The sequence below is a fragment of the Chamaea fasciata genome, unplaced genomic scaffold (assembly GCF_029207755.1).
Source record: "Chamaea fasciata isolate MVZ Bird 193981 ecotype frontalis unplaced genomic scaffold, bChaFas1.0.hap1 SCAF_15, whole genome shotgun sequence".
Lineage (NCBI taxonomy): Eukaryota > Metazoa > Chordata > Aves > Passeriformes > Sylviidae > Chamaea > Chamaea fasciata.
This window is the reverse complement of record NW_027094100.1, coordinates 3650561-3938918: the sequence shown is the minus strand read 5'-3', so window position 1 is coordinate 3938918 and position 288358 is coordinate 3650561.

Below are 288358 nucleotides of genomic sequence, written 5' to 3'. Positions count from 1 at the left end.
TTTAATCGAAAAGTGGCTTTGGACCCATGTATGTGTGGAAATTCTAATAAGATTTCAAAAGGCTACAAATTCACAATGTATCTAGGACTAATGGAGCAATAATTGAAATTTAAATGAGAAAGGAAATCAGCATATGTATTCTCAAATCATAAATGAAACAAAAAGGGATAAAAACACTTATCAAATAAAAAGCTTCCAGAGTTTTTCAGGCAACATGTTTTCACTAAAATCTTTTTGAAATTTTATCATTCCACGGACAGTATTTCTTGCTCTTTAAATTCCCTTTGGTTCTGATCATAAAAATAATGCAAGAGGATTTTTTGTCAGATCTTCAATAGCACACTTAAAATACTTGCAAAACTTCGTGTAGTGCTTTGGGTCAGCAGATAAGCAATGCATGGATATCACAGAATTTACCAGGATAGTCTCTGAGAAATGAATGTTCTCTTATAATAATGTCACCTTTTTAGAAACCAATGCAAAAGCAAAATTATAAGGCAGGTGGAAAATTCAAGAGGATATAAACTGAAGTCCTCTGATACTTAAGATGCCTCTACATTTGCCTTCAGTAGGCCCTAATTTTGGCTGTACTGCAAGAAAAGTTTATTAGTGAGCAGGTAATCTTTAGCTGCAATTAGAGGAAAGAAAACATAATTATGTACATTATGCCAAGGAGGAAGAGAAGTTCTTAGCGAGTCTCAATTGTCCCAGTATCCCTCCGAGTCGATATCTGTGCAGTAACAAACAGCAGTAAATATAATTATGCTATTCCTTATGGTAGTGATTTTCTAAAACATGCACATCTGCTGCCACGGAGTGATCTGCCAGCTCTGGGGAAATACTGCTAAAAAAACATGCAGTGCACACAAAGCAATTTCCAGAAAAGTTGTTTTCTAAACTAAATCCAATACACTGGATAGAAGAAAGTTGTAGATGAGGAAATTATAGCTGATGTACCTTAGGAGGGAGCTGATATCATTCATGTTACAATGTGGACCCTTCCACTGGTGAACTGTAAAAACAACCAAGAGATTTTGAGCGATGTAGAATCAGGTGAACAATACAGGAGTGTCTTAAATGTGCATAACCACAGATTGTTAGTTTGTCATGATTTGTCTCTTTCAGCTTTTTATTTGGCTTCTTAACTGCTCCTTCTTGAGATCCAAGATGTCACTCAGTATCTTTAATTGGGCACATGCTTGGAGTTAAGCAGGGACTGTGGAGCTCCAGTTTTGTGAGGTCTTGCACTGCAGGGCAGCTGTGACACTGTGCATGGCAGAGCTGTGACACTGTATGGCAGAGGTGTGGCACTGTATGGCAGAGCTGTGACACTGTGTTGTGGCAGAGCTGTGACACTATGCCATGGCAGAGCTGTGACACTGTGCATGGCAGAGCTGTGACACTGTATGGCAGAGCTGTGACACTGTATGGCAGAGCTGTGACACTATGCCATGGCAGAGCTGTGACACTGTGCATGGCAGAGCTGTGACACTGTATGGCAGAGCTGTGACACTATGCCATGGCAGAGCTGTGACACTGTGCATGGCAGAGCTGTGACACTGTATGGCAGAGGTGTGGCACTGTGCATGGCAGAGCTGTGACACTGTCAGTGTGGGCTCTTTACCCTCCTGTAAGTCTGTTGGGTTTTTGGATGCCATGTTTATGTAAATGGATGCCATCCATGAAGCGCAGCTTGACATAGCTGGTGGTTGCAGGGCAGCACTGTAACGAGTTTCCAACAGCATTGCAGATGAGTAGTCCAGGCTGTGCTTAGCACTGGAGCCCAGTTTGGTGGTAAAGCTCTGGGGGGTTTGGCCAGGACCAGCTGGTTTGGATGCAGGGCCCTGTCAGGCTCCATACTCTATTCTCCAGAGCTGGGCTGAAGTACCACACTCTGCCGTGCAATAAACACAAAGATCTTCTGTCTTCATCTTTCTTGTGACCTTCATATTGCCCAATGCTTTATCTCCTTGAAAGATGCCTTAAACAAATCTGAAGGGCTGTTGTTCATGTTATTTTTATGTAACTTGCATGAGAACACTCCTGCCAGAAGTTTTTATATGTAGCACAGTCCAAATTCTGCAGACATCCCAAGCTTCTTTTTATCAAGTGGCTATAAGGCTTCAAGTATCTCTTGAAGAAAAGCTGGTAGCCAAAGAAGTAGTGTTTTCCTCAGTCTGATATACGCTGAGCAGTATTGCCAGCAGAATTAGGAAGCTCTGAATGAGATTTAGCCTGTTATATTACTATGTTTATGGATATATTACCCTTAACATTTTTTCTCAGCTATCACCTAATGCTGAAGGCTACTTAACTATACAGACCATTAATTGTTTTCCTTGAAACTGCTTATACAGCTTCAGGTTTTGTCTCCACCTGTATCCTTGACTGCTCCTGTTCCCACAAGGCTGAGCAGCAGAGTACCTTGCCTACAAGGGGCACTTGGTGTTTCTGGATGCCAGTCTGGCAGCTGAAAGTCTGAAAATTAGAGTGACATGGTTAGTTGGCCATAGCGTGTCTGAAAAACTGAGCACTGATTACAATAATGATGTTATAAGTAGGATTTTTTAGTGCTTATAGCCTTAGTATAATTGTATTTCTGCATGATGGTGACATTCACATATACTCTAAAGGAAATCTGTTCACTGCTAAACATCTCTGAGACTGCCTCAAGAAAAATAATGACTCAAATACTGAAGCTACAGTGGAGCCAGAATTTCTCCCATTATTCAATGGAGAAGAAAGCTGTGGTGTTAGATTGAAGACATCCTTGCCTCCATTTGCTTTCTTCCAGACTTTTTCGGGGATTAAGTGGAGAAAAAGGGGAAGTGAAGGAAAAGACGATAAGAATTATATTAGTGGATATTGCTGGACTCACAGTGCTGGCAGAAATGGATGATGAAGCAGGATGAGATTTATCACAGGAACTCAGTGGAAGATCCAGACTGGGACTCGTGAGTTTTATTTTGAGAGAGTGCTATTATCAGTTCTTTGTGCAGTATGTCCTGTTCATCTAGTTTGAGACAGAATGATGTGTTTTAGGTTTGTTACTAAAATACCATGAAATTCTGAGTGAATATTATGCATTGTAAATAAATATTGTGTTGGAGTGTAATTTGAATCAGCTGTGCCATAAGGTGGGTATCTTCTCACTTCCCATTCCAGTTCATGCCATTGGCTTTGCATGAGCATAGAAACCATCAGGAGGATTTACTGTTTTCTGACACTGAGGTACATCCAGGAACAAGAGCCATGACAATCCTATTTTCTATGTGCAATACCTGATTGCAGCAGGTGCACTGTGTGACAGGGAGTATGGCAAAGCACACGGACTTACTCATATGCATCAGATGTCATGGCTACCATGAAACTACTTCTTTTATCTACACCATATGGCAGCTCAGAACACATTAAATAGCCTTTTTCTTGTGCCTGGATTGGCAAGAGCCCTAATCCAACAGTAAATTTCTACATGAAACCATCAGGCTCTAACAAAATGACACAGTCACAATTCGGCATGGTATCAAGCGATGGCATTATAGCCATCCATCTGCCAGGCAACAGGGAAAGAGGGTCTTAAAGCAGCAGCCACCATTCTAAATTACCCCCATTTTATTTCCTGTAAAACATGGCTGAGCCAATAAATGAGATACATTTCAATGCAAATGAACTTCCATGAAAACGTAGCTATATGTGTCTGCCTACATATATATATATATATATATCATGCAGAAAGTTAATATTGCACCCTGTTGCAAAATTAAAATTGTACTCGGACCCTGAGTCCATGCCACGCAAGTGCAGATTCCAAAGTGTTGCTCAGAATAGAATCTAAGAAGAGCCAAGTCCTAAGTCTCACCACATGGCAGCAACATCATCACATCATGGCAGGCTAATGAGCACCAGGAGATGTCTGTGTCAGATCCACTGCTGACGTCTTCAGCACACATTATATAAATAAATATATTAATGTTAGATCAAGGGATATTGCACAGGTTTAATCAACCAAATCACTTAGTCCATCGAACTGGCTCTGTTTAATGAGACGTTTTTATGGGTTTTATCATTTTGTCAATGTCAGACTCTGAGATGTGGTGTCTGTAGTGTGTGGGGTGATGAGGTTGCCCATAGCCTCATTAGGCTATTGACATTATGGAAATATTAATACAGATTCCTTTGGCAATCTGTAACAGATGGCCCCTCCAAAACTCCTAAACTCCCCTTCAACCACTGGCTTAATTTTAGTGCTCCGAGGATTTTGGTTAAAATAGACATAGTAGTTAAGGTTACAGTAACCCCCAAAATAGCCTTGGGCCTTGGTCATCAGCAGGGATGTGTATTGTGTGCCTCTTTTTGCCTCTTTTTTTTTTTTTCTTCTTTTTTTTTTTTTTTTTTAAGTATTGTAGTTTTCTTCAAAAAAAAAAAAAGGGTTTATACAACGCTGCTGAGAAATATCTGTATGTAGTGGATATATTTGGTCTTTGCAGTCATGTAGTTTTGCATTTTTATAATGCTATTTTGGGCCCTAAATAGCTTGATATTAGCTTTCTAAGAATTTTTTATGCCCAAGATGTATGATGAAGAACAAGATTTCATGTTATGTTGTACCATAAATAATTCCATATAAAAAAAGAAAAGAAGAAAGGCAGAGTGTTTTCATGCCATTTGGCTCCTTGTCATGTATATATGCTAACTTTAATAAGGAATTATGAAAGGCAGACATGGGATAAAATGTGCTATGTTCTGAAGAAATATGGGTAAGTCCCTGACATTTATAATCTGAAATCTTGATTCATCAAAGAAGAATTTAACAAAAATGGTGGCTAAATATTGTTTGCTCTATGCTTTTCTTCTTGCAGGGGAGATTTCTCCCTACATCACAGTTTTTAATGCTGCGCTCAGCAGTGAAAATGATTGAGAATACAGAAGAAAACAACAGAAAAATAGATTTTAAATAGGTTTAAAACTGAATTAAGCTCTCTTAACACAGTAAAGTTTGTTGCTTGAAATTGTTACTGAAGAATCAAAAAAGGATATGGAATCATTTAACAAAATCATATTACTTTTTTCTGGAAAACCATGTAATATGAGCATCATGATTCATTTTGATTATGAAAGACTAACACTAATTTTTTATTACACAGAAAAGAACTCTTGTAGACTGTGGACAGAGAAGAAAGGTTAAACACAGACTTAACACTGCTGGTAGATACCAGAGTAACATAAATAGTGCTGAGTGCAGCACCATCCTCTGCACACACATAGAAACCTCAGTTGCTTGTCAGAAAGCTGTTTCCTTGTTCATACAAAAGAATCCATACCAAAAAATATAATCTAAATTCTGGTAATGTAAAATTATGGCTTTATGCCCGAGTGCACTTGGAATAATGAAGAATAATTTTAGAAACTACCTACTTGTTAATAATAACTGCACTTATTCCAATAACAGTAAAATCAAATAACAATTGTTTATGACAATTCGTTTTCAAAATACTTTTCTGGTCCCCAGCTTCTAGTATGATTCGAATTTTTTTCATCAGTTTTTCATAATTTTAAAGGTCTTTCTGGGGTGCAACTCATAATAAGTGTTGGAATACTACAATACTTTAAAAGTAGCTTTGAAATGTTCTGTAAATAGGTTAATTTAGTAATTTTTTGTTTAAGGCATGAAAGTCTAGTAAATAAAGTGAAAATACCCCTGCTCTATCCAGTGACTCTAAAACAATTGACCAATGGCTACAAAGGAGTCTTTGTAGCACCAGTAACATGATTATGCAATCTGGAGTCTGTTTTCAGATATATTAAGTTGGAACATGCACACTCCCCACCCTGCCCCCCAAAATAAGGGGAAAAAAAAGTCAATTTTTAATCTCCGCAGCTGCTCATCCGCTCATCATGTAGGAACTATCTGTAGCTACATAGGCCCATTTAGTACTTTTCATTCATGAGGACGTGACAAGGTTTAATTGAGTTTATACAAAGGATTCATTATGTCTGTCATGCCTTCAGTGGCATGATTTTAGAGAGAGAGAGTAACTGATTCTGACCTGAGACAGATTGCAAAGGCTTCTCAAAAGGTTTGCATTTTTAGTAAGGATTTTATGTGCTGCTTTGATGTGTTACTTTCACTCTGAACCTTTTTCCAGGTTGATGTGAGCTGGCCATGTGGCAGGGTTGATACAGATCAGTACATAAACCAGTTGCATATCTTCACTGTGGAGTAGCACCCCATTCAGCCAGGAAATAATGGTGGGCTGCTGATACATCTGACATTAACTGTGCCTTCATTTGCTGTCAGGATGCGACAGGCAGCCAGCCACGTGTGCTCACATCAGATAGGACCAAAGCCTCAGAAATGCTGTGTGTGTTTCTGCTTTTCAAGGCTTGTCCTTTAATGATAACCCCAGAGCTGTGAGGATCCAGAGCTCTGGAAACACGTGTCAGTTCATGAGGGCAGCACGTCACTGCAGAGTTCTGGAGATGAAGGACACAGAATCTGTGCTCTATCGTGTCATGTTAAAAATTGCCAAAGAGCATAAAGGTGTATCATGGTTGCTGATGCCTCATTGTCCCTTCCCTTTGTGCTACAGTCTCATTACATCTTATCTGCATTTCCTACTTTAAGTAATCACAATTATTATCCAAATAACTCAAGGCACGCAGATCCCTACCTGGTGATTGGCTGCCCATCACCATTAGTCTTTCAAAGAGCAAGGATTTGCATTGGAACTCTGGGCTTTTTTCTCAACTGTACTGTAAATATGCCAATTACCTGGTCTGGATGCTGCAATCTTTTTTTTTTTTTTTTTTTTTTGATTGGCTGCTGATTTCAGATTTCTCAAGCAACTTTATAGCGATATAAATACAATGTTAACATTTTAGTTGAGGTAAAGAGTTCTAAAGCTTACTTAAAAAGACCAGGCAACTACAAAAAATAGAAAGTTAAGGTCAAAGAGAGGTTATTGTCTCCTGGGTGATTTATGGCTGATTTCTTTGCTTTCCAATCCATAATAGTGTACAGGCCATCAGTACTATTCTTTCAGGATTTACTACCACAAGCACATTTTTGTTTATAATATTTGCTGACTTATATCTGTCTTCAGTATTGAAATGCTACAGATGCAAAACCAGAGTTATCCTTTAGAGAAGAGTCTTGATCTGTCAAGGAGAGGTGAAATTCTGGTGAAAAGGAATGCCAGAAATCTGTGAGGAAAGAGAAAATTAACAGTTAAATGGAAAAAAACAGCGTTGCATTTTGTCAGGCTCTTTACAGGTATTTTCACCTAAAGTGTGGGCTTTTTAGTTTCCCATGTCATGATACTAATTTCATGCTTGTTCCTTTTTCTAATAGTGAAGTCCTGGGCTAGCAAGGAAGGGACCAGTATCCAGCAAATTGTTCATTCTGGCCGCATTCTAGAAGCAAAAATAATTTTCCTGTTAGCACTTTTAAAACAGTAGGAATTTCTTTCACATAACTTTCATCTCTAAGTCTATGTGATAATTATGAAACATGATCTTCAGGGGGAAAACTAACCTCAAATAATGCAGAGGCTCAGGATTGCTTGTAGGCTGAGTCCTACATGCACTTAAGGACTCCTTCATGTTCTATATGTAAATGTTTAAATTATTTCAGTATAATTACTGTCACAAAGAAGGTTACATTTGCAGAAATAAGGAATTCATGGTTAATTTTTCTGACAGAAGTGAAACAGTGATTATTTAGGAATGCCTGAGGCTCTCATCATCATACTTCAACATTTAAGAATTTCCACATTGTTTATCACTGTATTTGTCATTCATATCAATGCATCAATAGACCTAGAATCTTGCAGTGATGAGTTATCTGTGGAAATGTAACCAACCAATCAAGTTAATTAGTTCAACCTTCAGAATTCAACAAGTAAGCCGAATCTTTTGCTGTATTCTGAGTACCATTAGCCCCATCTCAAAGCTACAGAGAGAAAATATTAATGCAGAATATCTGTGCTGATCTTCTCCATGATGAAAACTTCTCTTTGTGTGTGTGCTTGTTTTAAGTACTCTGTCGGATCTTTCAATGTCCAGAACTCCCACGCCCCATATACCACCTTTTTCTTTGTAGTGTTCTATGTAGCAGTTTTGCTTCTGAGTACCGGCTTAAGGCTAAAACATTTCAATCTGACGAAATCTTGGCCAGATGCATGGGGTGTATATTGGGACTTTCCCACAGCAGCGGAGTCTTCATTCATTAAAAAGTTTGTTTGTTTACACCCATGTAACAAGAGATGAAAAGAAAAACCCCTTAGCCAGTGGGTGATATCTCTTGAAAGAATTCAGAATGTTTTTTGTTATCCTCAAAGTTACAAGGTTGGGTTCAACTGCAGGAGCAGAATTCGGCTGAAATACTGGAAATGGGGAGAGTTTTCCTTTCACTGTTGGGTTCCTTCCAAGACAAACACAGTTCACACATTTTCCCTGTTCTCACTCAAAAGCAGGCAAGGAAGGCCCTGTCTCCTCAGAGGAAGAGTTGGCTGAATGTGGGGCAGTGGTTTTGCAGGGGCAGCTTTTATTTGCTAGTCATGGCCTTTACTGCTATAATGTAACAGATATGCGCTCAAACCAAATTTAGTTGGACTGGAAGCTGAACAGATGCAGCAGGATTGGTGAGGAAGACCTGTCGTGGTTAGAGGATGACAGCAGGTCTTCAAACTAAATCTAGGGGATTTGAGGCAGATTCACAGACTGTAGGAGTATCCTGAAATTCTCAGGCTGGCAGCTCACCCTTAAATCTCAGCTTGTGGCCCACAGTTTATCAGGTGCCAAAGCAACTCAAAGCCTCCTTGTTCCTTATAAAAGGAAGAAAATTCGGTTTAGTAAGTTTCATCCCTAGTTAGATACTCAGATTTTTATTGTCAAATAGGTCTTGAAATTACAGAGACACTCTTAGGTTTCCTTGACAAATAAAACCCTGTCCCTCTTTGGTCGATGGTTTGTTTGTTTAGCGAGGTTTTAATATTATTTTTCATGAGGGCAAAATTATTCTGATGTTTTCTAAACTTGTGTTTGACACTAGCCAAAGAGAGCTCAATATGACTTACACAATGTATGGGGCAGTGGCTTCCTCAGGGCATTGTTTCAAGCACATCATTTTTCAACAACGCCAGAACACTACTTATTGATATTTTAGAGGTGCACAAAAGCTTGAAACTCTGACTATTTTGTAGCTAATTTATTCCCTAGTTGCATGCTGGCCTAGCAACCACGCTGACTGAACCAGTCCTATTTTTCATCGTGGGTGAAGCTCAGCTTTAGGAAAGGGTTCACGCTGAATGGCGTGCTCTGAGATTTGCTGGGAAGGAAATTAAACCGCAGTTCACAGGAGCAAGCTGCCTTTTCTAAAGCCTTCAGTGGGCTTATGCTTGAACAGACCAAATAACAAATGCACTTTTTCTTGGAAACAGAGGAAAGTGCAGTAAGTTGAGAGCTATTTGGAGTGGCTCAACTACTGCTTTTTAAAAGAAATCCATCCCTTTCTCAGACCCCTGCCACATTGGACCTAAAGGCGTTTCCTCCTTTTTTAGCAAGGAGACACAGTTATGCATTATTCAAACACTGGGGCTTTAGAAGCAAACTGAGAAACCTCATGAACCCTTTCTGGTTAGATTTTTAGCAAGAATACAGGCAATTCTCCCTTTACATGACTTAGGTTACAGTTTGTCTCATAGTTCTGGGTAACCTGGTGTAATGAGTACAATGCAGTCTCAACCTAATAAGTGCTATTAAGAGCAGTATTATTATTATTATTATTATTATTATTAAAATGATTTCCTTAATGGTCTATATCTTTGCATAAATCCTGTACAAAATATTCATAAAGTACATTCCAGTTGACATTTAGGAAGTAAACATATCTTTCTAAACCATTTTTTCTGGTGTTGCAGGCTAATCCTATTGGATACCATTGGAGGCAAACCTGTAAAGGCAGTCCTAGATTTTGAAGATTTGCTCTTTTTTCAGGGGTCTTTAACCCTGAGGATTTCTTTCTGCAGCAATATCACACAAGGGAAGAAAGAGCCCTGAAGTTTGTACATCACTTTGCGATGTCAGATATTAATTAACATTTGGTTTTCAGGGTGCTGTTCATCTTGTGTTTTCTTCCACGTGGAGACACCTCCACACACATGTACAGTGTCATTATGCTGACTGTTTTGGGGCAGGGCTGTTAATTCACACACCTCCTGGCAAGTTAAACAGAAACAAATTTCTTATTATCTGTAGTTAAAAGATGGGAAGATAAACTAATGAAAAGCCAAGGTAAGGAAACAAGAATGCCAGAAACACTTGAATTATTGTAGGCCACCCTGCTGCTGCTGTTGATGATGTGGGGTGGCAGAGAAATTCCAGCGCTGCCTGCTTGCCTGTTTTACCAGTTGCTTCTGGAACTTACTGAGACATGGATTAAATTCAAGTTTGGGATCTTATGCTCTTCGAGAGACATACTTCCCCAGATTTGTCTAGATTTTGAACATATCTATAATTTTTACTTCACAACATCCTGTGATTCTGAATTTCAACGCTCTAGCTATGGATTCTGTTAAAAAAAAAAGCAAACAAACAAACAAACAAACAAAAAAACCCAACCCAAAAACCTATCCTTTTTTAAAAAAGTTGTTGCCTGAGAAGCTCGTGGTGTTCCACTTCATTCCTTTGCATTGGAACGCTGTGAGTAATCACCCACTATTCACAAAGCTCTCATTATTTTGCTCTCTATGGGATTTTCCTGTCCTCTCATTAGGTCTTTTCCAAAGTGATGCCTATTACTCAGGTTAGTCTTATATAAAATACATTCCATTTTCTAGTTATTTTCACAAAATTCCTTTATGCCTTTTCTCTGAAGAGTTGTACTTTATCATTCTGAATTAAGTGAGCAGAATTTCTGTTTTACTTAAGGATTTTTCAAAGCGATTATTATTTTTTTTCCAGGTGTAATATTCTGAAATGGGAAAGACTTTTTAATAAAAATAAAAAATACCCGTAGAAATTAAATGTCTGTAAGTGACATTTCACAAAAGTTTGTGTGCCTTTATCTTCTGAGGTATTATCTTACGACATATAAGGCCATGACCCAAAGTTTATATGCAGTTTTCTTGACCAGAGAAAGAGCATTTAGAGCATTATTCAGCATAACTGTAACTGGGTGAGAGGGTTTTCAAAATATGGAACCTAGAGTAGCAGCAGTACTGACATAAATTTTAAGGAAGCAGCTTTGAATTTTAGGTTACTTGTTTTGCTACATCTTGTCTCTGGCATGAGCAGAAGGCCACACCATTTGTTTTCATACTCTTGCATCAATCAGAATTTATTGCAACTGTTGCAAAAGTACTTACACTAATCTGTGTCAATTTGTTGCTCCTCTTGACATTTTATCAGTAATTTTTTTTGTTCACTCTAAAGATAATTCTCGCAAAGAAGAGAACTTTCCAAAGAAGTCCATTTATGTTACAGATATATCCGACTTCATGGTTTTCTAACAGTTGGATTTATTCATGGCAAGTCTGCTAACATGAGAACGCTGTACGTAGTTCTTATTTTTAGCAAATATTACTTACATTTTAGAGTTTAAGACTACTCCATGTGTGGTTTATGTAAAATTTAAATTTTTTTTTTCAGTTATGCAGAGAGTATTGCTCTTAGATCTGTAACAAGTGAACAGAGAAACAGGAGCCAGAAGCAGCTGTAGCACCCACCCCTTTATTGTCCCCCAGCAGCTGGGATGCCTCAGGGATACATCCCTACTAAAGTACTTCTCTCTAACATAGTTCCTGGAAACAAAACATGGGAGGAAGAGTCTCAAGACATTGCCAAAAATAGCCTGTCTTGCATGATTTTGTTATTAGCTGTTGAGCCAGCTCAGTCCAAAGAAGCTGCAAATTTTTGCAGACGCAAAATGTAAGTAAATGCCAGTGGAGTCAGACAGTTGTTAGGTTTGGTTTCCTTTTTGCTCCTCAGGAACTGCCCTGTGCAGGGGAGGGTTTTTCCCATTCTGTGTCTGCGCAGTCACCTCACATGCACTGCAGAGCTGTGGGGGTTATGCATTATGTCTCAAGGACTTGAGATGATATCCAGCTTCATGTTATTACTCCCCATCCTGATTCATTTCAGGGCACACATTGTTTCCCATTGAAATCTGGTGCCACATTAATCATCACGCTCAGACTCCAGATACAGCATCTTCCTCTGATAAAACAATGTCATTCAAGGGAAGATGAAATGGTAATTATAATCAGAGTTCAAGCTGGCAGGAGATGGAGCAAAAATTAAAAGTGCTAACTCTGTAGCATTTTGATTATCTGAAAAGTCCCCAGATTTTGCAGCAGAGCTGCGTTTAAATATGTAGTAAAGTGGCTCCTTGTAAATCAAGTCATAATTGTTCAGCTCTAGGTTGCAGAAGCCGATTTCAATTTGCTGCTTCTCTACAGAATTCTCAGCTTTGATTAAGAGCAGAGGTATGAATAATAGGTTTCCCCCCATTAAATACACAGTCAGGAGAAAAAAGAAACAACAAAATATTCCAGACATATTGTACAAAGCTGCAAGACACATATAACATTTCTTCTAATATTGAGATTAAATTCCAGTTCTATAAGTACACAAGCTCACTTATTAAAGTGAAATGAGATGGATAGTGAGCTTCCATGATACCCACAGCCACCTCAGATATGTCTGTGGTGTTCACCCACATTACAGTAGTCATTGTACGTTTGAAAATAATACAGATTTAGCAACTTCCAAAGATACTGATGCAAGGTTTGTTGGTACAAGGGATAGTAAAAAGCATTTTCCCAAGAAAAACACTCATTAAACAGCATGTTAAATGTGTGACCAGTGAACTTTGTCACGATCTTTACTGTTGAAAGTAATGAAATTAAAACTACCCACTTCTGGCTGCAGGCAAAGTGTATATTGTTTTGTCTTAGGACACAGCTGTTCAGAAACCCCAGCAACCACATTTAACTTGGACATTGTTCTGGTTCTGTATTAAGTATGAATTATGTTTTCTGAGAAATTTTTCTGCATGATCTCTAGTTCTTCTCTAGTGTTGGTCTTACCTACTTGGAGTGGTAAAGGTTTTACCCTGAAAGATTATGTGTACTTTTAGAGAAATTTCAGAAGTGTAGTACCTCCTATTTCAGAAGGACAGCATTACTAGAGGACTTGGAAAAGCTCTATTTTCCTAAATATTTTGTTTTGAAAAATATTTACAGACCTATGAATATGTTTGCTTCCTGGATGGTTCTGCTACGAAATACAATTGGTGTTAGAGTAAAAAAATTGTGTAACTTTAAGAGGATAGTGCTGTGGTGAGTTTACTGTGCTCATTAACTTCTCACCATAATACCGTGTAATATTTGCGATCTCTAGTTAACCCATATTTTCTTTAGCAGAAAAACAAGCAGAGTAGGAATTTAATGAAGTGTCTAGAGGACTTTCTTTGCAGCAAGTGGCTGCGCTGAATTCCTTGCCTAGCACTGAATAACCAGCAGGAGTCTTCAGCGTTACCAGATGCTAACTTAAGGTCTTTCATTATCAAAAACTGAATGCAAATATAGCTGCCTAGAACTATATCTAAATGGAAAGGGTTCAGATAACACAGTCTAAAAATCAGATTAAACTTTCCCAGTGGCTGCTGGGGCTCCACATCTTCCCTCCCTGAAGCCCCCGGGCGCTGCCGGTGCTGTGGCAGTTTCTGTGAGGCGGGTCAGCCCTGCCTCGATGCACAGAGAGGGAGATTGGAAACGAGGAAAGGAGGTCTTGAGGGAGGGGAGAGCTTTGCAAATATTTGAAATGTTGATGAATATGCACTACCGCAGAACAGCAGCACACCAGGAATCTTTGCCAGAAACACAGTGTCGTTTCAGTGACAGTTCTAACAGTGTGGGAGCTTTGTGAGTTGAAATTGCAATTCCTTCATCTAATCTCAGGCATCAGCATGAAAACAGATCACCAGGAGGACTCAGGCAGAGGGGGACTGCCCTGTGTGTACAGCACAGCACAGCCACGTCTAACATAAGAAACCACCTTCTGAACAGGTCTAACAATAGTATGGCAAATTCTCTGATTCTCTTAACTCTGCAAAATAATTGATTTTATTTCTCTCAGTTTGCTTTTTTTAAATGAAGTTGAGAGTGGAGAATTTATCTGCTTGATTCTCATTAAAGTTAACCAAGAATGTTTCACTAATTGTAATGTTACAGGGATTTGTAACTGATTTGAATGAGTTTAATTGATTTACTTCCATGGGCAGGCCTTAAAAGGAGTACCTGCATGTGCCTTGGAAGCAAAGAAAATAACAGAGGCTTTTTGTAAAATGCTGGTTACTTTGCTGTAAAGCTAGATATGTTTTTCTTTAAAAGGAAAGGATTAGCTTTTATGTCTATTAATTAAATTTTACTTAAGACCATCTTATAATTAAAAATAAGGGTTTTCCATATTTTATTTTTAAACTGTCCTAAGGAACACAGGAATATACTATAAAAATGGGAGTTTCATTAAAATTTAAGCCATGGCAACAAAACCCTAGGTGTTAGAGACATGATTTGAAAACTTTGTTGAGATTAGTTCCTTTTGGCTATTTTCCCTTGTGCCTTAGGTTCTAGTAAATGTCATTAACAAAATCCATCTTGAATGGTTTTAAGCCCCTTTAAATAACAAGATATGGAAATAGATAGTACAATATAATGTAAGATAACGTGTTCTTTGAAAGAGAGGGAGCTAAAAAGAGGAAGCAAATAAATCTTTATGTCTTTGCCCCATTTTGGTTTTGGAACTCTCTGCCTACAGAAACCACAAGTGTTGCAAAAGAAAATACTGAGTTTGTGTAGTTGTGCTTACCCCAATATTTATATTCTATATCTGAATTTTATTATTTGACCGTTTCATGAAGCAATTCATGGAGTAAGTCTGAACTTTCTAATTTCAATTCTTCCACTCACTGAAGTTGATGTGTGACAGTGAACAGAATCCTCAGTGAACATCTTCCCACCAAAGAGAAGCTTTCCTGTAGTGCAGGTGCATCTGCCTCCTGCTGTCTCCTGCCATTACAGCCAGCCCTGCTCTGTCCTTTGGAAAGGAGGAATTGTTATCCACTTTCAGCTTCCAGCTGTGACAATATCCAGCAGAGGAGGCAGAACAAAGCAACACCCACCTTGCTGCTGAGCTCTCTCCGGGCCCAGCAGTGCCCATCTCAATCTGAGATAAACATCACCTTCTACAAGGTCATGTGCTTAGAAACTGTTCCTGCTGTTCAGACTCTTAATTAATCAAATACACAGACACTACTCAGGTTAGCTCCATCAGATTTGGGAGGTAAGGCAGGTCTGGTGGAGATATCATGTCTGTAAACTGATCTTTCCCTTGGCCAGATTTGCCAAGTTTATGGTATATTTTGCTGTGAAAACCACAGAAATGCAGAATAGAATTGTATTTTTGTCGGCTTCATAGCAGGTGTAAGGAAAACATATGTTTCTTCTACTTGTTAGTAGTACTTCAAGCCAGCTTTGTGTCTCGTGTCAGTAGAAATTTCTTGACATAATTATACTACTCTTGTTGCTTTACTTTCTAATCCATCTGAGTTGGGCAAAATTGCAATTATAATCAATGCTTATATTGACAGAGGAGAGTGACAATGGGGAATGGCAGAGGAGTAACAAGCATGGTTTGTTGTTCCTTTTAAGAGCTGGCAGTAAGAACAGCAGTTCCATAGCCTAATTCATAAGCTAAACCCACAATTTGGGAGTCTTCCAGTGGAACAAATTTTGTCATCTTTGAAAAATATTCAAGCTGTCTGAGTTAATCAGACTGTACTTTAAACATTCTGACACTGTAGGTGACTTAATCTGACAGTCTTTAAAATATCAGGTGTGACCAGTTTTAACCTGAGTTCTGTTAAGTGTTCATTTCTTAGCACTGCTGAAAATTGAGACGTCAAGTCCCTTTATTGGGAGCGGAGAGAGGAAAACAAATCTGCCTTTCCTTCACTTCCACAACTGGAATGACAGGCTCTGTGTTCTCAGCCTCCCTTCTCACCTCAGAGTTCATCCCCTCTTTTTGCTGCATATTAAACTGTATTTAAAAGAAGAGGCAGAAGGTCACTCATATTCAGGAGCCTCAAATCCAGCACCCAAAGAGCTCCCAACACAATGAGGAAAGGTTGATTCTCACCACATCAGGCTGGTGGAGCATCTCTTTAGCCAGCCACTGGTGTCCTTTCTTCACTGGGTGCTGAGTGAATGTGGAAATGGGGGGCACTGTTTAAAATGCAGTGAAAATGTTTTGGGGTAGTTCACAAGGTTACTGTCCCAGCCTCTGAGTCAATGTGTCAGTAGCTTCCCAAGCCAGGATTGACATCTGCATATTTGAGACTGTTTCCCTAACTTTTCTGTCTGGTTTTTCTAGCCCATATGAACATTTGGCATCTCCTTTACACTCTAGCAACGTGCTGTCGAGGCCATCTAGGCACTTTTGGGCTAAGCATGAACTTGGTTTTGTGCTACATGAGGATGTAATAAAGAAATACTGTGGAGGATCAGCCTATTATTTGGTCGTTGGGTGATTCATGGTGAGCATCCATGATTTTTGGGTTGATGTTGATAATATTTGTATCTATTTAATGGCACATGGATTGTGGTGTTCTGAATGTGTTGGAAAAGGCTGACACTTCGCTCTGGGGACAGCTGGGGACAACATGTGGCTGCTTAGAGCTTTGTCCAGATGTCAGAGGTTTGGACCAAAGTGGAATGAAAGCCCTCCTTTTCTGCTGGGATGGGGAAAGCACTTCATCCTAGCACAGTGCCTTAAACAAAGGATGCTTCAGGGAAACATTAATATAATAACAGCCCCGAGTCCAGGAATCAGCCTTCGAGAGAGTCTGGAAATACTATCTCTTTGTCTAAATAAATTTTAATTTAAACATTATCCTTGTTAGATCTAGAGGCATTCTACTTGGTCATTCTTTAAAATGCCATGTATTTGGTGCCACATAGTTGATGTATTGGGTGATATTTTTGATTCACTAGGAGACATATTTGAATCACGTGGATTTGATTTACTGTGGGAGATATCTGTTTTGATAGATGATGCATCTCATCCTGCACTGAATAAGCAGTGATTCAACAGGGATGTGTCTGATTTGGTGAATAAAATATTGTATCTGATTTTGATCAATTTTTCCTGTAATACACACATTTATTTTAACAGTTGATACATTTATTTTAGTTTGAAGTGTATCAAATTCTTCATGTAATGTTCTTTCTTCTGTTGGAATGATTTATGGATTTTACAAATGATAGATATATATTTCAATTAAAAGTAAAATGTTCATTACTGGCTGCCTAGCGTTCCCAGTACTCTTGAATATCTCAAATTCTGCTCAGGTAGGCATTTGTGGTGGTTGGATGTAAAGCCTCTGTAAAATGTGAGCAAAAACATTTCTCTGGCAAAACCATCAGGTCACCATTATGTGAAGGTAGAATGTCATTTTGAAGAGAAGCAGATTCTGTTTACGCCACACATGAAGAGCTTCTGTGTGTGCCACTGATATTTAAATGTATTAATAATACCTGGGTACTTCATAATCATCATCAACCAGGCTCCTTTCCTGCATGTAAATGTTCAACGAGAGTTTTCAGCTGGAATAAATAGATGTAGTTGTGGGTTTGACCCATACTTCTGAGGGCCAGCCTGGCAGAAAAGTGGCTGTAATTAATTGGAGCGAGACTCCTCAAAGATGTTTTGTAAATCAGAAGGTTTAATAAAGAAAAAATAACAAAATAGCAAACATTACAGAAAACAAATAATAAGCCGCTCACAGATGTCTGAGAAATCTCAGACACCCTGCTACAAACACCCCAAAAAGCCTTTACTTCCTTTTGTGCTATTTCTTAAATACGGAATGTTTTAGGAGGGATAACCTGGCTTGCAGCCAATAAGGTCACCAAGGGGTTTTGAGTTACACTCGCAGAACCCAATCCATGCCCTTGTGCTGGCACCGAGCCAATCCCTGTGAGGAAGGTGTGGAAAAATCTTGGTAAACTTCCTAATGTGTATAAAGGTGAACTGAACCTCTTTCCCTATTTGGACGCACCTGCTGGGGGTGTGGGGTGCATCCCTACATGCAGGACTTTGGGCCAGAGATTTTCACTTTTTAGGGTGTTATTACTCTGATTTTTTTCATTTGGTTGGGGTTCTTGTGGTTTGGGGTTTTTTGGGGGGTTTTTGTGGCTTTTTTTTGTTTGTTTGTTTTTGTTTTGGTTTGTTTGGGGTTTTTTTTCCCTCTTTTTTGTTTGTTTGTGGGTTTTGTGCCATAACTTTGCTCCTTTCCTATCCAGGAACACAGCAACTTGTAGAGCTTCTGCTGACCTCTAATCAGTACCTGATCAAGCAGCCGCACAATGTAATTTGGTGTGTACTTTCAATAAAGGGTAAACTCCAATACATTTTGGCTGGCATCAAATTACCTTATTTTATGTATTTAAATTTTACAGAAGTAAAGGTCATTTCCCTGGATGCTTCTCATTGTACTTAGTTCCATGCTATGAAAACAATTATATTAGGCTTAGCCCTTCCTGACCTTTTGTATGTTGCTACTTTTATTTAATACAAAAGAAATTGCTACAAGAAGGAAACTGAGATTAAAACATTAAAATTGTTAACCACTCCACAGGCTGATACAAGATTATATAAAAGTGTGACTAACAGAAATGAAAAGCTGGATCAGGATTGGAAGAGATAATCTGAAAGTGGAACTAATGCTAAAAGTTGCTGCTCCCCAGCAGAGGTGCCGCAGTGGGAGGGTGGGAGGCTCAGCCTTCCTCTCTCCCCCCTCACTCTCAGGGTGGATGCAGGGCTGTGCTAGCACTTGTTACAGCTCTGGTTTCTTCTTCTCTGCCCAGGTCAGGAAATGTAGATGTCAAGTTCGGTCTTGGATGTTTATTGTTTTTTATCTATGTACAGTCTCACAAGGCGTGAGCTCTAGCTAGCAAGTTAGGAAATGAAGGTAAAATGGATGCTTCTAACTCTTTCCAATGTTATTTAAGTGATAATCCCCCAATAATGGGGTGACACCTATATTATTTAATCTTTTGACCCAATAATGGCCACCCAAGGCCCGCAATGTGGACTTTTTCACCCAGTTACAGAAAACCACCCAAACCAGGAAGAAGAAGGTGAAGAAGAAGGACTGAAACAATGCCCAAAGTCCCTCCATCTTGACTCACACGCATTACTATTTACTAAAATCTTAAGTCTAGGTTTTTCACCCTGTGAGATCACACAATACTATTCAAACCACACCCCCACAATCCCTGTGCTATCACACAACCTTGGGAGCCTGTTCCAAGACCTCAAGTCAAATGTGGTGCTTGCCTGAGGGTCAGCACCGCTCAGCTCAGAAAGGCTGAAATTTTCAGCCTCCAGGGCTCCAACAGGTACTCTGGAGAGCCCAGGTCTGCGTGACCACGGGGCTTTGTGCTGTAAGTCCCCACTTTGAGCAGCAGATAATGCTGAGGTCCTCAGGGGTCTTCTCATGACAAGAGTCAGGCCTTGCTGGTTTAGCATAAAGTAATTGTCCTAAGAAAGGGGAAATGGGATTAAGAGATCAGGTGTATTAGTGTTTCCTAATTTTGATCCAAACCTATATATACTACTTTAGTTTTTAAGGTGCGAAGTATTTTACACATTAAACCTACAGCATGAGATCCTCTTTATCACTTCAGAAGGAATATGAGATCAGAGAGGTGCCCTCACCTCAGCCTGCCTGGCAGGATATGTAAAGTAGTGATAAAATGGCTCATCTCCTCTGATACAGGTATGGCTTCGGGTTGAGCACTCTCTGATTTCTAGGAGCTATTTCTGGGTTCCCCCAGGAATATTTTGCATCTTAGCACTGATCTTTCCTGAGCAAGCTGCCAGGTTTGGAAAAGGGAATAACTGAGTGACGTAAAACCAGCTGTGTGACTTAGATCAGGATCAGTATTGCTACCTTAGTATGTGTTTTCCTGTCTGTTTTGTGCTTCCTTAGCACATGAACAGAATAGATGCAGGGGCTGGAAGGCATTCCTGGTGCCTGTAAGCCTAGGAGGGATGAGAGATGCTGGCTGCAGGCAGGCTGAAACCTCCCTTCCATCCTCAGCAAGGTTAGCCCACAATTGGAATTTACTCCCTGTAGTGAATTGCTTGGGAAAATGTCTGGGGCCATATTCTCCTCCAGGCTATGGGCTAGTTTTGGACAAGTACACCTGTACAATAGGGAAAATGTCATATGATGTTAAATAATGATAGTTATCTATTCGCCTCTTCATCAGAAAGATGATTGACTTTTGATTTTGAGGTTTTTGAGAAAGAAATGTGGTTGTTCATGCATCCGTAGCCAAGCTTGCTTTCTAGCTCTTGGGCAGCTCTCACAGTGTTCAAGCACTTCAACAATTGTGAATTTGGATATTTAAATGCTGCCAGGCTCCTTAATATTTTATGTTAAATTTTATTAGAAGTTCTCGAAAGCTGTGAGCTTTAGCTTCTGCAGAACATGGTAAAAAGCCCTTATAAATGTCTACATATGGAGACCCATTCACGGATAAATGACAACGATACAAGTTTCTAAACTTGTAAAAAGTTGTCGTTTCGCTTTCTTCTTGAGCAGCTGGGCTATTAAATTACCTGGGCTGTGTAATGGACAATACACAGGCTGTTGAGAATTAAGTATAAAGCCAAACATGTGGCCTTTAAAATTTTTTCTGACTTGTTACAGCATGTAGCACTGCATTATGCCATATCACATTGGCGTGGTAGGCAAGTGAAACAAGACAGTGCATGCTAATGAACAGAGAAACACAGCAGTTTGCTAGTTACCAAATTCACTTAGAGTATTTCAGGGCATTTGGAAGTATTGTGGGAGAGACAGCTATTGCTGAGAAGAACTGAGCTGTAATGAAATTAGGGATGTGAAAACCATATGTTTGCCTCTGTTTTACCAAAGCATGAAATGTTCTCTTACTGTATATCTGTGTCTTCTGTCTGCTTTAAAATAACGGCTGTGCTGCAAGATCACCTGACTAGGGCACAGGGTAAAGATCTAAATATTAATTGAAAATACATTTAATCTCTGCATGGTTTGTTTCCGATGGATCTCTGGCTTTATGGCCTTTATACCCAAGGCACATTTGTGTGTTGTTTATGATTATAATGAGAGAAAAACAACTGCAAATGTGTCCCAACCCTTTCACAATAATAGCACTTTGTAAACCACGACAGAAAACATTTTTTTTTAATAATCATAAAAGTTTCTGTGCTTGCTGTTGCCAGTTCTTCTGCTTGGCCGAGTTTACAAAGTGCGGTATGAACACGGGCTGGATATTTTTCACTTTAAACTGTGGTCAGGTTAGATTGTTTCCTCTAACTTTTCAGCTGCACCCAGATTATCTAAGCCTAGGAGTGTTCACTGGTTTCCATAAAATTCATCTTTATTTTCTCAAAGCAGAAGCTGTTTCCAAGCCACTCAATACAGCAGGGACAGCTGGAAGTGCCCCAAGGTCACATCTGTCTCTGCTGCGCTCTGACCCTCGCCCATCAGCTCCTTGAAGTGGAACAGTTTTCCCTGTACTGAACTTGATCTGGTCATTTCAGGTGAGGGAAAGCAGTCTGCCCCAGACAGAAACCCATTTTTACCTCCCATTAAACTCCAAACATGAAAGGTAAGAAGTGCTGACAACCTCGTCATCCCCCTGTCTCAGGTGCTGAGTGACTGGCACAGGTGGTACCTGGCTGCTGAGAGGGGAGCTCAGGACTCCTTTCAAACTACATCCTGCCATGCTGTGATTTCTTGTGGTTGAACTTCATCAGGACTGGGCACACTGCAGAGGATGGCCGAGGGAATTTAAGGGCAGGGAATTAATTAGAAGCTGTCATTGACTGAAAGGAAGTGGGTTGGACAAGTATGATGGGCTCAGCAGGGTGTCAAAGAGTACTAAAAATGATAACACCAAATTGTTTTGATCTGATATGGGAACACAGAAATATTGCCTTGGATAATAAAGAAAGATATAAGAAACATTCTTTAGATCTTTAATAATGTACTTTCAAAATCCTTTGAGGTACTTGAAGGGATGCAGCATTTTCTGTGGAGTTCTGAATTGCTTTAAAAAGAAGAAGGTTCTGGTGAGTGTCATACATAGAAGAATAGAAAGCATGACCAGTATCCTCTTCACTTCATCAAAATTATTCTGGAGGAACATTATAGGGTTTTATCTTCTTCAGTGGATTAAGACCAGCCTTATTCTGTTATTAAAAATGTCTTTCAAAGGTCATTTAGCATTCAAGTATGTACTAGAGCAATGTGATAAATAACTATTAGCCCACATTTGGGCAGTATAACATGTTATAAAGATTAAGTAATGTTATTTAAGATAATTGCCTCAATAATCTGTCAATTTGCAACAGATTTTCCTTTTTTTTTTTTTTTAAAGTTGAAAACTCTCTGCATGATTGGAAAGATCTCTCTTTCTGTTTTCCTATAAAGGTGCTACAATGTAGTTCAGGCTGCTTTTTTCTTCCTGATGTTTTTCATGTTAAAGTCTATCTTCTGGACATTCAAGGAATTCAGTCTTTCACTGTTTCTTTTTTTTGCTTTTAATTTAATGCTTTGGACAGGCAGCATTTGAAATTGTCTTTCTTCATGGACCTCTGGGAGCTTTATTTAGACCTTGAACATGTTTATTTTACAGGTGGGAATAAATGGAAGCTTTTACTACTGCAGTTATATTTACTTGGATGGTACGTGGCAGGTCAGACCCATACAACACCACCCTCTGTCCTCTCCCAGCATGAGATATTTTTCACTCCTAAAGCTGCAAGTCCCCCTCCAGCTGGACTTCAGCTTCTTGAGGTTACTTCCTACACAGGCCCAAACTTGTCCTTATTAGCTGTATAAAGGTCTCTCTCTGCAGTGTTATTCTTGCCATAAATTGCATATTCATTGTTAACCCCGTTTCCTAGCTGAAGAAAATAAGGCTCAGAGGATTTAAGGATGTGGTTTCCACATTCAGAAATGCACCAATTACCTGTGCACAGTTATTGTGGCTACACACACGCTGTGTACTCTAGAAACCAATTCAGTGTATTAGATCCTGTTTCCATGCGCATTTGAGGTACATATTTGTGTACTGGAAAAGCAGCTGTGCACAGCTGGGCAGGAACAGCTCCCAGTAAGTTCCACAAGGTCATTCAGCAAATTAATATAGAACCTGAATTTGGATAACAAGTCTCTTTTATTATTAAGTAGGAAATAAACTGTTGAAGAAAGTTTCTTCTAGGTTATATTGCCTGTTGAGATTAAACACGTTTTCCTGTCTCTTAGTGCCAGTTTTCCTGTTGTCCTGCTATGAAAAAGCTCACTACGAACTGTGCAGAAGTGCCGTTTCTACAAAGTGGGCATGTGAAGCAGTAGTATACATACTTTAATAAGAAAAACTTATTGCTACAACAGAAGTGTTGTTTCAGCTCTTTTTCTATGCAGCAGAACAGTGGCACCCAGTGGCCGTTCATGCAAAAATACTAGCCACTAAAATTTCACGAGCACGAACGTCAGTACAAAGAAAAACGAAAAGAAAAATAAATTAACACTCGTGTGTCTTTTGTTTCTGCATGCCTATAAATATTCCTTAAGCCCTGCAAGTTTTGGTCAGATTTCAAGGACATTTCGTGTTCTCTCATGCATCCGTGTTAACCCTAGAATATATACGTGTGCTTGCCAGATGCCTATAATAGTTCCATTTGGATTTGTTTCTAAAAATAAATTTACTTCTTTTTTGCTTTTAAAAAGCCTATTGGCTAAATGGTTGCGATAAATAGTGATTCAGATCCCCTTGCCTCTCTATTATAGCCAGGAATTGGAAGTCCTGTGGATTTGGAAATCTTGCCACAAGACAAAGTTTTGTAGTTGCAACGAAGAAATGATCTTCAGGTGAAATTCTGAATAAATGGGTGCGGCTTCATATATAAATATATATAAATACTGACCTGCCCGATCAGCCCTTTAGTCCTGTGCTGAAATGAGCCTGTTACTTTGGCCAAACTGGGCTAACAGTGAAGAGTTTATTACCAGTGGATTGGAGTCTTTTTGTGGAGTGAGTCTTCAACGGCAGTTGAAGTTGTCTTCCTGTCTGCAATTCCATTTTAGGTCAAGGAAGCCTTTTCTATCAAAACTGTCAAAATTTTTCCTGTGAAAAATGTAGGTTTTAGCATTTAAGATGCTCCACCAAAAGCCAGTTTCTTATCAGAAAATAACCAGCCATCTCAGCATATAATCTCTTTCAGTTCATACGAGGGTTAAATGCAAACAGGTGAGAAAAATGTATAAGTAACTTCTGTGTCTATCTAAAGATTTTGTGCAGGCACTCTATTTCAGATAATGCATAAGCATGTATTTGGCCCATATTTATAGGCAGAAGATCTAGGATCTGTCTATCCATGCCCTGAACCTAAAATAGATGGTGCATAAACCATCTAAGTTTTATAGTTTTCTTTAATGTATTAAAGAGCTATTCTTGGGTCGTAGAATATTTCTAGTTTAAAGAAAGTTTAACAAGCTAAGTTCACTTGCTTGCATATTGGAAGCAAAGTCAGTTTGATGTTTGAATTGGTAATGGGTTCTTGGCTGAAAAACTCATATCTTATGTTGAATTATTCTAAATCAGACAATAAAAATGATTTGAAGGAGAACTCAGAAATAAAAAGGAAAAAGGCTTTAAATACGGAATGTTTAATGTCCCATGAGTCAACAAAATTGCTTTGTGGTTTAGACTGAATTTATATTATTAATAGGACTATACAACAATCTCCTACAAATCCTTTATTCCACTGGTAATATCTTTTGCCTAGTGCAAGTATGGAAAGTATGCATATAGCAGAGGAATAATTGTGAACTTAAGATCTAAACTTGAAAAATTCCAGGTATTCAGGATTTGATTAGAATGTTCAGCCACTGGGTGAGTAATTGCAGTTGGACCTGCCCTCTAGGACCAGTTTCTTCTCAACTCAGAATTCTTCTCCTTCCCTTAGAACCAGAAAAAAAAAATATTAAAAGCCTGAAGAATAAAAAAGTGGAATTGTGTGAAGTGTTTGTAAAGTACAGTGTCACAAGATGGATTAAAAAAAATGCCACTAATAATCTTAGCAGATTTTGTTGACATTGTTGACAGCAGCCCACGAGCAAATACCCAAAAGCTTTTCTGAGACTGGGAAATGTAAACAAAGCTTGTTGCTTTTGAGTTAAATTTTCTGAAGATTTTTCTGGAGCAGTCATTTTTTTACAGATATCTCATGCTACCACAGAATATTGAAGGCTGATGAAACGAGTTCCAGGGTTTGGATGTCAAGGTGTAGGAAGCCAGAGTGAGGAGAGCCTAGCCTGTTGGGGTACATGTAGCAGTGTTTGTGTGGGGGAAAACTGGGAGAAGACACCGCTTGCCCTTTCAAAAATGTTGCAGGAGACAGAAGATTGTCCCTGCAGTAATCCAGACCCCAGCCAGTGTTAGATGTACAGAGGGAGAAAAGAGATGTGACTCTCTGCAGAGAGTGAAGAGGAGTGGAGGACGCACTTAGAGTGAGGGAGCTGGCGGTTGGATATCCATAGTAAAATGAGGCTGGAAAATCATGGGCTGGGGACTTTGGGCATAGACCTGTGAGGATGTGCCCTGGAAGCTGTGGGGTCAAGAGAATCCAAGAGCAGGAAGGAATACTGGAGATTCTGTGAAAAATAAGTTACAGAATTTCGTATAGAGATATTAGAGTATAGGCAGGACTACGAGGGGAACAGAGAGTTAAATGAAAAGGAAAAGGAAATAGTTGAAAGACAGATGAGATGTTTAGAACTTGACAGAAAAGGATAGGTATGAAGTCCCTGAAGACTTCAGGATTCACCTCAGAAGGAGAAGATTGACAGACCTTTTAGAAAGAACCTGAGAGAAGGGCTTGAACTTGTCCTTTGTTTTCTTGGAGACTGGCTACCTGGGACGGGTATGGAGTTTTTAGTGCGTCTGGAGAACTGAACTAATTAACGAGGTGAGGCAAAGGTTCAAACCTACTCCATGTGCTGAGGAGGAGAAAAAGGCCTGAACTCTAGAGAAAACCTGATTATGCCACCTGTAAGGCAGAAGCTGTCTTTAGACTGTTACATGACTCTGAGATGCATTGAGAATTTTTCTACAAGCACAACTCAATTTGCAAACCTAAAAAAGAACACATGACCAGTCAAAAAAGAAGGTGAAGAAAACTTTTAGGGTATATATGTAAAAAAACATTGCCTGCACTATCAGAAACCCATGAGAGGGAAATGTATTTCTAAATACTCCCATCTTAGAGGTAACCATCTTTCCTTTAGCAGCTTACAAATGTATTGTACACCCATGTGGAAAACGTTGTAGTTGATTCAGTAGAATGAGTACCATTGGTCTTTTTGTTCTTATTTTTGTAAGCGGCAAGCTTTTATTCTCCCCATCCTTCTCAAAAAACTAAAATAGATGAAGTTAATTCATCTATGAGTCCTTTAGCCCTTTGCATCCCATGAAGTGCAAGAACTGAGCAGTTAACATTTGTAAAGCATATAATACAAATTTTAAGAGCCTTCAGAATTCATACACTGTTCTGTTGAAGCTGTGTGCATTGAGTTAGGCTTTACTTGAAATATTTTTTGTTTGTTTGGTGCTTTTTAAAGTTTGCAACAGCAGAGTGATCTTATTCAGACTGTTGACTCCTCTCTTGTTGCAGCAAGAAAGTAGGAAAAACTGGAGAGGATGACAGCAAGGGATTACTTTTGCAAAGTTTGTGGTTAGACTTAAAACCTGTATTTTAAAATACAGGCTTGTATGAACAAGGTCACTGAAATGATTGCACTGTCCTCTTTCTTTTTAATTAAGGCTTTTCCCTTGTTTAGAAAATAACAGGAAGAAGAACCTTAAGAGCAAATGTCCCCAGCTATATTTATTGGTGCCATCAGGTGATGGATGTACGTATGGTTGTCTGCAAGTGTTGCCGTTTTCCTAACCTGGAACTGAAACTGGAGATAATTTTAGTAAGGAGGTAATATAGGAGTGGATCTCTCTTTGAAGGGCTTCAGGAGCAGTTATAGAAAGATGTCCACAAAAGCCCACCCAAGGCTTGTTAGATTTTATGCTTTTATAGATTTTAGGAAATTAGCATAATTTATAAAAGGCACCCGTTAGGAGGACAAGTGGTGATGTCATTCCCCTCAGGTCAAGCCCCTTTTCTGGAGCCTCCCTTCAGCACTAGCTGTACTTTGTCCTTGAGAAATTATCTGGAAAAGTTGTTCTCTGCCTTGGTTCCCAGGAAGAGCCAAGATAGCCCAGGGGCCCTGCACCTCCCGGGGCTTGGAGCTCTGGAAATTGTTTTGTCTTTCTGCCTAGAGAAAGGCCATGGAAAATTACTTGGAAATCGTCTCACTAATAAAATAGGCTACAGAGCTACCAATACATGTGATAAGAATAAAGAGAACATAGAAAAGAAAAAAAGGGAATACCCAAACCAGCATCACAAAAACCATCTTGAGTCTCATTCTGCAGCTACTGCAAGGGGCTGCCCATAGCTCCTGTGCCCCTCCTGTCACCAGCACCTGTCCCCATGTGCAGGACACCCCAGTGCCCAGGTCTCCTTGGCCAGGGCAGGGAGAGCTGCTGTCCCTGCCGGTGCTGGGACACCTCCTGCCTCACTCGGGGTGGGAGCTGGGCTGACTCCTCTCTCCAGACAGGCCCCCAGCCTGAGTTTGCAGGGAAATCAATAGATGTCGATAGAGGATTTTTTTTTTCTAAATCCTAGAGGTCAGCCCTGGGCAGTGTAGTGTGTTCCCTCAAGGAAACAGAGAATGAAAAATTTTTGACTGGAGCGGCGATTTACTGACTTCGTGGCTATCCAGAAGGTTTGGGGCTTGTATTTTTTGTTGTAACTGAAACCTGAGAAAGATGTTTATTTACTTTTCTGCAAATTAGGAAGACAATGCCTGTGCAATGGCTGTACAATTTTTTCCTTTCAGCTGACTCAGAAGACACAACGTTTCCAGTGACTCATTCTCAGGTCTAAGACTCTGTTGTCATTCATGGCATGTTCAATAGAAGTGATTTATTGCCTGTCTGCAAGTCAAGACACTTGATCATTATCATCCTCTTTTTCCCCCACATCAACCTTTTCCCATCTTATGCAAGTCCAAGCTAATTTAGATAAGGTCAAGATCTAGGCCACTCCTTAAAAGTTTTTCCGCATGGTTTTTCTTTCAGTGCCTTCTATCTCATTCTTGAAACATCTTCTGTAGTATCCCCAAGGCAGAGCTGGAAGAGAAGGTTAGTGGATAATTCAGTAGTTAAGCTACCCTCCAACATCTGATATGCCTCCAAGGCATTACATTTTCGCTTGAATCTGTTAAATTGCTGGGAGCTTTCTTCAGTGGTTAATCATCTTAATGAAATATGTGGGGTTTGCAGTGATGCAGAACTTTGGAAAATTCTCCTCACATTATCATTCTAAAGGTGGAAAGATAGATATTACAGGTTTCTCTCCATAATATTTGGAATGTGTGTGTGTGTATACATATGTGTGTGTGTATATAAATATATCTTTATGGGGAATAGCAAAGCAAATTAAAAGGCTATATAATCCTTTTTATAAATGGGATATGACCTTACATCATCCCTTCCCCCATTAGCTGTGAATGCAGAAATCCTCTCTGAATATTTCTTCTCATGTTTAGTGTGAAAAGCAAAGCAGGAACAAGATTTTTAAAGGATTTTTTTTTCCCCAAACCATCCCCACAGACATTTTCTGAAAAGGATAATCCATCTTAAAACATGTTGACTTGCAAATTTGTCATGCCTTAGCCAGATCGGAAGAATGCTGCAGCAGCTAAAGAGCCACCAGATACAGCAGTAGCCTCCAGTGATATCCTGAGGAATTTTGCAGTTGGTGGTGGGCTTTGTGGGCTGCTTTGACCGGCACAGGACAGGCAGCACGAGAAGGACCAGGCAGGAACAGCCACCAGCACTGTAGTGAACAAGGAGAGAGGGAGGGAGGAATTTCTATAATTTTTCCCCTTAAATCACAACTTGAAAGCAGGATGAATGTTCTTTCTGCATATCCCTGGCTCGAGTGCATTGAGACATCTCAGCTTTTTTTCTGTGGCTCAGCAAAGAATTATGTCTGTGTATTTATTGGGTTAAAATATTTTTAAATGTATCAAAGTCCCTCAAAAACATTGATTTCGCCAGGCTGATTTGAAATCCTTTGTTTTGTAATTTCTGATGATATCTTACAGACAAATGAAAGTATCTTATTCACACAGCCACTTAGTATTTTTATTCCATTATAACAAGGCTAACATTACTCATATCATCACTGTGATGCTGAGTAAAATCAATATGATTTTAATTACTCGTGACCTGTGCTTCTGTTATCTAAGACTGCCGTTGCATACAAAGTGAACCTGAGGCAAATTTAGGTATCACTTAATCGAGTTTGGTTTGTGTTTGTAATGAAGGTTTTCACAGCCCTGGAAAGCAAGCTGGACATGGCAGTTGGTGCTTTGGTTGAGGTGATGTGGTGGTGTCTGGTCAGAGGTTGGACTCAATGATCTCGGAGGTCTTTACCAACCTTAATGGTTCGGTGGTTCTGTGTTTCTAAGCTGTGTGACGTAGATTGATTGGTTGATGTTTTGTTTGGAATGGAGCTGCACTGAAAGACTGCATTGCATACGAACAGGAGCCAAAACAGGGATGTGGGCACTGCTGAGTCTGCCGGATGCTGAGTGGTGCCCCATAGGAGTAACAGGGAACAAGTGGAAACAGCATCTGAGGCCTCTGGGACCAGCACACTCTTCCTCACCTCAGGTTGTTCACTGTTTGTAGCCAGCTTAAATGATGTAGCATTTTATACCTCTGGCTGTTTCTGCAGTGGGGCTGGGTCGGGCTGGGCTAGGCCGAGCTTCCAGGGCCATCCAGCTGAGGATGGGGAGCTGGGAGGGTCAGCACAGCTGGCCAAAGGCTTCTCAGCCTGAGCCACCTAAGGCACAGAGGGACCACGGACACAGGGACACGGCATTAGGCTTCCTGCCACTTCAACTCCACTCCTGTAAATTGCAAATCTGAACAAGTGCTGAGCAAGCAAGATTATCTTTGCTTCAGCTTGTTGGATGATGAGCCTGCAGATAGACATTCCACTCAGCACATTTGAGAATAGCTGAATTTCTGCTCTTTAGCATTCTGTAAATCTGCAGTGTCACATCCTAAATCCAGACTTTGCCAAATGTTTTTCTTTTTAGTTCAAAGAACTGCATTGAGTTAATTTGCTTTTCTCGTCCTCCTCCTTTTCGTGAGCATTCACATGGTTCTGTTCTGCTAGTCAGTTCCTCAGGGGAGAGCAGGGGAAGGAATACACTTCAAAGTTTTATGAGGGTACACTCACAGAAGCTTAATATTAAATTTAAACTTGAAGATGTGCATGCCTTCATTTCCATTCTACTGTGCACTCTCTGACTCTGGAGTATTGAACATGCCAAGAAAGTTCAGAATGTGGCTTAATTCTTAGGAAAGCTGTCTGCTTAAAAATGGAATGTACCTGAGGTTGAAACTAACTACCAGAGGAAATTCCATTAAAAAAATTAAAAAATACATGTCAGATAAACTATTCATTGCAAAGTGTTTGCCATTGACTTAAAAGTAAAAAAAAAAAAAAAAAAAAAAAAATCCCACCACACAACCAATCATGTTTTGCAGCTAGTTTTGAAATTTTTTATGTTTTTAATTTTAATATTTGTCTTTTAACTGCTTAGTATTGTTGTGAGAAAACTTTATGTGAAATCTGCTCCCAAATTCAACCTCAGCAGGGAAAACTATATGAAAATTAAGTTACAATGAAAGGAAAGACCAAAGTTACTTTCACCCTGAGTCTGAAAATGTCTCTCTAGCAACTGGAAATAGAGTTAAGCTTGCCAAGCACTCCTTGTGAAGCAGATGGAGAGGCAACTAACAACCTTGATGAAATCTTGTTGGCTAAGCCTTCCGAGTATCCTCGGGGCTCCCAGAGCTACCTATCAAATTAACTTGATTGCTGCCCTATATGAAAGTATTCTTCGCTCTTCTCAATGGCTGGAGCAGTTTTGCACCCTTCCCCCTCCCTGCACAGAGCTGTTTGTTCTGAACACACAGTTAAACTCTCAATTATCTCTTCATGTGATGAGTGATTACAGGTCTGTCCTCTTTCCTGAAAGATTTCCATGGCCATGTGCATCTTTAAAGGCTTTGTACTGTTTTTTACTGGTGTTCAAAAGACACCCAAAAATGTGATAATTAGTGCCTGCATACTTTTAATGGCTACATAAAATAGTATTATGTGTAGCATGCACTGAAGGGTAGAAAAGGATATTTGATTGTGGAGTTAGATTGGTTTGCTGAATGCAGAGAAACAGCCTTGGACTCTGCCAGCGTTCTCAGATGCACAACATGATCCAAAAGCTGATTGTAAGATGATGGTATCAGTCTCTCTTTTCTTGCTGCTGGTGGGTTCTGAATATAAATCACAAGCTGTGTATGCTTCTGCTGATCCTCTGTTCCCACTGTGACCTTAGAGTAAATGTATTGTTTTTTCATTTATATTTAAGAACAGATGAAAGTACGTTGGGACTTGCTTCCCTATCCGCACAAACAAAACCAATATTTCACACACATTTCGTGTTGGCAATTAGCTGTTCCCCATCAGAAGTAAAGTTTGCTTTAGAAGTTTCCACACCATCCATTCTGTTTGTTTTTATTCTTGCAAGTGTTCAACCAACTAAAGCGGGATCAGAAGTCTTTTTTTTTAATTGACATTTCTTTCTTTTCCACTGCAAGAAAACTCTACAGAAAGGACACTGTGAAGTGAGTAGGTATGCAGGTGTGTAGTCATTGATGTCCTCCCTCTGCTCGCCCTGCATGCTACTGAGTATTCACACCTGTGTCTGTGTGTCATTTAAAGTATTAAGAGCTTCTCATTCCACAAAGCCAAATCCTGCCCTTTGATACTCATGGACCCTCTCCTCTGAAGCTGGAGAAATAATAGCTGGTCCCTACATGAACCCTGCATGGCTGGATGTGATGTCAGTCCCACTTCAGAGGCTGCAGTGCTCAGCAGTGCCCAGGAGGGAAGGCAGCCTGTGTTCTCAGAGTGGGCAGCTTAGGGAATTGCTGCTGCCACAGGGAAGGGGGGCATTCCAAGCCTGTCTGCAGGGCATAGGTGGGCAAGCCTTGCAGGGAGGTTTGAAAGGCACAGCCTCAAGCTGTGTCAGACACTCCTCAGTGCTGGTTTCACTTAACCTGGGCCCATATTGCAGCACGTTGAGGAAGGACAGATGGTGCTCAATGTGCAGAGGCCACCAGAGCTTTGGCCTGGACAGAGGAGAAGCAGCTGGCATCTGCCACATTGCTTATATAGGTGTGGTTCTGAATTTTTGTTTTCTGGGTTTAAGGGAAATAGGTAAGACTCATTGTAAAAAGCAAGAGGATTTATATTGTCAGATAAGTGCATGAGTTGGCAGAAGAGAAGGACAGGGAATGGAAATACAGTGATCGAGCAGTATTCTGAATCATTGTAGCCTGCCAGACTTTTTTTGAACCAAAATGGCAATTTTTGGACTAAATTAAATGTTGATTTAGAAATGTTCAATTTATGGAAATTATTTTTAACGGGGAATATGTATTTGTATTTTAAAAAGTCTTTTGAGCAAAGCCCATTTGACAGGCGGGTACTGTGTGGACAGAAGGGTTTCAGATCTGTATGGAAAGTAAAAATTGTTTGTGGAAAGAAATATTGTTCATTCCATGAAAGGGAGTAAGAGATTTCTTCTCAACTTTAGATAGAAAGAAGGCAGTCTGCTAGAGAAATTATTTTCTTTAAAATCTATTCAAGATTAAATTATTAGCAAGTGCAAGTTGAGTTTGTCGATTAGTTCAAGTTCATTTAAAAAGAAAATTTTCAAAGCATATGGTGAAATTATGATGGATGTAACTTGGATCTTTCATTTTTTATGAAATATTTGAAAAATTTTAAACTTCTTTCTGAAAATCATCCCCAAAGTGATTTTAGATTGAAAATGGAATGAAGGCAATTTCCTGTTTTCATGAATGAGATTAGGGGTAAACAAAAACCCAAAACCCACACACAAATTTAGTTAATTTGCTAAGAAGATTATTGAACTAAAATGAGACAAGTTTGAAAATGTATTTCCTGTCTGCCATATTATAACTTTCCATTTAGTTTGCAAAGGGCTGGCCTGGAGAAAGCTTTTCTGCAGAAGGTGTTTGGTACTTCCCCTCTTCAGACAAAAGATGAAAATTTTGGCAAATGGAAAATCATATAGAAATATGCACAGAGGTCAAATAGATGTTTTTCTCCTGGAGAACACAAACCAATCTACTGAAGATACAGCAGATCCCTTTGGTGATGTAAGCTGTCCTGGATGCAGCCCAAGTCTGGATTTATGCTGTTAAACCACAGCTGTGGCTTTGACTCTGGCATACAGGCAAAGAGCTTCCTATTGAAAGCCTGAAACCTTCTGAGAAGTTGAGTTGTCCACAAGAGAGTCATGTATGGGGCCTGAATTTGAATTTTGAAAAGTTTCGAAGTTATGGTCGTGGAACTCTGTGCAGCATCACCTCATTCCCAGTTCTCACAGTCTCATAACTTTTTTCCTTAAGATCCAGTTCCTTTGTAGGTGACATTTTAAAACAACAGCTTCCGAATGATATTCGTATCTGCAGTTACCTGTGCTGAGAACATGTGAAGGAGTGACAGTTTCACAAATAAAGCTTGTAGTAGCTAAATAAATAAAGACAGTTTGGAAATAAATTATTTTCATATGTTTAATGTTATGTCAAGTGAAATATATACTTTGCATTAATTTTTTTCACAAGGAAAGCAAAAAGCCCCATGACACCATATATTTCATGCAGCTTTTCTCTGAAATACTATGTCCATTGTATATCCGTACTTAAAATTATGTACATGCTTTTTCTTTTTTTTTTTTTTTTTTCCTTTGTGCTTTGGTCAGACACAGATTTGCTTCCACCAGCTGGTGTACACTGAATCCATTCAGATGTGGAAGCTTGTGGATAATATGCCAGGATAATATATGAAGTTACCTGTCATGTATCATGGAGTTCACGTGACACTTGGCCTTACATTCCGTACTCACTGGCTTCCTGAGAAATTTGGAAGTGTTGCTTCTGATGGGGAGAGTTGAGAGGGCTTGGACCTTTCCTCCTGAGATGACCCTGCAGTAGCTGTAGTCTACAGAAATGCTAAATTCCCTTGAGATAAAAGCAGGCTGCTCAGAAAAGTGTCTTTCTTAGAGATTTGTGCTCAGCTTCTACTTTCTTTCCTGAAGTACTTGCAAGGCTTTTTGCACTTTTCCAACTGCACTTGCCAAGGCTTTGTGCTGCCTTGCTGGCAGGAATCTCAGAACAGCAGCAGCTTCAGCGTGGGCTTTGCGGCAGGTGCTGACCTCTGTGCTCCTCTGCTCCTGGGTCAGCTGTCTTAAACCCAGGTTACAACAAATTGTAAACCCCAGAAGCAGATCTTAAATCCATCACACACTTTCCAGCAGCACGGTTTCATTCAATTACAGGATGCTGCAAGTATGATGAGCCCAGAGCCCAGGTGGGCTGAGAGTTCGTTTTTTCTGGGTTACCGTTTCTCGCGTGCAGTATGTCAGGATGCTGGATTGCTGATAAACGCTAAGGGTAACTCTAAGTCTAAGTCTGAATTCTAAGTCTAAAATACTCCCTCAGAATGCAGCATCTGCAGTTTGTTTTTGTTAGTTTGGTTGGGGCTTTTTGGCTGGTTAGTTTCCTCTTAATTTATTTCCTCTGGGAGAAGGAAAGCACTGTATCTATTTAGCAGATGTCAACTCTCCTGTTATCCTATAGCTCTCATTTTCAACCTTTATTTTCTTGGCTGAAGCTGTGGAGAGTTAACCTTTGTCTTGAGAAGGTCTGAATTTATCCATCAAACCATTATAATTTTTTTCCAATACTGAGTATTCCAAGGTAATAAAAATCCTTTGGTACTAGGGCTAGATATCAAAGATGACTGGGTAAATCAGAGTTGAGCCTTGTCTGCAGACACAGCACTGCCTCACTCAACCCAATTTCTTACAATATCTAGGAACCTGTGACACACTAGAGTAATTGTTTAACATTATCTTGAGATTTTTTGACTGCTGTGTAGTGGAGTCTAAGAGAAACGTTTTTACAGAACAGTGTGACAACAGAAGTCTAATATTTCAATTTTCCTTACTTATTCAGTTAGTACCCCAGCAAGTAAAAACCCAGTCAAGCCCCCACAAAGATACAGCTGGGGAACTCATCTGGCAGGTTTTCTGTCTATCACGCCACTGTCAGTGTGTTCATTAGGCTTGTTTCAAAGAAAGGGCTCTGAATGTAGAAAGGCCACTGGACTCAATCAGGATAAAAGGTTGGCTGCACTCCCACTAGCTACCAGTTTTATTGTGTTACTGATCTGCTTTAGTTTTCAGAATTTTTTTAATGGTAGTAACTTTTAGTTGCCATTAGTGCTACAACTATCCTCCATGGGAGCATTTAACAATGAAAAATGCACATGAAAAATTGTTGGAATTGAAATGAAAGATAGAGCATGCGGAAAAGTAATTTGATCATGGAAATTTTCCACCAGCTTTTCATGGGGGAAGAATACCGAGTGCCAATTGGTGTTTCAAAGTTCAGGTTAAATTCACATCACAATGGCAGAGGAATGCAGTAGATCAGTTGTAAGGGAAGATAAGTTACAGCTCAAATGGTGATTATGTCAGACAAATGGACAGTATCTTGAAGCTTGCTTGTAAGTATTTTAAGTATTTATTGCAATACTTTATCACTAAGGGAAAGTTTGAGTGAATATAGAACCATCTTTACATACTATGCTCCAGTACCTGCCTACACATTGTACAGGCTGTAAGAGGATTTACTAGCAATAATGACTGGTCTGTTCATGGGAAGCATGGGGAACTTTGAAAGATAAATGGCTGAAAAAAATGTAAAAGTGCTATTCTGCTGTCTGTCCAGTTATTAGCAAATGCATGCAGAGTTCCTCCATTTAATTCACTTTTCTCTAAGGGGGAGTCATGTCCAAGAAACAGCCCAAAACCTTCATATGAAAACCCTTTTGGAAAAGCTGCTGAGTCCCTGCACGACGAGGCAGCCTCCCCTATTTACAGAGAACAGAGTCCTGCTAGGCTCCAATTTGCTCTGTGGTGAGTGCTGACCCCAACACCCACTGGGAGAAGGGAATTTGAAACTCAGAGTTACTCAGCGCTGTGTAGGATTAAAGGTTCCAATTTCACTCCATTTAAATGCATGCTCAAACTTTTTTTTTTTTTTTTTTTTTTTTTTTTTTTGGTACCTTGAATTAGATTATCAAAATGGAATTAAGTTTGAGAACATCGAAATTTAATGTGAGAGGGAACTCTTATTTTCTTGCCTGCCTCAATTATAACAAAAAGATCCATGTGCTTTTTGTACTTTTATGGCAAGTGCCCAATGTGCAAAAGAAAAGAGTATAAGGAAAATTAAGAGCTTCCCTTTGCTGGGCTCCCTAGTAGCACTCTAACTTTGAACAGATTGGTATCCACAGCTCCAGCTTCAAACCCTGAAAGAAAGTGGCTTTGTCTGATAGTTTTATTATATGTTTTTAAACTATGTGAAATGAAGAAGTGGTGATTTAGAGGTTCTGCAGTGCTTTACTGACTCAAGTTCAGATTATAACAGACTGCTAACCCCTATTTCTCACCTGTAACGCCAGCCTATAAATTATAAACACATTGGCACAATTGTTAGATTATTATTTTTTTATAGCTCTCAATTTACAACTCTGGCTGTCCTTGAGCTGGTTCTCTCTGTATTTGTTACAGTCTCCGGAGGCAGGATTCATTGACTAGTGACTCCACATTTTAGCTCAGAGAAAATTCAGTCTCATTCGATGTCTTCAATTTTTCACAAGGCCTTACTGTTCCTCATTGATTATGTACTGAGGATTAATTATGCTGTCACTTAATCTATTTACATGCTTGGACAATATATGGGCCCACTTATTCTGGCGTGGTCAGCATTTTCCCTCGGTATGGGACATGCTTGTTTTATTAAATGCAACATGTTGGCATTAGAATGCATGGAAGTGGTTGGTTAGCAAAGTTGTATTTATTCCCTTCATAAATCTATGAAGATATTTTTCCCTGTGACTTTGAAAACTCAGCCGTCTACATTTCTTGCCTTGAAGGCATCAGAAAAATTGGTGTTTCATGAAAGAAGATGACTCTCTGGTAGATTGTTTTACAGAGGTCAGTGCACAGTCCAGAGAAATATGATATTGTGAAAATCTGCTATTTCACATACATGATGAAAGACATGTAATCAAATATGGGAAATATGTGGCATGGATTCTTACTTTTGATAATCAGAATTTTTTATCCATTGATTTGCAGATATTTAAAGGTAGAAAGAAAGGTAGATGTTAGATATATAATTTAAAGATTTTCTCAAAGAAGTTCAGAAAGAGAAAGTAGGATTTGAAACAGCAAAGAGCTAAGCATTTTCGTGGACTGACTCTATGGGTCCTTCACAGCCTAACCATCCACTCTTCCAAGCAACCACAAAAGAGCTAAAAAGAAGGACATCCCAGGAGGTTTTTCCCATAAAATGCTGTGCCTTTGCAGGGGACAGCATCATTATTGTAGTTTACTTCCCTTATTTCTCCCGAGGCTGTGTGGGGTTAGCCCCAAAGTTGTTAGGTGTTATTAGGAGAATGCTGGGAAGCCAGTGTCATTTCCACAGAGGAATTGTGCTCTAATGCTGAGCCAGCTCCCCAGCACAAAGTAACATCTCCTTATGCTCACGCATAGACTTACACAGTAGAAGATGAACTTGTATTTACACAGGTAAATTTCTTCCTCTCTATGCAATATAGACTTGTGAAAAATGGTTCCTGCCCATGATGGGAATTGTGGGGGAGTCACTGAGATGAAATGTCCTTGAGACATCCCCTGATGTGATATATTGCCACCTAAAATTACACGGAGGTGACATGAGAGACACATGGCCCAAAGGGCTGAGCAGCAATATCAAGTCTGGGCATTTATTCCTCTCCTTCTTTCCACTAGGGCCCCCTTTGGAATTCTGAACTTTTGAGATCCCAGGAAATGGGAATTCTGCTCCATGAAAAGCGTAAACATGTGAGCAGATACTGCAGAAATGTGTTCTGAAGGTTGACTTATTAGCTTGGTAATAAATAAATATTGTATAGAGGCTGAAGTTAGAGATCAGGAAGAGGCAGAGCTTTTCTTCTACAAAAAGCAGAAAATCCACCTCTAATGTTTTTTTGTTTGTTTTGTTTTGCTTGCTTTTTTTTTTTTTTTTTTTTTTTTTTTTTGGTGGGTTTTTTTTTTTTTTTTTTTTTTTTTTTGGTGGGGTTTTTTTTTCCCCTCAACTCAGGTATGTAATAGTTCCTTATTGAATGCTGCAGCAGATAGTTTTCATGTGTTTAAATTCACTGTAACCATAAATCCCAGACTAACAGAATCCCTTATCTTCCTCTTTGGTTCACCTAATAAAAGATAGAATTATCTAAATAATCCTAAAACTTCTAAGTCTGTGATGTGCAGAAAGAGAAGGAGGTTGAATATCATTCTTCAACCTTTTTTTTTTTTTTAATTTTAATATGTGTGTAGGGAAGTATATTCAGCTGACTGCATTATTTGTTGTCTCAGTGAGATGCTGCTTGTGTCAGATGCCGGTTGTGTTCGATATTTGAGTGTTACAGGTTTGGTGTTTCACACAACATTCCAGTCAGTTAAAAAGAGAAAATAGGCAGGGCTTCATTAAACACTGAAAATACTGCAGCTTAGGCTGGGTGTGCTCCAATTTAGTTGCTGTAATCATCCCCACACTGATCTCATTTTCACAGGAATTTGCTCTGAATGAGCTTTTTCTTCTCACCCAATATTTCTTAAATACTTGAATTATTCTAAGACTGCATTTTACACTTAGAAATTACATCTGGTTAGCAGTAGTGTCTGTCGAGAGATTTTCTCCCACTTTTGGACAAATACATGGCTGGGGGCCTGGGAAGTATGTGTGCAGTGAAATACACTCCTGTGTGCTGACACTTGCAGTGTTACCTTGCTGTAAGAGAGGAGATCTAATGAGCAAGTGGAGACCTCCAGGGACTCCTTATTCAGCACCTTGGTGGCAGTGAGCTGGCAAGGGTCTCTCATACACGTTCTGTTGACTGCATGAGTTTTTCTAGGCTTTAAGACTGATGCCAAGACATGTAGTGCCAGACCAGCCCATTAATTAATATTACCATAAATTTGATATTCTTATTTTAAGGCACAAATCTTTGTTATCAACTCAGTAGCTTCTGTCTGGCAGACCATATTTTGGCATCATGGAATTAAGGCTTCTCATATTCAGAGAAATTCAGGGTTTTCTCAAGTTGCAGATCTTTGACATCCCTGACTCTCCACCTTCTCCATGATTGCTGAGAGCCATTGGACTTCCAAAGTCTGGCCTGGTGATCTTTCATACTGATCTAGTTCGAGGTGTAAGCCTTTTTGTTGTCATTTCCACAGTCACTTCTGGATACTGGGATGATATTAAACCACCAGTTTCAGTCAGAGCTACTGCTCTATCTCTCCTGTTGCTGTGTGAGTGCAAAGGCAGAAAACAGACTGACTGTCTGTGATGGGATGGGCTGGTGACACCGTGGGGGCCAGGCCAGCATCTTCAGAACATCCTCCTGTGTGAAAGCGCAAGTGTGTGTGAGGGTACAGCTTCAACAAAAAACTGACTGTGTGGTGCTGCTAGTCTAACAGAATTCCGTGAGTAGGCCTACTCTGTGATCACACCAGGCTCTTCAAGGAGGAATCACTGAAAACGAGGATATTGTAGGAACTACAAGGAAAGTTCTGTTTCTTCTTATTTCTAGTGACAGTATTGTGGCTGAAACTGAATTCTGGTAGGTGCACAAAGCTCTAAAGTGACATTATCATTTACCAAGAATAATATAATCTAGTTAGAGTCATCCACAACAATAGGATACCTCAAGTATCACATGTGACACTGCTCAAAAAATGATTTGTCTGAGAAGAGGAAATGATTATTCCCTCAAGAGACCTAAAAATGGAGGAGGGGCAATCACAGTGAGTGAAAGATACACTGTGTGCCTTAGAAGTTTGGAAGAAACTGGGAAGACTATTTAGATCATTGTGCAGGAAAAGCAAAGGACAGCTGCAGGAAGGCAGTTGTAGCATTCTGAAAACATTTTCCATACAGCAGGATTAGCTCTGTGCAGTTCACTGAAGAGCCATGCATTGACCCCATGACAAAAGCAGCCTGTGGTTATGCACTCTCGGTTTATTTGTTCTTGTTGTTGTTGTTGTTACTATTATTACTATTATTATTATTATTATTATTATTATTATTATTATTATTTTAATACTTTCCCCCTCTTACTGGCTCATATTATTTTACTTACCATGTGTGTCCTAAGGGATTTTTAGGGAGGATTGAGAGCTGTGCTTGTGTCAGATGGAGACTGAATGCTAATTACCAGCCTGACAGAGTATAATAACAATACAAGAGCATCAGTGACAGAAGAAAAAATGAGCAGAATATACAATTATTTTATAAAAGAGTTTCTTTCCTTGAGGGAAAAATCTGCACATTTACCATCTGTGACAAAGGAGATGTTGAACTGGGTAAGTGAATTACCCATAGCTCTGTGTACATGTGTGCATGGAACAGGATGAACTTGAAATGACATTAAGCAATTTTGTTATTGCAAGAAGAGACCAGGAAAGGTACTGAACTGCAAAGCTGCATTTTCCTCTTTCAAAAGCCTAATTCAGGTTGATAAATGAAATATGATGTAAAGCAGAAATACTATATAGACTTCTATGGAAATGTTTATCATACTCCACAAAGCTTTCATTTTTCTTCATGCCATGTTCTAGATGGAAATATACAGTATGTTGGAAGAAAATTGTAGAAGACTTAAGCTGTGACAGTATAAATGATATGTTTAGGTGAATTTTATTTGGGTACAACAAAGGACATTTTAGTTATAATAAGGGATGACCCCCAGCAAGAAAATAGCCTTACTGTAAAATAAGTGTATTATTTAAAGTTCTTCTCTCAACTAAATTCATAATATGTAGTTCTGCCTGGTTTTCAGTTTGGTCTTCAGTTTTCACTTGAGCAGCATCAGAAAATTGGGCCATGTGGCATTGGATGAATTAAATTCTGGATTTTCTCAGTAAGACTTTTTTATGGGCAAGAAAAGGCTTCCTACCCTTGTACCCCTTGTGCATTTGATCAGAAATAGTCCTTCACAAACTTTTTAACTCAAGTCCTGTATAGTTGTGTGCTATCAAATCTGATAACTGGATCTAGACCTTTCATGTGGCTTTTTCAGCTTGCAAAAGGAGATAATACAGTATATTTGATGTCTTACTGAGTGTCAGGAGCTGGAGCACAAACATACCTGGAACAGGCTATGGAAAGCAGAAAAGGGGTCTGTATGCCTGCGAAAAGAATGATTTTCCTCAGAAGCCTTCCAGTGGGGCAGCATCTTTCCTCTAATTGATGTTTTCAGGCCACAGCAGAATCAGACTGCAGTATTAAATACTGATTTGTAATCAAATTAGGTGAAACAGCCAAAATTAGTCTAATTTTAGAAGAGATCTAGAAGAAGACCTGTAGAAAAGAAACAAAGAAGATGCTGTAGCCAGATGATCCAACTCCCAGTTCTTTGGCCAAAACATTTTAAAACAGCAGAAGAATACTTGTAGACAGTCACATACAAGAAGCCAGATGGAATTCCTCTGGATCAAGGAGCCTGTGTACACTCCAGACTCAACCATGTTAATAACATCTACATATTATATATAACTAGAAATATATAAAATAGCATCTGTACATTCACTTGTGTTTGTTTTCTGTTCTTCCTCCAGAAGGACACTATTAGAACATTCTTCTACTCCTTGGAAGAGTTGAGGCAGCTCACATACTTTAACTTGTAACAAGAACCTTGATCATTACAGGAGAACAGGAACTGCTATTGCCAGTTCACCATAAAATGATGCCCATACAAAAATATTTTGATTCCAGCTGTAAGGAGCACCTTGTTGCGTAGAACAGGGGTCCAGCTGAATGTCCTTGACATTACACAGCTCTCATTTGGCCAATGGTTACCTTTCTTTTCATATAGGTGTTCACAAGCACATTTTCTCAATATGTTACTAAACCAGTGAGAATTTTAGCTGAGTTAAGTAATGACAGCTGTGGAAGGCAGGTCTTTGGACTACAGCAGGCGTACATGTACACAAAGCTGCCAGGTTATTAAATTACTGTATTCTTTTTGCCGTGTTGAAGACCACAAGAGATCAATTGACACGAGCCAAGAAAGTTAAGTGTGAGTCAGCAGTCATCACTAATATTTTGAATACTGAATAAAATATTTTAATAGTGCATGTCAAATATTTTAACAATGTAATCTATTTTGAGTGTATATTTCCTTGCAGTTATCTTTTTGGGAAGATAGAAGGTGTCTTATTTGTCTTTGTACATTTCATTCTGCAGTCAAAGTTTGCCAGTAACAGTACTTACACAATCTAAATGCTAAAAAATGTAAATAATATATGTTTCTTACATCTGTGGCAGACCTGTGACAACCTGGCAGACCATGAATGAAATACTTCAAACATTTTTGCCCAGAAAAGCCAGGCATAACATAGCCTGTGTACCCAGTTGTAGAGACAACTGGTGAAATCTTGCCTCTAAGTTGATGGAAAAACTCTCACTGGGTGCACTGATGCATTCTTTTACACAATCATTGCAGAAATGCACATAACCAAATTCCTCCTTTATCACAGAAAAAAAATGAATCTATGCAGTCTAGAATCAAGCCTGAGGAGTTAAATCCATCTTACACTATAACTTTCCCTCCTCTGCTTTTTAAAAAAATCATCCTTTCTAAATTGTAACTTCTGTGCATTGCTATCTTTCGAGGGGAAACTAAGAACTATTTTTAACACTGCTCTGTTTTAACAGATAGATAACTCTTCCATTAAATGCTCTCATATCATTAGAAAGCTCTGTTTCTTTAGCTTTATCAGGTAGGTTTTTGTGTTCTACAAAAATGTGTATTTTGTACAGGTTGTGACATGAGCTATATATGAAGATAACAATTTGCAGGGACTCTTCATGCTTGTGTGGACCAAATTAAAGCAAAGGCTTTAGAACTCCATGCCCGTGCAACATTATTTACAGCTAACTGTAATGAAGTACTAATGCCATGAGCCAGTCTGTATATTATTAACAAATAGAATCCATTCAGACAACAGCAAAGTCTGAATTGTGTCTTGATTCACATGGTTGCTCTAAGGTCGTTAAAAAATTAAAAGTATAAGTTAGACTAAGTGGGCAATTAATCTGATCAGTACTCAAGAGCCAAAACCTGTATCAATTTGAAATCTGTGTAATTTTTCAAAGTTGCTGTCACTGTGTCCTTGAGAAACAGTAATTCCTATATGATTCCCAGCATAGCGACATGCCACAGCAGTGTAGGCTATTCTTCTCCTATTAGATAATGATTTCATTGAAATGGGCATTTGTTTCAGAAATTAAACAGTAGGTTACAAATTCTGTCAGATTCCTTCAAAGCAGAAAATAGTTGTGAAAATACTGCCCTGACTAGCAAAATGGCTGAGCCAGAGCAAGGGCTGCCAGCTCCCTGTGGGAGCTTCCCCACAGAAACGCCTCTTCTTCCAGTTTAAGGTGATAAGGTACTACGTGGAGACTCTCATCTATCAAAATAGATACCTTATCTCAAAGCTGCAACGTTGACAATTGGCCACACTTTTTAGAAGCAAATGTTTGGGCTTCAGCTTTCAAATTAGTCCATTATTTTTCAATTACAGATGACCTTGTGGATTTCTTGCCAAATGGCTCCTAGTAAAAAGCTCTTTCACAAAGATGGAAAGAAAAAATAAAAATTAAGAGTGTCCACTGGAGATGTGATCATCAGCAAGCACATGACTGATTAGGGACAACTTTGTGGGGATCCATCACTGTGGGATTTCTGGGAAGGATGGGTGCACTGAGGGCTGTGAGTGAGGGTCAGCGCAGCACCTGCTCAGGGCTGAGCTGCAGCACACGGGCTGTGCTGGCTGCAAAACTTACAATGAAAAGGAGAAAGTTGCCTTCATCTTCTTTTCCACAAATTTTAGAGAGTTCTGAAGCAAAATGGGGGGAGAAGACTTGACCTTTCGCACAAGACATTTTTTCTCTTGTCAGCATTTTATGAACCTGATTGCTTTTTAGTTCAAGGAGAGAAAAAACCCCTCACAAATGCAAATAATACTATTAAGGATAAAATTATTAATAAAAACACAACCCATTTGCTAGTATTCTAAATTCAATTTCTAGTATAGTAAATTTAAGAAGTATTTCATAATTAAAAGACAAAATATTCTTTCATTCTCTGCAAATTTAACTGGGTTTTTTTCCCTCATATTTGGAGCATATTTGGCTATATTACATTTTATATGCATAAAAATAACATTTAAAGGGTATTGTTTGGTTTACAAAATCACACGGTATAAGTTATAAAATGTCATAATAGAACTCCCTTATGCAAGTGAAGTTAATCTGTTCTGTACTTTCATGTTTATACAACCTTTAATTGCATAACAAACATGGCTATAATGTATCATTATTAAATAAAGATGATGTCATTTCATTGTTCTATTTTCCACACGACACAATCCTTTTCCACTGTGCTTGGCAACAGAGCGCATAATTGTGCCTCACTGTCAACCTTTCAATAAAGCAATTTAATCTTTGGTGTCTGAAACAAGATATCTGAATTGAAGGTTGAAATAATATTTTGTGGAAGATCTATGCGCCCACCCTGAAGTTTGGAACTGGTCTCAGTCCACAGCACGACAAGCGTGCTTATTCTTATGCCACAGTTTGCACATTGTTATAGACTTTTACCCTAGTTAAATGTTAGGATTATGCTTCAATTGCTTATCTTAAAAGCAGTGGCAGCAGCACTCGGAATTTCATGTCCCTGTTGTGTTAAGCCTGACAAAGAAGACCCTGACACAAGTCCTTGGAGGCAGAGCTTACACTGGACAGCACTGGAATTACCAGAGTTGAGTGTGGGCAGTGTTTGTGTGTGTGTGTGTTTGGCTCATTCCCAGCTCTCTGTGGATAACAGAGCCTGTGACACTTCTTATAAGAGCAGTGGTTTGCTGTGCTCCATATTGGCTGTTGTGTTCACAGATTCCTCAGGGGACTGTTACAGTATAATTTTGTTAAAAGCTTCAGCTCTTCTCCAGCAAAGCTCCCACTGGAGCCTCAGGGAGTTCATGGCCAGCATTTTCAGGATTCTGCCCATGAATGTGGAGCATTGTAGGATTCCCTGGGAAGGAACCACAACCCTCACAAGAGAAATGCCTTTCCCATTACTGCTGTATTCCAAACCCCAATGTATGTTTAAAGCTTACAAAATATTGCTGGGGAAATACAAATGGAAAGCTGTTTTTCCTTCCTTTTGTTTGGATTAGCTATGCAATTAATAAGCAAAATCTCGTCTGCTCCTGGGCAGATCCTGTTAGCCTGTGCCACAGCATGCAAGAGGTGCCCTGCTGACAATGTGACACTGAAGGAGGTGAAGGTGCTGGCAGGTTGTGCTGGCAGAGCTTGAGGGAGGGCACTCGTGTTTCCTCCTGTCTCAGAAGAGCTGCAGGTACTTTGCAGCATGGAGCTTTGCAGCTCAGATGCTGCTCAGGAGCTACAGACCACCAGCACACCTACGGCAGGCAAAGATAACCCCAGGAAAGTCCTTAGCCCTGTCCTGAGCCTCAGCTGGGAGTGCTGGGGGTACCTTGGCAGAGTGTCCTGTGCAGAGGTCTGGGGGCACTGCAGAAGCTGATCCAAGCGGCAGGGCTGTCCTGGGGATCACACTGACCACCTCTGGTGTCCACATATTCTCCTCTCCTCTTGCATTCCCAGCCTGCCCCACCCCTCAAGCCAACTTGCCCACCAGAACAGCTGCAGCCTCACATGTAACATGTTTAGATAATATTTACCTTCTCCCCAAGGGTGCTGTGAGAGTTAATAATTTCCTTAAACAGCACTTTGAGAGTTTGAGATTTCTGCTAGCAGTATCTATAATCCACAAAATAATTTAGCAGTGGAAACTCTTTTTTTTTTTTTTTTTTTTTTTACTTTGTCTTTGCCATTTCTGGTTTTCAACTGATAAATGACTTCCAAACTTACCAATGTAAAACCCTGCAAATGTGTGCCGCTTACAGTCTTAAATACATTTGAAGCTTTGTCTTCCCAAGGATAAGTACTGCACTTGAAAAGGGAGCATCCCAATCACATATGACCTGCTACATGAAGTCAATAGTGTCTGCAATTATTCTGCGATCCAGCAATTCAAACCAATCTGTTTTTAAAGACAAATCATCATCATAAACTCAAGCTAAAGTAGTGGTCTCCAATGATTCTGATTCATGCTGTGCTGACAAACCCTCATGAAAGCAGATAAGCTGTATCACGAACTAATTAAGAACAGAGTGTTTTATGCCTCCTTTGCATGAAATTAAATAAAGGCATTCTGGGAAGAACTAAAGCAACAAAAACCAGCCTATTTTTTCAGACTCATACATAAGATTTTATAACATTAGATTTTTCTGAAGCTTCAGGTTCTCTATGCATCTCTGGGGTGCGAATGCCAAAAATAACCCATAGGCAACACAAAAATATTTTTCATTTCACCTAGCGTTTTGGTCTTGGTGGGACTATTTGGAAAAACAAGCCTAAAATATTCCTCATGGAATTACAAGTACAGTTCTTGTCTTCCTTTAGTATCACGCTCATTTCTCTTAATTGATTTTTCAGCAGGGGCATCTAGTTCGTTCTTTGGGGAAGAACATAGTGCCTAATCGATTAATCAAGTAACCTTGAGCTTTTGAACCAACAAAAAAAAGATTGAAAAGTAACTTTGCATTAACTTGCTGCTTGATATCTCTACTGATTTAGTCTTTGTCCCAAGAATAGATGGCCGTGGCACTCAGAGTCATTTGATGGGAAGGTAGTTTACAGGCATGGTATGATCTGGAATAAAGTTTTGCATAGTGCCAATAGTTATGCCAATTTGAACAAGTTAAATGTGTCTCAGTATATCAGTACTTTCTTCTATAAATTTGATTAACAACAGAAATATGTTCCATGTATATACATTCCTAGGAATATTACCATATTCCCTGAAAAAAATTGTCTGAAGATGGAAGAAGTGTATGAAAGTCTGTTTCAAGTTAGCTTTGATCAGAATCAGCCGTCTGTCTAATTAAGACAATGATTTACATTGCATAATGGCACATTTTGATACTTTGTGAAGTTGAGGTAAAATAACAACAGTGGTTTTACCATTTCTGGAAATAACAATTCTAAGATCACACAACACTTTCCAAGCCTGAGGCTTAACAATAGCCTTATGTATTTATGTTGTGCCTATTTACAGGAATGAAAGAAAAGGCAAATGAACTGAGGATTGCATGGGTGGCTTCGTATTCAGAATGAGCTTCCAAGAAAGCAACTAAATTAGCTCCCACATAGACACATTTCTGCTTGCTTTCCCATATTTTATATTGTAATATGTGTTTTTCAAAATACACTTTGCGTTTTATGCTGATCTTTTAAAAATATTTTTCCAACTTATTTACACTTGAAATAGATATTTGTCATGTGTCATAGAAAAGAGTTTTCTGCAAAGGAGTGCTGCTGTCTCCTTTTTACTTTTATGCCTTCTGTCTCTTTTTGACATTTATCTTAAACGACTCCAGTGCTTCCTCCAGATTTAAGTCTGCCAGTCCGTGGGGCAGACAGTGGTCTCGGAGTAGTTTGGCTGCATTCCCAGTGGGAAATAGGAAGTGGAAGCAGGTCTGAAACAGCCCATTCTAACTGCACACACTGTAACCTCGGCCGACTGAGAGCAAGGGAGCAGGGAAGCTGCCTGGAAAAGGATAATTCTTTGTTGGAAATGGTTACTTGTCAACTGCTGGTGAGATTCATTAGGCTAGAAAGTCAAAGCATCTGAATCACTCCAGCCTGGAGAATGCTTGTGGAAGATGTATTTCCAGTGGATCCAATTCTTAATCTTCATTCAGGCTGAGTAATTTCTTTGTAAATTTTCATTCATTAATGTTTGAATATCTGCTTTTATAGAAACGTTATTAAACATCAAAGTATTCTAGTCTCACCAGAGATCCCATAAAGCTGCCCATTCCTTAAAACTCTCCCTTAAGGATAGTTTTTCTCAAATAATTTTTTCAAATTGTTCTTATAATCTTTTTTGAGCCATTCGTGTGAACATGGGCGAATCTTTTGCCATTGTTAAAATCCCCACGAACACGTAGCCCTTCACTTGAATGTTCCTTAAAGCTTTGAGGACCTTTTCTCAGATTGCCATCTGAAATTCAAATACATCCGTGCACAACTTATAAATGATTAGTCATATAATTTGATTGGTGTTTTTCTTGTTCCCTGACTGGTATGAATGTTCAGAGAAGGCTATATTTAAATGATCTCATCCTGAGATTAAAATGCATTTTCCCTGAACATCTGTGCCTGTAAACTGAATGCTCACGAGAAGTGACTATAAATGGGCTGCTCACATGTGCAATTCAAATGTGGCTAAGTCTAGTTCAATTGAAGATTTAAACCAGCATCATTTTTGTTTGTTTTTATTTATTTCTTTCAGCTGTATTTGTTCAGTTTTAGTAGACCACAGCAACAAAAAGTAGACCCAACTGCCTGCTCTGGACACTGCAATGTTTCCAGTGCACGGATGTGAAGACAGTGGGAATGTCTGATGTCAGCCAGAGCAAGGTGGTAGTAAGATGATCCTGTAGGAAGAACTACACACTGCTAACAAAAACAAGCTGAAGGAACAGGTGATGATTTCATCCTTAATGCTTTTCACACATGATTGTGGATTACCTGTGACTGCACTTAATTTGTGAAATACGTATCTCCTGCAGAATGTGAGTGTGTGGCACGGTACTACACGCCTGTACACACAGATTATACTGTGTTATATACAATCCCAGGGATTGTCTGCCATTGTAGAGGGGAAAATGCTGATTGTTTTTTTCTGACAAATTCAGAGTTGCCAGTCTTTTGAAATGCAAAATACTTGACTCTCATTGCTGAATGCTGGTTTCTGTACACAAGGAAACTCGTAGAATTCTTTTCAATGTATGTCAACACCACACAGCTGTCCAGGTAGGGATCTTTCCAAAAATACCTTTCTTTCCAAAAATAGAACCTTCTTCCCAAAAATATTTTTGCTGCTTAAGAAGATCTCTGGTCTCACTCACTACATGTACTTTGCAACCTTTACTGAGGCAATCAGCAAATAAAATTGTAATATGTTGATATAGAAAAGAAAACAGTTAAGGTGTATGCGCATAAAGGGTGTTTCATATGTGTGTCATAATCAGTGTCTGAGTGAATGTAAATGTCAATAAATGTGGGTGTGTTCATGTGCGGTTTTACACATGTGAAAACACAGTCCTGCTGCTTGCATTGTTCTCCAGTTCCAACTCCCAGGCACTGAGATTTGAGCACAGATGCTGTTTTCAGTGAGATAGTACTTGTCTATTCTTGGAATGTCATGGCAGATGTTTTACCTCGAGGTTAATATCTGACTTGCTTTAAATTCATGTGGGAAATCTGAAAGTTCCATTTCCTATCTCAAAAATCAATAGAAACTTAATCAGAGCTGCTAAAAACAAGTCCCAGTTCTTTTGTAACAGAGAAAGTAAACAAGGTACAAAATTAAAAGTGACAGAATATTTTACATGAAGGACATGAAGTGCACCACCAACTAAGCTTCATCTCTACAAGCTGAGTGTCTTTCAAGCTGAGGTTTGACTAGAGAAAACTCCATCTGTTCTTTTCCTATACCAAGGCACTATGGCACATTTAAGGTACATATCAATTTTTAGCAAAATGTAAACAAAATTTTTTAACAGACATTAGCTTTGCATTGAACAGCTTGTATGGTGACCTAAAAGATTTTCTTTGTCAGAATCTGGGTGTTTAAACCAGTCTCCTCACGTATGGTTGTTATTCACACCCGTAAGAAACCAGATCCCAAATGCTTTTTCGGTCCTCCTGCCCCAACAGATTTCGTGCATAGGCTTCATATAGCTGAAAACTCATCTTCCCTTCTAGGCTGGACTGATTATTCTCTCTTGTTTCTGTTGTCTGTTATTTTTTCTCTTCTATATTCTGCTGAAAGAAACAGTTTCCTCAGGTCATTTGTCCTAAGCCTAGAAGGGTGTTGGGGGCATGTAATTTAATCTGAAAGACACAGGGAAGTTGAGATGGCTCTGTTCAGGTTTTGTCATCTGCTCAAACTGGCTGATCATGGGACATCCTGGTCACTGCATTCTGCAGCTGGATTCAGTCTGGAAACAAGGATTCTTCTTTCAAGTAAGATTACATGGGTAAATAATCATAGAGGAAATAGTGTAAATTATTGAAGGAACAATTAGAAAGAAAAAAAAAAGAAAAAAAAAATGTCCATGTCCTTATTAAAACATTCTTTTTCCTTGTTGTTAAAGCTCCAAAGAGTGCACATATATATGTGAAGGTTGGTGGAGGAGAGCCAGACATGGGGAGAGGAAGCTCCCTCCAGGAGCCTGGTGACAGCTGGGTTCCAGTGGCTTCCTTAGGACCACTGCCACTGTTCCAGTGGAGGACACATAGCTGGATACAAGACCATAAATATTTACTGTTTGAAGGATATGCTTTAAAGCATTTGTATGATTAAAAAAAAAAATCTTAATTTCTTAAAATTGACCTAATTTCTTTCAGACAAAAATTCCAGCAATGAAAGAACTTGGCTTGACAAGTGGATTCCATCTTAAAAACAGAAACATTGCTATCTGTCCTATCTTATTTCCTAAAAACCTCTGAGATTTAATTGTGCATATGAATTAATAGGGTGGAAAAAGCTGTTAGCATTCTTGTCTCATTATTAATTTGAAAAGTTCTTGCTTTCTTTAAAGCTAAATTTAAGAAAACAGAGCATTAATCCATTAATTAATAAGAAATTCAATAGAGAACGAGAAAGAACGTAGTTAGACTTTTTTATTTAGTAACTCTGTGATGCTCATTAAGGGCTCCTTGGAACACATGCATAGGAAAGAAGTACAGAGGAATCTTCTTAAGATGAGCTTGTGAAAAAAGCTCCTGTCTTAAGAGACATTGGTATTCTCAAATGTATTGAATCTACTCTTCTTAGAAAATCACATTAATTATACAAGTGATTTTGTTTAGTCCTTTGGGCAAATGCTTGAGATAGAGGGTCCTAGAGCTGAGTGAAATATTGACTTCTAGATCAGCAGCTGAACTAAAAAGTGCTTTTAAATAAGTACGTATTAGTCCAAGATTTTTAATTTTCTTCCTAATTTTTTTTTTCATCAAAATAAGATTGCTTGAAAGTGGACTTGAAATTGCTCATGTGGAGATAATTGCACTGATTTAATAAAACTTTTTCCCCTCCTCATGTTTTAAAAATAAAATAAATTTCATCTTGTAAAAAGTTTCAGAGACTAGCTTTGAAACATTAATTTTGAAATATATTTCCATATACGTCTCTTTTATTTCCTATTCCTTCCTGGAAGTGAAGTATCCTGGATTTCAGCACAGACATGAAAGTTTGAATCAAACTGAGGGTCCATTTTTCCATGTGCTGAACTCTTAGCAAAAAAATTAGCATTGTTGAAAGATGAGCTGTGTTCTTGTGGCAGATTTTGGTATCTTCTTTCTTTCTCTGTGACTCTTATAAATGCATGAATTAGCTATAGGGCATAATATGACTTTGGTACCATAACAGTGGAGTCATATTTTTGTGCAGCCCTTCTCTGGCTTTATCATTTTCCCTGACCCAATCTGACAGTACATGTTCAGACTTTTAAAAGAACTGTCCTTCCTGCATCCCAGTCTCAGTGTGTAGCAACACCTGGGTTAAGGTGTGGTCCCAGAGTGACCCCAGCTGTCTTCATCCTCTCTGACAAGGATTTGGGATAATATTTTAATCTGTGCTGGGTGCTGAAACCTGGCCTGGGTGGAATTTGGGTTGTTACGCCTATTTACAACCAATTTCCATGTTGCATAAGCAGGAGGGCCCATTCTATTACCAGCTTTGTTGCCCACAGCATTAGCCGGAAAACCCTGTCTTCTGAAAACATGCTTTTGTTACAAAAGCAAGTTCAAGGCCAGTCCTTGACGCCAAGGATGGCAGTGGAGGCTTTTAGAGAAGACTCACGCATTGTTCAGACCTCTTTTGCAAGCAATTACTGGTCCCACGAATGATTTCTCCGTGGTTTTGAATGTATAACCTTAGGAGGAGCTGCTGTTAAAAGCTCCTTTGGGTCACAGCAGCCACTCGGGCCACACTGAACTCCCTGTTACATAAGTGCACACAAAAGGAGAGCGGGCTCCCTGCAGCTCTCCCCCGGCCTTGTCTGCTGCCTTAGAAGTGTGTGAAAGGTTTGCAGCTTTGCCTGTTCCAAGCTGTCCTCTTCTGAGAGCCTGAAATTACTGGGCTTTAAATGGGAAAAGTATATTAGAAGTATTAACAGTCTATTAGCTGCCTCCTCTCTACCCACTCGGATCCTAGATGGGGCTCGCTGTATTTATGTAATCCTTCGCAGGTCTGTATTGACACTAGAAAATGTTTAAATGAGATGTTCCAGCGCAGGCTGACAAGGTTTCAATTTACGAAAAGCACAAGAAGATGGGCTGCTCGTCAGAGTTTACCCAAACCTGCTATTGAGGTATAAAACCCTCTCTCCTAGGGGGTTGAGTAAGGCTGAGGATGTAGCGATCTTGTTTGGCTCACTAGTGGTAGCTGAGAAAAATGGAATTATTTGGGGGAAACCTGTCTGCTGCTGCAGACAGGCAGCCCCAAATTAGGCTGTGCAGAGAACACCAGAAAAATAAGTAAAAAGTGGGGATTCAGGGGGAAAAGAAATCTTTCACCTCCAGTGGATGACATAGTGGTCAAATACTGGGATCAGGGTCAGTGATCTGACATTCTTCCAGCAGTCAGGAGAAAACAGCAGAAAAGAGAAGGCTGTTTCTCAACCATCTTATGTCATTCCCTGCCACATTGCCCTAACATAACTGCTTGTAGTTTGAAGGAGGAAATAGTTATGAAAAACTACAAATAAAATAATACTCAAATTTATTAAATAATATTCAGATATTTTAAACTGACATAGGACTATTCATCTTAAATAGGAACATAAGATGAGAAAGTGGTTGCTGTTTCATTTTGACTTGAACAAAGTCCCTCTTAAATTTCCTACTGCTTTTTTTTTTTTTTTTTTTTTTTTTTTTTTTTTTTTTTTTTTCAGTCCAGACAAAAAGAGGGTGATTTTGTTTTTTTGGACCCTTACTCCTCACTGCTTTGAATTCAATTCCTCATTACAAGATCGTATTAGCTTTAATAAGATTCTAAGTTACATGCCCAGTTTGTGGTCTTACACATCAGTATTGTTTCCTGTTGCTTGTGTGCACTGATCCTCTCTGTTGTACTTCTAATCATCTTTTCTTTGAGATTTTACCTGTCTCTCATCGTGCAGTACAGTTTCTGTTCCCTTGTTATTTTTCTAATAAAAGCCAAGTTTATTTAAGATTGAATTTTTCCTGCTGGGGTACAGGTGATCAGAACTGTGCAGACCAATTCAGATGTTATGCCACAAATATTTTCCTTTAACCCAACTGGAAATTCCTTTTAGAATCAGATTTCTTGTCACAGACACCTTGCTCACAATTACCTTGTGTTTAGCCCAGACATCTATATCTTGCATTGCTAACCTCATCCTTTAACGAAAAATCTACATGGAGAGAATATTCTTTAAATGAATATTTAGAAAATGTCTATTACTGTTGTCAGGTCTGTCATGCTGGAACAGAGCTCTCATTGTCTACCTAAGATTGTCTGTTAGCACATCTTGTGTAAAATATCCGCCTTTGTTCGCTTCCGTTTTGAACATTTGCAATTCTGTCAATTTCCATGTCACAGTCAGTCAAACTTTCCTGACTTTTAGCACTAACAATTTCTGTAGTCATGTACAATTCACACAAATGCTCATTAATGAGAGCATAATTAGCCTTCTCTATTGTGTGACACACAGAAGATTAACAAATAGTGAATGATGAATAGTTGGAACAAAACTCAAAAGAGGTATGGCAGGAGAAATGAGTGTTCCTTGAGCTCTGACCTGTGCTGAGGACCTGTCTTCTGGGACAGTCAGAAGAGAAATAATTTTGTGCATTTGGATGAATTATTTCATGACTGTTTCAACTTTACATGAAAAGCTTAAAGTTTGATTTATGTCACATTTCAATCAGTCATATTTCGCTGTAACCTTATGGATTTCAGCAAAGCTATTTTGGGTTTATTCTACTGTAAATGATACCAATGTCAAGTCCTTAGCTTGAAATGCAGATTTTTTCTGAACTTCACAAATTAGTCTTTCTGGTTTAGGATAGAACTGTGATGTAACTTGCAAGTACAAATGTCTGACAAATCAAAATCTCAAGAAGGAATGAGTTTTGCTGGCAGAGTTTTTGTCTTTTGTTCTCCCAAAGGGGTGATTAGTGTAACATGCAAAACAGTTCCAATTAAACTCATAAAAAAGAAAAATGCCAGCTTTTCACAGAAGCTTTCTCCTGAGGACTCAAACCAATTCCAAGATTTACTGAGGTTTAGAAATATTTCATTTGTATCTGGTGGCTCAATAAATTCACAGTGAAGCCACCTGTGAGCGAGCACAAACCTTGAATCTAAAAAACTCTCAAAGCTTTGTGAAAATACAGACTGGTGTCACAGGCTGGGTACACCCAGAGCCGTACCTGCCCTGTGTGTGCTGCTTTTCATCTCCCTCTGGCTGAACACCTGTGGGGCAAGGGGGGGCAGCATTCCAAACCCCAGTGACGCTGAGAGGTCTGGGTGTCTTCACTGAAGACTGGAAGCTGGGTGGTGGTAAAAGCAAATCCTTTATTCCATCTGTTACAGTCCCATGAAGGCAGAGTTGTTAAGAGTCGTAGCAGTGAGCAGAAGCCTTCTAACATAAAGTCTCTAAGTCCCAAGCAGAAATGATAGCACCTTATCAGCAGCAGTAAAGGCAACAGCAACAACAGCACCCATATTCTGTATTCCTTAAATGTGTTTTTCTAATATTCTCAGTGCATTCTATTCCAGCTTTAGCCAATCAGGCTTAAACATGAACTCTCTACCAAAGTGTTGGACCTATCCTAAGCTGAAATTGATGTGCGGTAATTTTTGTAAATTCTTGCACAAATTTTATGCATATAGTTCTATCTGTTCCATCTAGGAATTTCTAACAAGGCTACATTGTTTTTATTATGACTAGAATTAATTAACTTTGCAAAAGGCAGTATCACTGAACTTTAAACTGGGTACTAGGTCTCTTTCTTACTTATTAAAACAAACTTATTTTTAAGGCACTTAAAAATCCTCTATTTATTTAAAACTAAGCTTTCATTTCTACCTCATGTCTGGGTGGATCTGTGTACCTTAGTTTCTCAGAAAGTTTTAACTCAGTCTTACATCTTTGGACACTCCTGGGCCTGTATGAATGGGACCCAGGGGGATACGTATCCAAACATCCCAGTGTCTGAGAGTGCTGGGAAGGTGCTTGTCTGCTGCAAAGAATTACTGGGTTTTATTTTGAAGACTGAAGGAGAGTGAGAAAGAAATGATCCTGGTGCAATCTCCCAGTGAGATGGCTCAGACTTGCGGCTTTGCCCGTGTCCAGAGCAACCTGACTGACAGTTTGCCTTTGTAGGCTTCTGTTTTGGGGTGGTGGCTACATTCAAATCAACATCTTCTGAACAGGATAGGCATTTCACACGAACTTCATAAAGCCAAGGAATCTGTTCCAACTAAATTCCTGTGAACTGAATCCGATATTTTACACAGAAGCACCAGAAATATGCTCTGTGATGTCATCAGTGAAATGTCAGCTGGCAGATGCATTCTCCTTCCCCCCCTCAGATACTGAAACAGATAATACACACAGACCATAGTGTGAGGACTACTGAAAACCTTAAAACTCATTTAATTGCAACATGCCTAAGTGGCCTGCCTGTAAATTCACTTCCTTTGATGGTGCAGAGAAATGGTAAAAATCCCTTCAGCCTTACCTGGCTTACATCAGAACGCTGTATGGTATTGATGAAATCTTTTCTCTGTGAGCTTATAATTCAATAAAAATGTTAAATAGCACTATTAGGTAAGGCTAATATGCTGTACTGGCTGTGTTTCAATATTTGTTTTCGACAACAGATGAGGAAAACAAACACAAAATAAACTTGAGCTTTTAAAATCACAGCACCCAGACAGATTTTCAGAAGAAAGTAAGTTAAAATAATCTGTTTGCTTGGATTCAGTTTTGCATGGTGCTATGCTGTGCTCTGTACAGAAGAGATTGTTAGTCTGTGACCCAAAATCAATACCTATCATGTTTTTAGGGTGAAACATTTTCATATTTAGCATCTTTTTCTCCACCTGTAATTATATCACAGTGAATATTTATGAATGCACTTCAAAGTGTGTGCATACTTAGAAAAACACACATACGGAGATGAACCCATAAACCAGGGGTTTAAGCTTTAGTCTTTGCATCATGTGGTCAGAATCAAAACAGGGAAAAGCCTAAGAAAAAAATCCCCACTAAATTCTCTGATCAGTTTGGAATGTTGTACTTTAAATATTTCCCTCTGACATCAAAGACTTCCAGAAATAATAGCTACCCCTAATTTTCAAAAGACTGACTTATGTAGTGTTCACAAACAGCTATCCGTTAACAAACTGGATGGAGAGTGAAGGAAAAATAGAATAAACCACAGCAGCTTGGAGGTTTTGTATTTGAAAAGTTGTTTTCTGAGAACAACAGGGGCTGTGCCCCAAGCAAAGTTCTAAGCAATGCCTTCCTTCAGCACAAGGTACTGAGAGTTGCAGCATTACCAAAATGGGTCCACAGTGAGGTAATAGGGACACGAGGAATAATGTTATGGGATTCCCAGTTTTACAAGAGGTTCCACCAACAGGCTGGAAAAAAAAAATCCCCAGAGCTCTGGGCTTCATTGAAACTGGGGGGTTTTGTTTGCTTGATTAGGGTTTTTTAAGTAACAATTTAAATTACATTACTTCTGTCCGCTTTCTTTCTCGCTTTCATGTGGGCTTATGGTACAAAGTGCAGGGAGTCACGGGAGTTGCAGGCTTCAGCCATGAGCCTTGAGTTCTGCCTTGGTCGTGTACCTTTGGATCTGTGGCTACAAAGGCTGAATCTCCTAGAATTTTGCTGCTTTGCTTTTTAATAATATTTATATGCTGAATTCTTTCTTCACAGTCTAAACTCTTTCAGGTGAAAGCAATTATTTCCTTATTATCCAGTACTTAAAATGAACTTTTGATACTAATTGTTATTACTTGGTGCTACTCTAATGTTATAATGTAATGATAACAGTAATAGAGCTACTTTGAAAATGGAAGGTTGCTCTTTTTTATATCAAGGCACAAAGGACAAAGGTCTTAATGAAAACTTTTATTGTCTTACTTGACTTCCTATTTAAACACTGGACATTAGGCCAGACCCTCTGAAGGAAGTTTGACATATCTGGTTTATAGTAAAGAACAATTTTTCCCATTCTAAATTGATGCCCCTGATGTATGGAAATACTGCTCAATTTTCAGGAAATCTAATTAAATAATACCCTTCAATGAAACAAAAAGAAAAGCAAAAACCTTCATCTTCTGCAATGAAGATTGTGTGGCTGATAGAGGTGCTTTGTTCGTGGGAAACAGGGATGAGGACAAAGAGGTACTTGCTGCTTCCTTGGGTCTCAAGGGACTAGGATGATAAAAATAATAACAAATCAAAATACAGCTTATATTAAAAAGCACTGCAGAAATGAACAGTCTCACAAAAGGTGCAGATCAGATTGGTGTACCTTGGCTACAGAGCTAACTCTGACAGGATATGGAGGAGGAAGGTCAAAATGAAAGGGAGGTGAGCTTGTTCACGAGGAAGTGTCACAGTGAGCACATCTGAAATCAAAATAACCAACAAATAAAGTTCATTTCTCCCAGATGTTCATAATTCAGAACAATATGTGAATAAAAAGTAAGACCAAAATGCTACTGAAAAGCAATATAAATCTTGGGAATAATTACTTACTGGTAGTAACACAGGATTGTATTATTAAAGGTTCTTCATTCTCAAAGGTTTAAGCTGAAAGATGAACCTTTGTTTTCCTGACATTCACCCTTCTTCTGAATTCCTGTGGGAGCCCATTTTGACAGTTTGAGTCAGACACTGCTAAACATCATATTCATCAACCCCTTAATGCAGAACATTCATTTTTCTTATAAGTGATACTTGTGAAATAATTCCTTAAAATTAAAATGTATGGCAAGTGGTTTGCCTCATTGAGATCTAACAGGAAACAAATTGCAATTCATCTGTGCTGCCAAAATCTAAGAGGTCTTCCCTAGTACACCCACACACGTGTGCAGAGTCCATCTCTGCCCCAGCTGAGAGCACCTGGCAGTGTCCAGGCTCTCTGGAGCTCTCCTTATGTTCTTGGGGCTGGTGTCCTTGGGGAGGTCCTGCTGTGGGAAATGGATTTGTAGAGAATTCGCAAAGCCCGACAGAAGGCTCACATAGCATGCATCTGTATGCAAACTTTGAGATAAGAAATTTTGACTTGGAAATGCCATGGAATTAGATGGACGTTGTTGAGAGAGAAATGGAGCTAGAAACAAGTTTCAAAGGATGGCCTTGCAAATAAGACTTTGGAGATATAGACAAGATATCTTGCAAATGAGCCACTTTGGAGAAATAGAACTATGAAAGTAGTTCTGCATTGTAGTAGGACCCATGAGGTCCATGTTAGATGATTGGCTTTAAGGCATTAACAGCATTGTGTGGCAAAAGCTGATAGGCCAAGAAACGCTTATAATGCATTGTAATTAAGAAATAGTTGGCTTCTGATTGCATGAACTGCAACGTCTATATTGTCTCACCCTTCATATGAGACTGAAAATGGAATAAAAGTTTTTAAAACGCCTCTCAGTTGTCCCATCTCTGGGTCAGAAAAAGGGATAATCCAACACCCTGCCTTGGTGGGAGGAGGGCCTCTCGCTCAAGTTGTGTGTGTACATGAAAAAATTTCATACATCAGATATTCTTACACATGATATGGTATCTGGGATGTCATCTGAGCAAGTCTGGGACTGGCAAAAAGTTGTGGGATTTAGGGGGTGTGTGCTCAGGGCTGTGAGATTAACCACGGGATGGAGGGCTGGTGCCTCTGTTACTGTGATCCATCCGCGCTCTGCTGAGCCCAGCTCTGCCTCTCTGCAAAGTGCAAAACTTCACAGGAAAACCTGACTGCAATGTTGGCATTATCAGTGGCTTTGTGCAAGACGTTGTTCAAGAAGCCACCTTTACCTGATTGCATATTGGATGTACTCTGCTTCTAGTAACATCGGTCTTTGTTTATTTTACGAGGAGAAGTTGTAATAAATCTGCTACACCTTAGACCCCAATTACAGGGGGTATCTAAAACTTGCAGCAATATGTGTAAGTACAAAGTCTAAATTAAGAGAGATTAATTCCAGCCACTACTTCCACTAACAGGTTTAAGGGCTTGACTTTGCATAGTAACAAGATTATAGAAATGCCTGAAGGACAATTCTTGTATAAAACCAAATGTCCCCAAGTGATTTCAAGTTGCAAAAAAAAAAAGTGCCTTTCATCTTATTATTAATTGTATAATTAATGCATCCTGTGTACTGATAATAATAATGCCATGTAATTAATTTTTAAGAATTAAAACCTTGCCTTTATCCGGTCTCATGGTCCACTTTCATGTTTATAGCTGAGAGTATAAATCCTCTTATCTAATTATAACATGACTGGTTTCATTGTTCAAAAAGAACTGCTCTTTATTATTTTATTATTTTATTTGGTTATATTTTACATTATTATATTAATTATATGCTTTTCTATGTTCTTTAAAGAGACCAAAGAAACAAAATGTTAAGACTTCTAAAGCTCATCAGTGTTATTTTGTGCTGGTTTGGATAAGGTGCGATATTTCATTTGTTTTCTGTGTCTGTTTTTGTCTTCCATGATTACCCATTCTGTTTACAAAAAGGCTCAATTAGCATTTGAATAGTAAGCCAGAGAGCAGACAGGTTGAGAATTCTTATAGAACTAATTTGGCAGGCCTCTCATCCCCCCCACCTCTCTCTCCTAGCTTTTCCTTTCTCTCTAATCAAGCTGCAGTTATTAAAGCTAGAATAAAAGAACTGATTTTTCCATTACATTGATGCATGCTGAACAGCGCCTTGCTTTGCTTTTTCTTCCAGCTATGCTAATTGGACTCAAAGGAAATATTTAGTTTATACAAGCAAATGAAGAATTCATTAAATTCTAGCAAGGAAAAAATTAAGCAATGGGACTGGACATTATTTTTGTGAACACACTTCCCTTTCAAGGTACTTACCTTAATATTTACAAATAGCAAACATATTATTTAATTTTGGAACCTAATTGTTTTGAGAGAAGTCAGAATCTGGGAAAGGAGGGAGAGATTTCTATACAGTAACAGATATCTTACAAAATCAAAAATCTCAGTGGATATTTGACTTCAAGGCAGTTACACAGGAGCTCCGAAGGTAAAAAAAAAATGTACTTCTAGTCTCCAGCTTCTGTCTTACTGCCCCTGGGGTAAATCAGGAGTGACTACATCGAAATCAAAAGACTTCCATTGACAAGAAAAGTCTGCAAAGCCTGGAATGGCGCAGGAGCAATGTTTAACACTAGATTGCCAGAATTTTTGCCTCTGGTCATAGCTGAACGTCTCCTAGGAATTGTCTTGCTCACATTCTAGAGTCACATACAGTAAATCAGGGAAGGTGATGCAGTACCTTGTGATTCTGTTGCTGATTTTGTGATTTGAAAACAGAAATAGAGATTCGTTTTGTGAGCTATTATTAAACTCAAGAGTCTCACTCTAGCTAAACCAAACCCCCTCTCAATTATGAAGAAGCTTTGTCTAAATAAATAGTTATTAAGTCATGATTTTAAGCAGCCTTGATTTTGTGCTAATCTAGTGAAATCTGGGACTGGAGTCCCTGAGGTTGGAAGTAGTGGTCATCTGCACAAGGGATTCCTTAGAACCTGGTCCAATAAATGCCTGAGTAAGCTCATTTAGGCTGGTACTACCTGTAAGTCAACGTTAAGCCTAAATTTAGGTTATTTGCTGAACCCAGGTTTTTAAATTGTTCATGACTTCTAGGAATTGGCAGAAAGAGATTTGTGTCTGGATGTTTTTCTTCCAAATATAGACGAGGAAATTGCTAGGCAAATGGAAAGTTAAAAGTCTGCATTATCTCATAGTAGCTGTGTGTTGCTGTGATGTCACTGCTTCATTAGACTCAGCCCTAAATTATAGGGGTATCAGAGTACTCAGGATCACGTTCAGGATCTGAAATCTCTGGTTGTTTCTGTGACTACAGAACGTAGCAGATCATCCTTGCTGATCTGGTGTCTCATCAGTGCCTTACAGGCTATACATTTTGAAGCACTTTTACAGACAATGTATTATCTGAATCACACCTGGATAAACTCCAGTTAACCCATAATTCTCCCAAGAACTCCTCCCAAGGCTATTTTCATTCTGTGAAAACCTTAGTTTTGCTGACAGAAGTTTCCAGCCCTGGCTGCCATCATTCCTGGGCTGCGGGAGTTCAGGCAGGCAGTTTGTTGCTGGTAGAGGCAGATTTCCTCAAGCAGCGGAAAGCCTGAGTTACATCAATTTTTAGCAAATTTGTGCCTTTGTGCCTACACAGAAGTGTAGACTAGATCTCAAATCTGCCTGTTCATGCTGAAGATGAAAGGTCAAGTTTGACATCAGGCTGGTTTGTGTGCAGAGGTGTCTCCCACACAGGGATTACTGTCTGTGTTCTAAGGAATATCAAGATCGACTGTTTGAGTAATGAATTCCAAAACTAAATGAACTGTGTGCTGCATTGCTTTGGAACATCTAGTGTGGCACAGAATTTTTTTTTTTTTTTTTTTTTTTTTTTTTTTTTTTACAGTGGCTATTCCTTCTCTTTATATGATCACAGCGTGTTCAGTCCCCAGCCTGGTTCTGGTTGCATTCAGGAGAAGGTGCTGCAGCTACTTAGCACTCACAAAATTACATTTTTTTCTTCTTGGCAGCCAAATTTTAGGTACTCAAATCATGGACGCTGTCTCAGAAAAAGATTCAGTCTCTCATGTCGACACAGCACTGATGAGTACAATTTGTCTTGTAATGTGTGAATGCCTCACGGACATTGAAGATATGCTGGTACCCCCTTGCTTACTCAGGAAAGTTTTTTCTAAGTGTTGAGATCTAACACAGGCAGGTTTTTAAGTGGACCTCGTGGAAGATCTTGGCGGTTTGTGGTGTGGCTCAGAATCAAAGATCTCTGCAGTCCGGAGAAGAAGCCTGGTTGATAGCGTGGCGGTATCAGCACTTGGCCGCCAGAATCAATTGGGAATGAGTATTCTGAGTGGCTGCTGTGAGCAGGGCAGGCTGAGGCGAGAAATGTCCCTCCACCTGTGACACACCTGGATGTCAGGACACTGCCACTCCCTGAGAGGCTCTTGCATTGTCACTGCAGTCGTCAGTGAGAGCATCTATAGCAGCAGAATTATTACTGCACAGTGATTAAATTACTGCAGTAGTGTTTGCAAATTCTCTAACAACCAGTGCCTTGCTGGTGCTAGGATATGCACCATGATACTGTTATAGCAATAAAAGAGGGAAGCACTTTGTGGAGAGCTGGCCTAAGCCACTCACATAAAGAAAGTTTGGAGCTGAGGAATTTTTGACCCTACATATTCATTAGACTTGTTTCTAACCTCTGGTTTGAACTTATCTGCCTGTGAAGTTCACTTCAGCAAACTCTGCTGTTCCAGGCCCTCAGCAGCAGCCTTACATTGGTTTCAGAAGTGTGAGTGTGCAGTGTCAGGGGTTGCACCACAGCCATCAGCGAGGCATTGACTCAGCTGAGGCTCATTTTACAGCCTGGAATTGCTGTAAACTGCAGCACACTGATGCAATTTCCGTGTTTCACTACCTAGAAAACAGTGTCTTTTCTGTTTCTGTCCCTTGTAAAGGATGCGTAATTTCTTCCTTTCCAACTTGAACGTTGCTACACTTCATAGCAAATCAGAAAACAGACCAATGCTTTAATCACTGTCTAAGTGAAGGAGCAGGCAGATCCCAGCCATTATGAGGCAGATCAGACTGGGAACATCCAAATAGGTTGCTGGAATTGACGCCTTGGGAAGGCTGACCTGGAACAGAGACTGGACAGAGCTGGAGAATAAAGTAGGGATTTATTGAAAGACCTTTAGGATCCACCTTGGGCAGGACAGGGCCTGACCACGGCTACACCCAAGGTGGACTAAGAATGGTCACAAAATGGACGACTGGTTACGAGACCTCACAGTTTTATAAGTTTTGGCCCATTTGCATATTGGGGTTTAAATGTGCAGTTACAGCTTCAGGCTGTGAGGTCACATCCTTCTTGTCCTTCCCTTCAGCCACCCTTGTTTGTACTTTCGGGCCTGAAAGTTGTCCTTGATCTTCATCAGGAAAAGGATTTATTTTGTCCACCTACTCTGTGAAGAGAGTTCACCAGCACTTAATATGAGGCTCAGAACTGCACCACAGGGCAGCACAGAGTCTGAAATGCATGAAAGCTCAAACTTGAGGCATCAGAATGAGCACGGAAATGAGCCCTGATGCCTGGGCTGGCCCCAGGTGCCCAGGACAATGCCTGCAGGTCCTGCCTGTCCCGCTGTCCTTCTGTCCTTCCCACGGTCTCGAGGGGCTCAGGGCCAGCCAGCCCCTGCCATCCTTCCCTCTGCTGCTCAGCTTTCCCTTTGCTCAGATTTCCCAGCTCTCTGCACTCCTCATCTGACCCTTTCTCCCTGTGCCCGTGCTTCTCTCAGCTGTCCCTGACACCCGGGGCACTTTCAGCCCCAGCTCCTCTTCTCAGAGGAGGATGCTGGACCATGAATGAAATGAATAAGGAAGTCCAGTTCCAAATATCTTAAATTTTCCCTTTCGCACCTGCTAAAATATGTGAGTCACTAAGAGCCAAACAGCACCATGAAAATGCCGTTAATTTTTTAAAAATATAGTGTTTATATTTATTTTGAAACACACACTGGAAAATATTATATTCTTCTTATTTTGTGTTTAACATATATTCTGTATAATTACAGTCATTGTATATAAAAATGTATAATACACATTGCATATTTTTATGTTTCATTTACAGGTAAAATGAAGGTTTTGCAGAAGTGATCCCAGTCCAGCATCACTTTTATTTAAATATTTTTTAACGTTTAAACACCATTTCCTGACATGGCAACATTTTATTTTTGCCCAGTTCAGCAGCAGGCAGCAGAAAACATGGATGTTTAATACAAATAGATTAATTTAGGATACACAGCTGGTCTGTCACTGCTGAAGGTAACAAGCTGCCTGCAAGCAGCACTGCAGCCTGTGTGAGCCTCAACACTAGAAATAAAGCAACTTGTTTATGGCTGAAGTGTAGCTGTGTAATAAGGCCTGGACTACCCTTTGGGATTGAGGTTGTGCACCCTTTTAAATCTGAGCAGGAAAAGGATAAATCCACCTGCAAAACAGTTTTCAGCCATTGCACTCCAGGGAGGAGTTCAATCCCAAGGGACTGGATTTAAAGAAATGTTTAGGAACCCACTAAATGTCTGCAGAGCTGTGAAATGTCTCTTAGCACCAAGAATAGGCATCCGGATGACCTTGAAAGGCTGGATGGGAGGAGGAGACGTGCCCTTGTGGAAGGGCAGCTGGAAGCCATCTGTCTGTGATGGTGCTTGAGCGCTGAAATTTGTCATAGACACCCAAACCTCTTCAGGCTATTTTTGAACAGGTTTCTTTTTTGTTATTATTATTACATTGCAGGGAAAGTTGTTTTAAATAGATATATAATTATTCTGATTGCAATTTGCAATCCACTCCATTAAACAGCTTGAGCAGGCAGACTCTCCCTACAGTTGCTAGCAGAGATGCCACCAGCTGGTGCAGTAGGTACAGTGCTCACTCCTTAAGCTGAAGAATTCATCTGTACTGCCTGGAATCCCTTGGAGGGTAACCACGATGACAATCAGCACATTCCGTGTTTCTCAAAAACTGCTTGCAAAAATTGATTGCTTTTATTTGTCGTGTGAAATGGTTTTATTTAGCTGTTTCCTAAACGAGGGGCACATTTGCACCGACAAAAAAAACAACGAAACCGAATAAACAAAGTGAAGTCTTCCCAGATGTATTTTAAAGAATTTGTTCAGGATGAAAATGAGAGGTAGGATAATAATATAGCTAAAGAAGACTTTACTAAGATTTCACACCAAACTCTGGTTGGCTGCTGAAAATACTGTGTCAAAAAGGGAGGTCCATTTTCTCGTTAGCAGTCATTTTTTGTTGCACACACCCAAAAACTGGAGAAAAAAAAAAGTCTTGCAAATTCCTCCCCTTCAAACATGTGAAATTCTTGGCTTTATTTCTGCTCTCTTGAGTGCTAGAAGCAGCTGGAGAACTCATGACAGTTAGTGCTCATACAGGAGTTTCATGCTGGTTTCAGTTCAATGAAGACCTGCAGGAATTGCAATTTTGTTAAAAATCATGGCAGCCAGATTCAAATGCCTTTACTATAAACAGCCTTGGAGGAGGGATGGAAAGCTACTTTCTGCCATCAGCTGAAGCCTCTGTTTTTCATATTTAGTCCCGTCTAATTATCATCTTGATGACAGTAGCTCCTTAGATCTGTCGTTAATTAACTTGAGCTTTTCAGGGCTGAGTTGGACTAGGAGAGAGGGACTTACATTGTAAATATCCAGCCCAGATTTTTCAATCCTTTCTTAATTCAAATGTAACTGATAGAGAGAAACAACTGCGATCACGTCAGCTCAAACTATGCAATGAGGAGATGGTAAATTGAGGAAAAACATGGAATTCTGGTCCTTGTTAAGGGATAATGAATGGGGAGGAGGAATCCTCTTGTAGCAGCATGTTCAAGGCACAGACCAAACTGGAATGTAAGGGGAAGCTGTAGACAAATATATGCTGTAATGAGATCATCAGATGAATTTTGGTGAACAATTCAAAATTGCTTTCAGTAGAAAGCAGCTTTTCAAAATACAGGGTCGCTTTCTGCAATGAAATACACGAAATTGGTGTTACATATATGAGGAAGTGAGCTAAATTTAATGGTAAAATTTGGGTTTGTAAAGTTGTGCACATGCCTGCACAAGTGACAGCTTTCACTGTGGCACCGAGACCTCGTGCGGCGGTTCATTTGACTGTCGTTGATTTAGGTGGAGCTAATTGCAGTCCTAACTTTAAACATGTGAAATCTTGACAGTGCTGTGAGCTCTGTAATTAAGTCCTAGAGTTTGTCTCAAAACTTTCATGAAGGATAGTAAGTACAATCCTTGGCACATAGAACTCTTTTACCAAGAACCAGCAACAGAATGAAACAAAAAATTTTATTCTTTAAACAGAAAGTGTGCTTTAGTTAAATCTCATTGCAAATAGAGGTTTTGTTTCCATCAAGTTTGCTTTAGCCTGGGAGGTTTTCTGATTGCTTGTACAAAAAAATGTTGATTAATGATCATCATTTACAAATAAATGTTTTTTTTCCTGCAGTGCCAGTGGGAAAAATGCTAATATTTATTGCTTTCCAGCAAAAGGTTTTCAGCAGGCCTGTCAGCATAACTAAAAATGCTTTACAGTGTTAAGGAAGATTAAGCTGACAGCAAGCCATTTTCTGTTGTCACATGAACAACCTTACATGAGGTTTATTTATTGAGTTGAGTGAAAATTAATTACATATATCAAAGGGAAAATAAAGTGTTGATTAAATTTGAAGATTTGTTTACCTTTATTTAAACAGCCTGAAAGCTCTTTTCAAGATTAAGTATTTTAATTAAGTGAATTAATAGATTAAAGTGATTCAGGGTCATTTTATAAGCCAGAGTTGTTATAACTTCAAAATAAATATTATTAAAGTGTGTAATTAAGTGACAATTAATTATCAATCGCAAATCTGACTGTATCACATAAATCTTAATATTGTTTGTTAGAGGAAAACACCATGAAATAGTACAGGCAGTCGTCATTATTTTAAAATTCATGTTCTCTTGAAGTTTCTGAAGAGGGAAGGAGTTATTTTCAATTTTAATGCAGGCAGTGTTTCAGCTGCTCCTGCAAAAACTGGCAGATGGTAATTTATTAATATTCAATAGACTGTAATAGAAAAGATAAAAGCTAGTAAAAGTTTGTTACAGCAGCTTCTCCTCCAGCAATAGGTATAAAAAGATGCTGGCATTTCATCAGAAACATATAGGCAGGTTATGTGTTATTGTCCTAAAGAAATTAGCGCTTCTGCCTTAGAATGAGAAAACAAAATTATTTCTGGCTCTAATTCCTTGTTTTTCTGCTAGAAACTCCCAGCTGTACAGGCCTAAATTGAATTTGTTTCGGAAATCTCCTACCTCAGGACTCTGCATTTCAATATCCTTGAATTATTTGAGACAGTCCCGCTACTGGTAAAAATGTGGCATCTAGACTTGAACTAGTGTACAGGTGACACAAAGAGTAAAGTCCAGGTAAAAACGAGACAATGTTTTCACTGTCTGAGCCATAAATCACATTCCCTCTCTCGGCCCAGATCACTGGACCTGCAATTCTTTCTTCAGCTCTTTGAAAGCTGAGGAAATCAGCTTCCCCTCCCCAGCCTCTGCTGCATTTTGGTGATTGTGGCACTCCCTTTCCTACGAGGAGAAAAATGGGAATTTTGAATCCCTTCAGACAGAGCAAGGAACTGCACCAGGATTTCCTTTTTTGTGGGTGGTTTTTCTATATAAAAAAGAGGAGGGATGCCTGTAGGCAGAAGACAGATCCACGCTCAGCTGTAGCAGTTCCTCTCTTCTAAACAGGGCTTGTAGTAACACTTTCTGAATACACAGTAGTGTGGTAGTGACAGCTTCAGAACACAAGTAGAGGTTTACCAAGCATTTTGGAGCAGGCTGTTCTCATTTTTTCCAAGTCTGTCTGTGGGTGACTTCTTTCTCAGTGTTCAGATTGTCCTGAATCTCATTTTGAGGAGCTGTGGAATGATATCAAGTACTTTAAAAAGAGCAGAGGAAGAGGTTTGGATTTCCCCCTGGATGTCAGATACCTAAAATCTCTGTGTGCTTTGATTCTCTCTTAGTAAATTAATATCATGAAAAATTTCTGCATCTGAGGTGTTGTGAGAACACAGAAAGTAAAAGCTTGTAAGGTGTTCAGGTGCTAAAGTAATGGAGGCTGTAGGAGGAAGTATTGATGTATATTCTGAAATAAATCCTTAAAGGAGCCTGGGGATAACCTAGCTCCATTCATCTCAAGAAGGAAAAGAAATAAAAACTGTAATACAAAGCTGTAAATAACAGAATTGCCACAGTCGTATTCTTTTGTTCTCTGGGCTCTCCATATACTGGTACCATCGTTTGCTTATACAAGGCAGAGCCTTTGTCTTGCTGTCAAGTTTGATGGTGTCTACTTCAGTAAACTTCATAAGCTACTCCCTGAGCTAAGTATATGGTGAAGAGACAGAACACCAGGTCAACGTGGAGTCAGAAACTATTTTACACACCTCTAAGGAAGATGGGAGAAAAAAAAAAAACCAGGATTAAAAAAAAAAAAAAATGCAGTTTCGGGCAAATCTAGCATAAAATGTCCTGAGATAATACAATCCATCTATGAAATGCATGGATAGCCTGAAATAGTGCTTCAGGTTATGTCATTTATTAATAGTCCTGTGCTAATTTTCCAGAATGAAAAGGTAAACTTAGACTTTTTTTTACCCAGATGGATAATCAGAAATTCAGTGTGCATTATTGTAGTTAGGAGGAGAAAATACCAATAGAATAGGGTGCCTTGTAGTCTTTTAAATTAGAATCTGCTTATGTGTGAAATACATATACACAAATCAGTTATCAGGAATGACTTTTTCATGAATCCAGTTGCAAGTCTTGTTCAGCTGCCAACAGCCCCAGGTTCCACGACCCCAACCTTCATCTTTGCGAGGGCTGTCTGTCTGTCTGTCTGTCTGTTTGCCTGTGACTTCTTCCACCCTCACTCCTGCCAGGTACCCCACCTTCCTTTTACCTCCAGCTGCCTGAGATAAGAAAGTTCTTTGCCTTGCTCAGCCAGGAGAGGAGAGGGAAGGATCTGTTTTAATTTATTATCTAGAATGTTAGCTCACTATTGTTACACCAGCGTAGTGAACTCTCCTAGATTCAGTGTAACTCTCACTTCAGTACAAAATTAACCATTCTGCAGTTTGCCATGATATTAATCTCTTGATCTTTAATTGCATTCATGAAATTCGTTCATATCAGAGGAGTTTCGGAGAATGAAAGTTTTAATGCCTGTCATGCTACAAGAGTATGAGACACCTTTTCACATTAACATCTGACAGAAAGGCTACTCTGTTCTTCCCATGCCCTATACTGTTGGCACTGCCTTCATTTTCATTTAAAAAAAATAAATAAATAAAAAAAAAAAAGGCCAGTAGCTGAGCAGTACCTGTGCTGGCAGGGATTTGGTTTGCCACCGTGGCTAGTGTTCCTGCTCTCCACACTGTGCTTTTCTCATCTTGTTTAATCACAATTGCTGGTGAACTTCAAATACATAGAAGTAAAACCAATCTGGACAAACATTCCAGGAATCTCTTTACCTGTTATTTTCTTTTGAACATAGAGATTTCCAAGTCAGAGAGAGCATGCTATTGTGTACAGTGGTATCTTAACACTCTGATTGGAATGCTGTATTTTCTGAGAGAGGGGAAGGAACAGGCTGGAGTTCAGAGGTTTCCATGGTAAATACACACAGTACTTGATTTCAAAACTGTGTGTGTATCAGGAACATGGAGAAGCATGGAGAGAGGAATATTTTGCACGAATTTTATTGACTGTATTGTTAATCAAAAGCTAGAGTGGAGTGTGGAGCAGTGTGGGGCAGAGAGACTAGATCAAATTAAAGAGAGGGATATGGTGAAAACAATCCCTTGGGAGAATTTTAGAGAAAGGCCAGTGATATTTTATCATCAGATTTGTTCTTTGGCCTTCAGAACAGGGGTGTGACATAGAATTCTGCAGAGGAAGGACAAAGAATCATTTTAGATTTGCCCTTTGCAATATACCAAGCTCCCCTTTCAATATAGATTCAATATACAACTTCTCTCAGCTACTATTATATGAAGATTTGCAAAGACAAATGAGGCAGGAAATTAAAGGATTGAAGAGAAAGCCAAGGTAAGTTACTTACTGAATTCATATTGGAGAGAAGAATAAGAGGCAAGTGGGCAAAGAAGGATGCTTTCCAACTTCTGCAGTGCTATCACAAACTTATTACTCTGCAGAGATAATAGAGTAATCTCATTTTCCTCTGAGATGTTTTCTGGTATTCGGTTTAGAATAGTTCTGTGATATCAAATTCTACTTCTGCTCATGGTTTTGTTAATGAGAAAAGGACAGAGTCACAGTCTAATTAAAGGAAGCTTGCTGGAAGTAACCATCTATATAGGTGAAGGTGTTCCAGCAGGAATGTTTTCTGAACAGCATTTTGTGCTCGTAGAAGGAACTTCCATAAAAGCTTTTAAGAAATCAGTACTCATTTGCATCCTGCAGTGGGGAAGTTCAGTGTCTAATGGTAACTGGTATTAATATTGGCAGTGTAAACTGCTTCATACATCCCCTCACAGACTTGGATGAGAGGAACCACCAGACATTCTCCCCCAACTGGTCAAGCCTTAATCTCTTTAACTGCTGTTGCCATCCATACTACAAGCTGAGGTCAGGTGTTTTGTGCTATGAAATAGTGATTCATCAGTAGCCAGACAAAACACTCATTTAACGGAGTCATGCAGCAAATGTCAGTAGGGTATCATTTCAATGTTTTAAAGCTTCCGTAAGTTACCACAGCATGTATAAATTCAGAAAGAAAAGAGAAAATATCCAAATCCAAGTGTTTAAAATTCCCCCTTTTTTATGTGAACTTGCAAATAAAATTATTTTTTCAATTTATTTTTATCCCTTGAAAAGTTGTTAGCGTGTGTTTTTTTCCCTGAATTTTTAAGCAGAGAATTATATGTGAGTTTTTAACTGTGCTCAAGCCTGCTGAACATCTGTTAACATTTAAACCAGCTAAGATATGTGAGAAACTTCAAGAAAAGCAAAAGCAAACCAGAGAAAGACTTCCTTTTTCTCCCATAACCTAGGGGCTAGTTTTTTTTATGCCTTCTCTACCCTTTTACATGTCAGCATATACTCATCAAAATAAGATAAATAAAATGTTATTGTGCCCATAGTGAGAGATGTTTTCATGTCAGAAACCACAGCTGTCATACTCTCTTCTTAGGCTTTAGTAAGCACACTCGGGGACTCTCCAAGGTGACATCAAAAGCTTTTTAAATAGAGAATTTAAAGAGGTGTCATCATGTAGTATATTTCTCTGTCTGAGCACAAATATGTAATCTTTGTACAGTCCCTTGGAAAAGAATCCATTTTCTTTCAGCGGGTACGTCCTATATTTTAAAATAATGTGCAGAAATTCAAGCAATATTTTGCTGTTCCCCTTGCTGTGCTAAAATCAGAAATTTTGGCATTGTTACCTTAAAAAAAAAAAAAAAAAAAGGTAAATTACTGACAATTTTAATGGCTTGCAAAATTGTCTGCATTTACATGGATGTTTTTCATTTGTGTTCATACATGGACATCTCAAAAGTAAAATGTCCCTGTGGAAGTAGTGTAGCATAAGGACATCAATATGGTTTATTCTGTGTGTTATATATAGTGTGATGTCATAAATAAACAGTTCAAAGGATTTTTAATATTGTTACTGGCAAGCACTTAAAAGTCTGGTTACTAAAAGAGATGGATTCTAAGAAGTCCTAGTTTATTGTGTGGCTTGTGCTTCTGACCTAGAATGAAAGTTCAACAGTCAGTTCAATGTAAGTGGTTTCCTTCAATTTTTCTGTTTAAAAATAATGAAGTGCTCACTAGGCTTGGACATGTCACAGGGTAATACCTCACTACAATGAATTATAAAAAGTAATAATTCAACGTGAGCTGTAATTACTGTGTTCTGCAGTGGGATTAGCACTCATAGTGTGATATAAAATAGATTTATTTATACATACAGCATGTCTGCAAAGTGCTTGCCAGGGTAGGTTTTTAAATGAATAGTGACCTTGTTCAGAAGTACGGGAAGTCACAACAGGCTGAGGCTCTTCTAAGACAGTGATGTTCCTTTGGCTGAATAATCTCATGCTTTGTTTTGTTTTGTTTTGTTTTTTCTTCTGTACAAATTCTCACAATTATGGAGTGTTATAGACTATTCCCTTCTTTGGAAACTCAGTGGTTAAGGAGTTCTTTCTTGGGGACAGACTGCAGCAGTGTCTGCAGTGAGTCCTGGTAAAGTCATAGGCCTCCACTGGTTCAATCCGCTGGTCTGAGGTGTCTATGTGTGAACAGAACAATTATGCAGTATAAGATCAATAACCCCAGTTTTATGGGTCCTCTAATGCATCTGAGGTGCAGTTCCCTAGGATTCAGTCATGGTTTTTTCCCAATGGCATGTTGTACTTTGTATTCTTGATTGCCCTCTGTTTACCATGTTTACCCTCTGCTCCTCAAGGGACCTTTCCTTGCTTAATGCAAGTCCCAATGGACTTGGGACCTTCCCTGGAGATCTCAGCAAGTTAGAGTTCCATTTCCACAGCTGCACCTTTCTTGACAGGCTTCATGGGACTGCTACCTACAGAATATTTCTTCTTCTTTCTTTTTATATTCCTTCTAAAAAAATATTTTTCAAATACTAAGTCCCCAATCTGTGCTAGTTCTCATTTGTTTGCTGAAAGGCTCTATGAGTTTGTTCTCACTTCTTCCTCCATTACCCATTACCTGCAAACAAGAAGAAATTGCACTCAATGCTTTCTCTTTACCTACCACTATGCATTTGTAAAGAATATACCACCAGCCCAAACCACACATTTTTGAAGAACTGGGATCATAAGAAAATCAGAAATATCCCTTTCTCCTTCTCTTCCTTGTTACTGTATCAAGAGGAAATAGCAAGGTGCATCTAGCAATATGGATTGGGGAAAAAAGTCTACAAAAATCTCTCTGAAATGAAAAAAAAAGATCAAACTTTTTATTTGTTGTCAAAGGTACTCTAGGAAAGTTTGATGGTCCTTTTACAATTCATATTGTAAAAAATTCCTTGATCAATAATTTACAAACAACTGTTACTGTGGGAGTTCTCATTTATGCAGTTTTTTAACCTTACACTTCAGCAAATTCATCTTGATTTTGTGGCAATGAACTAAAATCAAAGATAAAAGATCAGTCGCGTTTACTGTAGAACTGAAAGTTTCTGTATTAGGAGCACTGGCTGGACTTGACTAGACCACCTCCAGAAGGGGATCTCTTCTGAAATAAGATGAAACGTCAGACTACTTGCTCTTTCATGTGTCAAAGGGGGGTAAAATTCTAGTGAACTGTGCAGTAACTGTCTATTCCCTACTGTGTACCAAGATTAAAATATCATTTTGACTGTGATCGTTACCAATCTGAAACTTCAATAGCTGTTCCTTAGAACTGAAGATGCATTCATCTCTCATGCCACACAACATCCATCTCTTTTTCTGTGCTGCTTTTAAAAAGATCACTTGTGAAACCTGGTGGGAGAAAAGTGTGTATTGGTTTGGATAAAATTGTATTTTACATGTCTCTAAATAACATTTGCAAGAAATTCAGGTTTGTGGAGGAAGAAAAATTACAGGCCGTTAATGGAGAAGCATTTTTGCAGCATCTATCAATACTAAATGTGACACAGGAAGAGAAGGGAGGAATAGTTAAGGAGATGGAGGTAATCCACAAAATTATGCTGTTTGGATTTAGTAGGTTTGATTAAAAATTATAGAGAAAAGACAGAAGGTTTTCCTTCTATAAACACAACAGTACTGGGCTGGATTTCAATGTACTCAGGTATTCACACTCTTGGGGTAAAAAAGAGGTTGGTCACTGCTGCCTGCTGATTTGTCAATTTCATACGCTAATTAGTTATGTCAAAATAAGTGTGCAACAAAAGTGCAAAGCAAGAGAAAAATCCCCCTTTCTTAAAAATGAAATTTCCCAATCAGCCCATTTAATATGGAGCATAAATATTGTTTAGTATATTTGGCTAAATAAGTGAATTTTCTGAGTTGCCTTTTCGTGTTTTAGAGAGGCATTTGCACAACTGAAAATAGGAGAGGAAATAGGGTCAAAGTTTTGATATCCAACAAAGGATATCCCACCAAAACCTGAGCTGAACTGTCCTGATCAGGGCTACTGGGGTTTATCAGCAGCCATTGTAAACCAATGCCATCTTTAGTGTTTGCAATTTCTCTTTCGAGGATAACACCATTCCCTACAAATTGAATATGTCTTTTTTTTTTTTTTTTTTTTTTATTCACACTATATTTTTAAAATGTCACTGAAATTATCTCAGAGGAGCAGATCTGACAGGTCAATCACTGCAGATGGTAAGTGCTTTGTTAATTATACAGAAATTTAGAAACAATTGTAGAATGTCTTGCCTCAGGAGAAATTTCTTTCTTGCTCTGTTTGAGAGTAGATTTCCTCTACTGAATTAATTTTGTGTTTTTGTGCAGATAACAATCTCTCTGCAGCTTTGTAGGAATAACTCCTTCCTCCTTGTTCAAATATGCAACTGTAAATAAGCAGTGGATATTGCAAATAAACAATGCTCCTCTCTTTAAATAATGCAACGTGTGTAATTAGGACAGTGCAATTACAACTGTATACAGCTCTCAGTGTAACAATTAGTTTTTTTGCAAAATGTAATTTGTTCCAATGTAAATGTTTTCCCTTAATTCAGAAGATTCCCTCGAGTTGTTAAATTAATAAGCCTATTTCTACAAATATATGCACTGTACGTTGCACTGTATGTTCTAATACACAAATCAAAGAGGACAGCTACATTATAATAAGCTATGGGAATTATAAAGTCAGAACAAAATGATATCAATCCTATTTTCTGAGGGGAAAATATGCCCAAATATCCTCTTTCCATTTCTATTTTAATCCCAGAGATGTCAAATGCTTTTTCCAGTTCGATTTGAATTTACTTGAAAAAAGTAGAACCATTTCCTTGTGTTACACTGCTGCTGTTCCCCTGTCCTGGTGATGATGTCTGACTGCTTTCTAGCCTTTTGACTGTTTATTCCTGGAGATAAAGAAGTGCTATTATTGTCATTTGGCAGAGGAATAACTGAGTCTCATAGAGCTAGAGAAATCTGCTTTGGATTTCATCAGAAGTTTGTTGGGAAGCAGGGTTTCAAACCCAGCCCTGTTCTCCTCCTGCCAGCATCCCCCGTGTGCTGGGAGCACGAGGGCAGCAAAGTGCCTTTGCAGTTCTTGCTCACAGCACAACCAGAGCTCCATCCAGCTCCCTCCATCCAGCTCCACACAATCCCTCCTTCTCCTGCACACAGTTCGCATTCATTTCCATAACATTGCTCTTTCAAAACCCGTGATTCCCCCTCAGCAGTAAAAAAAGCCTTTGGAGCATCTGTGTGTGCAACACTCACCACATCAGGAAGTCAAATTTTTAATGTCTCACAGTTTTGCATTTGCCAGTAACTTTCCACGGCTAAAGTTAAAACAAGGGCGGAGGGTTTGTGGCAATAAGCACAATATGATACCAGTGCATAAACAGACAATTTTAGGTCAGCTGAATTAGTACTCCTGAAAGTGTCTGGGAGTTATAAGAGACAGAATGAATGTAATTACTCAGTACAGATGGATGGGAGTGCTCAACATGTTCTATGAAAAGTGAATTGTCTGAATTTGATTTTAGAATTGGCATTTCATCCTCTTTGTAAAAAAGTTTGCAAAATTTTGATGGGTTTTTTTGCCAAACTACCCTGTTGTCATTTTGGAGGCTGGAAGTTATTTAATCTAAGCCTGGGCCTGAAGTTTCCCATTGTCAATACTGCAGAGCACTCAGTGAACAATTGATAAAACCCCACACGACAGCAGTAATGTGCAATGATTATAGGGCAAGGGGCTGCGATAAGCATTGTCTGCTCTGGTTAAGTCACTGCTAATGAAACATCACAGCTGATTAAACTGGCAATGAGAGCAGTTCCCTATAAACAAGATCCATTTTCTCATTGGATCTTCACCTCTCTTTCTTTAAAAGCAAGATTTAAGCAAGACGAACAGAAATGCTCTTTTAATTATAAATCACGCTAGAAATCACATTTTATGATTAGTGGCATGTTCTAGAAAGAGTTTGTCTTAATTATATGTGTGTCACTACATTTCTTTCCCTGCATTCTAATAAGATAAAGAGTCTGAGGAAAACACAGGGAAAAAAGTACAACAGTCTCAGGTAGTGCAGGGAAAATGAATGAATATATTACATTCACCCTGTAACCAGACTTGGGCCTCTTCTTGAATAGTAGGTGATCAAAGTAGAGAAGATCTTTGAGCTCTGTGCTCTCAAACTGCTCACTAATCACTATAATTCAGCAGAAAATAGGAGCAAAACTGCCCCAACAAATGCCACAATCCTTGCACTCTGAAAAAAAGGGGCTCTCACCAAATAAAGCTGAAGCAAGGTAAAGGTTGCTCTATTAGCCAGTATGTCAAAGTTAAACACAGGTCTAAATCGATACAAAAATTCAGAACAGTCAGTTCCCAAGCTAGCAATGAGTAGAGAGGTTGCTTTGTTAAATGAATAACCCTGCCCAGAGCCTGCTGTGGCATCACCACCAGCAACGGCAGTGTCTGTTTCAGCCCTGACATTGCTAACTGTGGTACTGAGGTGGTGTTTGATTTAATTAAATGCCACTCCAAAGAAGACCCGTGTACCTACAGCATGTGTACCCAGAGCAGCTTCTGGTTCTTCCTCCTCAGCAGTTTGGTATTTTTCTGTTTATGCATGGAAATGAAACTGCTTTCAGACACGGAGCTGAACGGTAGCCAGGTGCTTTATAACTGTGTTAGCCTGAAGCTCTCATGAGAAATATTTTTTTCCTGGAAAATAAATTATAACACGGCTAAGTGGTGCCTGACAAAGCTAAACAGGAGCCATGCTGCTCTATTGCAAATTCATCTGCAGTCTCTCGGTAGAAAGACAAATAAAAGCACTTCATCAAAATCAGTCAGGGAAGCACAGGAATGCTCATCAGAGACCACTAAACTCTAAATACCAATCAATTTCGCCAACTTTTTTGTCAAACTTGCAAGTCCCCTCAAGCACTATCGTCTAGAGCTGCCAGAAGATGCTGCATGAAATGCTGTGGGAGCAGAGCAGGTGAGCAGTGGCTGAAAGGCCCTCTGACACTCTCCATTAGTGCATGTGCTTACGAGCAGCATGGGCCAGCAGTTATTGAAGTCAGGAGGTGGGGCTTGGCTGACATTAAAGTTTTGAAATCAGGCCTAAGGGCTCAGAAACCTTATGGTCCATTTGAGCATCAGGGTCACCATTTCTTTTTACTGTATTGGCTACTTTTCAGTGACCTGGGCATGTCCCAGTGGTTAGCAGGCATTTTTGTTGCAAACATCGTGAGTGCAGACAGCAGCCTTTAGACTGCCCTTGAATTCAAAGTTGATGAAATATATAATATTGAGGGATTTCTGTCGAGGAATTTACACTGAGACCTTTTCCTGCACAAAGAAATCCCGAAATTGTATTACAGCCAATGGGACATTAAATGCTATGGCAGTGTTGAGTCCCACTCACTGCTGCCTTTATCCTCACCATTCTTCTCTGTCAAATGTAAAAATAGTTCTGAGAGAAGAAAAAATTAAAATGTAACCTCCTCACCCATTTCTCTAAGCTGTGGTTATGTCTTCATTGTTTTAATGTTCACATTTGCCAGGTTAGAAATGTATTTTAAAGGTTTTTTTTAAAGTGTCAGGTCCTATAAACACAGCATAGTGGACAGAGAACAAAATAGTTCCTCTCCTGCACCCTCACCCACGTTGTGTCTGTCTGTGCCAGATTCAATCACTGGTTTGCCTTGAGTAGAAATCAAAGGGAACTCATCAAATGGGCTATGAAACAGAGTACAGTACAACACAAGTACATGGTGATTAGGTCTGAATTGGCTCTGAATTATTTTAAAAATAATCCAGACCCTTCTGGGCTGTGTTTCCCCTCCCCACAACACCGTACTGAATTTCCTTTTACTCACAAGCCTTTTTCTCTGGGATTCAATCCTTTACCTCCAGGTTTTTTTCTTTCTTAAACAATCTCTGCCACCTTCTTTGCATCCCATTATTTAGATATTTCTCCATTCTTCATTTCATGGTTTCTTTACATTTCCCATCCAAAAGAAGACCTTCTTCTTTACCTCCCCCCAGGTCCTCTGTTTTCTGGAATTATGGATCGACCGGAGCTCCACATTTGCCTTCTGGGACAAATCTTGACTCTAGGCTTCTTGGAAAAAAAACTGATTTTGGTTTTTTTTTTTGGATACAGTTTTCTCAGGAAAAAAAAACAAGATCAAGTCAACAGAGCTTTCCACCTATTATCTGCTGAGTTCTGAGTCATCAATCTCAAGGCTGTGTGCATTGTTCTTTGAATATCATGTAGAGCACATTTTATAAGAGGCTTCTAGTTTCTGTGGGTGTCAGCTGAATTGTGAAAAGGTGAGGGAAGCAGGAGAGGAGAAGGTTCTCTTAAGCATTGAAATACTCACCTGCAGTGCTCTGTAGCCCACAATTCCTGTATACACTTTTGAATGCTGGGCATGCGGAGAGATGTATCTTATTTATTTATGTACGTGCTTTGGAAAGAAAAGCAACACAAAAGCAGTCACCACTGCAAAATAGGAGTGCTTCTGTTTTGCTGGACTTACAAAAGAGAAAATGCTTGGATCAATGTTCTGCTGTTGTATAATCAACAATGCATCACAATTCTGTATTGTTTTCTATAAAAATTCTCCATTGCAGTTGACCATGAAATTATAGGAAAAGATGCCTACATTTTCTGTCACTTCTAAATGATAAAACCAATATGTAACCTCATCTTAGAAACAAAGCCTTAGTAGATGGAAGAGAAGGTTTGATGATAAGCTCTAATGACTTTAGTCCTTTGAACCCTACTTCAGGTGAGGGTAGTGAGTCACCTGGGGCTGAATTCTCAGCAGTAGAGAAGCAGAGGAAAACAAATCAGTAGTCTTCCTGCAGAGCAATGGTCTAATCACATCTGACACCAATTAGCATCCTTGCTGATGGTCCCTATTAGGACATAGTTGAAGTCTGAATTACATGTCTGAACAGTGCAGTGGTCATTTTGCTGAGCAAAATTGAAATGGATGTAAAGCCAAGGACAAAATACCTACCTTCATGAATATCAGCTTAAAACCTGTCCCTGAAATGGGCCTGTCCTGTTTTCTGTCACCATACTTTCAGCTGAAACTCCACTTTAGCTGGTGTTACTCACTTGTTAGCAGTGAGTAATTTTCAGAGATGTGAAGTGTGAATCCACATCACTCAGAATTGGACTCAGCATCTAATGTGCTTGCCAGGGTTAGTCATTGCAAAAGAAGGGACGCTCAGGTTCTCACTAAACATTTCCACCTTGCTTTTGCTGGTGTTATAAGCTACCAGAAGTATCCTTGCAGAAAAGAGCCGTGATTTAAAACGTGTCCTTTCCTGCTAAAAAACATCTATTGAATTCCTATAAATTTCACAGATATTGTGGAAGTATCAGGACCTACAATGTAGTGGGGTAAGGGAGAGGAAGTTACTGATTATATCTTCCCCAGCTAAAAATGTTTTGCTGTGTATTTTCAGTTTCCTGGAATTCACCAGGCAAAACCTGCTATATTAACAAAGATCTACTGGACCTTTTTCAAGTTTAGCTGACTTAAACCCCAAGAATTTCTTGGCCTGTTTTACCTTATCAGGTCTTAAAACATAACTATGAACTGAAATTGTGTCAAGAGACACATATTGCTTAATTACAGAGAAGCATTTTGACAAAAAATACATTTCCCATGCCTTCTTCAGTTCTTAATTGTTCCTGCCAATTCTCCGCTACCATCTGTCATCAACTCCCATTTTTCTCTTCAGCTGAAATATGAGTGCAATACTGATTCCAAAATATCATAATAGAGTCTGTGTCCCCTTTGTACTGCATTTTCCTGCAGATAACTGCGGAGGATTGCAAATCTTGTTCAAGATTGCCAGTAGGTTTGTCAGTCTTCAGAGTCGAGAAGAAAAGCTCATCTGCTAGGATGACTCATGACAACCTCATCTTTGATCACTGGGACAGTTTTGAAATCATGTGTGTCCCCTTCAGTTCCAGGGCATTTTCAGATCTCCTGTTTTTCAGTTGGATTTTGAAGCTCAGATAATGTTTTTCCTGGCCCAGCCATCATCAAATGTGGGAGAAGGTCACTCTTCTCTTTGTCTCAATTTTCTCTTTACAAGGGTATTTCCTTAGTGGTTTTCAGCCACTTAATTATTTTAAACCATGTGCCAGAAACAGATTCTGATGAGTAACGACCTTAAAATTCAGGATATTTTCTGTAGAAATAGAAATTATATAGTTCATATAAGTTCAACTGTCCTTACTAGGGGTGTTTTTCCCCCCATGTTCTTACTTGACATGAAACCTGTAATTTCTTTGCTGTGTGGATTGACTTGGGGGTAAGTAGGAGCTTCACTTGTACCTTGTGTCTCTGGGGGGGACACATCAGGCACAAGAGCACCTGGATCTCTTGGCCTGTCTCAGCCGATCAGAGATAACTAAATGAAAATGTCAGCTTAAAAGGAATGAGTGGCACATGGAAAACACAGCCCAGGTACATCTGGGACATGGTTTTGAAATGCAGCCAATCAGGAACGACTGAAGTTTGTTCCTGCTTGCTGACTGCAGGCAGTCTTCAGGGAAATAAGTCACATCTAGTCTTTCAATTAGTAGGACAAACTGTGCAGATGTAACACCGAAAAAATTCAGCCACTTTTCAGAAGAGGTCAGTAGAGTAAAAGAAATTAGTATGTCAACGGTTTAACAGAATACCCAGGGAATTCTCTTCAAGGTGTGGTTGCACCAAGGGGGCGAGTTCTCCCTGGAATCACTAAGATGGCTTTTCTAAGGAAAGCTGTCCTCACTGGAGACTGAATCTCTCCAGCCATTTATGATGTGCACTGTGACTGAAACAGAGCAAACTGTACCGGCTGAAGCTTTTCCATCCCAGAATGCCCAAACCCATGCATGGGAGATGGGCAGCTCAGGCAGAGCCTTTTGCCGCCTCGGTCCCCAGCAGTGAAACGCTCCGGTGCCAGGGTGATGTGTGGGGATGTGCCTGCTCACCAGCATGCCCACACTGTGCTGGTTATCAGGGCAAATTCTGGTTGTTGCTAAGATAGATTCGAAGTGAAACTGATGCATAGAAATGAAATGATTGATATCTTATTTCTCTGAGTCTAGCAGTGTGAACATTTGCTGTAAATTATATTTGTTACAGACCCAGAATCTTTTGGCAGTGACTCTGAGTTTGGATGGACTGGCTAAACAACTTGTTAAACAAATGGGTTTCAGTCTGCATTTTGCAAATTATTTTGATTATACCATGTAGTTTGCATGATTAATGAGTTTCAGAGTTTTATTATTTCTGTTATCTGACTGTACTTATTTATTCATGGAAATAAGTAACTTATTCCATCAATATTATTAGATTTGAATGTAGGCTATAATATTATTATCTTGTTTTCTAGACAGAGATGTAGATTTCTACTTGTAAAGGTACCATGTTGTATTTAATGATTCAGCAAAATTATTCCTTACGAGTACTGTTGAAAATTTAGTTGCTAATCAAAGCTAACTTGGATAAAATGCAAATTTTGGAACAAATATACATGTACATATGGACTCACACACCCCTTCCTGTCCTAGATACTGAACATGATTAGTAAATCAAGCTGCTGACATATCATAATTATCAAAAAACTGAGTTTCCATATAATGAGGCAGCAGCAAGTCAACGATAAAACCTGGTTTTTATTTTCATCTTCTCTGAATTTTGCAGTGAAATAGCAAAGATCTGATAAAACTATAGAAACTGGTGATATATATTGCAATAATAGAGCTGCAAAATATTTCAGGTAAACTATTGGCATCTAAAGAAAAGAAATATTCCAAATACGCTCCAGCAAATATGTGCATTAAGTGAAGGAAAAATCCTGGAATTTAGTTTTGTTAAAAATGAGCTAAATAAGTTTCTTTTCTTCTAAACAGCGGTTTTCTACCTGTCATTTGTAATCTGTGTCATTCTATTTGAGTGATTCTTTGGGCTGCAGCAAATGAGTCTGCCTGCCAAATCTTACTCGAAACAGCAGCAGTACCGCTTGCCCTGCTCCTGGCCCATCTGATCTTTGCAGAGGTCACTGCCTGCATATCACACAGGCAAAATGGGCCATGCATTTATCCTTCAGATTCTGAGCTTCATAGTCCAATGGAGCTTAGGGTCTGTGCTCTGAATTACACACTTGAGGTGCCAGAATAATCAGCTGCATGACGTGGTAATCCCAGCAGTGGGCTGCAGTAATCTCTGCAGCTGTCCCAGGAGGATTCAGCAGATCTGATTTACAGGAAGCTGCAGTTTTCAAGTCAGCACCAGTGACCTGCTAGATTCCATGTGTGGACTTTTACCTCTTGGTCATTTCATATAAAGATGAGCTGAAAGGAGGGTGAAGTTCCAGTGTCACGTAGGGATGACAAGATATTAATTTCTTTCTGTGTTCATGATTTACTTCATGATTGTAATAAATCCAGAGGGGTTGGGGACATCACTTTGTCCTACTACAAGGTGGAAAGAAAATGTAAGAAAGAGTCACAAACTGCTAGAGGAGGGACCTGGGTCATGTCTGCAGCTAACCGCTGTGATCAGCAAAGGGGCACATATCAAATCTCCCATACTGGCCTTGGCAACTGGGATCACACCCTAATTAGTGGAGTTAAGGGGAGAATCAGAAGGAGGAGATGGTGTCAGAGATTCTTTATTTGAATACAAACAGAATCGTGCTTCTCTCTGGCAGGTTTATAGGTCTAGATTGTGCTGTATGATGTTAATACCCTGCCCAAGCCTAGCTGGGGGTGAATCAGTCACTAGGTGGGCCCCTGTGCACTACAGGGGGGCCAGAACCAACCCCACACCCCTCAGTGTTGAATATCAGGAACAGAAAGCTGAAAGTGTTTCAAAATCTGTGGATGCTTAATCTTTCCATTTCTCCCAGTGATGTTTGAACCACAGATCTCAGAACAAGCATTGCACAGCGGTGTCGCAGCTGCAAATTGGCAGCAGCTCTCCCAGTGGGCCAGGTCATGACTGAAGGATTTAAGCGTTAAAGTCTCCATGCAGCACCCACTATCTCATTGTTTAATGTGAAATACACAATACAAATAAGGGAAGGAATAAGACAGGAGGGAATGGTGTGACTTTATTGTTATTAACAGGAAAGAGCCATATCAAGATTTGGCTAGTAAGTTTATTCTGGCTCTGATGTGCATGTGAGGGCACAGAGGAAAATGTGTATGGGAGGCAAAGTGTAAATGGATTAAAAAAAAGGAAGGAAGGAACAGTGTGGATGACAGGACACTTTAGAGGGAAAGTTAAAACAAGGGAGTAAAGTGGGAAATATAAAAAACCAGTACTGTATTAACAGTATGCTGAGGCCATCAGAGTCATTACTGAGGTATCTTCACAAGTTTTCGTGATGCAGTGGAAACACTTTCTCATTCTACAAAACTGGATCAGATGCATAAACAGATTAAATGATTTGAAGAAGGCCAGTGACAGAGCTGACATTCATGACTAATAGGATGCTGAAACTCCAAACTCTACGTTCAAAAGTGTGAAGGTGGTAAATTCTAAAAGGAAGAGCATGTAAATTATTGTTTATTTTACTGTCCTCTCTGATTTGGGCCTCGGATATTTCAGAGTGTGTGTAAATACTCTTAGATACCTACAAAGATCAATACATTTTTTTAGTTTTATATGTCTTGTATAACTTAACAATTGGAAGAGATCACATTTAAAAAATTACTCAGAGCCCAAAACCTTTTGAATATCTTAAACATTTAAACAGCTATATGAGAACTATGTTCATTTGCATTCAAATTGGAGTCATACATTCAGCACCTTTGGGAATTCTCTCTCTCAGTTCTTTTGAAAACCTACAGTGACTATCAAGAAGTTATATAGACTCAAATATAAATAACTCCAAACATGAATCATCACTCGGCACTGTCAGCTAAGCTGCCTGCAGGTAAAAGTCGGAACCCAAACCGTTGGTCCACACAGCACAGCCCAATGCCAGTCATGCTTCGCTGAACTGAATTTACCAGGGCGTGTTTGCTGCGTTACAATGCCTCAAACTGACTTCACTGAGTGCTGTAAATGTGCCTTTAGGCTCCTGTGAGCTAAAATCCCTTGAAAATGGGATGAAGAGACAGACTTTCTAAAATAAAAGGGAAATAACTGGTGGGATGTTCAGCAGGAGGTATCATACATCACAAATCACAGTAACTCTCTACAGGCCCAGAAACATCTTTAACCTGTAAATATTTGATAATTTTACTCTAAGTAACTTCAACATTGATTTCTATGCTTAAGATAAAGACATTCATAGAGGATTCACACATGACCTTATTTGTTAGGAAAGCAACAGAAATCTTTCTTTAGAAGACTTTGTCAAGTCTTCAAACCCAATGAAAGTCAGATAATGCTGTCCTTTTTCGTAGTTGCAAATATACATCTTCAGTAACAGGGCAAGTCACAATTCACTCTCAGCATTAACCAAGGTTTCCTACAGAGATGACATAATAAAGGCAACATCCCAGACTTCTTTCTGGAGAGTTTAAACAAACTAGAATATGTTAAAAAAGACTGAAGAGTCAGTAGTGGATTTTTAAGTCAGGAACAAACTAAGTCCTGCTCAAAAAAAAAAAAAAAAGAATTTCCTCCAAGCATAAACATGAAATAATTTTAATAAATATATGGCAGATGAAAATCATAATTGTGAAAGGAGCAGCCAGCTTGAAAGTCTCTATTTCCTTTATTTGATAAGCAGTCTCAATGACTTCTCAATGAACACTGATATTTCATACAGAAATGACATTTAAAATAAATCAAGATAAATTATTAGAGGCCCCTAATATTTGGAAAGACTTGGATTTTTCTTTTAAAGTACTTAATATTATAAAACTGGAGAATATTATAGAATAATATTTCAGTTTGAATATATAACAAAGCACAAACCTTAAACGTGCTGACAGATTTTGAATTCTGAGGCTGTAGTAGGCCACAGGAAAGGTAATGATCTAATTCATATTTTTGTTGGCTTAGGAAAGTAGTGTGCAAAAATTAAGGGGTTTTGGGTAAACTTTGTGCTAACTGTGTAGTTAAATATGCAACAAATTTTTCAGAACATTTTATGTGGTCTTTCTTTTTCTGATATGTTAAAGAATATAATAAACAGTTACGATTCACCTAAAATTTCCTTTCCATTTTTCACATGAATTTCTTTAATATAAAAGAACAAACAAACAAACAAACCAACACAACAACAAAAAACCCCAGCTCCTTTCCCAGCTTTAATTTTAATCTCATGGAAAGGGGCATTCCTCAGAGGAGATCACCTCTCACCTGGAAGAGCAGCAGGTCCTTTGTGCTCCTCAGGTCAGCTCCAGAGCCCTGAGAAAGCTGATCCTGCAACCTCTGGCTTTTTGTAAAGGAATAGACTGCACAAAGCAATAGATATTTAAATAATGCTGTGGCCCAGGTAGAACCAACCATTTCCCTCTGCAGCTAAAAAACATTTCTATTTGGGGAGCACTCATAAAACCTCTGTTAGCAGCACTTGGAAAGTCACTGCTCTCAATGTGTCTTCTTGAAGAAATATTGCTGTGAAGGAAACCTGTGGAAAAAATAGTAAAATTCTTTTCTCTTTCAGTTTGACATGCAGGTGTCATAAAAAATCTGAATTATAACTTCCCAACTGCACACAAACAGAATTAGTTGCTGTCATCATGCAAATCTTGACATGAGAACAAAAGAGCCCTTTAGTCTTTTATGGAGCTGTAGAATAGTGATTGTTTTTCTTTTAGTTGTCAGAGATTGTTAGTGAATGGCTATAATGTTAATTCCATTTCTAGGATGAACTCAACCGTATTTAATATTTAAAGGGAATAAAATAGCAAGGCAACAGTTGAATGAATAATTACCACAAATAATTTAATTCCCATTCACTTTGTTTTCTGTTTGTACTTCTAACTGTGAATGGATGCCAAATCCTCAAATATAATTGTATTAATTCTTGTTTTACATATTTCTCCAGCAAATAATTTCTTGGGTTGTTATTTGTTGAAAATATTGAAATGGGTGATATTGCAATCAGGTTAATTACATGTCTAGCTTTTTTTTTTTTTTTTCCCCAATTGAGTGTTATCCACAGGTAACCAAAATAAGTTACAAATGGAGAAAACAATACTGTAACACTTGTATGTTAGGTTACTGCAGCTAAATGAGTTTAAGCTTCATTTTCTCTACGTTCCAGTTGCAAAGCAAGACAAAAAAAAAAAAAAAAAAAAAAAAAAAAAAAAAAAAAAAAAAAGAAAAAAGCCCTATACTGTATCCATGCCTGTGCTCCCTGGTTCATGCAGATTTCTTTCTGGCAGGATCACCTGGGTGAGATTCACAAGTGCTGTGAATCTCCACGTGTCTCGTTCCTACTCTAAACTTAACATCAACCATATTTATTTTGTAAATTTAAGGCTGACATTTCCTTTGGTAAGCTGCAGTGTTGGAGTGTATCAGTCACACTGAACAGAATGAGTATTATAGACATATTTCACATATTTCCATAAACAACAAGAAGGAAGCTTGTGACTGCAGAAAAGCAGAGTGTAAAAAATCAGTCTCAACAGGGGAGTAGCAGCACCATGGAATTGTAGAAACAGAACTAGCAGGAGGGAGCTGAAGCAGGGAGACAATAGGAGTGAAACAGGTTCATGCCCAGGTTCTCTTTCTGGTCCAGAACTGGAAAAACAGATTATGTCTTTTTCACTGGTCGAGGTATAGTTCTTTGTACTGGTTTAGTTATTTAAAAAAAAAAAAAAAAAAAAAAAAAAAAAAGACTAATGGGAATGTGTTCAGCTGTAAATTTTACACCTCAATGTGTTGAATAAACACCATTGCAGTAATACTACTAGGTATAAAGCTGACCACATTTGGCAATGCAATCCTGGCTTTCCAGAACTGGTGTCTGAAAATAATCACCTTTCTCAGCTTTTGTGTTTTGTTTTAATTAATCCTGATCACTGCAATTAGCGCTTCAGCATAGTCCTCAGGTAAAATTGCTAGGACGTTACTCTTTTATTTCTTCTTTTCATTTGTTTACGGTTATTTCTCTTCCCCAGAAAAAACTGGACACAAAATATTTTTTTAATCTTTTGAGTTCAGGAAAAATAAGGTAATTGTATTTTTCACTGCAATTTACAATGAGGCAAAGGATGACTTTCCTGATGTGAAACTCCAGCAGGTGGCTTCAGGAAGCAGGAACGCACCATGATGGCACTTTGAGCTGAGCAAAGATTCTGAGAGTTCTGTTAAATACTGATCAGATTGCTCATTGTTCCGAGCCTTGCAAACATATGTGTATGTACAGTTGGAGTCACTGTGACATTTCAAAGTAATATTTTTTCCTTCAACCTCTGAAGAGAAACACAATTGTGAAAAAGAAGAGCAATGGGTCCATTGGAAAAGAAGTTATACCAGCTGCATTTAAAGTTGTGGGAATACTGTTGGATTATAAAAGCTGACTGTGGAATCTGCCCAGGTATCAAAAATATGTCTTTATGTTATGAAACCCCCTTGTTTTCTACTGCCTTTTACTGAGGAATGGAGTAGTGATTCTTTCAAAATAAGTTTAGGGCTGCATTTGAGCACACAGAATGATTTCTCCCATGTGTCTGTTGCTTCTGTTCCATACTGAATGCTAATTTTCTGTCAGATCTCTAACTGAGTCTGACAAAAAAACCCCAAAACAAAACAAAAAAAAAGTCTAGGATTAAAGAAAGCCCTCTACTATTATTTTTTTTTAACAGGGTTAAGTAATTTTCATTTCATTGACATGGAGATGAGAAAGTGCAAGTTTCTAGATGACACCAAAATGAGGGTAAGGATTGATGTGCCTGAGGACAGAGCTGCTATGCAGATGGACCTGAAGAGCCTGGGAAAATGGGATACTGATGAAATTCAGCAAAATTCAGCAAGGGCTGTCTCAGAACAGGAAAAGAGTTGCTAAAGTGGATCAAGTTCATCAGAGGGCCACCAAGACGCTCTGGAAGCACTTGCCCAGCCATGAGGGGCTGAGGGAGCTGGGAGCCTGGAGAAGACTCAGCTCTGGAGGAGATCAGTGACCTGGAGCCTTGGGGACATCAGGGTTGTGTCACCGACACAGAGGTGCATGGCAGGAAGAACAGCAGTGGGCATATGTTGAAACAGGAGAGGTCCAGACTGGAAATAGGGAAAAAGCTTTGACATCCTGAGGCACTGGAAGTTTCCCCAAAGAGGTCGAGCAGTCTGTGTTGTTGGAGGTTTTTAATATGAGGCTGGTTAAACCCTGAGAAACCCAGGCTGGCCTCAGAGCTGTCCCTGTTTTGAGCAAGAGGTTGGACTGCAGATCTCCTGAGGCCCCTTCCAGCCTGAAATATCTTGTGATCCTCTGACTCTGACCAAACCAAGCGACTGATCATTTCTGTGAGGAAAAAAAATTAAAAAAATGTTATCCAAGTATGATGTGGAAATGAGCACACAGGGGCAAAAGCTCATGAGCTTCACTGACCTGAAACCAGAGCAGCATATCTTAGTGCAAGTAAAGTTATTATATCTTAAAGGTGATGCTTGGACTAGCAGAACAGCATTATGATGTGAAAAACTCTTCATTTTTGAAGGGTCAACTGACAAAACTCTCTAGTTTTGAACAACTGCAAAAATTTTAGATAGATTAACATGCACTTGAAAAAGAGGTCTTGTTTGAAAACTTCAAAAAGACTCCACCTTTAATAATGGCGGAGCTGTTTTTTTTTTAACAAGACAAAAACAGTTAAACATCTCTGACAAAAGCAGTTTTAAAAATTTGCTTACTATGATAGGAAAAAGAAAAGCTGAGATGACGGTGGTGTGTGGTGTCGACTCCCATATTAGTAGGGGCTATTTAACTAAACCTACAGGTTTGTCTTACGCTGTTTATCAAAAATTGCCGGCTGATTTCTACTCCTCATGCTCTCATAATGCAACAAATAATTTCAAGTCTATTTTTTGTAATTACTTGCATACAGACTTGGAAGCAAGACATTTTACTAATATAAGAAATATCAGTGCTTTTACTAGGCGAGGCAAAAGTGGTTTTTGATTATTCCTTTTCCTCCTCTTTAGACCATATGACAAAATCATGCCTAGTTGCAGTTAGAGCAATTGTTCATTTATGTTTTATTCTGTTATAAGAACTTCTGGAGGCTACAGAGTAAAAGGTAAAATACTGGTAAAACTATTAAGTGAGCCTGGTAATTCACACCCCATCTTGCTTTATTAAATAAAGCAACACAGTACAAAGGCAGGGAGAGAAAAAGTTGATTGGTTGCTTTATCTTGTGCCAGAACGAATATGACTTCACCATATTTAACAATGTTAACAAATCTTTTCTAAGAAGCAAATGCCAACCTCGAATTTATGGTTTCACCCTTTAACCTCCAATCATCTCAAGGATAACAGCATATTTTACATTTTCTTCCCTGGTCCCAGATAAGTAATAATTGCCAACAAGAATCATTAAACAAGCTAAAGCATTTAACTTCATTATAGTAATTCTTGTTAGTCAGGCACGTCGTGCCATTATCAGACCTTTTACATCAGTAGAAACAATTGATAAATCTGTAATAATTCTGTGTCTCAAGGATTGGATAATGATCCCTTGTAATTCTCTGACATGGCACACACAAAGTGCTGCTTTTCAGTGTGTAATTTCTCATTTCAGAGAACGTTAGCCAGACTGAAAAAAAAAAAAAAAAAAAAAAAAAAAAGCCCAACCTGCTTTCATACAATCTGTTCAGTGGAATGTAAATGAATGTGGGGAACAGTTCCTTAATAAATGAGCCGCCATTGTGATTATTTTCAGTAACATTTGCTGTACTTAATGGTACCATCCATCTAAGGATTTCTCCATTTATCCTGTTTATAGGATGGTTAAAACCTTTATGAAGGAATCATTAATTTCCTTCCAAATGTCACTGACTTTGAAAGCTTTGATCAATTCAAGATTAGCCCAGCCCCTGTCATCAGTAGTCTCTGATGAGTTCAGACTGATTTGCTTTGTACATCAAAGGCATAAAAGGACCCCTCCAAGTCTCAGTCTTTTTGGTTACACTTTTGAAGTCTCCTGAATGCACATGAGCCATTTATTTCCAGGAGAGTGAGAAGCTGAGGACCATTGTGCAGATGGTGGACAATGTGCATCTGAACTTACCTTGCCTTTCATCAGAGACACAGACTGCCCCAGGAGGTCCCCATGGGTGAAATTAATGGTTCATAACCATAAGGATACTCATTAGCATTTTAAAAGGGGAAAAAGTTCCTCAGACGTCCCAGTGTAGGATAGTCCAAATTTCACCCCTTGTTTTGCAAGGTGACAAAATACATGCAAATGCAAAGCTGGTTTGTTTTACTTGTTGAAGTCTGTGGACAAATTCCATGTGCTACACAGAGCTGAGAAGAGCCAACCTCTTCATTGCAGGGATTTTTATCCAAATTTTCCATCTTGTTTCCTCTTTCAAATTTTACTGCATTTGTATTTTCAAAGTATATATAGAGAAAAAATAAAGCCCCAAGTATTTAATTACATTTAAAATAGTAGTTATCTTTATGTGAAATGTGAATTGCAAAGCTCTTTGAATTACCTGTTTTGTCATTCAAGCCAGCCTATAAATAAGGTGCAGTTTTGCACTAGGTTTTGTCATACAGTATTTATTTTAAAGGCTTCCTTTTTCAGAATTACTATGTACATTGTTCTGGTGTTGTAATCCCATAGGTTTATAAAACAAGTGTCTGAGTCAAGATTTTCAAAAGTGATGCTTAAAATTAGCATCTTGAATGTCTATTATAGGTCCTAATAGGCACTTTGATTTTCTAGAATTGCTGAGCAGTTTCCTTTAAAGAGGCTTCATTCAATAATGAGGTAATTAAATAAGAGTTTGAAAGGTTTTTAAGACTTATAGAAAGGTAATGACATATTTTATATGGTTGATACATCATAAGGCAGCAATAGTAAGACCATGTTGGGCCTTGCAAAATAGAACTGGCCATAATAATGACAAGTGACAGAAAAAGGTGAAGTGTGGGGCAGAAAATAACAGTAGAATCTGTAGAAGTCTGGAAGGTTTTGGTGGCAGTGGCCAAGGGTTTTTATGAATAGTGCAGCTGAGAAATGGCTCTAATGTTTGTTTGGATACGTGGAGACATCAAGTGACAAATAGGTGAAGGTCTCTCTCTTACACACTACAGATTGCATTTGGGATGCTCTACAAATAGCTGTTTAAAAATTAACAGTCGGTTTGACTCCAGCATTGTGCATGGGCTATTTAACAGTCTTTAGAGAACTGGGAAAAAAACCCCACAAGGTAGAGGATTACGGAAAATGGCTGAAAGAGTGTTAATTAGAGTCAATGGGATGAAAGTGAGAAAAAATGAACACAGTGAATATAAATTTCAGATGAGTGTTACAGCAGGGAATAGTGCCACACTGAGACCTTCATGTGACAGTCAGCCTGAATTCCTAGACAGTACAAACACAGATTCAGTCATGGGTGTCTGTTATCATGAAGATTTTAGACTTTGTGTAAAATGAGCCAACCTTTGAAGACAAAAAAGGAAGGAAGGGCAGGAAGAGGGAGTGTGATGGGACTGGTGCTGTGGAAGGTGGGAAAGGTACAAGCTGGCAGGAGTCTCTCACTGCCATCATTCACTGTTGTCCCAAGTGTCCAGCTGAGAATCTCATTCTAGTGATATAAAGGTGGATTAAGTTACCTATTTAGCCATTGCCAACTCTTAATTTTATATTATTTTCACATGCAACTCTCCAAATGGAAATAGAAGCTGTGAAGAGAGCAATTAATGTTTTTTGAGGGTTTTATTTTGTTTTCCACATTAACTAAAGTCTTTTCAGCCAGAGCACAGATGGCCCTGTGGCAGTCTCCTAACAGTGCTCTGCAGACTGCACTCCCATGGGCCAAATAGTGCTGCTTGAAAAGCCCCTTCTCCAAAGGCAGCACTGGCACTGGATTGTAGTAGCTCTCTGGAGTGCCAATACATGTCTGGGATGCTTCATAATAGTGAAATTTTAGGACAATTCTTTTTTTTTTTTTTTTTTTTTTTTTTTTTAAATCAGGAATCAAAGTAAACTTTTTGCTGCATTTACTGTGCAGTGGAATATTACTGTAAATACAGGTTTGGTAATTTTAAGTGCAGTACCTACTTCTCCTCAATGAGGATCCCATCTTAGAGTTATAGTTGGTTAATTTTATAACAACAGTTATAAATACTATATGCATCTACAATACTATAACTAAAAAAGTTAATAGATTCAAAGTAAAACTATTACCATTTCTCACCTCCAGGTTTATTGCTATGAGTCACAGACATTTTAGAAAATATCTTTGGAATAAAGCTTTGGGAACTTATTTTTAAATTCTTCAAATTTTCAGTTCCAAATATCTAAAGAAGACAAGTGCAGGAAGATTACGGGGGAGGGGGAAGCATTCTGTGCCTCTAAGTGCTGTTTTTGGTTTGAAATCTTTTGCTAAGCTGTGTTGTCACAGCTGAGGTCATACTGTGGTGCTGAGAGGGTTCTGTCAAGTCAGAGCAAAGTGGCTGCCTTTCACAGATATCTTAATTTACATCTTTACCCTGTTACATAGGTGATTTGCATCATTATTTTTTGTCTCTCTGTGCATGTGTATGTGTGTGATCTCTATAGGATGAAAAGTGTTGTAAAGCTGTGGGAATTTTCAGGCACAGATGCATTTAGAGAGTGAGAGCTGCTCTGCATTGTTTAAAGCAAGACATTTTTTGGTTGTTTCCATGATGATTGGATGCATCATTAACCCCTTTATTGTTGATGTCCTACAGAGACCTGACATGTAGTCTTAATTATTTTAAAAGACATTTCTTTGTTACTTAGCTGGTGATTAAAAGTAAATTAAAAGATGACAATGGCAGACTATTGTTGTTCATTAGCAGATCTAAAACCCTAATCATCTAGTAAGGGACTAATTTTCACATAATTTTAAAAACAATAAGTACGCTGGTGTAGAAATTATTTGTGCTACTTCTACCATTTAATTAACTAAATCACCAGAGAGGGAGAGTGTGAGAGTGATTATTTTCTATTAATCGAACTGAGAAATCTAAAGCAGAAATCCCAGTCAAAGCTCTTAATAATATTCCTTATAACAAGAAGATGAGTTTGAACTTCAAGTGCTGAAGGATATTGAAAATTCTCACAGGGGAGTATGGGAAGGGCAAAGGCAAGACCAAGGTGACCAAAACACTCATTCATAATTTAGCAGAGAAAAAAGATGAATTATGCTGCAGGAGGCAGTGATGGATATACAAGAACCCAGCCACAATTTGCAGAGACATTTCTAAAGAAATATTAATTAAAATTCGTTGAAAACTGACCTTTAATTCTCAACTTTCATGAAAATTTCTTCAGTTCAAGAAGAAATAACATTCTCAGTATTAGCTGTTGCTAGTGTTAATGATCCTCTTTTTTCTCCATTTTCAGGTTTTTATCTGGCAAATAGTTGTTCCTTCTGGGAAATAAAACAGTGGTTGTTGAGGTTGAAGTCCTGCACCTCCCTCACACATTTCTAGAGTACCTGGCAGGTAGGATTGATCATGACAGAAGGTATCAGAGAACTCTCACTCCTAAGGAGGAAATGCCTTCTCTGGAAGAAGCTGGTGTTACTGCAGAAGGGATGGAATAAAGGCATAAGAAGACAAGGCTTTAATATACTTTTAAAGCTGTCATTAATATATTTCCACTTTGATACATTGTATGAACATTTTTAAGAAAAGAAAATGCTCACATCGAATTTTTTAATAAGAAAGCAATTCTTTAGCTGCAGTGAAGGAGCAAGATCCTGAAAGCTGACACTGTGCCTCTGTGTATCACAAAAACTCTAACACTTCCAACCACAGCTCCCTGATTAAACAATTAAAGGATAATTAAATCCTTCTCAACTGTTATAAAATATGTTGTGGAACTCAGCCATTCACTCAACTTTCTGTCTCACTTTAAACAGGATACAATTGTGTTAGAACTTGAAAGTCAGATGCAGAAAGACCTCTGTGGTCCTAGTGCTGAACACAGCACGGTGTGGGGCTTCTCTCAGAAGCAGGAGCTCTTGTAAAGGAGAGAAAGGCTTTCTGAGCTGTGCATCTTTACTAGCAGTGTTTCTGTTTCTTCCATGATCCTGGCTTGCTGGTCCTTTCTAGAAGATAACTAGGAAGTTACTGAAAATGAACAAAATGGGCAGAAATGCTGTGTGAGCAAATAGACTCCTCCAGTCAAGTGAATAATAACTGATAGTGTTGGCCCAGTTCTACTGCTGTGAATGCAGTGAGAGAAAAAATAAGTAGAAAAGACAAAATAAACTGAGAAGCTGAGAATTTTCTCTGGAGCAATACAGAGAAATCTCTAGTGTGATCCTCCCTTGTGTGTAATTCCCTACATGTTGCTGCTAACAGTGGATTTCAGTTATAAATATTGTATCATCTGTTCTCCTCTGCCCTTTCAAATAACTGCATCTGTTTAGTTTTACTTCATTTGTTCTTTATAATTTTCTTGGTTAATGATTTCATCATCTTTTCATAGGTTAAAGTTCGCATAAGTAGATTTACCTGTATTTTCATATACCTTGTTACTAGATCTTACTTTTGCTTTGTTTGTTATGAGCATCAAAAATTAATGTGAAGATTTATTAGAGAAGCAAATACTGACTGTATTAACCTTGGCTTCATCCTAACACTACTGTAGGATCTTTAAATGCCTGTCAATTTCCTTCCCTTGGTAATCACAGAGTATATTTATTTTTATTTATTGAGGCTATCTGAAAGGAGTGGTTAGTGCTTGGCTTTAAATTACTTTTATATAAAAGTAACAGGCTGAGTCAGTAAAGAAAAAAAATTTCCAGATGGTAACCTGAGTATGGGATAGAGATAAATGTGAATCCAAAATGAGGAATGTCCCAAATAATGAGGGTCATTTGAGAGCAAGATGGTGTGTGCACTCTGTGGCCATGAATAATGCATGCATGTACCTCCTCCAGTAATCATGATGCATGAGTTCTCTGCCAAAACCATCTCGGGATCAGTTATACAGGGGAAACACATGCTTTAGGTGCCTTAATTATTTAGATTATGTATCTGAGAGAAGAAAAATGTTTGAATTTCATATTCCTGCTTTTTGTCTTGGTGTCAAGGAAGGAGAAGGGTGAGCTGGGGACAAAATCCTGTGTGAGCTTCCCAGGCACAGTGCTGTCATGGCAAAGATTGTTCTCTTGATTCCTCTTATCCCTTTTACCCTCCTAGATGGCAAATTCCTCAGGTCTGCAAATGAGTGAACTCAAGTTCGAATTGGTAAGAACATCCTATCCCACCTCAAAGAAACTGTGAAAGTCAATCTGTCCCACCTCTTATTCATAGTGTGAAAAGTTACACATGGAATTGCCGCAGGGGAATCTCTCTCAAAAAGAACAAATCACAGCATTTTCCCTTCTGGGGTTACCCACTTTCTTTGTCCTGAAGTAAAGCCAAGAAAAAAAGATGTTCCTCTCCTTAATTTTAATTTCTAACCCTGGTAACAGCAAGAGGTGCTGAAACACAAGGCAGCTGAATCAATGAGAAGGAAAATGCTGGTGCTATCGAAGTGATTTGCCATGGGAGATTTGCTGCAACAAGAATGCTGCTTAGAGCTCAGCCTGTGAGGTTGTTGATTCTGCAGAAACTTCAGGTACAAGCCCTTACTGATTGTTCCTCTTACGCTTGCTTAAGCCAAACAGCCAACATTCAGGCCCTCCTGGAAACAGAAATCAACCTCTTGCTGACTTTGCTACTTGGAACAATAACTGTCTCCGAGGCGCCTTTGCCCCCATTGTCCCCTGCAACCTCTGCACTCTGGTTTTTCCTCTTTCACAGGCAGATGTAATTGTGTTGTTCTCTTCTAGGAATGCTCAGCAGAAGTGTAGGAACAGGCTGAAGTGGTTTGTAGAATCCCTTGCAAACTGAGCAAATTATTTACCTATTATCAAAAAATGAACGCTCTCATCTTGTTCAGAACTCACTCCCAAAGATCTCACTAAATAAGTAAGGCTTCCCTAAGGAAAATCTCCCACACAGGACTTTAGCAACATGCTCAATCTAGAGCTGGTTTTGTTCAAATTCTTCCTCAAAATTATTAGCCGTTTGAGAGCACTAAGCATGTCACTAAGAAATACTAAATATCTGTTGCTAGTTCTCGTTTCTCAAGTAAACTTATGTTAGAGAAATTTTTGTTAGTGCGTTCACAGAAAGTGATGAGTTCATTCCCACCCAGGTGAACCTGTCTGGGTACTGACGAGCTCTGCATTTGGTGGTGGACAGTGACCAGATCTGCCTCTTCCCAGGAGCTTTGGATTCCTCCTGGTGTTGCAATGAGCTCAAGCTTAGCAGTGGACAAGCTCTAATGATCAAACGCAGTTACTTACAACACAAATTTACATAATGGAAAACAGTTACAAAAGTTAAAGAACAAATGGCAGCGTTACGATTACAGTGAGCCATACCAATCATATTTGTGGCTATAAAACCCCAGCTGAATTGCAGGGTTGGCTAATTGCCTTGCGCAGCCTCCCCTTTGGCTGGCTGTGCACTGAGTTACAGCTCCCCTGCTCTGACCATTAGCCACGGCTGTTAAACTGTCTGAGGGTTAAATATGAGACCAGCTCACAGAATCTGCTATAGGCAGCTTTTTTTTTTTTTTCTTTTTTTTTTCCTAGCTCAGTAGGGTGTGAGGTTTTTCTCTTTCTCTCATGCCCTTCAGTCACTCACACTGAGTGTGTGACGTAGAATGCTGAAGTGGGAACTGCAGGATTTCCTCTTCTCTTCTTCTGTCCTATCACTTTATTACCATTTCTATTAAGTGTGTTAACACTTTGTTTGCTTTAGACTTCAAACTCCAGTCCTCTGTTGCAGCTTTTGAGGACATATTTTGGTTAAGCCTTATATCTCATATCCTAAGAAATATTAAATATATCAAATATATTATGCTCTGCTTAATAGATTCTTTCTCTTTGAGCATCGTGTAGAAACAAAACAGATGGCAAATCTGGGAACAGGATGTTTCTCTTGGGTAATACTTTGCTTCAAATTCACTGTTAATATTAGGGTCCCTGGTAATGAGCCTGCCTTTTTTAGAGTACAAGGACAAGTTATCCTTAGAAATAATAGCGGGAAAATTACAAAGAGTCAAAGAGGAAAAATTTCTCTGTACATTTTATTTAAAGCCTGTTGGACTCATGCCATGGGGATGAGTTGCGACTGAAATTTTAAGAAGTCTGGATCATTTCAGGATACTTATAGTTCTTACTCAAATAACAGCAATATAATTGATTGGTTTGGAGCCTTCACTGACCACAAAAAGAGTCAGGAAAGCATTTTCCTCTCATTTGTGCAATAACGTAATTGGCTTAGGGCAGTGGTGGAGAGGGATCATCCCCACACAAGACAACAGGTGACAATCTGAGATGGCGCTGAAGGCACAAGTGGACTAAGCTGATGTACTCTCTGCAGACTTTGTGCTGATGTAGCAACATGCTCCTGAGAATCAGATTCCCTGTGCTGATGTTTTACTCTTGCCTCAGTACCAGAAGAGCTGAATTGAAATTCTGGGGTTTTTAATTTGTTTGTGAGAGTCAGAAAAATTCACCCCCATCTCTGACTGCTTCCTGAGCACCATAATCTAAACTCATTTGGAGTACCAGGAGTTCTAAGGTCTGTCCTCCTCTGCTGCTCTGGAAAACTCAGGAATTAAATAATAAATAAATAAATTCATTTATTCATTCATTCATTCACTCCTGTGTCAGTCAGCAGGGAACAGGAGCAGGGCACTGCCACTGCAACATGCTGCAGGGGTGCACTCACCTGCACAGGCCTGAGAATGCACCTAAAACATGCACTGCAGGTGCAGTCATCTCAGATGACTTCTAAGACACTGCAGAGAGAAAGATCCTGCATTACACTTGGTTGGCATCTGCATTAAAGTAATTCTGAGCACTGACGGTCTTATCCGCGGATTCTGCACAGTTGAGAAGTAGGATATTAGAACCTCAGGCTTCCAGGAACATCAGTTCATAGGAAACTCCCAACTGGCTGCTTAGGTAATACTCTTAGGTGTTCCAGGGGAAAGGGTTTTCTAATATGGCTGGAGGTGTGAATAAAGAAATAAATCTGCTACATCACCTAATTAAATTCTGTAGACCACACGCAGTTGAATCAAGGAAGCTCTATAATGTATGCAATAATATTTTAATTCAAAAAAATACCCCATTTTCCTCACACCGAGGAAAATCTGAATCTTATTTCAACCTTGTATTGCACATTCTTCTTTATTCTTCTCTCAGTTGCTTTGAATTTAGAAAATGTAGCTGACTCAGACAAAATCTGCCAGACTCCTGTACATACAAATGGCTGCTCTGCCTGGCCCTGAGTGCAGCACCTGGCATGGAACACTTTCCACCTTCCAGCTGCCCACAGCCTCTTGCATCTCCTCTGACTGCCCTCATTCCTCATGTTGGTTCCAGGAGTCCCCCTCCAGCTATCCCACTGCTGCCGTGGCCAGGAGCTGACAAACAGCTGAACTGGTGCACAAGTTCTGAATGAGCACGAACCTGGACTTGATGGCACTTGCAAAAGGATTCAAAGGACAGGGAAGACTTTGTTCAAGTGCTGACATGTCTTTGTAAGGGCAGCAAAGCAATGTTCCCTCCCTGCGATCTAATCAACCAAAAAAGAACCAAACTAGAATTATAAACCAAAATTACAGCTGAAATAAATGTTCTGTGGCTTGCACACCACTATTTATTTGCTTTAAACTCCAAAGCATGTTTTTTAAAACACCTTTTTGGATAGTCCAGCATTATTGTACAGCAATTTGGAAAAATCCAAAAGGGAGGATGTATTAATGGTTTTGAGGCTGGTGACATGTTTAGTCTATTGGGTTGTGCCAGGTTGCTGTTAGCACTTTGTCCTGCAGCCATTGAACACGTCCTTCATGCAAAGGCCCAAACTCCCAGCCCACTGCTGCTTCTGTTGATACCGTCAGGTAAAAGGCTTTGCTCAAGATCATGCCAGAATGATTCAGGAGACATAAGGAGGTGAGTGTCTAAACTGAGGTGTACATCACCCAAAAATAATATGGAGCAAAGAAAAAAGCAGATTTCAAACTTCCTCTGTTGACTGTAGTTTACACAGTACATTATCAAGACAAGGTTTCTGTTTCACAGGGATAATGAGCAACACAGTGTGATTAATTTTTCATCAGCATGCATTTTTTGAAAGTGCAAACTGACTTTTCAGTATACATATATAAACTGCCCTATCTTCATTTTCTTTTCATCTTCATTCTTAACCTTCTTAACAAAAAAAAAAAAAAAAAAAAAGGAATAGGAGTTTCTAATTTAAAATTAAAATGGGGTTTCATACACTTGAGGTTAAGAATCTAGTAGGTTTGCTTGACTGAGGTAGGTCTCTATGAGCCTGTGTTGGGTGCTAATGGCACTCATCACTAGAGGCACTTAGGCACCTAAATCTCTTTGATACATCTGTTTGTATATCTTTAAAGTATTGAGCATGAATATCATTAGAATAAGTGACACCATCTAAGTAGTGGTTAATTGTCTGTTATTGAGGGCATTTTTAAGGTAGGGTTATTCAAATAATTTAACACAAGCTTTTCACCAAGCTTGATAAGAGAGCTGTCATTTGTAATCTCATGCAGTTCTTTATCCTCTCCTCTATTTCTTGGCCATAAAAGAAAACTTCAGTGGTACTGTCAAAAGCTGAATTCCTTGAATATCCTTGAATCTCCAATATCAATAATATTTCTCATGTCGTAAGCTCGTTGTGGTTTTAATTCGAATCATGTGTCAATAGCAATTAAAAAAATTAATTGATTGTTCTCAAGATACATCTAGAGACACTATGAAATTTCCATTGTTTTGGCAATTCTTTGGTATTGAGAATGTCATAGTAGCTGATGGTATAATTAAAAGAGCTGGTTTGTTATCCTGTGAGTCTCTGGCGATCAGTTTCACTTGTCACACAGAAGAGTCAATCCACCAGTGGTGGAACTGAGCTTTGGACCGTGACTCTTGCAGCTGTATAACGTGATGCTTTTTCAAATCATCAGCCTTGGGTACAGGTTACAAAATAAAAACGTAGCTTCTTATAGTTGCTCTTTATAAGAAAACCTGTAGTCCTTCAGTCGTAATCTCATGTCCAAAAACATCATGACCTTTTAATTGCAATTTCCTCTGATATTAATGATCAGAAAACCGGAACATAACATTTGCACTGAGCTTCTGCAAAACACATGGGTTACAGAATAAGATATTCAGTCCCTCTGAAGGGATGGATCATTATTATGGTGCTGAGGAGAGAGGATAAATAAGCCAATAAAAGGGAAAAGGGAAGATGATATTTCCCCTTAGAGGCTATAGTTGGTCAGGTTCAAATTTGCAAGCAAATGTGCAGGGTTCTGTTCACTAAACCCCTCTGGAGCAGGACTGCAGCTTTCTATTTTGTCACGTCAGAATAGATGTTAGGCAGACTTGCCTGAATACAATGCACGTGTCCTTTCAGATATTCCATCTATCTGTCATTTCAGTTCGAGTTTGGATGGCTGACTTTTGATTATTGCACCGGTCTGATGTGTGCTTGTAAGAACTACACAAACAGCCTCATTCCTCCTTGCAGGGACTGTCAGCTCCATGCCCAATGTGTGCTGCTGGCAGGCTTGAAGTCAGCGGGCTCGTTTCTTTCGTGGCACTGCAAAGAGTTCATTAGGAGTTTTGTAAACTACTTCTCTAAGTTTTAACTCCCCCAGCCATGATTATTTTACCTGGTTTCATACAGTTTAACACGTGTCCAGAGTGTTACAAATCATGTTTAAATGTTTCAATCTCTGAGGGCCCAGCCCTTGCGGATTGGTTTAAAATAATCTCATCGAGACTGCTCTTCAGAGGAGTTTTGTAAAGTAAAAGGTTTAATAAACGAAAAATAACAGATGTTACAGAAAACAAAAGAAAAGCCATGCACAGGTGTCTGAGAAAACCTCTGACACCCTGCTAGAAACAGTCCAAAAAGCCCTCTAGTTCCTTCGTGCTCCTAAATACTGAATGTTTTAGGAGGGACAATTTGGCTTGCTGCCAACAGGGAGAGGTGCAGGATTTGAGAAGGGTGGCAAGGTCCAACAGGCTCTTCTCTCTTGGTACTGAGCCAATCACTGTCAGAAGGGTATGGAAAGTCCAAGGTGAATTTCCTAAAATGGCTAGAGGTAAATCGAAACCTTTTTTTCTAATACAGGAAGGCTGGCTGGGGGTGTGGGGTGTGTCCCAACTCTGGTTATAGTCTGACATGGCCTTTTGAGGCAGTTGAGTGTCTGGCTTCCCAGGGCAAGGGGGATGGCATTGGATACAGGGACTGCAGCAAAACTCCCTGAGTGATCCATGGAGTGGAACATCTGTGGCAGCAGCATTGGAAGCTGTTCATCCATCTTTTCACGTGGTGGCAGCAGCTCAGATAACAGCTAAAACTGTGAAAACAGTCACTGAGGACATTATGGAAGACAGGGTGATGGGGCTCTGGGCCCTTTGTTAAGACATCTTGGGACTCATTCTGGGGAAAAGAACACTTTTCATGTCTGCAGCACAAAAATACAGAATTCTACGGATTAAAAAATATTAAAATATCAGCTTTCTTAAGTAACTGAAACCACCACTACAGTTTCTGACATGGAAGTAGATACCAAACCAAAATGGGTGTTTAGGGGAGTAGCAGTTTTGCCTGGAATTTGCATGGTGTTGGAGATAATAAGGAGTCTTTTATTATTATCTAGGATCCGATAATTCTCTCTACTCTGTCAGGTAGACTGGAAGCCAGCATGCGTTTCTACTCTCCCTCTCTTGAGTCATTCCCTTTTCTAGTGGAAAATATCTGAGCATCCTCTAGGAGGCATGCTCATTGGAAAAATGCGATATAATCAATGAATGTAGTCTCATTGTACAATTCCCTGAGGCTGTAGATTTCTCCCTGTTCGTATCAATAAACTGTTTGACCTCTTGACTTACTGAAAACGTGTAAACAGTTCTCAGCCATGTAGTATGGTTTGAGGTATTTAGAACAACAGAGTGAAGTGTCCGTCACATTTCTGAATGAACAGTATATACACTGTTAATTCACAGGATTACTTTTCTTTCTGGTTTGCATTAATTTCCCATGAATTCCTTAAATTTTTGAAGTTAAAATTTGAATGTTGTGGGGTTTTTTAACTCCATACAAAACGTTTTCCCATATCTGCCAAAAAACTGTGACTGAAAAGGATAATAAGAGAGAAATTTGGCCAGCACATCTAATTGCATTAAATTTGGTGCTATGAAACAGATTAAAAGGTATTTTAGGATCACAATATCTTAATAACTATGTCTTAACTGTGTGTTACCTTAATAACCATGCAATTTTGGAAAGTTCTCCCAAGAACAAACATACCTTCCCTGATATCTGAATTAAATTAAGTTGAACACTTTAGTAAGATGATTAAAGAAGCCTTTTTGCCTATGGTAATATTGTGTTTCCAGACACAAAATTAACATCGGCATGCACTTGTGTAACTGGAGTCCTAAAATACATAAATCAACAATTGATCAATGTAGAGTTTGCTACACTACTCCTGGGAAATCACTAATAGAAAACTTCATGGCTAAGAGAGAGAGAGATGGGAAGTTGTGCATTAAATTTGATTTTAAAGTAATGAAGCCTGGATGAGCTGTGTACAAGCAATAACAAGAATAATTTCATTTTTCTTTTATATATTTTCTTTGATGCAATTAGATTTTTTCCTTCTGCATTTCCGAGTGCTTGTGCAGGTTCTCTTTCTTGTGGGTTTTAATCAGAAACATGACAAAGAGCAGAGATGTACCTCTAACGATGTTTGTTTCCCTCAGAGCGGCGTGAAGCAGTTCAACATTTTATGGAGGTGCTCAGACAACATTCTTAATACTGAAACTTGATAACTTTGAGGTCTGGTCAGTTGGAGGATCCATTACTTCAGCGTGAAGGGGCAGTTACATCAGCAGCTCTGTCATGGCTGGCCCTCACCCAGCAGTGTGTCAGAGGTTTGGAGTTCAGCTCTTTCTCCCTTTGGTCATTGCTGTGTTTATTGCCAGGGACAGGTCGTGACCGGTTCACTTCTTGCTCATTGTACCCTCGTTTTTATTACAGATTCAAACTGCAGTTCTCTTGATGTGCCTCAGTGCTTGGCATACTGGTTTGAAAATTGTATCATTTGTATACACACGCACTAGGGGTTAAAAATGTGCCTCTGCTTCGTAATGACTGAGGGGTTTTGAAGTTACGGCTGTCTGTTTACTGCAGATTTACAAGGCAGGCAAATGGGCTGTAGCACTGTGCCTGATTTTAGACATTTTAGGCATATGAGGAAAGGGGCAGAGAAATGAGAGCCAGCTCAGAGGATGGAAGCAGATATGATCAGAGAAAATATCATCTCCCAGAAAAGATTGATAGAGCTGGGCTTGTTTGGATGGGAAAATGCAACTGACATGAGAGAGGATCCCAGTCTTTAAGAGGAATGAAGGTCATCACAAATAGGGAGGTAATAAATTGTTCTCTGTGTCCACTGCGGATCAGGATAGGGGATAGGACAGAAAGTTAATGTGACTCTTTTTCTGGGAGAGAGCTTTAGATGGGACATCAGGAAAGAGAAGCAACCAAAACCACTTTTCTCACAGCAACAATAGTTGAGCACTTGGATCTGTCACCCTGGGATGCTGCAGCCTTTTGCACACACTGGAGATTTTCAAGAACAGATTAAGGAAACAGCTGTCAGAAATCGTTTTAGTGTAGCTTATCCTGCCCTGTTGAGGGAGATGGATTTTATGACCACTAAGGTCTTGAGGTACCTTCCTGCCCTATAATAGAAGTCTTAATGAATTTGACTTTCTTTTTCATTAAAAAAGGATATTTTCTTAAATGAGCATTGCTATCAAATTTGCTTTCTCATGGAATATGTGGAAATATTCTCAAAATATAGTCCTAAATTATTTCTAAGTCATTGCTAAATTATTATCCAAGCTATTAACTATTTTCTCTCTCTGCTTCTCATTAAAAAAAAAAAAAAAAAACAAAACCAAAAAAACCTTATATGCTATTTCCTTTCAGTTTTGCCACTGAGAAATGGGAAGCAACAGTAAAATAGGTAAACATTAACCATTTATTTCTCTGTCAGCCATAATTGCTATACAAAATAGTGTCTTGATTGGTCTATGCAGATAAGATTCAAGAAAAAAAATTAGATTTTTAATTCCAATTCAAGTAAAATATTTCAGTCAGTCATACATAGAGTGGCATTAATAACCATTCCCTCTTAATGAAAAGTTACTTATTTAGTAGGTACTGTTCTGCAAAAGATGAAGTTTTGGAGGAAAAGATCCTGATTGTCAATGGGATATTTTCAATATGGGTCATAGGACTCTGTTTGCACATTTTGATTTGAAGATTGAGAAACCTTTTCTGGAAAGGGCAATAGAGGACTCCTTCCATGATTACTTTATGAAATATTGTCTGCTCAGAAAGCGAGTATGAATATATGTGTGCACACACAGAGCAGGGAAAATTTTGTCTTAAAAAGCACACTGGCCTTCTATACCAAATTCATTCTTTTTACATTTGATTCCATCTCTTCCTTCTTTTCACAGCTTTAATGAAAAATGTTTGCAGCCCTGATTATAGAGCACTGAGCAGAACCAGCTCTGAGCACATGCACATATGAATCACAGTGCAAATGGATCTTTGATTGCTCATACAGCCTGTGATTTGTCATATCAGGGAGGGCTAGAAATAATTTTCAATACATTACATTGCAGTGCGCTTCAAATCTACTGGGAAAAAACAAGTCAAGTATTCTGCTAGCCAGTTGCTATCCCTGTTATTATGGAATGGTTTGGGAGGCTTCCTTTTATTCATACTAGTTGTGTGGTTTAATTTAAAAGTAATACCAAGCATCCAACTTTCTCCCTTCATGTTAAAAGGGTGCTGTTTAAAAATGGAGAGAGTTCAGTCATTGGCTGGGGACACAAGCAGAGTATAAAAAAGCCTTGTCATTGCTTGTCTGATGATTCCTGATTTAAATAGTTTTTCATTAAATATGAAATGTCCAAATTACCAAATCATTGTTAGTTGCATTATAAACGATTTTATAGTACTTCTCCAGCATCTTATCTCCTAGCTGCAGGATGTTTGTGGATAATGCTGCCTTCGTGTTAGACAAGCAGACAATAATTTGATTGTTCAGTTTGCTGTGTTGTGCAGAGCAGTACTTTAAAACTAAAATTCTTTCATGTTTTGTGCTGTGACAAAGTCTATTGCTTTTATTTGTTGGTACATTGGAAAGCTTCAATATTATTGCTGTAGATCTTTTTCTTCCTTTTAAGTTTTTCTTTGCAATCGGTTTGATGTATGAACCTGGTGTAGCCCTTGCAGTCACACACCTGCTAGATCAAGAATGGGGAATCTTACTTTACCCAAACTTGCTCCTCAAGCATTCACCAGGGTGGCCCCAGATGCAGAGAGGATGTTATAGATGGTTTCCAGTATGAGGTAGTAGGCAGAAGTAAATCAAGGGTTGTTAGACCTGTTGTCGTTATAGGTTCTGATGGATATGGTTTTTCTTAGGCAAGATAATTATACGCTTCATGTCTTTAGAGATGACAGAAGTATGCTGAATAATTTTTAATGTGTATTTTCTTTGTCAATGTAAAGGCACCTGAGTGTTGCTGTTCTGATTTCAGATGATGGAAACAAAGTCCCCAAATCCACATTTTCAATCAGTGACTCGAAAGATAACGAGTTTGTGTCCAATTGATATGGAACCAGTTCTTTTTTAATAATTGTGACACAGTTTTGTCATAAAATAAACATGTTTATAATGATATTTCAGTGCAAAGGATATTTGAAATTATGGGACTATTTTCTGATGCTTGTGAGCCTCAGTTGTTCTGTTCCTAGTGGGTTCCAGCTCTGTCAGGAGAAGTCAGACTCTGGTGAGTTTTTGCTGGTACTGTTAGAGTGCCTTGTTCAATTCCAGCAAAGCCCAGAGTAGTTTCCAGTTCATTTGGTGAGTACATTCACTGCAGGTGTGTTTTCATCACCTCAGAAGGGAAACATGATATTGGTGGAAGACAGATGAGTCGGGTATGTTTTAATTTTCTGTTTGTATTCTTCTTGTACTGTTGGTGTAAAACACAATTTTGAGGGTTGTCACACCCAAATGATGCCAGTCTTGTTCTGCCTCTGAATGTGTGACTGCTCCCTGGGTCCCTCCCAGCCTCAGCCTTCAAATCCAGAGGCAGTGCAGCATCCACCTCCTCTTTGGAAACCCTCCCAGAACGTGGCCGGGGGGGCAGAGGCACAAAGTCCCTGATTTTCTGAGTGTGGCAGGTTCTGGTAATGGCTCTTGTCTACTGCGTGTTTTTAGCGTGGCAGAGATCTCAGTCCCACCCCATTTCCTACTCCACATATGCTCTGCTGGGCATATCCAAGTAGCTGCCCCATCTGTAGTCATGTTTATTTGTTTTAGAGGATTCAACTGGCATTAATTTACAAAAATGAGGAAGGGTTGCCATGTACAATTATTAATTAGCATGCACATCTGCCGAGAAGGTGTTTCCATGAGCCTGTCTGAAGTACTTTATTGTTGTTGTTTTTTTCATTTGAGGGGGATCAATGCTAATTTTTGGTGTTTACCAGCAATCATAGATGACTTGCAGTTAAAAAGCCATCAGCTCTGTCACATTTTTCAGTGAACAGAATCCCTTTCCAGATGGCCCTTCATTTGGATAATGGACAGCCTAAGGGGATAAAAATGTCACCTGTTGTAGCTAGTCAACAATATTAATAAAAACAGAAGAATAGACCATTCATAAAATGGGAAACGGCCCAAGAATAATTTGTGAATTATATAGTGAATATTTTTGGTATCAACCTTGCTTTGAGAATTCATAGGCATTCTCAAATCTGGATATTTTTACAGATTAATCATGAGCTAATCTGATTTTTCTTAGTGTGTTTTCTGATTAAAAAAAAGAAAATATATGAAAGATTCTGTTGTGATTATGATTGCAAGACAATCCTGATTACAAGGAGGTCAATAACAGATTTCTTGGCTTGACTCACACCAAATAATTTGGAAAGGTGCTTTAGGTTGAACAGAACATTCAGATTGATTTAAAATGCTGGAATTTACTGGGTTTTGGGGTTTTTTTGGTTGGTATTTTTTTGTTTGGTTGTTTGTTTTTAAATTATTTTGGTCATCCTAAAGATACTTTAAAAGTTACAAATTAAAAAGTGATATAGCAAATGCTTACATTAAAAGTAGCATTTACATTTGAAAAAAATACAGCAACACCAAAATTTTGAAGTCTCTTATTTAAGTAGTATTTTTAAAGAAAATTCAGACCATCTCCCTCTCCCCATCTGGCAAAATCTAAAGAATTTCTGAAGCATCCAGGAGTGTCTCAGTGTGTCTTTTTTGCCAAAAATTCTTTTATCTGAAGATTTTTATCCAGCAATTTTGGTAATCACACCTATCTTACATACCACACTTATAATTGTGAACACTAATAACATACTTGTCAGAGTTTTCTGATCGTTTGAGATAAGTAACGTAGATAAAAAACCCAAGACAGGAAACCAGATCTCCATGTAACCAATGCAAGAGGTGTCTCTTACAGTCTGCTCAGAGAATCAGTGAGACCTTGCCCCACATGATCCACTGGAGAATGAGGTTTGTCCACTGGAGAATGAGGTTTATCTGCTAGAGGACAAGGTTTATCTGCTGGAGAATGAGGCTGATCTGCTGGAAGATGAGGTTGATCTGTGGGAGGATGAGGTTGGTCTGCTGTAGGATGGGGTTGATTTGCTGGAGAACAAGGTTTATCTGCTGGAGGATGCTGCATCTCCTCATTGCTGATGAAAAGAGGCTGGAGATGAAGAGCTGTTCCAAGTATCCACCCTGGCAAGGAGGAGTGAGGATTTCTGAGTTCCCTGTCCACTTGCAGTATATTTTTCACCCATTTTTTCCTCACTCACTCTCTTATTTATGCTTTATGTGAAAGCAAGACTTTATGGATAATCCATCTCTTCTTTAGAACCTGAAGGCACTCACTGACAAACAGGTGATGTAGATACAGGAAAATAATGAAGTGATTGTCTTGAAGAATTCTCACCTTAAAGGAATATTCCAGAGGAAATTAAAGGAACTGTGTCTTCTTTATAGTTTTATATATTTATAATCTCACAGAAATTTAGGTGATGCTTCCCTGTCTTCTCATTCAGAAACCTCAGATTATTCTGCATGAGGGTCAGTTTTTTCACATTTCTTTTGCAATTCATTCGGATCAGGCATAACATTTTGCACTGAGGTACCTGAAAAATTACACTGAAGGAGGAAACCCCACAAATTTATATAAATAATGACACTGATTTCCATTGTATTTCTTTCAGGAGAGAAAAAATACAGATGTCAGTGACATGCTCTTCACTTATGACTCCAAGTCAATAGATCTTGAGTGTGTAAAAGATGCCATAGTGTTTCCAATCACAAGTGCAGGATTTTATTTTATTAATTTTATTTTTTTATTTTAAGGAAGAAAGCCTTTTTCCTGCTGTGCAAAGTTTTTTTACTAATTATTAGCGTGCTTTCAAGGGATTTGTGTTGGGTTCTTAGCTCTGTACCTTTAAAAGTGGTAAAATGGATACTGTAAGTAGATATTTACTTTTATAAAATCATACCAGAGTCTTCCGAGAACACATAGAAGGTAAATATGTAAAGCAATGCCACCCCTGGAGTTACATGGAGCTCTCCTAGAGTAAATGAGTTAATGTGGTTCATGGATCAGTAATAGCTCCTACAGCTGCCAACAGATGCGTGTGTAAGGAGTTGTATATATTTTCTTAACTTAAAGCATGGTAATTGGAGTTCTTCTTTGCAGGTGAACAAATGCTGAACATGTTGCATAGAGACAACCCTCCAACCATCTGGAAAAGAAAGTGTTTTCCTGTGGTATTTAATGACCCCTGGTTAATGTAAAAGCACTGTTTATGGGCCTGGCTGAGATCAGTAATTAGCTTTTTGTAGGTAGGAGGTAGATTGAGTTAATGTAAACTCTGATGGTAATGGAAAAAAAAAAAAAAAGAGTGAAATCCTCAGAGTGGAAATCATTTGAAGGAGTGTTCTCAGGAAAGAAGAAAGGAAAACCTGTGAGTTCCCAGTTAACCTGGAGTATATTTTGGAGTCATGCACAAGAATAATTTAGTTACAGCTTTTTTTTTTAATGACTACATATTGACTAAGACCTATCAGGGGACCCCATCATTATTTTTCTATTTTTCCATTTGTTGTTTAATTGAGTATATATTGGGTGGGCAGCTTATTTTCATGGTAAAACCATTGTTATTCCAATAGCAAGTGTAAATACCAATATATATCAGCTTTGCAATCTGACTAGAACTACCTCCTGAAACTAAGCCCTGCCATCAGAAAAAGCTGATAATTCCAATCTCTTCTTTCCTGTCTCTGTGATGTTATAGCCAGGCAGGCAGGTGTGGCCATCTCCAGAGGAATTGAAGCAGGAAAGCCTCAGCACTTCTTCAGGATTCTTGCTGTTACTTTTATTTGTTCTTTCTATGAAATTCTAGCTGCCAGTCATGTATATTTGATCATGAGAGGACCAAAGGAAAGTCATGTTTGTCATCTTTTCTTCATCTTGAGCTTCACGGGGGGTAGAGCACTGTGCATAATATAACAAAGTCTGATTTCCTATAATAATGATTCAATAATAATGTGAATGGGATGCAAATCTGTACTTGTGGTAGTGGAAGGGTGGTTAGAAACAGCTGGCTTTTATTTATGAAATAAGTATGTAAGATATTTATTTATATTAAAAAATGAGAGAACAAACTGAATTTTAATTGCTACCTATGGAAGTAGCAAACAGAATCTTCAGCCGTAAACTTGTAAGGAATTTAGCAAGGATAGAGATACAGAAGATTTCAAAGGAAGACACATAGAATACAGATGTTGAGGGAATCTCCTGATACTAATTAAGTAAATTATACTTAATTGGCCAATGCTTCAGTCAGACTAGCTTTTCTTTTTGATTTACACAACAGAGAATGTGTTTATCAAAAGACTAAATGCTTTGATATTTTGCTTAAATATTATGTTCTGTGAAGGACACTCTACCAGCTTCTATGTTCAGTGCTTTGGTGTTTCCTGTTAGTCTGAATATCTTCCTCATCTGTGTCTGATATTAAAAAAAATCTCTTGCTGAGTATTACAAGGCTGTTTGTCCCCTTTGAAGTGTATTTCCTCTCCAAGATGAGAGTACTGTGCAAATAAATAAAGTCAATACACCATCTATATAAGAACATGACAGATTAATTTTGGGTCTCACTATGTGAGTGCCAAAGCCCTCGTCATCCTCTCCAAGGAAGGGTTTCATATCATATGTATTCAGAAATCCAATCTTATTTACAGATAGACTGCTTTACTGTTATTGTTCCATAATTAGCAATATTTTAATGTTGGGCCAGAAGTGAGTTTCCATAAACTACTTTAAAAGAAGCACCGAGTTAGAAATTCTGCTGCACTCCTCCAGCATTTCCCTGGAGCTCAGGTGTGCATTTGCTGCACAGATGGTGCAGCAGCAATACCACGCAGGGCTGTCAGATCCCTGATATACCTGTGCAGCACCATGAGTGCAAGATAAATGAAAGCCTGAGCTCCACATTTCCCAGCATTTTAGGGATTAATTCTCCTCTTTTTGGTTCACTGATCCCTCCAGGAAAACTTTAAAAATATCTCTGTGAGAATATAATTCTGCATCTGAGTTAGACTAGATGATGTCTTAGTTTGCTTTGATCATTTTTCACTGTTATTGACATTTCTTTAAATTTATGTGATTTTTTTTTGTCCTCAGGAGTTCATAATCCATTGGGTCAGATTGCATCAGATATCACAGTCGCGGTTTGTGAGGACAAAGGCTTCCATAATTTATCTCTGCTGTTAAGGGGCCATTGCTCAACTGCTTGATTTTGTGAGGCCTTGTACAGTCTTCAATTAAATTTTGGGGGAGGGTTTTTTAAAAATTGTTTTTAATTGTTTGCATGCAGTGAAGAGGTACATATATGTACTTACTGTGTCTGCATATGTGTAATAGGTAAATATTAATTGCTTGGTACACAGTTTATTGCACTGAGGCTTACACAGACACAGTGGATGAGTAGTTCCTGATTAACGGGCAAAGCTTTGCACTTTTCCAAAGAAGAAACACATAGGAGCTATCTGAGCTTTTCTTTCATGGGAAAATGGACTTGGGGGCATCCTCATGCATCTGTCCAGCCTTTATTGGAATTATTTTAGGATTGTCTGGTCAAAGCTGGTCATTTGTGTTACAGTAGTTTCTAAAACCCTCTCTGCATATTCATAGGGAGGTGACTTTAAAAAAGAATTACAAGCTAAATGATGAAAGAAAATAGAAAGAAGTTACTTCCTCTGCCATACAGAGATGGAACTGATATGTTAAAAAATGGTTTATGTGTCCAAATTATATAATGAACATGTAGCCAGCCAATGTGACTGCTTATCTGCAAAGTACAGTGCCTTAGGTCAGTTCTTTCTGCTGCTGTTGATGAGTATTTATGCATTTGGAAGTACTCATTTTGTGCTATCACCCTGCTGACATGAAGGACTGGTACTAAATGATTGCAAAGGTAATGCAGCCAAAGCTGAGGCTGGCAGGAGGCTGTCTCCGAGTCAGGACATCACAGCACTTCTGCTACATCCAAAACCCTGTGTATTCACTCTGCTTCTATTATGAAATGAAACACCTGATCAGAGCAGGTTTTCTAAGGTGATGTCAAATCACACAACAGAAGTTAAGCCCAAAAGTTTTACAAGTGCCAGATGCTGGAAATAGTAAAATGTTTATCATTCTCATGGGCTGGTGCTCAGCCAGCAGTTGCAAAAATCTAAATTCTACTTATTCTCCATTATGGGCTCAGGAGTGTTTTGCTAGAAGGGAAAGTGGAATTTGTTAGATTTCCGGGAAGAGGTGATGCTGCAGTATTTCCTGGCTGATGTACTATCATACCACATCCATTTGTAATGTGCTGTGTTCCCTGGTTGAGTGCCCAGGGTAGTGCTCACCGTACCAGAACAGCGTGGCAGCAGATGCAGTGGCACAGTTAAAAATAAAGCCAAAGGTGGTGGATGAAATGTATTGACTTTGTAACAGTGAGAAAGTGGATCAATGCTGGACTTAGACTTGTGGCATAGGGCTTTTTTCAAGCAAACACTCTGTTGATTTAAGATCATTGGTCTGGAGATGTTACAAGAAGGTGAATAGGTATGAAATCTTTATTGTGTGTCACCTGCTTTCTTCTTTCTCCTGTACTGAAGAATTTAAAATGTGCCTGTTCCCCTATGAAATAAGACTGGGCTTAAAGAAATTCCACAGTAAAGGAGTAAAACCCCAAAATGCTAGTGCAATAATTTTCAGGCAGTGAGGAATGAAATACTCTTTAGATTAAATAATTTAGTTCTGGTTTTAGCCATTTAAAATCAGAAAGGATTATACATTAAGTGTCATAGAACCGATATCGGAACAGTTTTAATTTGGATTATATTTGAACAAATGTCACTTCTATGTTACACAATAAAGTGGGTTTTTATCTCAGAAGAAAGGAATGGCCCAAATTTGTGCCCATTCTCTGTGCCAGCATTTCCATGCCTCTGACAGATGATGTGGATGGTTTATTTCTGGGGCATGGTCTCATCACCCCTCTCTCAGACGTTCCTTCTCCTGTGCAAGGGACTCTCAGCTGTTTCTGCACTGGCTACACAGCGTCTTTCGGATCTTAAACCGACCCAAACACAGAACTCCTGACATGGGGTACCTTTAAATTACTACAAAACAACCACCTGAGGTGCCTCAGAGAGGTACCAGGTAGGCGGCTGGGGGTAAGATCTATCTCAAGCTGAAGCATTCCACTCTTCAGTTGAAGAAAGAAGGTAAATTATCAGTTGAAAGATCAGTTGTGTACACCTAAAATCACACACCCAGAGTGGCAGTCATCTAATAGACACTTCCTGGTCTCCCGGACCACATCCTTCAGATAACAGTTTGAAAAGAGGACATCCTGAAATCCATTGTGCATATGCTAATGGGGTTTCACACAGGTAAGGGAGAAAATAAAATGGCAATTTGTGCAAGAGCTCAAATTCATGTACAATGTTTATTTTTATCCAAAGATATCAAAGATATTTTCATATATAAACTCTTTTTTTCCCTCTTATTCAAATTGGCTTCAGCAGAACAAAATGATTATGAAGCCCATTAATCTTAATTTTTCACACTGAGATTCATTTTACAGAACTGGAAGCTACAGAAATGGAACCATCCGCCTCTTTGTCTGTCACTGGGATATCTAAATGTAATGCAGATTGAAAATTAAATGCAAGAGACAAGATAGCAGTTCTAATAACCCAATAATTTCTAAATAAATAGACTTAGATTGATGGAAGAGAAAAAAAAATCTGTTTACCCAATAACACATGATAGCAGTACTTGTATAAAGAGTCTTATGTTGATTAGGATTTTCTAAAGTTTCAAATTTATTCCTCCAGTCTATTTAAATGTATGTGAAGTAGAACTGATATTCTTATCTTATATCTTCTTCAGCCACTAACAGAAACTGTAAACTGGGACAGATTTGGATGACAGGATTTCAAATCTCCTTTGTACAGTTTTCTCAAAAGAGCAAAATAATCAAGAACTTCATTTGGTATGTTGAATAAATATTCACTTTTCTTAATGCGGTATGTGACCTCCATGAAGTGCACAGCCCAGTCCAGCAATGGAACATTAAATGCTGTGATATTTTAGGAAGACTTTTTGGATCATGTTTTACCTAGTTGATACCAATTTTTATCTAAAAAAATAATAAAAGAATGCTATTTTGACTAACACTTTTAGTGGAGAAGAAAAGGAATAATTTTCCACTACTAAAAGGTTTGTATTTTACAGTGAATGTAAAATAGTAGGGTAGAATTCAGAAAATTATTGGTTCAGAGTTAACCTGTGTGCCTTCCTAAAACTGAATTTGTATTGTTTTACACCTTTGAACCTGATTTTGTAATGTAATATTTAGGTATAACCAAAAAAATAAAAACAGAAAAATCTCTCACTTTTCTTGCTTTCATTTCAATTTAGATTAAGTTATCTAAACCCATTAATTTCACCTGATATTGGTGGAAAACTAGTCCAAGATACCTTAAAATTTGGCATTTTCACAACAATACACTTCAGAAGCCTTGTTATAAAAATTTCAGGATATTCAGGTAATTTTTATAAATGTTATTTTTTGAAAAACTTTTGGGGATGGGCTATGAACTTCTCACGCACATTTCTAGTCTGTCAGTGACTACCAGGTGTGTTCGTTAGGAGCTTTGTGGGTTTTGTTTTGATTAGGAAACCATTAACACACTTAACTCCTGTGAGTGCCTGCAAGACCCCTGTGTGTGACAGCAGCTCCTCACATCGACTCTGCCCCTGCATGATGGCAAAGGCGGATTGGAATCATGTCTGAGTGCCTCTGCTCCTTACTCTCAGAAAGATCCCAGAGGAAGGTGCTGGGTAATTGCTCGTTCACTCTGACTGAGAGCTCTCTCTTCATTATAAAATAAATAAATGAATAAAAATGAAAGAGGAAATTGCACCATTTGGGAAGTAGACCAAACGTTACTTCATAATCGTTCAGCAGAGAAGAGGGGAAACCAAATCCTGTGCTCCAAAGCATGCAAGCACAAGAGAAGGAATTAAAGAAGCTTCTGGATCTGTGTTGCAGACGTCAGTCTTTGTTTCATCTACCTATTAGGCAAAGAATTCTCCTTTGTAAAGCCATTTTGTTGAACGACATTAGACTGGGATTAAAGGGGGGAAAAAAAAAAAAAAAACCACAAAAAAACCCCCCAAAACCCAAACCCAAACCCAAAACCAAACCAAACCAAAACAAAACCCTGCATAAAACAAACCAACAAACAAACAAACAAACAAAACCGAAAAAAAACCCGCCCTGAAACTGAATGGTCCATTTTTCTCAATTATTAACAAATTATGAACACGGTTACAGTTCTCATTAGTACTGATGTGACAGGTTTTTGTATATGTCAGTTTTTTTATGACAGATATTTGAAGAATGTGTAAATCCACCTAAGATGGACAAACTACCCAAGTGTAGCAGTAATTTTATTCTACCGCTTCTTGATTTGCTTGGCATACCGCAGTAGAGCAGGATGGAATGGCAAGTGTCTCCCTGTCGTGGTCTGTAAGGGGGTCCTGTGGCCATTAAATCTGAAATGACACCTGTCAGCAGCAAGGCTAGCCAAGGCAGCAGAAGAGGAGAAGGCTGAGGTAGAACTGATGGAGCAGTTGGTGTTTAGGGAATGGAACACACAGCACCCTACCACTGTTTATTCTAAGTGTGTCAGGTGCCTTGTTTTGCTGTAGATGTGGCAGGCTGGCTCTGGGATCTCCTTTCAAGCCAATCAGGACAAGTTTGGGAAGAGAGAATCGCTTATAATTTGCTGCCTTCCTAATAAAAGGAAGAGGTGAAAGAGAAGAGGAGTTGTCTGCTGGGCTGTCTGACTGAGGACAGACATCACAACTCTGCAGGTGCAGGTAGAAAAAACCATCATGTTTGCAGTGCTGCCTGACAGCAGAAACAAGGGTGTTGAACTGAGGATTTTGTAGTGGACAAGGTTGGATGGAAACAGTTTAAAAGCCAGCTAGATAAGCCCACTCAGGGCTACAGCCTGCTTCCTGATCCAGGACACAAATAGACACTTTGCTTCACTGTTCCTCTGGATTACAGCTACAGAGGTGAATTAAATTGGAGGCTGTTTGGGTTTCTTCAGGTGCCTTAGTGTTTTGGTATTTTAGAATTTTATTTCTCTCCTTTTCTATTGCAACACTCACTATTGTCAGGTTCTAATTTGAAAATGTAGGCAAAGAATTATATGTTTTTCTCTCAGTGTTAGACTAGACACATGCTGATCAGCCAGATTTCCCTGACACGGGCTGCCTTCTGCCTTCAGAGAGCACTGGGGTTCTGTCCTGATCTAGGAATCGAATGGCACCTGCAGATTAAACCTGAAAAAAATCAACAAAAGTCTGCTATGAAACAAGAATGCACAGTGTTCATAAAATAATGCACAACGTTATAAAATAATATATTTATTATATAAATATAACACAATTCTCTATTTACACAGTGTTCATAAAATAATATATGGATATCAGGTTGGCATCGGCTAAAAGGGAGATTCAGGATAACTCACTGAGGCTTTGGAAGAAACAGTAAAAGGACATTCAGTTAAAATATTCTTGCTTGTCTGTCACCTCTCCATCATCTTTTTTTCTTTTTCTGACAAGAATCCAGAGATTACCAATAAAATGAATAATATGAAACACTGAGGACAAATCACTTTGGATTACAAGAAACTGCTTTAAAACAAACTTGATACAAGGACAAGCCTCTCCATTTGAAGCAGTAACTGTCTGGCCATTTCCTCTCCCAAATTCTCTCTAATATTTCTAATTGGAACGTGTCAGTTAAAATAAACGTGAAAGCACAATAGTCATATGGCATAGAGAGAGGTAAAAATTACAAAGAACTGTGAATATTTAGGATGTTACTGCCTTGTACATGGAGGTTATCAGGACTGATGGCATGGAAAGGATGGGAATTCCTCAGCTGCTTCCCTTCAGTCATTCATTGACCCAATGGCTTGGCAGTGCTGCTGTGTGGGTGGAATCTTCTGGCAGTATGAGCAGGATCACATGAAGGTCTCTGCTTGTGCTCATGCTCTGCAGAAGATCTTCCCAAGTTCCACATTTACCATTCTGTTTTATGCAGAATGCCCTCAAACTCTAATCATAAGAAGAACAACAACTAAATCTTCAAAAGGATTTTCATTAAACATATAGATACATATTTGTATAGAGAGAGAGATATACACACACATATACAATGTGCTTTATGTTTTCTTACTTCTATGAGAACTGACCTGTACTTGAAAACAATAAACATGCAGAACCAGAAGGCTTTCGGCTTGTGAGATTTTTTTGTGGCCATCACAGGGGGAGAAAGATGTGGAACACTATTTCACAACATGATACATGTATTTTTATTTGTAAAGTCTAAGAAAAAAAAAGGTGTGGCTATCATCTTTTTAGTGATTAATTACACGGCACATGTCCAAAACTCCCCAGATGTAAAGAGACCTAAATATTTATAGTTGAATCTGCACATTTGAAAATACAGTATCTTTCACATAATTCTACCAATCTATGGGGAGCATATTCTTGACAGAAATAAGATGTTTTGATTCACCAGAAAACACTTAGATACAACTGTAACAAAGTAGTGCACAAACATAAAAATCAGTGATGGTATTTTTATATGTCCATATAGAGAGTTTCTTGGAATATATTATGTCAATCCTCACTTATTCCATCTTGAAATACCCAAAACATTGTTTCCTGTATTACATCCAGTCCTGTAATAATCCTAAAACATCATTAGTGTCCAATGATTTGAAGTCAAGTGCTTCTAAAAAAAACCTCTTAAGCACAGTGCAAAGAAACCCACATCCTAAGAGTTATTTCTGATGGAGTGCGGGACATTAAAATGCTGCTAGATGATATCCCAGCTTGGGTTTAAAGAATTAATGAAGAACAAATGTTCTAGCTGACATGTAAGCATGAAATTCTCTCTGTGGGTTGACCTTCATTCTTCTGCAGTTAGTTAATGAGGATTCTCTTTGTTATCTTTCTTGCTGAAGAACCTCAGGGCCTTGTATCATTATTGAATGAACACAATGTCACCTCAGCTGGCAGAAATGTTTTGTCTTTTGTCAGGAAAAGAAGTTTCCTCGTGTCAGCTGGTGAAAGCACAACACGGCAACAAGCAATTGAGACCAGACATTTCAATTCAGCTAGCTTAGCCCAGTGGAGATGTTGAACCTGCTGTAGTTGTTTTGATCAAAATATTCAGGCTTCATTATTCTACGACTCTCGCATCTACTCCTCAAGTTTGTGATGCATTGTTATAAATTAATGATAAACAAAAGCATTTTATCTGGAGAACTGCTCTCAATATTCCCCTTTTGACAGCTAATTGCCATTTGTTGCAGAACAGTATGTATTTTCTTTCAAATGAAAGCCTAAAGAACAGCTGCTTTTTATCCAATTCAAAATGACAAGTGTATTGTTAACTACCTGAGGATCTTGTGAGGTGGGGATCACATCTGCTCAGAAAACTGGAGCTGTAACTTTGAGCTCTTCTGTGAGCTGTATCTATTATGCAGAGCTGTAGAAGTGGTAGAATGATAATTGCAAATTTCATCCAACATGGGCATATTGTTTGGGGCGCCTACAACACTCATATGGTTTCTCCGTTGCTCAGGGTACCTATGCTCACTACACACAGCAGAAAAGCCCCTCTCTCCTCTCCCCCCCCCACACACACACAAAAAAAAAAAAAAGGAAAAAAAAAGAAAAAATAAAAGACTTTCTATCTGTACTTAAAAATGGCACAGGAGGTGAGAAAAGGCATTCATAGGCATTCATGGGAAACAGTGCAAGAAAAAGTTATTTATGAATTATTCCTCCAACCATAACAAAACCCACAGAACCCCATCCTGGCCTTGAACACTTCTAGGGATAGGGAATCCACAACTTCTCTGGGCAGCCTGTGCCAGTGTCTCACCTCCCAGTAATAAAGAAATTTTTCCTAATATCCTGTCTAACCCTGCCCTCTGGCAGTTTGAAGCCATTCCCCTTGTCCTGTCACTCCAGCCCCTTGTCCAAAGTCCATTCCCAGCTCTCTTGGAGCCTCTTGGGGCACTGGAAGGGGCTCTGAGATCTCCCCAGAGACTTCTCTTCTCCAGCCTGGACAGCCCCATCTCTCTCAGCCTGTCTCCATTGGAGAGGTGCTCCAGCCCTCTGAGCATCATCCTGGCCCTCCTGTGCAATTGTGCTCTTTCCCATTGCACAAAGACACATTTGCATTTTAATAAATCACAGCAGGATCAGTCTGTTCTCTGTCAAAGCTTCTTATGAGAACCAACCTAGAAAAGACAAAAACTCAGTGATCAGGCTTTCCTTTGGAAAGTGAGAGACATAGGCAGGAATTCTTATTCCAGTTAATATTTGTCTCTTTTTTTTTTTTTTTTACTCAGAGATGTCTTCTCTCTAGGATTTTGATCAGAATTTCATTTTGCCACTTTTGCTTTCAAAAGTGTGGGGGAGCTAGGATATCATGAAATAATCTGCATGTGATAAATCAGATAAGAAAACAAACGTGGTTGGAAATTTCAGATCACTCCAAGCTGAACTCTTGTGTGAAATAATGGTGATTATTTTATTTAAATAGATTTGCCTACTTTAATACTCTGAAGAGTAATAGTCTGTTTTAGTCTGTGTCATAAGGTAATGAGCAACAGCAAATGAGACCTGAAATTATATGATATATTCAGAGGGCTTTTTATGTTGCACTTTGCCTTGTAGACACTTTTCCTTTTCTTTTAAAGACTATTAGATTATTAGATACACATCATTATCATCAATCCCATTAGTTATTAATGTGAAATGGGAAGGAATGGCATTTGTGAGGTTTTTTATCCCAATATTCAGCTTGAGTCTCATAAACTGCATTTTTGAGCTGACAGGGACATATGTTTTCTTAAAGTCATTAAAATAATGCTGTATTAAATACTTATCTAAAGTAAGACAAGTACAACTGTGATACCTTCTGGTTATTAGGATACATATGTCTAATATACATTCATTTTGGAGTCCCTTAGGGGACAGCCTTGTTATTAATACAGCAAAGAACAGCTGAGTGAGCATATGGTTTATTAAGACATGCTTATATTAATTATATGTGAATACTATTCAAAAGGGTCACTGTTCTATAACTGAGAGACCCTTTGTGATCACTACTTAGGAACTCAAAGCTCAGTAGGATTAGTCTTGATCCAATCTATTTGTCTCCGGCTGGAAAAATCATTATATTTGTGTCTAGGCTGGAAATTAATGAAACACTTCAGAACTTAAGACCATGACAACTCAAGCAATTAATGAATATGCAGAACTGAAGGAAATTTTGTAGGCATGATGACATTGCGTGTGGGAAGTCTGAAGCTCACATATTTCTGTAATACCTTATGCAGCGATCTGATCCATAATGCAGCCTTGCACAATGTATATATAATAAAGCAGAAAAATTTGGTGGTTGCAGGCCAAAAGTAAAAACCAACTATAATCCTGTCTGCATGGCTTCCACCCCTCCACTGCTCAACTTATTTGCTTTTTGAATATTGTAATTCCTGCTCTGTTACCTAAAACCTAAAGTGAAAATTGCTGATGATCTGTTACTCTTAAGGCTGTTTTTCATTCCAGGAGATGACACAGCCTGCACAGTCTCCCGCAGTGCGTTACTGCACCTTTTACTGGAGTGCCAGGCAGAGGATTGTTTAAGCATGAAAACAAAAGCAACGTGGATTCAGTCGTGGAGAAGGAGACCCAGTGGGGAGCAAGCTGCAGACTGTTCAATTTTATCTTTCTCCTTCTCACTCTAAATCTCCTCTGATCCCCGAAAAGCTGCAGTTCATACCCAAGACCTGGACTCAGAGCTTCCAAGTCAGCTTTTTTTTCTGTCAAGTTGCAGGGTTCCTGTGGCAGTGCTGGGACAGAGCGGGCCCTGCCTGGCCTTGGCTGTCACTTGGCTCGTGGGCCAGAGCCTGGCACAACTGCAGGAAAAAATGCACTAGGAGAAAAGATGGGTTCATTAATGCTTCTCCGTGTTCTATGAATAGAGGATGCCATTTTGGATATTTCCCTCCATTAGCAGAACCTGAAAACTCAAACAGAACATATGAATTATCCATCCAACTGTAACAAAACCCACAGAGCCCCATCCTGCCCTTGAACACTTCTAGGGATTGGCTGTGTGGGCTTGTTCTGGCTGCTCCTTCTGCCCCACAAAATTCCTGTCTCTGGGGTTGGCCACCAGGGGTGGCCCCTTGATCCCATGGCTTGGGTCAATGACAACATTCTGCCCTTTGTGAGGCTCTTGGTGAGGAATATTCCAGAAAAGTGTGGTAGTCCTTGAGCTGCATCAGGGAAGAGCCTTTTTGAGCTGTCCCTGGGTCATATAAAGCAAAAACGAGACAAAACCTGATGGTTTTTGTTGATTTTTTTGTATTTGGTTTGGTTCAACAGGTGCTCTCGGGAAGTGAGTGGGCATTTTCCTACGCTGGTTTGGTTTTTAATACTCAGTTTCAAGGTGGGGGAGCTGTGTGTGGACATCTGAGCTGTGGGAGGACAGTCAGCACCTCCCAGCCTGGCTGAGGGGCAGGAGAGCATCAACAGCCTCCTGTGGGCTGCAGCTCTGGGAGTTTTAATCGTGGTTTTGGTAGCTCCTGGTTTGTTTAGTGAGGTATTCAAGGAGCAACGTTGCACTAGAGATCCTGAGGTTGGAATGCATAGGAGGAGCTGTAGCCTTTTTTCAGGGGAAGCATTTTAGAGTCATGGTCTGAGAGCAGGCTGTGGCAGGTAGCTCTTGGTGGCCGTCTCTCCCCTGTGAAGGAGAGGCCTTCATAGTTCTAAATATCTCTCAGTAATTTTTTATTTTGGCATTTAGCTTTTAAACCTTTTCAGTTACTAAACCTTGTAGCTGACCTGAAGAAATGACAGATTTTGTGGGTATTTTTTTAGGCACGCATCGTATGCAAGGAAAGGAATAAATAAAATTATAAAAACAGTAGGGCATAAACGACTTTGCTGATTTCCCAAAATATTCGTCATAGTCTTCAAGAGCAAATACAAGCACCTGCTTTATTCAGTGCAGGGAGGCATCTGTTGGCTCCATTGGAAATGCAAACATATATTTATAGAATGTTTGGTGGCTGAAATGAAATTTTTATCTATTAAGCTTCATATTTAAAGCTTTTTTCTTTTTTTTATGTGAATGTTTTTTCCTAAACTAATTAGTAAATGCTGCTGGTTTTTGACATATATTAAATGTCCTGGAAGCTGGAAAATAAAGTTCCTAAATGATGGTATAGCTGGTAAAGGACTGAAATCTTCTGACGCATTCAAACTGTGAATTTGTTACTTGAATCATAAGGAGCTGAATATTTGAAAATTGACACAATTCCATGAAGTCTTAATACCAGAAAAGACAGGTGTTGTACTTTAATCACACGAGAAGAAACAGCTGATGTACAGTGCAACAGCAATAATTCCAAACTAGAAGCCTACAAATAATCTAGCTGCAAATTATATTGTCAAGAGAATCAAAATACTTTGCAATATATTCTAATGCATATTAATTCGAGAGCCCTATAGGGGACAGTCTTGTTATTAATACACAGAGGAACAGATGTGATAGCATATGGTTTACCAACTTGTATTTATGTTAATTCTATGTAAATAGGATTTTAATAAGGTAGCATTAGTCTATAGCTTCATTTTCCTAATATATCTTTCTTTGAAGATGATAATGGAATTATCTAAATTGGGGTCTAGGATCATAGGAGAGGTTAGTGGAAAGGGTCCATTTTTTCTAAGACATGAAAGGGGGTAAAAAAAGCACCCCTTTTTGAACATTTTGTCATTATTTAAGCTTTCAGTAGAAGAAGTTTGAATTTTTTTATTCACCAATTCTGCCATTTCTAAAAAGTGCTTGATATCTACTCTTACCATTTTTAGATTCTTACCTATTTTGTGTCGATTTTTGGCCGTTTGAGGTTCAGTTCAGCTCTCTTTAGGAAACTTGCAAAATTTTGTAGAATGCCAGAAAATTTCCAGCATTACCTTATATCTGATGTCCATTGAACTTGCTGTGCAGCTCCTCTCTGGCTGTCAGTTGGAAAAGCTGTGAGTGCATTTCTCTGTTAGCTCAGGCTCCTCGGCAGCTTTCTCTGGGGCACAACTTTTTTTTAATTATGCTCCCAGGCACTGCTTGGAGCCATTTCAGTTTGTGATGAGAACAGAGTAGGCAATCTGTGTTCCCGCAAGCAGCTGAGGAAATACAGTACTAATCAGCACTAGTGCTTCAGAGGACTTGGGAAAAGTTTCTGCCTGCTATTAGGAATTTCTGGTTTAAACTGTTGAATCAAACTTTTGTGTCACCTTCTGTTGAGCTGCACTGTTATAGTTTGGAAAGTTAAGCTCTGTGTCCCTGGCCTTAAAAGCCCCAAGATGCATTGCCTGGAACTTCCAGTTTGTAACTGGGAAACTGTAAATTGAGGAGAAGAGTGATTTCTCTCCCCCATAGATAGAGCTATTGCTTTCTTCTTTCAAGAAAGAAAAAACAAAAACTGAAACAAAACAAAACAAAAAACCACATGAAAAACGAAAACAGACAAACCTGAAACTTATCTTGCATTTCTAAAGAACAGGGAGCTTGGGAGGTGAGAAGTGGAAATGCTAAACTTGTTTAAGCTTAAATGCAGTTTATAAGGGAGTCTAGCAAAACTCTGTTGTGCAGGTATGTCAGAAATACTTTCTTTGGGTTTCGTTGGGTTTATTTTTCCTCCAGGTTTAGAGAAGTTGTTTAGAATACCCCATGTGCCAGTGTTCTGTGATTATGTTTTGAATATGTCAGCAGCAGGATTTGGAATTGTAATTATTTGAAAAATGCTGATGAAAGTAACACTTCAATGTAAACACCAAAAAAGCTTAGGGTGCTTGGCTCTTTTCTATTCTGTTCCTCAGATCTTGGGTGTAATCGAGGACCCACAAAAGCAACAGGCAATTCTTTCTGGCGAAACACTGCTTCTAGGGTGTAGTAAGGAGAGCAGGAATGCACAGTAATCACAGAACGGGTAAGGCTGGAATGCTCCAACTTCCCTTCTTAAGCTTTTGGGAATAGTAAATATGCATCTGCACAACTCTATGGAAACAGTACTTAAAACACGAGACAATGAAAACACTTTTAGTTTTTGATTCTCTAGACAGATAAACAAGTAACCTGGAAAAAAGTGAAAACTGAGCAAAACAATTTAAAAAATTTAAGACTTTTGTGTTCCTGTGTCTATATTTATAATAAACCATGCTGTAAGTAGTCAGCAAGGAATATTTCCTCTCACCGCGAGATACATCTCTGCTCGTAGCAAGAAACACTGGAGATTCATAATACAAGCAAAGTGAAGGGACTGTTTGTGTCATCAGCAACAGGGGGTTATCGGATCATACGTCTTTACCTGGCAAGAGGTGGCAATTTAATCTGACAAGTTTCCTGCCAATGAGGACAGCTTTAGGAGTTCAGCTGCCTTGGTAAAGATTTGACATGTCACTAAGGGATGTTGTGCACAAGCCTGACAATAAACTGGAACTTGCTAATGCAGTTTAGTGTAGCTGTGAAAATTTATTAGAAACCAGAGTCTGTAAAATTACTCTACTGCAGAAATGTTTTTCCTTCCCTGCTGAATATATGTGATATTTAATGCATGACACATATTTAAAAACTTGTTTCCTGATCATGTAAAACAAATCTACAGTAATGCCCATGAAGTGGCAAGGAATTCAGTTAAAGGCATGGGAGAATGAGCAGAATGAGAGGGCTGCCTTCTGTATCCAGAGGAGGAGCCTGTGTAAACTGAAGGTTTGGTTGCTGAATTGATGTGTGCTGCTTGGAGATCTTATTTGTGTACCATGGACAGGGACCTAAAAGGACTTTAGAGGCATGAGAAGCTCCAGGTGATATCTGAGGATCACCTGCAGCTGGACACCAGGCTCATGATGTGGGCACTGGACCAAAGCTTGCAGACACCTTTCAGCAAACACTCCAAATGCTCTTTTAATTCTGGCTACCAGCTGAACATCGAGGAAAAATAAATTTGTGTTTGTTTTGCAAAAGTAACTTGTTTCAATATGAAAGTGGAAAAAAACATCAGCTGCATATTAAATAAATTTCCAAGTTTGATATGGGGATTTTTGAGGTATTTGGGATACGGCATTCCTAATCCCAAATGGTGAAACTGATCTTGTAGCAGTTCAGCACCCTGAAATGTGTTGACAAATGTCACCCAGAGTAATATTAGTAATGAACTCACAAAATTTTGAATAAACTTTTGAATGAGAGAAGTGTGTATGAAAAGAAGACTGGAAAGAATTGAAGGATCTGCCAGAGTGCATGTTCAATCATAGAGCCTTTTTTTTAATCATTTCCTTGTTAGCTCTTGATGACCCTTGGAAAAAGACACATTTAATACACCTACCTTTCCTAATGTGGATTTTTTTATAATTTCTAACCAGGCAGTCTTCTTGAAATTTCCTGGTAACAGAAAACGGTATCATTGCTTGAAAACTTCATTGATTGCTGAAGGAAGATGAATCCTTTTACTTTTGCTGCACATTTTGTGACTTCAACTGAGGCAGATGTCTGGGCAAACTGTCTATAATAGCGTCTGAATAGATTTTTATAGTTGTCAATGTTAAGGTGGGTTGTGATACCAAAATCCTGACTCCTCTTTCTAATGGCTACCTTTAGTCAAAAGGGGAGTAAATTAAATGACAGAGTCTGTTCCAGAACAGATATAACTTGGTACATATCAAGGCTGGGAAAATCCCAAGAAAGTTTCAAAGCTGGTTTAGTTTGTCCTAATTTGTTCCTTTTATTCTCTTCGTACAGAGCGAATGTATTGATCTCACAAGTTAATGAAAAGCCTAAAAAAAAAAATCTCCAGAGAGTCCTTCCAATGGCTTTCAAACACATTACAACCAATTAGGAAACTGAGGTCACCACGGGTGTCACTGGTGGCCAGAGCCAGTCTGGGAGAGCAAGAGGGAGCTGTGCTCAGGCTGGGCTCACACCTCTCACCTGGCTTTGCTTTTTCTGAAGGCTCTCTGCAGCTGCAGTTGCTCATTAATTGCACACTTTGCCTCTCCTTTCGGCATATTTCTGGCATGTGGTGACATCAGCAGTCTAATTGCATTTTAATTAAGAGCAGTTCATGGACTTCTACAGCATTTCTTGGCAGCTGGGGTCTTGCTGGGGAAAGAGAATTGAAAGAAGGGAATCCAGTTTTGTAGAGCAGTGTTTGCAAGGAGACTCCTTTTTAATAAAATTCCTTGGACAGCAACCTGTATTTTGTAAGTGATAATAAAAGAGCAAAGGTCAGTTTGGAAACTTGGGTTGTATGTAATTTTATGATATTAGGCCTGATGACACGATTTTTTTTTGCTCCTGACTCTTGAGATGGTTTCTGTAACGCTCTAACACCTTGGCCATTGAAGTGCAGAGAGTAAGGCCTGTTCAAAGCCAATTCATGCTGGAAGGGGTTATATTTTGGTAATGGACAAGAATATCCAGCTTTGAGCAAAATTTAACTGTTATAATATACTCAAAATAGATTGGAAATTAAATGTAAAATCAGGTGTTTTTTTGTTTAAACAAATATTGTAATAATAAGCTTAATACAAAAAGTGGTGTCACAGACTTCAGGATTTTGCTGGGAAATCAGAACTGTAATTCTTTAGCAGATTATTTTGTGGGGGGGGCAGGTAGGACATATCTGTTTTACCAGAAAGAGCCTTCCTGGACGAGTCTTGCTGTCATCTTTATTATTTGCGCACATCTGTTCTTTGTCTGCCAAAACTCCATTACGGCATCCTTGCTGAATCTACAGCCCCCCAGCCTTGGATCCTTTTCTGCTGGAGGGGCTGGTGAGCTCCAGTGGGCAAGAGCAGCTCATCCAGAGGCGCTGTGGGCAGTGCATTGCTCAAACTGCCTCATCCACCTCTGCACTCTTTATTTGTTTCTCTCCCCTGCTGCTTCAGGGGAATAAGCTCTGAGTTGCCAATTAGGCTCATCAGCATTGTCAATAACAGATGTGGAGCTCCTGGTAATCTCCCACCCTTGCTAGTGGACTGTAAGGGATTCTGGCTGTTTGTGATGAGATTTAGCCCTTATCCCCCACAGGGAGCCAAGTCACTGTCAAAGACCACGAGTCATTTTATTCGGTTCTGTATTTTAAGGGTTCTTTCACCACTATCTTAGTCCTGGTTGGTTTGATTAGACTTTGGTTTGGACTGTGGGTTCCAGCTTGCAGGAAAACATAATTAGCTTCATCACAAATCAATATGAAAATGATAGCTGAAGAAATCTGCTTCAAGCTAAAGGTAATTGCAAGAGGTTTCATTATCTGTCAAGTAGATTATTTGGACATGTTTTGAAATGCAAGCTGCAAGCAAAACTTTTCAGTTCCCAGCCAGCATGCCATTACAGGGCAGAACTGAAAATGTGTTTCATTAGGCAGGATGCTCAAAGATTTCTGCTTTTGCACACTTACTGTCACTTTTGCTCGGGGCAACCCCTCGGTGCATGTTCTTTTTTTATTCCAAGATGAGGCAACTTCGGTGCTTGTGCTGCAGTGACTCTGCTCCTCCCATGGGAGTGATTCTGTTTAGGGAGAGTGCAACACTTGGTGACTTCTGCAAACAAGTAGAAATCAAAGTGGTCTAGACTGTAAATTTGTTTCTGTGAATATCTCCTCTTGCAGGGTACAGTTTTCTTGAAAGAGCAAGTTCTACCTAATCTTGACATTTTTGCCATCTCACTAGCAGCAGGGGTTGTTGATCTAAGCATGCCACAGAGCCTGTAGGTGAATAAGGAACCCACAGATTTGTCCTCTGGCCATTAAACAGGAGTGGGTGAGTGTCACAGCAGAGTGCTTGTGTTTCCTCTTTGAGCTCAAGAATAATATTGGAGGACTGCCACAATAATGAGTCTGAATTACTGTCTAATTACTAACAGTGTTAAGATAAATATTTAGCATCTCAAGTTACTCTTTCATGAGCAACCTCTACAGAGTGACACATCAAAGTATTTATGTGCGTGCTATGGACCCTTGAAACTGTGAACCAAACAAGTAAACAAAATCTCAGCTGAGAGTTTTGTGAGCCACTTGCTGGTCTGAGCAGCAGGAAATAACAAGATAATTCTAGTGAGCCTCTACCTTTAGGTGCCAGTGACAATAAGTCAAGGACATGGAAAAGCACAGCACAAAATTAGAATTTAATTTCAGAAGGTAACATAATTTTTTTTTTTTTAAATTTGGTGAAGACTGTATGAGAGCCCGAGGCACAATTTCTGTTAGAAGATGAATTATAGTGCTAGAAAAATACATACTGATGTGAAATGAGCTAAGAGTATTTGACTTGTCTGAATTGCAGTGCTGAATAACGATCTTGTTCTCACTGGTAACATTCTTGATGCATTTGCCTATTGAAAGTGTTTTCTGGGATACCTTAAAGTCTGAACTCAGATTGAAGCAAGGCACTTTGCTGCTGCATTTTTTTTTAATTAATCAATACAGTAATTTTTTTCAAAGCTGAACAGAGCATCCTAAGCTTTTGTTCCACTCAGAAATTTTAGTAGAAATTTAAATACCAATACAATATCATGGCTGATGGACTATTGATTAATAACAAAGTTTTAATCCTCTGGATATTGAAGATGTTATGAAGCTATTATACTGATATCAGTGCATTCCATCTCATTTGTCATTAACAAGTTAAAAATTATTTAAATTTAGTGCTTCGTCAGCAAAATTTTGTTGAAATTAGATTTGCTCAAGTTAGCACCTACAGCAAGTTTTTGAAGTGAGTTATGAATCACTTGAAATGGTCTGTTATCAGTTGGTGAGTACTTAGGAGTTTGTACTTGAATTCTATCTGAGGGGAGACTAGGTTTTCTGGAAGGTAACTTGTAAGTGTTAGAACTTAAAAAGGAGCTTAATATAATATTCTGTACAAGGATCAATTTGTTCTCAATTATTATTTTCTTGTCTATTTTGCTGAGCCCGCTGGGACCTGCGGGAAAGGCGTTTCATCGAAAAATGTACTCTGGGGTGAACATGCAGGTCTATTTATGTCACTCAAGATTGGCAGAACAGGGGAGTCTTGGAAGGATATTAAGTTTTAAGTTAAAAAAAGTGTCAACTGCAGATACAGCTTCCATCATCAAAAGTCACATACCCTTGCCTAAATTAGGATTAAATCACAATTGCTGCATAGCCCTGTGTGATGATTTGTGCTTTCTTTGTAAATCTGGAAAGTGGGTTTTCATTTACTCCTGCTATCAGTTCCTGAGTTGATATCTTCGGGTTTCCCATGGCAACAGATTTCTTTGTGACTGAGCAAGTATCATTTTCTTGCTTTGGGTGTTAGCAAAGGTATGAATGAAGAGCCTCAAACAAAGAGATGGTACAATACACTTTTCAAGGAATTCTTTCTTTGAATCTTAACTGTTGTGTTTGTTCCTTTGGGGTTTGGGGTTTGTTTTTTTGGATTTCTTTTTGTTTGTTTTTTTGTTTGTTTGTTTTTGGGTTTTTGTTTGTTTGTTTTTTTAAACATTAAATTGGTGTATGATTTCTTATCCACTTATTGTATGTAAATACTGCAAGATTTGATAGCAAGAGTCTTTGTAAGTAAAATACCTCTAGTGCTTGAGATCAGAACTCTTGTGGAAAGTTGAATGAAGAGCTCAACTTGGTGGTTTGTTTATTGCTTTTTGTGCCTGACTTGTGATCATTTAAATGCTTGGGAGAGACTGTGATGCTAATTACACTAAATACAACTCTTTTCTTCTCTCTTTATAGAGATATCTAATTTTCTTTTCACTTTTGAAGGTGATTTCTGTGGAAAAGACACTTTCTGCCCAATAAATTCAGTTATTTTAAGATTAGCTATGTCCACTACTCCTGTCCTGATATAAGCATTTTTTAATCCCCAGGAGCTACATTGACAAAATGTGAGATGCACACTAAAGAGCAGAAGGCTCCCTTCCAAGAGACATGATGTTGACAGAAACACATTGTAGTAAGGAATTAATCTTTACTTTTCCTCATTTGTTCTATTATGTGTAATAACTCCCCCAGGCAAGAGTCAGTAGTTGCACTGCTGCAGGTTGGAGCATCCAAACCAATGGGATGTAAGGCTGATTCAACTGTCTGTCTCAGAATTAACAGTCAGAAATCAAAGCAAGCACAAAGGCAAGATTTCACTGCAATGGATTTCTGCCTTGATGAAAACACACAAACTTTTGATAGGAATTTCTTGTTACTACAACACTATGAGATCTGGAACTTTAGATTGTTAGGACCAATTTCACTGTGCTGTAGACAGCTGCTTGAGTCAAGTTCTTGTTCACTTTCTCTAAGTGGCTTGATCTGCCAAGCTGGTCTTTCTTCAAAAAGCCATAGGTGCTAGTAGTTCCATGTTAATATTTGTTCAATGAAAAGGAAATAGCTTAAAAAAAATAGAATAAAAAGAAAGAAACAAGCAAAAGCACTTCATGTAATTTTTATTCTTAGTAGAAAAAAAATAATGTCTGTAACAAAGACCCAGAAGCAGATAGTGATGAAATCTCTAGGCAATACTCTATAGGACACTATCTTGCAGTTGGACAGAAGCCAATTTTGTGCAGATTTTTTCAGCCCTGAATATTGCAAGAGCCGATTGCAAATACCCCTTGACCATCTAATCACTTGACTTTTCTTCTACTGTCTTCCACCACAATCTTAACCCAGTGGATGTAAGTGGCTGAGAACATGGAGTTGTGGTACAGCTTCCGTCTGAAAATATGAACTAGTTCTCATTTTTGTGTCATACTCTGCCTTTATTCTGTCCCTTGTAATATAGAGATTGGAAATCAATGAGTTTGACTATACTTGTTTAAGTGCCAGGATATTTTCCCACTTTTTGAGTCAATGTGCTGTAGCTCTCTGATAAGTAACATCAAAGCACATTTTGTTAATTCATTACTCTCCACAAGGTTTAATGTTTGCTGCTCTGCAGCTGTATTTCTTAAGCCTGTCTTACCTCTAACTTTTGATATATGAGAAACAGGAACCTATCATTTCAGTCAATTGGTTAGTTGTTAAACAAGATGGATATCGTCTGAATAACTTTGTCAATACTGTTCTAACTGTTTTAAAAGTGAAGGAACTGTAGAAGATCTGGTAGAAGAGTAGCAATGAACTGTAAGTGTAAAGTGTGAAACTGAAACCTAGGCTTAAAAATATTGATAAAAAGATTAATAAAAAGATTTATAAAAGTCATACCTGCTGGTTCAGATGGACAGTACTTCCCACATGCTGGTTTCTGTATGCACGGTGTAGATGATCATGCAGTGTGGATAAGATGAATCTTTGAAGTGGGTTGAAATATTATACTTTTGTCCAAGAGTTAGTAAATTTTCTGGTTTCCTTTTTTTTTGTTCTTTAAATGGTGATTTGGAAAAAAGATGCATGAAGTCCCCAAACAAACCCACTAGTAAGCATAACATTTGTCAGGCAGTAATCACTGCCAGTGTTTGAAGGATGAGATTGTTGCAAATGGAACTAGTAATGGTTGAATTAGCACTGAGCAGCTCTTAGTTGCAAGGCATTTATTCTTCATCAGCATGCAAAATTGGAAGGGCATCTCTTCATATGGTCATTTTTTATAGGATATATTAATAGCTATTGTTAAGGTTAAAACTTGGGTACAGCACAAAAGGTCTCATCAACTCTATTGTATGATTGATAAAGCATGATATTGATAATTCATCACAATAAGAAAAAAAAGATTAAAATCTTTGTTTAATAAGATTATTTTCATCATGTATTGGATTATGAGAACTCAACACCATAAATCTTTGTTAGAGAGGGAGGAGATTTCCTTTGCAGGTCTGCTGCTCAGATTTCTGCAAAATTGTTGACATGTTAGAAAACAATTTAAAGAATAGAAATACTAAACAGTTGCCTTCAAAATTATGTAATTGGACCCAGCTTGCTTAGGTTACCAGTAAACTGCTGCAGAACTAGAATTCTCTGTGGGGTCTGGTTTTAAAAATGCAAGGTTGAAAGGAGAGGACTTCTCTCAAAGCACCAGTGTAAAATTTTCATTCCCAAGGACTTTAATCAACCATGCTCTGGGTAGGGGTCAATAATGGTCTAAAGGGTACTTAAGGAATAGTCACCATGTGGCTGTGACGGTGTGTTCAGTTTTGCTTATGTAAGAGGTTTTGGGAAAACTGGAACATTTTCCTTCTGAGTTTGAAGCTGGAGCTCTGCATTGGAGCCTTCAAACTGTACAAGAGGTGCTGCATTTCTCATACTGCTCATGTTGTGCATGTAAGAACAAAGGTAGGAAAGAATTTGGAGGCTTTTTGTTTTTTATTAGCCTGTGACAGATTTAAGAAATGCACAACTAAGTTATGTCCAACTACTCAGAGAAACCATTTCCATTGTTTTATGCAGAATTTCACACACCTTTTTTGCCTCTTAAATATGAAGCACTTCTTTATCAAGCAGCATGAAGCTTTATAGTGTTTTGCACCAGTCATTTTAGTGTTACCATAAAACCACCTTTCCCCTTACACCTATAAAACTCATAATTTGCTGCAAGCTTGGTGGAGCTGTTTGTAATATTATTTTAGGTTTAGTCTTTACCATGAGCCCAGTGGGCAGATTTACTCTGGAAAATGAGACTATAGGTTGAAGGGAAATTTTTTGAGAGTTTTCTACAGGCACAAAAGTTTTTGCTGTTGCATGTATACTTGATACTGTTTTCGAAGTAACCAGGGTTTAAAAATGATTAAGTTTATTAGTCCATCATCTAGCTAGCATTTTGAAGAACTACAGTAACTGACATGTAACTTAGTCCTCTGTGACTGTGTTTATATGAAGAACTATGATTTATGAAGAATGCTTTTTGAGGTGTCTGAGAAACGCAGACCTACAAAGTGCTCAAGCCTGGATGATGTACCTCAATGTTCATTTCAGAGTGAAAAACTTTGATAAAGCAATTAGAAATAAATTGAGTGGCTCTGTTATACCTGGCAATCTGAAATTAATTTGGTTCATTATAGCTTAAGCTTCACATTTAAATATCAAAAATGTTGTAATTGTATTTGCAGATTAGCTTTGTGTTTTTCTGCTTCCTGTGATACATGGGCAGCTGTCATTGCTAATTTCAGGGAAATGCAATCAGAGAGAGTTTAATTTCTTGCATTTGCAGCTTTTTTGCTATGGTAACAAAAGCCTTATGAAGCCTTTTGTCTCTGGATCTCACAACTCTATAGATAATGACCTACCCTTGAACCACAGCTATTCAATGTTTTTCCATGGCGAAAGGTTCTCTGTTGTAAATGAGTAAACCAACTGGGTTTGTTTTGACATTTATGAAAGGAGGGGAGGGAGAAAGCACAGCCTGGTTCCATTAAAAAAAAAAAAATGACAATTCCATTTAAAGGCTTGGTTTTGAATAGGTTTGGGAACCTAAAGCTCAACTCTGCACTAAAAGCTGTCCCTTAATGCAGGCTGATTGCAAGAAGGAAGCTCTGGAAGTGACATGTGGGGGGACATGCAGAGGCAGAGCTCATTCAGGTTCCCTTCAGTCCCGCCACCTGCCTCACCACGGCAGGGACCACAGTGCCTTCACATCAGTGTGTTCTTTGATGATATTTGCATGCATAATCTGATAAATAATACCTTTGACTTATGGTATTTAGGATTACTGGCCCAGCTGGGTCATGTCATTTGAACAAGCTTTGCATTATTGCTGTTTGGGTCCTTAAATTGATTATGTGCTTTGACAGTCAGCTTGGAGACACTTAGTTTATCATTAAGGCTTGTCCTCATTATCTAAGAGGCCCCTACTTCATGCCTGTTACTGTAATGTCTCATTCCTAAATGAACTTCTGCCCTTTGAGGCCTGAGCTAAATTCTTAAAAATACTTGGACTGAAAACTTCCTTCGACTTTTGAATGAATTCTTGTGCATAGCTCAAACAGCTCTTGTGCTACTTAAGTAACTCCAGTTGGCTTCATATTCTCCTGTATTTTTTGCTTGTAATACCATAATTTTTAAGAAAATATCTTCAAAATTACTTGCTAAAGCATGTAGCTGGAGCAAAAATAATGTACTGCCTGAGGAATTTGCATTTTTAAGGACATCTAGTTTGGACAGCGAGGCAATGAGCCTCAGCTTCATGAATAGTCCAAAGAGTCTGAGGAAAACACTCCATTAATTTAATGTTATGATTACCCATGTGTTATTTCTAGCCTTCAGTGGATCCTAAAACGAGGGCTTGCACATCTAGTTAAATCATGCCCTCCCTTTAAGATTGGGTGTTCCAATGTCTGCTGTTTGTTTTTTTTCATCTATCTTTAAACGAAAATCTTTTGCTGAGCCTCCACACCTCACCATTTGTCTGTAAAGCCGTGCCTTCCCTGACAACAGTCCCTGTCAGCAATTCCCAAGCCCCCTGAAAGAGCTCTGGGGCAGGGTCTCTGGGTTATATCTTTCTTTAACATTCTTGGACACTGTATTTTATCTGGCTTTCTGCTTGAGCCCACCCAAAGACTTTTCAGCTTTGCTGCTTGCACGTTGCTCTGCTTCTATGTTCCTGAATTTCATATTTTTTATCAGTGAGGATTTTTCCTCTGCTGTAATCTAGTTAAAGCTGGGGGCTCCATTAAATCAACAGATGATCAACTGATTGTGGAAATTAAGGAGAATTTAGTTGTGTTGCCTTTTTTTTTTTTTTTTTTTTTTTTGTCATCATATTAGAGAATTGTCACCTTTGTTGCTGTAGGGCACAGGACCAGTCTGCCCTGCACTGGAGGGTGCAGGTGCCACCAGGCTGAGCTGGGCTCAGTCTTTGGCTGGCTGAGCCATCATCTATCCCTGTCCCAAGGTGCCAGCACAGCTGTCCTCTCCCAGGCTGTGAGCTGAGAGCAGTGAGTGCCTGCAAGGGCAGGTGCCTGGCTCTGTGAGCAGACGTTCCTGCATCTGGGTGCTGTTTGTCACTATAATGAGTTGGCTTCTCACCATCTCATCTCTGAATTCCCCTAATGTGCTTCTAACCACCAGTCCCCATATTGTGGCCACGGGCTGATTGATGGGTTCCTGTCTTGTTGACCACTCTGCTAGAGCTCCTTGCGTGCTGCTGAAGCATATAGAATGTTTGAATCCACAAAGCAGGTGGAATGTTTGATGGGGTTTTAAAGCACCTGAACGGTCCAGTTATCACGGTGGCCAAATCCTGCCTTCTGCCCCAGTGAATATCTGCCCCCAACATACCCTTATCCTTTCCTGCATTGGGTCACTTAGCCAAAAATAGTATTGACATTGAAAAAAGAACTTTAGAGTTGCTGGAAGCTATTGGGAAAGACCAGCAGCTGCATATGAAATTTACTTCATTTGTTGGCAAGTGGGTGAATACATGCAAGAAAAAGATTTCAGGTAACTATTTACTCCCCTCTGCAGTGTAAATAGCATTGTTGGAATGCTTTACTTTTGACCTTCATCTACAGGACCCTCCTCTTAGAGGGGATTTCTGTCTGGTTGCCTGAGGATGCAGAATAGTTACACAAAAAACTGGATCTCAGACATTTGTAAAAGTTTATTAATTATTCCTTCAGTAATACCTTTTTACTCCAGCTGGTTTATACCTAAGCTGCTTCTAAATGCAGCTTATATTTTTAAAGCCCAAGAAAACGGGTACACAAATACGGACATTTGTTAGGGAATTAAAATTTTTCACAAGGTTTTCACTTGTCAGTTTCCTTACCTGGATTTTCCTCAGTGATATTCCCGGGGGAAAAGCTGTTACACGAAGGGCACTGCTTTGCTTAAAAAGGCTGAACACTAGGGATGACTGTTCTATACTGAGTTCCTCCAGACAGAATTAACAAAACTGCTGCAAGCAATACGTTGGAGAGGGATGGTGCTGCTAAGGCTGGGTGAGGACAGAGCTCCCCAGGCAGCCCTGCAGTGCTGTGCAGGTGAGAGCACGTGGTGTAGGCTTGATCTGATGCAGTCCTAGCAGAGAAAAAGTGACTGGGACTACTTGGTTTTGTCAAACCCCTTCTTCCTCAAAATCATGATTTTTGAGATATTTTTTGTAATGAAGATTTTTCTTCTCACAGAGATCATGGTTTTGAGAAGAGAAACTTCCCCAAATGTGCTATTTCCATCACATCCAAACCCACACAAAGTACTACAGCACAAAAATTCAAATTGGCTGACATGAGAACTGTTCTATCCATGGACATGCTGCAGCATGATTTTTCAATGGCTACATTTCCAGTACTGATTTCTTATCAAAATTTAGTCCAGTTTTCAAGCAAAAAATCTTTTGTCAATTGTTTATTAATAAAAAAGATTTTTGAAGGAGAAATGTCAGGTTTCTGTATGGGAAGTGGATGCTCATGGAAAACCTCATTGGATCCTTCATTAACAGATGTTTCCTCTTTAACAATAGAGGAATGAAGTTATTTACCCAGTTTCTCTAAAATTTAAATGCTGAAAGAAATATAATGGACTTTTACCTGTGCCCTTTGGTAGACAACAATACTGTTCATTTCTTCCAGTTTTGTCATGGACAACATAAACATGCCAGAGCCTAAAAAAATAACTGGAAAATACAAGACTGCTGAGTATAATGCAATATGAACAGCACAGAACTATTCACTAAGGCCTGAAATAGATCTGAGTGCAGCTAAGTCAGTGCTGCAGTGCTCCAGGTAATGGTTCAGGCTTTGAAAGTGAGAGTAACCAAAGCAACTTGAATTGATTTTGCTTCAAACAGCACAACTTAAGAGGATAAAATTGAAGGGAAGATAAGCAAGACCGTGTTGCACCAATACTTAGTGCTTCTCCAGGGAGTGCTCCATGTGTGTGCTTGTTGGGAATAGTTCTGCAGACCATGGCACTTAAATCTGAAAGGTTGCTGGCAAGGACTTTGTGCTCAAAAAGTAGCTGGTAGGTATTTAACTAAATATGAGAAATACCAATGACTAAAAAAAACCAGATGAGGTTTAATTTAATGTTTTCTTCTCTGTACAACCCTATGTAGAGGGTTTGTGTGCTTTAGATATGTTCTTCTGTTATGTGTGAGGTTATTAGGCTTGCAACTAACAAGAAGAAGGTAGGCAACAGTAATTCTGAGGGATAGGCAAATACAGCTCTGATTCAGTTGGCAATGGGCAAGAGCAGAAATAATTCAACTGTTTTGAGTCTTGACCCAAAGATGTTTCTTACCTGGGCAAGTGTGGTGTACAGAAAAGACACACATTCTTTGTGAGTAAGAATTATTAATGCACATTCTACAGGACAGTGTGGGTCTCTTAATCTGATTTTGGGGTGTGATAGTAGCATATGACTAGATTTTACCAGGAACAGAGAGGAGATATGTTAATGGCAAGAGGTTAGAGGATGACAGTGAGACTATCTCATCATTAACGAAATTGTTGCTGTTCTTTCCAAAATCTGCAGCCACTTCCACTTCAGATTGCCCTGGATACACTCATGTCAGTGAAGTTACGGCTGTCCAACAGGTGTTCTAACTCTCTTCTTACACAGCTATGCTTTGTGCATCTCAGCAAAACTCTGGCCTTTGATTTTTTCTTTTATTCCTAGAGAAGTAACATCTCTGAGAATGTTTCTAAAGGTACTCTTTTAAAGGAAATAATAAGAAAAAACCACATTGTGAAATTGCTTTTTTCAATAAAGTAATTTTGCATTGTTTTCTGCTGGTTTTGGGATTGTCTTAATTCCAAGGTTTTTTTGTTAAGTGCAAGCTAGAGGAGTAATGGAGGGGGGCTGAGGAAAACAAACCTTGCTGTTGAATCTCAATCTGAATTTAGTTTCTCTTCTCTAGTCACTGCTGCACTGTTATATAGGCTTATTGTTAGGTACCATGCAAGAAAGAACAATAAAATTCCTTACTGAAGTGGTTTGGAGTTGGTTTTGTTTTTGTTTTCCTGTGGAAAAAGTGCTCAAGTTGGCATAGCAGCCTTAAAGGACAAAAATGGAGTACTGCATTTGTGGATCAATGAGCTAAGTGGAGAAGATCATGAAGAAACTGATTTATGGAACAGAGGAAGTTTATGTCATTGTGACTGCACACAGGGACAAGGCTGTCCAATGACAAAGTCACCCTTTTATAGTTCTAGAAGAGATGGGTAGCAGGGTTCATTATTGACAAAAGGCGTAGACTTGCTACAGTAAATGAGTTCATGGTGCAAATATTGTTTGGGGGGTACCTGCAGAATGCAGGCACCTTGGAGAGGCTCTGTCTTCAGTGAAACTGCAGGTATTTACAGAAGTAAAGCTTTGCTGTGAAGAGCTGTAAAACTGCCAGAGGGCATAAACAATGTTTGAAATGCATTCAAACACACTAGTCATGAATTATAAATGTCTTTTTGTGACCCTTCCTTAGCAAACGGGCCACTGGGGTTAACTGTCATCTAGTCAGGGTTTATGAGCCCATGGAAATGTGGTGTTGGATTACTTTGTGGTTCTGCAGCCTGGAGGAGCTACCAACAGCAGAGCGAAATAATTACAGACAGACTTGAGGAGAAGAAAGAGGAAAGAGAAGTTTTCTAACTAGTTTTTATTGCATTAGTCCATTGAGAGAGGAAAAAAGAAAGTCATTCCTTTAAACAATAATTTAAAAACCCACTTTAACTTGTGAACAAAAAAATTGTCATCTTTGCTTTTTTGTTCCTGTTATGACTTTTGATTCACACGGTGTTAATTTCTTTAATGCTTTGTAAATTAATTGTGGCAAAGAGAACTGCAGTGCTTGTACCCTTTTCTCAAAAGACGGTAAATGGGCTTCTAATGTTGATAACTTCATTTCTGCAGAGGCGGTGGTACAGTTTGATTTTATGCACAGCCAACTGGCTTCTTCAGCAGAATTCAAGTTGATATAGAAACCATAATGCATGGCACAAAATGCAGGTTCATAAAAAGAAGCCAGCCTGTGTGTCTGTGACTACATGTGATAACTTTTGCCTCCCCAAGGTACTGGGGCCTGTAATTTAGTGAGTCTCAGATAAGCTGCCTTGGGAGTACTTCCTAAAGCAAAGGCGTTTTCTGTGCCTTCACTACACGGTCTGAGGCATATCTAAAAGTTTTTTGCTAGATAACCAAAGCTTAAGATTTATCATTTTGCTAATTTACAGGATATGAAGCCCAAATTAAGTTGGACCATACAAATAAGTTGTGAATAAAAACATTTCTGGAGTGAATGGGATTTGAAAACTGCCTGGTAAAGCCATCAGTGACTGGCTTTGCTGTGAATATGACACCTCTGGTGCAGTTTGCTACACAGATCTGACAGTGAGGGGAGCTGTGCTGCATCCCAGCAGAAAGATGGAGTATTCCACAGATTATACCTAACTAACAAAAAGGTGATTTTCTTTTGATCTTGCAGTGGTCGTTGTCACACCAGCCTGACTGTCTTGGACAAATGTTTTTACTCTTTTGGAGAACGTGCTGAGAAGCCAAAGCCCTTGTAAAGGACTCCCTGTATTCTGGGTTTTTTTTTTTTTTACTTGCTCTGCCTTTGGGAGAAATGTCCTTTTTGGAAAGTTACCTTGAAGTTCCCCTTGATTCAAACCAGATTAAGGTAAAATGCAAATAAAGGATTTATTTTCATAATACCTAGAATACACAGCACAGTTGCAAGTGTTTATATAGAAGATATAAACGAAGGAATAAATAGGTGGGGAGAGATTAAATCTGAAAATTCTCTTTTGTATATCTGCTTTGCTGCAGCTGCTTTCCCAAGCAGATATTATCAGGGATCCTTTTTCTGTGTATTTCCTATCTCAGGGAGCATTTTTGAGAAAGTGACCTCTTGAATGCTCTGGATTACTTGTCATGGTTTTCATTTCTATAAAGTAATTTTTTAGGATGTATATGTGAAAAATGGATGAGGTGATTTAGAAGTGGCCAGTTAGTAATAAATTAGTGCTTCACCCTACTTGTCCCAAGCTGAATGCAGAAACACTTAATGTTACCTGATATATTTGTAATAATTGAGTCAATCTGTGTGGAAATCTTGCATTTACAGTTTTAAATTACACATTTTGGAGAAGGAGAATCATGAAACTTGAATCACGAAAACTCAGTAGTTTTCTGTTCCTAGGCTATTCCCTGCCTTCCACACCCCTCCTAAAAACAGAGGAGTTTCCTAGTCATTCAGTAAATCTGTTCTTAGCTGGAAATTGAAGCATTCTGTGAGTTTTTGGTTTGATTTTAATTCAAATACCAACATTGACTATTTTTTCTGTCTGGAATAAGCAAACCTCGGTCCTACAGTGACCATGGCCCACAGCTCCTGTGCGGTGAGCTGAGCTGACCTTGAGCATTCCACTGAGCTGCAGCAGCAGTTTGTCATCTGTGGCCTGTCCAGGGCTCTTGTCACTGTCCCATCCTGGCCTGGCTCAGGAATGGTGTGGCCAGCAGGAGCAGGGAGGTTGTTCTGCCCCTGTGCTCTGCACTGGTGAGGCCACACCTCGAGTGCTGTGTCCAGCTCTGGCCCCTCGGTTTAGGAAGGACATTGAGATGCTCGAACACATCCAGAGGAGGCCACGAGGCTGGTGAGGGGCTGGGAGCACAAACCCTGTGAGGAACGACTGAGGAAGCTGGGGTTGTTTATCCTGGAGAAAAGGAGACTTAAGAGGTGACCTTATCACTCTCTACAACTCCCTGAAAGGTGGCTGTGCTCAGGGGGGGTCGGTCTTTTTCTCCAGGCAGCAGCTGACAGAATGAGAGGACACAGTCTTAAGGTGCACCAGGGGAAATATAGGTTGGATATGAGTAAAAAAAAAAATTACAGAAAGGGTGATAAAGTACTGGAATGGCCTGCCCGGGGAAGTGGTGGAGTCACCATCTCTGCATGTGTTTATAAAAAGACTGGATGTGGAACTTGGTGCCAGGGTTTAGTTGAGGTGTTAGGGCTGGGTTGGACTCGATCTTGGCGGTCCCTTCCAACCTGGTGGCTCTGTGATTCTGCAGTGTTGCCCTCAAGGCTCCTTTTGCCCCATGCAGGAAGTGTACCAGTTAAATGTGAGAAACAAAATAAGAAAGTTGGTGTTGGCTGTACTGAGTAATGTTCTCTTTGCAGTGCTCTCATTTGGAGTGCAGTGCTGATGGCAGATGGGAGGCAGATGAGTTATTGTTGTCAGATTATTTTTTCAGTTAATGATTATGCAGTGCTTTGAAGAAGTAAAGTGCTATATCACTGTTAAGTATTATTATTATTCAGTTCCCAAAAGATCACAGAGCAGATAAAGTTTTTATGATATTTTTCCCCTGGATTTTTTACTAGTGTGGTTGAAAGCAGAATGTGAGCAGGCTCTTTGGCTGTGGCAATTTAAATGTGTGTGATTTAAGAAAAGATTAGATGTGATGTTTCTAACTATCTCGTTCAAACTCATTCCAAAACACTTCATCTTCTGAGTAAAACAGTTCTCCTGCCTGAAAATTAATCCAAAACAAGATTCTATGCTAGCTGTGAAGAGCTGGATTGAGCTAATTCATTTGTTGGGTCCAATCCATCCATACAAATGTGTGTAATACAGATCCTGTTTCTCATGTCATTGCCTTCTTGAGACTATGCAAACCTTGCACTGTTTTATCATCTTTAATAAAAATTGAGGCACTGATTTCTGAAGCTAGAAGCAAGACAGGGAGAATAATAAAACTGTAGAGCTATTCATTATTTATGAATTTCAACACCTGTAGGTCTTTCCTTCCACCAAAAATGATGAAATCGTACTCTTCTGTAATTCTGCCCCTAGCAGACATCACATTACACTGCATCTCTCATCAATATTTGTTAACTTTAACCTTGCATGATGATCTTCTGTCCAAATCCCATGGCTTTTGGAGATGGAGCCAAACCCAGATATGTTTGGGTTCTTTGTTCCCTTTCTGGAATGCTTTGGCAATAGCAATGCATGTTCATGTATTTTGCCTCTTAGGTTTGAAGCAACATCGCTAAAATAAATTCTCAGTGAGAAGTGTTGCAGAATTTAGCCAAGAGGAGCAGTTGTTTCGACTCTGAGGGAGACTTTGATTCATTGATTTGAGTCAGTGCATGCAGTATGTGAAGGATCTTGTATTTGGACACCGAGTACAAGCTAAGTTAATTTTGGATGTGCTGTTATCTCCTGCTACAGAGCGGGAGGTAGGTGATGCCCAGCTTCTTACTATGTTGTTTGCTCCTGGTTGGGGGGTGCTTGAAAAATACTGATTTTCATCATATGTGGTTAAAATTTAAGTTCTGATTAAGTTTCAGTACTTGATAAAACTCTGCCAATTCTAATCAAATTTTCTTTTAGAAAGAGAGAAATATCTTGGTGAGGAGAAACAGTAAAAAATTTTGGTTTTGTTCTTTTGGATAGGGAATGTTTTAAACTGTGCTATTGATTTATCATATCGAAATTTTTTAAATGCTAAAAATTCACTTATACCGAGGGAAAAATTCCTTTGACATTTTCTTTCATAGAAGAAAATGGAATCTTCATGACCTAGATTTCTTTTGCACAGCTGCTCTTTTAGAATGAAAACTTGTTACTACCTACCAAAAAAATAGTCAGTGACAGTTATGATTTCTGGCTCAAATTCATTACATACATTACATAGGAAAGATCTCTTCTGCTGTAAGGTTTTGGGGCCACTGGCAGAGACAGCTGGTAGAGTTCCTGGGGATGTTCATAATCTGCAGAACCCACTGCTGAACATTCTGCTGCAGAATGATTGGGGTGCTCAAAGATTGGGGTGGAACTCCAGCTGTCATGTCCAACCTCAAATATGTTTGAGCATGTAGACAGTTCTTCTGGGTTTGTCTCTGAAATATATAACATTTGACAGTGGGAGAAGAGTTGAAAGAGGGAGGATGCTGCATTTATTTTTGGGTTTGGACTTGGCTTGTAGAGGGTCTTGTTCCATTTCTCATTTTCATGCTGTTTAAGAAGTATCGGTGTTAGCTGTGCTGTTTATCTCAATTGAAAGTCTTACAAAAATAATCTTTTGAGTGCCTAGAGTAAAGGATCTGGGTGAATGAAAAGATTATTAAAGATTTAGATCTGGAATAGCCCTGGATCCATTAGACAATGCAGTGGTCAGGACAAAAGGTGGGGAATGAGTACTTTGAGGCAAAGCTTTCCTAGAAGATATTGTTGAACTATTTCTCCTCAGAAATGTGGTAGCAAAAGTGAAAGTGCAATTTAAAAAAGCTGAATTTCAGGTAAAGCAGCAAGGTTCTAAACAAATCAAATTTGCAAGTGTGTTCCAATGCATTTTATGCCTTGGGAATCCCAAAATACCAAGCAGCCTAATATGCCACTACTGTGCAGCAATTGCTTTTCTTATTTTAGTGTTTCCACAGTCAGTACATTGCCAGCTAACTTCTGGCATGTGAAGAAAAAAAGTGAATTTGTCCTTAAAGACTGAAACTTGTCCCTAAATTCTAAATTTAATATAATTGCAGGCAGGTTGAACCGGATATTGTACAATGCATCCTCCACTGATTAATTTGTCTAACCTAATTCTGTCTGATCTGGTACCTGACTTATTTAACACTGCAGGCCTGAGTTAATAAAGTCTTCAGGGAATTGGACACTGTGCTGGTTTTACCCAGCCTTATTTGGAGGAGTAAAAGGGGACAAGGTATGTCTTTATACTTCGGGACCTTGGTAATAAGTTGCAGTAGTCCATGTTCCTACTGTTAGCAATAATGTAGTTAGTTTTGGTATTATTAAAAGAGCAATTAACACCTGCAGATGTGATCAGAGATGCTATCAGAGAGGAGGAATTCAATTTCACACTGAAGTTCAGCTTAGATTTTTATTTCTGAAACAAAAACTGGGTATGCACCATAGTTGAGGCATTCTATTTCTAAATGTGACTTAACTCGTGATAAAACTGCAATTACTCCAAATAATGCTTACTTACAACTCCCTGGAAGTAAACATGCACTCAGTGTAAAGGGAGGATACTCCCTGGGATGGGGTGATCCAAGCAGATCTGCTCCCAAATCCTATATTTGAGAGGTTTAGCAGAAATAACACTGCAAGAAACAGTGGTAACCTTGGAGAAAGAGGACCATGAATGAGTTATGGCTGTGAAAACTTTCAGGAGATGTTGTCTCAGATCTGAAGCGACATTTGTATTTGAACAGTTCATATGTTCATGTGGAAATTCCTTGTGCGTCCATTCTGAGTATTCCAGCAACAAAATGTGAATACCTGTAACACAGTGACGAGTAAGGGGAAGACCTGGCAGTGGTAACTGGTTGGATACAGATACACTACATGCAGATTCTCAGTGTTGGTGCTATTTTTTGGCAAGTAATAGGTAATTGCTTTTAGACAACTGAGAAACTGCTAGCACACATATCACTTACCACCACCATGTAGAAAGAAGTGTGGTGGAAAGCTGAGAGCACTATTTGAGACTTGCCTTTGACTTCTGTCACTCTTTGTGTGCGGAGTTTCATATTTCACTGGGGATCCCTGACATGCTGTTCCTTCTCAGGGACAACTTTGATGCACAAGCTGTGGTTGGGGTCACCAATTGCAATCAGCCACTGTGCAGGGAGGATTTATCAACTGTGCAGAGCCCTTGCGGTTGCAGGTGAAATACTGAAGTCCTGTTTGAAGTAGTGAGGACAAACAAAATGATGGGGCTTGAGGAAAAGGTGTCATGGGTCAAATTGAGTGGGAAATGTTTTAATTTGGTCTCTCAAATGAATGGGACTTTCCACTATCTCAGGTCACCTTCTCCTGTATTATTTCTGGAAGTAATGCTAAGTGACTCCTTGCTACATATTGCGTGGTGTCATGGAGAAAAGAGATTTATCACCATCCATGGACTGAGAAACTTGAATGCACTAATGTGCCCAGTCATGATGTTTTCATGATGTTCCCTGTAGTCAGGAGACTAACCATTTTTTTGTTTTCTAAGCTGAAACTTATTTTTGTTGCAGCTCAAGTTTTTATTTGGTGTTGGATTTTGTTTGGTTGGTTGGTGTGTTTTAGGGGGTTTTGTTTCTTTGGGGTTTTTGTTTGTTTAAAAAGCAGTGAAGTCTGTTTAGAAAAACTTTTCCAAACTGTTTGAAGATAAATAACACCAATACTTCCTGACAAAATTTCACCCTCTCACTTTATTGTCTCAGCTGAGACAGAAAACTGCCAGAAAACAAGGAGGAAACCTCCAAGACAGAAAATTCTTTCCTCTTCCAGCATGACAAATAATTACAGTGTGCTGGTTGTCCAGCTAAACCCCTGAAGCTCTGGCCCCTGTGCCCTTGATAAGGTAATCCTACAGGCTGTATATAAAGCCCTGGGCTAATACCAGTGTGGAGGTGTAGGGACTAAGCTGCTTAGGGCACGGGCTGGCTTTTGTTCTGTGCCGGTGTTGCCTGCAGAGCAGCAGGCTGTGACCGAGCTCCTGGGGACTCTGCAGGGCTGATCCTGCACCAGTGCAGAGCTTCGGGGAGGTGTGTGTGTTTGGGGGGTTGGTTTTCTTTGTTTTTATAGCCCAAGACTTGTAGCGCAGCCCTCCCAAAAACACACAAACCTCTTTTGACTTTGAATTGACACTGATTATTTCCTTTTGTATTTATTTATTTATTTAAGGAATGACTCGATTTCATTTTTCTCCTCAGTTCAGGTTTTCTATATGCTGGAAATATCTTTTTTGGTGTTTTCTTCCCTTTATCATGGTCAAAAGACCATTGCCTGAACTCTATGCTGCATACTCCTGAAAATGTCTGAATAGACTTTTAAGACAGAAATTTGGGTTTGTTTCAGAAAAAAACCAAAAACAAACAAAAAACAAACAAACAAAAAAGCCCAAACAAAAACAAAAAACAAACACAAAAACCCTCAAGAACAACACTAAGTGAAATTCAGAATTTAGTAGGACTTTTTGAGATGTTTTAAAAGAGCTACTGGACATAAAAAATAAATTGAAAGTAATGAAACATTGATGCAAGAGGGTTTCCTAATGTATTCATTTGCTGCCTATGTAATATTGCTGTGCAGATTCAGTATTTGACAGATCTCTACAGAGGAAAAAACGCCCCCAAAACACCTCCCCAGCAAATAGAAGAGTTCACAAGAAAAAATAAAATATTGCTCCCATTGACCACTAGGTGATAGCCTTGCTCAATTTATTCGTTTTATCAAGGTCATTTATATAAGGATTAAAAATGTTACACACTGACGCTCTTAAAGAATTGGATTCATGAAAAATAAATCTTTTCTTTCCTGAATATCAAACCCAAATTTACTGTTTTCCTGGGTTATAAATATTTGAATCATAACATAACTTTTTCCAGTGCTGTATTTGATTTATTTTACCATGTTGAGTCCCCAACAAACATACAACAGTGCACACTAAATGCACATGTACTCATCTTATTAGTCTGCCTCAGTGACACCAGTGCAGTTTGGACTGTTAGGTTTTGGTGTCGACTGATGTGTTGACATTTTAAGTTTGATTTTTATCGTTATTAGTCTTCATAACAAAAGAGTATAAAATATTTTTCCTGATGTTACTGACTTCATCTATTATTTAAAGGACTAATGTTTTACAAAATAATGCCAAATATTTTTATATATCAAGACACTGAGACACAAAAGTATTTTGATTTTGTGAAAGGATTTCGTCAAGTCAGGCTGAAAAACCCAAAGTATAACCTAGTTAATAATTGAAGCATTGAGTCTTCACTATATTGAAATTCTTTCTGGAGAATTTATTAATACTTAGGATATGACCAGCTATTTCCTTTGTAGCTTTATTAAGTTAAGAAATATCCAACACTTATAGTACAGAGGCAAAACCTCAGTAACTTTGAAGTAGTTTGCTTAGATCCAGTAATACATTAATGTGTTTGGTACTATTTTATTCATTCTTAAAATATTGTATCTCTATCTTCATATTTTTGAGGTGTAATAAAAACTAAACTTCTTGATGATTTCTAGAGCAAGAAATGGGTAAATGCTTGTGAATGAACCCTTTGAATTGCATTCATTACAGGTTTAGTGTCTCTGTCTTTGCTTGGATGTGCTGACAGTCTGACATTGAAAAGTAATTCTCCATATTGCCTACCTTTACTTCCATGCCAGAAATCTCTTGTAAATGTGAGTATAGAATAAACCAATTCTATGGAAATATTATGCATACCACTGTAGTGTTAGAAGTGAAAGCAGGACTCCAGAGAACATGCTGAAATCTGTAGCCCTGGTTTCGTGCCTAAGATGTTCTTGTTTTCTGAAATTCTTTTCCCAGAGAATTTTCTGTAAACATGAGAAGTGTTTTTCTAAACTGTACTTTAGTTTTCAATCCTTTTCCTAGGAGGGACTTCTTCTTGATGTCCCTCTAGTCTGACCAATGTGATTGAAGAGGTTTGCCTTTTTGTCACCAATCAGATTGTTCTGTGAAAAATAGTATATAAAGAAAACAAATCCCAAAAATAAAAGAGTAATTTTCAGCCTTCTGAAAATTGGAGTCTGTGTTGTTGTAGTGTAAAACAGTGTCAGAAATCCATATTCTATGAAAATGTGTCTTTGAAAATTGGCATTGTTCAGATTTCATTTATTTGTAAATCATCTGCTGAATGCTCACACTAGGATCTTAGCTTTGCCAGAATTCAACTGCCACTTTGTAAAATCACTTTCACATTCTTTCCCGTGAAGCTCTGGGCATGTAGGGCCCAGGAACTGGGTGGAATTTTTGGGAGGAATTGTCATGATCCAGATGATCCATTTATGATACCTGCATTCCTGTTCCAGTCCTGGCAGCAGTTACTCTTCCTTCTACCAGTCTGTGAGTGTGCTTTCTAAAAGGCAACCCAACCTGCTCTTAAGTTGACTTTTCTGGTTGCCTTATGCTTGGAGTACTCATGCATTGACAAATCAGTGTTGAAATCAGGGAAAGTTGTCTTAGCTGGCCTTAATGAAAATACAGAATGCATTGCCTTGCTATGGGGAATTGACCTCACTGAGACCATGATTCAAAAGACAACCCTGTGTCTGCCTGTGGTCAATAGTAAGTTTTCTTTACTCCTAATCTCATTTAGAATTAGGAAGAAAGAGGAGTTCTCATGGTTAAAAATAAACCAACAAAACTAATCAAAACAAAACCCAAAACCAACCCTGAAACAAAACATCCTGTATTCCAGAGGCGAGTGTGTGATGAGATTTAATAAGTAGTTCATGAGGTCATTTTCTTTAGACATAGTCAGGTCCTTCTCTTCTGTCAAAAGACCATTCCCTTTTTCCAGGCATGGGCATCCCAAAGTAAAGCTGTATTGTGTGACATCTGTCCCATCTGATCCTCCCCTATCCTTGCTTCCATTGCCTCGTTGTCCATAATAATTCCCCCACTTCAAAAGGAGAGTACAGAACATTGATGGGACTTGGAGCTTCTGGGAGGAGGCAGCTAGAACTGACTGTATCCAGACATGGAACAAATTGGGAACAAGAGCTGATGAGTTTCCATTAACTGAGTGGGTCAGAGAAGGTGGTTTCAGAGAAAACTAAGAGCACTGTCATTTTTTGTCTTTGGAGAATGTTATTCTGATGTCAAACCCATCTACAACCTATCAACATGTGCAAACTTCAGCCACGAGTAGAAAGAAGAAGGCAAAAGCAACAAAAAGTAAGTAAGGAGGCAAAGCATTGCTGTGATGCTTTGTGAGGAGTGAGGAGAAATGAACATTCAGCCAGAATGGTGTGAGGCATTCTGTGATGAGCAGCTGGAAGAATGCTGAGTGGCATCTGCACTTAGTGATACATTCCCATGTACCACATTCTTTCCACTCAGGAGAGAGTTCATTCAGATATAGGCTGATGACTGATCTCAAACTTGACTTTTTTTTTTTTTTTTTTTAAATATTTTCCCTTCCATTTCCTACTGCTTACCTCAAACCCAGCAGGCACTGGAGAATATTGAGTAATGCTGTGTCAGTAAAACTGCTGGACCTTGGGCCAGTGCTGTGATTTCTCATGTTTAGCTGGCTGAAATTTCATTTTCTGGTATTACTGGATGGTTAACTCTACTAGGTTTTGTATCTATGTCTGTAATAGGCATTTTGTTTTTAATGAGGGGGAAAGAAATACATGCTGCTACTGACGGAGCAGGTTTGAACTCAGATGGGGAGATTCCAGGAGTTTTGCTGTCATCCTTCATAATTGCATTTTGTAATACAGTCATGGGAATGAATGAGCTTTTGGTACTTCCTGTAGAAGTAGTATTTCCACATGTTTTTTCCTGGTCCCATACTACTGTAAGCTGTACTTATTCTTTTAGTTATTGGGAAGATAAGGCTAATAAATGATATCCTGGTAGGGAAACAGGGCTCAAATCCAAGCCTGATTTAGAATTCATCATGATTTTGACTGGAAGGGTTCTGTAGCCATGCAATAGCTACTTGTGCAATAAATTCTTTTAAAAAGTCGTAGAAATGAGTGATTCAATGGCAGCAGGTAGTAAGGATGGCATGGTGACACTGCTGAATTAGCATTACTCGTGGTACTAAAATTGTTAGGGGTTCAGAGTACAATATATGGAGAAAGCCTGGAAGAGCTGGGTCTCTTCTGAGGAGGGACTTTGGGGAAGATCCCATTGCTGTTTTCAATTACTCAAAGGGATTTTATAGAGAAGATGAAGACTCCTGGAGGGATGTAGCCAAAGGGCAGAGGAGACCAGATATCGGCCAGAACAAGAGAAATTGCACTTGAATGTGAGGGGAGACAGGCAGATCCCAAAATTATGGGAGTCAGCCACTGGAACTAAGAAAGAAGCTGGGTGCTCTCCATCCACAGACATGTTCAGAACTCTGCTGGATATACAGTAATGTAGTCTTGCCTTGGGTTAAACTTGAGATGGTGTCTAGAAATTAGACAGAAATCAGCAATTTAGAAATCAGCAATTTAAATCAGTCTGATTCTGCTGTCCTAGAGCGTGGGATTATCTTGGCTCTTTTACCACCTGGTACAGTGTGAGTGCCCACAGCAATCTCCAACGACTTGCAGCATTCCAGCTTCCTGTTGTCAGGCTGGGGGAAAGGTGGATGGTCTGAAGGGCTCAGCAGAGCAAGATCTGCAAAGGGGTTGTGCTGCTGCTGTGAAATGCAGTTCCCTGAGAGCTTCCTGCTTGGCCCAAGCAAAGTGAGCAGCATGATGGGCTCCTGTTCCATCTCAGATCTGCAGAGTGGGGGCCAGACTGCCACCAAAGTCCTCTACAGGTGCTTTGCAGCACCCTTTTGGAGAGCTGGGTGAGTTTCTGGGCTCAGCAGGAGCTGACTGGAGGCTGCTAGAGGCACTGGGGCAGTGCTGCAGTCCATCCCCAGCTCAGGGGCTGGCTCCATCTGGGTGGGGATGCACTCCCCAAGGACTGCTGGTCCTTGCTCCTACCCAACAGTAGCCATCCAGCACTGCCCACCCCATTGCTCTGGCATTTTCCCAGGAGAATTGGAAAACCTCCATCTTTCTGCAGGGTTTGTCTGAGAGGTAGGCAATGCTGTATGGATCCTGTGAGAAGTGTGTTGATATTTTGGAATTACTTGGGTAAACCAGCTAGCTAGCTGCACCTTCAGAAGAGATGATGTGGCTTTTAGTACTCATTTGTAAGAAAAAAAAAAAATAATGACTTTAAAGCTCATCATATCACGATTTTCATTTTTGGTGTGGGCCATGTTCTATTTTCATGTGCACATCACTTTTACTTGAGATTCTAATTACGGTATACGTGCAGCTATTAGAAATCTGAAGCTACCAAGTGTTTCAGATTTTCTCAATTCTTCGAGTACATTCCACCCCACTGAAGCTGCACAGAAGCTTTCCTGTCATTTTCAACTCTAATACAAACAATAGTAATTTCTCTGCTTCAACAGATTTAAAAAATAATTATACTGCACTTGAATAAAATAATCCATTTCTTTTAACTACAGTGTCAAAAGAAATACTGATCTTTTGTGTTATCCACATCTACCCAAATGTCTGACATGTGTCCAAAAGAGTCTGAAAGAACAAAAATGCTCTTTAGAGACTGAATTTCTTTTTCAAAACTAGAGTATTCATTTAGGGAAAGACATAACACACTTAACATAATCTTTTGAACTACCATCCTTATCTTAATATTGTTTAAGTCATGATGGTAATGTAGGATGCTTATGATTGAAGCACATATGTATTAGTTTCTGGAGGATTTGATATCTTCTCCTTGAATAATTCAAATTATTTGCCTTTATACTGGGACCATGAAAACAATTCTGAATTTAACAGTAAATTAGTGAAATATAGATGTTCTCATGTTTTCTGGAGAGTTTTTATCTGAAAATTGAGATGTGAATAATACATCAGGTAACAGCTCCTTTGTAATATTGTAATCACAGTGCATTGAGGCTGCATTTTCGTAACTAATTCAACTAGGGCTTTAGATTTCTTAATTTGTGAAGATTTTTAAAGGCGGCAGAAGCTTTTTTACACCAAGTGTTCTCAAATAAATAGAATATCATAAAGCTTTCACAGCTTTGCCCTTTTCCCAGAACTGGCTAAAAAACCACTCCTGCTGGTACCAGGTAATAAAATGTAGACTGTCTGAATTCTACAGGTGCTACATGGTACAGGTAGAGCTAGAGGTTCTTCAGTTTGCATTTAGGAGCATGAGTTGAGCCTGTGTGCCTAAAAAAATACTTCTTTTGAAGATTTTTATGGGATGAGAAACACTGTTTCCATGGCAGGAGCCTTTTTGACTTTGAATTTCAGTGAAGGGTTTGTGCCGTGAGTTCCTGTGCTCCGTTGTCTTGATTTCTGCAGGGATAGCAAAAGCCAGCTGGTATCACAAACTGAAAGGACACTTCATTTCCTTCAGTGCATACACCTTCCCTGTTGTATAATCATGCAATTTAATGGATAGCACCACTGGTTGCTTAATGCCACTGTATATGAAAATAAGGTGATTGTGAAGTGGTGAATGTGTCACTGTTTCTGTGCAGTGCAATGTAATGTGGCACTGGGACACGGACGGGCTCCACAACAGAAGCAATGTCAACAACTGTAATAGCCCCATCTATCTTGGTCTTAAATTTCATCTTTCTGTATAAAGGAGAAAGGCACTCACGAGAGACCAGTGACTGTGTTTCTTTTGTTTAATCAGTCCTGATGGCTTGAATCAGGAAAGAGATTTAGTAGAAATATTGTGTGAAAGCCAAACAGGTGGTTGGGGGTGAGAGCCTGTGAGTCCTGGCACATGTCCTAGTGACTTGCCCAAAGGTGTGAAAAGGGGCAAATCAGTCATAGAAAGAAGATGGACTTTAGGAATCCCCAGTTAGTGACTGAAATAAATGTAACTGACATCTGTTACTCGTTTCTCTCTAAAAAAGATAAGAATTTCTCTGCTGTTATTATGTGGAGGAAAGTGAGTCCTTGCCATTAAGCAGAAGCGTTCACGTGTGGCTTGTCACAAACTGACAGGAGGCACGTGTCCTGATCGAGTTAGTGCAGTCATTCAGACAAGAAAAGGCTCTGGCATGAGAAGAATTGGCTGCTGCAGCAGAAGGGAAATGTGGACACAAAGGGCTCGTTCCTCCTTACCTGAGGGAGCATGAGAACAGCCTCAGCATCAGCCAGGGCAGCGTTTGAACCCTGCTATAATGCTCCATTAATGCATCTGACTGCTTCATTAAACACGTTGGCATGACAAAACAAATGTGCCATCCCACGATGAAAGCTGCTGCCTGCTGATGGACACAGTGACAAAAGGGCAATTTCTGATGGGTCTAAAATAGCCTCATGCCTCAGCCTCCTCTTAGAGCAACTACTGGGCAAAACATGAAAATTCTGATAAATTAGTCATAAGAATGTGCTCAAACCCACCAACACACCTTGACAATCACTTGATCGTTCCACAGGATTTCATAATTGCAGGTTTACAGAACATGTGTTAAATGAGGGGGGGTTTATTGCATAGTCACTCAAACTGCTAGAACCAGGGTCACAAACTCTTACCTGCATAGTAAATAAGTAAGGTATAACGGCTGCTCTGCGCTTGTGCAAATGTGTCTGTCTCAACATGAGCTTGGTGAAAAAACCTTTTTCCAGAATATGACTGTTACTAAAAAGAATATTATGTTATATTGTTATAACTAGGAATACTTATTCCTGAACGAATCCATATTAATGCTACATAAACAATCTAAATAATTTCTGTTTTGACAGGGAATTTTCAAGCTGCCTTTTCCTGACATAATTTTCATTTTGTGTTCTTTCAGGAGAAAAGTTAGCTGTTTCTCATCAGAGTACACCAAATACAACACTCCTTCTGGTAAGAATACCTGATTAGTTAAGTTGCATTATAAAATGTAGCTCTCTGAAGTCCAACACATTCAGCTGTTTTTCATTTTCAGTAACTGCGTTTAACAGTTCCATCTTCCTTTCAGAAGCACTTTAATTCTTTTTATTCCTTTGTTCCTGTCTCCTCTGCTTTCTGAATTTATTCTACAACTTCATGAACAATGCTGTAAATCTTCCTGCACTCAGTATTTCAGACAGTCACAAGCAGCATGTGGTATGTGAAATCCAGGCATTCCAAGAGCTACTTTTATTTATCCTCTTGTGTTTCCATTCATTTTGTGAAGTTTTTGGCATCATTAGTGATGTGAAAATTGAGCATGTTGCCCTAGAAAGACAAATATAATATAAAAATAATTTTTCTGTGGAAAAGGAGAATGTTCAGGAGACACCTAACTGACTCCACTGTGTCTTGCCATTTAAGGAACACACCACAGGGAATTTTCATCAATGTCCCATCCTTTCTCTTTTGGAGGATCATGCTATGTTTCTAGTTTGGAGATTTTTTGCATCCATCTTCAATATTTTTTACTGGTTCATTTTAAATAAAAATTATGCTCTTTTGTATGTTATATTTGGGATGGTTTTGAGAGCACTATCTGTGCAGTTCTGTCTTATTTTGCCGTCTCTTTTTTGGATAAGAACCTTCATATCGTGCTGTATAATATTGTTATTTCACTTAGTCCTGATGCTGAGGCAATTTTTTTTTCCTGCCAATGAACTGAGGAGAGGAGGAAGCTACTGCTTCAAATTATTTCAAACAGTGTAAAGGAATATATTGTAGATCATCTCTTGCTTGTGACTATTCTGTGTTTATAAATGGAGTGCTGAACTTGATCAGCACTCCAGGGGATCAAGGAGGCCCAGGTACAAGAACTGCATATGTGCAATTCTACAGGAAGGAAGCAATTCCTAAATCCATCCTTTCAGAAAACTGTGAAGCTTGCAAAGGTGAACTATCCCCTGCTAAAGGCATGTCTTCATATTGCGGTGTAAAATATTTGTGCAGAATGTGTAAACCCATTTCAGGTTTAAAGAAACCCCAAACAAACAACAAGACCAAATTAATACAAGCTTCTGAAAACTGTCAGCCCTTCAAACTGACTCTGAACTATAGCAAAGTTTGGAATTTGACAGTGACTCTGTTACAATGCAAATATTTGTAAGAGATGGCACATTACTACTGAATTGAAAGTGCTGCAAGAAAAATATATGAAGAGGATCAATAGACAAAATGCTTGTTGTCAAAATGTATTTCTTTTTAGTTTTTTGGGTCCATGGAAACTCTTTTGCACTGCTGAGAAATAGAAAAATTGAATGCTGACCCTAAAGAGACTCAGTCACTTCAGTTGTGAAAATGGGAGGGCCAAGCTTTTTCATCCTTTGTTTGCTGGTGATCACAAAAGTTCTGTTTCTATTTAATTTGGCAGTCTAAGAGAATGGATTTTTTTTTTCCTTTTTTTTCTTTTTTTAATACATTTTCAATGACTGTGTGCGATAACTTGAGTTGCTGAATGCTATTTTTATGCCCACTTCCTACTATAGTCAGACAATTTATTCAGAAAAAACAATCCCCATGTCATAACTGGTCCTGCAATCTGTGGTGAGAGCTGCATCCTGTTGTCTGGGGGTGTGACCTCCTGCCTGAAGTCCTTTCAATCTCAATTATTCCCCGATGCATATCAAAGTCCAGTTCTGTGAGCCCAATCTGTACTGATTCGTTTGCCATCAACCCTTCTACCCTGAGCTGTGCTGTCTGTAGTCCATAAAGGGTTCAGACAAACCCAGTGGGAGGGTGCACTGCCAATGAAATCCAGGGCATCTCCCCGGCCTCCCCACAGCCTTTAACTCTGGCATTAAAATCTCCTGGCTAAAGTTATCCTCTGTGCCTGACTTAACGTTTTGGGGAATTGTCTATGCATGTGGAAAACCACTAAACCTTAGAACTTATGCTCTGTTCTCTGAAAAATAACAGAGTAGAGTTGGGTTTATCGTTAGTATAATATATATATGTTAGTATAATATATATATGTTAGTATAATATATTATAGTTATGGTATTGGGCATAACTGCCTGTGGTTGCTCTTCACAGGTTTGTCTGTAAGGTCTAAAATACATGAATAATCCCAGGGATGAGGAAAGAGAAGATTCAGATGAATTTGTAGACACTCATCATCTTCCTTGCTGTTCGGCTGTTTGGTCTCATTTGTTATTTCTGCCCTTTTTTTTTTTTTTTTTGACTTCTTTGTATCCCAAATATAACCACCTTTTCTCACAGCAGAAGGAGAAGTCCTTTTAAAAAAAGTATTTATATATCTTTTTAAAATAATCTGCAGATGAACTCATTAATCTAGAATTAATGAATATAGTTGAACATCCAGATTGAGTGAACTTAATCTGATTTTTTTTGCTGTTCCAAAAGATTTTTTCTTGTGATGTATTTCAACAAAACTCTTTGACACCTTTCTTCTTGTGTAAAGTCAGTAGCCCAGGAAAACTTGTGTTTTCTACTGCCTTGAGTAACAGGATTTGTGTTCACATTTACAAATTTAATCCAGCAATAGGTTTTTATCCTTGTTGTTAGTCACACCATCATTCATCATATGATGTATTATTACAAACAATTACTTGATTAAGCTGCAAGATATAACACTTAATACTTAAATACCTAAGAATTTCTTATTTAAATATGTAAGAATTATGTAATGTTCACTTCCCACTATCCTAACGTGCAGTCACCTCTGGAATTAGAAAGTGACTCTTCATCTGTGTGCTTTCAGGGGGTCAGTATGTGCAGGTGAAACTTCATTCAGGATTCAAGGAGCTGAGAATGTAATTATTTTAATAATGAATTTTATTTTAATTGGCATTTGGCCAGTATGCTTAGGTTCAACAATACTCCTAAAAAAAGTAAGTGGGAAAATTTTTGTCATTCCCAAGTGTTGCGATTTTCTGCCTTGAAAATAAGTGTCACTAAGCAAAACAAAATTCAAAACAACAAACTCACCCCTTCAAACAATCCAAAGCAAACTTGGAAACAGGACTGTGCCTGAAATGACAAAGTGTCCCCTGCTAAATGATGGATACATCCCTGCATTACTCAGGTATTGATTTGAGGTCTTTCCAACACTGGCTGAAATTAGGTCACAGAATTTGACAGAACTTTAGCTATGGCACACGATAAACTTGGATATTCCAAATAGGTTACGTTGATATCAGCAGGTGCCACTTGATACCACTGTGATTTAAATCCCTCACAAATGGTTTGGCATCAGCAGGAAAGAGAAGTAAGTGGAATTATTAATAGGATATTGAATGAGGAAGCACCTGTTTGTCCAGATGTTTGTTTAAAAAGATCTGTTTACCCTTTCACTGCATAAAGCAATTAATGATTGTGTTTACAGTCTTAAAATGAGTATTTTCCAAATCTGAAATATATCAGCTTTAAAGATTCCAAGGGCAGAATTAAGAAAAAAATATAATTTTAATAGTAGCTAATATCTTTATTAAAAAAAATAAAAAGCAAAAAACACTATATTAAAGCATCAGGATAGGTGCAACTCCATTCAACGGAAATCTGTTAATGAAATAACAAATCCAGTTAAGTCCAGTTTCCAGAAATCCCTTGGCTTTGTAGGGATAAGCTATTAATTTTACTGTTGACTTCAAGGAAAGTTAAACTGGTCCCGTCAAATACGATCACTGTGGGTTTGTTGTCCCAGAATTTCTTGTGCAGGGTAATAAATAAGCGTGTTCCAGCAGTGGGACGTGTGGTGTTCTGCCTGTGCTGCAGTTCCTGGGGGCAGCACAGGTGTGTCCTAGGGCAGGGAATTTCCTTGGTCTCAGCCCCAGGGAATATGAGTGAGATCAGCAGCAAAGGCTGGGCGATGTCCTCGTTAGAACCCAGGATTGTGTTCCTGCTCTGGTAAACATTTCTTTAGCTGTGCAGGAAGAGCTGCTCCTGTATCTGCATCTCACACCCTTCTCTGGGATGAAGGTTTGCACCAGTTCTCCCCTGTCAATGTCCCCATCAGTTTTGCCCACTGGTCTGATTGTGAGTCCTCTCCTCATTATTTGTGAGTAATTTGCATTTTAAAGGTAGGAAGAAATAAAGAACCCTGTCACGAGGGAATTTGCAGGTGTTTACACGCAGGTAAATTCTAAGTATGATTTATGTAAAGGTATAAGTGAGTCTTTTTTAAACTACTCCGTGTGATGCTCAGGTGTTGTTTAGTACTTTCTCAGTTGATTTAATCACATAGAAAAAAACCAAAAAACAAACAAACAAACAAACAAACAAAACCTTTTTCCTTCCCTTCAGAAAAGCTGTCAGCAGGCCAGTTTTTCTAGGATAAGGTCAGAAATAAAACACAGCTGCAATGTTTGTCTGTTTCTTTTCGTGAGCCAAAATTTTCCCAACTGCCCTCAATTTGTGGTCCTGTGCTTTAACCAGGGGGATAGCAAGAGATGCAGGTCATAGTTATGAAAATAATTTGGGATTTATACTATTCGGATTTACACTTAGAGCATTTTTAAGAAGAATAGTTTTGTGCCAAGCAGATGGAAAGGTTTATAAACCACAAAGAATGGTGTAATGGAATAGGGCTTGAATTTCTAGACTTCAATCTCTTGAAAATCCCATCCTAAAAAGACTGACACAATTTCATGTTTTTATGTAAAATGCATGATTACTAATGACTAACTTACATAGAAGTGCTTCCTAATAAAAGATACTGATAACTTCAAAGGAAAAATTAAAACTGTGGGAAGAAGTTCTGCTGAGTGAGAACCACTTGCGTTAATCCTTGAGAAACAATGAGGGAATGAGGTAACACCATTTACCGTCACAGCGCTGTCAATGCCAAACAAAAGAGCGCTGAGAAAGATGTGCTAATGGCTCAGGATGGGTTGGATCACACCCTCCCTGGCAAACACCAGCAATTATCAGCCAGGCGCTGTTTCTTATCGCTTCAATTGACTGCACCGTTACTGAGCTACAAGAACTACATCCCAAACAGGCAACAGGTTTGCTGGCATTTGCCCTGAGAACTGACCTGTTTCCATAGCTGTTCTTATGTAGAAATTAAGATACTTTTTTGATAATAACTCTTTTTTCCTCCACCTTCCCTTTCCCCCACCTTTTACTTTGACTTAATGAAACTCAGAGCATTTCCTTAGAAGAAAGCTTGTACTGCAGGGGTGGTTGTGGGTTGGTTGGGTTTGGGGTTTTGTGCATTCCTTCCCAGCTACTCTTATAATCCATTGTCTCTCTTGTTTCCTCCACGAGATTAAATTCATGATCCTCTCTTTGCAGCATCACCAAATAACAGCATCACAGAGCAACCCCTGTTTTGCTGAGCTTTTTATTTCTCCAAGATCATTCATGTGGCTTGTGGCTCCTCCTTCGGGGAAAGCAATATGGACCAAAGTGCAGCAGTCATCCAGTTTGTGTGTGGTGGAGATATTTATTAAAAAAAAAAAAAAAAAAATTGAAAAAAACCACAAACAACCCCCCAGTTTGCATTTAACCTCTCCTATCTCAGCTGTGGCCAAAGGCACAGGAGCCATTGTTCTCAGAATAAAAACTTGTGGCACTGAACAATTCCATTGTTTGGCTTCATGATTTTACAAATCCAGCACCTGAAGATTCAGGTCAGGACTTTGGGTGCACCTCGAACAAGAAAATTCTTGCTGGGTACTCCAGGGCACAGGAACTCAGATTGTCTAAGAATTTTCATATTGGTCCAGGCTTTACAGTGGAACATTGTGGTGGTCTCCCATTATTGGGGATTGCTCCATTAGGACATTACTTTTTGAAATCTGAAAACGGTTTTTGACTTCTGCATCAATTACATTCCATATTCACATATGCACTGGATTATCTTTCATATATAAGCAATTAGTTGAGAAAAGGAAAAAAAAATGTACCCCTGTAAAATGAAATAAAAAGAAAGATGAGTTGTTAAAAGAAATAGCGTTACAGATGTTGCTTCACTATTAAGCTTTGAATTATCCGTTAATTTTCTACTGAACGTAAGAAAAAAAGCCATAAGAGAGAGAAATATTTTATGGGAGAGATAAACCTTAATAGGATTATGAGTTTAATAGCAAAAGTGATAAAATTTGCCTTCTCAAAATGCAGAAGAAATTATTGGAATTTCCCCTTTCTCTTGGAATTAAAGGCGGGGCAGGGTGGTAATGGGGCAGTTGATTTAGAATTTGGTTTTTAGTGAATTGCAGAGCAGGTGAAAAGGAATAGGCTTGCTTGTTTGGGGATTGAAAATTGAACTTAGTAATGGTAAAAATGTTCTTGTCTTTTTGATCCATAAATCGAAATTGCAGCAAAAACTGGTGCTTGAACAAAGCAGTATTTTCTGACATAAATTTTAAAACAAAAGTCTAGGACAACATTTTTCAGTTGGTGTAAGAAACAAAAGCTTCTAAACTTCTGGAAAAAATAATTTAATGAGAAGTGATTTTTTAAAAAAAAATATTATTCCAGTTTGGCATTTGGATGCAAACAGCTCTTTTTCAATGAATTTAAGTTAAAATGTCACTTCGTTTTGATTTGGTGGCTAAAAAAACCAAATTGACATTTCAAAATGAAATAAAAATATCATTTTGAATCAATGTTAATATGAAAGGTCACTTGGTTTTCAAAGCCAAAAAATCCTTCTGGAGCAGAATATTTCATATTTAAGCAGGAATTAGGGTTGTTGTGTTTGTTGTGGTTTCTTTTTTTTCTTATAGAAAAATGTAAATTATTTTATATGTATGAGCATCAGCTCTCCTTCACACTATTTGCATGAGAAGTATGTTGTCTGGCTGTATCAAAACTATACTTTGTTTGTAATCCATAGCTCTGCTGCCTTAGAAATACTTCCCAATTCTCTGCAGCTGGAGCTTTGTTCGAAATGTGGAAACGGAAATTTCCACGTGTGACCCTGGGCAGGCTTCACCCTCCCAGGTGCTCACAGTGCTGGGAATGCCCTTCCACCCTCTCCTTGTGTGTAAAGCCCAGCTCGGTGGGGCTGCCCAAGGGCTGGTGTTTCCTGCATGGCAGAAAAGGGCCTGTGCTGGCATTTAAATGTTCAGCATGGGCTGGGCAGAGATTAGGGTCCCTCTTCTCCTAATCTCAGTCCTGCAGGAGCTGTTGGACTTGGAGGGCACAGTGCTTCATCCCTCAGCTAGGGAACTGTGCAGACAAAGATGATACTCTGTTGTGGAAGAGTTCAAAAATATTGGCTTGCTCCCTTTATTGTTTTTCTTGTTTCCTTTCCCAAATGAGAGAGTCTCGTGCCGTGCTTTGCAATGTACTCCTGCTTCTTCTACAGAAATGTTTACCATTTTTCTCAGCTTTTGCAAGCAATTACTGAAGATGCAATTTTGTGCTTAATGAGCAGCTGAGCACTGAACCTTAAAAGAAAAAAGAAGCTTCCCCTCTCCAAATATTAATTAATCTTTCAAGTTAAAACACTGTAACCCAAGCATCCAATTTTAAACACCCTGACTCTAAAATACTTTTCAAATGGTCAGATCATTAATTTTCTCTCAAGGACTCACAGGCAGCACAGAATAAAGAAGCAAACTTGTAAGGTTTTCTTACTTGCTTGCTTTTGCATGCTTCCTGTGCTATCCACAGTGCCCAGAAGTTTTTCAAATTAAGCTGCTGTGAGTCCACCTGCAGCTGGAGACTGAGCAGCTCAGCTCTTCCCCTTCCCCTGCCTGCCAGAGAATCTCTTTGACTGGTGCTGAGGGGAAATCTGCTCTCCCCTCAGGCTGGGACTGGCCAGTGCTCCAGGGAGGAATCTCCAGCTCATCCCTGCCTGCAGCTGGGGCTGACCTGGACATGGGAGCAGCTGCTTCACGGCCTGGGTCCCTCAAGTTTTCTTATTCCCAAGAACTGGGAAAGCTTCTGCACCTCCTTCTCTGGGGTGAAGCAAGTACTAACAGACAGTAGAGCAGAAAGGAATTTATAAACTCTCATGTCTATTTGTAGTTAAGTAAAATTGGTGTTTGATGGAAGCTTTTTGTCCAATTTTGTTGTTTTTTTTCTTTTTCAAACTATTTAATGAAAAAAGATAGATTGCTGCACTTTGATGTTTGCACTTGAAAAGAGGGAAAAGCTAAGTTGCTAAGATTTTTTGTTCAAGGTCTTTCGGTTTCTCTAAAAGCTTCTGAATACTTACTGCTTAGCCCAGCTTGGTTGTCACTGAACTCAAGCTGTACAAAGCCAGAAGAAAAAACCAGGTGTAAATAAACCAAATTGGATGATATTCTGCATTCATATGGTGACTAGGTTTTCAGAGAAAACAGCCACAGCCACATGGGTGCTTTCAGACCGGCAGTTTTGCCAGTAAACAAAGACGTAGGTGAACCACATCTTCGATACCTGAATCTAGGAAAGGACAGTCTGTGATGTTAGAATTAATCCCAGACACAAAAACACAACCCATATGTAGTGAACATGTGTTTCAACAGAGAAAACAGACAAAAGAAATCTTCCAGAGTGCCCATCCACCCTGATTAGAGAAAGAGCAGCTTGTGCTCCAGCCTGCTGCTCACTGTGGTGAATGGATCCAGAGGGGCTGCGGAAATCCCTGTTCTGGATTGCTTGGAAGGGGGAGGCAGGAGCTCCAGGAGTGGCTGTGCTGCAGTTTGGTGGGAAGCATGCAAGTTCTCATGGGTACAAAACACAGAGCTGATTTGTATACTGTGGCTTTTGGCAAATGGCATCTGAGAAATACTAACTGTTCTCTCAAGGTTTTGTTTGCAGTAGTGTCTCCAAAGAAGGAAAAAGGGCTTTTCAATTTTATGAAACTGAAGGCAGTGCTATTAGTGATGTCAGCAACTTAAAAAGTAGGGAAGAGGATGTGATTATGGCATGTAGTAATTAATCACTGGCATTGATGTACCTGTTTTGCAAAAGTGTAAACACAGTGAGGCTGACATAGGTGAACAGGATCTTGTTTTGTACTTGTTTTTTTTCAACGTTAGTGCAAAAATATGGCTGGGTTTTGTTTTTGCTTTGCTGGAAACACTGAGCGAGTTATGTGGGTTCCCAGGGTGTTATGTAGGGACATTTCAGTTTAATTTCAACAAGTTTTTTCTAGCAGGCAGTCAATTATAATCAAGAGAAGTGAAAAACATGCTAATATATTTCATAGTTGCACAGTGATAACATTACACTGAACATGATATCCACAGATTTCCAACTTCGTACAGTGAAATAAATCTGATATTCTCTTGCTATAGTTTTCCTATTAAGAATGAAAATACACCGTAAGATTAAACCAGGCAGGGAGAGATATTAGTAGGGTCTTGGAGTTGTTCGGATTAACAGTCGAGCACTTCCAAGTCATAAATAAATAAAACAAAAAAATACATTCAGCTTGTCAGCCTCTGGGCAGAACTGCCTTCTGTTGTTGCAGCCCTCTAGGTAGTATTACTAAAAAGTGTCAGCAGAAATGCAAAAGGGAAAATACTTTAGTATTTTTCTTCTTTTTTTTTTTTTTTTCCCTTTTTTTTTCCACACCTAAATTTTGCATTCATTTCATGGCTCTGTTTGAACAAGCCAGAGGGCTGGGATGTGGATGAAATGTTAAGATGTTGTGTGTGTATATACATGTGTATGAGGCCATACCACATACATCTACACAAATGCTTTTGTTTGGGGAACCTGTGCATAGGATAATGTGCTCAAGTAGGGCAAGCCCTTCTTCCTAGTCTCTTTTTTTGTTTCTTGACCACTATATGTATACAAATATATATGAAGATAATACATTTATAAGCAAGATAGTGTAATTTTTTAATATATTTCACTGGCTATTACATTATGCTGTAATAAATTCTCTCAGTGCTATCTAATCTTAGAACTGTACCATGCAGTGAAACTGCCATGAATTATTAATTCCTAAAAGGGTCATATCAGAGAATATTTTCAATGGGATGGTTCAAAATGAAAGTGCAGCACCAGGCAGAAAAGTGACTGGTTAAATGGGAGAAAAACTCTTAGTTGGCATAAAGATATATTGTATTGTGTTATTTTTGCCTTTTTTAGGAGTAGCATGTGTGCATGTTCTTCCCTGAAAGGCGTGGGGTTTTCTACTTTTTTTTCTTTCTTTCTTTTTTTGCTCTTTTAACTTCTCTGTGTTGCAGGATCTGAGTGTACTTTCTATTTCAGTCTGTATTGTCAACTGAATTCTAATCAAAAAGTAATAGCAAAGTCAAAGTGAGGAGGATAATAGAGACCTTGGTAGCACTTGGGGCCTAATATTATCCTGAGTATCAATATTTTTATTATTGAAAAAAATAAAATACTGTTATGAAACCCTCCATGACTGCATACAGTCTCTATTCTATCTAGTCATGAGCCGCGGGGAGGCTGCTGCCTTCTAGAAAAGCTCCACAACATTTTTTTCAAATGGCCAAAGAAAGGTATGTGCCATTGAACTTGCTCTGCTGCTGAGATGGGCTAGAGAATTTGGTGCTGCCTTTCCCAGTCTGGGGCTGCCCATGCTCTCAAGCCAGCATTGAGATTTCCATGGCTTTCCACTCCTGAAATGGATGGGATGGACTCACAGGAGGCACTGCTCCAGCTCTTGGGAAGGAGCTGTAGTGACAGTCAGCTGGAGAGATTAATTTGCATCTTTAACTGACAAGGCTCTTTCTGAAGTGAACATCTGACCATAGGTTCAGATTTATGAGGTCTTATTCCATGTTGTGTTTAATGCACTGACTTCAGTCAGGTGAAAAATTCATCTGTGGCTTCCTCTGGGTTGTTTCCGTCCCATCTGCACAGCCCAGTGAGATCCTTCTGAAGGGTGTATGCTTTGAAAGTCTTACGTCTTTATTAGCTAGAATTGTTTCAAGGTTTTCATTCTACTGCTAAGGGGAGGTTTTATAACAAAACGATGTCTCAGTTGGTCTCTTAGTGTAATCGGTGAATGTAGACCCACGGCAGAGAGACAGCAAAACAAATTCAAAAATGTCCATATGGTTTAGTGGCTTTACTTGAATCTTGGTAGAGAAAAACCAAAGGTCTTTTTTGTGGTGCACCACTCTAACCTTGTAATGTATGGCCATATGTTTGTAAGGGCTGCCACGCATGTCTTTCAACACAGAAACTTGGGAAAACCAGTTGGAACGAACTCTGTTACCCACATTATTTTCACAACTTCTGAGTAAATTTATGCCCACTCTGAAAGTTACGTTTTCGAAAGGAAAACCTGAATGGGAGATAACAAAGTGTCTGCAAAGCCACTGGAGGTGTTTGTCCTACATACAGACTGCCTGCTCTCGAGGTAGATAAGAAGGATATTTCAGTCACATAAACAGATGGAACAGGAGTGACACTTCTGGTCACCTCTACAGACTCGTGTCTGACACTGGCAAACACAAGTGGGTTAGAACTGATGCAAATGCACAAACAGATCTGCAGCTTCTCACATTGACCTGCAGCAATAACAGACAGATGTTTTTGGCTTAATGTTTGCTCGTGAAGATTATTACCACAGGTTTAGGTAATACATTCATGATGGCAAAAGTAATAAACTCGATTAAAAGGCCTCTTCAATGAATTTTGTCCTTGCCCAGTGAGTTCATGTCAAAGCTCTATTGACAACTTGACCTTGAAAATAAAAGATAATGGTGTTTTCTGACATTTCATTTTGCTATCATTTTATTGGCTGAGGAAATCTGGCACAGAAACATTAACTAGACATAATTAATTTGCATTGATGACATCAATCAACCTCTATTTAATGAATATAATCAAGTGCTGTAATTTGTTTCCAAATATAATGAAAGACGTGGTACTCTACGTCCAGTGACAAAAGGAAGAAAACAATGTGAATGTTATATCAGAAACTTTGCCTATGCTACATGGAGGTCCAAAATAGAGAGTCTGAACAAAAAACCCACTGTTTTGCCTTTGGATGTGCAGAACACAGCACATTCAAAACCAAATCTGTTTTCATTGGGGCAGATTGTAGATTTTCATTGAGGAGGTGGTAAGTGCTGGTTGAAACTTGTCAAATTTGAAATAATCCTTTATTTCTTGGGGGGGGGGGGGAGGCATATGCTTAACAATTTATTGAGAGCAAAATGTTATTCTCATGACATCTCCTTTCTATCCACTACTGTAAATTTTCCCCTGTAACTATGTGGAGAATATGCACAATGTAACTGCTCTACAAATAAAAGAATGGTTGTGCCATCAGCTACATGTTGGATAAGAAGACGGAGGGAGTAGAAGGGCAAACAAATGTGACCTCAAGTAATATGAAATGTAAGCAATACAGGCTAAATGGAGATCTGTGATTAACACACATGATGCTCTGCTTGGGAGAAGCCTCTTTTTTTCCTTTAGGGCCAGAAAAATGGTCAAGTCAAATCTGCAATGTGAGTATCTCATTGCTGTGGTTGTGTTAGCTGCTCCTTAAAGGGTCAAACTCCTGTAAACAGGAAACACTCTCAGAAGCACCTATAATTATCTAAATGTCTTACATAGTGATGAAAGACAGCAGGTATCTTTTGAAATGATCTTTAGATAGACACTATCATGATTGTTCACAAAACGTTTTTCTGTGTAGATTTCTTTGCCTGAAAAGATCTTGAGTAGAAATACCAGGAAGAGGAGGGACTTTTTCAAAAGAAAGGATTTCTTCTGTAATGAAATTATAAATTATAATGAGACTTAAATATTTCCTTTATAAATCCTCTATGCAGCTTGTGGTTGAAATAAGTTTTTTTCCATGAAAAATACTCATCTATAACTCCAACTAAATACAGAAATTCATTAATTCTCCCTGTTCCAGAGAAATAAATGGGACAAAACAAGTCAGCACAAAATAGCCACAAGAGGCAGGAAAAGCCAGGACACAAGGTCTTTGTCAACATATAACAAACGTAGAGAAAACATAAATGTTTTACATTTAATTTATAATACTTTTATTGAAAATACAATTGTAGGAAAGAAGCATCTCAGTAGCAAAGATAAGTAGATATTTTGATAAAAGCAAAAGATATTCCTCCATAGATAAAATAGTTTAGGCTCTGTTCACTTTTTTTTTTTTTTTTCTGATTCTAAACCTTGTTTTAGAACTTCTTTCAGAAACACAGGGTCAAATTGTAGGCTTTTTTTTTTTTGTCTCAAAAGAAGTAGTATAGCAATATGAATCTTAAAGTAATTGAAGGGAATTGATCACGGAAGCTCTGTGATCCTGCTCACTGGTGTTTGTAACTCCCCCTGGATTGACATAAGTGGTATTAGAGCTCTCCTACTTCTTCAGTATAATTACATTATCACTGGTCATATTTAGTTCTTTGGCTTGCTTTGCTTTGATCTCTCTCATTCTGTTCTTATTCAGCTCTTCTTCTTTTTTATTTATTTTTTTTTTTACTTTCCATGTTTATATCCATGTCCTTATCATGTAATATTTTACAATGGCTCTCTGTCATTGCTCAGATTCTTGTGTTTTTGCATGCTGGCCGCTTAATTAGAAAGCAGGCTGTTTGTAAAAGCAGGTCAGCTACACCTTCCTTCGCCAGGAGTGCTGTATCTAACACACTGGAGTTAGAGACTAGGGGTTATTGAAGTTAATAGAAGTTTGCCTCTAACGACCTTTTTCTAATAATTGATTTGATTTGGAGAGAGGTTGTTTGTTCATATAATTGATCTCCCTCTTTTTTTTTTTTTTTTTCTGCATGTACTTAGTCTAGTTTCCTGACTTCATTAGCAGCAAACTTTCATCTCTATGCTTGTGATCTGGGTAATAGATGCTTGCAACACATGATGATTCTGTCTCCATTTGGGGCCAGAAAGAAAACCAGGCATTCATGTCTCACAGTGGAGTTCTTCTGCAGAGCAGGTTGAAGACTTTCTGTTCCAATATTCATAACCCTCAGTTTGGTAAATTTGAAGTTATACCTTCATTTATCCAGTACAGTAGCAAAGAAACAGTTTACTAATTTGCAGTCGAGAAACAAAAGAAGGAAGCATAACCTCTAGCTGATGCAATAAATGAATCATTTATACAAGGCACAATAAACACTTAGCTGTTTCCATTCCTGGTTCTTTTACTGAATTATTTTCCCTCATTTTCTGTCTATTTCTGAATGCTGTTCATATTAAAGGGAAAAAGGTCTCTATCTCCGAACTTTATTTCCTCATTGTTATTCATTGGTCCAAAGAAACTGAGATGGGCATCTGAGTTTATTTAATCAGGAGCTCTCTGCAAGGGAGGTTAGGAATCATCTCTGTGTATCAGAACTGATATGTAGCAATGCCCGTCAGAAGAGATTAGTAGGTCCATGTCGAGGTGGAAGCAGCAGGGTAGAATGAAATCTGAAACTGGGTTAAGTAATTGGGTTCTTGTTCAATAAAAGGGCTTGTTTGTGTGTTGTAATGAAAGATCTTTGGTGCTATGGACGTCTGAATCCAAATATCCTCCGGATTTTCTGAGGGATAAAGCGATAAGGGTGAAAGGGATTTAATTTAGGACTGTTGAAAAACTTTAAAGAGATTAGAGAAATTCGTAAATGTGCTCTCTCTCTTTCTTATCATGGTGGCTTTTGTGTCTTAGCAGAACCAGAGTGGGTAAGGAGAGGGACCCAAGGTCAGAGTTGTCAGGGTTCTGATCTGGGGGAGGGTTCTGGGGATGATACTTCTTTCAGATGCCAATTTGAGGTGCAAGTGTAGAAAAGAAAATAAAGAAATTTTTGGCTCTGTTTGGGTTCCCTTATTTTGGACTTAGGAGGATGACTCTGCAATTTTTTTTTTTGCCAATTCATGATCAATAGCATTTGCAATTTTATTTAAGTACTTATTTTTATTTTTATTTTGCTTCGCTATAAGATTGTTTTCAAGGCTTGATTACACCGTCAGATCTCTGGTAACTCTGCAGGCCATGTTTCTTAAACCTTTTTGTCATGTTTTATTTAGGGGTGGTAGTTTTCCATGACTGCAAAATTATACTTCTGTGAAACTTAAAGTTTTCCAGATTCATTAGTTCTCTTTATATAGAAAAAAATAACAAACATAAGAATAGAATACTGAGAAAATAGATCATGAAATCTTGCCTACCTTTGAGACATTGCTTGTAAAATTCTCTCTGAATCTTTTTTTCTCTGTGTCTGAGCAGAACTACAATGTCTAGCTTGGAGCCAAGTTTTGTCTTGATCACAATTTTCTGCAAGGGTTACTGTCTTTTTGCATTACTAAATCAGCTTTGGAAAAGATATCAATCTCCTTGAAAATAGACTGGCTTTTTTTTTTTGGGGGGGGGGGGGGCATTTGTTGTTGGGTTTTTTTTTGTTTTCTTTTTCTCAAAGCTGATTTAATGTACTTCTTTAGACACAGATTCAGAAGAGTTAACAGGCAGAGTAAGACCAGAAGTTTCTACAATTAAAATGTATTTTTGAAGCACCTGTCCTTGGAAAACTCTCTGATTTTACAGGCACATGTGTGCACATATATAAGGAGAAAAAGCCACATGCTTCAAGGAATCTAAATGTGAAACACTTCCCTTGACTTGTTTATGCCAATGCCTATTTTACAAAGTTGTTAACCTCAGGCATTCTGACATTGCTCACACCTCTTGTCTATGGCATCCTCATCCCTTTGTTCCTTGAGATTACAGGGATGCATTAGGGATGCTTTGTTTTCCTGGCTTTTGCTACAATTCCAAAGAAATAAATAGAAATTTTCAGTGTTTTTTTGTTCTTAGGATTGCTATAGCTAACACTTACTGAACTGTATTATAAAAAAATTAGATTTGGACTGAACATAAGAGTTGGTAGCCTGTGGCAGCTCAGATGATCTGAAATTCTCAAAGAAACATTTTCTTGTGGTGGAGAGTTTTTTCAGAAGGTCTTGCTCCTTAGGTGTTTTCAGTGAGAATAATATTTTATTTCTAGTTTAAAACTAAAACCTAAAGAATACCAAAAAAACCAAAAACAAAACAAAACGAAACAAAACAAAAATAACAAACCCAAACCAACCCAAACATAACAAAACACACCAAAGAACTATTCCTTTCTATCATTTACTGGAGAGTCCTCTGCAATAGGCGACATACTCTGCCCTTGTGATTACCACATTCCATCTATGCATTTGTTCGTAACGTCAGTGTAGTGGGACAGTCATGGATTTAATGATATTTGAAGATAGATAAGTCATTAAATGTTAACAATTTCTGCAAATGATAACGTCATCTGATCAGGTCTTAAAATCTCACACCTTTCATTTTATGAATCAAGATTTGTCTGGATTCCTTTGTGTTTCAGTCTCCATGCAGGTGTTACAGAGCAGCCAGAAGAAACTGTCTCAAAGCCAGAAATTCTTCTTTGGCTTGTGATGGCCCAGGGATGGCTGCATGGCTCATTAGTTTCCACTGATATTGACACTAAGTGCTTCACTTTAAGAACTATGTAAGTCTTGCCTTTGCCTGCAAGTGTAAAAGGATATTTTCAATATTTATTTCCCATCTACTAACATGAAACTCTGCCTCTCAGATGACAAGTTTAAGTCAGATGATCACATTGTCTCTGCTTATCTCCATTTGGAGCCACAGGAGAGGATGTAATTAATGTCCCTGTTATGGATGAGGGGAACTCCCCTGCTTCCTCAGCTCATGCCAAGGCCATTTTCTCCCAGCCTGGCAGTCAGTTGTGTGAATGATCTTTCCCTTATTATAAGTGACACCGAAGGAGAATCCTTCCCCTTACAGCTGGGTACAACCAGGGGCGGCACCTGCTCCACTCATGTCATTTTGTCACCTGAGGAGGGCTGGAAACAAAAGTCACTCACAAAGGAAAGAAGGTGTCCGAAGTAACAGTCTGGCTAATGGAGCTAAGGGATTCCTGACCCCAAAGGAGGGTGAAAAGTGTTTCATTCCCCTCCCCTGACAGGCTCTTGAATTGGTACCTTCTCTCTGGGTGCTTAAATCTTGATTACATTTCTAGCTTCTCCCCTCCAAAGTGCAGTCGCTGCTCCCCTGGCAGGAACACCAGGCGCCTCCTGACCCTCACAGGGGAATGCTTTCCTTGCAGCCCTCTGCAGGGTCCTCTTTCCTTAGTTTCCTTGACTTGTGTGCTTGATAAATGGTGGCTCTTGCAGCAACATTTCCATCATTTTATGTCTTTTTTTAGTTTTGTACTGGGCTAATTGTATCGGGTACTGGTGGCATGTATGACTAGCTATACACGTATAGCTTTTCCGAGCCATGCTATTTCTTAAAAGTGACTCTGACTTCTCCTTTCTCTAATTTATTCAAGCAATTAAAATTGAATAATTTTGGGAAAAGCAGAGCTGAGTTTGGGGTCTAAGCTTTTATTTTTCAAAAGGGAGTGGTAAACAGCTGATAAAAATATTTTCAGGTACAAAAGTGGACATTTTGGCCTTTCTGTGCATTTTTACATGTTTAGAATAGAATCGTTTCAGGAAGAGAATTATTTCTGTCTTTCATTAGAAGCATAATTTCCAAGCTTTTGTTCACTTAAATATAACAAAATTACTTGATAAATAATCACAACTTTTCATTGGGTTAGGTAATGTCAAAAAAGAAATCATTTCTCAATGCTCTGTTTCCAGAGATAAAAAGGTTTATTATTGGAAAAATTGCTTATGTTTATTTTGCTTCTATAAAAAAAAAAAAAAAAAAAAAAAAATGCCTGCTTCAATTTTATGAAAAATCAGCTCTCAGAAGGAAGTGTATTTTATGGCGAAAAAAGGATGATTTGTCCTGCATCAATTTCTGTGTTTGTGTATCTGTGACACTTTTACTGTGATGAAAACCCACCCAAACCAGCTATCAATATGCCACCTCAATAATATTTTTGTGAAGGATTTAACTTATGTTTGACTTTGCTGTCAAGATCTGTCCCGAGGTAAATTGGATGTAGCTCCATTTTTGGAGCTAAAGGTTTCACAGGTGGCCGGTGGCAGTCTGAAATCCCCACTCCAAGGCTGCAATCCCATTCATGTGGAGGAGCACAGTGCTCCTGATTGTGTCACCATGTCCCCTTCCTGTCCCAGGGAGTGGCACTCAGCACTCCAAGTGCTGTCACTCAGCTCACCATGGAACAGCAAAGTCAGCAGCGGTGGCCAGAGATGCAGGCCCGCTTTATTCCATGGAATGAAATCTCATTCCATTCTGCGTTTTGTTAATGCAGCAAGCTCTGCTAAAGTTTTTTTTGTTGCCTCTTTTCCTTCCCAGAATATATGGCCTATATTAAAAACAGGAAAGGGTTTTTCTAGCTGGCCAGCCCTATACATTATTATCTCTAGTTTTACAATGCCAAAATGATAATGCAGCTTTACACACCTAATGACAGGGGGGTTGTCTCTTAAAACTGCTATTATTGAGCGACTTCACAAGGCTGGTGCTGATTTAAACCAGCTTATGTTCTCAACCACAATATTCAGCCTGTGGTGGTTAATCACAGACTTTGTAATGAAAAAGATGCTAAAAAAGATTTCTGAGTACTGGGTGGGGGGAAAAAAGTCAACTTTAAAGTAATTGATGTATTTTCTCTGTGCAGGATTCAGTGCCAACTGTTTGAAAAACATGAATAGGGAAATAGCATGTAAAATAGTGCCCTTTTAATACATGTTCTGCACACCTGTATAAAGCTTTCCTTGCTTCTTTTCAACACAAATTCCTACAGTATTTTACTTCTTCCAACCACTGTTTCATCAGAAGGATGAGTTATTTTCACCTTTCTCAGCTCCTATCTCAAATGCTATTAATATTATCAGCTAAGCAATGACTCTAAATTCTCTCCTTTACTGGTGGAAATATGGAAGCTTCAGATGGCTATAAATAATGGCCCCTCCTGGGAAGGAAATATTCCCCTCAAAGTGAGTGAGTAAATGAGAAATCGCTCATTCCCTTCCACTGCACTTGTTGGAAAAAACACAACCTTGTTTTAATAACCAAATATCATACAGAGAAGGAGAGGCAGTAGCTCTCCAGGTAACATAAATCATTTGTCAGAGATGTAGCTAAGAGACATTTGAATAGTCATGATTACAGAAGGTCTGTTTTAAGTGTGGGGGAAAAGAACCCGTAGTAGTGTTCAACTAGAAATAAAGCTACCGTTTTCTTTTTTAGGGGAATAGCACAGTAAAGAGGCTTCGTAATGACATATTTATCAACACTTTTGTCACATAGGGAGAAATAATTGGTGCAATTAGTGCTTGTGCGAAGTTCAGTGGATAGTTCAAGTTGCACAGCTTTTATGGAAATTGTAAAATTCTTTAGTCTTACAAAAACCTCTTGTTGGAGTGAAGACATCGAGGGGCTGATGACATGACCTTATTTTACCTCTATCATTCCACAGTGATTAACAATCTATATATACATGACATTTTAAGCTGTGCCCCCTCTGCATAGCAGCTTGTTACACTGAGCAGGAGGAGAGATTACCTTGTAGACAAAGCTAATGGGGTAAAGTGCTGTTCTTTAGGGAAAAAAAAAAAAATTAATTAAAAAAAAAATCCTTGAACTGTTTTCTCTTAGGTTTATTACTAGCAATGACCATCTCACTTGGTGCATGCACTGAAGAACAAACTCTGAACGAGTTCTAAACACTGGTTTAGACCAAGTGTCTAAACAAGTACATTAAATCAACTTTGAGAAGTAAGAAAACAAACCAAGCCGGTCTATTTTCAAGGAGTTTGATATCTTTTCCAAAGGTGATTTAGTCCAGTGAAGCTGATTTACCCATTTCTGCCATTGAACACCTTTGTAGCAGAGCTGCTTCTGCAGATTTGAAATCCAGGCAAGAGAGGGTGGGCTGGCAGGTGACCATGTACAGTTCGCACCTGTCCAGAGCCTTTAGTGTGCTGTGCTTTGCCCCATTGCCACCAAAACAGGTCTAGGGGAGGAACAGGAGCATGGCTCCTATGCTAATATATTTAAGGGTGTTTAAGATTAGAAATTCTACAACTTTGGATCATAAAAAGCAGTGAAGATTAAATAAATGTCTTCAGGAAATGTTGTGAGTTTCTGCTTATACCACCACCACATGAGCACAGCAGTTCTAGCCTTTAAAATTCAGCTCATCCAAACCACGTCTGCTTTTTGCTCTTCCCTTTTTCTTCATTATACTGTTCAATCATCCAACCCATAGTCTTTCTTGCTCTGGGAATTTCGAATAATATGAAAAGAGAAATAAAACTGTAATCAGGATAAGTTTGAAGGAGAAAAGAAAAAAAAAAGGAAATTCTAGTTATGGAAGAGAACATGGTATCATACAAGCTCTCAAATCAAAGAAACAGTGAATCAAGAGATGCCTGTCTGAATGCATGAGACAGGAATTTTGGTGATGTGTAATTTACACAAAGGTACAATTTATATAATGTAATAGCTGAGAGCATGCAGTTGTGGGCTATCAGATGAATAATTGGGATTCCACAAATCATGTGTCAGGAGCCCTGGATGGTGGATAGGAATAAAAAAAAAGGTGATAGATGAACAGTCTGGTAAAAACAGAATTTTATTTATAAGCAGCATATGAAGCATTTTTTTCTTCATTTTTGACCACAAATTGATGTCTGCAAACTTTCTTTTAAGCTTTTTATTTATAGGAGAAAACTGTAGTTGAGTTAAAAATACTTGTCATTTAATTTGGGTGAAAATCAGAACACAGTGAAATGTTTTTCTCCGTCTTAAATTTTTCTGATGCTTGAACAGATGATAATCTGTGAATCTGCAAGCTTCTTAAGCTAATGATTAAGCGACATGTGTTGGGTGTTATTATCAGTGCTCTGGAGGAAGTTGCTTTGACCTGTTTGGTTGGATCAGGACTGTAACTCTTTGGGATTGTAGGAAAAGTGATGGATTTGCCCCAGCTGGGATCTCAGCAGCCTCAGGAGGGCTGTGTCCCTCTGGCTGCCCGGGGTGTAAATCTGTGCTGAGCCTCTCTGTGGTGCCTCTGGCTGTCACACAGTGTGGACCCGATATTTTCTGAGCCTGAGAATTGCTGAGCTCTTCCCAAAGGAAACTTTTCAACAGTTTTCTTTTTCCCAAAACAACCTTGAGTAAACAATATTCCTTTCCCATAACAACAGGTGTTGTTTGCTATTTCTGTTACCGAGCCAATGGCAGAGGTGTCAGTCCTATGGACCAATAATGTGACTTTTAGCACAGCGTGTTATGAAAGGGCTGAATGAATTGCAAATAAACCTTCTGATGTCTTCTGCCTTCTGACTGGAGTCAAACATCTTTATTTCGTCTCCTATTGTGACGACACAGGGCACTGAGGGCCCTTCCTGCAGCTGGATGTTCCTCAAGCCAAGTGTGGGTGAATTCTCTTCCACTCCCTTGGCACTGATGTAAATACCAGCTGAATCTGTGGGTGCTTTAATTGATAAAGAGGAAATTCCAAACTGAGTCTCAGTGTTAGATTTGTTGCTGATATTTTGTTTTTCTTCTTTTTGATGTTTAGGAATGAGGAAATGTTGTGTAGGGAAAGAAGAAAATGTATTTCACAGATCATGTTTTCTTCTTTTTCTAGAGCGGTAAAGGTGGAGAGTGTAGAAAATGCTAAAGCAATAAATTTTTTTTTCAACTTTTTTGACTCCTAATTTTCTACAGAGTTTTTTACCTACTTCTAATAAATTATAAATTACATTTTTTGGCTTCACTACATCTTGTGAATGAAATACCAATGGGGAGACTATAAAGCAGAAGATGATTTTTTTTTTTTAATGGGTTCTACATTATCTTTCTAATTCTGAAAACAGAAAACTTTTCATCTAAAGGAGCTCTCTCTTAGGACACACTGCAAACATTTCCAGTTTGTATTACATCTACCTAATTCAATAGTATGAAAATGGCCAATCTGTTCAATAGAACCAGAATTACAGGGTCAAAGGAGTAACAAATAATAACGTAAAACATCCTACCTTGCAGTCCTGGCTGTAGGATGGCAGAGTTATACATCAAAACACTGACTTTCATGGTCAGAGTCCTGTGTGAAGGTTAGTGGAAAGCTGCAGCACCAAAGAAGAAATGTGAGTTACACTTGGTTCTGGTTTGTTAGCTTTCCTCATTTTTGAGAGAAAAAGGGAGGAGATGAGACTATGGGAGCAATAGGTATGATATCACATCCAAGAAGGTATAGTGATTTGAAAAGTCTGAGTGGCATTGACCCAAATATAATCTTGCTAGTAGCTTTCTGGATAGGGAAAAAGAAAAAAAAAAAAATTGATTTTCCTTTTTTTTTAAGCTGCTGCTGTATGATTTCTTTACTCTTGAGGTTTTGCTTTTGCTGTATTGATCTCTACTGATGCATATGTCTAAGGCTCCATGCAGTCTATCCCAAATAGTTATCTGCCCAACCCTCAAGTCCAGTGCAGGCTGCCTCCAGTTGACCTCAGCTAAACCTTCTTGCTTTGTCAAACATCAAATGTTGCTGAGAGAAGTCAGCCCTGCCCTGGGATCCTGATCCTTGCTGTTGTGTGCAAGGCCTTGCTGTCTGTGGAAACCTTTGCTTAGGATGAAGTCCAGAACGTGGAGGCCCTTTGGATACAGGTTGATGTTCCTTTGCAAATGTATGGAAAAAGTCAAGGCACGTTCTCTTTTGGCTTCTCTTCACATTTGCAGAAGGCTGCATGTCTCAGGGAGGATGGCTGTGACAAATCTTTGAGTCCCCTGACTTCAGGATGAAGTAAGAAAGTAAGAAAAAGGAGTGGGAACGGTGGAGTACCCAAAAAGAAAATTACTTTAATGAGAAATAAAAATAGGGACGATGCCCAGAAATTGAACACAGTATAGGGACAAGCTCCAAAGACCAGAAACAAGTGAGAAGTAACAATATCTAGTCTTGGGGTGGAACATTCTAGAAACAATACCATATATGGAACATAAGTAACCAATAGGGGAGTAGACTTTGGACTAATTAACATAATAACTCCAAAGGCTCTTGGGAGGAGTTCTCAGGCTCGCCTTGAGTTAGAGAATGTTTCCCAGGGCTTGAAGCTAAGGCTTGGTTAGTTAGAGGTGAAGTCTGGCTGAGCTCATGTCCCAGTCAGGCTGACTCCCACAACTGTGGAGGTGCAGACTCTCATCTCGGGGTATTGTAAGATAGGATGAGCTCTTCTGAGCAAAATGAAACAATATCACTATAAAACCAGGATCAAAGTGATCAGAATCTGTTCCTCAAAGCTCTGACTTTATTAGAAGGTGAAGTGCTTGTGACAGTTTTAAGATAAAAATATGTTAACTGATTTATTTAGTATCTCTTTAAGGTCAGAATGTTTTTTTAATGTTTTTACTTGGAATGAAGGTCATAAGTCCCAATTAGTAATAAAATAAATTGGAGCTCCAGTAAATTGGAGCATACCAATATTTTATTTTTTTTTAATATCTATGGTATTCCATGTGTTAAGCTTAAGGTTACTGGTCTCTGTGTGAAATTTGGGGGCAGGGGAGCAAGACAGGCCAAAAGCACTATTCCTTTTATTATTCTCTATCTGAAATAGTAGTATCTGACTCTACAGCTTGTTAAGTCATCTGACATTTTGTAGCAGATATGAGAAAATCAATGACAGAAGCAGTGTTGTGTAAATACATATGAGAGCATAAACCACCAGCAAAAGATATTTCATAGAGTTCATGCTATGGTGTTCTGGAAAAGTCATGTCAGGACACTGGGATCCAACAAAGTGCAATTGCATGATGATAAAATCCTTAGTACTTGCAAACTCAAGGCAGTAGGGTCTGTTACTTAAATTCTCTCTTCCCGTGCCAGCATTTCTTGCCTCCACAGGAAAAGATAGGTACCTTTGCATTAAGAAAAGCAAATAACCTTAAACTCCTTGTTTATACTCTTCCTTCAGATAAAAGAGAATTCACAGAAAGATAAGTATTTTAAGACTGGATTTTTAAAATACAGTAATGGATATGAGAGGTATTTTCAAATGTCTAAACTTGATCAGAACTTCTGATTTTGCTACAATTTCCTGTTTCCCTGTTATTCACATAACAAAGAATTGCTCTGAAACAGTTTCTGTGCCCATACTCAAGCCCCAGTCCTTCCAAGAGAATTCATAGGAATTGTTGTGGATCCTCTGTCCAGATCTTTGTCACGAGGGTACAGTTGTGTCTTGATGCTCACAGTGTGGGAAACAGGTGCAGGATTTGGGTTAATATTTAGGAACTAGGAAATACTTTTGATTCTCACCATGGAAGCACTGTGGATGCTCTTGATTTGTACAGCGGCTGCAGATCTGTGTGAATGAGAGCTGAAATGAGTTTACTGAACTGTATAGAGAAGGAGACCTTCCCAGGGTATTTTTAGTTCCTGGCCTTTTATGGCATAAAAAGAGACATATTAATGAGCGCATCAGTCACTGTGATATGCACACAGGACAATATATATGTTCATAAAAGATAACAAAGTTGCTCTCAGTTTCCACAGAGGTGAGCCTTCATAATGCCCACTGATCATTTACAAATGACATTTGATTAGCACTCAGAGGTGGAATCATCTTTATGTAAACTTTGCACTGCAGTAAGAAACTGCTCGGTTGCCCTTCTTTGAGATAAGGCTAAAAATACATTTCTTTCAAGAGGCTGGACTTTGAATGTGAAAAAAGAGTAGGTTTAGATTTTTCACACTAAGTGCAGATGCTATTTGGTGCTTTCAGACAGACTTCATGGTACCCTTTCTGCCCAAGATAACATTACTGAGCGTGCCTCTACAGCATTAAAATGGTTTGGAACAAATTACCTTCTGCTGTGGCAATCAGCTGACTCCTGTGAAGTTGAACCAGTAGAACTGGGGTAATTTTGTTGACTTTAGGCTTCCTCTGCTTCCAAACAAAATCCATGCTCAAAATGCAGCAAGTTACTGGCACAGCTGCTGCTATTTTGAACTGTTTGACACGCACGATTGATTTTAATTTGTTTAAGAAGTTGTAAACAATTTCTTTATATGTGAGAGGGATGTGCGTAAACGGAGGATTAAAAATAAGTATTGCTTGCATATAAAACATAGATGTGAACTTTTAGAGAATTGATTTCATTAAGCATTTGTGATGCTTTAGGTGTTGAATTGCATGCGTGCCAGGGACTGGTGAAAGTTGTATAACACCACTGCTAAATGCATGATGAAGCGCTATCACTTCTCTTAGCACTCAGGGAATTAGCTTGAATGCTTCTGGATTATTCCAGCTTTAAGAAATATGTCACCTAGAGTAACACAATTCCATTCTAACTGTAAGTCTGAACGAACTCTTACTTGCTCAAAAGTGTTAATAACTACTGATTTATTGAAACAGTGCTGGATAAAAGAGCTTAAGAAAGCATATGAATTAAATATAAATTAAAACGGGGTTTATGATAGTGTCAAACTGCATCAAGGTTTTCTTGAATGTTTGCTTTCAATTTTTTAATTTAGAAATGTTCTTTCAACAAATAAACGTGGCAGTGTCAAAGAAGCGCTTTCCCTTTCACAGTGCTAGTTGAACTACATATATGGAGTATGAGCAAAGTGTAAATAAAGGAAGTTGATTGTTTTGTAATATCCCTCTATTTCCCCAGCAAGTCATAATTACTTGTTCTGACTTTTGCAGTACAGAGTGCATTCCTGCTGTTAAAAGTAAGAAAAGGTGTTCACACAAGACTTTTCAAATGTGTAGTTGGAAAAAATTGACCACTTGAAGGTCATTAGATTTTCTGGTTTTGTTTTTGCTTTTTCATTGTGTGGGTTTTTTTGGTTTTTTAATAGGAGCTTATAAGTCAGGAGTGAAAATAAATTTATTAATCTTCTTACATAACAGCAATATTTTTAAAAAGTCAAGGAAAAACTTACCTAAAATATTTGACAAATCTTTTCTCCTCACACAAATTAAACAAAAGGATCAACTCTAAAACAGTTGAGCAGGAAGAGTTCTCTTTCATGGTTCCCATGGTTGAACTTGAGTATATTAGGTGTATTATGTGGTAAAAAGCTCTTGGCAGAAGTGCACATATTAGCAGTGCTGAGCTTCCAGTGAGTACAGATACACTGTATGTACACCTGGAGGCTGAACCTGAGATCTCACTTATTTCCTTCTATTTAAATGAGAGCAACACTCAGGAATATGTTTTAGCATAAAGCTAAAACAAAAAACCACGACCCTTTTGTAAAGAGCATTTGTTTCAGTTTTGGGCATTGTACCCGAGAAAAAGACTATGAGTGCGTGGAGAAGGACTAGGAGACAATAACGAATACTCATTCATAGCAAACTCAATATTTCCTAGGAGGAGAGAAACTGGCATTTTGGGGGTTAGAATAGTGGAAACTGAGCAGACTCATCAAAACTCTTTAAATATGTAGTCAGCCATTGCAAAGAGAAATGAAGATGTATTCTGATATTTATTTGGAAAAGTGAAGAATGTATCATGAAGGGAAATTTGTTTTTTATAAAACCCTTTTCTAACAGCAAGAGAGCCGAAGCATTGAAACATTGCTTTGGGAAACTGAGGAAGCATCATTGCATAGAAAGTCTTTTAGAGCAGGTTATGCAAATTTCTTTCTGAATCATAAGCTCCAACGAATGGATTAAATGGTCTAACACCCTTTCCAGCTCACTTTTTTCCATATTCTGTGATTATTGTATCTTTATGCATAAGGATATGGTATTGGGTAATAAGTCTTCTTGGAACCAATCTGTCTCATGGAAATCACCAGAAAGGAGCTCTAATCCACAAATGACTGGAATACATTTATGTCAGTCATGATTTTGAGCTTCTTGCATTATCCTTCAACAAAGTTAAGTGAATAATTTGGACTTGGTAAAAATGTTAATGGAAAATGATTGCTCAATTCAAGAAGCAGGCTCAGTCCTAGGGAGCATACCTGGCCAAAAATAACTGGGGAGTGCTTGTACAGTTTGGTTAGAAAAGTACATTAGATTTTGAAATTACTCTGTCATTAGTGTGTGTGGGAGTATTTATTTATTTATCATGCTGTATTTTTTCCTGCACTGATTCATGTTTTTAATTTTGTTGGGTTGAAAGTATGCCAAGTTTGACATTTTTAACTACTCTTATCCTCTCTTATTCTTCAGTATGCTTCCTCTGCTCAAAATTGCAGCATGAACCAGGGTAGGTCAAAATTTTGTTTAATGAGAGTTGAGCATTTTCACCATTGAATAAAAGAAGAAGAAAATGAGTTTATCTTACTTATAGGGATGTTCTGCAGTGGGGAATCCAAATGCATTTTGATTCAATTCAGATTGGAATGAAACTAGAAAAATTAAAAGTCTAGTATTTGGTATAATGTTTTAGAATTAGCTGTGCTCCATATCAACCCTGCAATATCTGTTACTTCTTCTCTTAAAAGAACAACTTTTAATCTTCATACTGGAAGCAGATTTCACAATGAATCAAAAGCTTAGTAGAAGGTGAAGTCTGAAATTCTCCCAAAAGGAACTTTATGTGGATTTTTAAAATCAGAGGCACATTTTAATGCAACACTATTTCGAATTATTTTGCTCTCCCTGCTGGAAATGTAGGATCCCCTAAATAATGAGCAAAGCACTGTGTGAAAAATTAGGTGTTCTGGAAACATTAAGTGAAAGACAGAGATTTGCAGAGGGAATGAAGTATCCTGCCAGGATGCAAAATTATTTCAGGCCAAGAAAACTGAGTCCAAGCTGTTAGACATACTGTGGGTATCCTGTTTGGGCAAAAGAATGAAATGCTAGATTGGAACAGTCTCTAAAGTGTTCGAACCCAGCTGGTATTATATTTCACTTTGTGGTTTCTAGCACAGTCACACTGACAGAAGTTTTCAGCTACAGTTGGCAACTTCCAGAATGCAATTCTCTGAGGGTGGTGAAATTTGCCTTCAAAATCAAATCATGAAAGGTCAGGGAGCCAAACATGTCAACAGAGCCTGCCCGAAAGTGTTAGGTCAGGGAAAACATGATCCCATCACTGGTCTTAGCAGAGCTATGCAAATGTCTTGGAGAGTTGCTAATTGCAGGTTAGGGCAGCAGTGTGTGGTTGTTTCCCTTTCATTGGCCTGATCTCAACTGGGAAACTGAGCCTGTCCAGGACACAGGAACACCATGTGGAGGACCAGCTCCTCCAGGTCAAACTCAGCAGTGCAAACACTGCACAGAGTAGTGACGCCTTGGGAAGGCTGACCTGGAACAGGGACTGCACAGAGCTAGAGAATAAAATAGGTATTTATTGAAAGGCCTATAGGATACACCTTGGGCAGGACAGGAGCCTGACCAGGGTTACACCCAAGGTGGACCCAAAATGGCCACAAAATGGATGACCAGTCACAAGATCTTACATTTTTATAAGTTTTGGCCCATTTGCATATTGGGGTTTAATTGTCCAGTTACAGCTTCAGGTTGTGAGGTCTCATCCTTCTTATTCCTCCCTTCAGCCCACTGCCGTTTGTGCTTTTGGGCCTGAAAGTTGTCCTTGGTGTGCAGCAGGAGAAGGATTTGTTTTGTCTCTCTGCTCTGTGAAGAGCTGAGTGACACTGAATGTGAGGCTCAGAACTGCACCCCTGGGCAGCACAGAACCTGAGAAACATGAAAGCTCAAACTTAAAGCATCAGTCGTAGAAGGTATATAAAATCTGTATGCATCTCTGAAGCTCATCTTTAAATGCCAATACTGTGTGTGTAGGAAATACTGCATGTCTAGCATTTTAAATAATAGGAATCATGTTTTAATTATTGTATTAGATTGAAGTAATCTCCGGTGTTGTGCAGCTTTGTGGTCATAAATTCTAGCAAAGATATTGTGCTGAGCGGTTGACTTGTTACTGCATTTTAAAATGCTACAGGCAGGAGGGAAATTTATCAGCTCAAAAGTCTCCATTTGTCAGAAAACGGTAAGTTTCAAGATAGTTTAATGTTTAAGACCTGGGAGACAAAGTTTGTTACGTATGCAAAAATTTCATTTCAGTAGAATTAAAATACAATTTTAAATTAAACTGAGATGGCGATAAAAATTGCTTAATACTTTTTTTTTTTTTTTTTAACAGACCAGGATGTCAAGAATAGTTATCATAGCATGCACTTCATAAAACTATTACAAACTTGATAGATCACAGCAAACTTTAGTATAAATAACATTTTAGGCTTTTCACTTACACTTGTATGGTTGTGTTTCATTAAAGACTGCTTTTTAAGGACAAGCAATATCAAATCATTGCTCCTTATCAATTCTGTAAACAATCTAATAACTTCTAAATCTCCAGCTGAAAGCACATGGCATGTACTGAACCTGAAAATGCAGGCACTTTTGAGAGGCCCTACAGGAGCTGTGAAATCATTAGTATGTTGTGTCTGATGCCAAAACCTTAGAAAACTACTACATGAGGCACATATTTGTGCAACCTGACTTTGTTCTTAGCCATGATTATTGATTCAGGCTTTGAATGGACAAGGAATATGCAAGGAGAACATGTGGCTGGCAGAGCAAAAGTAACACCTCAGCTCCTGCTCTAAAGCTGCCGAGACCATCCCTCAAACACACAGAGGACAAAGGAACCACAGCTGACAAGTGTGGCTCAAACACTGTTTAAAAGTGTGAGAAGATTTCCTACCCTCCCTCCTCTGCCTGCTCTTGTGGTTATTGGTTGAAACCTGAAAGACCTAACAAAATTTGACAAGGTGTGTGGCAAGGCAGTAAATGTGAAGGAACCTTAGGGTAGTGCGGTGTTCACACTGGAAATCTGCACCCTATGGGATTCTGCAGCTTTAGTAAGGCTGGGCAGATTTGATACCTCGTGGCACAAAACATATCCCTTGTGAAGGAAGCTTTCACCTGTCTGAACTGCAACAGTCACATCCAAACAACTGAAATTTCTATGGAAGGTTTTGTATATGAGGACTGGAAAGCCCTCATGGACATGGTGTGTAACAGGTTCCCTGTCGGGAGGGGATTGACACTGTCCCTCTTTCCTTTTGGAACACACTGAAGTGTTTAAGACTAGTCTAATTACTGAAGAAAAATTTTCTCCAAGTTCTTTCCTCCAGAGATATTTGGATACTCCTGGTGAGGATCTGGATGTTCAGGGCTCTGGAGAGCAGTGTCCAGCTCTGCCGGAGCTCCCAACATGAGGACACAGATTTCTGGGAGAGAGGCTGCAGGAGGGCCAGGGAGATGTTTAGAGACTGGAGCACTTTGCTCCAGAGCCAGGTAGAGAGAAGAGCTGGGGCTGTTCAGCCTGGATAAAGAGGAGGCTCTGGGGAGAATTTACAGCCCCTTCCAGTGCTTAATGAGGCTCCAAGAGAGCTGCAGAGGGACTTTGGATAAGGGTGACAAGAGGGGAACGGCTTCACACTCATAGAGGGCAATGTTAGATGGGACATTTGTAAGAATTTGTTCCCTGTGAGAGTGCTGAGGCCCTGGCACAGGGTGCCCAGAGAAGCTGTGGCTGCCCCATCCCTGGAAGTGTTCAAGGCCAGCTTGGATGGGGCTTGGGACAATCTGGGATGGTGGAAGGTGTCCCTTCCTCTGGTGGGGGTTTGGAATTAGACGAACTTTAAGGTTCATTTCAGCCCAAACCATTCTGTGTGTCTATCTAATTGATAACAGGGCATACAGTGCTCTCCATGGTCCTAAATAGGAACCTGTTGTGTAAGGAATGAGTGAAAGGAATAAAATGAAATGCTAGTGAAAGTGGGAAAGGGGTAAAAAGCTGTATTTTAATGGCTGTATAAGACTTTAGGGGCTCATTTCTTATGAATTCAAATATTTGTTCTTTCAGCAATTGAAAGAAAATTCTGGATGATCTTTGATGGATAACCATGGCTAGGACATGCAAGCTTAATGAGCTTTGTTATTCAGTACACTTTAAGTATCCCTTAACTCACGTCTAAGCTGATTATAACTGTATTAAAATATTCCCTTCTGTGCTGAAACAGTTAGAGATGCATCTGCACTTCCTTTGATATGTACTAAAATGCATTTCCATTTACACAAAAACTCAGCACAGAAGTGGTCTGGTGTTATGGAAAACAGCAGCAATAGCTGTTACTGAAACTTGATACTTAAGGATTAGTGACAAGCATCTAAACTGAAAGATTTTTTTTTCCCCCTGAAAAATCTGGCACTTTGCATCATGATTTCCCTTGGTTTTTTTTGGGGAAAAAAAAAGTTTATTTCAGAGCTGTGTGACTCTGGGGAAATAATCTTTTGCAACAACCTGAATATATTTCATGTTTTTACTCTTTTTGCAGTGCTGTACGATGTCTACATGTAGATCATTGTTTTGCTAAACCACACCAGTTTTTCAGAAACATTTAATTTTGTATGCCTATGTCTTAGAATGCATTTTTAATTTCATGTGTTAATGGCAAATTGATTATGCAAACATTTCATTTGTATAGACAGGGTCAAGGCTGTAGTTTTAGCTACATTATTGGTGAGGTGTTATTGCTCCTCATTCCAGGGTGGATGGACACTTAAAGCACCTCTGCTGTCAACAGATTTTATTATGAATGTAAAATTAACAGCCCACAGTTTTTTCTCATAATATCATTTGGTGTTAAATTTCTACAAACATTCATGCCAGATAAAACACTTCTCTCAGCAAATGCAGAAGAGGCAAGACATTACCAAAACAAGCTTGTTGAAGAATTAATCTTTGGATACCTACAACAATTATTGGAACATTAATTTGAGTCTGTTACAGCTAATGTTTAAATTACTGGTATTTCAAATACACGTGAGTCAAGATGGAGGATTTTGGGTGTTGTCTGAGACCTTCTTCATCGTCTTCATCCTTCTTCTTCATGGATTTGGGTGGTTTTCTCTAACTGGGTGAAAGGGGTCCACATTACAGACCTTGCGTGGTCATTACTGGGTCAAAAGTATAATCCTGAATCCTCCATCTTGGTCCACACACATTACGATATACCAAAACCCCAAATCCAAGTTTTTCACCCTGTGAGATCACACAATACTATTCGAACCACACCCCCACAATCCCTGTACTATCACACAACCTTGGGAGCCTGTTCCAAGGCTTTAAGTCAAATGTGGTGCTTGCCTGAGGGTCAGCACCCCTCAGCTCAGAAAGGCTGAAATTTTCAGCCTCCAGGGCTCCAACAAGGTACAGCTGTGGCAACTAAAACTGGCACGTCAGCAAAAGGATCACTTTTTTTTTTTTTTTTTAAGGCAGCCTGTACTTTGCCTGTTTCTTCTTAGAACGCCAAGGGGTTGACAGTGCAGACCAATGGTAGGATTAAGGCATTGAAAATAAAAGTTCTGCAGTAATTTGCTTTCTCCCTGGGCTGACCTTGCTCGCAATGCTGATAGCAGAGGTGAACTTCTGGCTCTTCTCGCCGAGGCTCCCAGCTGAGGTGGCTTAAACAGTTGACAGGGCAAATGATTGAGGCCACAGTGTCAGAGAAATGATGGAGGAGGGTGGGACTGGCTCACTGTGCAAGAAGCAATGCAGCATTTCCCAGAGAGACCACTGAACGGGACCTAAGGCTGTCAACAGTGTCACTTGGTTGACCTTGCTCGACCTGCAGGTTCCTTGAGATGGAGTTTTGCTGAATATGATTTCATTTTTCTCCACTTGTTGTCCTACAGTGTCCACAGAGTTGCTGTATAGCATGCACAATCTTTACTCAGTATTGTGTAGCACACAGTGTCACTGTAACTGTTGGATCCTAGTTACCCTAAATTACTTTTTATCAAAAAAACATCTAGTCCTCTGACACATTTTCTATTAGACTAAAAACTTTGATCAACAGCATGTTCTAAACATCCATCCCTCTTTAAGGGCACATACTTAAAAAGTCGCCTTTTACTATGCTTGGGTACAAAGTTCTGCAAGACCATTTTATTTTTTTTAAATACTACAGGTTGTTGAACAGGCTTGCTGAATAAACAAGTACTCTTGTCCTCCAGTTACCCATTACAGTAATATGTTACTTTTTAAATTCGGCATAAACTTTGCTCTGATTGCTGTCTTGAGGACTTGAAGTTCAGTTTTTCTGTAAATATCACTTGACTCATGAGCCATAAGAAAATACTAAATGAGTTTTGTCTAGCATATGTAAATCAAAAACAAATGTGAATTTCACATATCCAGTACAATAAAACATTTCAATCAATTCATATAGACCAAGTCTCATGTAAGATCATGGAAATCCAGAATTTAAAGCAAGATATGTGGAGAAAACATCATTAGCTTAGAGAACTTCTGAGCAAAGCATCAGGTAAATTATTCATTCTGATTTATTTGCTCAGCTTGAAAACCTTCCATCATGTTACTTTTTCAGCTCTACAAATCTAATAATTTGACTTTTAGGAATATCAACTTATCTTCCTCATTACATCATAGCACTTTTACAAAATCCCCTGCTTGTTATATCAAGTAATTTTTTCTATCAGCATTATCTTCTCCCTTTGTATCCATCATGTCTGAGAACATATATTGCTTTGCCAGCTCTGTTTTACGGTGTCTGCATCATATTAATAATGGCACAGATGAAAAAGTTCTCTGAGGTCACTCAGTACAATCCATTTCCTGATGCAATGTTGGGCTTTTATATGTTTTCCAATATATGTAGCCTGATGGTAAAGGAGTCAAGTGACTGGATTTTCACAATCTCATTCAAGCCTTAATGCAGTATATTTTTTTCATCTATCTTCTTCCCCTTCTTCCTTCTTACATTTCTTGCAGTAGCTAAAAAGTGCTTCTTGGCAGATAAGAAATTGCATAGGCTTATGAAATCTGTGGCACCGTGTCAAGCACATCATATTCTTAACAGCATTATTAATATGCTAACAGGTGGAAGCCTATTATTGTTCAGTGCTTTAAGTGTAAAGTATCTAATGTTCTTTTCTTTTTTTTTAATTCACCTTTGTAGTTTCCAGTTAATTTGATTAACCGCTTTGGCTGGTAACTTCTTGTTTTGTTTCACAGAGACAAAATACAGTAGTTTGAAGTTCTTTTGGTTTGGATTCAGCAGCAGCACTTCTTTTGGCTTTTAGTATCCACAAAATCTAATTTTAATTTTTTTTTTAATCGGGGTACGATAACTCTTTAATCTTGCTCGCCTAATAAAACTGACAGAAAACAAGAAAATGAAAAAGGTAGAGAATGTCAAAGCAACTGAAGCATTTGCTTGCTCCAATTCTAAAAAGTACCTTCCCATATCTTGTCAGCAGGCACTGCATCAAAATAAGAGATTTTAACAATGCACTGACTGATGTAGCCACTTTTAGGCTTTTTACAGCCCAGCTGTTTAGAGTGGTGAAAATTGCCATAACAGAGATGGAATAAAGCAGGAGGTAAACTGCCCTGTTCAGGCCAGCCTATGCATTTGCTCTCTCCTTGTCTCTTTCAATTTTCACCTCTGTTAGAGTGTTATACTTGATTTTTCTACCCCAGCCACCTGATTTACATGTAAAATATATAATTATTAAAAATACGATTTATAATGCTCCAAACCTGTGAAAGGAAAAGGTCACAGAAGACTCAGAGGTGACCTTTTCAGACATGAAGAGACTTCTCCCCTCTTGCAGAAGGGAACAGGTTTGTCGACTTGTTTCAGTGACCTGCTCCTTTGGTTTTATGCCTCCTGTGCTGAGCTGCTCCTCAGCCTCTGCATTCTCCCCAGGGCAGGTGTCTGTACCAGCCCCACGCTGCCCTGTTTGCTCAGGTGACCAAAAGTCTGACTCTTCTCTGCAATAGTCCTGCCACTGCAGGCACCAGCTCACAGACACACCTGTGCTGTGTGTGTCAGCTCTGCATCCCCATTTTCTCTTCTTGCTCCTATGTGTGTTTGATTTCTCATTTGGCGTGTCCAGTGGAATCTCTAATTCTTTAACAAAGAGTTGAAATGATATTGGTTAGAATATCCTTTATAAATTCAAGCATTCAAATAAAAGATACCAGATCCACAGGCCAGTATATGTATTTAAAAGCATTGTAATAATGCCAAAAGTGAAAGTAAGTTGTGCTCTGGCAACTGTCCTTTCACATGGTATTGGCCAAATGACTTTACTTAAAATATTCTGGCGCTTTTTTTTTTTTTTTTTTTTTTTTCCCCTCATGCTTCATTTAAATAAGATTTATGGGAGAAAAATTCTCTCCTACACAGTGTTTGCAGAGTACCATGTTGTGGAACATGGCATTATTTTGTTGTCTTCTGAAATTTACATTTCTTTTGCAAATATAAATTAAGGAGCCTGTAGCTCTTGCACACAGAATTCCCTCGTAAAATTCCTGCTTAGAACAATCTTCCTAAAGGCACATCTCAAATACACTGCAGAGAGACAGTACTGATCCCTCACTCCCTATTTTGCACATATATAAGGTACCTCTGAAAATGCAGGCCCAGACAAGCCAGAGGTTTATTCATTTACAGTAGAAATTCTCCTCATATTAGAAATTCCACTTGATAGGAATGTAAATCAAAATTTATTTTAATAAGACTTCTCTGTGAGGAAATTGGCACAATGAAGTTATGTATTTTCAGTGTAAGCATGTTAACATGATTGGACTGATACCTCTTTATTTTACTTAGGAACTAGCAAAACCCCTATCTCTAGAATCAACTGTTTTACCAACATAACTGTTGTACCTGCAGCAGACATGATGATAGTTATACTAGGTGACATTTTAAGGGCTTATTATAATTTGCAGAAGACACCTATTCAAACTGTTTGAAATGTTAAGTATATGTTACAGTTCCACGAGCACTTAAAGGTAATATAATCCTGCCTCTGGAGGAAGCTTTTCTTTCCCTTCCATCCGTTTGAGCAGACTGTGAAATGAACCAGATGAGATGCTGCTATGGCATAAAGTGGCATTATTCCCTGCACCCCAGTTTGGCTTGAGCTCCATCAATTCCCTGTGTGGGTCATTTCAGAATGGCTTGAAAACTTGCACAGGGGCAAAGAAGGGAGGTGACATGGAGTAGCTCAGCATAAAAGGGGCATCTTTCACAACAGTAAAATTTCTGCCAGGTTAAACTACTTGCAATACTTTGTGTTACCTCTGTTATGCTCATACAGTGTTCAGGGGGTGAAGTGGGGCACGGGATTATATTTAGGAATCTTCCAGATGTCCTGTTAATGCCTCTCAAGTTTCATGTTGGTCAAAAGTTTTCAATGATCTTTCAGTTGTTTGCATTTCTTTTTTGCATATTTGTGAGACATTATCCTGTCACTCTTATTTATGTCACAAAAACTTTATTACTGTTTGCCAACAATCTCTACTCTAGGTGATTGTTCTCAAATTTTTAAAATGAACTCTGCATGTTTTAATAATTCACTGAGCACTACCATTAATTATGCTTTTCAGATTTTTTTAAGGAGCAAGTTTTCTATCAGACTGGGTCTGCTTTACTGGCTTTTCTGTGAAGACGTAGCACTGATTACATCATCCTAATCACTCAAACGAGCTGGCTTCCTGAATTTGTGTATTTGCCCTTCATTTGCTTTTTGTCACTTGCACCAAGACCAGTTTCAACTTTCTTCTTATTTTTGTGATTACTTTTTAGGGACAAAATAGTTCCTGCTAGTCCTTTTGTGTGGAAATGCTAGCAGGACAATAAAATCAGTTGTTGGCACTGAGATGCTATTTTATACCCTGTGGGAACTCTGTAACTACTGAAAACATCAGATTCTAAATTAAGATCCATTCAAATCCTGTGTCTTCTGATAATGCAGATAAATTCAAGGTGGATAAAGGAAGGAAGAGGACCATTGTTATGCCCTGTATACCACAGGGTGCATGTTTTACACATCATGTTTATCTGAGGTCTGAAACATGGCCTTGCCCCTGTGTTACAGTGGGAGTGGCTCAACATGTTCAAAAGTGTGTCTGCGAAAAGGAGTACAAGGTTATTTAATAAATAAAAGACCAGGTGTGTTGTCTTCCAGCAGGGTAGCTGTCACTTTTTGTTCTCTTTAACAACAGTTCCTGTTGATCTTTTGCAATGTTTCTGAAGGGTGATGTATCTAAATTGAGGTTGAACTATTTGGGTCTGACTGTACTTTCGATACATGGCTGCATCTAATGGCACCCAACTGCATCATTGCCTTAGGCTGCCTCAGCTGTGATCAGCAGTGAAAGGGGCTTCAATCTCAAATTAGTGGGGAGAGGGAGGGAATTCAAGTTTATAAAGAAGACAAAGCCCCCTAAAGTGCTTAAGGGATAGAGGAAAGGAGATTTGGAGGAAAATCATGGGGACAGGTTTGGTCGCTGGGCTGCAGAGCCTTGGCATGGGGAGAGTTGCCATGGCTACTGGCACTCCACAAGCCAGGTGTTGGAATCAGGAAAGGAAATGTAGCTGCTGCATTCAAAGTTGTGACACTTGCTATGCTTCTGCTCTTTCTTTTAAAGGTTGTTAGCTGTCATTTTTCACCCAAAATTGGCTCTTTTGGTGAGGTTTTGTGTGGAATTTAGATACTCCTATGCCGTCTGTGTGAATTCCTAATTTGATGTATCTGGCTTTTTGTTTTCGGTTTTTCTTGGAAGGATTAGAAGATGAGAGGAGAGTGAAAGAAGAGAGGGATTTTATTGCAGGGCTAATCTTTTTCTTGCCTGTGTTTTGTTTCTCAAACAGTGTATGCAGTGCTTGTTTTTATTTAAAGATTAACTATACCACCGTTCAATCCAAATTAATATGACACAGGCTTGCATTTTGATATCCAATAAAGTGAATTAAATATTAATTACGATTTGGAGCCAAAAATTATAAATAAGTGATTTTTAAAGAATGCCTGACAGCCCACTCTGTATCCTTGCTCATCTAAACACTGGATCAGCTTCTGATGGGTCTACCAGATAGCTTCAAGATTACTGTAATACACTACATTGAGTGTGATGCTGACTGAAAACCTTTCAAGGGTTCCACATTGTGAAATAAGTAATTTCTTGCAATTACCCTGGAAGTGGCAGTTTTATTCACAAACAGAATGTTTCTAAAGTTCAGTGAAAGATGTATATAAAAACAATTGTGATTCTCGCAGCTGATGCATGATCTACAGTGGCCTTACACATGAATGCTTAGTGATTATTTGAGTGACATGCTTTATTCAAAGAATATAATGCCCTTTCTCAAATACAATGTATTGAAATACTTGCTCATAGTGAGGGAAAGAAAAGGGAAATAATCTTCCAGTTAATAAGTGAAAATGTGACTGCTAAATGCAACACATGGAGCCGATGATTTGTTTTTTGTCAGTTCCATTTGGTTCCAATAAAATTATCATTGAGAATTATTTTATTGATGAATATTGTGAAATATTTAGAAAGAAATGAAAAAAATTATTTTGAAAAAAAAATGTGCTCAAACATGAACATATGCATAACCTGGGTATGGCACACATAGGTGAGTTCACACACACATGTAAATGAAAAGATTTTGTTGTCTTTGTACAACATTTTAGAATCCAAGAAAGTTAGAACAGTGAATATATTCTACCTTTGTGCCTACTGTCCATTCCTTAAGTTAGATTATCTGTAGCAATGTTCCAGAGGCCTGGAAATAATCCTTCAGAGGTAGGTTCTGTTCTCTTCCAGTTACCATTGTTCAGAAAAATACCATACAGATCACAGGAACGCTCTGGAATTTTTGCCCAGTGCCTGAGTACAGTAACTCTGCAGCCAAAAACTCTCACTCAGTAAATGCATGACAGACTGTGACGTTTTGTGTGTGATAGTAATGACTATATGATAGTAATTATGATAGTGATTCTAATTTTTAATCCATGTACAAATTAACCTAAAAAAGACAGATTATTTCTAGGTACTTGTGGTGTTTTGGAATAAGAAAACAATCCCCAAGACACTGTAGAAAGGATTTTATTATCTAGTCTTGTAATTGTGATTTCAACTATTTATAATTGGGTTTGGACTTAAGTTTCATTACAAAATTCCTTAGCACATTAAAGTAATAAACTGGTAGGTATAGTGAAAGTGCAGGTGTTAAATAAAAAGCCCAAACAAACCTGTAACAGGCAGGATTTGGATCTGTGTCGAGGTTTTTGTGTGTTTGCACATGCATAGCTAAAGACATACTTCTTAGGGTTCAACTGAAATTTCGAGCAGGGTCAGATGACTGTTTTATCTTCAGGCAATAGTTGGGTTTAAAATGTATCTTCTCTGTTGCTCTCTCTGTGATGTCAAGAGAAAATAATTCTCTTGGTAACATCAGCTAAGGGGTTCTTCTGCACTGAGGTCCAGCACAGGATTTACCCACAGCGTTTGAGCAGCAGGAGCTGTGCAGGCACCATCTCCTCAGAAAGACTGAGAGTCTAAGTCAATGTTCAGGCTAGTGAAAAATTAAATAAGAACGTTCATTTTCTTTATTAAATGTGTCTTTCTGGGCATGGTGGGTCTGAGATTTTTGTCAATATACCTACATCCTGGGAAGTGTAGTACTAAATGAACCTTAAATCCCTTGCAAAGCTCAGCATATGGTACAGTTTATTTTTTCTCTATAAAGTTCTACCAAAAAAAGAAAAAAAAAAGTCCCACATCAGAATTATCCTCATAAATATCTTGATGGCTTTTGTCAGGCAATGCTGTCATCCTTCCTTATTTTTTTTTTTATTGATACTTTGCAAAATATCCTCTTTCTATCTTAACCACACCAAAACCAATGAGTTTGAGTTACAAATTGCACTTTTTTGGTGTACATGTGAAAAAAGTCCTTTCTCTGATTTTGGCAAAACTGCCTGAATATGTGTGACTTTACCCTCTTTGCTTCTCTTCATCTTTTTAGTCAGCTTGTCACTTCTAGCTCATGATTCTTCTGTAACCAAGGGTTTGAAAGGATTTGTCCTGGTGGTGCACGCAGTTTTCCCAGAAGTTTCTTCCTCGTTTATAGCTGCAGCTCATCAGGGCTGTGTGCAAGCATATAAACAGTATTTCTTCTTATGTATTTTCAATTCCGCTTATTATTTCATGCAAATTTTTCAGCTTCCCTAATTTGCTTCATCTGGCATGTGTTCAGTGAGTTAACAATTAGGATGTATGTAAATTAATTTTAGCTCATAAGATAGGAAGTAAAGTTCTAAGGACTGAGTGGGATCTCTGAAATCTTTCTGAGTTAATCTTTGCCTCCTCTGATATACTAAATAGATTGTTACCCAGTCATGCCACATATATTCTGTACAAAGTTAGACAATTGAGTACAATGATTAATTAATTAATTGTGAGGTGGACAGCCAAGGGCTTGCTTCATCTCAGTTAATTCTAGTGCACTAAAATTGGATCTGTGCACAGTTTTAAGCAGTTAAGTTATGGTAAGGGCAGACAATGAGGGCTTTATGAAATTGGGCATCCTTCAGATTCTGTGGTTCTTAAAATAATCTCTGACATTTTATCAGTTTTTGAAAAATTAAAGAAATTTAATGCAGGAGATCTTTAGCCACTCCCAAAATGTAAACATCCTTTGATTCCCTTTTTTGGATCAAAGCAACAGCTGCTTAGAAGACAGAATCATATGGTAATTAGTCAAGACCTTCCAGCATGATATACCTGAATTATCAGTCTGTTTAATCAATGCCACATATCTTCTGCTAGGATCAAAATATAGCTAGGATTCAGTTTAAAAACCTGCACCTAATTTGCCATGTCTTGCTGTTTGATATTTTCTATCCTTTTAAGGGACTCCTGAAGTGATTTACTGTGGGTGTCTTTTTTCTCCTCAAGGTTAGAGATGATTTTGGTGAAACCTGGAATATTATTATTCAAATTGTAATTTGTTGATTGCCGCAGATTAATCTTTCCCAGGTTATAGAGATACAAATCTGCTTTCCACAGTGTAACAGTGAAATTGCCAGCATCTGGTAAGAAGCTCTGAGGGAGTTATTTCCATTTTCCTCAGATCTTTATAGGGGTCTCTCCAATTCCTCTTCACTGACTTTCTTATTTATTGCTGTATCCTGCTTCCAGACTAGGGCAATATCATAATACATTTTAAATTGATTATATCCAAATGGTTTTGCTCTCTTTGAAAATGTGATTTCTCTGTTGGCTCCTGAACGTGCTGGAGAGAACAGGCTATCTCACCTAACTTTAATATGAGCTTCTGTTCACACTTTGTCCTATGCTCCTCCTGTTTTCCAAGCACTTACAAGGAGGATAAAGTAATTTTATACATTTGTCACAGGGGTTGAAAAGCCTTCAATAGAATGGGTCTCTTATTCCTTACAAAAACCCTTGGGATAAGTTAATTACAGCAATTCAGCATAAGATGTTATTGCAACACATACAACAAATGACATAAAGGACATAAATGACGTAAATTACATAATACGTGTCGGTCACACAACCTTTTACCTGTCCTTACATGTCAATAAACTGCTGAAAGCAAAGCCCCCAGCCTGTGGCCTTGAACAAGGTTTTCTGCTTTATAACCTCCCCCAGTGCATGTTTTGTGGACAGTCAGGTTTCCTTCTCCATGTGTGCGTGGGGCCAGCGTGCGCTGCCACTGAGCTCTGTGCCCGGCACTGCTGAGCTTTGATGTCCGTCCCCAGCCTCTACTCAAATTGTGGATGCTCAGGCGGCCCCTGGAGAAGCTCATTCTGGCTCTGGCTGAACTCTGAGTCAGTTCAAAAACAGCTGAAAGGTGACTTGATTTCAGCTTGGTTTGGGATGCACCTCACAGCATACTGAAGGATGTATGCATTTGCATCTCTCGTACAAACTGCATTTTCCCCTCCTTCTGGGAGCGTTTGACTCTTAGATGTAAATTAGAGGAGAAAATAAAATCACACAATTTCAGTTCATCTTGCAAACCCGGCTTTCTGTTAGGACTCTTGGTTTGAAAGTATGAAAAAGAATGATATTTGACATGTGGGCCACCAGCTGCTTTCGTCAGAGAATGATCTGTGTGAAACAGTCAGGAGCCTTTGCTGAATTACACTGATGTATCTGGTACTCTTAGTAATAGATACCATAGGGTTTAATTATCAGAACTTTGCTTTTACCAGCAGTGTTTTCTTTCTTGAGTGATTTACATCTGAATCTACATGGACTCCAAGCGCTGAAAGATATTTTTATGTAAGAAAGCTGTATGTTTGGCTCCAATACTTTCTCAGATATGAAAGGTGATGCTAGTAAACACAAGCAGTCATCTTCCAGACTAGAAAATATTTCTCTTGGGTGTTATGATTTCCTGAACTTCAGAGAAAATTGCCTGCTGTAATCACTGCAAATAACAAAGCACTGCCTCTCTGCTGCTGCTCTCAGCTGTGTAGTGCAGCAAGTCCTGAACACAATGAGAACTTCTCTGAGTGTCAGGGCTGCGTACAAGGACAGGACAGTTCTGCAGCTCTGATGCATATGCAGAGGTAGAAGGCTTATCAGGGCGTGCTTAGACGTGCTTAACTAGAATCTGGAGTTAGATGCTCTGTAGCAAGTAAGACATGCGAGAAAGATTTTGAAGGAGTTCATTTTTTTTAATAAGCTGAAGATGCTTTATTTATGAATGTTTAGATTTTTGCCATTGTGAGAGAGGCTCCATGTCATGTTTCCAGACAAATTGTTGACTGATTTTTTTTTTCAAGAAATACTGACTTAAGAAGAGTGATTATTATGCACAGTAGGTATAAATGAATTATTTATCAAACATGTTTCTGTTCGCAGTGAAACCACTGTTGATCTGCTTTTCTAAGTGCTTTGTTAGAGTAGTCATTTGCACACAAAACTAGTCGTTATTTAAGTAAATGTTTATCTATCACCATTTGTATGAAAAATGGAAGATTAGAAACAGAATCGATCATGCTGTTTTGATAATGTGCTTCTATTTTTTTTAAATAAAAAACTCTATTTGTCAAAAAAACCTCCAGAAAAAAAAAATGTCAAAGAAGTTGTCTAGACAAAAAAAACCAATAAACTAAGAAATACTTGATGCTGGGACTGTCATCCCAGCTGATTTCCCTGCTCACTGACTGTTGGCTGTTCAGAGGCACAAAGCGCTGTTGTCAGAATTTCTGAAAGGCCTCGGTTTGTCTTTGCTTGGAATGACAGTAAGTTTTTTGCTGCCACATTCATGATGAAATATTTTGAAACCATAAAAAGAGTGGTTAGTGAACAATCACACCATTTTGTAAAGTTTACATAGACAAATAATTCTTAGAGTACACCACTAAAGCAGTTTTTAAGTCCTGGATATTAGAATTTCAGCTTTTTAGAGAATCATGGAATCATACTCATTAAGGTTGGAAAAGATCAAGTCAAGATCCTCTCAGATCAAGTCCAACCACTAACGCAGCACTGTCAGAATTGTCTGGTGTGTCAATCTCAATCTTTTTATATGGAAGTAATTCAAATAATGCCATAGGCACTAAAGGAGAGGACTAAAGGCAGTAGAAGGCATTGGACAAATAGTGTTTCATGTGTAAGAATTTCCCTAGAATGGATAATTGAAAATGGGTTTCCTGTCCACAAGTTAGCCCAGGCAAGCAGTCTGCAGGTTTTTTGCTAATGGTGCACCCCTCTCCTGGTGGATTGGTGATAGGATAAGTTTTGGTGTATTTCTTGGTAGATCAGATAGGAATGAAGGGAAACAGGTAGGAAGGGGAATAAATGAACCTAGTTGTGAAACATCAAAAGCATTCAAGCACATTATTCAAATTAACAGCCATGAAGAAATCACTCTTCACTCTACCTTGCTCTTTCACTGAATTTCAGGGTCTGAAGAATCAAATATGGTTCTGTGGGGGTAAAAAGAGAAAAGCGTGGGTTTTGTTCCTTAGGATTTATACATTCTGAGTGGAAACTACTGTATGTAATCCAGTAAGGTGCAACTTAATCCTCTAGAGATCAGCAGAGACCAAGACTGAGCTATGAATGCTAAGTCAAGGGAAAAAGGTTCCTAGTGAAGCTTTGGTTTTAGTGTAATCAAAAAAAAATCATCATGATCATAGGGGCTTCACAGACCTTTTATGAATGAATGAATATAAACCTTTAGGTCTACAAAGAAAAATTTAAACCTATCACTTTTCTCTGAATAATCTAAATTACAGAGACAAATGTGATCCTGATGAGTGCCACTGATGCTGTTTGGAGGCACTGCTTGTATGAAGGGAAGGAGAAAACTGCTTTTGAGGAGGAAAGGAGAGGGTGTTCCACCACCCCATCTGTCCCTGGGGAGCCTCAGGGGGTGGGGGGCTCTCTTAGAAGCCTGAGGTTGGGCAGGAGATTTGTGCTGAGCGTCGGAGCCCAGCTCCCAGAGGTAGACGACTCACACACTTGGGCATGTGCTTTAACAGAGAGAATTAAAACTAACCTTTCCCTTACAAAAAAAGTGAGTAGCTCAAAGGTCAGGACATAGTACTAGAGAACTGCTTACATTTCAATTCAAGGTGTCACCTGGTGCCATAAAGGATAAAAGCTACCAGAAAAACATTTGCAGCTACACTAATTGACCCCTGCTGTGATTTGTAGTTCTGCTAAACAGCAATGTAAAAAACCCCAAACAACCCAAAAAACAAAAACTCCCACATTCTAGAAAACTGCCAGTTTCTAAACATACATGAAGGGATTGTTTAGCCAGGCTTTTTCACAAGCTGTCAGGCTGTAACAGGGAATTTGGAAAAGACAGATAACCCTTCCTCTGCAAAGTTGATTTTGACTATGAACTTTAATAAAACAGTTTGCCTCCTGGGCATTTTCAGATTGTGCAAAATCTCTTTTCAGGTAAAGTACTTCCTCGATATGCACAGACACATGCAGTGATCTCTGAGATGGAATGAGTTAACTGCAGACAGGGACACGGTTTTTAAAGCACAGCATGATGTCATTATTTCCCTATGCACCCACAGTAACAAAGCCAGACACGATGGGAAGAATATCTTTGTTGCTGTGAGTTGTAAAGAAAAATGTAAGGAATTACTTCAGGGAGAGGAGAAAGGAAGCATTGGTTGAGAAGGAGCAATGGTTTTCTGAGCCTGTACATGTCATGCAAGGGGGAATGAGGTGCAATCAAGTGCTGTGATCTGCGAACCAGCCAGGACAAGGAACGAGCATGAAAGAGCTTTTTTCCCCTTGCAGCATGGCACCGCAGTTGTGATGTAAATGGTGATTTGTAAAGCTGCGGCAGGAAGTGACAAATGTGGCGCTGTGCTTGTCAAGGGCTTCGTTAGCAGTTCGTGTGTCAGCTGCAGGAAAAGGATCAGAGTTCCCTGTTCTAATAGGGAGCACTTCCAAGAACTGTCAGCTGATTTCTGATAGCTGCAAGAAGACAATTAAACTACATCCAGGACATTGTTGGGAAGTTTAAAAAGTTGACATTATGCACTGTTAAAAATATTCAAGAGAAACTCGGCAGCAGCTGAAACCTGAAGCCAGCACCACGACTTGGAGAGAGCAAAAGCTGCAGTCTTAAGTAGGCGTTCAAAGAATAATGAAGTTTGGAGTAAAATAACACGAGGTGTCTTCAAGTCAGCAAGTCACCTGTAATCTTTTCCCTGAAAGAATGTTGGATTTTGGCATCATCTTTACCTCAAGAAGCATTTTTCCCTGCTGTAAAAATAATTAGCATGAACCACATGCACGTGGAAATATATCACAAGAGACTATAGTGCAAGAAAAAATCAGCAAAGGTTCTTCCATGGTAAAAAGAAAACTCAAATAACTGAAACAACAACAAAAAAAAAGATGACTTATTGTCAAGAAAGTTTGCACACGCAGAAAAATACAGCAGTCATTTTAGAATGTTGCACAGGTAAACGCTGGCTGAGTCTGCGTGGATTGAGGTGGTCTGGAATGAGGCTGCACCTTCTGTCCTCTCCGGGTGGGGATGTCTGAAGTACAGATGTGCACAGTGCCAGATGTTATCCTTGGAGGGAGGAAAATGACACTGTCTGTGGAACACATGAAGTGGAGAATGCAATTTGGAGTTGTTAGTGGTTATGGAAGAAGGCTTTGTGGTCGGTCTTTTGTCCCTGCACAGCATTTCTGCCGTCTTTGTTAAAATGAAATTTCTTTCCCCTGTGTAGCTCTGTAAATGTGAAAACACCAAGAGAGTTCAAGTAATTTACTAAACGAGTACAGGCTGAAATAAGAAGCTTTGCTTCTGCCAGACAGGAACACCTAATAACACTGAAGAAACTGTTTTCACCAAGGGTCAAAAACGATAATGAACTTTTTCTCCCGCTATCTCTGGAAATCTTATAACTTAACACAGATGCAATGCCTGGACAGTTTCCCAGAAAGGCTCAAGTAAAATTATTTATTACCAGTAAAAACAACATAGTGTTATTTCCCTGTTGCTGTTAAATTTAGGATTGATGGGATGAATAAAGTCAGGGCACTAGAAACTTCTTATGCCAAGATGCAAATTGAAGGAAAAGTTAATTCCAAACCAGACTGAATATGTAATGGTCTGAGAAAATTATTTAACTGTTATAATGCACAATAATCTGAAACAGGACAACTTAAATATTTACATTCAGGAGACTACTCTGGAAAGGAGACTCTACCACTTATAGATGTAGCATAAATCCATTCAAGGATTTTCCCATCACAGAGTGAATCTTAAAAGCAAAACTGGTTGTTTGCTGGACTCAGTTCCAAGAGCTCAATGTATGGCAACAGTAATAATAATAATAAAAAAGAGGTTGTTATCATCAAAAAATGCTGTCTCATTCAATCGGTAGCATTTTTGTTGTGGATCTCCGCTTTTCCTAGGTTTTTACCTATTTCTTGACGTACTACTTCTAGCCAACTTTCCTTCACCTTTTTCCTAAATGCAAAGGATTTCTCTTGATAGTAGAGACCTTCTGCAATAGTTACATTGGAATGCTTGATGGTTTATTCAGCATCGTAGCTGTGAGGAAAGTAGGCACATATTGTAACTTTATCTTGCTGTGTCAATAGGTTGAGTAACATAAAATATTAATATATATTCTGAGAGGTTCTTCATTTTTTCTCATTATTTGATATACTTGTACAAATGCCTACAAATGTCTGGGAATTGGCATTCATTCCTGCACAGACGTGAATTAAAATTTCTGAAATCAGCCCTTCCTCCTTACAAGGAAGTAAGCACTTCTTATCATCACCTTTTGAGGGGTACTCACAGAGATGTGTTTTCCTATTGTGGTGTTTATTCTGAAACTGATGAATACTTGCAATTTACTATAAATATTTATAGAAAACAGAAGGAGTTCTAAGAATTAGAATAAAACAAAGCTTGCTTATATTTCCCACTTTTTTTCCTCTATTATTTGAGATTTGTTTTGAAGTGTGTCAGTCTTTGAGATGTCCAGACAGTAGAGCCTTTGTAAAACTGCCAGTCAGCTTCATGTCTGGAGTCACCAGATATCCAGCTGAGAGCCACAAAGGGTTACTGGCTCACAATGCTGAGTGCACTGCAGATGACAGTATCAGGCACCTAACAGGCACATTCATAAAGATGAAGTGGTATATGTTCCAGAAACAAACTCCTTATTTTACTCTTTCATTAGTGCAGGGTAGATTTTCTAATAGCTGGTTATCAGAAGAAATTTTCTCACTGAATTACATTTATTTTAGAAATGTAAGCATTGAACAACGGCTTTGAATGGGCTTTATAAATTAGTGCCAACACCCCCTTTGACTCCCAATGAACAGCGCAGTGAAACCTGCACGAGGTCATGCTGGTTCTGCTTAGGGTTCTCCTTTCCAAAGGACTCAAAGGAGGAGCACCTTTGTGGCTGCATTTTAGGGGATTTTTTATGCATCAGAGCAGAGCTAAAACTGACTTTTCAGGAAAGCACAGATTAAGTCAGTCTCAATTCTGCTCTGCAAAAGCTCAAAGAGCACAGTCTGGAGTCTTTGTTTCAGTTGCTCATAAGCTCTGCTGCTTTCAGCTAAGTAAGCCCTTCCTCAAATCCACATTCACTGACATTCATCCCCCTCATCCCCTTCTTTGTTTTCCAAAATCATATAGAAAGTTTGCCATTGCTCCTTTAACTCTAACTTTCATTGTAGGAACACCTACGATGGACTGAGGAAGCACGTGTTCCTACCTGTTACACCAGTTTAACAGCTTGTCTTGCCTGAATTGCTATTGATTTTAAAGCAGGATGTGGGTTGCTATAGCAATCCTGTACTTGAACATTCAAAGGAGAACACTACTAAACCCATCACTTTATAAATTCTACAAACTTAAGTTCTAAGGCTGAAACTTCCAAATACATGTTTTGAATTGCATTTCTGGTGATGATTCATTTCAGTTGTTGTTAAGTTAATGAATTTGTAAAATTAGAGTGTTGGGCATTCAGTGCATGTGTCTAACCCAATATGCTCTCTCCCTGACCAGATTGCTCATAACAAAGAGAAAAAGGATCAATTTCATGCATGTAGTCTCAGGGCAAACTTGTCACTCGTGGAATAACAATCTGAAACGGGTGACAGTACTCACACCAGCTGCTTGACATCCAGGCAGGTGCAGCAGCCCTAGGAAATGTCAGATTTCCATCAGGTGCAGCTTCAGAGAGCACAACTGGCTCAAAAGCTTTTAGGCACAGCCATCACCCCGGGCCATGGCTGACACCCCAGGCCACGTCAGCCCCTTGCTTGAAATCATTGCTGAGCTGTCACTTTAATAAATGAGTAGCCACTTCGTTTTGATCAGCATTGTCAGGGCTTATTTCAAAAGTGATTCTGATTCCATTGCGCAGCCCAGCCCAGCCAAAGTCAATTGGTACAATTTCAAGGTGAATTTATTCGTTCTTTATAAAAGTTCTATGCACGCATATATCAAGACAGTTGAATAAATTGAAATAAATAGACTTGGAGCTGCATAGTCTCCTGGTAATTGAAATAGTTTCCCCTCAGAGTGTTTGTAGTAATAATGCCACCTTTATGAAGACTGGACTGTCTACAGATGGGAAAGTGTGGAATTATCATATTGATAACATATTTGGAAAATGGAATTGAGCCTAATGTGTTGAAAAGGATAGCTGAAAGTTGCCCTTGCCTTCATGAGAGCCTACCATCAAATGATGCTTTATAATTAATTCCTTCTTCCAACTTTAACTTTTCCTTTGTTTTTAATACAGATGTTAACTTTGAGAATGGAGAATCTGATTGGAAATCCATGAGAGGTTGATTTCTCCAAAGCATGCTGTATGAACAGTCTGTTTTCTACAATTTAAGGATAGAAAAAAACAAGTGGAACTGTTTTGATTTTTTTCTTGTTTGGTTGCTATATTTATTGTTAGATCAGATTAGAATGAGTGTTGCAATATCAAATGTCCATGAGCTCTAGTCATCTCCTTAGTTTCATTAAAAAAGAAAAGCAACAAAACAACCCTTTCAAATGCTGAAAATATTTTCCATTATTCGGAAAAGAACTTAAGGTGAAAAAAGGGCATAGAAATGTTCTCGGTTTTCTACAGGGAGGAAAATGAATAGAAGTGAAGGAAACAGAAGGCATCAATTAGAAAGCAGCAGTTCATTACTCAGGTGGCTTTTCAAAATTGGCAAGTACATCAGCTATCAGAAGTGCAATTCTGATGGAGTCTCTTTTCCAAGTGCTCTCAGCAGACGTTGCCAGGGCAATGGAGATTTTAGAAACTTTTCAGAGGAAGAGTTGTTGCCATTTTTCAATTATGCTTCTAAAACAAAGCCCCCCAAAAACCAGAGTAATTATCACGGCTAAAAGAGGTGAAGACATTCATTCTTCCCTCCTTGGTCTGCTATAATGTCACCAAGAGCTGTAAGGGAGACAACCTTCCTCTTTGGGATGGGGATCACTTCCCCTGTGTGCTGCTAAGTGGAATTTGCAGTGTCTCCTTGCCTACAGGGCTGAGAGCTGGTTGGGGATTTATCCTTTTCTTCCTTTCCCGAGGAGGTGGAGTGTGGGACTGGTCCAGACTTAGCTGCTGCTCTACAAGCTCTCTGTTCTTGTAGCAGGGACTCAGATGAAGTTTGAGGCATTTAAATGCACAAATGGGTGGAGAAGACCCTCCTGAGCCAGTGAGAGAGCATGGAAAAAGCATGGGAAGAACAGGGATCTGCAGGAGAGGCCCAGGGAAGGGAAAGGAAAAAGCCAACCAAGCAGCATGGGAAAGGAGGCAGTGAAGATATGGTGCCCAGTAACGGGGCATGTACTTAACTGAGTCAGGAAAGATAACAAAATACTCAAATGTATTGTTTTTTTTTGTTCTTACTTTTCATTTTCACTCATCTTCATACAGTCTTAATTACTCTGTTAAGAATGAGCACGGGAATGATTGAGTGATGAGGTTGAATTGTCAAGATAGGAAATTAAAAAAATGGAATTTCAAGTTTTCCACAGAAGTTAGGGTACAAAGAACTTTTTGAAATGTCGGCTGCAAAAGTCCATTTGTTTTATTTCTTTTTGGATCATAGCATTTGAAGCTGAAGAAAAGATTTCTGACCTATTAACCTTGCACAGTAAGTTTCGTTCTAGAGCAAAATTTCATAGATCATTTTAGTATGCCTTAAAAACTGAAGTTTTTATAAGTGGCATCAGCTCCTTAGCTGGAACAAACTGTGCTGTGCAATAGGAGAGAAATAAATGTTTGACTTTGAGAGATTCATCTTTTTCCCAAATTTTGATTAGTAGGTGGCAGGACAATATAGCATTGAAGTGTGTGCAAAGATAACTGAGATTTGAAATTAAGCTTTTACCAGAGTACAAGATGAAGATGACAGTTGTAATCTCTTCAATCTCATAATTTACTTGAGTTTTGCGCAAGTCTGAAGTGGCTGAGGTCTCTATGTAAGGCTTTCTGATTTGAAAAGCATGATAGGCAAATGTGAAATCTGCTGGTTTTAGTCCATCCTTATCTATAACTTGTACAGCTCAGGGGAACTGATCTACTTTTGGAATGTAAAGGAAAAATTGTGGAGTAGCTGCAGTAAATGTACTGTAATTTATTTCTTATTTATATCCCTGCTATATGGTGAGCTATACTCACTAAACTGCACAGCTCCCAGAGGGCCACAAGCAGCATCCACAGCCAGCCTGGGTTTCACACACTCAGTAGCATCCTTACATGAGAACAGCGCAATTAATTCATGGATCCAAAACATTTGCCTATTTGAATTCCTTGGGTTGGCGTATCTTGGGAGGTACAAATGAAATAGTTCACTGATCATTCTTTCCAAACTTGCATGAAACCAAGGGCATGCACAGAACTTCAATGCCGGGGAGATATTTTGCATCTCAAGTGTAAAAGGTGATGGGTGAATGGTTTTTTTTCCAAATTAAACACGGCTTCATCTTGTGACATTGTTTTGATTCTTTTCCTCTACTAATTCTCTTGACTGCTGCAACCCCTAACAGTTTGGGAACGACTTCTGGGCCTCCCAAGACTGACAATATTTCTTTATAAAACTCTGTAAAACAAGGTCAGCTCTTGCCATTCATTCATGTAATACTGTAATTTCATTCTCTTCATCACTGCTAATCTGGATTTACTTGGGATTAAAATCAGCCTTTATAAACGCCTTAGTTATTCACCAAAGATTAGACAGATCTTTCAGAAATTTTATTTCTCTATCAAAAATGTAACCATTTTGATCCCCCAAAAAGTATATTTGGAAGTAAGACACATACAGGATTTATGAAATTGAAAAATTGGTTCAAAAAATTAAAAGAAAAAAAAACTCCAAAAAATTAAGAGATGTATCATTTAATTGATTTTTTTTTTTCCTAGTTCTCTCTACAATCCTCATCAAACACTGAAAATCTTTAAGATATTTTCATGAAGGTATTTTGGAATTGACCTATTTTATGTAGTAGTTCCTATGCTATGATTTGATGGTAAATTCATCTATTTGCTTGAGCACACCTGAAAAGTAATGATGTGATAAGCTCTGCTCTTTTGATTGATGGATATGCTTAAGGCATTGGGCTGGCAACACTGCTAAATATGTGGGTTTGTGGTGTGGAAGTGAAATGAATTGTTAAAATAATACTGTACCCCAAGACTGTTTAAAAACCATTCTGATGTTTTCCTTCTCCTTAACTCCAGACCTGTTTGAAGCCTTGTGGGGGTTTTGCAGAATTGACTTTTGTCATCGTTTTATTATTTCTTTAATCAGCCATCAGAAAGAATTAGAAAAACCTCATCTAGGCAATAGCGAGAAAAAATAAAAGGAAGGTTCCTATTAGTAATACACAAAATCCAACAAATTTTTCTATAATAGCCTGAGCAATCAGATAAATTAATTTTTAAAGCTAGTTGGAGAGAAAAATTAAATAGATGCATTTATTCAACCATGACTATTCTGAGTTTCATGTCCACTGGAGTGTCAGTCCTGACACATTATTAAAAAGATCAGATTAAAATAGGAAGAAATTTAGCTAATGAAACTGCAGGGAAAAAATTCTGTAATGTAATTGCTTGTTACAGTTTTCAGCCTTCTGTCTGCCACCTGCTATGCTCTAGTAAACTGTATTTTAGGAAAGGCCATTATATAATAACTTTTTATATTGTAACAAGATTATGTTTTCCTGCATTGACATTCAAGCACAAACATTTATAATTAACTCTGGGAATATGCCTAAGCTGTACCTCGTTATGAGTGATATAGCTGTTTTCAGAATGTGTACTGTACCATTGCCCTTTTTAGCTGTATCCTTGGCATGAATAAATGTAAATTTTGTAACAGTGTACAGACAACAAAGAAATCAAAAGAATGAGAAGGTTTGAAAGAGGATTTGTTGGAACTTTGATTAATTAAGAATTTATTATCAATTAATGTTTGCTGCCATATCATCCTTGTGAAAAGGTGATTATAAAAAATAATGCCATTTACTGGTCCCATACACTGCACTGCAAAAGGATGCCTTGATTTTTTTTGTTATTGTAGAGTGTAGTTGTGCTGCCCTACCAAGGGGTGAGCGGCTCTGGAGATCCTGCACATGGCCCCCTATGCCTTGACACTTAGAGAGTGATTATTTGAGTAGTTTTCTCATCAATCTATTGCTGCCAAAACCACGGTACTTGTGAAACAAGGCACTTGTTGAACAACCTCAATGAACTATCTGATCTCTAAAGCTGTTTGTTTGGTTTGAAACTGACAGTGTGAAAATTAGGTTATAAACTCATTATTTAAGCATGTTATCAGGACACGAGATTCTGGAGTCAGCTGGCCAGGCCAAGTGTGAGCCAGCCGATAATTGCCTGACAGCTCTTCAGGAATTCCTCACACCTTTTTTTCTGTGTAGGTGGCATGGTTTCAGTGAAGGGCATGTAATCCGGTCACTGACACTGCAGTTGTGTGTGGGACCAAAGCTGACCTGCACGAATAAATATTATGTGAAGTGGGACCTGGTTTCAAGGGAAAAAGTCTGCTTTTCTTTCCAGAGCTGTGAGGGGATGATGTCCTTGTCCCAGCAAACTGTCCTTCCTTCAGCACACTGACTGCTCTTTGAAGCTTTTTCTCTAGTGCTAAAGGTCTCTGGCACTGTGGGTTTTAACACCATCATTATCCAGCTTCTGGATTTCATAGATCTTCCAATCAAAACATTCCTGCATCAGGTACTGCATAGATACTTTGCAGGGACAACTCACTCAGCTGATGTTTTATAACTGTGCCTTTCCACGATGGAGTTCTGTGGAGGGGGGATTGTTTTGGTTGGGGTTGGTTTTGTTGTTGTTGTTGATTTCTTTGGTTTGATTGAGTTTTGTTTTGTTTTGTTTTGTTTTAATTGATGAAGCCATTTGAAACTTGTTAAATGCATCCTGTTACTAACTGTAAGGAAGGAAGGAAGGAGCTCTGTCTGGCTACAGTGACAGCAGCTGATGCCCCAACATCATTTATCTCATGAGACCATTGCTCAGTGTTTGAATCCTGCTGTGGCAACATCACAGCTTTTAAAGCAATGACTCAAAGGAAGGTGGTCCTGCTCTAAGGAAAAGTGAATTTTTAGTGGGAATGGGGGGAGAAGGAGACCTAGGAGAAAGGAGAACTGCTTGAGGGCAGTAAACAGATGATTAAAGTTGGATGTTCTTTTCATTATTTCTGGCACAAAGCAATGGGACAAAATTAATCCTCATAGCTATATATATACATATATTATATATAGCATATGTCTATATATATGAGTGTCTTTAAGGTGAAAGATTATGAAACTGTTGAAATATTGACACTTTCCCTGGGAAAAAAAAAAAAAAAAAAAAAAAAAAAACTTGACTAAGTCTATCTGTGTTGCTTCCCCAACAAACACAACAAACTTCCCCTTCAGTAGCACAGCTGTGTCCATGTTTGTGAGGCAGGTCCTCCTCCCATAAGTGAAATACTTCAGTGTTGCCATTAATCATCAAGGGTTATATGGCCATATGTCTGATCAGTGGGGTTTTTTTTTAATATTGTATCTTGCAACATTGTAATATTGCATTTTTAGAAGTGTTCCACAATACTTATTCAAATTACAGTTATGTGAAATGAAAATGTAGTAAAGATTCACTGCAGGAGTAGTTTAGGCAGATATTCTTACATTGACATGTAAATTTCTTTGATGTGATCTTACATTGCTGTAGAAACAAAACTAAACTTTAGATATTTTTGGATCCTACCTCATCCACAAGGGAAAAAAATACTCTGGTTTAAGTCTTGGTATGATTAATTCTGTATGTCAAAAGCAAAATGGTGCATTTCTCTTTTTACAGGAAAAACAAATGACCATCAATTCCAGCACTGACTTCTGATTACAATTTGTCCTCTTTGTTTATTTCACAATTAGTGTACATAGATTAATAATTACAATTCTTGAACCTGATAATTTATGCATTAATATTTAGCCCTTGTCATGTCTTTAATTTTTGCAATTAATTGTTTTAATAATGGAAAGGTTAATTGCACTATTCATCAGAACTGCTTGCTGTGAATTGGTAGACAAATAAGAATCTTCAAAGATAAAGGGCAAGCTGGGTGCTCTGAGCTGTCATTCCAGCAAGGGAAACTCACTGAAATAACTCTGCAGCTTCACTCTGTTGCTGAGCTCTTGGGCGTGTAAACTCATTCCATCCAGACAAAGGGAACTGCACCAAATCACAGGTCATTAAACAAGCTCAAACAAAGAACACGTTATTGGACAATATGTGGTGTTCAGTGTCTGCACTGTGGCGTGGCCCATGGACGCACACACTGCTCCTCAGCTTGCTCTGGATGCTGTGACAACACACACAGAACGTGTTTTCAGACTTCCCAGCACTCCTGTCAGGACCTGAGTGCAGTTTATATCCTGATTAAGCCTTTGTACTACAAGGCCAAATTGTGTTGCTGCCTGACCCTGTCAGCCATGCTCAGTCATTAGACCTGGGATAAAGTAAATGCATAATTAGTGTACACATGTGGTTATGCAGATACAAAATGCTTAATGACCCCTTATCCTTAAATAGGAATCAAATATGCAGGTGTAGGTAACTGGAAAAAATGACCACACTGGGATTTAAGTCCCTTTTGATTTATTGAAATATTTGCATAGGAATTGACTCATTAAGTGTTCATTCTGCTATACTGGTGCTAACTTTCTTCATATACATATGCAGTAAAGTCAGGAGTAATGTGTGCTCAAAGGAGAAAACAAGTTATAATTCTGGAGCCAATCTGAGACATTTTAACACTGTTCTCTGGTGATCTTCAGTCAAGCTACTGACAAACCTTGTGTGTTAGAAAATAAACATAAATAGCTACTAATTTTTGTTGGACCACAGCCTTTTAACTTTCCTTCTTAAATCTATATATCGTAAGGCTTCATGTGATTACAGCTGGACTGCAGAGATACTTTCCTTCTCATGACTGTAATTAAGGGTGCCTCCATACAAACACTTTCGATGAAATGTTTGTTCCATTTACACCAACATAAAACTTTTTATGTATTTTTATGGGCGTGAAAATTATATCTGTTTTTTATAATTGCACACTGGTTTGATTTCTCTTTTCTCAGCCCAGACTCAGGCTCTTGACCGCCATTTGCAGCTGAACAGCACTTTTTATTCTAACCCAACACTTACTCAAAGAAAAAGAATCAAATGCTTTCATTAGACAGCCTTCCGAATTCCACTGCAAATACTTTTTACAAATTGTTCCTGTATGTATATATATATATATAATATACACTACTGTGTATTTTTCTTTCCAATCTTTTGCACAATTTTTACTCTTCCTGTGACCTCACAGCGGATGATATTCAACATCAAGCACTTTGAGAAATGCAGGGTTCTGTTCAGTCACACCCTCCTCTGTACATGGTGCAGAATGCGGGTTCCTTTGCTCTTGGTGGATATTGGAGGAGAAGTTCTCAAGTCTGCGGTGGGAGGTCATAGAGCAGGAGGGGCAGGAGGCTGCTCTGGGCTGCAGGTTCCATCTCATGCTTAGCTCACACTACTGGGCCAGGGTCCTCTTCCAACAGCAGGGTTTGGAGAGCAGGTGAGGAGTGGAGCAGAGCTGTGGGTGTCTGAGTCCCTGCCAGTGTGCAGCAGCAGATGGGTGATGGGGCGATGGCACAGCCTTCCCCCAGGAGGGACCTCAGCCGAGGGAGATGTGCCCTGTGCCTGCTCAAAGGGAGCAAACCGTGAGAGTTCCATTCCATACAAATCTATGAGTTACTGGTTTATTGTTGGGTCTGCTAGAAATGACCCTTTGTCTAACCACGAGCTGCAGTCACAACTGTCCAGCTGCAGGATGATGACCTGACTGTGGTGCTCAAGAACAAAACATTTTCTTTGTGTGTGCTGGAAGGGAAGCCTTGGACGCTCTCACTGACAAGGGGAAGTTGTTCTGGAAGGCCCAGGTGTTTCCTCAGCCCACACTGTTCCAGGGGTGATGTGGAATAGAGCTGCTCTATAACCCCCGTGGAGCTTTCCAGGCAGATCTGTCCTGGTGCTCCTGGTAAGCTCTGAGGTGTGGGTGTTACAGAGGTTTACCTCAGCAGCTCTGCTCCAGCCAGGCTTCCTCTCCAGAAATGTCTTTATCACCCATTTCAGAGCAGCATTACTTGAGTAACTGTAATTACTTGCCTGCACATTGCTTGAATTATCTGTTCAGTTATGGAATAGTGAGAAAAAGCTTGCTTTTAGGTAATTCTTGGTCTTCTCTGTTAAAAAGAATTTTGGTGAAGGCATAGATCTTATGCTAATTAAAGTACACAGGTACCAAAAATAAATTTGACACCTATTTTCCCACTGCTTTTCTTTTCTCTAGAGATGAGCCATTTTCTATGACAATGACTTTTGCTACATCTGTAAGTTGCCTTTAAAGGCACCCCATGAAAAAGCTTAACACCACTTAAAAATAAAGCTTGCATTAGGTATTTCTGCCTGAAATGCTGTTTATAACAGCACACTGCTCATTATGCTTCCTTTTTTCCCTCTGATGCAGTATGCTTACAGATCATATGTCAGAAATTGAATTTTTTGATATTTATTAATACTTTTAAGTGATAAGCAAAAATTACGTATTGGAAAACATAATAACCCCTTGTATATAGCTACTCATCTCCACCACAAATATGGATAACAAGCACCAAACAGAACATTTTGTACTTTGGCTGTGCTGGTGCTGAAGGCATCAGTTAAATTAGAATCGTTTGATATGTTAATTATTTATTGTTGTAAATTATGCATCCTCTAAAATCAAAGAGACACATAACCTATAATTTATTATTCATTTAACATGAAAATTTGTCTTCATATAACAATTTCTCTGTTAGATATGGGGTTCTGATTTGAAATAAAACCTTTTAATGTGGGCTACAGTTAAAACATAAAAGAGGTTGAGGTTTTTCTGAACCTGTAAAATATTCTCTAAGACAGTTTAACTCCTACAACTTCTTTACAAAGTTCCTAAGTTTGATGGACAGTTATGGATTCATTAGGCATTGCCTGAAAGTGACTGGGGTTTCACTTGTATATCTGTTGTTAAAAGAGTGGTAGGTGAAAATGGATTTTTTTCATGCAAGAACCCTGAAAAGCAGCTACATATGTTCTCATACACAACACATTTTGCAAATTGTGATTAGTTTTTACTTTGAGGAGGAAGCTGTGACATTCTTGGACTGTGTCTGATTTGCTCTTTGCATTTGTTTTATTCAGTTTGAAAGTTTAGAACAAAATTTTGGGTTTTGAGTTCCAGACGAACTAAAACAACAGATCTGCACTGCATGTTTAGAAGCCAGGGATATTTGCAAAGCAGTAACAGATTCATGAGCTTTCCCAAACCACCATTTCACGTCTTCATTTTCCTCTTGGTGCACTGTGCATTCTGTTTCTGTTGGAGCGGAATGCAAAGTAAATGCTGTCTTGATTGCTAAGATCGTGGAATCTCTTTGAGACTTTTCTGTTCCAGAAGAGAATGGAAGTGGGTAGAAGAGAGATGGTTTAGTTTCTGACTAGGAAATGGTTATGCATACGTAACTCCTGGGCATAACATGTATTGAACACACTAATGTCTCATGTGTGTTCACATGAGTGTGTTCTCTTATTTCTCTTGGTTTGTCAGGGAAAAAAAAAATTGCAAAATATTTTAGCAGTCTGAGTTTTAGTGTGAATTAAGACGCATGAATGTAAGTGCAGTAGAACAAAGGCAATCATTATGTTCTTTAAATTGTTAGAAGAATTGCTTTGATCTTCTTGATATTAAATACCTGGGGAAATTTCAGTCTTGTTACTGCACTCACAATTGGTACGGAGTATTTGTAATAAAAGATTCGGAAATACTTTATATGGAAGCGTTTGTTTACACCTAATGTAAAATCTTCATAGTTTCTGTGTAAGAAGTGATTTTGGAGGAGTGCCCAATTCAGCAAGTATGTGACACCCTCCTTGGATCAGGCCACCAGACCTTTCTTCCTTTGAGCTATAACAAAGGTGCAGCATAGAGTGGAAGACAAATGTTAAGTTCACTACGGGTAATTCATGTGATCTGGCTAGATTAAAATTAAATTGGGATGAAGAGTGTGAGATGAAGGAAAAGTCCCCAGACTATGTCTAAGCATTTAAATTTATTTTTTGTGCCAGCCTTCTGGGCAAAAACAGTGGATAAAAACATCAGCATTTTTGAGTATCTACTGAAGAGTCCTTCCACGGCTGAGGAGGACCCTTCTTTTATGTTGTGTGCCAGAGTCATGTGCACATTTCTAAATAAAAAAAGGAAAGTTTTGTTAATGACACCCATTGACAATGGGAAACATAGGCTCTGCCAGGTTAAGAAAAAATGAAACATAAGATGATAACAGTCTAGTTCTTGTAGCAAACCCTGCATTCTGTGCAGTTTCATCTCTACGATGAAGCAAGGCTTTTTTTGTGCTCTGTCAGAAAACTCTTTAAAGCTGCTTATGTGAACACTGATTTTGTTGAAGAGAAAAATGATCCAAAATAAGGAAGAGTTTTTCAATAGTTCTTGCAGACTCAGCGGGGAAGCCAAGGTCTGTCAGGTCTGTTCTGCATGTGAAATATTTTGAACAGCTCCAGAGCACAGCTGATGTTTCTAAGGCTTCCTTAAGGAAAGGTCAATGCAAACTACAAGAAGCTGTAGGCAGTAAGTCAAAATGAGAGAAAATAAGTGGATTCTTCCATTTTTTTAGTTATGTTAACAAGCTCATCTCTCCAGTACTTATAATGGCCATTGTCAAATAAAAATATAGCAGCTATCTTGTGGAGATAATGCAAGGGTTTATATACAGAAGTGTACACTCTCTGTATATGTATACACCCAAGTTTTGGTACAGTTGCCTGCTTCTGTTCTTCTGTTTCAATTAGCAATTGCTTTTTCTCTACCTCAGTAAGTTTTCCTGCTACCTGACCTTAATAACAAGCTTGTTCCTACAAAATAAAAATCCTGTTTTTAGTGCACTTCTCTGTAAAAGGTGAACTGATTTGTGTTAGCAACTTCTGGTGTTCCATTTGGCTAATTGCTATTAAGACAACTGTTTAACATTGGTACATTCACACCTTTTTTTTTTTTTTTTTTTTTTTTTTTTTTTTTTTTTTTTTTTGGTTGAACTCTGGTGTCCCTGAATATAATGCTGGAAAAAGAAATCCCTGTCATCAACTGATTTTTTCCTATAACAAAAGGTAATAATGTTATCTCATAATCTAGGACTATATTCTGTATAATATAAATCTTTATAATGCTAAACCTTCATGTTTATTACATGTTCCATCTTGCTGCTGGCATTCCTATTAATGCTTCACTTAGCAAGGCAGAAATGGTACTTCTGATCTCTATAGTGCTAGAAAAGAGTGAAAAAACCCTTTGTGCACAAATCACAAGAAAGCAGAACTTATCTGTTACAGAGCAGGGAGATTAAATACATGGCCATAAACTCCTTGCAATCATGGTGACTGAATAGAGGCTGCTTCTGATTGCTTTAATAAATCCTTTAAGTATGCTTTCAATCTCTCAGTGATTCCTGACAAAGCTTGCATGCTCTTGTTGGGCATCTGCCTGCATCTAAAGTTCCAGTTATGAATATTTTATGTGGCTTATCACTGTACTTGTGTCACTGGTTCAGGAGTTGCTGGTGTGCCATTTGTCAGGGCCTGTTAATGCTGCACTAGGCAGAATAGGGCAGGGATGGATAGAGAGTTTGGTAATCTACTCTTTCATTTCCTTTTATAGCGGATATAAAAAATAATGATTGTGAATGATTGATGAGGTGATTGTATTTCACAGATTTTGAGATGCTGGCCCATTAGTAAAATCATTTTAGGGACTTGTTTTATCTTTCTGTGTGCAGGGATGAGGTCAATGGTATTTCAATGGCATGGTGCTGAAACGGGATACTGGGAAATCTGCTGTACCTGTCCCTGCTTGGGTGGGAAACTAGAGCTGAACTCACCAGTGTCCTTGTGACAACAGTTGTGTTTGCATTTAACTGTTTTCCTTTTACTTATTCACAGATATTTAGACACTTAAATGGGCTATTCAGAGCCCATCTGTAAGAGTGCATCAAAGGAACCCTACATCCTCCCATCTGGAATGGCAAGCTCATTTCCATGCCTGCTGAACACATGTGCACACCTCCTTTCAAGCACTCCTGTGCTTGCTGTGTCAATGTTGGGTACAAATGAATAATGAAATAAAATGGAATTTGTTTTGGTATCCACTTGGAATTCCTTTTCAGGAATACTTCATCTGAAGGAGTTTATAGCCAGAATTTCTTGCAGAACAACATATTTTAAGTCAATGCAAGTGAATACGGAATGCAAATTTTGGACTCCTAAGTGTTTTCAAAACTAATTTGGTGGCTTAAATATTTGGGAATTACACGATTATGTATTTTTTTCTGGTGTAGATCCTGCAGTATGTGTCTGAAAAATAGTTCCATTTATGGCACTTAACCAAGTGGTTTGGGTTAAAGAAATTTTGTAAGTAAAGTAATAAATGCTGAGACAGAATATGGAACTAAACAGTGTAATGACATGCAAATAGAGAAGAAACCACTGTAGGAAAGGTGCTAATGTGTCTGGGTGCATGAGTGAATTGGGTTCAGTAGTTCAATGAGATCGTTACCTGACTTTACATTTGATGCTGTCATTTTATGGCTGATGCCTGCTTTGAGCACGTGTAGACAGCAGACCTGTGTAATTATACATTATATCAAAGTACCACTCACCTGTAGGTTTTTCTTTTTGCTTGCCATTATTTGTCTTGGTAGAAAACAGTTTCAAGAAGAAAGCTGATGTGAGATTTCCTGAACTTGTACAAAAGATGATGATGCATTTGGAAATTAGAGCTCCACCTTTTCAGTACCTTAGAGAAACTCCCTTGCAGAGTTGCCAGTGACTGCATTAGTTTCTCAGGTCTGTGTTTAATGACCCTTCTTCCTTTCACTTGAACCAGTTTCTTCACCACAGTTTCATTTATCGAGGCATTTGTCCAGAATTTTCTGCATTATTTAAGGTTTTGACTAATGTTGACCGTGCTTTGGTAAGTGAATATCAGGTAGAAGCAACCTAAAATATTTTCTGGATTTTTAAAAATATCACGTGCGCGTATAAGGAGAAGGATACATAGTGAATGAAACTCCGTGACAATGTATTAGACAAGAATTTCTCAAGTATTTCCTTAACAGAAGAGCATCCATGGAGTGATTGAGAGTACTGCTGCTACTGACAATAACAAAACCCACAAAAGGTCTCATTCATTACCTTATTGTGCAATTCACAATTCTTGAGGTCATGTAACCAAAGTCCTTGGCTTGAGTAAGAGAACACTTGAGTTCTGTGCCAGCATGGCTGGAGAAGTTTGAAGGCATAAATATTAAAAGCTCCAAACCCAGAAGTCAACAGAAAGATAAGCAGTGAGCCTAATATTTGTATCCTCTAATTTGTTTTGGCATTAGAGAAATTCACTTCCTGCTCTGTTTGACAGGTAACCATAGGCAGGGGGTTAGGACAGTGGTTCTGGTGTCCACTCTCTCTCCTCTTTGTTTCTCTTAGAAAGAAACTACTCCAGGCAATGAAACTTTATAATGGTTTTACTCTGAGATCTGGAAATACCTCACAATATACAGTGATTTAGGTCTTGTTTTGCCCACTGCATCCTTGGTCCTTACCATTGTGATTTGAACTTGGTTTAGGCCTGAAATTTATTATATGACTAGTGAAGAAAGTCCAAGTCAACCAGTACTACTACTACTAGTACTAATAATGGACAATTATATCTGTAGTGTTTCAATTGGAAGCCCAGTAATATTTTGGTGTTGTGCTATTGCCCTAACTGAAACATATCATTGCCTCAAGTGAGGATTCAATACATGAGAGATTCAGAATAGAGCTTTTGGAGGAAATAGTTTATTTTGTTCCTCGTTTGACTCAAATATAACTTGAGTTTCCTCTACTGGAGACCAGAAATTAAGTTTCTTGGGATTGAAATTTCTTTTTGCCTCAGGGAAAAGATACAGGAGATAATGGAAAAGTTAATATAATTAGGAATTTTAAAATATTTCACAGCAATAATCTCCTGCTGAGCCATGGAGAGCCACCCTTGTGGGATGGGCAGCAGAAGGAGCATGGGCTCAGCTGCTGTGGGGTGGCTGAGGGGGAGGGCATTTGTGCCTTCAGCTGCCACCACTAAATCCTCTGGGTGAGCACGTGGTAAATAAACTGCTTGGACAGCTTGGGGTTGGCTCCTGTTCCCTGCTCTCTGTCCCTGTGCATCCTCTGCTCTGAGGCTGTTCTCCACTCTCTGCCACAGCAGCACCTCCCTGGAGGGGAAACCAGGCTTTGAGCCAACTCCTGAGGCTGCAGAGAAGAGAGAGATCCTGCTGAACTACTGTGGATGGTTTACTTGGAAAGATTCTTGTCTGACTTGAAATTACTTTGCATGTGAATTCTAAGAGATGCAACAACTTGTATTCAGTTTTGATACTTAAGGTAGCTTACATGAAAAGTACACAATGCTGAAAAGATTTAATTCAATTTCACAGTAGTAATGAGTATACAGCAATGAATTCTTGTACTGCAGTAAAATCGATTTGAAAAAAGAAAAAACAAACAAACAAACTGTATTGGTAGCTAATGTATCATTTCCCCAGATAAAGTTAGCAGTTATTGTCTGGGTTTCCTCTTATGAAAGCTGACTCATGTTAGCCTCCCCTGCGTAATGGCTTGTGGGGGACTGAACAGAAAACAAAACTAATGCAGACATTTCTTCAGTCTCATAAAATGATTAAAGTTGATGTAAAAGGACTCATTAAAATTGAAAACATTAGGATCATTAAAAAGCCATTAAATCACCTCACTCCTCTGATTTATTTAACAATAACCATATTTGGTCTCTCTTTTAAAGTCACAGCCTCCCATCTTTTGTCTCTAATTATTGGCAGCCATCCACCTTGCAGCAGGAGGACACGTTCACGATGAATTAATTCTTTTAAAGTCTTCTTTTAGGTTAATTCTTCAGCCTTTGCAGATCCTGCTGCTGCAGACTCTTTGGCCAAACGCTTAAACTCAAACATAAACAGATCAATTGAGATCTGCACAAGTGGTTGCCTTCTTAAAGACTAATGTTCAGGATATCTGGGCTAATTAAAATAACCCTGAATTCTACTATTACCTTAATAGATCATATTTAATTCCAAGTGCTTTGCTTACAAATGACATCAGAATTTGCTGTAAAAGCTAAAGCAGATTCTTTGAAGCATACTTCAGCTCCTATAAAAAATTCCTTAACCCAACGTAGCAATGGAAATCTCAGACCACGGTGAAAAAAAGAGACCTCTATCACAGTTCTCATTTGATGTTGGTCCCTTTCACTGAATGGCTTATACATTTTTAAAAATTGACTTTAAATATATCTGCTGTCCCATGGAGTTCATGGAAGCTATTCAAGTACCTAATGAGCAAGCATATTTAGAGGTTTATGTGGAGAACTAGACCCTTCAAAAGGCCCTTTTATCTTTATGAAAAGGCTCTTAATTCCAGCAAACAAGAATAAGAATAAAATCATTTTGTTTCTTTACTCAAAGGAGGCTACTAATACCTTTAAAAAAATGCTGCAAATGGGTAGAAAATAATTATTTTGGAAAGATTGTACTCAAATTATTGATGGAGCCGTCAGACATACTGAGAGGAATAAAGGCAAGTTTTTAATAAACATTTTGTGAGTAACTTGTACATCAGTTGTTAAATCTGAAAGGCTTATTTTCAGAAGACTAGGGTTACTCAAGAAAAAGTGAGAGGAGTTTCACAAAATATTCTCTGACAAGAACCCTCAGGAAAACCAATGTTTTATGCCTTCATGTAATTGAGAAAGCCATAAATAAATCCCCACCTTTCAGGAGTATCTCTAGTTTGCCTCCCCCAGTGAATTCACTGCCCTGAGTTGCTTGCTAGTAAAACCAGGAGTAGGTTTCAGTCCAGGAGAGTCACAGTTGTGGCTTCCTGTGGGCATGGCAGGGAACCACGCTCCACAGTTTGAGACTGTTTGTAGAAGGATAAACTGACATCCAGCCCCACCTTACCCAAAAGTTCAAGGTTCATAAGAACAGAATTCCCCCAGTGGTTGATATCCAGTGTGCATCTTGGGCTTTAGCAACAAGACTTTTGATAATATTCCTCATTTTTCATAACAACTTGACAGATACTTACGCCCATTCTGTGTCTAATCCTTTCATTCTTGAGACCACCACTTTTTACATCTATTTAATATTTCTTGCAGTTGTGCTGTGAATTAGTGCTTTCTGTAACACTTGTTTTAATCACTACTATACTGACATTACATCCACAGCTGTTTTTTCTTTGTGACTGTTAAAACATCATTACTGACCAATCACATTAAAACTAACTCATTATTTTGAACCATACATTATGTTATGGACTGAGCTTAATACTCTGAATGTTTTCCTGAAGATTTCTCTGAGAACCATTTTCAAGAAAAAGAGTGGTGGATGTGGTCATGTTTTAAATTACAGAATTGAGTGCAAGGGAGATGCTTGTCTATGCTGTGCTTAATAGGACATAGAGCATAATTCCTGGATATTTCTCTATGATTCCTCAAATCTTTTTGAAAATCTAGATGCAAAAATAAGATTGAGACTCGTTGTTACTGTTGAGTTCTATAAGATTTCAGCCATGTAAAGCAGGGCAGTATAGCTCAGCTCTCACATTTGGGAACTGCACCAGATGATTTATCAAACCTCGAGGTGGTCCCTGGCAGTTTTCTGTATTATCTGCTTTATGTTTTATAAAACAGCACACTATTGTGTTTTTCTTCCTGATATTATGCCTGTGCATAATTTTGCTCTTCTCTTCCTGCAGATCATTTGGCTTGACATGTAAATCTGCAATGAGATAGGATGAAAACTGCCATAGGTAAGTGCTTCTCAAAACAAAAGGCACATGTCAATCACTTCCATCCAGGAAATCAAATGGACTTTTTTTGTCTAGTGTTGCTATAGTGAGGATTCACGGTGTGCTACTGCTAAGGCTGTCATTTCACTACGAAATGCTTCTGGCTGGAGCTGTGGTTAAAACATGATTCATTAGAATATTGAAAAAAAATATATAAATACTTCTTCTTTCATATGCTTCCATTTTCTAGTCACTGAAGGGTGTAGTGGTTAATGTACCAATTAACTGAACGCCAGCTGCCGGCTGGGCTTGTGTTAACATCACAGGACAAGCTCCCTCCTCGACGTCATTGTCCTTGTGACTGCACTGCTCAGAGCTGGGATGGCCTGAGGCTAGACCCATGTTCAACAAGAGAAATTCTCAGGCATTCAAATCTGGGATTTGCAGGGGCAGAAATTAAACCAGCGTACAAGAGAGGACTGCAGAGCCAAGCCTGTCCCATCAGTGCCCATATGGGTCCTTTCTGAAAGCTACTGATGTTTTAAAATATCAGAATGAGTGAGTAAAAGGCACTGGTATGGTGACACCCTGTTAACATTCACATTGTGTGTGTCAAAGATGCCTGTGGAAAAGACAGGTAACTTATGAAGACTAAATTTTATGAAAATTAAGCTACTAAAAAGAAGCATGGTGACATGTAGATAACCTGGCTGAATCTCCTTTCAGTTGATGGCCCAGGAATTTAAAGCCATGCAGCCTCGTAGGGTTTGGAGAAGGGTTCCTCTTCAGAGAGCAATCAGCAAATACTGTGCTTTGTCTTAAATATTTTTTCCGCCCATACAGAAATACTCAGGTTTTACTTGGCAAATTGTCTGGTTTTCCTATGGATTTTGTTTATAACACATTGGAATAATCCATAATCTTTTGTCAGTTACTGCTGTGGTGTATTATTGGAGTATAAAGTTTAAGTTTGAGGAGAAAGCCAGAGCAGCACTGCTGCAAAAGAGTTTTGCTCTCCTTCTCCATTCTGTGGAACAGTCCCTGGGTCTCCTCATTAATGGCATTTGTTATAATAAATTAGAGAGAAAAAGAGAGATCAGAGTGTCTTTGCACTGGGCATGTTAGTTGTACATATGACTGATAAGGCTAATGGACTAGTTTTTTACAAGACAGACACATGAAAAATTGATGTGCTTTGTAACAATTGATATTAAACACCTCTTCTGCCCTTTGTGAAAATTAAAGTAGCTGCTTTTTCTGTGCCCAGCACAATGCAAGATGGGCAAATTAAAACATTTATTTTTATGCTAACTTGTGCCAGCATACTGGAAGAATAGACGCGGGATCATAAATGAGATAGTCATAAAGGTGAGGTCCTAATTTACTCCCCAGTTTTATTCCAGCTTACTTTTCCATTGCTGGGAGGCATAAAAGTTACTGAGTTATACTACATTCACCTCACGCTGGTCTCCTATCAAACAGAATATCAGTGGAGCACCTCCACAGAGCTCTCTACATGAAATTGTCCTTTTGTATGTCTCATAATCGGCTGCAATGTGACCAAGCATCTGGCGGTGACAAGCAGATGTCTTTGATTTATTGGCTAATATCACTGCTTGTTAGTGGATGGTTGAGCAGGAGACTAAAAGAGCATAAAATCAGAGAGAATAAATTATGAAGGCACCGAACTGTGGCATTATAAACTCCTCCTTGTCACAGCTGTGACATCTCCTAGGAAATGTGGAATGAGAGAGACATCCCCTCTTCAAAGACAGTGGCCACTGTCTAATGATTTTGAATAAAATAAAAAACCCAAACAAACAGCCCATATCCACCAATATCTGGCCTGCAGGGGTGGTTTTCTCCTGCTTAAGCAGTCTGCTTCAAAACTGTTGATCTTCTGGGAAATGGAGTTGATTAGCACCTGATTCAGAAGTTTGAGGAACCTGAAGGGTAAGAGGGATCTCTCTGCTGCAATGGAGATGGTTTTCTTTAAATGCTGTCTAAAAACTGGATTAGATCCCACTCCTGAAAATACAAATTCGAGGTTCCGCTTCTCAGTTTTAACATTATTAGTCCTGTAAAGAGGAGAGTATGTCTGGTCCCTTTTGTGCAGAATGGTTTCTTGTCCCAGGAAATGCATGGGTAGGATGGGAATCAGCTTTGCAGGCTGTGGTGTGCTGTTTTACTCACAGCATGGAGGTAACTGAGACATTCAGGTCTGTTCTGCATTGCAGCTTCTACAGGAGGATTGCAATGGGGTAGCTGTGCAAATACACAAAAAAAGTCTCAAAATTAAAGAGTCTACAGCATTCTTAAATACATTTGCCATTTTTTATCTGCTTTAAACAGTGAGTAGCTACCAAATTAAACAATGTGTGTGACTGGACACAATGACTCTGACAGACTCTTGGGACAGGAATGCAACAGGTCTCAGATGTTATTCATTGCTGACAATTATTTTGAAGCGCAGAGCAGTGATAATTGTGACTACTCACAATGTCAAATAAACATTATGGATATGTTTATTCAATAAATCAACTTGAAGTCTAAAAGGAAGATGATACTCACTATTTCACTCCTGTGCAGTGCTGAGATGTTAAACTGACTAATGGCAACAAGCCATGCACTGATTCAGTAGGAAGCCATTCAAGACTTATAATACCTTCAAAGAATAACAATGGACATGACATATGGAATTGACTGTTTCATGTTAAAATATTTATGTAAATATTTTTCTCCTCAAGAGATAGACTGAGAATCAATTCAAATGGGGAAGTCAAAGGTTGTGTTTGTTTCCATTAACAAGAGTAATTTTATTATTTCAATTAAAACCCAGTGTGACTTCTTGCAAGGTGTCCTTCAACCTGTTGGATGTTAGATAAGCTGCAGCCATAATTAGGAGATATTCCTTGTACTTTTAATGAGCTACACCAGCAGCTGGTTATGACTTACTGAGAAGTGAAGGAAAACTTTTAAGGGTGCCCATTGGAACTATTTTGCTGCTGCGGTTATCTGAGGGTATTAGCCTGGAGCAGATCCTGGGAGCTGCAGAAAGAGGCTGCACAATTAAAAAGGCAGGAAGGAGTTGAGTGGTAGCTCTCAGTAAAGGGAAAGAGGAGCTCAGGCTAATGACACGAGACCCTCAGGCAGAAGGAAGTCAGTGCTGTACTGCACAGCAGTTACATCACAGTGCCCTAAAACCATTTGTTCAAGGATTGCAGTTTACAAGTGCAAAACTCAGGAATTTTCTGAAGAAAATGTTTGTCCTTGGGTTTTTTGTTGTTGTTGTTGTTGTTTGTCAAATTTCCTAGCATTCAGGAAGAAAGTCTTCCTACTCATGATCAAAAATATAATCAAAAGATAGTTGATATGTAACATCATAAATAATAAAATACATCTCCTACTAAGAGAAATGTAGACTGTGGGCTTGGTAAGAGTTGCAAAGGGGAAGTCACGATGCTTAATGTTTCAATGTATTTCTCTGAGTAGTTCTTTTTAATTTTAAATTCTTTCTTCAAGTGAGAGCTGTTCTGTCTAATGGATTTGAATGTACTGAAGAGATTTGAAAGGATTTCCTTCATGTTCACTTTATTTCTGGAGCAGTTCAGCCTGTTTCAGCTTGGAGTTACAAAATGGAACAAAGAGGAAAATCTCCATAAAATATGCATACAATTTTTAATAATGAGTTCCAAAAAACTCTCCTATAAATAAGAACTGCTGATCAAATCCCTGGGTGGATTTTCTGTAAGAAGGAAACCATGACACCTTGAGACAGAATTCTGTTGTTTTTTAGACAGTGGCTGTGTGTCAGTCAAAGCATTTCTGACAATGAGAGACATGAAAAAGTCACAAACACACAGAATCTTGAAAGACAAATGAGATGGAAGATAGTCTATTAATAGAAAACATAAAAATACATACCAGCCAAAACAAGGGCTTCATTCAGAATGTTAAAAAATCAACTTGTCAAAAATGTCATAAGCATCAGGATCATATTGAATAGACTTCCCTTTCTCTGAGGTGTTGCTTCTCATCATAACAAAAATAGGGAAAAAAAACCCTAAAAATAACTTGGGTATAGGAAAAGTGAAATATGTAGAGGAGAAAAGAGACTGAAATTTCTAAGATGTGCTGCTTCAAAAATAAGAAGTTTTTTATTTAAGTATATGGAACTCAGGAAATATCAACTCAGTGTGCAGTCCCAGAAAAACCTGCAGATAAACTGGGCAGGGCACTTAGATATTTCTTGGTTCACCAACCATACAATGGGAATCTGAACTGTGTTGTCACTTGATGCAAATTTATTTTTCCCTTTGCTATCTCTACAGCTGTTTGTTGTTTGCTGGTGATGTGACTCATGAACATAATAGTTCCATTTGTATTCTTCAACTATGTTAGCTTCTATAAATTCTTTGTGATTTAACACTTTTGAGGATAAATGGTTTGAAAGGTCTGTTCAATGAAAGGTCTGAACAATTCAAAGAAGCAACAGTTGATTTTAGACAAAATGCAAACTTGGATGTATAGTTACTTGTTTTGAATTATTAGAGAGAATTTTTCCTGCTTATAGGAAATAGAATCTACTTTTCTGAAGTTCACAGCCAATATTTATCTTGAATTTTCTAATGTGGTTTCTTCTCCGGTGACAATCATTTTGTTTTATCCAGACAACAATTATTCAGTATCTGTTCCTGATAAGATAATTTTCTGAAATTGTCCATTAAGAGGTGGCTACAAACAGCAGGTTATTATTAAAGTTTTTAGTTAATCACCTGGAACGTGCTGGAGAGCCTGTGTAGGGCTGAACATAGAACATGGACCTTGGTTCACATTATCCCAACTTAGTGCCCATTGTCTTGTGCTGGAGATACTCTGTTAACATAAAAACTTAGTTTCATGAGGCCAGAAAGAAACTGAATTTGTTTGTTTTATTACATAAGGAGGAGCAAAATCCCTGCAATCCTTGCCTGAGTGGATTTCTAATCAAAACTCTAAAGACATCCATGGTATATTAGCCAATACTTTGGGTATTGCATTATTTGTAGAAAGCCTCAGAAAATGTTAATTCCTGATTCCAATCAGCGGAATTCTCTGAGGTTTTTGTTTTGACTTTTTTTTCCTTGCTGCAGTTATATCGATGCTTTCCAAGTAAGTGTCTGCTGCTTGTGGGAGAGACATCCCATGAGACATGGGAGAGAACTCAGGAACTGTGCACACAGCTCCCAAGGCTTGTGTTTTTAAGAGTCTGTAAATCGCTCTCAATACTGATGTCATATTATCACCTTTATTTTTTGCTTTAAATTGGTTTTTTCATAAATCATGAATTAATGTAGCCAGTAAAGGGATGCTTTTCTAATGGGCAGTTGAAAGCAGAATTGTGATTCAGGCTGCTCTAACTTGTTCTCTGAAGCAGTGGATCCCCACTGACTGCATGGCATGCCTGGTGCCTGCACTTACTCTCCTCTGTCACTTGGTGCACAACACAATACAGTCAATGTCAACATTAGACATGATATTTTTCTTCGCCATTGCTCAAATCCAATGAAACATCCTACCAAGCAAGAATGGCAGCATTTAATGCTGATGTAGCATTGAAGTGGCTGTGTATTTGCTAATAATTACAGGTTTGAAGAAAGCAGAGTTTGGATTTGCCAGCGGAGCTGCAGTTGCATCTGCTCAGAGCAAGGCAGGCTCCCCCTGAAGGGCTGACTGACGGGATTCATTAGGAGTTCAGCATCCACCCCACTGCACTTACAGGTGCAAACAAATCCCAGCAGTGTAAAGACCTACATCAGAGGGGGAAATCATCTCTAGGCTGCCAAGCCCCCTATCCTGTACAGGGTTGTTGCAGAGACCATTTAACTGTATACCATAATTTGAGCTTGCTTTCCAGATCACGGAAAAGGCGCCATTATGATGAGAAAACTTTCACCATCAGGTGTTAGTCGCTCTTCAGCATCTCTGCAATTAAAACATTACTATTGCCAAGTCCTAGAGGCTTAGGAATAGACATGTCTTGTATACTCGAGTGGATGTGAGTGTAACCATGTGCAGCCATGTGTGGTGAATGTGTCAGAACTAACAGCAGGAACTTTGATAAGAGTTCTCCATCTGTAAACCTGCTTGATAGCTCAAGGTCTTTGAGTTGTTATTATAAGTGGCATCCAGAAGGGCTGCTGCAGTTAAAGGTCTGTCAAATTTCCCCACGCACAGACTTCCCTAGGGTTTTATTATATTTCAACTTTTCTAAGTTATGTTGGGCCTGAAACTACAGCCAAGAACTTGTCAGCACAGACATGGTTTTATCTCTCTCCCCTGAATGATCCAATGGCTGAGTTTAAGAATTGGTGATGTGGAGCATCAGGACAATATGTGTGCTTTGGGGTACCCTGGGGTGAGAATCATTAGCAGCAATTAGTAAGAATGAGAATTGCTCTTCTGGAAAGAGGCAGAACAACAGATGAACAAGAGACAGGTGAGGGGCAGACAAATTAAAACAGATTACATGGATGAATTAATTTCTTCAGAGAAATGACACTTGCAGGAAGTTATTTCTGTATGACTTAATATTTGGAAAATGGCAGAATCATTATTTTTTAATTTGCCCCAACCAAAAATTGTCATTATCATATTTACCAGCCTTTAAATTGATAGTTAGCAGAGACTAGAAGTAGACACAAGAACAGATACTTCTCACTTATATGTGGAATTTAAAACACCCATCCTGGCAAAGTTTCTGGCTTTCTCCTTTTAAAACTGGTCACAGAGGAAGTCAACAAAAGGCCCTGAAGTTCAGGCAGCCAAAAAGCAGAGGTGGTCAGGCTGCTTGCTGGCATACAGCGGGGCAGGAGAGAAAAGGATCCCTTTTCCTGGGAGCAATAGTAGCAAAGTCATATTTAATGCTGTAGGTAGCTCATGCAGATATTTATGCTGTTCTCACACTAGCACAGCAGATTTAGGAATGTTTCTACTGTAACTGCAGAATGACTTCAGAAGTGCTCTACTGCAGTTGCACAAGAAATGAGATAACCGTTTCACTGTTTTCTTGTAATCCCTCTGCTTCAGAGATTCATACCAAAATGTGCTGAGCACTGTGGACTGCTGAAAGAAGGAAATGGGCAGAGGGTTTTAGCCATATGCTCCTCATGACATGTGGGGTAGGTCAGTACAGAGAGCCCTGTGACATTGGCTGAAATTTCCAGCTTTCAGTGAGTAACAAACTGCTTTATGACTCTCTGTGGTATTAAATCATGTTGCTACTTCGGGAACAAAGGCAAACATGAGGGATTTTATTTATCTGACATCCCTCTCCTCTGCAAATAAGTGCTGCCTACGAATTCCTTTATGCTATAATGTGCACTCAGGGATAAAAAAAAAAAAAAAAACCAAAACTACTTAAGAACATAAGAAAATCTTGGCACATATTTTGGTGTATTACGTAAGAGCTGTCCCAAGTTCCGCAATGAAAGGTACATTCATTTCAGGGTAAAGGCCTCCAGTCACATTTCCTTTTAGTGGTACACTTTTGGTTGAGGAGGGCATTTGAGGAAAAGCATCCTGCCCAAGTGCAAAATTGTATCAGCTGCCCCTTGTTAATACTGGACATGATCACTATTCATAACTCTGCTTCTTTCTCCTGTTAATTTGTTTTCTAGTGTACCTCCAACAATTGTTTGCAGCATTTTAAATTTGCTTATTATTTTTACATTCCCATCAGTTTGACCTGTCCTTCTTCTGTTGCTTCAGTTACATTCAGATGTAGCCTGCATTTTTTTGGGGAGAGGCAAATGTGGAGGCTGCCTGTACGTGGGCTGAGTAGGAATTTATTTGGCTTATTCCTGTTAAGTCAACGTTGTAAAGGGGCCCTAAGCCTGAGACAGTCCCTACATCAAATTAAGCCTATGACAGGGTACAGATATAGTCCAAACAGATCAAAGGCTTGCTTCTGACCTTTCCTGCCCAAGGCAAGCTCTCACCACACAAATAAATCCTGGAGGAAAGAATTTAGGCAGCTCTTTAAATCAGGTCTCTTTAAATCCATAGTTCCCAACCTAAATATTAGAGCCTTTCTATCTTATTGCAGGAGGCAAAAGTTGTATTTCAGCAGTACTGTGGACAATGCAGACAGGTCACTCCTTGTATGACAGTGGCAGCCTGTCCCAGAGAGGCTGGGAATCCACAAATGGGCCCTGGTGGCCTTCGGTTTGAGTGCAGTGGGTTTGTTTGGGGCACAGATCAGAGAGGTTGGTTCACAGCCTTAATGAAAAAAGGGTGACCCGTGAGCCCATGTGAAGAACCATCCTGACCCTCTATGATTTCTATGGCACTTCTTAAAATTGTTGGGACATGAAATCATCACTATCTCTATACTTTATTCCCAATATAGTCTGGCCATAAAATAAGTGACAAAACAGCCTTGACTAAGCAGCTTTGTGACACAGTTAAGCTTTATCAGCACCATATTTGAGTTTTGTTTATATGTATTTATATCACAGTGTCATCCAAACAGTGGATTTTCTTCTGCAGCCAGTGAGGTTACCAGGAATAATCCCCAATGCATCTTGGAAGGCATCAGGGCCTCTCATGTGGAGCAATCCATCCTCTCACATGGAAACCTTCCAAGTTAAGACCTTGGCTTAGGTGTTCATTCTGCTGAAAGAACTTTGATCCCAAGGCACAAAGTATAAACCCAGTTTCTGAAATAATCCCTTGTGTCCCTTTATCACTGTCCTTTTCCTTGCCTTGGGCCTTGGGCAGAAGTCCCTCCCTCCAGCTGCTTCTGTCCCCAGTTTTGTGTGGGATTTTTCTCCGGATTTCTAAGCTTTCTCTAGGTCTGGAAAAGTTAAAATGTCATGAAAGAAACTATTATATTTGCATTAAAGCCAGGAAAAAAGGAGAGATTTTATTTTCTTTCTAATAATATTTACATGTTTTGGAAGTTGGTTCAAGGTTCTGTGCACAAGGAAAGGGTTTTAGCCACTGTATGTTTTTCTGCCTTAGGACTTTAGTATCTTGTCAGGGGCTCCAGTCAGGGCAAGGATTTTTTTTTTCCCAAAGTCTGTATTTCAGGGCATCTGGAGGAAAATATTGCACAACTCCTTGTTGAAACGTTTCATTGGCATTTTACCCTATTTCAGTCTGAAAAATATTTCTGATGACAAAAAGTGTAGTGAAACTAAAATGCAGTTTTTCAAACGGCTGAGGTGGTTATACCAGGAAAATAAGAATATTTTCCCTGAGTTTACCATTGCACAAAAGTGACAGAATATTGATTGAAATATAAAATAAAATAAAAATGAAATTAAGTGAAATGAAATGAAATGAAATGAAATGAAATAAAATAAAATAAAATAAAATAAAATAAAATAAAATAAAATAAAATAAAATAAAATAAAATAGCTGAGTCCTTCAGGATATAATCTGAATTTAGACTTTTTTTTTTCCATATCAAGCAAATTTTCAGGACTTTGAAACCATGGTTTAGGTTTGGGAAGATTGTAAAAAACATATTATTTTCTATTTCGATGGTTAGTGTGGTGTTTTATAACTGCTTTACCAAATAGTTATCAGCTGCAGCTGAGCAGTACGATTTGTATCTGTTTTAAAGTGTAGGGTGGGCAACGTGCAGTGGCTGGAGAATCTTCAGCTTTATTTAATCACTTCACTTTGCATTTGAAAAGTAATTCATCATGGAAAGTCAGTGGGGTATACAGAGCACTAATTGCAGCAAAATATCAAGGACAGTTTTCCTCTGTCTTAATTAAACATTAATGAGTAAAGTTATTTGCAAATGCATGCTGCAGGGATGGACTTGTCTATCCAAGTTTTGTAAATACTGACACCGGGTGTCAAAATAAAACACCTTAATTGATTTATACAGAAATAGTTTAAAAGAGTGCACCTGGAGTGACATTTCTCTAGGTTTTTATAGAGTAGCTTCCTGATGAATTATTTATAAAGAAACTTGGCCTGACCTATCTTAATTACACAAGTGATTGTTTCCAAACTAATCAATTTTGTAAGCAAAGTGAATTCTCTCCACTGTCAGTCCTGACTATGTCAAGAAGGAAATGGTGTAAGAAATGCACAGTTCCTGCACTGTCTGTCAGTGCACTGCCAACAGCACCTCTAAACTTACTGGGGAGCTCAACAAAAGACTGTTTCTCATCTCAGCTTATCTGTATATTAATGAGAAAGTCAGAAAGTAATAAAAAAGACTGTGAAAATCCAGGATCGGTGCCTAATTTTTAGTGCCAAGCTGTAGGGCAAATCAATAAATAGAGATAGCAGAGAAAGAAGAAGGCCGGATTGTTTGATGTTAAGGGATCTTTGAAAATGCTCTGTAGCAGGTATTCATAAACATCTTACTAAGACAAGCAGTAGTTCAAATCAAATAAAAAAAAATCATTTTCTTGCCTTCTGTAAGAGGATATTGTAACTTTTTTTTTTTCTGAATATGTTCTGTTTATGTAACTTTCTATATATTTCTTATGGTCAGGTCTTAAAACGAAAACAAACAAAAGAGCCAATGACACCCGAAGTGAGTTAGCAGAGTGAAGGTGTTAGGAGTGACAACAACTTCAGTGCAGCTGCAGGGCAGCCCCTGCCAGAGGGTGAGAATGTGAGCAGCCTCTTGCTGAATGGCTGCAGTGGAATGGTGAATGGAAGCATTACAGAAATACTTATTCTGAACTTCTACAAAATCGTGTCCTCGGTGAGAAAACATGGACAGGGACATAAGGGAAGAACTGAGTCATGTAACAGGAAAAAAAAAGAGATTTAAGTTCTGCTTGAGCAAAGCTTTGCACTCTATGGAGCTTTCCATTAAGTTTTTTTTTTTTTGTAAAAGTTTCTTTCCTCCATCAGACATATCTGGTTAATAAATACATAAATACATAAATAAATTACCACATTCAGCACATTTAGTTTCATTTCTAAACATGCCAAGTATACTTTGCAATATTCCCCACCTTTGGAGGGGAAAAACCATCATTATGATTGACAAACTGTTTGACAAAACAATTCTCAGAGCGATTTTCAGTGGTTCACTGTCATATCAGAAAAATATATCAGGTGCAGTTCCAAAGAGAGAGGTGGCACAACTGAGCATTTCCATGAGACACAGACAATAGAATTAAGAGTGACTATATTTCATTTACATGTGACAGATGTAGACTTGGCTACATGATTAGAATGCAGAGTGATTTTGAGATGCTTGGAAAGAGTTTCTCTAAATGACTCTAAATTCATAATTTGCAATGCTGTGAATTTGCAGTTATTTGAATTTCCCTTTTTTTGTAAATATCTGTGATTTCAAAATCAAAATATCAATGATTTCAAAATGTGAATAATCATCCCACCATTTGGCCTGTAGCAAACTGGTGAACAGGAGAAAAATCTGGAGAATTAGCCTGACTAAGATCTGTAGGTCTCAGTTCATAAGTTTCTCACCTCAAGCTCTCCTACCATTAGGAAAACGTCGGTTCATGTTATACTTTTACGTTTTGGGGTATGTTAAGGTGCCTTCATCCCGTTGCATGCACTTGGGTCACAATGAGCAACTCTGATATTGATGTCACAGGCCTTGCAGGTTTCTGGACCCTTTAATTTATTTATTTATTGGTTTTATTTTTGTTCCCAGTGGTAAGAATAAAGCCCTCCTGCCTTTTTACCATTGCAGCAGCTCTTGCTACACTCTTGCAAGAAACCCAGGAAGATACTGTCTACTGTGTCATACTATTTTTTTTTCCTTTAATTAAAAAAAGAAAAATTACCCAAACCTTTTAATTGGCTATTTCTATAGGCAGGACCATCTTGTGTTTCTGTGGCAGCTGGACTGCAAAAAACAGTCTCAGTTTGTCTTGTCATGTCCCAGGGAGTTTTTTAAAATGTTACACAGAAAAAATCTGGAATAATCAAATGGTCAAGGTCTGTTCGAATAAGTTTGTGCAGTGTGCACTCAAGCAAACCCAGCCATTGCTCATGGGCAACATGGCAGGTTTTATTTAGTTGTTTTGCTCATGGCACTACTTGCTTCATGTCTCACTTGATTATTACAAAATAAAGGGCCTTTATGTAATTATATGAGAAGCACCATTGCCTGTGGCTGCCACAGGTGTGGACAGACATTTACCACTCAGCTCCAGGAAACACCTCATCAGCCTCCCCTCCCCATGGGCTGGAGACACTTGCCATGTTTATTTAGCATGAGCAAGAGGAGAAGCTGACTTGTCCTTTCGCCTGCAGCTCAGTCCTACCGTTGTCCCTTGTACCATTTCTACAGTCTCAGGTTACAAAAATATCTGCACAGCTGCAGGAAGGTAGAAGGTTCTGCCTGTGCTGGGCTGGGACGGTGGAAAGGCAGTTCCTGCAGGGATTTTCTTACACTTGGAGCTCTCAGGACAAGACTGTGGGAAGGTGGTGAGAAAATCATTTTCTCGCCTTTACATGAAAGCATTTGAAGAGCCGTTCTGAAATGGAGAGACACAAATGATATCTGCTGCTCTCACTGGTGCTAAGAAATACATTCCTCTGTTTTTTGCCTCTGGTGCTGTTAATGAGGAACTTGGGGTCCCCCTGGTTTTATCACTGCAGGTTTGCACACACATTCCTTGTCATTCCCTGGCAGGTTACTGACCTTCACTGCACATGGATGGTGCAGATGGCCAGTGGTCATCACAGGAGCTTATGGTTCAACAAATCTTGGCATTGGCAATAACTCTGAGGGCTCCAGTGTGAGTGTTGTAGCTGGGAAATCATGGGTGTGAGTATTGTCATTTTCTGTGGTGCTACCATCAAACATGCAGGGAGGGATTTTAGAAAATAGAATAATGTGGCCAAATGGAGGCTACAATGGACAATGAATAGGCAGATTGCCTTCATGTGTAACTAATGGAGACAAAATCTGACATTCATCATCAGAATTGTCCAGGAAGGAAGTAGAAAAGGAGGGTCAAAGTCTTAGTTGCTGCCATCCCTTTTCCTGCTCCCTGCACCAGCTCGCACTGAGTAGAACAGACTGATAATTTACAGCTATAAATTGCCCAGACTGTGGTTTAGAGTGTCTCTGCATATGCACCAGAGCTTTCATTTACCAATTTCACACACATTTACATGCATTCTTCTATTTTAGTTAGGTTTGGGTTGAAAATCTTGCTGTATAATTGTGGTTGAAACTTCTTCTATACATTATGTTGAACAGATTTTTTTTTTTCATAGTTTTTTTAGGCTGTCACAGCTCAAGACTGTTTGGTTTTCCAGCTTTTCAGCTTTGCAGTGTGTTTCCTTGGAGCTTCTTTCAGGTGAACAGATATTAATAGGCATAAGAGAAATGAGAGAAATCCCCTACCAATTTTTTAGGAATCCCCATGTTAATTAAAATATTCAGCTTCATTGTGTTGTAAAACCTACAAAGATTGTAATTGACAACATTGTTGCTTACTACTACCACAGCACTTCTAATTGACAGTAGGCATGAATGAACACCTGAAGAACAGGTTTTAATTGCACAGTGATTAATGCTTATGACCATTTATGCCGGATGTTTAAACATTTAAATCCAGACATGAATGGCAGCAAAAAATTGAGGTTTTGAAAGTGATTTAAGAAGCTCTGATTTTTCATTTCCTCATGTATTATGCAAATAATAGCCCATGGTGACCTTTACCCTTCAGAGAAAGGTTCACAGACACTACATAATCTCTCTGATAAGCATGTCATTCAAGACGCTTTCTCTTTCAATATTGGTAGAATAATAAGTGGGTTAGATAGAAATGGGATTAAGGATGAGATTTGTCAGATTTAATCCAGCACTCTGCCCTTTGCCACACAAGAAGTGAACTTTGGAATTTTTTTACCCCTCAATATTGTTTGTATTTCAGTTCAACTTAGCACTTAGCTGTGCAGCTCAAGTTTTGCAGATGAACAAAGTCGTATTTGAACAAAGGAAGTTGACTCAAGGAGTAGCCATTTGAGAGACAGGAGAACCTGAATATCTAATAGCTGTGCAGAGGGTTTCTGCATAACATAGCTACCATTTCGATGAGGTATATGGAAAGTAGCATTTCTGTGCTGAAGTTCTTTAAGTACTATGGTGCAAGTCCATAAAGGGAATTGTTTGGGGTTTTTTAAATAATACATTTTTTGTGTAATTATGGCCATCACTTGGGCAATTTATATTCTCATTTCTGTCCATAATTTCTGTAGATATATTCATATATTCAGAATAAAGTTTTCATCAGAAATAGCCAATGCGTTGTACAGACATGTCTCTGTTGTGAAATGAATGAAACTCAGTCTGGAGATTCCCTGAGCTAACAGTAACCTGGGCCTGGCAGTCCTCACTGCTGGCCCCATCTTGCACAGCACAGGACCACCAACCCTCACTCAGGTTCAGTTGCTGCTATCAAAATTCTCAAGGTGTTTCAACTCAAAGCATTGTGTGAGAGAACAGGACATAAATAAGCTGTTGTTTAATGCTCAGGGAACTTTGCTGCTTCTCATTTTCATGCAGACTTTCCAAGCCCTGATTGATCCCTCCCCAAGACAAATGTATATTGTTATATTTCAGAGCCATCCTTACAGAATTTTCATTACTTTTGCATCCTACCTATTTAACATTTCCCTATTTGTACTGGGTGGCTTTAAGGAAATTGCCTGCAGCTCTACCATTTTGTCTTGAGCCTGCCTCCTGCCTCTCCATTCCCTAATTAGACAGAGCAAGAAAAAGGAGGATTTAGAGATCACCCAAACTTTGAAAATAAGATCATCACTAACAGGTGTTTTATTTCTGGTACATTGGAAAATTCCCCAGCAGGAAGAAAGTTTGTGTGTATGGAAGCAGTGAATCCTCACTAATCTCAGAGTATGGAATAAGCTCTTCAGAAAGCTAAATTAAATCACTACTCACTGTTGTCTCCTTCAATCATGACTTGTGTTTTCCTTTTTCTAATGTTAATGTATAATTGTATGAGTATCTTACCATGACACAAAGAATAGTACATTCTGTCATTGACTCAGAAGTTCCTAGGTTTTTTCAATAATCAGTAATGAGTCTAGAAGGTAATTTTTAATATTTGTGTTAAAGCAGAGTGTAACAAAGTAATGTATGCTAAGTAGGTGTTGGCTTAATGTATGTTAGCTATATGTTGTATTCCACATAAAAAAATTATAAATGTGTAAAAATAGTGACAAATCTCTGGAAATTCTTTAGATCAATTCACCTGCATTTTTTTTAGCCCCATGGAAATGTCCAAGTGCTCTTTCTATGGCAGTGAGGCAAAAGAGTAATAGAGCAGATAATAAATGTAAACAAAATTGCCTGTATTTGAACAGTTATATTAGCTGGTGGAACAAACCCAACAAACTAATAGTGGTACCTCGATTGCAGAGCAAAGGGGAGAAAGAAGGTGGCTGTAAATTGGCAATTGCTATAAAAGAGCAAAAGAGGACACCGAGAGTGCAAAGCCTTGAAACATGTGCACACTTTAAAGGGACTTGGACATCTGAATTTAAAATAAAAACCACAAAATCTTTTAAAGAAAAGTATCTTAGACTATCTTATCAGTACAGAAATGTTCTCAGGGAAGAAAGACTATGGAATTAAGTGTGGACTGTAGGCAGAGTCTGCAGCAGGGTTTCTCACTCACCAATCAGTCAGGATCTGAGAATGGGATGCCAACACAGCCATTCATCCAGGCCCAGGTGGCTCAGGGGACTGGCAATGTCACACAGAAACTTTATAGGCCAAGAGGTTCAAACTGGAATAGATAAAAGGAAGATATTGTTCTGTGTGAGGCAGGTGAGGCTGTGGCACAGGTTACCCAGGGAAGCCGTGGATGCCCCGTCCCTGAAGTGTTCATGGCCAGGTTGGATGGGGTTATCCTGCTCTAGTAGAAGGTGTCCCTGCCGTGGGATTGGAAAGAGATGGTCTTCAAGGTCTCATCAAACCCAAAGTGCTCCATGATAATCATTAATGAGTGAGAATGGCTTATCAAGAATTAACAGACTCTGATTTTGCTGGGTCAAAGACACAAAACTCTCCCCAGGGAAAGCCAAGGAAGCTGAGGCTTCCCTGTGCTTGGGGTCTGAACTGCCCTCAATCACAGTACAGAGAAACAGCCCAGGTACGTCACCCCTTCTTACAGGAAAGCCAAAATAAATGAATATTTGTATATGAAGAGCAATTTCCTTTTTCTCCCTTAATGCTTTTTTATCATTCTATACATTCTACTCTTCAAGCATCACAGGGGGACTCAGGATATGACAAATTTGGAAATCTGCAGTGAGCAGTATTATTTTTGAGTATCTGCATGGCAGGTGTTCAATATTCACGTTACTTTTCAGCTGTAAGACAAGTATGAATAATGGTGTCAGCAGCTTCAACTCATAAGTAATTTTTATGTTTTCTGTATGAGTATTTATTTCAGTTAAAAATGTAAGTTTTTGTTTTAAATTTGTTCTCCAAATAATGGACTCCTTGGTAATAAACTGTCATTAAAGACAATGTGCATTTTATCTTGTGTCTGTTCACCTTTCATAGTGGTGTATGCATTATCTGTCAAGTTAAACAAAATCTTCAAAGCAAAAATCTACAATTTAATAGAATTCAAGAAAACAATGATTGTGCCTTGTCAGTACTTCAGACTTTATTTGTTGATAGTAGGTATGTTTCATTTCCTGTTAAATTCTAGCTAAATTTCTTTGCACGTGTGTTGTGTAGTGGTACTAAACCCAGTGTTAAAGATCCACGAGAATGATCTCCATCTCACAGACAAGCCCTCTTGAAAGGCAGGATGTCTTTATGCCAAACTGTCCAATTTATTGTCCTTTCCTGCTGCTTCCTGGGGAGAATTCTTGTGAGCACTAATCTCTGACATGCCTGATGGTGCAATGAGAGAGCCAGATGTTAAGGAGCAGGAATAGGACAGAGCTGGGAAGTTAACCCTTCCTTTATTCTCAATATTTAAAGCTGGAGGTGTGTTTCTGTTGTTTCTACCTTTGCCAGACACAGAGTTTGCTGCAAACACCTCTTACCCCTGGACACTCACCTTGGCTGTGTGCCACAGATGGGCTCAATGATTGTTGTCACTTCATGTGCATGGCCAGCCAGTGACAAGGCTGTGCTGCTGCTCCTGCTCCTCTTCTGTCCCCCTAATTGCATTATCTAAACTTTGAGGGCTTAAATCAGTGATATCTTACTAAAAAGAATAAAAACACAATGTGCTAAATGAGGTCCCTTGTCAGATTATCCCTTTTTCTGACCCAGAGACGGGGCTCCTGAGAGGGGCATTAAAGACTTTTATTCTATTTTCAGTCTCATGGGAGGGGTGAGACAGTACAGATGTTACAATTCACGCCATCAAAATCAGCAGCCAAACTATTTCCTAATTACAATACATTATAAGTGTTTCTTGGCCTATCAGCTATTGCCACACAATGCTGCTAATCCCTTAAAGCCAATCATCATGGGTCCTACTACAATACATCTGTCATAATTCTATTTTACCAAAGTGTCTAGTCTATTTTCAAGACCATAATTTGAAACTTGTTTCTAGTTCCATTTCTCTCTCAACATCTGTCCTATTCCATGGTTTTTCTAAATCGGCATATTGTATCTCAGTTTACATACAGATCCATACTATGTGAGCCTTCTGCCAGGCTTTGGGAATTCTCTACAAATCCATTTCTCACATTCCCTCTGCTATTTGGGAAACCCAGCTGATCACCAAAGAAATTGATCTTGAATGAATAAATGATAAATTAATGTCCAGAACATGCTTTTTTAACTTTCATTTTTATAGGCTTCATATAGTCTCTAATCTCCCTGAAATTTAGAGAATGTTATCCAACAGATAAATTGTAATGGACGCTGGTAAGCTTACGTGAAAATTTTGAATTAAAATCCTTGTGTTTCTCATGTTAGAGTCATTCTTAAAATTAAGATTACAAAGCTGCTTTGTAATTTGCCTAATGTCCCAATTTCTTTTTCTTGCAGTCAATTTGAGCAGTTTCTATTATCTCCCAGTTTCAAATGAATCAATCAGCATCTGACGCAGCCTTGTGGGTCCTCAGCCATGTTTGCCCAAGGCAATGGAACTGAAATCAAAAGCTACCTCTATGAGTAGGAGGTTATAACTCAACATAGCAAAATAATGTTCTACTCTGTTGAATACAATAAAATACACCATGAATAAATTAGACTAGCTCTATTTTCTGCTGGTTGTGAATTGGGATTTTTAAGCTTATGCAAGGATTTAATCTATCTAGTCCTTTAGGATCTGATTTTTGAAGATGCCTTTCATTCTGGTCTGAAGGGATGTTTGTCCCTTTCAGTTTTATAGCCTGAAGTTTATACTCTTAATTGAAATTTAATAGATTCCCTCAGGTTATGATAACTCCGTATTACCATTTCTGTGCACTAGCTTTGTTCAATTCTGAGGCCAAAAGCAAAATAAAAATCATCTTTCATTCTACTTTCTCTATTTGGAGGTAAACATTGTATGCCATCGAAGAACATTTTAGTACATGCCAATGGTTTGTCAAGTGCCAAATGTCCATAATACATTTTGTATTCATTTACATTCAAAATAATCAGTGACAACAACCTCTCACCAATGTATCTTTCTTGGTACCTGATTTGCCCTTGATTAAAACAAGTACTGAAAGAATTACTGTTTTGACCTAATTAAATAGAGGAAGGCAAAGGGGTTTTTCAGTGATAGAACTCTGGGGAATTACTGCTCAAGTTTTTGAAGCTCTTAAGTAAAACTAAAATGTTGAGAGCTTGCATAGTTGACTGAAGGACAGGTCAACTTGCTAGAATAAAAATGGCAGGACACTTCTGAACAAGGAAAGTAGAATCACACACATAGAATGGTTTTGGTTGTAAAGGACCTTAAAGATCAGCTAGCTCCACCATTCCTGCCATGGGCACAGGTGCCATTTACTGCTCAGGCTGCTCAGGGCCTCATCCAACCTGGCTTTGAACACTTGTAGGGATGGGGCAGCCCCAGCTCCTCTGAATTAGCAATTTAAACTCGGGGGATTTTGGTCAGTGCAAGTGGCTCTGGGTGAAGCTGCAGCGGCAGCTGCAGATTTAGCTCTGGGTGGCCAAAGCCCCAGACAAGAAGCTGTGACCTGCTGACCTTTGCACAACAAAGGGCTCAGGGACCTGTGTCCTGTGCAGGTGAGGGACACTTGGAGATTCTGTAGGATACAAGGACCCACAGACTGTGCCGTGCTTTGACTGGGAGGGTATAAAAGCTACGGGGCTCCTTTGCTCTGGGTCCCTCTTCAGAGGCACCAGCTTGACCTGTTATTTTTTTGTTGCACCATGATAAAATTATTTTAAGGATCTGAGACTCCATTATGGGAAACCTGGGGCTGGGCCAGCAAGGAAATGTGGTCTGAGTGTGTGAGTGGGGGTGTGCAGGGAGGAGAGCAGGGCAACCATGGCCTCACTGGGGCTGTCCCTGCCAAGGCACAGCTCAGGTGGTTTGGATGTGATGGCAGCAGTGGCTCCTGGATGGTCAGGCAGGAAACTTCCCATAACATCAAAGGTAGCAAGCCTTGCATGATCCATCAAATCAGTGTTGTGATCTTGGAGGGAGCAGGGGGTCCAAGGGCCTTGCATAAAAGGGCAGCAGTGTGCACTGGCTCATCAGCAGAGCCAGTCTGAATTCCATTAAACACAGTCCTGGGGTATAAAAATGTTGTCAGAGTGTCATAGGCAGGAAGAGGCACGTCCAGCAGCAACTTTCTTGATAATCCTCCAAACGAAGGGTACCAAAGAGGGAAGTGCTGACAATGAGACTGTGGGAATGTTTCCATCCTTTTCAAGGACTTAGATTTGTAAATTCTTACTAGCATTTGAACCAGTCTTATTCATACCTATGGGAGCACCTATGGCACAGTTTAAATAGCAATGTTGTGTTTTACAATACTATTACCAATACTATACCAGTAGTGGGAGCAGTGGAAAACCTGAATTAATTTAGCCCTAAACAAAGTGTGTAAAGAATGAAAGGTCTGATAATGCACATGAAAACTTTGGTTCATCTCAATTAAAAAGACCCCCTACGAGTCACACAAGGACACAGTTTTTACTTGGTGTTGTACTGGTTTGAAAGCAAAACCAGTGAGAGACTCCAAGTCAGAAATACAATTTAATAGGAGGAGGAAAAAAGGTAAAATAAAATACAATAAATAAAAAGCAATAGTACAAAAGACCCCCAAGAGAGTCAGAATACAGTCTGACATCCTCTTAGTTAGGGTGGTGGTAGCAGTCCAGATGACGTGGTCTTGTTGAAGCAGTGATCCCATAGAAAGGTCTGGTAGCTCTTATCCTCTGGAAATCCAGTGGGTAAGGGCTCCCTGTGCTGTCCCAAATCCCAGATTATACCCAGGTGGGAATGCTTGGCTCCTCCCCCTGGGCGGAGCATCTGACAATGAGCTGATATCATCCTATGAGTCATGCCATGGGTCCTTGATGGCCCATTAACCAGAGATAGCTCCTGGTGGGAGTTATCTATGAGTTATGCAGCAAGGCATTGATGGGCCATTAACAGAAGATAGCCCAGAGGGAGGGGGAAAGGGAAACACTGCCCCAGCTGGTCTCAACAGCTCATGAAGATGGTGATAGAATACACTGGGCAAATCTTACATTGTAACCTAGGACAGGTGTCTAGACAGAGTACATCTTGTGTTTATTATCTCTTTATAAGAGCTACAGTGCTAAGAAATTGGTGGTGAGAACACATACTATGCTTACAGCATAATGATTTAACAAGGCTTTCCTTTTACTGTGACTACTTGACAGACAAGAAAGCTGGTAGCTTATACCTTAGGGAACCAATGTTTTCTTCATTTCAAACGTTTAATTCAAGACTTAAAGAGTAATACTGGAAGATAGACATGCTAGCTTGACTTTCTTGTAGACTGGCTCTATCGTTTTGTGAATAAACTGAAAAGAAATCTTCAGATTTAATTTGCATTTTAAATTCAGAAATACTTCAAAGCAGTGCAGAGTAATGGGATTTATTTGATAATATTAAATGAATTAATATGTTATGTTCCTGAATATTTGAAAATATGAGGAATATAACCGGTCTGTGGGAAAAACCCTGCAGTGCAGTAATGGCAACGGTGAGGTTTCTAAATCCTGTGTTTCATTGCTTTGGAGTCTGTGCTGGGAAAAGTAAAGCATCATCTGGGCCAGAAATGGAAGCTCTAAGACACCCTAGTTAGAGTCTTTTTGAATCAGTTGTTCAGATCCACTTACAGGTTTGTGCATGGTTGCAACAGTTAAATATTTTCTGTAAGAAACAGGGGGAGGGAGGTGTGGAGCCAGGGAGATAAGCTGTCAGCAAGAGGTATTTTAGAGATGCTGTCAAGCCTTGCACAGAGAGTATGGCCAGGATGCTGCATCTTGTCATAAATCAGCAATTGTTCAATGGCCATAATAGATTAAGGTCACTAAATGGTGGGTAAATATTTAAGAGACTGCTTTAGCTATTTTGTGCACCCACCAAGGAAATCAATCTTATGAATGGGAGGGAAATTCAGCTGACATTCTTGGTTGTATGTTTACTAAGAAGATATGTTTGAGTCATGTCAATTCTTTTTTCAGTCAACCAGAATTCTGATTTTTAATTTTAACTAAGTGCTTTATAACTTGAAAAAAAGACATACATATTAAAATTTCATCACAGGCTATTGGTGGCCTAGGCTTATATTTTTATAATAAACTGAAATTTTACCAGATGGTATTTGGTAAAACTGTACCAGACAGCATCACTGCAGTGGAACTGCAAAATTGATAAATGGCTAAATTGCTGATGGTTCACCAACCACATTTCTTGCCCCCTACTTTGGAGGACAGCTGGAATCTGCTCTTTGTTCTGTTGTGTTTCAGAGAGTGTGGAAAGACAGGGTCTCTCCCTGTGCATGCTGCTGGGGCCTGCCCTGTGCCTGCAGCAGCACAGCTGGGAATGAAGATGCTGGGGAAGCACAGCACTAAAATCTCTAGAAACACATTTCTGAAAGCAGTGTTGTGGTACTTGGCAGAGTATGGGCTACACAATCCTGCCTACTCACCTGACCTACTCTGGAAGTGACAAAAACATGACCACTGTAAACGTGACAGAAAAAGAAAACTGATGGCATGAACTGCTGAAAAGTTCAGCACAAATGTTTTCTTTTTACCAAAGCTATAAATAGTCAAAATCATATAAAAACCAGTGGCCATCAGAAGCTACTTCCGCTCCTTTTCGAGCTGACTGGTGGATCGCACAGCAGCTTGGTCTCTTTTAGCCCTGTCATCTCACAAAGTTTGTTGCTCTTCAGGTTTTTGGGTTTTTTTAAACTTAAAAATGACAGGATCTCTGTATACATTGAAATACAAAGTAGTTGACAAATAAAAACCTGATAATTAGACCCCAAAACAAGAAAAGTATCTTCTGAGAATCAGAAAGGACTCTGCTGTAGCAAAACTTGATGCTGCCACAAGGAAGGGAACTGCTTCCTGCATTTGACTTTTTAGAAAACATTTGCTTATCCCATTTCCTTCTGTACATTAACTGAGCCCCTGCCAGCCAACCTTTTACATTTTTGCCTTTATGATTAACAGGAGGGGGTTAACAGATTTTAAGCTGTTATGAAAAATGAAAATTTGAATTTTAAAAATTTAAAGAAAAAACATTTTTATCAAATCTGGAAGCATTTTTTATTTCCCTTTTAAAGTGTTTGCATAAGTTATATATATAAAAGAGGATTAAAGGAGATTTTAATGCTAAATAAAATAATTTTCCTGAACCACAATGAAATTCTTTTCACTTTAGAGGAGTGAAAAAATTTATTTTGCTGTATATGCTTTGTGTAAGCCTCCAAAATATCCTCCTTATACTTCATTGTCACTGAATGTGTTGGAAGCTATACATTTCAGACGAGAGGTAATTCCATGTCCCATGGAAATAAATAGATCCCAATTTTAGAATGCTTATTTTGTCAATGATTACATCAGTGAGTGCTGTTACTGTTGCACTGGCAGATTGCTGCCTGCTGTGTTACGCTGCTTCGGATAATGCACATCTTCAAAGTCAGTCGGGACTCAATTTAGGGGAATGCACCAATGAATGTGGGGCACAATTTTGACTTTGGAAGTCCTTGCCTATAAATGTGTCCCTTTGTGGCTGATGTTTGCCTTCAGAAAGACTGTAGTGCCCGAGTCTGACATAATTTTTTTCTTCGTTGTTGCTTTGTATTATTGTTATTTTTAGAAAATATTTTAGAATTTTAAAAATGAAAAATTTGGAGTTCTGTTTTGAAATCTGTATTTCCTCAGTTCAGGCATAACAGCAGCCTCAGAGTGAGTCACGATAAATGAGGACACAATAGATATCTAGAGTTTTTCTACAGCCTATCTATAGGTAGTGAGTGTGAGTTTAACAAGCCAAGGCTCTAAGAATGTACTCAGCTCTAGCAGAGGATGTATATTGAGACTATCCTTTACTAAAATGCTTGATCCTCCAGAACAGCAAGAATATTAACTTAACTAATGATCCTTTAAATGGGTATGTAAAATATAATTTAAGCTACTTGCAACATGCAAAAGAGGGGCATCATTTGTTACTGCCAAGCTCACTGGCATGTGGAAATCAGAAAATCATTAGCCTTGATAGAAATAGTTTAATACAACAGGGAAGAGAACACATTATTTAGGGCAGTTAAATGACAATTGATGCAACTGCTGGCAAAATGCAGAAAAATGAGTGCGATTTAGCAAATGATAAATACTGCACTTAGAACTTATGCATGCATGCAAACCCCAAAGATCTTTCCTCATTACTTTGCCTAGGAGACAAACTTTTCTAAAATGCAGCATTTACCCATCCTGATTTTTGTAACTTTTTCTCTCGACAAGCCTCATGCTTTCTTTGTCCATTGCATGCCATACATCCACATAAGGAGTAATGTACAGTTCCATCTCTCATTCCATAACCACAGGAATACATTTACAAAAATTTCCACAGTTTCAACATTTACCAGCAGCAGCCTTCAGCCTTGTTCCAGGTGACATCAGCTGGCTCTGAACCAGTGAACAAACCAGCTCTCTGGAAGAGATTTTACAATGAACATAAATGCAATTTCAACTTTCTTAAAGGCCCCTTTTTACAGTGATGATAGTGAAAAGTGACACTGGGATAACTGAGGAGCAACTGGGTCTTCTCCCCCGAGAAAAGCTGGGTGTACTTGCTCAGGGCAAGCTGAAGCAACAAACACCTTGTTCAGTACTGGGAGGATGTAGCTGCATAGAAATTGAGTTCAGAAAGGGAGGAATTACATCTGTGTACACTCATCCCCTCTCCACCTACTTATCTTTCTGAAGAATACAAAGAAAAAGCCTCCCCCCCAAGAAAGAAATAAACCTAGACACCACACAGACACACCCACACAGCTACACATTTCATAGCAGAACTCTCTGTGTACTTGTCAAATAGACTTTTCTGTGTCACTGAATTTCCTCACAAAGGCAGGTTGTAATGTCAGGTTTGGTGCTTTGCCTGTCTGCTTTGGAACCCGTGAGGGACGTGGCTGTGTGGCTTTGGGGACATCCACTCGAACCTGTAAGAGCTTTCCCTGCGCTCTTGGTTTTGAGTGGCATTCCTGCATCACCCTGGCACAGGAGACCAACACCTGGCCTGTTGCTTTCAATCTCTGCTTTTGTCTTTAATTATGTATTGAAAAATTTTTCTCACAAAGACGAAAAAAAAAATGTTTTGAACATGTGAGTTTTTGCCTGGGTGTCCATAGAGATTTGTGTATTTTATGTCAGCTCTGATAGAGGATGAAATGTGACAGTGGATTTTTGACTGGCAGGTTTGCACATCTGAAGTCCCTCTCCTATGTAACACTTGTACCTTTTTATTGCACTAATACAGATGGTGACATCAAGTGACACCAGGTTTGCACTTGCTGGGGTTCTGATTTAGTGAAGACTGTTCAGTGAAATGGAAGGTGGTTTACATCAGTGCATCAAAATATTGCCTATGACTAAAAGCATCTTGCTCTCTATGAAATCACTTGAAGTAAGGTCTTTGAATATAAGGAAAAGTTAATAAAGGCAATAAAAACCTTTCATCAGTGCCAATTTTCTGAGTTATTTGTTTTTGTTTCGTCTTTTTTCCTCCCTCTCATTGCATGTATTTGTGATCTTAGAAATCCTCAGAGAAAATAATTTGAAGGTTTTTGAGAGCTACTATGGGAGTGTGTAAGAGAGCCCAGTTTTAGCTCCACACCCCCCTCTCTCTCAATTATTACCCTCCCCTTCTCTCTCAATTATTTTTTTAAATTATGACGAATAAATATCTTTTTCAATTGTGGGGGTTTTGAAAGCAAGAGACTGTGAAAAATCTGATTTTAAGGGTTTTCCTGGAAATCAAGGAACAGAAAAATCAATAGGAATAATGAATAAAAGCCTAGTGCTGTTTCCTTGATATTTGAGGCATTTAAGTAACTATTGTAAATCCAAATCAAGTACACATCAACGATCCAATGATTTTCACATCTGAAGAAGAATATATGGCTCATTCCAGCTACGAAATCTATTTAATGGATGGAATCAGGAAAGAGTGAAAAAGGTTCTTGATCTATACATATTTAACCTGTACATTCTTGCCACTACAATGGGCTGCAGTTATCAGGGTGTGCCAGTAAGATTTTCGTTACTGTGTCTGCAGTTTTGTGGGTGTAACTGAGGTGCACATCATTGTATTTAGACATCTGACTGCCCATCACAATTTGGAAGCCCTGGGTAAGAGTCCATAAATCAGGTGGCTCACACTAAGGATATTTTTCTAAACGTGTAAGTCGTTTAGACCTCGAGCATTACCTGCCAGAATTTTCTGCAACTGCTGTGGTTTGGGACTGACAATATGCAGGAAATTTGTCACTTTTTGGTCTAAATTATCTCTGTCTAAATTTTTGGAAAATGGTATGCTGGAAAAAAGAGCAATGCTCTAGTTCAAAATGTGCTGATCAAGTGCTTGACCTGAGCAACCAAAGGAATATGAAACTGAACACATTTGTTGTCAGGCACGGTAGAAGTAAAGAAGATAGACAAAGGTTTAAGAAGGTTTTTTAACAGTGAAATTACAGATGCAGAAATATATTTTCATTGCTTCAGTACATAATGTCATTTACTTTTCAAGCCCAACTTTAAAAGGGCTGAGGTATAAGGTGTTATGTGCACGTATATTCATCTACAGAGACAAGGCTGTGCTGCTGAATTTGTCAGGATGTTGCCTGCAGCTTTCATGTAAATTGGATCAGAACAAAATAAAGTGCGAGTGATTGTACCAGAGCATAAATCTGCAAGACAGAGCAGCATCCAGGAATCATAATACTCATGTTTTAATCTCTCCTCTGCTGTTAATGCTAGACTTGATCACAGTTTTTTTCCATGTAAGTGTCTGAATGATTTCTGCTTCTTCCTTTTTTAAGCCCTCCTAAGTAATTTTGAATTTGTTCTTGCAAACCTCCTGAAAATAAATGCCAGCCAGGACAAGCCTGTGTGCCAGAGTGGAGGGGAGGCAGCATTTAAGCCTTGCACATCAGCTGTCATTGAACAGATCCCAGCTGGGTGGTTCTTTCTTGGATAATAATGATCAGGTGGTGTACAGTGAAAAGGATGGATAAGGGGAAAGAAAGAAATGGGAAGAAAACTGCAAGAATATATGTGATCCTACAGTTCATGCTTATGCTTATTCTTATTCTTTTGTTGTCTTCTGTTCCTTGAAGGCTTTTTTGTACCTCAGAAGGATTTTGACCCAGAGTTTGAAAAAAATCTGTCAAATGCTTTTATCATTATTACTCCTTTCTTTTTATAACAGTGCTTTTATCAAAATATCCTTGCTAGAAGCTTGGAGTCTATTAATTCCTATTGTTGTACAGAAATGACATTGACACTTGAGTTTGTTTCTTTAAAGTGGAGTAGAGTGAAAATCGTTTAGAAGTCAGAACCAGTATAAACATTACAATTAAAACAATATTTACACTGAGATTGGTTTTGTTTGTCAGGTTCTAGTACTGTCTCCCTTATTTGATGAAATTTGCTTTTCAAGCTGAACAGCTGGAAAGTGTTAGAAGGTGGCTGGAGTGCTCAGGAAATCTGCAAAGCTTATTTAAAACTGTTGCTTAATGGAGAATAATATATATTCTAGGGGGATTTTTAAATTTTCTCTTGTACTTTACTACAAAATGTGTAATCTGTTGTTCCCATAAGTTCATGGTTAAGTTATATGCGGAGTCAAGTAGAACTTTTGAGTGTTTCTGTAGCAGCAGATAAAAGCATTAAGAGATGATTCAGGCTGAACCAGAACTGCAATAGCATAGAGTACCTCATGTTAAAGCACTTGTAGTCTCCATCATCATCTGGGTTCCTCTCAGACCTAAACAAAAAAAATGGGTTTTGTCATGGACAAAACAGGTTTTAATGTACTTTCTTCTGACAATGGCAATGAATGCTCAAAAAACTGGGTCCATTTTAGGAAAGTACATACTCTTACAAGTTACAAACACACTGTTACAAGTTTTTTAATTAAAAAAAATTGCTTTAAATGAAATCAAGGGTCTGCTTGGTCCTTAAGCAAATCATAGTTATAATGGGCTTAAAAATACAGAAATTCAGTTCTCTTTCAATCCAGCAGTTGGTGGTTCTGAGTCTATTGGGTGGGAAGGAAGCTGACTGTCTTTAGTTCCTGAAGAGCATGAGAGGGTTATTTGGCTTTTCTTTAATTAATTTCTGGCACAACATGACACGCACTGTTGCAATAAGGGTGCATCACATTGGAGCTGCTTACCTGAAACAGTTTAATCTTGGTACAACAAACTGAGCTTGAGTTGAAGTCAATGTTTTCCTGACCAGGCTGAGGAAGGCGACGGAGCACAGGGAGTGAGGTGATGGCTGTCTGGGGAGAATCCTTCTCCGGAAACAGGGTTTGGCACTTTTTCATTTAAATATCTTACGGGTAAAGTCAGATTTCAGGAATGGTGAGCGGTTTTATTTATGCAGGCCTTTTTCTTCCCTTTTAGGCTTTCCTGGAATCTGGTCACTGTAACAGCGCTGCTGCTTCAGCAGAGGCTGGAGCATGTGAGCATCTTCCAGCACCCCCTGAACCTGCCCAGCTCTGGTCCTGGGCCTCAGTGGAAGGACCAGACAGACTTATTGCATTAGGCTGAGGTTCTGAAATGTTTCTGAAAGAGGGAAACACACACAGGTCAAAGAGGTGGGATAAGATACTGCAAGAAAAGGAAATGGGTGATGTGAAAGGAGGCAAAATGGCAAACGACTCATAGCCAGCCTGAGGTTTAGTCCAGCTATTTAATCACTGTCAACTGTTACTCTGTAATTAAATTATAAATCCTGAGGGTTTAGAATTCTATCTTTGCTTTTAACCTTTTTTTTTTTTTTTTTTCTTTTTTCCTTCCCCAGAAAATGGAAGGTTAGTTATCTCATTAGGGTTTGTTCTCGGCTGGCAATAGAAAGTTGATTTCTTTATACAGATATATGAATATGCATAGATATGCCTATGTGTATTTAGATAAAGACTGTTACATATATTTCCTAGTTAAATAATAAAACATTGAAATACTCTACTGGGTTTTGGTATTTATTGTAACTCAGGAAGGTAATAGTGGTTGCACCAAAGGAAAAAAGGCACTCCAATTTCTCCTGCAGTTAGGATAATTAACAAGTGGATGCTGCTTCTAGCCTCTCCATTTCTTTGCAGGCTGCTGAGTAATTGGAGACTAGACAAAACTATAACTAGAGAGAAAAAGAAAAAGTACCTTGACACTTTATCTGTGTGGTAGATAGTGAGGCAGAGCTACAGTGACAGCAGGCAGTACTTGCTGGGTGGGAAAATTTAAAGATTTTCTTTGGGATGTATCTAGTATTGGTTCCCAAACTACCAATTCCATCCTCTACACAAGTACTGATGAGTAATTACTTACTTTTTAAGTAATACCACTGCTTGATCTACTGAGAGTTCCTTGCAAGGTATTGTCTTTATAGGACCAGATTCTGAATACATTTAAGTACTGGTTTTTCTAGTTCTGTTATCATTTCCATTTCCATCTATTTTTATGTGAAGGTGTTTATTAACTGAAACAACAATTGTGAGAAAGTACTGCAGTGGCAACAAACAAGAACAGTTTCAGTGTGAATACCTATAGTAACAGAATAATAATTTTTGTAGATAGCTGCCAGTCAATTGGAGTCCTTTTTTTCCCCCCCTTACTTTCGCAGTTAGTTGTACATTTCACAATTCCTTTTCCATAAATTGCAGAGGGAACTAGCTTGGTAAATTCGCTTTCCTCTGAAGATAAATAGAATGTAGTTTCACATTACTTGCAATTAAAAAGATAAGTGTGGATGTTCTATGTGGAAAAGTTTCTTTAGATCATACACTATGACACACATTATCTACAAAATGGGTCTTTTTTTCTTTCTGGAACTGCTCTTAAAAGTAGGTAATATGGGTTACTAAATCAAAGGATATTAGCTAATGGTGAATAAAGGAAGATAAAGAGAATGGTGAAAAATTTCATATCCTCAATCAAAACAGAAAATTTAACAGCCAATGACACATGCTCTTAAAATATTATGCGTGTGATGGAGATGCTTGAAACTTTATTAGGTTAGAAATTCCTGGTTTTCAAATTGTGTTTAAAAGTGCTTAAGATTTTTTTTTCTGCTTCTGTGACTATTAAAAGCACGTGTATGCATCAATCAATCCCTGACTCATGAGAGTTTAAGGTATGACATAGTACACATAAATTCTTTTAGTATCCCATAGAAGCTTCTCTGCAGCAACCTTCCACAAAATGTTACATAATTATCAAAGTAAGTTTGTCATACACACTTGGATGTGAAAGCTGAATTTTCTCAGGACAATGAAAACTAACATCTCTAAATTTCTGTTAGAAGCAGCCCACCGTGGGAAATGAAAGCATTTTCCTTCTTATGTAAGAAAGGAGTAAAATAAACTGTCATTCTTCTCATTTTCTCTTGCTTCTGATGCCTTAGGATATTTATTTGGTGTGGTCCTTCACTGAGATAGATAGGATTTGCCATAAAATCTGGGAACTAAGTAAAAAGTTCAAATGTTTGCAGTGGTTAATAAACAGTGCTGCTGTTCAAAAATTTAATTGGAAAACCATTTACTGTCATGATGGCCACAAAAAAACCCCATTGGATTGACCCTGTAGTGAAATAACAGCAGAAGTGTGGTTAAAGTCATTTGAGCTGCCAGGTCTGAAAGTCTGAATTCAACAAGCAATCCTCGAAAAAACAGTGAAGAAAGTCTAGTTCAGAGTTTGAGAATGGGTGAAAATAAGAAAACTCCTGGTAAATCTGGAGCTGCTGCTGCCTGCTGCAGTGAGCCGTGCAGCTTTTCTGCTCTCTGAGATTCCCTGTAGGATTCTGCAGACATCCGACTGCAGATTGGAGGGCGATACAGGATGACAGTACAGGAATATAAAAAATTACCACTGAGTTTCTCAGAACATCTTTAAACCACACAACGCATTTTAGGATCTTGGGGTTTTTTGTTCCTTTATTTATTTACTTATTGTGATTTTTTTTTTTTTTTTATTTTCATCAGTAGGTGACAGATTTTTGTTTTATAGGAAAGGTTCGAAATATACTTGTCAGGTCGATTAAATTTTGAAGTGCCTTTTCACATGGGCGGTGTGAAATCTCAGCTCTCACAGCTGAAGAGCTGTTCACATAGCTTTTGTGTAGCATGAAAATTAAAACAAAACAGATTCCTATCACCCCAGCAAATATTTATTGTTTAGTTAAGGATTAAAAAACATACACATTGAATCTGTCCCTGAAGTCTGGCTTTGGAAATCTGCAGTTGCTTTAGTACCGTTTTTATTCTAATCAAAATTGTCTGCTTTAGGGGAGATCAATTAAGAGTCACCTTCCTCCAAGAGTCTGGAGGCAGTTTTTGTAAATTAATCAAGTTTCCAAATACCGCTGTGAAATAGGTAGAATAATACCTCTTTTACAAATGAGGGAAGTGACACACTTCAGTCACATGCCCACCTCAAGGTCATTTAAATTGTTAAATTGGTGGCATAGCTCATTAAAAAAATTCTGGTTCCTTTTTACTGCATCCATTGGATCACACAGTCCCAGCAAATTCCTCAGCACCCAGGGAAAGTCAAATATTCTTTATTTGAAGACTTTTCTTTCTGTACGTGGCCACTACTTCCAATAATGTCAGTGGCTCTGGATTTTGGCAGCTTTGTTTTTTTCCTGTTGACTCACTGAGCCTGACTATTTGCTGTCTTAAAGCTCTGCCTTGAGAATTTACCCAAACACCCTTCCCAAGTTCTGGGAAACATTCTTCTGTTTGAATGACACTGAGTCAGTACCTTGCCTGTCAAACCTTCCAGAGGGTTTTCCCCAAAAACCAGTTAAGGATCTCTTGGTCCGATAAAAATTCTTTTAAATTTTAATGCCTAACGAAAATCTGGCCATTGAATTGTCTCTTATAGAAGAGAGAAATTCCAGGCCACACTTGTTTTCTGCTGCTGACAGTTAATGCTGCCCTCATTTTGGCAGTATTTATTAGTGTTTTTTTTTGGTTCCCCTTATTTTTTGTCATCTTTTCACTTCTTTGCTTGATGCTCTTTCAAAACTGTGACACCCTGTCTCTGGCTGACAGGACAGGTGAGTTTCAGTCCTTGAGGAATACTCCCTCCTGCCTCAACAGAGGAGCATGGATAGAAATGCTCCTCCAGAGAGACTGAACATATCATTTCTTTGACGTGCTTAGCCTTTGCTGACCAGACAGACACCCAGGTGTGCCTGTGGGTGACAGTGCTTTCCCCTCGCCCAGCTCCCTCCCCACCCCCAGCCCCTTGGCCCTCTTTTGGAGGAAATAGAGGTTTGCTTCCACGTATGAACAATCAGCAATTGTGTCTCAGACGATTTTGCTGTGAAATTTAATTATTTAAAATATCATTTGAGTTCAATCAGAGCAGCTGTTTATAAATTTCACAATATAGTCTCTTGTAGCTGCAATTGTTGCATTAGGATTTATGGGGACAAAGCTCAGTCCCTGCCTGAGTGTACTTTCTGCAGATTGATTGGCCATACTGTTACTTAGCATCTGACAGAGCACGGAAGAATATTAGGTATGAAACATTAATCAGGAAATTATGCATTGCTTTCACAATTAATGTGCAACTGGACTTTACTTCGTAATATTGTATTAGTTCTTAACATGCAAATTATTGTAGGTAATTACCTCATTTTTCAGTGGCCATTTGATGGATTGAAGTTTCATGCAGAATGTTCAATGTAATTTAATGCCTTGCAATGATTTGCTTCTTTACTTTTTCGTAAGAATCTTAGCTTTTCTTTATCATACATCAGGCATGACGAGCCTACAGCATGAGAAAACCAAATGTATAAAGTCCAGTTTTTCAGTCCTTTTAAGTCTAGAGCTGGCAATTTGGTCAAGTGTTACAGTGAAGATATCTCTTGCTGCAGTGTGTTAAAAAAAAAAAAAAAAAGGAATTACCCATGTTTCTATTAATAGCTTCACAGAAGTGAAGCTGCCTTTGTACCATCTGCTTAAAACAAAAGTGAAACTGTGGTCTACCAGATTATCCTTTTTATTCCCTAATATGTGAATGTATTGTATTCAATAATCTGTGAACAGTCAAGTAGCAATGCTTCAAGAGGAATAATAGAATTATACAATTAATTGTTAAAATGCTTCAGCAGTTTTAAATGTAACCGTGCTGGGTGCTTGTCTTTTTTGTGTGTCTCTAAGGTGTATACAGTTTCACATTATAGATCAGGAAGGCATTAGCATAACAATATACAATCTATTAGGAGGTCTCTGGCCTATGGAAATATTTTCGTGTATGTGAATAACTCTGAAAATTAGGGTAATTCTTTCTTCATGTTTTTGGATCTTACATGTCAAAGTCACAAGTATTTATTATGATCTTTTCAAACCCCTGCTTTAGTAAAACAGCCCCTTTATAAAAGTCAAGCAATATAAAATTGTATGCTTATATTTAAAGATATTTTAACAGATAATAAAGCCCTTGGGATTAAAATGGATTCATTCACCAAGACAGACAGTTTTCTCTGCAGTGTGCAATTTGTGTCACATTATGTAGAACTTCAGGAAAAAAGATTTAAAATAAAAGCACAAATAAAAAGTGTCTTATAAAACTAAACCAGAGATGTGCTTCTAGTCCTGAATCAAGTAGAGAATGAAAGCAGGATATGAGATCCTGTGTGTAAACATTGAGTTTTTATGGCTTGATTTGTGTTCTTTCCTGCCTATGTGGAAATTTCCAGCTGTACTACCAGAATTTTCCTCTCCCTGACATCTTCTAATTGGTTAATTCATTGTTTTGGGGCTTGTTTTTTTAAACTTTAAGAAAAAACCCCAAGAGTCAGACTATGTCAAATATAAGCGAGCAGCTTTTGCACTTGTAGCTAACAGTTTGGTGTTTCAGAATATGGAGTTTACATCACATAATTGGTTCACCAACACGAAGGTTTGTATCATGTCTCCTGTGATAAGAGCTACTGTCATTTTCTCAGAAAGGAATATTTAAATGGGTATGTGAAACTGGGCATCTGAAAAGTGTATTTCTCCCATCTATTGGCAACGTCAAACATTCTGTTACATGAGATTTAGTACCTGGAAAATAATTTTTGTATATAACTTCTAAGCTAGTGGACTGATGAGAACACCATTTCTTAATAAGCAATGGCAGGAAAAGAGATGAGTCGTGATCCCTAAATGACACCCTAATTAACAATGCATGGATAAATCAGGTTCATGCCTCTGTCAAGCAAGGTTCATTGATTTTTAGAGATGGGTGCACCTGGTTTGGAAGACTTCTCTTCAGGGTGATGTTTCTGAGGGAATTTGGCGTAAATTTGCCAGATAGAACCATGTTTGTATTCCGAGAAGGGCAGGAGCACACCCCATGAGTCGCTTTGTGCATGCTGTAGTGCGTCTACTGAAAAAAAAATTGAGAAAGTGCTCATGAAAGTTAACTTTTTCTCCCTCCCTGCTTTTCCAAGCCCAAAGGCACACCGTGTACAGATAATACTAATGGCATTGCACTCTTCGCCTAAATAAAAATGGAATTAATTTTTAATAACAAAAGAGCAGCAACCATAAAGAAGTTCTGACTCTGTAGTCTGCAGTATGAGTTAAAAATGTAGGTGGCCATTCAAAACACGGTACTTGGCTCTCGTTAACAATCCACTGCCATGTATGTGAGCTATTAATATTTCAGGCCTAAATGGAAAATGAGCAGAACAACCTTGCCAGTTATCCTTTTTCTCAGAGCAGTAGGAACTGGATTAAATATCTCTCCCAATGCCATTGGAAGGCTGGAAATTGAAGTGGGAAGTGAGTTGTGCTGTGCCATGCAGAGATGCATGACATTGCATATGCTGACGTCCATGAACTCTGCTGTAAAGTGCCAGGGAGAGGCATTTTCTGGGTCCAGAAAGTGACACTGGGTGGTAACTCCTGCTGTTTCTAATCCAGGAAAACCTCCATAGCATTTTCTAGGGTAATATAAGGTACCTTAAACACTGACAGAAATCAGCAAGAAATTATTCCAATTTTTGCTATTACTTTCTCCTTCAGGAATATGACTTGGTCATTTTGCCTGTTCACCTGCTAATTGTGGCAAGAGAGGGGATGTTGGAGTGAGGATGCAGGTGGTGACAGTCTCAGCCAGGCAGTGGTGCCCTCAGAGGAGGCATGTGCATATTGAAACTCCTGTTCAGATAATTAACTGGGGGAACTCCAGAGAGAAAATATAAAACTGTGATCCTTGATGGGTGTTGTGTCCGCTCTTTGCGTTCTCTTCAGGTTGTGAGGAGGCATCTGCAACTTTAGGTAGCAGTGACATGTTCTTCTTTCTATTGGAAAAGAATGTAATTATCAAATTGTGGAGAATCTACCTTAGCTGTCTGTTGCCTTATATTTTGTTGCTTTTTTTTTCCTAGAGCGAGTTCTTTCCTCTCTGGTCTTATAGATGGTAAAACCATAAGTAATGTCCCCATGCTGGGGAAACGGTATTTGCCACCACAGCTAATAATTCAAGAACAAGCTCTGGGAAAAAATAAGAAAAAGGGAAAAAAAGTCTGATATAGAGGTAAGAATAGCCCGTAAGTTTGACTTCAAAAACTGTTACTTACTTAAATTCTGTTTTCCCTGATCTGATCCCACAAGTTATTCACAAAACTTACTTCAGCTTTACTTTAGCTCTTATTCTGCTTTCTCTTTACCGCAAATAAAATTTCTATATTAATAGGTAAGTATGTAAAAAATAATTTTTTACAAATTAAAGACAATCTGAGTGAAACAGAATTTTGGAATAAAAAAAAAGTCTATGAGCTTTGATGTTGACTTAAATAATGCAGGTAATTCCTATGAATTCATTGTACTATGTACCAAACCGATTTGAACTGATAGCTGTTCCATTTCGTCAATATTAGAAATACTTGCATCTTTTTCAACTCAGAATCATTTAAACAAACTTGAATTATTGCCTCTTGCTGAAGTCATTAAAGACCAAATGCATCAATTGTCGTATAGATGCCAATGATGCAACAGTATTGCATAAATCTGTTTTCTATCACATACCAAAATAATCCAGCATGGTGATAAACTGTGTCTTCCAAAATATTCCGGTGGATTGATACCACATGGATGTTAAAAAAGTAATACAAGGATTAAGTGGGAGCTAAAAGTTTGTCACAGAACAATTACAATAGCCCCTATTGTAAGTAAAGGGTATCTGAAACAACAGAAGTTACTGCATTCAGTCATAGAGCAGCTTCAAGGATCATTGTAATTTTTTACTTGTAGTATCCAAAAAAATTCAATCATGTTTTGAATTGTTTGGTGAAGAAAGGCAGGTTATTATTCAACCTTCATTGTCTCCTCGACTCTAGCCACAATTTCTTTTTGGATTACTGACATTTCTTTATTTCCTGGAATGTTCAGAACTGCCGAAATCAAACAAACTGATTGCTATAGCAATGCTGTGAGAGAATAGTTGAGTCTTTTATGCTCAGCAGGAACTCTTCCCTAGAAAGGCTGTGTGAGATCATATAATACAACAGAGATGATATTGCAGCGAGGAAGGCCGGCCCCATACTGTGCCACACCGCCAAGAGTGCAGCCGGCAGCTTCAGAGGAGTAATCTTCCCCCTCTATTTTGCACTTTTGAGATCCCAATTTGAGTGCTGTACCTGCTTTGGGCTCCCTAGGACAGGGAAGACATGGACACACTCCTGGCACCTGCTCCCTTTCTCTGCAGGTGCTCCGGGGAGTTCTGCACTGCCAGGAGCTCCCTGGAATCCGTGAGGTGTCCAGGAGCACTGGGGACATGCAAGAGGATCTGGGCCCAACAGAAACATCCAATCAAGTGGCACAAATAATCACAAGAACAAGAGAATATTCTGCGTTAAACCCCTACAGAAAAATAAGCGTTTCTGGCAACTAATGTCAGGAGCTAGAGCAAAAAAGATATTTCGACATATTTGTAGAAGCCACTAAGGAAGAGAGGTGAAGGCAGGAGAAAATACAGTAGGAAGTTAAAAGTAATTATATAATCAATAGAGGATAATTACAGTCTCTGTCTAAGGATTCATGTAATGGTACTGCATTGCTGTATGCTTTTGAGCTGATACAAAATGAAATTCAGTTTAAAGAAAACACAGGACTGGGAACCAATTTGTAAAAATTTTCAAGATTTAATTTTGTGTGTGATTATTCTAAATTAGGATAAAATCTTCTGAAAAATACCTGCTAACATGTTGGTACCCAACAGTCAATATCGTTCTTTCCTACTATAATTTTTTAAATTGTAAATAGTGAATATTCAAAACTCTGACTTCCCCACCAATGACGATGACAGCTCCCTTCTGGCACTTGTTGATTTCAACCAGGCACCTTCATACACAGAAGATTTACATAAGTAACAAAAAAATATATTCAATTAGAGAAAGAGAGATAACCTAACTTTTCTGAGCTGTTGAAAGCTTGAGATTCAAGGCCATCTCTGAATAAAACTTTTCAATTTCACATGCCCCAACTCGCTTCTCTGTCTTTTGTTCCCGGGGTTCTCTGGGTCATGGGAGAGAACTGATGTGCCACAGTTCTATTTTTCTGCTCAAGTGTGCTGCTTTCAGTGATATTTCATGTACTTATGGTGATTGGTGCTCAAGTTCATGAGTTTGAATTCTCTGAGTGTTTTCTCTCTCTATCCAAGCTGGCTGCACTTGTTTTGACTTCTCTCCATGATGTCAGGATTACATAAAGTGTGTCTGTCAGCTGAAGTACAGCAGTTCACCCAAGGGTGTCAGGCTGAGTGCTGCCATTCCTTGCAGGTTCTGTGGGCTCTGTGTGGATTGTGAATCTCTGCTTTTAGAGACTTCTGGATCCTGTTTTTCCATGCCAGTGGGCTGGGGGCACAGGCAATACCCTGTTGGGTGTTGGCCAGTTCTCTCAAACAGTGCCACTGGGAGATGCCCCACAAGCTGTAGGAATAAAATGGTGGTCTGGAAAAGCCAAATTTTAGGGATTTTTTTTTTTATTTCAGAAGTATTTATTTTTCATATTGTTCTTAGAAAAGAGATCAGCTTTAATTCATTAAGAGAGAGATCATCTTTAATTCATTGATCAGTGATATTCTCTTTAAACTACTCAAAGCACTAAGGAGTCAACACTCATGTAAATGCTAGAATTACAAGTTTTGTGTTTCCTTAGAAAGATTAAACTGGTTTAAATTGAAATGCAGGGTTTCCTATAAATACTGATTATCTTGGAACAAGAGATTCTGCAGGTGCAGCCTCTGAGCTTTCAGTGTGCAAATGTGTTTTATGGATGTTACCCAGATCCTCTCTTCTGTTTCATTCTTATACTGTTTTAGTTTGCTTATCCTGAATTAGTCTGAGAGATTTTTAAAATTCAGATGGTTTTGAATATCCCCCCCAAGACCTTCAGCAGTATGAAATGCAGTACAAGGTCTTTTGTGTTAGCAATTATATTTCTGAAATAGAAAATATTGAATATTTAATTTCCCCTGCAATTTAGGAAATAGATAAAAATCACTATTGTTGAAATTACACAGGTAGTGTATCACAAATAATGTAAACAGTCATTTGGCATTTCTGTCTGTGAAATAAGCATAAGCAGGATATTATTGTCTAAGTTTTAAACTTCATTAATTGATTGTGGTTGGTATGTAGCAAATTTTTTGATTCTCAGTGTATTTTCGTTGTCATCAAATAAGAATCCTGGTACTGATTATCAGGATTTTTTTGAAAATGGTATGTAAGGCTTCTGAGTGTAGTCACACACATGAATTAACTCAAAAGGAGAAAGATCTTCTCAGTCTTTAGATTGAGGTAGGACCTAGTGGAAGATTTCTTCAACACCCAGGAAGCATACCTTGGAACCAAGTATTGTGTATTTTAAAGATATGAGTAAAAATTTGATTGGAGGTACTAAGAATTTCCTGGTCCATAATTATTTTACCATTGTAATCCTTATCTAGAGAACAATGTCCTGCATTGCTTGTCTCGTAATTTGGGACATGGCTTTTCAATTCATGGGCTGCTTCCAGAAATTAAATGCCCAGGGCTGTAACTATTTATTTAGTTGGGTTTGTGCCGAAAGTCTTCCTGTCTACTTTTTAGAGAGAGAATTTTATTGTTGCTGAATTAGGTTGGGAAATGAAGACTTCAGCCCAAATTATAATTATTTTTCTGCATCTGCTCCAACCATTTACATGGTTTATGCTTGTAAATTAGGTGTTAATGGAATCCAAGTGGGGTAGCAGTGTGGAACATCAGAACTGCAATTGACTGGAGAAGTAGACAACATTCAAATATCTCTGAGGAGATAATTTGAGCAATAACTCTGGGGTGTTTATGCGACATGCACGGGAACATCATTCTATTACAGAAATTATCTCAAATATAAAGAGAACAGAAAATCCACCTTACACAAGGTGCTTTTGTTCTTTTCATACTTTTCAGGGAATGGGTATTTTCCTTCTTGAAGCTGTTGTTTGGGTTGTATTGTTTTGTTGGTTTTTTTCCCCTTGTAGCACAATTACTCAGCCTTTACATTTCAGATAAGCAGCTGTTGCACAGATCAGAATATCTGCCCCTCACACAAGTGTTTTGTACTTTCCCCCCCTGAAAGCACCAAACAGAAGTCGGCCCTCTAGTGTTTCTCATTTTAAGTTTATTAGATATATAGTGGGTTGGGTTTTTGGTTTGGTTTTTTAATTAATTTATTTATTTATTTTTTGCTGTGAATACCTAATATGAATGCTATAAGCCACAAATGTTAAAGTTAGTAATTTCAGAAAACTGTATAATTTAATTTTACTTGTAAGATTATAGGGAACCTTGACATGGTTTCAAATTTTTACACTGTTAACTTCTGTGTGGTATTTGCCTGAAATACGCAGGAGAACGCTAATGATTATTCGATATTGTGCAAAATGCAGAGCCTGAGCTCTGAAGCTATATATTTGCCATCCTCTAAATATAGCTGCCCTTTTATCATTATTTACTTGACAGTGGCATTCAAATTCTTGAGAGAATATTCATCAACTTAGAGTGATGAAAGAATGAATTAGTGCTGATTTAGTATGTGGAAGATCTCTTCAGTGCAGGTATCACCTTGAGTCACACTGTCACTCTGATATTCTCTCTACACCTTAGTGACGGCCTTTTTCTGATTAGGATTTACCACAGAAAAACGAAGGGAGAAGAGGGTGAACCAGTCTGGAGTGTGTTTAAAAGTTCATGTAGACTGGCAAATTGGGTCTTTCATAGTCCTAATACTCCTCATGTAACAGATACAAGCAGCTTTACAAAGGAATCACACTAAACTGTTTGAGATTGAGAGTTAGGAGTAAATGCAGAATAAAGTTATTTAAAAATAAAAAAATTAATATTTTTAGGGCACCTTAATCTGAGTCTGTGAAGTTAAAACCAGACTTGCTTCCTCTGCTGGGAGCCAGCTGATCCAGAACAGCAGCAGCTGTGTTGTAAACTGTGTGACACTTGGGCAGATTCTACCAAACCCAAGCAGAGCTGACCACCTCATGCCCTGAAAAGTGCAAGGCAAATAGTGAATTGAAATCAATCATTCTTTCTTCTTCACTTAAATCTCTGTGTCTCCAATTCTGCAAGTGTCATTGAGCAGCCAAAGAGCATGTCTATCAATATCACTCTCACAGGATCTGATCATAGATTAGAGCACTTAGTGAGAAGAGTTGAATGGCACAGGATAACAGGTAACAGGATTTTGAGTTGGAGACTTGCATTTGGCTGTGACTGTAAAATGTTTCTGCTTTTATTTTTGGGTATTGCACTTATAATCTGCATAATTGCAGTCATTAATAAACTTGGTCAGGTCTAAGCCATAGAATTAAAGACTCCCTGAAAAATAGCTTATAAAGTTGTTTGCTGAAAAGTGATTGCATTAGAACTGAGACCTCCAAATTTCTCTTCACATCCATTACCTGAAAACATTAATTCCGGTGACAAAACACTTAATTTTAAAGGTAAATTATGAAGTAAAAAGAAACAAATGAGAACAGAAATTGTAGAAAAGTAATTTTAGTATCTGTTACAGCTATGAGTAGTTTAGGGATAAGATCTCCAATTTTTATCTCCAGTGCTGCTCTGGGTGGAAGGTGAGGAGAGAAGAAGTCCCTGTCAGTACCACCCCACAGCAGCTGCAGCTCCCAGCAGCAGGCGGTTCAGGGCTTTGCTGAGCCTTTTTTAGTGGACCTTCCTGCCTTTTATAGATATGAATCTTTTTCTTGGGCTTTAGAGCTCCGTAAACTTTTAGCATTTTGGGGCAGGGCCATGCACAGTGTTCGAGCTCCACCGTGCCTTAAAAAGGACTTAATGGTACCGTAATAACACTGACCTTTCTAATGTTCTCTTTTCACTCCCCTTAGAGAAAGGTCCCTCTGGGTTGTTGTTTTTGTGGGTAGTTTTTTTGTTTGTTTGTTTTTGTTTGTTTGTTTTGGATTGGGTTTTTTTGTTTGTTTTTTTTTTTTCTTTATTGTGGGTTTTTCCTGTTTCAGTGGCCAGAAGGTATTTCTCCTTTTTCTTCACTTGGACAGTGATCACCTCTTGGTTTGGCAAGTCTTTCTGAAAGGCTGAATATGTCCAGTATTAAATGATAATAATTTTCCCCAAACTTTACTGTCCTCCTCAGTAGGAAGGACCTTGATTTGAAGGCTTCCTTGGTTGATATTATCTCCCTATGATCAGTCAGAGCGGACAGTTTTTTGTCAGAGAACAAAAAGGGAAAGGTTAATGGTAGGTAAAGTGAGCTGTTATAAATTAATGCACTGAATTAGAGGGAACTCAAAATTCACAGATTGGCTGAAATCAACACATAAACACAAGCAGATTATCCTTACTTCATACAATTACTATTGTGTATGAAGTGACACAACAGTCCATATGTGTTTGGGATTCTAGTATTCATATAAATCTACAGATGTCTCAGATAGATAACTCAGTATAAATTTCAAAGTATTTTCGCCAAGACAAATATAATTAACTTAAGCAATAGTACTTAAATAATTGCTTTCTGTTAAAAAATAAAAATAAGAAAAAAAAAAGTAAAGTGGGAAGGGCAAATTTAAATCCAAATATTTCATTTGGACGTGATTAAACTACTTTGAATTTTCATGTCAGAATGATATTTTGTGTTGGAATACAATTAGGTGCAATCAAAAGTAAAATTGCAATGAACTTAATTAAATACAGCCTTGTATTTTATATTAATGGAAAGCCCTGCACATTTGTGAATGAAAGAAAAATGTTTCACTTTCTAAGTACCTCTGACGACTGGAAGGCTTATAGTTTTTTAGGTTAAGCAGGAGAACAAACACAAATCAATCAATTATTCACTTTATGCTACTGGGGTACTAAAATATTCAACTTGTTGATTTATTGGGAATGCATCAGTATTGTTGTCTCTCTTGAATTCAAAGTTCTCGCTTGACCACTAGAAAAAAAGCTATTTCCTACAAGCTAAATCAAGGAGACAATGAAACAATCTTTTCTTGTAGTCTTGTAATACCTGGGGTTTTTTTGTTTGTTTTTTATTTCCTTGATGAATACTAGGAGAGACAGATATTTCAATATTTTTCATTGTTTAGCCATTTTTGGCCTTTATCTCACAGTGACATCTTCTTAAATGGAAAACTGAAACTCTAAATATGGTACAAGGGTAACATGTTCTTCCAAAGTTAGAGAAAAACCCAAACCAAAAAACCCCCAAAAAACACCCAAATTTGGTTTGGGGATCTTGTGATTGAAATGCATATTTTTTTGTGCTTGTCTTCAAGTCTAACTTTTTATCTGTAATCTTCTAAGAGTTTGAAAGGGAATTTCATAGATTTTACTGGAACAATAGATGATTGAAGATCTGCATTCTGAATAATGTTGGGAAATGTAGGTCTAATTGACGTGAGTATATTCCTATAAGGAAATAACCATGCTGTTACTCTGTACAGTCCTCATTATGGATTTAAAGGGCAGATTCTTTTTTCATTTCTTTCATTGTAACTTACTGAAATTAGGAACACACATGCCTTGAAGTCATTTCCCCAGTTTCTTCCACCACCTAACAAAGATGGTAGCAATGACTTTTCGTAGATGATGAGGGGTTATAGAATCAGCATGAAAAACGGGTCAGGTTTTCCAGGAAAGATAATCATATCCCCTCCAAAAACAAGTCTGCCAATCCCCAGACGGATGAAACTGAAATTCACAGAGGCTTTTTTGGGGGGTTTTTCTTAATTTTTAAATCCAGACCTATGGAAGAAGTTGGAAGAATATTATCATATGCAAAACAAAAATGTTAAATGTGGAAGCTAATATTCTTGACTCTAATCTCTAAGAATATCACATATCACTCTGGACCATGCTGGAGAAAATACAACTGCAAGAATGTCTTCATGAACGTTGTTCCCTCAGAACTCCACAAATTTTTTAGAAAACTTGAGAAAGGTTTATTACTTTACTTCATAGGCAGAAAGTAAAAAAAAAAAAAACCCACTATGTAACATTTTTTGTTTTCTTTCCTCTTCCTGAGCATCTATTTTTGTACATAAAACTGTTTTTAAAACTCTAATGAGAACAATATATCACTTATGGAGAATTCTACCTGAGATCGTGAAAATCTTATATTTCTGTGATTGTTTAATTTGTCAAACTGTTTGTGAAAAATTCAGCCTCAGAAATGTATCTCATACATCTTCTCTCTGGACATATCAAAGCAATGGAAGGTAATAAGGGATACATTGCATTCACTTTTATTTTTTTCCCTCTTTAAAGCATATGCTATGACTGGTACATAGGTCAAACAATCTTATTTTGGTCTCTTTCTGATCGTTTTCTCAGACTGGGAATATAAATCAGTTTTTGTTAGTTGACATAGATTACTTTTTGTTTATTCCCCTTCCCTCAGCAGCATGTTTTCTTCCCTTTATACATGCTCGAACCAAACACACTTGGTTTTATTTCGGTATGTTTCCTGTGAATATTAAACAGCTTTATGAAGCATTTTGATTGGAATAAGTAGAGCATATCTTACTATTCAAGAATATTTTTCTACCACTTAAATGCTTCTTTTCCAAGCTCTTGTTTTAGACTCATTAATTTATAATTATGACTTGAGTGTTTTGGTTTGATTTGAGGTAATAATCTGGTTCATTTAAATATGAAGAATGGTATGATATTGAAAAATAAAAAAAAAAAAAAAAAAAAAAAAGAGCAAGAGGGAGGAAGTGGAATTCACTGGCCAAACATTAGGTAGCTTTTTTTTCACTTTCCATGGTCATGTGCACTTTGAATTTGAATAGTTTTTAGACAGTGATTTAGACAGCAAACACACGTGGCAAAAAGTAGTTTCTTTCATGAAATAGCAATGTGAACAGGTGTTTCTGGCAGCAGAAATACCTAAATTTAAGACCTGGGGAGGTTGAAAAGACGGGAAGACAGTGGATTAAGTGTGAACTGGGGAAACAAATTAACTGGGCTGGTCTCTGTCCCTTAAGGGCACAGTTTAGGGAGATGTCCAAGCTCTCTTGGTAGTGCTGTTTTACAAACCAGGTCTGTGGGTGAAAATCAATGAACTGTGCAAAATATAACTGTGAGGGTTCAAAAAGTTGTTATTCCCACTTGCCTCTTCCTATTTACCTGCAGCTGTTCACCTTTGTTGTACTGGAGAGCAAGACCAGGGACAGAAGGACAGAAGGACTTGATGCACCAGCAGCACTTGTTTAAACTATGTTTGAATTCCAGGGCACAGCATGTTCTTCAACAGCCTTCAATGCTCACCAAATCCGGATGTCTTGGTGCCCCCCTGAACAAATGCTGATATGATGTTAAGAGGGTTAACATCCCTCTCAGCCATATTTGTTACCAGAAGACATTAAGGTTCATTATATTTGCTGTTTGTTGGTATTTTTTCAAGGGTTCTGTAGCATGGACTTTGCAGGAATGGGAACTATTGGTAAGATTGTGTTGGTTGCAGCCAATATCCCCTTTGTACTCTCACCCTGAAGTGAGGGAGTTGTATTATTCTAACAGGCTCTGACTTCTCTGAGCTTTGCTTTTTAATATTGTTTCTAGTGTACTATAAAAACTCTTGTATATATTCTTACCCTAGAAAATCCCTTTTCTACCTCACTCTAGGTATAAAATTAGACATAGGTTAGGTCTGAGTCATATATGGATAAACATGACTCTGAAAATCCTCCTACTGCAAAATCTACATCATGCAAGTGTAAGTGACAGGCAGAGAAGAATTTTAAATGAAGTTTACTTAACCTGCTGATAGACAGTGCTGATACACAGAGTGAAAATGATCATCCATGGTTTGGTATGAATTGTTAATCCTGGAAATTTTTGTTTTCGAAAGGAAACACACTTTCACTTGATTCATTATGTTGCATATAAATGAAAAGTAGGCAGCAGATAAATATCTGTTGTCATTACAAAGAAAGCAGTTGTAGCATTTACAAGGAATTCTGATAACTTGTGTTTACTTTTTTATTATTGCTTGCACATCTCAAGCAGAGCAAAATTATTCATTGTGGATTATATCGTTTGTTTCCATTAGCACATGAATCAAAGGAAGTTCAGCTCAGTGAAACAAAGGGAAAAAAGGATGTCAGTATATCTGCCCATGATTAATTTAAACAATAAGTTGTTGAGTGTCCAAAAATACATTTTAATGTCGAACATGAAGAGAGGTAATGAGTAATGCTGCTATCTTCAAACAGTGGCAATAGCTCTGAGATTGCTCATAGCACCAAATGAAAATGTTGCAGCTGTTTGAAAAGAGGTCAGGGTTTAAGTTCAGTGGGGGAAGGCAGGAAAGAAAATGATACGTGATAAGGGCACATAAATGATTGATTGCAGTCATATGAAATCAGATGTCACAGGGATCAGCCAGTGTCTGTAGCAGAAAGGCTTCACACATTGGTTTTACAAATATTCCTTGGTAAAACAGAAACTGTTTAGAGGCATGCACATTATCCAGACTGCACTTTAACTGTGCTGTGGATGCAGAGAAGCCAGGGAGCACAGGCAGGCTTCCTCCTGGAAGGGCTATTAGCAGGGTTGGGAGCACTGTGACAATGCATCTGTCCCCCCCCCCTTGAGCACTGTCACCTCTGGTACCAAATGTCACTGTATTGCTCTTGTCCCCGGTGCAAGCCAGCACATCCTTGTGCAAATCCTGGTTCTGGAAAGGACTCTAATACAAATCCAGACCTGTGCGAGGCATTGCAGGCTCACAGCTGCTGCCTCCAGCTCCAGGCCCAGCACACGGATCTATGGGGGCAAATGCACATACTGCACTGCCCAGGGTGACCTGCACCTGTGTTTTATTGGACTCATCTTCCTGCTTCTAAAGGAACCCAGAGCCCCTCTTTGTTCAGGAAGAGGTAACTTCAACAAAATTCACAGTTTTTGAAGAAGTAGAACTTTCTGTTGGCTTTCTTTCTCCTCTTGAGCTTTACATTTGCCAAAACTCAAACTTTCTTTCGGAAAAAAAGATATTCAAGGCTCAGATCATAACTAGCTTAAATCCATTTCCTTCAACGTTATATACTTTGGGCCTGCTTTTAAGTCACTGGAAAAAAAATCTATTGACTTGAGTAAATAAATAAAAGAAATTAAAATAAATAAATAAATAAAATTTTAAAAAGTAGTTGCATGTGATTTCCTCCTGACCTAGAAGTGAATAAGTTTTGCATCCAGCTATGACTGAGCAGCTATGAATTCCCTTATTAAGGCAGGTGAAAGTGTCCTGTGCACATGGACTGCAAAGCCCTCTGCCCTTGGCAGCACTGCAGGAGAGCCAGGAGTGTGAGGACAGTGGGAGATGTGTGTCAAAGAGACCCCACATGCCTCAGTTAGATGGTTTCTGGTGGATCTCTCACAGATCCCAGCCCGTGTCTGGTGGGCACCGGGCAGCACAGGGGCTGCTCAGGGCGCTCAGCCCTTGCTGCAGTGGTTTCTCCTTTCCCTGCAGTGCTGCCTGAGCCGAGCACACCCTGAGGCTGCAGCCTGCCCTCCTGCATGGCATCAGCGATTGAGATCTCCTCTTCAAAGGCACCGGGCTGCTCCTGTGCTGCCAGCCCCTGGGGCAGTGAGGGGCACCATCCCTGGGGATCAGCTCAGCTCCTGGTAGAGTGCTTCCCTACACCAGACCCATGAAACAGTGCTTCTAACAAGAGTGAAAATCGCTGAGATTTATCATTTGACATACTCACTTAGCTGAGAGAACAGTCAGGAGGGTAAATAATTCCATATGGATGAGAATGTCTGGAGAATGTACCTCCAGGGAACTGCAAGAGCCTAAACTGTACCTGCAACCACTAAACTGAGATGAGGCTCCAAACCAGCACTGATTGATTGGCTGTTGTCCATTTCTGTAAGGTATTTATGCTTACAAATACACACTTACATGTACATATATGCATTTCTGGATTGTATATATTCTGTCTGTAGCTTTTATAAAATGAAATAATGATACAATTTTAGTTTTGTTTGTTTGTTTGTTTGTTTTTGGGGTTTTTTTTATTAAACCTGGAGCCACATAACAATATAAATATTTGCAGCACTGAACTCAAAAGGGAGTTTATTTTAATTTGAGTCCATTGCATTGTTTTTTTAATGTAGGATAGTCCAAGGTCATAATACGTCCAAGTTGCCCTGGTGAAACTGAATTGTCAAATTGTTTCAGTGTTCTGCCCAGGTGAGTGAACAGGATGCAAACTTCTGGAAGTCTGTACAGAGAAAGGCTCATTCCCTGGAGAGGTCAGTCTTGCTGTTCTTTTTGTAAGAGAACCCAGGGCCTCAGTCCTTTGTGCTCTGCATCTTGTGTGATTGGTTTTTATGGGTGATAAATAAATGTGACATGTGACCAAATCATTACAATAGAATATTCTGTTTGACTGTACTACACGGTGTAATTTTCAAATACAGAGCTTAAAAGAGAATCATTTACATCCTTTCAGTTACTCCAAAATAAAATTCTGTATCAAAAAAAAATATTTTACAAGCTCTGAAATGAAAAATAAAAACGTACAAAGGTGTGCTTTTGTAAATTCTGCTGCACCTTTCAAGTACCTGCTGGCAAAATTGACGGGGGGTTAGGCTGTAGCTTTCATTAGCTTTGAATTCCATCCTAGAGAAGGAATCTTCTGCCATCCCTGTTTCTGTAGCCTTTGGCTGTGATCTTATCTCTCTCCATCCTGTGCAGTGATGTTGTCCTTGGCACTGCGGGGTGTGAACATAATAAAAGGAACAATTCCTGCCATTGTAATTGACGCTGGGATTACCCATCACTGCAGTCTATCCATGTGCCAATGTGTGCCACTCTTAAGAACATCAAGGTTTACTGAGTCAAGTACCCAAATATTTACAAAAAAAATGGGCCAAGACCAAACTAGTCATAACTCTGGTCCTTTCTATGCAATATTTAGGAAGGCTTTTAACTAGATGAAATTAAGTTATTTATTAATAATAATTTAATAATAATTAAATAATAATTATTCGCAAAACGTTAGTTGCCATAAATATATAAATACTGAAACATTTACTGCGTTTGCACCTGCTCTTTTTACCAGTAGTACTCTAAATATTATCCATAGAAAGCAGTAAATACTCCAACAGTAGCCTGGCTTCCTGAGTGACTTTTCATTGAAGTAGCTGCTGTTGGATACAGCAGGGACTCAACAGACCCACTGCCACCAGAGGAATTTAACCAAGGAAATCTGTTAGGAGAATGAAATTTAAAAAAAAAAAAAATGCCCTCTGTTCATTCAACATTAAGGATGTTTTTTCTGTCTGGAAATGGAATGTGCTGCTGCAATAAAAGGAACAGTTTGGATATTTCCCAGCACACATGCTGTCATTGTTGGTTGTCATTATTAATGGAACAGGTTATCTCCAGAAGCTGCAGGAGGTAGGACAAACAATGGATTTGACATTTAGTCACATTTTCTTTTGCTTATTCTTATTTGGGACTTCATAAGTGTTTGACTTAAATGCTCTTTTATTTTACTGCTGGATGTCTAGTGAGTGTCGAGGGACTATAACATACCTAGGTAGGTAATCAGATGCTTAGCAAAGTTTCCAGAAGAAACCAGTTGTCTTTATCAATTTCATAAAGAACCATTTCTTTTGACATTTGATTAATGATATTTTTTCTTAAAAAAATTATGACATATTTTTATCTGGGGAGATTTAAAATCTCTAATATTGCACTTGTAGATGGCAAAATGAAGTACACCAGGGTTTTAAGCATTGCCTGGAGATGAAACTGTCTCTGATGATTTTTAAGGATCATTGCATTGCCCTTTCACTTCTAGAAAACCTCAGTGAAAGGAAACTGGCTTTAGATTTTCTAAATACGTAAATTAATATCAGTGAAGGTGTGTATGCTTTGATAAATTCAGGATTCCATCTGGACAGTGATAAGAGGTCTTAGTCTTTTCAGTAGAGATTTAACTAAACATTATGCAAATATTTATCTCAGATGGTGGCTGGAAATCTCATGTATTTATTCCCACAGTTGTATTTAAACTACTGTGGTTATTTTACAATGTGATCAAGAGAAAGCAGAGAAGTGCAAGGATGTTAGCTAAATTTGTTATGCAGAAAACATAATACAAAATAATCCTTGAAAACAGTTGGATGTAAAATTCAAAAACCCTGCCTAAGCTTAGGAAACCGTAAATGTTTTGAAATTCATGAATTTCCAGCTATGGTGTTTTGTAACTTGGAAACAAGCAGCAGTACCAGTACAGAAATCAAGAAAATAAAATGCTTACGAGGTACATGAAAGACAGACACTCTGCTGTGCCATTTATAACCACGACTTTGATTTTTTTTAATCAGCCCTCAAACCACTGGAGCAAATTAAGGGATTGTTTCCTACACATAGTTCACTTTGAACAGTAGTCATCCTCCAACTCTGTGTTTCTTTACGTATATATACATATAAAATCCTTGAAATGGAAAAATTTAGCCATATGTATGTACAGCCAGGCTAAATAGATTGTACAGTGTAGAACTTATAGAAGGTGAGCATTTCTTAATGATGCCACGTTCTGCTGATTTTAGGTGTTGCCTTTCTTAGTGACTTTGTAGTGCCTTTGCAGTGACCCCCCATCTTTGAAAAGGGAAGGAGATATGAAATTTGAGAGTAATTAATCCAAATTCTATACAACTGCAACAGTGTGCTTCGTTTACATGATGCAGCCCCTAGTTAATAAATCCATGGTTTTTTTACAGAGGTAGCGTTGTGATGAAAGAAAACCACCTACAATTGGTCTGGTCTCCTTCTCATCTTTTGATACAGGTGACAGCATCATTTCAGCATCAGGTGTGAACAACCTTGCTGAGCCACGTCCATGTGAGATGAGCTGCTGTGGATACTCCAGTGAGCCCTGGGGGAGCTCTGCCAGCTGCTCACAGTCTGCACCAACCGTGCCTGAACTTGGGGTTTTTGTTGTAGCAATTTCTAGCAATGCCTTCCTTTGCACTTTGATATAACAGCTTTAGTCAGAGAAGTTAATTAGTCACCAAATGCCATTTCTTATCTGATAGCTTTCGTGCAAAGATTTCTTTGCATCCTTGGCATTCCATATGATTTTCTATTTCTTTTTTAATGTACAGTGCAACTTAAACTGAGTTCTTCAAGTCCTGCTGGCATTTCAGATGAATTTTCACTCTCTTTTTACACTTTATTTTCATATTCTGTGTTTTCTATAGAGTCTACAGGAAACTGCACTACCTTCTTTATTAAAAAGTAACTTCTGCAGATGAAGAGCAGCTTTAACCCATCACCAGTTCCCTGAATTATACATTCTCCATCCTTTTGCCCTCTTTTTATCAAATTAAATTGGTAAATATATGAGTCAAAGGACAGTTCGAACCTTCTGTTCTTTTCTTGAAATGGGGGAATGTCATCTCCTATTCTCTGCTAGGCCTACAAATCTTCTCTCATTTTCTCCAGCTGACCTTTTCCAGTTTGTATTATCTGAGCTGAACAAGAGAATCATTTAAAGTCCATGAGCTAAAGCACTGAGAGAATTATGTCACTGTTCTCTCTGCTAACAATGCTGTATCAGAACATTTTAACAAAATGTGAAAAATGGTCACAGGACATTTTAGTTTTTGAGTTTTTTATCTGCTGCCAGCCTCCTGCATGTATGGCAAGGTGAATACAGTGTGCAGGATATTTGCTAAAAGCATCAGTCCAAAACTACATTCTAGTAAGTTTGAGATCATTCAAACTTATAAAATACTGAAAACCAGAGATTCTGAAAGTTTTTTTTTGTAAACTGACCACATGGGAAGATGTAGCACTAGTACGTTTTTCTATGCTTTTGATAAAATTCAAAGGTTATTTCTACTGTGCCTTGTTTGTACTTCTGTCTGAATTCTAAATTGAAAACTACATTTGAAGTTAGATGATATATTAGCCAATTTTTCCTGCTGCATTTACATTGTAAAATAAGGTATCAGATTTTTCTTTTTCCAGATTATAGAGAATCATAAGGATATGAGTGAGGTTACATGACTGTTATCATATAATGTAAACTGCCATCTTTGGGAGAAGAAATACACATATGGTGGGTTTGTTTTCTGTATTGAAAATCCACCTTCTAGTACAAAGGACTTCAATGTTACAGGTCAAGATCAGACTGTAGAAACACTGGAATAATTCTGTTCCTCATTTGATAAAGAAATGGAATTTTTTTTCCTTTTAGCTTGACACAGCCACTAGACTTTTTCCCTTAAAACTCCACAAATACAATTTTTGGTGTCAATATAACCGCTCTGTAACATTATATTGATGCTAATTTATTAAAGTACTTACTGTGTACTTATTTTAAATGCAATGTATAATTTTATGGCAAACCTTTTAGCGGGCCTGTAAATTGACATATCCTGCAATCAGCAGCTCAGAAACAATAGTTTTCAATCAATCAGTGGAAAACCCACTCTTGTAATACATATCCAGTCCCCCAGAGAATGGCTGAGCTTCATAATTCAAACATGCATTTTTCCCTTGTGAGTCATAATAGAGCTGCAACCATTTGGAGCCCTTTAAAACAGCAAAATAAAAGGAGTTCAACACTGAAAAGAAAAAACTGCCAGTTAAAAGCTGGAAACAATTTCACAATGATTTTGCTTTTTCCATGCAATAAATACTCAAACTTCAGCTTAGACCTTTCTATTAAGCAGATGTTGTTATTGGCATGGCTTGCTACTCTCTAAAAAAAAATTGGTGCATTTTCAACAAGATTTGTACCTTGTAACTACAATAAGTGCATTAGTGGGAAAAGATGGCAGAATTCATCGTGTCCAAAAATAATGCCCTACATTTGTGCAACCATTACAGGAACATTTGCTCCAAAGTCAGTGTTGTTTCTTGGACTTCTCTGCTGGTTTTTCTTCTCTGAATCATTTCTCAGTGTCAGTTTCATATTTTAAACGTTACCTTAGGAAGAAGACTTTAATATAAGATTAATGAGATTATGCATAATCAGACAAAAAGAAATACTCTTTTTCACCCTCTGACTTTTATGTCTATATCTCATTTCTGGTAAAGATATTCCCCTGACACCACACAGTAACAATTAGCTGTGCAATAGTTCAAGCAGGAATTACTGCCTTTTCCTCCCTTCTTGACATCCAATAGCCTATTATTACCAAAGTTACTCAGATTTATCCTATTGCTCAAGGAAGAGACATGCCCAAAACACCAGTATGGGTTTAGATAGGCTTTCATTACATACAGAAATTTCATTTTTTAATCTGTTTCACTGACAATTGAAATATTTTTTGTCAAATATCAGAGTAGAACAGTTAATATTTGTGTTTGGAGTAAATTATGGTTTGCTGACAATAATTTCTTCTTATAATACCTGCTAACAACTACCTGGAATTTGCACTATGCACTCTTGGATGTTGCACAAACACTTTAGGAGAAGTTAGAATTTTTTATCTCGTCCAGGAACAAGGAATATTTTAAAGCTGCAGGACAATCCCAGTGTCTTTAAAATCTGGCCCTAACCATTTAAGAAAAATTTCTTCTGTCTCCTTTTTTTTTATTCCAGGAATGATCAGCTGTTCAGGGCTCTAGTTGGGAGAGAGGAATGCACTTGTTACACACTTAGGCTGTTCAGGTCAATGAAAAGGCATTTATTACCCTTAGAAACCTCCCGTGAGTTACATTGTAGTGCTCTCTCAACCTTGGTACAGCATGATGAGTAAAGCTGCTCAGGCAAAGGCAGCGAAAAGGAGAGTTAAAACCTCCATCATGGCAGCACCAAAGGAATAAATAGAAAGTCAATGAGGTGAGAAGTAAATATTTATAAATTTGAACTCTTGGCTTGTCTTGGTGGAATTAACTGCACAAATATTGGTGCACAATGATCCACACAAAGCACTAAGATTGTGTCCTCTATCAGGAACAAAGTGAAGTCTGACTCCCAGGGGTTTGGAGGGGTAATCAGGGGTGTCATTCCCACATTTGTTCCTTTCAACTCGGCCTTAGCAGCAACATTCTCTACAAATCAACCCAAGGATACGGGTCAGCTGCAGTCGTGCTTGGTACTTAATATTCCGTGAGTGTTCTGCGTGTAATCACAGTGTTGGGACACACCCATGAGCTCTGGATGATGAGCAGCATCACTGGGAACTGTGCTGAGCTTTGGCCCAGAGCTTTGGCCCCAGACTGCTCTCTGCTCTGCAGGCACTGCTGGTCTGATGTTCCTGAGTGATCCAAACCACCTCTGTGCTCAGGGGGGTTGATTTCTACTGCTTAGGCTGTAAACCAATGTGTGTCCCTTTATGACACCATACTAGGGTTTATTGCAATAATTTCTAGCTGCTTAGGATTGTTTACACCTGGCATCATACATATATTTTTGTTGCTGATAATAAAATGGGTGTTCCTGCAGGTTCAAAATATTTTATGAGGCTTCTCATTATTTTTTTTTTTTGCAGTGTGAATACTTGTATTAAGAGCATTTTAACTAATTATTTATACTCTGGTTCAAGTAGCAGTTGCTCTAATCCAAATTAAGTTTCCAGAATGTTGAAAGGCAAATGTTAAAGACTAAAAAAAGAGATGACCAAAAACACCTTCATATAATTTTTCATACATCATAATTTAGAGTAAAATGAATTTGAAATGTTTTTCACTGCAAAAGTTTTTGGTGACACAGCTCAGCTGAGCAGGATTTTTCAGAATGGTAGCAAGGCATTAATAGTCTGACTTGTAAAAATGTTATTCATTTACTGCCAGACTCTCTACAGCCAGATACGTATTTTGAAACAAGAGGATCTGAGTGGCAAAAATTAACCTTTCACTTTGGTTTGCAAAGTGTCTAAATGAAAGACACAGCTAACAAGGCAGCTATTTAAACAAATCTGGAGAGAAACCAATTCTGATTTGTTTTTAAAAACTTCTCATTTCAGAGCAGATATTTTTGTACTGTATGCTAGATGGACCTTCTTTCACAGTGCCCTTTCCCTTAACTGATGAGGAAAACACAGCATATGAAGGCGCATGTCCTGCAGAGTTCTCTAGAGTAACAAACTCCAGTTTGTAGCAGTGACAAGCTGCTCTGAGTTTTGCAGTTTCTTGGGATAGGAGTTGTTCTGACCACCAGGATAAGAAGGCTGATAACACTATGCTGTCCTTACATTGACTTAACATCCTGTGTTTGGATTACACTGCATAGGATTCCTTTAATTTGGTTGCTGTTCCTACAACAACACCATACATTGAAGCTAATTTGATCATCTATTTATTAACCTCCAACTTTTATTTATTTATTTTTTTAAGAATTATAAACAAGGCAGAGCTGTGTGTTGTCACTGCACTGAGAGCAGTGGCATAGCTAGAATCTGCCAGGGGAATCAGTTATGATGTGGGAAAGGGCAAACCCTGGGTCCTTGCCAATCTGGAAATAGATTGGGCAGTTTGCTATTTCTGACAAAATGTGTGCAATTTTACATGGCAAAAAATATGGGGGGTTCTCCACAGTGTTTTTTGCAACAGCAGGTGACATGTTGACATTAGAAATAACAGGCAATGTGATGCTTAGGACAAGGCTCTGCAGCACAAGCCAAATTCTTCATCACCAGTGACAAAAAGATCCCATATGTAAGATTTATACATTTGAATCAATGCTTCCTTATGATACTATTCTGATAATATCATATTTTGATATAAATATCACAACCATATTTTTTCTAGCATTTCCTAGCAGTTTTAAAAAGCATTTATGATAAGTGTATCAATAGAGAGACAGTATTTTAAATTATTGCAACAATTTATGCAAAGCTAAATTTCTGCATCTGTACAACTGGATACCTACCCTACATTTAAATATGAAAAAATTAAAAAAAAATTCTCTCTGTGCCTTTTTTTTTTTAAATTTTATTCCCCAGTAGTCAAGATGAATGGTTGGTTAATAAATTCTCTGCTTGGAATTTAAACACAGGAAAAGAATCCGAGGTCTGAGTAGTGCCCTGGGCTGAAGAGTTGGTTAAACTAATTTAATAAATTAGCTGACACTTGTGAGAGAGACCAAGACAAAAGTCATACGTGTGTGTGTGTGTGTCTGTCTGTGAGCTCAGTACTTCAGCTGCAGTGGTGGATCCCAGCCTCAAACTTTCCTGAGGTAAGGATTGTGATCACACCTGGTGGTGAGCTCAGGCCAGGCTGGTGAATCTGAATCCCCGCAGGGTTTCCATAACTCATGCTGAAAGTGAGGACCGTGTGCTGTGGAGACCTGGGAGTGGAAATCCAGGAAGCCACCCTTTAGCAAAGAGCTGCACCTCAGAGGGAAGGAACAGGACACGGATGAAGGGAGTGCCCACACTTCAGAGCCTGCCAGGGAGTCCCCAGTGTGCCCTACCAGGGAATTCACACCTGCAAAGCTGTGTGTGCTGTCACTGCTCAGCCAAGGCACAGCCACCACCATCTGCAATTCCCCCAATGCCTGGCACAAGCACAGCCTCTGTATTTAGAGAGGTGATGCCTAACCTTGGAGCTTTCATCTATTTCAGATTCTGTGCTGCCCAGGGGTGCAGTTCTGAGCCTCACATTCAGTGTCACTCAGCTCTTCACAGAGCAGAGAGACAAAACAAATCCTTTTCCCAGATGAAGATCAAGCAAAACTTTGAGGCCCAAAAGTACAAACAGGGGTGACTGGAGGGAGGAACAGGAAGGATGGACCTCACAATCTGACGCTGGAACTGGACAATGAAACCCCAACGTGCAAATGGACCAAAACTTATAAAAGTGTGAGACCTCATGACCGTTTGTCCATTTTGTGTCCATTTTCGGTCCGTTTTGTGACCATTTTTGGTCCACCTTGGGTGTAACCCTGGTCAGGCCCTGTCCTGCCCAAGGTGTATCCTGGAGGCCATTCAATAAGTACCCACTTTATTCTCCAGCTCAGTCCAGTCTGTGTTTCAGGTCAGCCTTCCCAAAGCATCAGAGGGAGCAGTCCCCTTGTGTTTCAGCCTTGTTAGGCTGATTAGAAATAAAAGAAGGGAAAACCATGATAATGTGGAACACTGTTGGTTTGGGGTGGTTTTTTTGGGTTTTTTTTGGGAGGGGATGGTTGAGACCAATGGAGACAATTAACTGAACATCACAGTTGCTGTTTGAATTCCAAGCAAGTGGTTTTTAAAGAAGATAATTTGTACACTCTTAATTATGTGAAGTTTGCATTAAGCAATATCATCCAGGAGCCTGCCAAGTTAAAAACAACTAAGTGATCTTAAGACTCAGGAAATTCTCTTTGCTTTCCAACTGGCACAGTTCGAGTTTTATAGCAATTATATAAATGACAGCAATTTTGTTTAAAAACAATAGTTGTATGAACAATGATTTCTAAGTTTATGGTCTGTTGAGCATTCCTCAGACCTAACCGCTTAGTTTGAAGGAAATAGCTTCTTAACATTGTATGAATTTACAGATGGAAAATGGTAATAAAGCTGCTGATAAAATTTTGGGGTTATAAGCTGGGAAGCTTATAAATCCATGTAGTTAGGCTTATTTGCTTTAAATAACTTAATTGTTAATTTCATGAATACAATTTTGTTGGCTTTGAGCTTCGTAATGTTAATCAAATGATTTTGCTGTGGCATCTTGAATGCTTTAGCGTTTTTAAGTATAAAATGAAGTTTGAAAGAACCTCAAGGGTTTATTACAACAGACCTGCATTACAACAGATCAGTTTTTCCTCAGAGACGTTCATCCTGTCCTTTACCTGTGAAGGCTTTAGAGCTACTTAATCAGTTCCACAATATATCTGTAATATCTGACCTGGATCCTCAATTCCCTCCCACTCAAAGTGACAAACATATTGCTTCATGTGCTGTATTCTGTTGCATGCAAGGGTGATAGAATTCATCAATAGTTTTAATAAATATTTTGGTGCTAGTTAGAATTGGAGCAGAATGCCTGTTCCCTGGTAGTTTGTAAATAAAGTAATTTTTTCTATACTGTTAACTATCCTTTGGTTGTTTTGGGTGAATCATTTCATGCTCATTAAGTTCTTTTTGCTCACAAATATTTGAGTGTCTGAAGTTGTCAAGAATGATGTTTCAAACCATATGAGGAAGTACAGAGGTACATCTTGCAGCCTGCTGGTCTTTGCTGATGGCAGTACTGGTTCATTTGCTGTTTTCTCTAATCCATAAGGAATTCACTGAGTATCCAAAAAAGTACAGTTGAGCGTCCTAAATGTGCCTTCAAATCTTCAAAACTCTTGAAATCTTCAAGAGCCTTTTTTTTTTCCCCATCTGTATAAAATCTTCGACAGAAGTTTACAAGGGTAGAATTTAAAAAACACCAAGACAGTTTGGATGTATACATTTCACAGCCAGAAAATTTAAGTTCTGGAATATAGCATAGCTGATTTTTTTGAGTTTAGCTTACCTTTCTAAGGAAAGGGAACTTATATATTCTTATTTTCACACTGCAGCACAAGTGTCTAGATCAATAAATGTCTTGCAGTGTGAAAAGAAATTGGAATTATATTTTATTACAAGGAATTTTTGAAAGATGCTGAAAAAGTACTCAGAAACAAGCCAGTAGAGTCAGTAACAGTACAATGTTCTCTATTACTCTTAATCTCAAAAATCTGATCACTTCTACCCGGCTCCATAAAAGTAAATTTATTTGTGAAGAAAATTCTTATGTTTTAGGAATCTCTGGATCACACAAGATTTTTTTTTGTTTTTGTTTTTGAAGCCAGGCTTCTGCTTCTGGAGCACCTAATATTGTTCTGTTTCATTAATGGTGCAAACAGTAACCACACTGTTGTTATTAATCATTAGCTCCGGCATGGACAGTATTTGGCAAACTCCAGATATCTTTGTGTTCTGGAAGTCTGTGGCCCCTGGAAGAGCTTCACTTGAGAGTTGCCATAGAGGGGAATGCTGTCATCAGCCTCCAAGCAAGGCTCTCCCTTGCTGTCTCAAGTGAAGCTTGGCATAATTGTGAATAAGTCTTTTGTTCTTTTTCTATTCTCCCTTGGTACATAGACATTCTCCCTGCCTGTCTCTTCTGTATTTCTATCAAGTGGTAGAAAATGAACTGTGTTAGAAAACAAGTGGAGGCTGACAGATAGCAGATGAATGCCAGACAAGGACCCTATTTTTGCGTTATAGCAGAGCTTCAAAACCCATCAACATTGTGCCAGTCTTTTCTGGGAATGAAACATTAACTGGTTTAGAAGTTTAGACACCGTTGTATGGGCACAACTGCACTCACAAATGCTTAAAGGCTATTACTAGATTTAAGCATTTCAAAGTTGGAAATACATGTGAAATATTTAAGAAGTCCGCAGTGTAACTGGAAACTGTCTGATGAAGTTTTTTTCCCAGCACATTTCTGAAGTCAAACCAATGTGCAATGACAACTATTCTTATCAGTAGAACACCTTCCCTGATATTGTTTGTCTCCTCTGATTTGCATTGAATGCAAAGTTCTAACAGTAACTACTTCATCACTAACTGTATTCTGATCTTTGAAACCTAATTAGGAAAATAGAATATAAAAAATTTCAACTCTGAAGGGCTGTAAAAGGAAAATTACAACTCACAGCTTACTTTTAACTTGCAGTGCAATGGAAAATGTCCTTAACAGTCACCTGCTGGGGCTCACATGCCACCACAGCTGAATCTCTTTAAAATTACCCCAAACTTTGACAAATTTGTTCTTGTCAGAGACCGGGCCATCATCATTTCCAGTGCTCTGCAGCATTCAGGATCAAACATGCAATTTGTTAGTTCACTGTAGGACCAGGAGCAGTGCTGGGTTTTCTGGAGAGAGAAAAAAATGCAAAGTGGAGGCAAATGCTATTACTGAACATACAGAACGAGGCAGTGTAGAACCAAGACAGGACATCTGTTATTACATGCAGTCTAGGTAGTAGTTGGATCAAAACTCTAATAAATACTCTCAAACCAAGTATTGCTGCAGAAGCTCACGTCTGCTCTGACAGTAATGGTGATGATTTGTGTACATAAAGTTGAGTATAAGTAACTAAACTAGAAGAGAAATCTTGATGAATGGCTTTTGACACTGATTTTTAAATTATAATGAAGAGATTTCCTCTCCAAAATGGCTAATGGAATAGCATCTTAATCAGATAGAGTCCCTACATGCAGTTTTCACTGCGAGAGCCTGGATCACTGCTTCATGCTGAGTCTCTTCTGTCCTTAAGTCATTGCTAAGGACATTAGGACTAGCATCCTAAAAATGTTATTTTATAAATACAATTTTTTCATTAAAAAAGCCAGATTAAAAATAGAGAAAGTCTATAGACATAAGAGGTGTAGCAAGGGTTTTAAGAGCTAAGTACACTTGACATCTACTGTTCAAATAGACCAAAACCCAGATGTTGCTATTTTTTTTCTCGGGATTTAATTACACTTCTATTCTAAAATGTCATTAAAATAATGAGATTTTTTTCTTAAAAGTAACAGTCAATTCTATGACTTATGTTGTTAGAAAAAGGAGGTGAAAAAAATCTGAAAAAGAAATGCACAAGTTCCTAAAATATCTTTAGAAAATCATTCAATTAAAAAAAAAAATAAAGGTTTTGTTTTCTGAATTGTTTTTCTCTATGTGATTTTGTCAGAATCATCCTTTCCATGGGCATTTGCTTTGGACAAATAGCAGTTTTCCAAGAGAAGAATGGCTGCACTTTATCCATATCACTTAAAGTGCTTTTTCTTGTTTTAAAGATGTTTGAGTTCAGTGCTTACTGAAAGGTGCGGAGGGTTTCTCTTTGCTCTGCTTGCCCTGCTGAGTATTTTCCTTTTCTCATCAACCAGCACAGCTCAGAGTAAAAGCCAGAATATTGGCCTGCATGGACAGCTGGCTCATTTTGTGACTCAGTTTTGTGCAGATGTTTTTAAAGCCTGAGGTTTTCTTTGGAAGATTTAACTAAGCTCATTCCAGTGAGGTTTGTACTAGATACTGCATAGATTGTAAGGCAAAAATCTCTGTTCTCTATGATTCTACGTGACAATTGTGTTTCACAATCTAATCTACATCAGTAGCATGATTTATAATAGAGTGTATGGAGCCCTGTTGTTTTTTTCTCTTTGAAATGAAACCTCTGCTCAGGGTGGGGTTGGTGATGATGGTAAGAGTGTTTGCATTGTAAGGCACCACGGCAGGAAGGCTTTCATCAAGAGACAGCTTTTGCACCATTTACAGAAAACAACTACACTCTAATTTTCTAGAAAATCATTCTCTAGCTGTATCCTCTGGATAAAGAATCCCTCCCCACAGTTTTTAGGCATTTTGTATCTTCCTTATCACAGAATCTCTGTCATAGTATTACACAACTTAAGATTTGTTTCTGATCAATCTGGGTTTCATTTACGAGCTGATTTCAGTGTTTGAATCAAGCCTTTAACTGGTATGAAGTAACTCAAGCTCCAGGGGAAAAATGTAAATATGTTCTTACTGCAACCTAATCCTGCATGGAGAAGGAAGAGATACACTCATTATTAACAGGTGCTGTGCCTTTTGTCTGGGTTGAGCAAACAGCTTAAAGCCTAGAGATAGGACCATTCTTGTATAAAGAAAGCAAATAAAACTGAGCATAAAACTGCAATAATTTTTTATTTTATTTTATTTTGAAGTGGATGGTTAGTACTCAATCAGACTTTTTCATTTATAATACCTATTTAAAATGTGCATTTATATTATATTTAATTTATCTCCTGCTTGCACACATATAATGATCTGGTACTTAGTAACAGCCTGTGGTGGGCTGACCCTGGCTGGATTCCAGGTGCTCACCAAGGCTCTTCTATTCCTCCCCAACTTATTCATCTACACAGGGGAGAAAATATTCAAAAGATTCCTGGGCTGAGGTAACGACAGGGAGAGATCACTCACTCCTTACTACCACAGGCAAAAGAGTCGACTTGGGGACAAATGAATTTAAGTTATTACGAATCGCATCAGGGAAGGATAATGAGGGGCAAAAGCAAATCTTAAAACATCTTTCCCCTGCCCTTCCCTTCTTGCTGGGCGCAACTTTACTCCCAGTTTTCCTTCCCTGCTCCTTCCCATGGGCACAGGGGAACAGGGAATAGGGGCTGCAGTCGGTTCCCCAGTCCATCACATCCCTGCTGCTCCTTCCTCCTCAGGGCCAGGACTCCTCACACCCTTCCCTTGCTCCACCGTGGGAGACAGTCCGACATGAACTTCTCCTACGTGGGTCCTTCCAATATGAGAATTTCCATTGTTTGAATCACCATAAAAATGGCACCAGGGCTTGGAAAAGCTTTTGGAAGAGATATTCCAGATGTTCCACAAGCTAGGCTTTTAAGTTGTTGCTAATGTTAGATTTTTAATTGTCAGGTTGCTTGGATTGCTCAGTAGGAGAGGTAAGACATATGCCAATATTCATATCAGTGTTCTCAAGGACTTTTATCATTTTCTTTTGTTCTAGACAGTTTTGCTGTGGCACTTCTACTGTCCTGGAACCATGGACCAGACCACAGCAAATTAGCAAAATTAATGTTTTATTAAGGACTAGTAAATAGGAATGCTTTTATGGTTGCTTATGCTTACTGACTTTTTTAGTATACTTGACTGTGTAGTTAACTGAAAAATTAAAAAAAAAAAAAAAAAAAAAACAAACAACAAAAAAAACACAGAAAGAATTCCACAGATGGTCTAATTCTCCCTTCATTGACGGGCTTTTTTGAAGGTGAGCAGCACTATTATGTGTCTGGGTGTGAGAGTCCAACAGGAATTTAACCATTGGAGTTTAGGGTTGTACAGATCTAACCATGGCAAAAGAGATCTGCATGATGTCCCCTACAAATAATGTCAACGAAATGGCAAATGCTGTTGAGCTGAGGTTGAAATAAAGGAGTTAACAAAGTTAAAACCTCCGTATCTTCTATTTTACATCTCATTGATCTGGAAGAGTGTTTGCTGTAGCAAGATGAGCTTAGGGGCATGAGACTAAGCATGTGGCATCATCATTGCAGTAATTACTCATCAGTTATGAACATAATATAGACATTCAAGCTTTCTTCCTCAGTTGTGTCACTGAATTGCTGCACATTAATGCCTCATCTCTCTGTTTTTGTGTATCTCCATCTTTCATAATATAATTATATTTTATAACAAAATATTCTGCGATTCTTTGAAAATGTATGTAATTTTTCCTTTGTAAAATTATGTGCAAGGTGCAAAGTGCTGCTGCAGTGCTTAGCAAGCTGGATCTGCAGCAAACAGTATGAAATACGCCTTGGAGAATCCTAATTAATTTAGAACCACAGTAAACAAATGGCTTGTCACTTTCAGTTTATATAAGTATAAAAAAAAGTGGAAGTTGGGGTTAGAAACACTCGCAAGAACATATGCTTAACAAACCACAGTAAGCAGAACAAACCAGAGAAAGTCTAAGCAGCAGCAGAGATAACCCTGGCACCATTAGCAGATTGTATGGCTACGATCCAGAATGCAAACAGAAGATTGTTCAAACAAGTCATTCATATATTTAATTAACTATGGCACAGTGTTCCAATCATGAGAGGTTATTTTAATATCTTGCAAATGCCATACTAACCACATGTTCACCCCTGCTCTTCTGAGATAACAGCAAAACTCCCACTGCCTAAAACAGGAGCAAGAGAGGACATTGAATATTGAAAATTGGGGGTTATAGTGGGTGCCATTAAATCTTCAAATCTGTGAAAACAGCAGACTGAAGAGAGCAGAATATGTGCTGTTTAAATAGGAAATCATAGCAATTCATTATCTTTTTATAACCTGAACTCCGAATAAAAACATTTGGGTAACTATTGGAATTTATTTGCCGTCCTTAGGGCTGCGTGTCTATTTCTATAGAATATAATTAGGTGTGTGTGAGGCTGTGTGTGCACAAACACAAAGAGTGTGTGCTGAGGGGAAGGTCAGCGTTGTTTGTCCATTGTTCTGGCCATCAGGGACGTCTGGTGGTGGCTCAGCCCCTGCAGCCCCCCCAGGGGCTCTGCTGCTGCTCGAGCCCTTGCAGAGGGAACAGGAGGAGGCTTGGTGGGGCTCTGCTGGTTGGTTTTAACGTGAAGCAGAAGTAGGACTGAGAAGAGGGACAGCTCTGTGTGGGGTCTCGCTGGAAGGAACGGATTCCAGCAAACGGCGCAGCTGCTGGGCTGGCCCAGGGGCAGAGGGTGCTGCAATACAAGGGAAGGAAAGCTGACCAGAGCAAGGCAGACCTGCCCAGTCCAGGATGCAGTTTTGCAACCCATTAGACCCAGTCTAATGGCTTTTCAGTAAGGTTGAAAACTAAACCAACCCTAAAAAATTAATTTTGAGCCCTGTAAGTGAAACCAGCTGGGTGAGAGAACTTAGAGGGCTCAAACCTAACTTAGAGCCATTTGGAGTGCCAGTACAGGGAGTGGGGGAACACAGGAGAGCTGGGCCATGCTTTTGGAGGCTGTGTGGCTGAAAGCAGTGACCAACACATGCAGGCAGCTCTGCAGCAGTGCCAGGGCCAGCCTGGCAGCAGGCAGGAGATGCTGACAAGATGGAGAGAGGGAATGGTGGCAGGCCCAGGAAGTGAGAGGCCAAGGGTTGGGCAGATAAAGTCAAGTGCTGAATCTGTTGCTAAATCCTGAGGACAAGAAGAATTCTGAGACAGATTTGAAAGTCTTAGCTCTTCTTAAGTGTTGTGTGCCATTTCTCCTTCTGCAAGTAAAGTGTTCAATTGCCTAATTTAATATACTTAAACTTGTCAGCTTTGGTAAAACCTTATTTAAATAAGAAAGGTGTTGTCATAATTCCTTTTATTCTGAAAAAAAAAATTACTGTCAGATTTTTTTCCTCAGTTGGAAATAAGTAGATTGTTTGGAGAGTAGTTTAAATATCGAGTTTTTCAAGGTGAAGGAGAAAATTTATACTCCTGTCTAAGTGCAAAACTGTGTGAAATGTATGAATCTGTCACTACTTTGAAATACTTGCATTGATAAGCCTACCTTTCAAGATTTGTGTGCTTGAGGTAGTCACCCACCAGAAACAAGAATATATATATATATATGTTGGGGTACATATATATGTATCTATAAATTATTAGTAGTATTTTTTCAGATGTATACATAATTAGACAAGACAAACATATGATATTGACAAAGAAAAACAATGATTTTTATCATTCTGAGGCAAAATTTTCAGTCTCTGACTCAGGGAATGAACCATAACTTTTGTCTAGGCTTGGCTAAATTTTGAGGATGCAGGCTCCCTCAGTCCTGTGGGTGGAGTGAAAGCACAGGTGTTCTGGTAACACATGTTTGTTCAGAAGGAATGAGGGGGAAAGTGCTCCCCCAAATGACAGAGTCTGCTGTAGGTGTTGGGGAGGGGACCTGAATCCCCAGTGTCATCATGCGTCACAAAAAGGACTCGTGACTGTCCAGCCATGCTGAAGGCAGTGTTCATCCCTTCCAGAAATGTGCTGATTGGGGTGCAGGGCACAGATGTCAAAGCAAGAAAGGGAATTAAAGCCAGATGATGTTAGTAAAGATTAGTTTATTGCTATCAAATACATGGATTAATTACTTCTACTGTTTTAGAAGGTAACAAATTATTCCATGCTTTAGAAACAAACTCGGGCAGGAAGTATTTCTGCTTGGATTTCCTTATGTATTTTGGCTTAGGCACCAAATCAGAAAAGCAATTATTTGTACAACATCAGTCACCACCTTCGTGGGAATAGGTATGTCCCATTTTGTAAGAAACAGATAATTTTTTCTGGTTCTTCTGAACAGAGAGGCAGAAAGAAAGCAGTTACCTGCAGGTGCTCAGAGGTCAGGAATGCTGCAACAATTACAGGCAGCAAGGAGGTCCCAGGCAGAGTACGGGGGGACTGAAGAAATACCCAAGCAGGCTATTAGAATGACCTGAGGAGTGGGGAGCTTGTGGTGCCACAGCAAACTGGATGAACTTGCCTTGCCTAAATAGCGTGAAGGGGTTGAGGTGGAGAGTGATTTTCTGTCTATAAATGTATCAAGGGCATAAGCACAGTGAAAGGGAAAGAACTCTTTAGGCAGAAGGGTGATAATGGCATCGTGGTAAATAGCTTTTATCAGACTTGAACAAAAGCAGGGCAGAAATTAGAGGATTTCTTACCATGAGAATGGTGGCTTCTGGAATAGTCTTTCAGGTGGAGGACACGTTCTGTGATGAACCTTAAAAAATTTGTGCAATGGGAATGTCTGTGACAGTCTGGAATTGGACTTGATGACCAAGATTCCTCCTCATTCCTTTATTTTTGCATCAGGCTTTTGAATTTATGCAAAATAAATGAAAATGTAATGAGCAGTTTATCACCTCACCTTGTGACTTTCTCTTAGCTTTGATGGAAATAGTCAGTGAACCAGTGTTAATCAACAGATTCAAAGGCATCCAAATATTGTTTGGTTTTTTTTTCCCAGTGGTTTAATTTTAGTTAAAATCTTATTGCTCTTTTATTTGAATATGTGTGTATCCACACTTTTACATTGCCATATTTTTAAGCACTGCAATCCTACACTATTTTCTGTAAATCAGTCACTTTACTATATTTTCCCAGAGCAAATACTGTCACTTAGACATCTTCGCAGACTTTTTTTAGCTGCAGCTATTTAAAATACTACATTTTCTCTCAGACTTTGGTATCCCCAACCTCATATAGCTCTTCCAAATGATTATGATGGAAATGAATACAAACTGTAATCTTCCCCAGGCATAACAAATGCTTGATGGGAGTGAGCAAGATTCATCCTACAGAAGGCACCAGCATGTTATCTGAAGATGGAAAAGTGTAGATTTCCTCAAAATCTCTATATACATTTAAGGATGAAAATAATCCAGATATCCTAAATTAGTCACAGTTTTATTAAGCAATGATAAGCACAAGAGATTTTCATGGTCATTAGGGGATGAGTGCTTCAGACACAGAATCTATTACAGCTCCTTCGTGAGTGACCGTGGATATTGGAGATGGATTGATGGATATGACTGATGGATTTCTAACCCCAGGCAAAGTTTCAGGGCCAAATCTAGAATGCTTCCCAGGATTTTTTTTTTTTTTTTTCAGTCATTAACCTTGTGAACCAATCAGAGCTTTTGGGATTGTTTTTTCTCCGTAAACAGTGGTGGAGGGAGGCTGTGTAAAGGTTTGTATGTGTATATTGGCATTTCCTGCTATAAATTCTGTCAATCCACATTGGAATTACATTTATCTGGTGCTCAGGCCACATGAATAATCAAAATTCTGACTAGCTCCCCTTGCCATGATAACTAACTAGACCTTTAGAAAGCTTTATTTGTGTGTTTGAAGCAAGCCAGTAACTTTCCATGGGCAGGCATGCTGCTCTCTGTACCAAAGGCAGAACTGTTGGACAGTATCTTTCTGCAGAGAACGGCAAAGCACAGTATGTGAGGACACATTGTTTATATGTATTTAAAGGTTATCACATCCCATTCACTATATGAATGGCCCCAGCTGACATTTTCTGTCTCCTCTCAAGCGATGCATGTCTTGTTCATTGTGCTATGCCGAGTCAGCTGTCAGGCATTGCATCAGGGGACCAAAAGCTATTTTCTTTCACTGTTTTGTTTGCACTTCAGCTAAAAAGCTTTGGATCTTATGATTTTTTGAGCAATACGAAAAATAATATACAGCCAGGGGTAGCATCTTTTAGCAGATGAAGAAATTCCACAACACTTTATTTCACATTTCAGCCATGCCATACAGAAGGGTAAACATGGAAGAAAAGCTGAATTTGGAAAAAGGCAATTATTTTAAAATGCCTTTGTTAACCAACATTGTCTAAGTTACCTGACTCTTTAACCTCAATTAAAATCATCAAGAAATATATAAAGGAAGGATGAAAGAATGTGTGCTTTCTGCTATATTGTTGCTATAAAAGAGCTGTCCAAGTCAGTCTTGCTAGGCCAAGTGTCAAGCCCTGCTGTGTGCAGGTTGCTGACTTGGGATGGCAGCAGCAGCCAGCAGTCCCAGTGGCAATTAGGAACCACAAAATGAGCAATATTTCAATAAATATGGCAATGGGAACAGGAGCCGCGCCTTAACTATGTGATATAAGTATTCCTTTACAGAACAAAAAGTTCAGTGTTTCAGTTAGTACCAAGCAAGAAGAAGTAAAGTCTCCTACTTATCTATTAGATATCTGTTCAATAGCTCATGGATGCTAATTTAATTAAAATGCCTAATATTTCTAATGTAGCACAATTACGATTCTGTTAGGTAAAATAGATGTTAGAAAGTTTTATTAAAAACAATTTTCAGAACAAATACACATTTTTTTCAAACTTACATTGATTTCTTGTAATTAGTATTCATTTTGTACTATCAAGACACATAATACAGATATTTCCACACTCTCCCAAATGCATTTGTTTGGCTTAGAAAAGTGATGTAAGCATTATTAGTAATGCTCACAACATCAAAGGTACTAACACAGCTTTTCCTAGCCTAGGTTAAAACTGGACAGTAATGGTTCTAAAGGTTTTTGTTTTGCTTTTCTCAGACGTGGAACTAAAGGAATATCATCCTCCCTTTCTTTTCACAGCCAGACTTGAGCTGTGCATGTGTAGCTGTGAACACTCAGAATATTCTGTTTCAGGTGGAGATCCTAATGTAGTGGCTGAATTCTTAATGCCTTCCCTTGTTTCAGTAACTTCAGTTCCAAATCTTGCAGAATTTGATCTATCCAGCAGCTTGACAGCTTTTAACTGTTTGTCTAATGAGTACATCAAGAGCAGGCACTGTATATCAGATTGAGCAGCTATAAAACAACTGCCTTGTTCAAAAGGTGAATTTTATCTGGCCATTTTTATAGCATTTCTCTTCTAACAGAAAGGGAGTGATAGGAATTTCCAGTTTTAATGAATAGGAAGGAGAAGTAAGGTGAGTTAAAACAAGAAAGGTACTGCAAAGGAACTTTGGCAAAAGTGTCCCAAACTTTTCATCATAATACGATGTGTTGCATTCTGTGCCATCAAAAGTATTACATGATTTTCAGCTGATTTTGTAAAGTTCTGTTTGGGACAATATACAGTAAGCAAGAATATTATAAGCTGAGTAAAAATCAAAAATCAAAGCTATTTGCTGCAAACAGGGTAAGGCCAAACTAGGGGGTGCCTCACTCACAGCATAATTTATCTTCTTTATATTTAAGTTGAAAAAAAAAAAAAAAAGCTTAGTAAGGTTTAAACTTTTTTTAAGGATGCTGCTTTCCAACATTTCATTGCATGAATGCTGAGGATTTTTAATCATACCTAAACTAATCACACGAGATGATAT